This window comes from Chiroxiphia lanceolata, chromosome 1 (genome assembly GCF_009829145.1).
Source record: "Chiroxiphia lanceolata isolate bChiLan1 chromosome 1, bChiLan1.pri, whole genome shotgun sequence".
NCBI lineage: Eukaryota > Metazoa > Chordata > Aves > Passeriformes > Pipridae > Chiroxiphia > Chiroxiphia lanceolata.
The window spans coordinates 114,005,906-114,249,698 of NC_045637.1; the positions used below are offsets into that span (position 1 = coordinate 114,005,906).

Consider the following 243,793-nt stretch of genomic DNA (forward strand, 5'->3'; position numbering starts at 1 on the left):
TTGTCCCCACCAATATCTAGGTCTTTCCCTTTCTGTGTGGTGATGTGAACCATCTGGCACCTAATTAGGTAATCCTAGTAGAAGAAAAGATTCTTATTTATCAAAGGAAACCTTGCCCATTTACAATAAGAGGACTACTGCACATTTCAGTTTCTGACTTCCAGAACAAGTGAAGTAGTGTAGTACAGGCCTGAGACATGGCAGCCTGAATATTATTTGAGTCATAGAATGGGCCAATACTGTAAAGAGTTCACTAAGGATATCATAAGGATATGTCTACAGAATCACAGCTTACTAGGGCTACTGGAAGCAATATAGTAACCTTGGGGTGTAAACTTGCCAAGAGCTGCTTAGTCTTGCTGATATATCTAAACAAAAATAACTCACATATTCATGTACAGCCTTGCTTTGGGCTGCATGAGCATGTCTGCAAAAACTGAAAGCAAATTTCTGTCTTAGGAGCTCTAGTTCATCACTTCAGATTTTTTCTTTCACATGAATGCTTGTTTTCTCCTAGAGTATAGATTTATTAAAACTAAGAACTGGGAGCAGATGAGTTTATATTTGGAGCATAGAAAAATCTGGAGCTCATTTAAGTGGTCTTGATGAGAAGAAGAAAAACACTTCTGCCTTTCAGCCAAACACTTGTAAATTATTATGGTTTTGACTTATAACTATTCTTCCTCATTTTACACATGATCATGTAAAACTGACCTGCATGCCTGGGTGCAATAGACCAGAAAGACTGAGCGGAATATTAACAAGAATAACAGAACTATAAAGCCTGTCATGCTGATATTTGTGTTCTCAGTGTCAGTGCTGCTTGGCATCATGACAATCCCATTTTTATCTGTTCATATCTAAAATTGCCTGATTGCCAGTTTTCAGCAGTATACAGAAATTTAATACATCATTAAAAGATCACTTAAGAAAGATTTCCTTAAAAAGATTTTTTCCTCTTATGCTTCTAATCTATCAGGTTCTTAAACTTTAAACCTGTATTTTCTAACAGATTCAACTAATTTTGGATGATAACAGTAAAAAGTGACTAATTAAAAAATAACAGCAAAAATATTTGTTACTATGTCTTCATAACCTGCCCAGTAGGTTGGGATGCTTGAGAATTTCTTGTTCTACCTCTTGTTGCATTTGTGACCTCAGTTCTTGATTAATCTGAACTTCTTTTAATGCAGTGTAGAATAGTTAATGATCTTTTTTGCACATGCCGAGATTTTGGCACTTCATAAAATTTTTGCTTTCTTTCTAGTCTTTACTGCTCCACATTCTCTCCAATCAATTTAATTCTATGAAATCTATTTCAGCTATCTCTGTCAGTGGTAAGAGAAATATTGATTTCTGTGTGCAGTCATTCAAGTAATTTCTTTATGAAGCATTTTGCTATCAGAAGCTGTGGTAATAGGGACCTTGCAATGAGAAAGTAAAATCTCAACAAGACGCAAGTCCTGACCCTGTATTCTGTTTCCTTAACAATAACGTGCAGCATGATCTTGACCTTGTCTCAGAAGTGCTGTTTTTGAACTTGGATTCAAACAGCGAAGGTAATAAGAAAATTAATAACATTCACCCTGCGTTAAAGCCAAAGGAAGACATATTGCTCTTTTTTGCTTATTCCTTGAATCAATAGAATTTTTTTCCCTAGATGATGTATGTGGGCAGTAAGCAAGACCCTGTCCTGCATTTTTAAAAATTTTTTTTGGTCAAGGTTTGTCTAGAGATTTGCTAACAGTTATTCCTAACTTGCCATAAGTAGATTAATAAGGGTTGTACAGTAGATCTGTCTAGCTGTACTCTATGGACCTGTTCTTGTCTAGATTGTGAATAATCCGTTGTCATGTTATTTATTTTATCCCTAGTCTGTACTTAATGTCTTTTAGAGATTATCTATATGAGAAGTTAGTGTAAAGGCTATGAGTATAAAGTGGGATAGGTATGCCTTGCTGTCTCCGTGAGAGCACTCCAGTATGCACTAACAGTGCATCTAATATGGGCTGGCTTATGTGGGATGGAGAAGGCTATCTTCTGCTTTGTGCAGAGTGTCTGCAAAGGCAATTAAAACTGAGTGACTACTGTGCTGAGAATTTGTACCCATTGTGCTGCATGCACTCAGAAAAGCCTCGCTTTTACTGACAAGCATTTTATTTGGTGTGATCTCAGTCAGAAACCAAGTTGTCAGTGGCACCAGAGCAAGACTAAACACCTAAGAAAATGGAGCTGAGAGTATATCTGTATTGCATGCTGTATTTGTATGTAAAATTAGAACGGCTGGAGTGAAAGGTTACCATGGGTTGCCTTGATACCCTAGATTTTTAGAATACAATGTTGTACAAGGCAGAGTAGATATTTATTGAAGATCAAAATGACTTGCAAGGATAGCAGGAGCAGTAATATTTACCAAAATAACGAAATGGTATCATTTCCACTGTATAGTGGAAATGAATAGCACATAGATTGCACATAGAAAGCACCGGATAGAAAGACACAGAGACACATTTGCATAATTTTATTTTGTTCATAATATTCTCACAACACTTACAGAAAACATTCATGTCAAAAGTTGAACAGGAGCGATTGTTAAATGGTTCAAGCGCATGCAATGTTCTTGAAAGTTAATTAAGAGTATTTCTGAGTTTGGGTTAACTGTGTAGTTGTGTAATCCAGAGTGTGCTTACTTTGAAAAGACATGCCTAATGATCTGTCAGGGATCTAATCAAGTCTCTGCAGTACTGACACTCATCAGACTGCTGTCCTGGACCCTATTTCATTGAGCTCAGCTGCTAGAAATTTCTGTGTGTACAAATGGACTGTAGTGCTGTTTTTTCCCTTATGCCTCTGATGCCCTCCTAGGGCCTAAAACTGGCCATAACATCTTCAAACATTTGTGTATGTTTAGCACCCTTTCTCAAAATTTCAACTACATGTGTACCTTGGGCTACAGTATAACTCCTCAGGGAAGCTGAGGTAAATGCTATGTATATGCCTTTCAGAAGTGACAGTACTCTCAATTGCATAGGGGAAAAAAAAAGAACTAGAAAACAAATAAATCCTGGATATGTTTCTACACCTCAATTTTCTTACTACTCTGAAACATTCTTTCAGCTCTTGGATCAGTCCCTCTGGGATAGCCCAGAATTGCTTTCTTGTGGCTTGTGACTGGCCTCCCAAGCAGCTGAATCTTCCCAGTTTAGTTCTTCTTTAACCCCAGACCTTCTTGGAGCTAGACCAGCATTCCTGCTATAAAAGAATGTTCCTCTTATCTCCTTCCCAGAGCTCCTTCTTCATCTCCTCAAGGTTTCTTACATTATAGACCTCCTTTTCAACACTTGTTTTCTCTGGTAACTTTTCACTGTGTAGAATTCCCATCTTATAGACAGATAAGTACAGTGTTAAGCACCCTCCATTAGTTTTCTCAGTAGAGAGAGAGACACAAAGACAGAGAGGCCTTTCATGAAGCATTGATTGTCTTTGCATTTGGTTTGAAACACTGCACAGACTACTGTTCTTGGATTCCTCAGATCCTCCGTGGTTTTGTGGGTTCTTTTTTTTCTTTTTTCTTTTTTTTCCTTTCTTTTTTTTTCCTGGTTGTACTACTTCTTAGATGTTTCTGTATACAAGATTATTTGCAGTCTTAAGCATAGTGGTCAAAACAGGAATAAATAATACTTGTATGGATATTTTGACATCCTGGCATCCTGGTTTGTCTCCTTTCCTTTACACAGAGAGTGCCTGTACACTTGGTGGTGTAATGTATTTACACACACATGCCAGCTTCAGCTACCCTGTGCTTGTCTGTGCATGCAAGATAAAATGAGGGAGGATCAGACAACATAGAACACAAGTCACTAGGAACACAAATAATATTAATCCTTACCATTGTTTTCTCAGGAAAGGTCTCTGGCAGACAACAGTTCATATTTTATTGTATTATTTCTACCAACCCTGAAAATAGGATGTGACCTGTCAGTGGAGTGTCTGGTTATTAGGAAATTCATGCTTTTCTGTCTTCTGAACCCTTGTGTTTAGCAGTCTATAGATTTCGTGGTCCTGAGGTCCTTCTACATATAGCAACATGTTGTAAAGCTGAATAGAGGAAACATACTGTGGTATATGTATGGGTTATGTGTCTGTAGCTTTCTATTTTTTACCTATATTACCTCTGTTTACATAAGAAACCTAAAATCATACCACTGACTTATTATATGTCATTGATGAATGAGCTTTGACTGGCATCCTTATATGTGCAATATGTAAACTGTCTTAAAACTCCTGTGACACTTTAAAACCAAACAATTTTTATCATATAGCTCCTAAAAAGTGTGTGAACCGTATACACAAATGAAACAAGGCTGTAATATGGGTGACATTTTAGCTTCTTGGGCAGACAACTCACTATCACCACCAACACCCACACTCACACTACTGACCTCTTCTGTGATCTCTTGTTTTCCACAGCATCTTTTCCCTGTGTTTCAAGAGAGTCCTGAAACGCAAGGAAAGGACTGAAATATGCAAGTGTCCTGCTCTCTGCTCTGCTTGTTTCTGGCTTCAATATTCACCACCGTAGAGCAGAGTGAAGCAGGGGGACAGTGTGGTGTTCAATCTTTCTTCCCCATATCCATATGCATCTGGACGATCTAATTTTAGGCCTGTCAGCTTTTGCAGTGATAAGTTAACAATATAGATCACATATAAGCTGCATCACAATGATTTTTAAATGAGATTTATTCATTTAAAGTGAATGATAAATGGTTCTCTTTTATCAGACTCTTGCAAATAAGATTAAAGCAACATTATTTTCCTGGAATAAGAGAACAGCTGGCACAAAGTGAATGTCTGTAGGTCACACTGTGCTTGCCTGACCTTGCAGAGATGTATAACAATGAGCATCATTCAGCTGGTCTTTCTGCTTCCTAAATCCTGTTTATGTTACAATCAGATGCTATGTGGAGTACTGGTAAGTTGTGAGTTATGTGAGCATTATGAGAGGCTTTGGTAGGAACAGGCAGTGGCTGAGACAGCACAGTCTGTCTTGGCCTTTCAGAGAATCACATATACATGCCAAGTCTCTTCCAAAAATGTGTGAAGCACTGACTTGTGTTTCTTCAGCATTTTAGAAGCTCTAGCGTATAGTACAAAATACCTTGAGTATGCTCCTCTCAGAATTAGCCCATTCTGCTGAACACTTGGTCTCTTCTGAATTCTAAGATACATCCTGATCTTTTTTCCCTCAGTTCAGATCTCATAAAACAGTATAAAGGCTGCATAATAAGCATTGCACTCCATAGCAATTCTCAGTTTTAATGTGGCAAAAAGAATTTGTGTTGTATGTCCTTAATATGACACGAGATGACATGGATGAAGCCAAATGTATGTGGACTTTTCAGTATTATATAGGCAAAGTAGCTCCTAAAGTGAACCCCTAAAGTGAAGGGTTTTTTCAGAGGACACAAGTTGGTTCAGTCTGAGGCACTGGAAGAGAGCTAAAGCCTTATTACCAGGGAGAGCAATGGACTTTTACCCTGGATGAACTATCTCAGACTGCAGGATAAAATTTTTCCTGTTCTCTGTCGCATTCAGACAGAGGTCATGGCCTTGTCCCTGGAGGTCTCTTGGCAGGAGGTTAGCTGTACTGAAGAAGATAGCAGGGCAAAGGGTTGCCCACACAATAGAGAGAAGGACTGGAGGGGCCAGGGAAGAGTTGACAATGACACTAGAGTTCTTCTGTTCCACTAAATTCAACAAACTTCTTCCTGCCCCAGATCCTTGCAGCAGGTATGGGAGATAGAAGGAAGGTTTTGGAAAATGATAGTGATTCCTCTCATTTCATATTTTGATAATACATCTACATCTCCTTCTGATGATTTTACTCAGAGGAGATATCCTGGTATATTTATCTGTAGATTTCTGTTTCTTGCCTGTATTACCTCTATTGACAGAAGAAATAAAGTCATAAAGTTGACTTACCATACGTCATTGGTGAATGAGCTTTGACTGGCATCCTTACTCCAGGGGAAAAAAGGGACTTTGTTATGCAGAGTACGTGGTTTGTAATCTCCTGTTTCTCCCATGACACTTTTCTTCAGCATCTCTCCTATGACAAAGAAATCCAATCCCCACTGCTTGATTTTTCTGCTGCTTCTCAGATGTTATTTTTCTTATTTTCCTAGCTATGAGTCTGTCAACAAAGTCTGTAGTTGATGGCATTTTGCCTCATCTGTTGCAACTCTGTATGCTATAATAAATTAGCTGTATTGGCTTGCAGATTTAAATTGGAAAATAGTACAGAGTAATAAGTTATTTTATTGGTTTCTTCCTTTTGATCTTGGATTGCTAGTCTACAATCTACTCTGCACCTAGTGATCTGAACTCACTTTGCTGCTAAAAGTAGCTGCCTATTTTAAAGTTTTGGGTAAAGTCCAATGTTGAATATCAGGCCAAATAGTGGGCAGAAGAGGAAAAAAAAAAAACAATTTCCTGTTCTATTTTGAGGTGATGCTCTATAGATCTTCTCCAATTCAATAAATGGAGTCACTCCTGCACCCTCTACAGAAAAAACATGCATTACCAGATCCTCTAGATCTGGTGATGGTTCATCAGTTGTTCCTTGGCATCCCTTTGTGTGGTCTTGCATAGCACTCAGGACAATTAGAGAGATGGGGTACAAAGCTGAAGGTTAATTCAACTAAATTCTCATGTAAGACCCTGCTATCCTCTTGCAGTAGGTTGTTATACATACGTATATCTATCTATATCTAATCTATATCCATATATCTCCTTATAAAAGTATGTTGGGTTTGCATGGCCAGGTTTTGGTAGTGGGCGGGGCTACAGGAGTGGCTTCTGTGAGAAGCTGCCAGAAACTTCCCCCATGTCCACCAGAGCCAATGCCAGCTGACTCCAGGATGGACCTGCTGCTGGCCAAGGCCAAGCCCATCAGGAATTGTATTAACACCTCTGTGATAACAGAGGGAAGGGAAGGGAAGGGAAGGGAAGGGAAGGGAAGGGAAGGGAAGGGAAGGGAAGGGAAGGGAAGGGAAGGGAAGGGAAGGGAAGGGAAGGGAAAAAAGTTATTGTGAAGAAGTAATTGCAGACAGAGAAGAGTGGAGTGAGAATATGTGAGAGGAACAAGTCTGCAGACACCAAGGTCAGTGAAGGAGGGGGAGGAGGTGCTCCAGGCACTGGAGCTGAGGTTCACCTGAAGCCCGTGGTGCAGACCATGGTGAAGAAGGCTGTGGCCCTGCAGCCCATGGTGGGCAACGGGGATGCAGAGATCCACCCACAGCCCGTGGAGGAGACCCACACTGGAGCAGGTGGATGGCCAAGAGAGAGCTGTGAACATGTCAGAAACCCATGCTGGAGCAGGCTTCTAGCAAGGACCTGCAGACATGTGGAGAGAGGAGCCCACACTGGAGCAGGTTTTCCTGCTAGGATTTGTGACTCTGTGGGTGACTCACGTTGGAGCAGGCTGTTCTTGAAGGACTATAGCACCATGTGGAAAAGTGACCCGTGTTGGAGCAGTTCATGGAGAACTGTTGCCTATGGGATGGACTCCTGTTGGAGAAGTTTGTGAAGGACTGTCTCCCATGGGAGGGACCCCACAGTGGAGCAGGGGAAGGACTCCCGCTCCTGAGCAATGGCAGGAACAACCTGTGAGGAACAGACTGTAACCCCCGTTCCCTGTCTTCCTGTGCCACTGCAGATGAGCAGGTAGAGCTGGGAAGGAGGGAGGGGTAGAGGGAAGGCGTTTTTAAGATTTAAGAAGGCATTTTTAAGATTACTTCGCATTAACCTGCTCTGACGTTGTTAGTAATAAATTCAGTTAACATTCCCAATTCAAGTCTGTTTTGCCTGTGATGGTATTGGGTGAGTGATCTCCTGATCTCTCCCTGTCCTTATGAGCCTTCTGTTATATTTTCTCTCCCCCGTCTAGTTGCAGAGGGGAGTGATAGAGCAGATGTGGTGGATGTCTGGCACCCAGCCAGGGTCAACCCATTACAAAAATATTATGTTGGGGCCTTTTTTCGTTCTGGGGAAAAAGAAAAAGGATAATCCCCCATGAAATGAGAGGTTACTAAACCATCTGAAAGCACTAGATATTTGAATTGCATATACAGACATATGTCTATAAACAGGCTCTGAAAACTGTTGAGAACAAAATGTCCTGCTGTGCTTCTGTGCGTGGTGCCTACAGAAAGAGTTCAATAGAAATGGTCTGGGTTAATCTTCTGTGCTTGGAATCTGAACTCTGATGTTTGGCTTCTCAAAACGTATGTGAAACAAGGCATATTAGTGATTCTACTGAGCAGACAAAAATCAAAGCCTGAACAACAGAGAAAAATGTTCTCACTTTTAAGCCACTCTTCAGCTTTTCTGGAGAACATCACTACAGGACTGGCCTAGAAAGAAAAAAGCAATTGAGGATTTCAGAGTGCTCAATGTCCTTGTGGTGTGCGTGAGCACTACCCTTAAAGGCATGCTGAAAATAAACTCTTCTGAAAAAAAGCATTATTAGCAATCAACAAGAATTCATGAAGACAATATTTTATAGATCAGAAATTGAGATTAGGACAAGTAAACGTTATAGATCTCATATGATCATCAGGCCTGATAAAACTCAGTTTTCTTCCAGGTTGAGTAAACTTTTATTTAGTACTGTTTCATTTTAATAAAGATTAAGAGACATTTTCAGCTAGTCTGAAGAAAAAGTATGTTCTAATTTATGCTTCAAAATAATTTCTAAGAATTTGATTCAAACATAGAAGAACTGATTCTCACTCCATTTATGAGATAAAGAATGCACGGGTGGGTATTACAAGATGTCAAACAATTGAAAAATAGGAGACATTGAATGCAATGCATTTCCCCATGTGCCAGCATATTCTAATTGTTTTCCCTTTTATGTTTTTATCATTATATCTATAGCTGTTAATTTGTGAAGTGTTTCCTGTGCAAATGTGAAGGGGAAAACACAAGAATGAGAACACCTCATTCAGTGCAGGATGATTTTTACTCTATTTCACATCATCTTATTGTTCATTAGTGATAAGAGTTGAACCCAGTCTCCAAATCTGATGTAAATTTGCATATTTAAGTTGGCCAGAAATTCTTTCAAGTGAGCCTTGAATTAAACAACTGATTCCAGTAAACCGATCTAACTTCACAGATCTGACCATCTTTGGGCAGGAGAGTGTGTGTGACTCTGTACATAATTTTTGAATCTTTGGATCAGAAATGGCTTAGTGGTGCATGATAATAGTTCATGTTATATAATTCTAATTCTGCAGCTGTTGTATGCAGTAATGCTTGGCCTCCATTGTATTGGGTAGATAAAAATGCAAATAAGCAAGCACCTTTGGATTCTTCAATTTCTCTTGAATGGAAGGGATTTCTTCCCCAGCTCTTTAGGTCCTTGTCAATTAAAAAGCCTTACGTGGTTCTAACTGAGACCTACAATGCTTTGGAAGAATCCCTCAATTTTAAATGAGAAGCCTTCCCCTTCCTTTTGATCTTTCAGTTTTAGAGTCTTTTCTGCTGAACCTGATTCTAGACATCCTCTTTCACCTTTGCATATGGACTAAACAAACCTTATGTTCTCAGTGCTTCTGAGAAGGAAGAGTGGTAAAACTGAGTGCTGCGGCTTCTCACAGGTAAAAGAGAAGGGCTGTGTGTGGTTAGACAGGGTATGAAATCAGGACATGGGAGAGAGGAATTAAGCCCAAAAGGCCTTCAAAACATATTTAAAAAGAGGAATCCTTGCTTCAATGAGTTTGCAGTGTGAATTAGTATGTGAAAAGTGAGCTGCCAGTGGTGGTAGAGGAATTCTAGTTGATCTTCGTGTAGCAGAACAGAAAGGGGTAATAAAAAAACAACTTTAGGTCGTGGGACAAAAGAGGTGGAATATAAACATAATAAACGGTGCAGGTGAATGAACATATCCTGTTCATTTTGAGTTATTATTTTAGTTTTCTTGTCTTCCATGTGTGACTATTATTGTAAGTAGTGAAGAGAGAAAAGAGCACATGAGACGGGTAGACAACAGCAGTAGAAGGTATATTTGCCATGGGATTAGGAAGAACAAAATGGTGCTGTTTGGCATGGTGGAAAGGATTTAACATTCTGGGCATGAGTATGGAGAACTATTAGGAAAAGTGACCCAGAGATTGTGGGTTCGTAGTGAATGACAAAGGTGAAAAAAATCCTGAAGCTACACAGAAGTGCATTAAATAGAAAGAAATTTCTATTGATACAGGCAGGCAAAGCAACCTAAAACAGGTTGAAATGATAAAGTTTCAACTACTTGTGGAATGGGACTGTGTTTTAGGAGGTGACAAAGGATGGTGAGCACAACTGGAGAGAGGAAAGCAGAGAACTTAATTCAACAGCACCAGTAAAAACTCAATATATGGCAAAAGGAGCTGCTAGGAAACATAATTATGTGGGAGATGTGAAATAACCTGTGGTTATCATCATCCCATGAGCCCCAATTCATTTTTTCTACCAAGCATGTAACATTATATCTTCTGATTTAAACCTATTTCAGTTTGTATATAGCAATGACTATATACTATCTTGGGGAAAGTGTAAAAACTGGTATTTTTTAAGGTTAGTATTGTTAATCCTTTGGGGTCAATTCTTCTTTTCTGTTGCTTATCAGGTCACCATTTGTATGAGCATCTGGTTTGCCTGTAGAGTATTGCTCTACTTTTTTGTATAAATATAAATTTATAAAATACCACAGTTTTACATCCTAAAAAAGGTCTGTGATGAGCTGGATAAGTAACAGCTCAAGCAACTTTTCTGATGGCAAATTTTGATTATATATGTCAACTATTTCCAGTGAGTGAGAGGGCCACTCAGATGAAACAAACAGCATTAGCTTACATATTACAGCTTTCCATTAAGAATGCTTTCATTGCTGGGCATACTTGGTGCATCATCTACCACTGATGTAGTTAACAAAGTATCTTCACACATTAATGTCTTTCAAAGCTCATTTCATGGCACAACTAATTTGACAGCTGTTTAAATTACAACAATGTGTGTTAATATTATATTTTCTTAATACTGGAATTAAGTTTGTCTTCCAGACCAAAATCACTGTCTCAATCTGTACTTCACAACACTAACTTTGACACTGATAGTCTGATAAATTGCTCAAAACAATTTGCAACCAGTCAGAACAGATATGATTTTCTTCACTTTGGATGAATATCAAAAGTGTTTAGATCCCCATCCAACTGCTTTATCTTGCCAGATATTACTTGATAACACAATGTCATTTTGTAGTGACAGACCATAATTTTGTTCATGTTCCAAACATTGCCCTTTGTAGGATATAGAAGCAGTACTTGAATGCTAAATATCTCTTCACAACTTACAATCTAAAATAGTATCACAAACTCACATCACACAGAATATCCCAATGAAGGGTTATTTAAGGAATAGTTTCAGAAAATATGGTGCAATCTCACACTTTTTACATCCAATTTGTAGCTTATATAAATTCTGATAAAAAAGTCAATCACAAACAGAAGTTGAAAAGCCACTGAAACAATGGAACAAATTCACAAGGAAAAGATTTTCTACGAATACAGTTTTCTAGGACTCTGAAATGAATGAGCAGATCTAAAAGATCACTAAAATATAACTACAAAGGTCGGTTGTCAATAATATATCTTATACTTGACAAACATGAAGTCCCTGACATCCCATGAAATGCTTTTTAACGTCAGTCCTTTGTGTTAGCCAAAACTCTGTGATTTGTTTTTCTTTAACAATCAAAGTAAAAATGGTCAAGAAACTCTTGCAAACTGTTGATATTAATAAATCATGCCATATTGTACATAGTTGGAAAAATAATTTTTCATGTTTTTTTTTTTTCTTCTTACTTCACCTTTCTTTTTTTTTCTTTTAGTTTTGACCAACATTGCAGAAACATCCAGAGCCATACTTGTTTGTGCTGATAACAAGAGAAAGTCTACACTGGCAATTTTCTGAGCACTCTAAATATAGATGATAGGATTTTAAACTACTTGACCATCTGACTTTTCAGAGATTTGAAAGGGGGGCCTTCGTGGGGGGGGGTGGAAGTTAAAAGGCAGCTGAGTCATACATAAAATCATGCTGATATATTTTAAGAATCCATTTTTTCTTTATTTCCCTATTTTTACCTAAGACGCTTTACCTCATTTATTTCATTTTCTATATAGAGAAGGCAGTGATAGGTCATTTTCTAGAACAATTTTGCTGCTCTGTTGTGTTGACTCTCAAGAGTATATTTTGTAATAGTTACCATTCAGAATAACATTTTCTTAAATTTTGTTTTGGATCAAATAAAAAGAAAGCATTGGTTGACTATACTTTGGAACAGGACAAATACTACAGGCAAGAACTCCAATTTAACCAGAGGGTAAATTTTTAGGCCTTGCTTTCTGTTCTTAGTGCATAGCAATTTTATAAAAAACACCATGTAATTGTGGTGCCTTCATACCATAATCATGATTCTAAGAGTCTTTCTCTGCAGTTGCTACATCTTGTACCTTAGCCACAAAGGTTCTTATTACAAGTAATTTACAGAATAACTTAATTAAATAGATGGTATTTGATAACACAAGTTGACTGTTAATCAAGGCTAATTCTGTGCTTAAATGAACTGGAATATTTTGCCAAGACCTATAGACCATGAACATACTCATATTACTTCAGGGCATCTTTTTTTAAACACAGTTTTGCCTTGCTTCTACTGGTGACTACATAGCCCTCCTGTAGATCCAAGAGTTTACTTTCAAAGAACAGGGTAATACCTGGAGGAAATAATACGTACAATTACTCCTATTACAGCAGCACAAATGATCAGAGTTCTTTTGCAATAGGTGCTTTATATACATGAGGTTGGAAAGTGTCTGTACCTCAAATGGCTTCCTAAATAAGCACAAGTGGGAAAATTTTACTGTTATTGTCCTCACTGGCAAGAATTGAATAAAAGAGTAATTTGCTGACTAGCCTCAGGTCATGCAAGAAGCTGATGGCAGGGCTGCTGATTGAATGTAAGCATCCTCAGTTTCAGTGCAGTGCTTCATCCAAAAATAAATCCTTATTTGTTAGACATTTGAGTAGGAACATCCTGAAATATATCCTGACATTCCTTTCTCTAGAAAACATTCTTGTAGTGCTAGGCTTAATTTTAACTTTTTTTTTTTTTTTTTCTTTTAAGACCTATAAATCTTTAAACTTCTATTAAATTATTGGAAGAAAGACTGAGAAGTGGTTAAAGGTGGTATACACAATAACTAAAATACTTTTGGGATTCAGTTCAGTTTTATTGCATTTAGTCTGCTCAGCCAAGTAATATATATCTAGTTCCAGGTATTTGCTTCTTGTCTCAGTTTGTATGTATGGTGTTGGTAGGAAATTGGCACCATAGATATTCTTTATAAGAAGGAATGATGTACGTCCCTGTATAAAACAATTTTGTACAGCTCACAGTAGCTGAAAAATGCTGGTTAATTTTCCCTTTGATTTTCTGCAGTGTTGAAGAGGTTCCCATGATATTTGTTGGCTGACCTTGCAACCTGGAATACCATGGTCTGATATTACGTCTTGCAGACCAGTTGACAACCTCAGTTTAGATGTGTTATAAATACGTGAACACCATCGGTATGTCTATGTTAGTGCAACTCTCGCCTTCTCTTTCTAGTGTAAAGCCTTAAGTCCTTTGATTATTTCTGCTGTGGTTTGCTGAGGGCTTGATAACTAAAGGATGATGTTGAAGAGGAGGGAACAACTTTGTCTTGTCCCTATTTCAGTCTGCAGAGACCTGTCGACACACATTTCAGCAGATGGTTTGCTGTGAGGAAGAGATGCAGGGAAGAGAAGCTGCACTTTGATTCAGTATATCACCTAACTTGCACATCTTTTGCTTGCAAAATAGAATATCCCATTCAACCTAATAACACTTTTACAACATTCAAAGAGGAAGATGTAGTTTTCTGCCACCAGACTTGATACAGCAGATAAAACAACTTTCATCAGGTTGTCATGGGGAATTTCACAGCCAAAGCACCTCAGCATGGAGCATTACCCACTGCTGTTAGCCAGGAGCTGCTACAGAGCACAGCTATCACAGTCATATAACATTTTTTCCCATTATGCAAATATCTGGAAGAACTAAATTGAAAATTTAACATATTTTTTTTGCCACCTCTCTGGTACAGGGCATTGCAAGGGAAATTTATTGGTGGACTTTGTAATCTTGGATCAACTTGATTGACTCTCTTTTCTCAACAGCAGAAGCAGTTGTTCATGCAGTCCCCTGTTTGACCTCAGCACCAGGCAGGTAAAGAACAAGTTGAGTTATTTCAGTCTTCTGCCTGGTTTTATCTGGGTTCTTCTAATCAGCTTATCATTGTGTTATCTCATCACTTAATAATTTGACAGAATTAGTAGCAACTACCATATGGGTGTTAGCTGAAGGGCCGTGATTCAGCCTTATGAATAAAACAAGAAGTACTGCAGGTCAGTCTCAGTTATTGGATCGTAGTGATTTGTAGGTTCTCTTGGATATATGTGAAAATAAGATTGCCCTTAGGACAGCAAGAATATTTAAAAATATTGTCTAAATTGACTTACAGATACTGAATTCTAAGCTCTGATGCTTTATCTCTATATTTTTATATGATGAAAGCAAGCCGTTTCTACAATTTTGAGGAAATGTTATTATACCACTATATAAATCCACATTAGGCTTGGATCTTGAATGCTTTAAGCAGTTCTGGTTCCTCCATCTAAAATAAAATATAAAATAGCTTAAAAAGTTAGAGAGATGAATAACAAAGATATTGAAAAATATCCATAATATGAAGTTAAGTATGCTAACATTGTTTAGTCTGGAGAAAAGTTGACTAAGGGACAACAACCTAGAAGTCTTTAAAGCCTGACATAAAGAAGGTGAGTAGAGTTCATTGTCGTTTCCAGTGTAAACCACAGAAGACTTCAAATGAAATTAGGTGTTAGTTTCACAGCAAAAAGAAGCACTTCTGTATAATGTGTAATTCAGTCAAGAAAGTTATCAACACAAGATGCTGAAAAATGTTAAGATTTTATGGAGCAGTTGACAGATGAATGGAAGAAAATCCAAGCATGGCTGCTTAACAGAAAGTTCTTACCTCTGCCTCAATAAACTGCAGGAAGCCGGAACAGTATTGTGGTTAAATGTTTATTTTCTTACACTCTGTTCTAGGCAGAGTGGTACTGGCCAGTGGCAGAGTTGATGCTGTGGCAGAGATCCAGCACGATACAGCTGTTCTTTCCATTCTTGTGTCCTAGAATCAATATCACTGCTACAATTGATAAATGTACTCTGTTTCTGAGATGAAAAGCTCTATCTAGATAAAAAGCTTCATTTTCTAAAAAAAACCCCCAAAAAACCCTTCATGAGGACTGATGCTTTTTTTGTAGCTAATTAGAAATATAGATAGCTGTCAAATGATTGTCGAAGAAATAACAGCAAAACTCTGAAAGGCTAACATTTTTTTCAGACATGCCCTTTCAAATATTTTGTTGTCATATACAAGTGAAACATCAGCATTCAGGGCTGCCTGTGTCCCAGACTGGATCTGCCAAGGTACCTAGATGAGTTAGGCATCCACTTCTTGCTGAGGTTCAGCAGAAGGTGGCATCTTCTTTGTCTGACCTTCTAGAAATCCTTGCCTGAATGCCTGTGCATGGTGCTGTGTCTGCAAATTAGAATCGTATTATTTGGGTCACCTGTAAGAAAACCTGGCCAGGTATCTTAACAAGGCAGATTAACATTCATCTGACACACACATCCTGGAATAATGAGTGCCTCTCCCTCACAGAGATACAGATCTGAATAGCAAACACTTTCTCCTTTTGTTTGGTTTTGCTGTTCACCTCTGCTTTGATTTACGTTCTGTAAAGATATTTCAGAAACATTTTTCTCTCTAATGACTAGCTAAATATAAAAGAAAGACTAAATCTTAAGTCATTCCTCCAAAACCCAAGCTATATCTCTGAATATGTTTCTGGATTAAATAGATTTTTTTTTCCCCTTAGAATTCATTTTTATTTCTCAATCCTGCTAAATCTTTTGTAGTAATTCTAGAGGTAAAGAAGCATGATACACCTACCCATTACTAATTTTCTACATGGTCAAGAAATGCTGGGGATTTAGTGCTGGCAATATCTTTGGAGACCAATTCAGATATAAAATAAAAGAATCCTGGTTTGCAACTGATTTTACCAGAGTAACTATTTCCTAAGAACCATTATTGTATACAGTAGGAAATAGATATAGCTGTTTCCTTAGAATAAAGCAATTTGTGAGGCCCATCATAAAAGGCTAAGAGAATACCTTCTTTGCCTCACATCCCTTTTAACTGCCTCTATAAAATTTAAGGAATTGCAATAAAACTTGGGAAAGTGCTTTGACTGGTGGGCACTATTTGACAGTACTTCGGAGAGTATTATGTGCTCAAGGCCACTTGGAATGTTTTCACACAAGAAATTATTTAAAATTGTATTTATTTTCTAAGCTTTCTTTTTTTTTAGCTTAAAAGATTTTTTTTTTTTTTTAAACCAGAAAGATCTTTAAATAGTTCACTGCCTCCTTGGCATTTCTTCATTGCATTTTTCATCTCATGTGAAGTCTCCTGGGTTCTGACCAGTTCAAAACGCAACTTTGTAGTTTTCTATGGTAAATGACTGACAGTACTGGAAATTATGCTCTTTGTCTGACAGACAGCTGCATTCACACTTCTAAGCATTTGGACTGAACTTTTAATTTAACCCTAGCAGCTTCTTTTTCTCTTTCAGCATTGTCTGTATTGTGATTCCTAGTGGCAACGTAGCTTCCATTTCTGAAGTGGCTGCATTTTGTTTCTATAATTCTAAATGCAGCTTTAGTGCACAGCTTGGGATCTAATGAAGATGTGCCTTGTGGATTTGCTGTTGCATATAATAACCTGAGATGTTCATATCAAAGCCAGTTAAAAGGTGGTCCATGTCAGTAGAAAAAGAGCTTGTAATTTTTGATAGCTGGTAGGTGGCTGATATGGTGTCAGTCAATTTACTACTAAAAAAAAGTGCTAGTAAGATTGAGTTTTGTGAAAATTTTAAACAAAACAGCTGAAGGATGAATAAAGCTGGAGCTTGAATAATTCTCTTATGTTGGTTTATCTATGCTAAAGTTTTGGAGTGTTGATGAGATGGTTTGGGAATTTTTTGATTCACTGTAAATACCTTTCTAGTATTTCACTCAGCAGAAAACTGTGAATAGGTCTCATTAGTTCACATGCTTAAAATTACTCATGCATTTTGGTGCTGCCAGTCCAAAACCTGCAAGATTCTGCTGCTGGATTTATGGAGTAAATGGAGGCTGTGAGATGTTTCCATGAGGCTAGCTAAGCATTCTTTGGAAGAGGTGTGCAGTAGCTTTTGGGGCAGTATGTTTTACTCTGCTAGTCAAACAGCTGTACCAGCCCAGGGCTAGAATTTATACTGCACCAACTACCTTCATAGGAAAAACAGGACAAAGTATGTGTGACCTTCATCTATACTCAGACTGGGACTTGCTGCCAGGATGCACTCTGGAGACATCCCAGGTTGTGAAGAGGTTCTCCATCTTAGATCTAGCCCCAGTTACTGCCATTTTTGGGCCACCCAACTCCTCATAAGGAATGTTGCTTCTTAAGAAAGCAAAGAGCACAGTCTTTGGTTCTGTGTAAAAAGTATTGGCAATGTATAACCTTTCATAAGTAATTGATTTACTTTAATAACTGGGAAATGTGAAAAGGTAGAAGCCTTTTAAACTAACAAAGTTATGAAATATTTGTGTATATAAAAAATAGAATGAATTTAGTATCTTGCACAGACAGCATGCAATGTTTTCATTCCAATGTAAGAACTTATGTCATTTGAAAGAAGCTGCTCTCTCTTACCCATATGTCTCTTTTCTAGAGCACTCAATTTTGAGATATGTATGTATTAGAATCTTAAAAAAGTATTTTGTTTATATTAGTTTAATCTGTACATGTTGCAAGTGGGTGTATAAATGTCTCCTGAATGTTATTCGTTACAGGTCCTCTCTTGCTTTGAGATGAGAAGTACACTAATGCTGCATTAGAAGCTTCAAGTTCAAATACATAGTTCTCAGAATGGGATTCCAAGATGCCACAACCTTAAAACCATTTAAATCCAACACCACTTTACTTTGCTTTACCCCAGCTTTACTTTGCTTCTGTATCTGCTTGCCTAAATAGTGCAAACTACAGAGTACCTACACAGTGCCCTACAGGTTGTGTATCTCCTGTGTGTCAAAAGCTGGCATACTTTGTTTCCATCCAGCCAGCAATGGACTGGAGACTTGACCATCCTCCATTATACTATTCTTTTGTAGTCAAAGGATGATGACATATTCCGCTACACTTCTCTGTACTTGCATGGTGTGCAGAATTGTTCTGTAGTGCCCTATAATTACACAGAAAGTCCAGTTTATCTTGAGGTGCATTTTAGCTATAAATGGTAACTCCTCCAGACTGTAGAATCCTGTGGTCTGCTTGAGATTCACGGTTCTATGAGGAGTCCAAGGAGCAAGAGGCAAAAATTCGAAACTGTTGTTTAGAGCAGCCTCAGGAACCCCCTTCCAAGTAAACCTGAGCTGCTCAAAGGTCTGGAACTGTGTGATATTGCATTTATATGCATACTTGCAACATAACATGCAATTATAATGAAACTATATCAATAATATAATTTAATAATATAATTACATTGATGATGTTTAGCATATATTAATAATCATATTAGCTATATTCTGCTACGTTAGAATGATATAATTGTCTCTTTATACATAAGCCGGATAAGGACTTGCACAAACAGAACAGCATTTTGCCTATATACATAATTATAGTAAGATATTCAACTAAATAACCAATAAATGTGTTTATTAATCATACAGAGCAGGTATGTTCTTTTTTATTTGCAGCTGCTCTCATGGACACAGAACAAGAGTGAAGTTGTCAAAGGGGTCACAGACTGCTTAAAAGGATATTACCCTGTTTTTGTACACTGCCTATTGCAGAGCTCATACACGACAGAATGTGTTATTACTAAATTACTTATTGACTCTGAATAAGGCACATCAATGCATATGTGAGTCTGATTTTATTTATGGGGTGATTCTGAAAGAGCAGCATGGTTTATGTATCTATGTATACAACTCAGTGGAGAAAATTTACAGTTCCCCATTCCTTTGTGTAATGCTTTTAACTTCACAAGTCACTGTTTCAAAAATTTTTTTGCATTTCTGCATGTACTTTTTTTTAGCTTCAGCTGACCAAATATTAATGTGAAGAATGTCCCTATTTGCGCTATTTTTCTAATCTCCAAAGTACCATGGTGTAGCTCATTTGTTTCCTAAGCAGCATAGTACGAAGACTGCAGTAACTACTGTAGATTTGAGAAGGTTCATGGGAGTGAATGATAACATTTTGTAGAGTGAGCCCATAGTTTATCAGATGGACAGAGCAGACACAAGAGGCAATCTGAATTGAAGAGGATGCTGGGAAATGCAGGGATTTTTAGGAGAGGGATATGCTCACCCACTTTCTGATTTCATGGCCAGCATTTTTTTCCATTATTTAAATGGTTCCCTGTCTCTGGCTTCTCACTTGTCCTTTTTTCTCCAAGATGCGTGTGTTTAATACCTTAGCTCAGGTTGGATTATGTGGACTTCAAAAGACTGAAGCATTTGTTAGGAAAATGAATGGCAAAGGACAATGACTGTAAGGAGAGAGCATTTCAAATAAGCAAAACAGTAGGGGACGTAGGGATGATGGAAATGATAGGGAAATTAAGAGACATTATACAGAACCTTTTCCCCTGCTGCCCATGTTCACACCTTTTCATTATGAAATCTTTCATCATGACTAACCTTTCCAGCTTAGTCTTCCTAAGTGGAATCTACCTGTTCTGGTTGATAGTCAATCCTGTTCCTTCGGGCATCTTGGGCAGTGTCATTGACATTCTCCCAATAGCAGAAAAAATGTCTCACCAGCCTTCAGTTCTCTCCATTCAGCTTTATATGGCTGTGAATCTGTAGTTCGTCTGACTGTTATGATAATTGCATAGACCCTTTCTTTGCCTTTCCTAATAAACTGGCTTGTACAAACTCTCCATTTTCCCCAAATCCCATAGCTGCCTGCAGTTCCAAGTCATTGTCTTGGATGGCAGGTTGCTGCATGCCTTACTGCACAGAATGCAGAGGATGAAGCTTTTGCGTGTCTTAAATGGTAAATACCTCCTTGAACAAATAGCATGATCATTTCTGTCACATTAAGCTAGCTCCTTGCTGTGTTTGTGGGAGAGTTTGTAAGTGGAGATAGAATCTAGAGCCACATTTATTTCTCTCAGTTGACTTTGACAGTTATTAGTTGTGGATTTCTTATTTTTTTCTTGTAGATTAAAAAAGCTTTTGATTGACATTATTACACTAGGAAGACTAGGACTGTGTTTACCATGAATATGCAGAGCTATAGACAAAATGTAGAGCATTTTGGCTGTCTTTCATGATCTTTATACTCTTCCATCCTTGAAGAAAAAGTAAGTAAAAAACCAATGAACTTCCTTTGGAAGTTTTAAGGTGCTCAAATTCTGTAGTGCTAAGGATTTTAATATAAAAATATACACCTATAAGCATGTCAAGAATGTCTATTTCTAAAGTAATATTAATGACACTTTTGAAATATTAATGAACTGTTGAAGATAATTGTTTTGTCGTATAAACTTATATATTGCTACCATTATCATGCTCTTAATTGATTCCCTCATAAGAATTATAAGTTGCTAATTTTGTATTCATAGTAAGTTAATGTCTTCATTAGAAGTTATTTTGTGGCTTACTTTAACTGTGAAAGGACAGTTTCACTGCATTTTCTTTTCCTTCCTGTTTCTATCTTTTCAATATGACCAGTATGGAAATTCAGTGTGTCAAACTTCTGGATCTGAGTCTTGTCTCCCTCTTAGCCCTCAGTCTGTTAGCCAAGCAACTGTGATTCAGAGGTCATATTGTTAATCTGCTGTTGCAAAGCTAGGCTGCACGGTGCTGCTAAGCTACAGATGTCTAAGCATGCAGGTCTGCAATGTACTGAAATGATGATGTTGTCAGAATTGTTATTAGCACTGATTTATGCATTTTCTGCAGGAGCAGTTAGTGACAGAAGGACCAACTGACAGCCAGCCCATGAAAACCTGTGTTGTCTGACACCAAACTGTCTCTTATGGTGGAATTTAGGTCCTTATCTCAATTAGACATGGAGATGCACAGCATCAGAAGCACCTAAAAGCGAGGACACCAAACTGCTCACTGTGCACGGGAGAGTGTCTGCTGCTTCCCTCTGCTGTGGGTCATTTTTTTGGTAGTGGTGGTGGTAAGAGAACTGTCATTTTCTGCAGCTTATATAAACAAGTTTGTTTTAAGGGGATGATATTTGCTGGACATAACTAAGAGGGCAAGCATTTTCATCTTTTTTTTCAGCTTGGTAGGTGAAAGCATACTTTCCCTTGTTTGGTCTGAGTGGACTTGTTGGCCTTGCCATGTGTGCAGTACTAAATGGAAACAGTGTTCACTGAGCAATGATGATGCTCTATACTGGCAACATTTAACTCTTTTTAAATTTATTTTTTTTCTGCCTTAATCTGTCTTTTCCATCTAGCTTCCTGTAAGAAAGAGCAAAAATCTGAAACGTTTAGCTGATTGTGATTTTTTAAATGCTATTTGGAAAACAGGTTCACTGACACATATATGCAATATATACCTCTAGTAAACAGAACTGGATTATTCACATTTCAGCTCACTTTTTTCCAGCAAGGAGTTTTCTGGAGACTTAATGAGTTGAAAAGGGCAGAGCAGGCAAAGCAAGGTATTGTTTTATCCACTACTTTTACACTAAGCAGGTGATGTTTTTCTGAGCAGTAAAAAAATTATTTTCAAAAGACAAGTTCATTGAGATTCATTGACTCCTGATAGCAATGTAAGCTTGAGACAGCACTGACAGGCTTTCTTCCAGGACACCAAGTATTGTAAAAAATAAGCTTCTTTCAACTGGAATCATGACTGAGTTATGGTACCACCATGAGAATTAACAGCAACTTAGATCAGCCAAACAATAAGTATGCAGGATTTCTGATCAGGCACACACGTCTCCTCTCAACTTTGCTGGTGATAATTTCTGTAGGCAGCATCTGTTGAGGCTATCCTGCAGCTGAGCACCCCTGGTTCCCTCTCCAACCTGTCCTTCCAGGAACTGCAGAGAGAGCAGAATGTTGCGGCAATACTCAGGCGCAGATTATTTTTTCCAGCAGGAGCTCATTTGGCCTTTGATTTTGAACTGACAGTTAATAGATAGGGCAGTTTTGGAATTGGGTTTGTTTTACAGCACTTGGCAAATGACTGCCTAAATCATGGGTACAGTTTGCATTTGCAGTGATATAAAACATCTCTCTGTTTACTCTCTTTATTGAAGACGTATTCATGGAGAAGATATATTTTTTCAATACAATTATTGGTATATTGGCATTGATAAAGTGAACTTTACAGAAAGTAATTGGGTAAATGCTATTGTCATTGCATTACAGGCAGAAAACGAGTTTGCATTAGGCTGCAGAAGACATACAGGGCGGGGCAGCCTGACGCAGCCCTGCACAGTCTGTAGTGGGTAGAGCCTACAATATGGACTGGGGCAGCTGCGGCTTGGAGGTGTCCATGGCTGTGTCTCTGCTGTAGAAGAGAGTAGGGCCAGGGCATGAAATCCTGGGTTTGCTAATACTTGTTTTGCAGTCTGGAACTGTTTTGTGTTGTCAGGACCAGTTTTGTTTTCCCCACTCTCAAATGATATCCAGAGATGCTTTGCACCTTCAAGACTTCTGTTACACTGCAGATCGTGCAACCTATAGTCTGCATTTTGTGCTGATAAAGTGTTGTTTTGATGAGCTGTGACACATCTGTAGCATTATTTGAAATGCTTTGAACTGAGAATAATATGCAATGAAATAGCATTTATGTATTCAGCCTTTGAGGCAACCACGGGAGACCAAAGGGAAACCCTTGGCCAAACGTTATGTAGAATGACGAGGTAATACCATACAGCTTGAGATTTATGTAGCAGTATGGATAAAGTCTGAATCCTTAGCTTGGTATATCTGAGCTGAAGTGTGAGATCAGTGGTCATTTTCTAGCAGTCATCTCATGAACTGGTGTGGGAGCAAGAACTGAAATTTAGGACCTCTAGACTTCCGATTCTTGTGTTCCTCCTCTCCAGAAAATGCTACATTGAAATACAAAAAAGGAGAAAAAAAATCCAAAAAAGGTAAAATTATGGTTCCTGATGACATACTGTTTCTGTCGTCTCATCCGTTTAATGGAGAATTGCAGTAGAGCAGGACTACTTCTGCTCTCTGTAGCCCCTGGGAGCTCTGACTTTATTTGCAGTAGAAGTTGGACTGAATTCTGAAGTAATAAGAAATTTAAGTCAAATGCATTACCAAAATTATGTGTTATGGATGCTTGAGGGATTAAAGAGTTTAAAAATAATGATTTACTCAAGTCAGCCTTGAGGATCAAAGCTTTGGCCTCAATGTTGTCTCAAGGTGGACTTTAGTACCTCATGGGATAGTTTCATGGCTCAGTGCATCACAGATAATTTGGCATTCAAAGCTGTCAACAGCATGGATTAATAAAGCATTTACAGTATCTTTAAGGTTATTTTTGCAAACCAAGTCTCATACCATTTCTGACTGCTGCTGTAACTGTTTGTTTCTGAAATGCACAATTTCTGGTTGTTGGTTTTTTTTGGGTTTTTTTTTTGTTTTGTTTTTTTTTTTTTGTTTTTTTTTTTTTTTCTCTCTTTAGGGAAAATATCCTTGAAATTGGAGGTAGGCAATTAAAACTAGTGGGAAATATATAAGAGAATTGTTGGTGGTCTAAGAAGGGATTTAGAAACTCCAGCAGGGAAGAAGTATTTTATAAATTTAATATGAGGGTAAATAGTATTATCTCTGTTTTGCAAATGCAAGAACATATTCAAGATCATTATTCATAGCCCACGAGCTTTTGTGCTTCTTTTCTTAGCTAACTGCATCATGCCCCTGTCTCCAGCAGAAGGGCAGGAAGATGCATATAAGCTGAACTTCTTAGCTGGGATTATCTCATAAGGCAACCTTAAATTTTGGCAGCAAGTCAAAGGTTTACAGCACAGCAGCAAATGAAACATGAGGACAGTTCATGGTGCTGCTATCAACTCACTCTCTCTCAACTTCCAACAAGCAGAGGTCAGAGTAATTATCTCCTTGCCACTTCTGGGGTCTTTGTAGTAAATGAGGTGATCAGACTGTGCTATGGAAGAGCATTATAATGCTTGGGTAGTTTTGGCACAATGGGGTTCCTTTGCAAGGCCCCATGGCCCACTCACAGCAAGATACTGGCCTGCTCTCAGCTTACAAGGAAAGGATCTGATAGTCAGTGTGCCTGGCTCCTCTTGCTGAGCCTTTTCCAAAATGGGAAATATCTTATTTGCTTCCTTGCCACATGCTTGCTGGAGCAGAGTTCCAATCCTTTCAAACTGATACTCTGCGTGTTGAACACCTGTACTTTGCCCAGGTTTAGTGCCTTAAGCAGAAGGTTCTATAGACAGACCAAAGGAATATTTTAGAAGGGTCATATGGATAAAATTAACTGCTAACTTCTAATGTAAATACGAACATTTAGACAAATTGAGAGAAAGGGCAGTGTGACTACCTAATTATTATAAAAAATGGTATTCATGTTTTGTACAATTATGACTATATTAAGCCTATCTCAAGCAACTAATATGCAGATCTGATTCAGAAGAGATTAATTGGTGATATGAACACTTAAGCTATATAATTTACTCTGATTGAAGAGGCAGTACTAAAATGTGGCATTAGCAGATGCTGGATGAATTTTTACTCTGAATCCATTCACTGAAGATGCTAGGTAAAGTTCCCCTTATTCTAAACGATTAAATAGTCTAATCCCTGGATTTGACTTGAGTCTCTGTTTTGTTTCTTTGAATTATTCTTCAAGAGCTCATACTGTAGCAATAGCCAGTTTTGTGATGAAGTGAAGGACATTCCAGATTCAGCTGTTAAGGTCTGTATGGGGGCCCTTTGGCAGGATCCAGCAGGGTGCTTATTAAAAAACACCTGAACCCTTCTGTTTAATATTCAACACCATATTTTTGTCCTCCACAAACTCACTGGTCATCACAGGGCAAGTCTCTGGGCATTCCACTAGTTGCTGTGAATTATTCACTGCCACTCTTCTCACCCCAGAACAGACAAAGTGCGTTTTTTGTATCATGCTGGCACCAGCAATTCCCTAAACCCATATTTTCTGAAATGGAAGGGAAGCTGCAAGTCACCTCCTTAATTCCATTGACAATGAAATAGTTAAATACATTCATTCACTCAAGCTTGTAGATTCTGATCCAGAACCAGAATTTCATCTGCAGTGTGGATGCCCCTGAAAATTGAAATGTGAAGTAAGGGAAGAGATAGATGAATAACTAAACTGCAGTATCTCAAATACACATAATAAAACCTGATTAGAGTTCAGTTGGAGAATAGCTATATATAGTAGGGTATAGTTCTGTTTCATTTGCCATAAGTACAGATATTGCACCTGGATGCCAGTATACATGCTACACAAATTTACCTTAATACTGTAAAGCCCTAAAGTATTAGCAGAGCAGGATCCTATAATAACTGTGTCCAAAATGCCTAACTATGTCCAGTTAACAGAGATATTAAATGGAATGCTCCTCTTACTATTATAAATTACTGCTTTCCTGTTTTTGTCAGCAGAGTTATGGCATTCATCCTGTTGCTAAGAATAAGAATAAGATGACCATCTGCATTTCTGCAGAGTGATGGTTACCCAGAGTGAGTTTAATAAAAGAAAATTATGGCTTTGTGCTTTGCTACAGCTGATAAATCAAGAGCAGGTCTTGCACTGAGGCAAAAAAAATGAAAAATAACATTATGTGGCAAGACTCTTTATAGGATACCAGTTGAGCAGCCACTTGAATTGTAATCCCCCAAAATGAACGTGATAAGTAACGATCTGTTCATGAGGAACTGAGCACACTGGGTTGTTAGGGACACTGGTGGATACATGTCAGGGAAACATTAAAGGTATACTGGTGATCTTTGTGTGAAACACTGACAGCACACATATGCCAGCTATCAGGCTGTTTCCCATCTTCCTCATTCAGAACAAATTTCTTCAGTGCTAGTTCAGCACATCATTCCTCTCCCTTTTTGTGACCTGGGGCCTTCTGCAACAGCCTATTCCATTAGCCTAAAAGACTATCTCCTGGAAATCAAAGCTCATTAAAACATGGCCTTAAGGGACCCCCTGGAGGTGGTATAGGCCTTCTTTTTAGGGTGTGAATATGCCACACTGGAAACTGGGGTTCTCTGACCAGATACATCACTGTAAAATCTCCAGTTGTTTTACTTCTCAAGTAAGACAAACCTTTCTCACTGGTGGAGACTCTAAAATCGATTGAAACTTAAGCAGGAATTTTTGGTCCCATGTATCAGTTCTTCCTAAACGTAATTGATTTTGTGGTTGTGTTTCCCCCTTCAGCCTACTTTGAAGTCAGTCACTAAAGATCTAATAGTTTCTCTCCACTTTAATTATCCTGGGTAGGGGGTGCATTACATGCATGGCTTTGCAAATGGACAGAAATATGTGCTAAATGAAGGCAGAGTAAGTGCTGTGGAAAGTGGGTTTTTAAGTAGAGTTTTGACTGTTATCTCATAAATATTCATTGATGTCTACAATATAATAAGGTATTTTCAATATAGTATTAAACTAAATTATCATTTAAAGGCTATTTGTAGCCATTTTCTTACATTAATAGGTAAATAACAAATTTTGATTTGAATGTAGTGGGAATAGCTTAGGGGGTCTCTGATCAAATCAGGTGTAATACAGATCCTGCTGTGGCTTCAGACATTCAGAACTGCACTCCTATCTATTTCTTTTTCAATTTTACAGTCTCTGCTTAAATACTGTGGTGATTGTCAGTCAAGAGAAGCCTCCAGGCTGATTTTCCCAAAGGACTCAGCATGATGTCAATGGGAACAATGCTTTAGAAAACCTCAGCTTGAACAAATATCAAAAGGCACAATAATCACTAAAATTCAGTTATCTAGAACACTATTACCTGTGCTGTGGGGGGAAAGAAAGAAAAGGGAAAAAAATACGTTTTTGAATCTGAGATTATTATTCTTTATTGCTAATTAATAAGCGTTTGGACTGTTTGGACCACTAGATGTCAGCACATATCCAGGCTATCATAACTGGAGCAACAACCATCTGGTAGTAAAAAAAACCCCTCTATCATGGATTTATATAGCACACAGTCTGAAAGTGTTTTGTTTGACTTCATAAAGATTTCACATACCCATACTGTAACAGTGACTGTTTCGGCCATCAAAAGAAGGTGACTTTTATGTATGTTGCTTCTTGTTCTTGTTTTGAAAACTACATTCACTACCATCTGTATTCTGTCCATTGTCTTTCAGGAAGCACTTCTCATATGAAAGTCTACCAGGTGTGGCTTTATAGTGAGGATGGCTAATGTTTTTTTAATCTAAATATTTAATGGCCAAACTTATTTTAAACATGAACATGACAGTTAATTCTCTTTAAAGTGGGGAAAATAAAAAACCTGAATAAAACTTTAAACATATTATTCATAGCATAATATGATGTGCAACGGTTCTATGACATCAGGCAAAAAAACTCCATGTGTATTCTGAGTGTGCTCAACTCACCTGTACTTCATGTAAGAAATAATGAAAACAAAAATCACGTTACTATGTATTCAGGCTATTTAAAATGCATAGACACAGCTCACTGCTTACATTTTTTTTAAGTTAGATAAAAAACTTTCTTGATCAGTTTTGCCACACAGTAGCAAGGATTAGTATTCAAGCATATACATGTTAATATGCTATATATTCACTGCATAATATATATCTAGATCAGTGTCAAAACAAAGAGGAGTTTGGGTGGTTTTGACAGGTAGTCCGTTTTTCCTAACCCTCCATAACATCAGGACAATTGTGTTTTGGAAAATTGGACATATAAACTGGAAACTGTTATTTAAACAGAGGAGTTTTTTCTAATACAATGGAAGACGTGAACCTTAGCTATTCTAGCAATTCGAACAGACTCTACTACAACTGTTGCTAGCTGGAGTTAGGGGACATCATGTCATTGCTGAATCAGGCTTTAGCAAGCTATAGTGCAACCCCTGCAGCCCTAGCTAGTTATCCAGAAAGAGGTCCATGCTCATTATTCACCCCATTTCATCAGAAACACTCAGTTGAAGCATGTGAGTTAGTGGCAGAACAACTTACTTTCAGAGACTATCTGAGCTGCTTGCTGACGAGCAGGTACAGAGGAAGCCTATATACTAGATGCTGAAATTCGCTGTGGTCAATCTCGGCCCATAACATGAAGTTTCTGTGAAATAACCTGTCCCTTGGCCCTTGAGCCACTAACACTAAAGCCCAGTTCCTCTGCTTCTGCCATGCATCTGCTGTGGCAGTGGCACTGCACACATTCCTTGCACTGAGTTACAGATTCCTGCAGATGCTGTGGTCCCATTTGCCAGATACTGCGAGCAGGAGAAAAAGCAGATAGGCTTTGTGGTGCCTTTGGGTGTCTTTCTTCAACCTGCCCTCAGATGTGACCTGGTGTGAGGGGGTTAATCTCAGGGCAGTTGCAGCCATCCTATTTGCACTTAGTGTATTTTACTAAGTCCCTGTCCCAGCATCTGCCAAGGATTTTAAACATGTGTTTTCAGCATGGCAGAAACAGAACATTCAGCAGGCTTCCAGGCTAAAGTGCATTGCAATAACCAGCCTCTCCCATGATGGCTGTGTTAGTCAGAGCATCAGTCTGTGTAGATGTGCTTCATCCTTGCAGTATTTTAAAGCTGATAAACAGCTGACCAAGTACAGAGAGGAAGAGATGCAGAGTAAGGGGTAACTTGGTGTCAAGAATCATATCAGGTCTGCCACCAAATTTTGCTCACAGAAAACACATCCTGCTGAACTAGAAACTTGACTGACCTTATTCACACTGTGCTTAAGGCAGGTTGCCTAGCAGCAGTGGTCCTAGCAGAATTTAGCCACAAACAATGTTTTGCTGTCTCATCTGTGAGTAAAATTTAGGATGCATTGGAATTTGTGTGCCAAAGGTGGAAGAAAGCAAGGTACAGCCCATCTGGACCACATACAAGCAAAACAATACAAACCTAGATAGGCTGGCTTTATGGTTCCTGGAAAATTAGGATTATTTGGATTGCACATACCAACTCATCTTTTTCTAACATGAAATAAAGGAATTGATCCAGTTTTTAAAACAGATTGCTCTAAATTCTGAGTATTTGAGCAGGGTAAATAATGCTGAAAAGTGGGAAGGAGGTGAGGAGGAGTAATGCTTGGTTTAGAAGTAAATTTCATTGTGACTACTTGCTGCCTTCCTATCATGTCAATACTTGACAAATCTGTGAGGAAACTGGGTGAATAAATGTGTTTGAGTCTGTTAAAAATACTTTGTCTGTTTGGGATAAAATCAATAATTTGTATAATTTTCCTGACTTGGCAACATGGCTCTTGTTCCTTAGCACAATCCTATACACCTCTGTCCCCGGGTCCAAAGCAGGGGGGAGGCTGATTGTCAGCAGTGCTAATGAAGAAATGACAGTATCCCTTTAGCTGGCCACTGAGTGAGAAGATGTTCAACAAAGGGGAAGGGAAACCTCCAGTTTTCCAATACATTCAGTATTCCCTGTCACTACGGCATCAGCCCAGGATGAACTGGCAAGTTTTTGTCTCACCATTGAGCATTCTCTTTCTCAGATTTGATCTTTCTCCATGCATGTCTTTTACTTCTAAGGAGGGTTTTTTGCTTCTCGGATTTTAAATCTGGACAGACAAATAATGCTCAAGAATTTCAAGACTGGTAAAAGGTAGGATGATAATTTTCAGTGTTAATGTGGTACCTGGAAGCATTTTCATTTCTGTTTGGTTCTAGAAGATGGTCTATGGTATCTATTGGTGGAAGCTTGCCTATCTTTACTGCAGTCTATGCTGGGAATTAAAACTGGTAGATGATTTGGCTGAATAGCTCTGCAAACTATTGCAATGTGATATAAAATATATATATGTACATTGTTTCTTCATGCTGTGTTTTGGCTTATAAGACAGTAAAATTCTCAAAATCATTCAAATCTGTCCCCATTGCTGAATCAGCCCTTCTCCTTGTGGAGGATCTGTAAATTTTCACTTATTAGCACTTTCTTGGTATTCAAGTGTTGTGTTCAGCTTTGTCCTGTTTCAGTGAGTAGTTTTTGGTTAAAAATATAAACAAACCTGAGTATTTTTCAGTAGCTAAGTTTTGCTGCTTAGGGCAGAAAAATATCCTCCTTCCTGAATGAAAAAGATTATAGCAACTCTTTTGACATTCACATCTCTAATAAGATGGAAACCTTCAATCTCCAGCTCAGACATTGGGTATAAATATAACATATAAGCTGTGTGGGGATTTGGTTTGTCCAGTTGCTTTTCCCACTGTAGCTCTATTTTTGCACCTGGAAGGATTCAAAAAAAGGTAATTTTTTAGCACTTACAGTGGACACTGGGATTCAGAGAAATAAGGTACACCTTTCTAACAAAGAAGATAATTAATCACTAGAAATCATTTATGTAGAATAATGGTGGGTTCTTGAAAACTGCTAATGTAAAAAATTAGAATTCAATATTTTCTTTTGAAAGATTTGTTCTATTACAATTGCACACAATCACTGAACTTGATGCAGTAATTAGTAAATGGAAATATGGCTTTTAATATTTTGAAGTTCATTAATCATTAATCCAAAATAATCAGTTCATTGCTAAGAGGAAATAGTCTAATAACATGTCAGTGCACAGTCCTATGCAAAAACCTTACTAAAAGGGAATGATAGGATCAGAGATGTACTGATACTCTTTTTTCAAATGAGGACACTTCTCTATGTAGATCATATTCTCTTTCTATTTATGGCATTTCATTGTTGTACACCTCTTGCAAAGAGGCTTATTTGCTCTTTTGGGACAGGACTATTTGGGAATGCAGTGTTCTGCCCTGTGTAACTATAAACCTTGAAAGTTCGTGTCATGACATTCATGGGCTTAAAGTGGTTTCATGTCCTAAACCAGCATAGGAACTCTGCAAGCTGAATGACTGCACTAGTAAACCCCTAGTTATACATTCTGGAGTGGTACATGTAGCTTTAAATGATGAATCAGACAGAATGAAGCTGGCCATCAGAATGCACTTGATGCTAATAGAAGCCATGACTCACTCATTTGCATTTTTTCTTCCCACAAAGAATATTTAAGTAATACCCTTTGCTCCTTATAAGATCTTTAATTCTATGTCTAGCTTTATGTCAGAGAAGCTATTGATCTCAATGGTTGATCAGAAGATCTGGTACTGTGAGCAGTCTAACTCCTTGTCTTGAAAACTGACCAGAATTTTTGGGCAGCCTGCCTTTATGCAACACACTTAGGGGATACTGTGGCCACTGGTTACTCTGTGTGTGAACAGTGTCTCTTTGCCCAAGACCTACTTGTCAGTCATGAACCCACATTGCTGAAGTAAAAGGCAACCAAAGTAATTTTTCATATTTATCTTTTTTTTTTTTTCCTGCTGAAGATTAACTAAAGATCAAGTCACAATGATCAATGACCATACCAGTAGCCTGGTTGCTGTAAATACACGCAGTAAGTGACAGCCTGGCTCAGGAAATTTTCTATTTAAATTGACCAGGTATCTGAAGAATAGAAAGGAAAATATTGCAGAACAGTGACAAAATTACTTGAACGTTACCCAGCAGCCAAGGGCCAAATAGAGATCCTGTCTCCACCAGGCAGGAATGGATTGGCTAGAATTCCCTAAATATGAAAGCCTTGAAACAACAAAATGTCACTATAAAATGTATCCTTTTTTTATAGCCCAGGGAAAAAAATAACCTGTAATATTGTGTAGTAAGGATATAATTTTCAACAAAGTTCTGCAGCTTGCTCAAAGGGTATTCACAAGCTTTTTTTCCTTCTTTTCTGTGAGATTCTAATGGACTATAAGAGCTAGGGATTAATTTGACCAATTAAATATTAAACGATTAACACTTTTCTCATTTTTCTCACAATTTAGAAATGAATTATGTAGTTGCATTGCAATCATTCCACTTAATTTTACTTTTTGTGTCATTTTTCTCCCAGCATTAATTTTGCCCCTGTTGCAACATTCAGCTCAGGACATATCACTGCAGTTCATTATCTGACCAGTCGAGCCTGCAGAAACAGGGAATCTTAATTGGAAAAATGCACTGATGCAGAAAAGGTACCTGTAACTTTTTGCATTAGCTATACCTTTTAAAAATGCATCATTACAAAGACGATAACCTGTCATCTAGTCTTCGATCTGAAAGATTTTCAGGAGCTCTTGGAGTCAGAAAGTAGAAGGACTGAAGCCTAAAATTCCTTCCATGTCATATTATGGAATAGATGTGTAAAGAATGACTGCAAGGGAAACATCAGGTGAAAACTTTTAGAAGTTTTTCAAAGCAATCAGTGAAATCTGATTAAGGAGTACCACTTCATTCTCCACTTTATAGTGTTCTCCAGATAAACTGCATTCCAGTGTGCTTCACAGAGTTAAATAATACAGCTTTTGAGATAAATAACAGCAGAAAGAGTCAGTCATAGCAAGTTATAGACTTGGGGAACAGCTGTTTTCAGTTGAGATTTAAAATGAAATGGCAAAATTACAGTGCATTATTATATACCACGGTGGCCAGAGGATTTCAGCAAACTCCACCATACCTGAAAGCTATCGAATAATAAGCAAAATTAATCAGACAAGAAGAGTGCTTGGGAGAGTTCAATGACCTAAGCCCTACTGACACAACCTCATTTGAAACTGAACCTGGCTGACACCAGACTGTGCTTAGCAGAGAAGACCAAGTGTAATGTGACATTAATTTTCCTCTTTCTGACCTTGCTTGATTGAATGTGCTGAAGCATGTAATTCTTTATGCTCCCATCAGAAGGATCTAATGTGAAAGCCCAGTGGTAGCCAGGCCCTTCTGTAGCCTGTCCAGTAACACAGTGTGTGAGCTCAAGCAGTTCGTTCCTGCAGTAGGGTCCAAAGTTTGACTGTCCTTGGTGGCTGGCAAGTGTGAACTCTGCCTAGTCTTATTTTCCTTGATCCTGGTACCAGAGCAGGTTTCCAAGTCACCAACTGCAAGAACAGCATTGTTCTGGAGGTAAAAAGCAAACCTCAACCTAAAAAATACAATAAAATTATCTCAGTTTACACCTACTGAGAAGTGTGATAAAGCAGCTCTGGCTGATCAGCACCTATATTCTTAGCTCAGATACAAATCATAATCAGAGACAGTTTTAACATTTTGAATAATATGGCAAGACAAAGATAGAGATACATGCCATAATATATCATCTGAAAAGGTCTTGTAGGTATAGTCATCAATTGTTTAAAGATTTCACCATTTATATATATTTTTTAACAGTTCTTTCAGAACCTATACACTTTAGATTTGACACACTTCAGGCAGAGAGGTGATATCACTACAATACTGTATCCCAAACCTGAAGAAACACAATGCTATAAAAGTTGCATACATTTTACCACTGTCTCAACTTTTTACTGCAGAAATGTTTAGATCTTTAACTATCTTTTCCCTGTAGTACTCTCAGCATACCAGTAACGAAAATCCACCTGCTTTTCCCAGCCTCCATTTAACACTTCAACAGGAGGGGTCATGCTGTGCCCAGCATTATTGGCGCTCATGAGAAAGAAATGGGAATATGTTCTGAGCACTTTTTAGGGTTTGCCCAACAGCTTTGGAAATCAGTGGCAAGATTCACCCTGATGTTAGGAGCTTGTACATTGCTCACCTAAAAGACAATATTTAGGTGTTCCTTGTAGCTTTCTTCTTCTACCACAGTAAACCCCACAAGATGCACTCTACAGAAATTTGTAGGGGTAAAAGTCTCACTCCAGGTACACTCTGTGCTTGTTTTAGAGCCTGATAAATGCTGAATAACACATGCTAATCTTCAGTTATTTTGTGGGAATAGGTATTGTGTTAATATTAATGACTCTGATGGGTGAAGGATATAAATGTTACATTTGATGAGGATCTGACAAGAACACTGATCTTTGTTAAACTTAGTGAGTTGGTGTTATTAATGGCACTCTGGGAATCAGAATTTGTGAAAAGAAAATGTTCCTCTGTATGTGTTGATCTCTTGTAAATATTCACTCCTAAGAAACGCACTCAATATTTGAGATGCTCTGTTTTGTCATTCCAGCAATACAGTCATACTTACTTAGGCCTAATTAATTTTTGGTTTAAGCTTTCTGTGCTTGAAGATACATGGACTGAATTTATCTCATCATCCTGCCCACTTATGCCACTTATGTCAGCGTTGAATATGAAAAAGAAATCAGTGTTGTACAAAAGAGATACAGCATAATGACAAAAAATAGTGTGCAGCATTTTTTTAAATACTAGGGCTAAAAGGATGACTGTTTTCCAGAAATGTGTTTAAAATTATTACAAGATAAATGCTCTACTCAGAAAAATGATAGAATGCAATTGGAATCAAAAGGATCATTTCAAGAGGATAAAAATCACAGCAATGCTAAATGGAAATGCCTGATGAATTTACAAGTAAAGTTATTAGCTGTATGCTGTCTGACATTGTTTCTCATTGCCCAGTATCTCAAAGTCTAGCATCAGAAAAGTATGAAGAAATGGAGGTTTGTAAACCCTACCTTGTGAGGATCAAGTGGGTCTATCAGAGGAGAGATAAAAAACTGATATATTGTAAGTAAGTGTTCCACAGAACTGGTAGCTAAAAGCAAGTTTTTGATAGCCATCTGCGAGCAAGCACAATGTTGAATGTTACATGGTGGTAAACATTTTGGAATCCATGTCTTTCTGGGCTGCCTTCCTACAAAGTAATGAAAACAATTTTGATGTACATATAACCGGTGAACTTTGGTCATCCACAAAGTCATCTCCTTGGAAATGTTGTCTTTGGCATTGCTAAGTGCCTAGGAGAAGTGATTGCGTCATGGAAGTATGTGGAGGAAGAGGGGTATAGATGTAGGGCAAAACTTAAACAACATTTTTGTGTAAGAAGTTCTATCTGACATTCCCCTGTACTTGCAAATTCTTGGAGGTGAGTAATGAAATGTAGGTGAGATTGGCTTTTTCAAACTGTGAAGCTCGCAGGAGAGTGACTGTGTGTAGAATAAGACCCCTGTTTTGTGTCTATGTTGGTGATAACAGTGGGAAGATACATCTTCAGAGGGCTGTGATACTGTAGGTAATGGAACTGAACCCAGTGCTCATTGAAGCTTATCCAAAAGCTCTGTTTGTCAAAGACAGCCTGTTTGCAAATATTAAATGGATATTGAAAGTATGATTGTGAACAATTTGTATTTTTAGCAACAGGATAGCAAGAAAGAGAACTGCGTTGCCAAGATAGGATACATGTACCATGCACTTCTTCTGGAACGGATTATTTTCTGAAACTACTGCAGAATTGTATGTTACCATGACTGAAAAGAGAGTGCTTTGTATAATGGTAACATCAGGAGATACAAATTCTAGTCCCAGCTTTTGTATGAAATGAAAATAATCTTAATTCCAGTAGTACTTAGCCTCCCCATCAACACTGCATTGGTTTTTAGACTTCTTTGCCCTCTTTAAAATTGCTAGCCTAAAAAGATAAAAGTGCTTTGCAGGAGTTCAGGAAATAGACACCTACATTTATTTCTACTACTGTGAAAACTGAGGCAGATGAGTATGATAGTCTGATTTTCTAAGGACTATGCTCACTCAAAAGGGATGTCAGCATGTGAAGGAAACAAGAAGCAAAAGTCATCTGTGACACCAATAGGCTAAATTTCTGGATTTGCAGCAGAATATCAAAGTTGCTTTCACCTAGTTTTTTATTCTCCTCTGTATGTTTTCCTCAGCAAGAAGATTGCATCCTGTGATACATATAGAAACAACTTAAGAAAAGATCTATTGTGAGTTGTTAAAAAGTGTCCAAATCTGATTTCACAATTACCAGGTATGGATAACTTTATGGCCTTTTGAAGGTTGCTTATAGAATGTGCAACCTGGAAATATGGGTGCTGATGCAGCGCAGACATTAATCAGTGAATGTGCTGCCAACACAAGCTTGAGTTTTCATAATGGTGCTAAAATCCAGGCTCAGCAAGCGGGAACACTCAAGAAAAACTGACAGCGTGTGAGATACCCTACATCATCAAGAAAAGCTGCTGTAGCAAAGCAAGCAGGCCAACATGATTCCAGCTCCTGGTACTGCTCAGTGGTGTCCGCTGGAATGTGTCAGATGACTGAATATGAATGGGCTCCAGAGAGAGGGATGGCCTTTTCCTTGCAAATATTTCTTCAGCTCTTATGTTGCCCCTTAGCAATAATGGTTGGCTTTTTATAGAACACTGTCTGATTCATCGGCAACCTTTAGCTATTTTATTGATTTAGCATTTCTTTAGAGATGCAGCGAAATATATGACCCATGGACAATGTGATTTTCTGAAAGCCAGTGCTGATGTCGGGGGTATGTTGTCTGGTTCAAGCTCCACTGCCTCTGGAGTTCATTAGAAGTTGTTTTAAATATGCTCTGTTTATGAACTACATTTCTTTTTTTCCACACTTGGTGAGGATGCTGTTTTACACTGTCTTCGGTGTGTATTTCAAACCCTCTTGCTGAACTGAGTAATTTCACAGTGAAGTAAACAGAATGTAAAGGAAATATGCCCTGTTTGGGACACTGTGGCAATAAAGAATGAGGAACAGGTTAGGAGAACTTTCAGAATCCATTTTATTTATTACTTAAATGTAATGAAGCAAAACGTCATTTTTTTCACCCTCTGAATGTTAATCTACCCAGCAGTTGGAATCAAAGTGAAAGGTGATAGCAGGCTCTGCTGGAATTGTGTGCAGCTCATCTGAACATTAGGCTAGTTGGCAGGATACTGAATCAGAAGATAATGAGCAGGCAGGGCTGGGATTTGGGGTGTGGCAAAAGTGGGTTCACCACACAAGGGTTTTAGAAATAGAAGCATGGACCTGAGTAGCCAAGTTTGTGTTGAGACATGGGTGGGTTAACTGTGAAATCTTCTGAGCCTGCAGCAGCCACCACTCACCATTTGATGCCAGTGTCTAAATGTAGCTCTAACTTGAGGTTTCTACTTCTGAAAACTCTGGCCTAAGTCTTAGGGATATTTTAAATTGTGCTGCTAAGGACAAAACACGTAGCAGAACAGAGCTAATGGTAATTACTGTCCTTTGGCAGATTCTTTGTAATACTGACATGTTAGGCTAAGCATCCTTCAGCTCCTGTTCCTGTATATCTGTATGTATCAAAAGAAGATTTGACTAAAGTAGGTCCTCCTTTCTCACCCTCCTTTCTCACACTTGCTTTATCTCCAGGAATCCCTACAGGTATTATCATTGCAGCTGCTGCTCTTTAGCCACTATTGCTGCACAGTCCCCATTCTTCTTTTCCACTGTAGAGATGGAGCAAGAAGACACTTGATAAGCTTAAAGTTGCTTCTACTCCACTGAAAGCTTGAGCCAAGAAGCTCAGAGACCATGTAGTAGGACAGCACCCCTCCACACCACAGCTCAGTGACAGCGCTGAACAGGCAGGCCAGAAGACTAGACTTGATGCATCTGGATTTAGTGGCAGCGATAGTAGCTGTTGTTGCTACATCTAATTAGCAAGAGGTGGAAATAGCCCCATGAAGAAACACAGGGATTTCCAAAACTGATGGGTCAGCTTCATGCTAGAGCCAGTGATCATGTAACACAGAGTGAAAGCAGCTGGCCTTTCACATTTCTGTCACGAGCTGTAAATCACAAGGTCCCTCTCTCATATAAGCAGATCTACTGTAACACACACAGCTCATGTCTGCGGAGCTTCAGATAGCTAGGGCTGAAATAACTCCTCTGTCACTCCAGGTTTCTGCTGATGCATGATAAAGTTACACTGGAATGGAAATGCCATGGTGAATTGGATTGGAGCTCAAATGGTAATGACTATTTTGTGTTTGCTTAAAGCCAGGCGATAGCTGGTTCTACAGAAAAACAGCGTAAGTGAAATCTTCTTCATCCTCCTACCTGTAGTGGCCAACTTTTGTGGCCAGTCAGGACTGCATGCATTGAATAGCTGGTGTTGGTGGGTGGACTAGATTTCCCAAAAAAAAGTCTGATGAAACCAAAACTGTGGTCTCTACCTGTCCCTCCCAGCAGCACAGTCAGCAAAACTAAGGCTTTAGTGTTTGTGATTGGTAGTGGGTATTACAGACCCTCTAGAGTGGCCCAGAATCTGTCTGATGACCTCTGCTGATACAGGCATCCTCTTTCCCTTCCTAAAAAAACTCAGTGTCATAAAATTGATTCTGATGTTTTAATCTTTAAAGCAAGAAGCAGTGAGAGCAATAAAATTTAATCAACAGAGTACTTGTTTTATCAAGTAAATGGATAACAGTGACATTTGACATTCTTATGAAACTCTGTCTCTTGAACATTTGCCTAATTATCTCCCCCCTTTAAAGATTCTGTTCAGATTCCAGTTTAGCAGTTCATCGTGTAATCAGATTCAGCTTTTCTGAAATGTTTTATTATTGTTGTTATTGTTAGATAGTGCATTCTCTTGGAAATGTCAAGTGTGTTGTCAAATATTGTACTAATTTCAGTTTCCTTTGTCAGAGCTCTGGACTTTATTAAGAAAATGTGTACTGTGAGTAGGTAATTCCAGTAACCAGCTCCATCCTAAGGAGCAATGGGATCACTCAGTTCAGAGGCCAGAGAATCTCTATATAGTTAAAGGGACCCTTTTAAAGTCCTTTTTAACTCTATTTTCTGGGTTTCTTGGATCACCCATTTACAGCAAAGGTGTCTTTGCATTCCAGAGGCATGTTTTTGGCAAGGCGCCTGTGTCACCTACCTATAGTTGTCAGAAGCTAAGCTTTTATTAGACTGCCTCAGAATGGAGTCTAATGGAGGAAGAAACAGCATCTCCATGAGGTAACTTATCCCCATTGTCTTCAACATCTAGTCTTAGGATGAGTGGAATTTCCCTCTGAAAAACCTGTTTCTCCCAGCTGATAATGTAGAAAATGGCTTAGACTAGACATTTAAGATCTACACAGCAAAAATTAGGTAAAATTAGGCCTGCCCGAACAAGATGTCATTCTGTACCTGACAAGTTTGTGCAGGTTCCAGAAGTGATAGGACAAATGCATGGACTAGGAAATAAAAATACATTATCAGTGGTTCAGGAAGCTGTAAATTGCTAATGGATTGTATGGTCCTTTGGGATGGTTTCTCTATGTGTTAACTCTTTTCTTGTTCTCTTCCCTAAGTATCCAGTTCTAGCCCCTGTCAGAGACAGGATTCTGGCAGGAAGGGCCTCTGGACACACCTGCCATGAGTGCTACTACATTTTTGAGTTCCACCTACATAGAACATTTCTTAGGATTCCCTTAGGTGTAGTCACAAGGGATAGATGTCGAGAAATAGTACAAAGACTCCGTATGATCTGAACTTCCTTTCTGCCTCAAATAGTCCCCAGATCATGTGCCAGGCCTCAGCGTGACGTTGGCATTGGGTCCACAAAGTGAGCTGGTTTCCTGAATGGATGAGAAGGCAGGTGGTAAGCCAAAAAAAGCTAGTTTAAAAGCCTATGAATGGAGAATGAAAGACATAGATGTGTAAAGAAATACCCGTATTATAGATCTAGGCAGACATTAATGAGTGTGTGTCCTAACTATCATACCAAGGTTATAAGCCCTTGTTTATATGCAAGACAGATGTAGTTTGTCTGGCTCAAACGCTGGCAGTTCAAACTCCCCCTTAATTACAAGATTTATGCCTTTGCCTTTATCTGAAGAGCTGATCTAAAAGAATGAAAGAGTAGTTCAGTCTCTCAAGTCCCTTTGTTTCTTGTTCTTATTAGCATAAAGGTAAAGGTGCCAGTTAGATTTGGTCAGACATTTTTATAATTAAAGCTTTAAAACTTAATAGTGAAGCGAATGTCTTACACCTTGGCACTTTTGATTGCTCCATCAAATATTGTGTGTGATCTTCATAAAGGAATGAATGCAGTGGGGTGCTGAAATACTTCAAATAATTTGTCCTTGTGGTTCCCTCCCCTTGATCTCTGCTTGTTTTAAAAAATTGCTGTCCTGTGGTGCAATGGTTTATGAAGTTCCGGCAGCATCACCCAGTAGTTCAGAGATTAGTCCCAAGTCCTCCACAGAATAAAGGAGTCATGTGTGTATGTTATGTGTGACTAGCACTCTGAATCTGCCAGCATCTCTGCCACTTGTCCCAGGCCCAGAGGAGAGTAATTTAGCATATCGATGGCAGGGTACCTGGAGCTTTTCATTTATTCAGAGCCTGATTTTCCTCCTTTTACAGTTCACTAAACTATCAGAGTGATTTCATGTTGAGGCTTCTCTCATAGCTTCCAATTTATTAAAATTTATCTTTAAAAAGACCAGGAAACATTTTGGTCCCACTGAATTTGCTGGGAAGGACTCCAAAGGTACTCCAAGTGGAGCTACAAACATCTCTTGTCTTGCATCTCTGACCTCATAGATGATCTTATCCTTTCTCCTCTTCCTCCTCTTGCCTCCTTTTCAAATACATTCATGTTTTCTTGCAGGCATTTCATGTCCTCCAGCAGTTCCACAAATGCCTTACATGCTCTGCCTCTGCCAGTAAGCGACCACTTGGTGGTAGTTTGTGCTAGAGTAGTTTGATCACTACCTGGTGTGTCCTGGCAGGTGGAGTTCCTTCTTCAAAGAGAGGTGAAGAAGGACTGCTGTCCTTGCACACAGAGATCAGTAATTTCCTTAGCAGTGGAGCAGTGGCTTTAGTGATCCTTCATTGCCTGCCTGCTGAGACTGACAGTTCAGATTATTGTGTTCTCTCAGAGAGATGTAGGAAGAACATAACAAGTTCCCTGTGCTTTGGAAGTTACTCCTTTTACAACTCAGATTCTGCTAGATAGGCATGTACTGTTTATATGAAGAAAATAAATCTGTATGTGTTTGTTCTGAGAAATGTGTTTGTGCTGAGAATACAAATTCATAGAATAGATTTAATTTCACTGCAACATTATCAACATTGATAGCAAATATCTTTAAGGCAAAACAGAAGGGTAATGTATTTCTTCTTTTCCTCTTACAATCTTTGTATTGTTTTTCCTTTTATTTGATACTACTGCTATAGACTGAGAACCTTTATGCAAAGCACAGAGAAAACTTTAGCTCTCATCAGATCACTCATTGCCTTGCAAAACTGGATTTTAACAGGTACTTTGTGTCATGTTGGAAAAATATTATTTTGTGCTGTTCAATGGCAACATTATTTTTATATCCTAATTCTTGAAAAAAGTGTGCTTGCATGCTGATTGGATCAAAAAAGGGATCTTCATTTTAGAAGATCTATGAATCTTCTGATTCATGATTCTTCTGAATAATGCCCCACTAAAAGCATTGATTATGGTTATATGTTCAGCAAAGTTAGCATAACTTTTTGAATTAAATCAAATTAGGAATATCTCTTTAACCACGCTATTTTTGAAATACCACAGGTAACACAAGATAATTTTTGGATAATATGTTTCTGCTCTAAGACCTAAGCAATCAAATGGAATAGAAAGGAAAATCATCAGGAGTAAATAAAAAAATCACAGGCTTTTACAGCTGTGCCTACCAAGCATTTAAGAGGCACAGCATGAATACACTTCCCAGGAAGTATCATGTACACTAAGGGTACTTCTGCAAGTGGGCAGGAATTCACAACACTCCTCTGTTTCATTTAAAACCTTCATTAAAACAAACATTTTTCTGCTTACCAGTGGCATTTCTGCATTTTTTTCAGAAGAGTATTCCTATTTATCCTAACCTCTTGGGAGGAAATTCAGGTCCATTCATGAGCCAGGAAAAGGTATAGACAACCATTATCTCTCACTTATAGCCTTGTTTTGAAAGTTTAGGTGCAATTTTCTACACAGAGATGAATTTCATTCTCCAGTAGTTCTAACTATGCTGTTAAAATTTGCTATATGTCACACTAAAAGGACAGCTCATCTCATCATCCCTGTGATGTTTCTTAACCTTTTTTACACATAAAGTACCTATAAAATACCTTTACCCAGAGCAGAATTGCATCTTCCTTGCTTCTTACCTTACTTTAATAATAAATAGGCCATATTTTGTTGGTCAGAACAATTTTTGAATTTGAGATTAATTCAGCAAATTCTGCTGGCTGAAACAAAAACCAAAAAGCCTAAAAAGAAGAGATGGAAATGTTGACAAGAATAGTTTTAATATTTTCCAAACATGAGTATTTCAGCATTAGAGTCATAGACTCATAGAATCATTAAGGTTGGAAAAAATCTCCATAATACAGTGGTTCTTGCTTGGTCTTTAGATGAGGAAGTTTTAAATCCAAGCTGAATCCAAATCACAGCAGTGGTTCTCACATCTTGGAACAGCACTTGTTGCCCATCTCTAGGAGGTTGTGTGTTGACTCCTCCTGACATAATATTTTTACTGCACAGTAATACAGAAGCATTTATTGCAGCAGATAAGAATCCAGATAGCTTCCTTTACAAAAAGCCCTGAAAACATCTGCAGTGATTTTCATTGTTCTTCTCTTGTCAAACAAATACTTTAATATGCTCTATATTAAAGATAATTGTCAAACTGAAAACAAATAGGTTAATGTTGAGTCAAAATATTTTTCCATCTCTTGGTTTGATGTCTGAATAAGAAAAATTGGATTTTTATTGTGTTTTATTCATAACTGGGAAAAGCTTCAAAAGAATATGCTTTTAGTAATGTACATATTAATTATAATTTGCACTATTAAGTGTTAGAGCAAGAAACTTTAAGCATATTAAAGAGTATAGAGCATACTATGCAAACATAACTATTTCAGTTGCAAACTCCCACCAAAGGTAAAACTGATGAAAAATCTTATAGACTTTTTATCAACAAGATATAGCTGAATCACCTTAATGGGTTGCAGGGTAGCAAACTTGACCTGTAAAAGTTTTCTGTGGATTGTTTTCTCGTTTTCCAGGAACCTTAACATAGTAAACAAACCAAATAGTAGGCCTGTTAAAATGATTAAAATAAACCAAGTATGAATAGTCCTCAGCTCCAGGGTCAGTGAATATTTTGTCACTAAAACAGCAGGGTGGAGGGATGACCATTAATATGTAAATGGCTGGTCATCCTCTGCTGTAGCCCGTTTTTTGGGTTAGTCAGGAATAAGATTGAATTCAGTGCCCAAGAAATGGATCTGGTGATGGTAATTACTGAAAACCAGCTGCACTATTTCCTTAATTACAATCCAGCTAAATGATAACTTTTTTCAGGTTCCCAAGAAGTATTCCTTTTCATACAGAACTTTATCTTTGGTGGAGAAGAAGTATTTTTCGTCTTGTGGCTATGGAAGTTTGCTGAAGTAGGACAAGTTACATGGCTTTTGCACTTTTTCTGTTTTTAGAGGAATATATCCTGGAAGATCCTTGGAAGTGTGTTCCTTAATATAGGCGAGGTAGGCTAAATTTCCCTCTACCTTCAGCATTTACAACTCCATGTACAGTCAATCTATTATGTTTAAAATTGAAGTTCTGCTAGCATTTTGGGTAGCATATAAGACTTCCCCACACACAAGGTATCCTCTTATCAACCATCTCAAATGAAATTTACCAGCTTCTGCTTCCCTGCCTGTCACCCTCAGGAAACAACATTTAGGGCTTCTGCTTGAATTGTTACCATTTCCACTGGGTTGCTAAGAGCATTTTAAATGTAGGCTGTCATTTCTTTCTTTGCTTGCTTTCTCCCTCCCCTCTTTTCCTTCCTTTGTCTCCAAGTCCATTTGTGATATGTTTGTGGAGTTGTCCTTCAGCTTCATTAGAGCATTGATTTTTTTTGGTTAATTTATCTAATTCTCAGTCAAATGAGGACATGGTACTTGTAAATCATTTAGTTCCTCATTAATCTCTTCCAGTGCTGGTTCCATTTTTCAGCTGTCTTCCAATTTACTATCTCTAGCGAAAAATATCCACTGTTCCCATCACTTGTCACAAGTAATGTCACGGTTGCTGTGGATCCATTGGCCTGAATAATCAACATGATTTTTTTCCATTAGGAATCAAAATATTTGCTGCTACTGTAGAAAGCTGCATCTTAAATTCCATCCAAGAAAGTTCACTAAATGAAATACAATAAACAGAAGACCTAAAACCTACCCTGTTGCTTTGTGCCAAATCTTATTCATTAGCTTTTCTTTAACAATAGCTGTAGAATTTTAAGATGCAGTTTAGAAGAGCAGAAACACTCAGAACTGCATCCTTATGCCTTAGAATCATAGAATCAGCCGGGTTGGAAAGGACCTCTGAGATCATCGAGTCCAACCTTTGATCCACTACCGCCGTGGTTACTAGACCATGGCACTAAGTGCCACATCCAGTCTCATCTTAAAAACCTCTAGGGATGGAGAATCCACCACTTCCCTGGGCAGCCCATTCCAATGCTTGATTACCCTCTCTGCAAAGAATTTCTTCCTAATTTCTAACCTAAACCTCCTCTGCCAGAGCTTAAGACCATGCCCTCTTGTCTTACTGATAGCTGCCTGGGAGAAGGGACCAACTCCCCCTGGCTACAACCTCCTTTCAGGTAGTTGTAGAGAATGATGAGGTCTCCCCTGAGCCTCCTCTTCTCCAGGCTAAACAACCCCAGCTCCCTCAGCCTCTCCTCATAGGACTTGTGCTTGATACCTCACTGGCAGAGATCCCATGAGACGAGAGGAATAAGGACTTCAGTATTCACTTGAGAGTTGCTAGTATCAGCCTAGTCAAACCCACAGATAAAGAAATCTCTGCTGCTATCCTTGACTATAAAACACTGGTATCACATCAGAGTTACAGGCTGCTTATAGGTAGTTTGGTGAGACAGGCAGGGTGCCTGTTCATACAGCAAACTAGCAAGAAAATAATTTTCCTCTGAAATGAAGCAGTGTTTTTCAGGGCAATAGGTGGTACTCCCCCTCCCCAGTCAGCACCAAACTCTGCTCTAGCAGAGTAAGAAAGAGAATTAGACTAAATTCCCTACTGAACAGAAGGGTTTTCATTGCCCACAGCTGTTACATTAGTTTTATTGCTGAGGTAGAGTAGGCCTTGCCTTTAATGTTCCCTGGCCAAATCTATCCTTCAGCTGTATAAGACTCTGTACTATATGACAGCTTTACAAAGTGGCTTTCCTTGCATTTCAGATATATTTGCAGCGTATTTCTGTGTAAGCATATATACACTTTGTGATCTCTAGGTCATTAATCTCAGCCACTCTTACTATCTTATTTTGAAAAGAGACAGATTTTGCCAATAGAGTCCTGGTGTTACTCATCCTGACTTTTTCCATAGGCTTTGAAAACAATTCCATGGTTATTTTAGTTGCCATTCAGTGACTCATCTTCCTCTGGCTGTAATGGGATTTAATGTTCTCTGCCATCTATGGGGCAGTTGCTTAGACAATAGAATAATAAGCATCTTAAACTTACTATAGATAGAAATATTAGACTGATGGGAAGACTTAAAACACATACACGTTTTGTATTTGAGACAGCAAATAACAAACACCATCTTTTCAAGAACAGAAGTCCTACATAGGGAAAATTAGGCCACAGTGTTTCTTCATGTGGTAAAAATATCAGAGGAGATGGAAGAAATTGGTGAAGCTTTGTTTGTAAAGTATGTACTGGTTAAATTGCTGCCCCTTGCTGATTGGTCTAATCTTTTTAATGAGGCTAGGTAAGCAAAAAGGAGGCAGTAATGATGCTGATGACTCAGAGATTTCTCTGTGTGGAAAAAAACAAGCAGAAGATGATTGTCTAAACAGAACAGTACAGCGACTCTCCAAGTGTCCTTTGCATCTGTAAAATGGTTGCTGGATAGCAAGCTAACCAAACTCAGAGGCTCCCAGTGTCCCTGGGTACAAGCGCTAAAATACAAATCAGTATATTGTAAAAGTGTGGTTAGCAGTATGCATTTTTCTTAAGCCTAGATTTGTGTTGGTCCTCTTTGTTTGAAGAATGATGCAGCAGCACAACAGCTCAGAGGCAATAACCAGCAAACAGAGACACTGGGGCACTTTGTTCTGCTTTGACAGATAGAATTTGACCCAGCTTTCTCACTGAAACTGCCCTGATCTGAGGATAAGGAATGGTACTTCTTTTACACTCCCATTCCTTTTTTTTTTTTTTTGTGTATGTAAAATAATAAACAATTTAAGGAGTATACTTTTTAACTTTTTATTCAACGATTCCCCCTTGAAAAGTCCTGGAACATCATCCCTTCACCAATGATGACCGTTTATCATAATTTTCATTGCAATTTGTAATCACTTCTATGGATCTGGGATTTCAAACTCCCTGGAGAGAATCCTGACCACTAGGTGACAGAGTTTTACTTTCCTTCATCCAACAAGCTTTTGATTTTTCATGCAAAGTGAAACAGGCTCAGCCAGAGAGATGGTAAGGACTCCTGCCCAATAAAATAGGCAAACACTTGTGGTAAAAGAAGCTTTTTGGAGAGGCCAGTTGAATTCTATCAGGCACAAGATGACTGTAAATATGTGTTTTTGCTGAATTTACCACTAGATTGTGGTACAAAAGAGGGAAGAGTAGTTGTGCTTCCAGAGGTAGGAATAACACTTCTCCTTTAGACGTGCTGATATACCACCACCTGGATCGCCCCTGAACTGGAACACTGACTGGTGGAACCCAGCAGGGCTTAGCACTCAATTGCCAAATGATGTTTAGTATCTGTGTGCACGGCAGAAGTACTCTAGAGACTCAGGGAACACTCACATTTACACTTGAGTCTCTAGAAGTACTTGAGGATTTACACACCAAGTGGAGAAAGAGACAGCCAGCAGTTTTATGTATCTTAGCTTCAGTGTTGGGTGGTAAATACAGAGAGAAGCAAAATGTATATGCCCTAGCTTTTCTGTGCATCTGGTACTTAGTATCTATTTCACTTCAACAACATGGCCTTCTGCCATTGCAACCTCATGCCAAGAAAACCACAGTAATATATGTTTGGTGCCAGCTGTACAAGTTACACAATGAAAACTGGTTAGAAGAAAGTTTAGAAAGTTTAGAAAATCAGAATGATTTCTGCAGGGGATTATTTTTTTTCACCTGCAAGGCTTAATTAGCAGGATTCCAGATTGTAATAGTGCAGTGCTTGAAAACATGTTGGATTGCATTGAGACAGGTGTTTTTTTATGGGATGTTTTCATATGCAAGTTTTGGTGATATAGTGAAGTTGTTGAAAAATCCTGCAGCACTTCCTCAGAGAGTTCCAGCTCATGCACAGCGCTTTGGATAGTGGAACCCATTTCTTTGTGGGCCAGAAATTTTACATCTTTTTCTTTATACAATTCTTACAACAGTCTTATTTTTTTATTTGTCACTACAGAAATCTACATGACTTTTACTATAATCTTGAATAGTTGTAGCAGGTCCAGTACAATGCATGTTCAAATGTACAAGGTAGGTGAGAATGCCACACACAGTACTGAACACCCCCTTGCTTTGCCTGGGGAGCTCTTAGCCTGCTGTCCTCAAGAAAGCAGAACAGACCTCAGTGCTTTTCACAGTGCGTAAGGCTAACTGAGTACTGGGTGACATTTTTTACTTTCTATTCATAAACTATAAAGCAAAAATGTTAATATACAAATTTCTAGCAACTGTGAGTTTTTGCAGATTGGTAAATACCACAATTCTCTTCTGCTTGTCAAGTTGTGCTACTTACAAGTGTGGGGCTTCAAAGGAGGCCATTTGAAAACATAGTTTTCCTATCTGGATTGGCGCTTATGTGCCCCCCCTAAAAGAGAGTCACTGAGACTGCGATTTTGAAATCCTGCTAGAAAGAGGCAGTATCTCTCTCTTGACAAGTCTGTGCACTTACTGCTGGAAAACAGTTAAACCAAGGGAATATTTATAGCACCAGTGAGAGAATAAAGTTGGTCCCTTAACTGTGACAGAGCCCATTTCAGTTCTGTCACCTGTCTCCTTTCTCAGCTGAACATCAGAAAGCAAGTTCCATTCAACGGTGGCTTCATGCCGCTCTCTGCTGCCAGCTGAAGCTTCAGTCTATGTCAGTGTGAGTTGGTTATTAGACCCTTCTGTCTGTACTGGCTTCAGCTCCTTCTTTTGATCCCTAGTCTCTTGCATCTAACATCCACTTGTCCTCTTGATTGTGTAATGCTTCGTGGAAGTTTTCTAGTCCATCTGTGAGTAGATTTTAAGTATATGCTAATTTTATTGTAAATTATTGACAAGAGGAATACGGAAAGATCTGTTGGTGTAGTGCTTTTGATCCTGAAGAAATCTGATCAGATGTTTTCCACCAAGGAAGCCTCTTGTCTTGTTTTCCCCTCTTTGTATGCGTCATTCAGAGTATCTCCTGCTTTGCAAGTGGTCTGAGAAACTGAGAACTAGCCCCCACAGTATCCATAGCTGCAAATACATGAGGGGTACAATCACGTTTAGACAGCTCAGGCTGACTCATTATTTTGGAGTTTGCACTTTTCTCTCTTTGGTGACTATCATCAATTCCTTCCCTGCAGTTTAGGATAGGGAGGCTCCGTGAATGCATTCTGAGACATGCTCAAGAGAGCCCAAAGTACAGTTTTTAAGGCAGTTGGATATCATAAATTAAAACCGTAAGTGAATTTCCTTAGCTAAACCTAGCAGCAATCCTTCTTTGGCCTTTCAGTTATTGTGGGTTGTTATTAGGATTATTTTTAGGATGCTATTAGGATGATTGTTATTAGGATTAAGGGTCCCAAGCTTTTTTCCTCCTGAAAGGATAACATGTACTTTTTATTTTACATTAAGGAAATCACAGACCTGTCAAATCTCACAATTGCTCAAAGGTTCCTGCCATGGCATCACATCCCATTTTCTTCATGTGACTGTCCTTTGCCTTAACCATCCACTATATAACATCCTGCGCTTTCTCCTGCTTTGTGGAGCCTGATGATGGAGGATGTTCATGACCAATGTGACCTGTAATCTGCCTGTAGTGGCAGTGGGTTGGTAGGGGGGCAAGGCCACACTACTACCATGAAGCACAGATATGCCCTGTGATAATACTCAGTATTCAAAACAGACCTTCAGAACTTCTTTTGTAGGAGCCTTTTTCCAGGATCCTTCCCTGTCACAAGCTTACCAGATCCACTCCTCTATCACAAAATGAAGGTTCTGGGACTTCAATATCAGGCAAGAAGCAGCTTTCAAGGCCTGCAGAACAGCTAAACCAAAACAAACCAATGTCCTTCAGCGAAGGCTATGTGAATACCTTCCTTAATAACTAGAAGTGACTCTGATACAAAATGTTTGCTATTCTAGGAGTCTGAGGACATGACGTACAGAAAACAGGGACTGTATTTCTGGGACTTGGAATTTGCTCTTTTGTATTCTTGGCAGAGAGTCCTGAACTTGGCCCTTTGCTTGCTTATTTTGGCCTTTAGCCTTTGCAGGGGTATTCTCTTCTTTCCTGAGACCTGTCTTCATTTCAGCTGTCTGTGAAAACTCTGTGAGTTTTCCATCCTTTGTCCTCTGGTTTTGCAGGGACTCTGACGTAGTTGTGATCTGCACAGGCCACTGATATTGCAGGGAATGGGATCTTGGTCTTGATGTTCATTTTTTTCCATTTCCTTCCCCAAGCACCCATCTTAACACCTTCGTTTTTCACTTGGCCTCTATTTAATATCTCATGCAACTTCACACTTTGCCCACTTTACAGCACGTCATCTACTTGATGATGTTGAACCAGTTCAAAATGTCTTGCAGGTCTTTGATTCAGTTGTAATATTGTAAAAACAACCATATGGAGAACAGTTTCTGAAGAGGAATCTAAACAAAAGAGTTAGATACTGTCTCATTATTGTTTCAAAAACCACTATATATTCACATCCATTGCACTTTGGCATAGACTGCTAGAGCTGAAATTTTCCTTGTTAGATTAAACAGTGTGGAAAAAGTTCACGTGAGATCATTAATGACTCCAAAATACAACAGTGAGTTTTGTTTCTCTTCCTCCTGGGGAAACAAAAAGTGTTTTGGTGATCTAAACTGTGATGATCTGAACTTTTTCAGTGAAAGTTTTACAGATTTTCTGAGCAGTGTCAAATGGCTTCCATTTTTGGAAAAATGTTCTAGTTTTATCACACCTAAATATATACCTATTCTATTTCAGAGAACTTTTTGAAAAAATAACCCCTCTTGAACACATGTCAATTATTAAAATGCTTCAGTCTTTCCAGATGCATCAATTTGGACTTCATTCTGCTGCACAGTACTGTGAATATTGTGTAGGGGAAGTGTCTTTAAAGCTAGATAAAAACAGTCCAGGAGGCATTCCCTGCCCTTAAGCCTAGCTCATAGTCACATGACTAAATTTTCTTTCCCTCTTCAAACATAATGATTGAGCCCAAGTGGCTTAATACAAACGTGCCAGTACTGTTCCATCCCAAAAATGAGCCCAGGTAGGATGTGGGAAAGTGAGAGTTGGGATGGGTGAGAACCAGGCTGGGAGCATGCTAACACCTAAATGGCATTGATGGTCATGGTCCAGAACTCAGGGCAGTACGCAGCCCTGCTTATTTCATAGAGTCATAGAATCATAGAATGGCATGTGTTGGAAGGGACCTTAAAGATCACTCAGTTCCAAATCTCCTGCCAAGGGCACTTCTCACTAGACCAGGTTGTTGAGTCCCATTCAACCCAGCCTTGAACACTGCCAGGGATGGGGCATCCACAATTTCTTTGAGCAACCTGTTCCAGAGCCTCACCACCCTCACAGTAAAGAATTTCTTCTGTATATATTTTGCAGTACGTAGTTATTAAGATTAAACTTCTTTAGTGTTTTATGTTTCGTTGTAAAACATCATAATGATGACAATCAGCAACAAGGCTGACCAGCAAGGAAAAGAACTTTTGCTATTAATGGCTAAAATTTCCAGGTATAGCAAGGAAACTTTGTGTAAGTGTGAATACTTACTCCACTTACTCCATTGCCTTTGAAATGGTTTCATATTCTGTGACTATGAATGTGTAAGTGGGGTAAGATTGGACAAACCTTTTGTCTTTCAAGGGAGAAAAAGTTATGTCCACATGGCGCTTTTACCTTAGAAGTGCTGCCCCTGTTTGAATTCCAAGTAGCTTCTTTTTTGATCAAAATAGTTTATTCCCATGGAAACTCTGCATTTGCACATTGCCGTTCTGAGCCAAGTCCTTTCAGGCTTTTGTCTTGAGGTACTCTGTCCTGTACAATTCTGATCATGTAGCCATAATCCTGTGCTTCCGTACAAGCCTTCCTTTTCATCCCTAAAAATGCATGGTTTACATCTCAGTTATAAGATGACCTAACAAATATATCTCCGGTCACCTCATTTATTTGTCTAATGGTCAGTGCAGCTCAGCAACACTTCGCTCTTTGACTTTCAGTTGCAGAGGGAAGAACAGAAGTTCAACACGTGGCATGTCAGGGATGGACAGAGAAACACAGGCCTAATTAGCATTCTGTAGGTGATTTTCGTCCAGTTCATTTTTTTAAATCTTGACAGGACAGTACTGTTTTCAAAGGTCTCTGATCTGAAAGTCGTGTCAAAATGGATCAGTGTTCTCTTCCTCTGTGTTGTGAGTCTTAATTTATTTTTCTGCTTTTAGAAGAATAAGGATCATTCACTCAACTTGGGTTAAGATAAAAAGGCATCTGGGCATTCTAGGTCATATTTTTTTTTGCTGGAAAATTCCAGTCAAAATGTTTTCCAATACAGAACGAAGTTGACAATATCTTTGAAATATGTTTTTTGGTTTTTTTTTTCCTTTGGGTTTTTTTAAGTAATATTTGATCATTTGGAGGTAAGTTTTATTTAACCAGGGAGAGGTATGAGGAAAGAGCTTATGGCACCATGCTGTGTGCAATTGTCATTGGCCCCTATCCTGCAACTTGATCTTTCCAGAGGAACTTATCTGAGTACTGTATAGAGGCACTTGAGGTCATGGAGGATGTTTCTGTATTAAGAAATGAAACTCAACACCTAGACCTCTGGGGTACTGCTAGTCTGCACTCACACATGCAGACAGTGCAGAGATGCTCACCCAGCATTCTGCAGAGCCCTCCATCAAGCCATGCTGCCAAAGTGCCACTGGCTGTGACCAGTGGCAAAAGGGTTCACTGAAGGGAGGCCTAGACTAAACAGGTTGCGAATCAGTGGTGTACAATATGCCATATTGAAGACTTTTGTAAAACTTTTGATTCCCAGCTGAGTTGTTCACAGGAATGGCCAAAGTGTTGTCAAATGCATGGGGATAGTCCTGCAAAGGGGTTTGGTAGGACTTATTAAGTAATAAGTAATAAGTAGCCAGTAATAAGTAATAATTCCTTCTGGTAAGAGGGAGGCTCTTGACAGGTTTGTTCTGAGACCAACGAATTAGTCTATTCAACCTGTCCCTAAGAACAGAAGAGGACAGGAGGGTCCCCCACTGGGAAACTGCAGAGCACAGTCCTGCTGGTGAACCTGGAGCTGGATGCAGCAAGCGGAGTTGAGAAAGGCAACCTTGCCCACAATCCTTCGCCACCTTCTGGAGCTAGACTGCTAATTTCCTTTCATCACAGATACCTCTACTCAGGCAGTGGCTAAGCAAGGAAATGTGACAAGAGATAACAGCTTATCACCCATTTGGTGAAGGTGCTGGAACCGTGTGTTTGCAGTTAAGGCTAAGTCTGTTGCTAAGAAAACAGCTGCATTGGTTTAAGCTTTTATAGTCTGCTTGCTGATGGCTACTCTGCCAGCAGTTACTACTGCAGTACAAAACCTGGCAGAAAGGAACATGTGCCCATGCTTCTGCCATTCCCATTCACAGTTTGTCATCTTAGTGGAAATCCATGTTCTTTGGTATTGCCATCTATCAGGTGCATTGGGAGATGATGTGATTTTGTTTTAAACTTTGTGAGCAGGGTTTAAACTAACACACTTCATGCTTAAATTAACTTTAATTGAAAATCATGCTTTTGGTTAAACTAATGCTACTTCATTGTAAAGCTAAATCTTCAGATTCATATCTAAATACTCAAAAATGTTAACAGTTGTTGAGATTTTTTTCTTTATTGTGGAATCATGAATTTTTTGCAGACAGAAGTAACAGCTTTTGGTATTGTGGCATCAAATGCATTCTACTTGAATCTTTATTGTACCAGATCAAATTCTTCTATGGAAACAGCAAAAATGAAATCCAAGAAAATTGCCTTCATTAAGGTATAAGTGAAACCATTTGCCGTACTTACAAAGACATTCCCAACCTGCCTTTGGCACAAAATGTGTGTTTTACAGCTTATCTTGGCACACGCATCTTCTGCTCCCAATTATTAATGCCTTGGGGTGACCAAGTAAGCAATAATTCCAGCTGCTCCTGACAAAAGAAGACACTGCTGCACTGCATTATTTCTCTGATGAATGTATCTTCCCAATAAACTGAAACTGGCTTTGCATCAGCAACATCTGCAACAGCAGGGAGTTAGAAAGTGGGTCAGGTATATTGATGGTTTGGGAAGGAGAGTGGATGAAGGAGGGTGTGTGTGAACGTGTGTATGAATGTGGATCTATTTTTGCCTTCATATTTTCCTACAAATACCTTACTAGTTGATTCAGATCCTCTGGTGATAGCCATACAGAGAGCTTTCAGTATAAAGTGCTTTACTTGTAGCTTCAAGGCTGCAAAATCTGACTCTGTTATAGTTAATAATAATCCATTTTCTTGAGTCGTATGGGGACAGCATTACTCCTTGTAATTCCTTAACAAGTTCAGGGCAGGATCTAGGTAACACATCGATTATGCTATTTTTCCTCAGCACTGCTCATTACTATTGGCTCTGGTTTTGTGTACGTGACAATGACAGCTTGAGGTGAAAGGATGTCTCAAATAAGACGGTAAATTTCAGGAGAGAAAGGATTAAAATCTGCAGACCAAGGATTACAATCACCTAGAGAAAGAGGTAAACACAAAATCTCTGTTGTTTTGAGCCTGGTATTAATATATCAGGCAGCCAGGCAGGAGGACGTACTGTGGAAACATCTGCAGTGAGAAGTTTGATTCCCTGGGGTGGGAAAGGAGATTGTGGAAGTAGTAGCAGCTGCAGTCAGACTGAGAAATATCTGCTTTTGCTGTGTATTTTAACAACAATATGGAGCTTATGTTGTGTTGATAGCTCTGGAGACTGTCTAGCTTTCTTTGTGCTGGTTGGACAGGGCAGATTTGGAGCATGCTACCTGTGAGCTGCACGTTAAGTCGGCTAATGCATAAATGGTAAGGAACACCTTGATGGAAGAGGAATCTTGAAAGAAGCACCTCAGCCATCAAATTTAGTCCTTTAGCAGATAGCCCTTTGCTAAATGTTTAGGACAGGCAAGCCAACAGAAATGCTACTCTGTGTATATCCTAGGAGCCACAGAACACTTCCCCCAGACTTGTAAAAACATAAAAGGCCATAATATGAAAGGCAGAAACACAAAAGCACATCACACCTCAGGAAAAAAGGAGAAGATACTTGGGCATTACCAGTGTGTTCAGACTCTATCAGGAGAATTTATCCCCTAAAGAAGTCTAGAAGTAAACAAAGTAAACAATTCTACAAAGTAAACATTTCATCATGCTATTGATACAGAACAAAACCTTCCAAGTCTTCCCTGCCAAACTGCTTTGAAAGGATTTTTTGGCTTCAAACCTTGTGACCAGCTTAACCCTGGGTGCCTGAGCAAGATGCATCATGATTTGGACAGCTGTTTATCCTCCATGTCTATTCATTTGTTTCACAGGCCTCTATCTTCTGAGGCAGCTAATGAGATGGTGTGTTAGTATTGATTCTGGGTATAGTGATAGTGAGACATACTAGAAACTGGACACAGACTTTCAGATGCATCTTATGTTGATCATTAACCCACTGTTAGAGAGATTGTGTCAAATCTTGTAAAAAAGACCTCTGAAAATAAGCTAACTTTTTTGTTTTTAATGTCTCTTTGTTTTCCTGTTAGACCTTTCTGCAGAGTGAAGGAGAAGGAGCTCATTAATGACTAGCACAGCAGTCTTGTTGGCTTGTTTTCCTATGTTGCCATGTACATCTATCTTAGTTTTTTCTGTTGTTGTCTACAGTAGCAAGGATCAGATAGAAAATCTATTCTTTCCTACACATTTTTTATAAATCAAACCCCTTCAGGTGGGACTGCTATCAAACAAGGTTAACTTTTAGAGCCTCTATCATACACGTTTGTCAAAATTACCCTATGATGTTTCAAAGCCACCAAGGGCCATATGCTTCTAGCCTTTAAAGAAAACCAAAGAAAGCATGGGTGTAGACAATGTAAAAGAGAAATCAAGTGAAAGCTTCAGCACATTCTTTACACCAGGAGGTTGTACATTCTGGAGCCAGACTCGGAAAAGAGGAGACTGTGAAAGAGGCATTAGTAGTTATGCTGTCCTTGGACAGAAAATAGCACTTCAGCACACTAATCATCCAGGTAGTTCCCAAATAGACAAACCCAACTCTGAGTTGCAAACCTTTGAAAGTCTCAGGCATAGTTCCCAAGAGGTGGGAAAGACTGGGTTTAAAATGCCTTAGTATACCAAAGGTTTCTTATTCCTTTTAGTGCTGGCTAGAATTTGGAAACAACCTGAATGCAGTCCTGTTATTTGCCATTTTGCTGTAACCTTTTCATTGAACAGAATTTTTTTTGAACTGGTAAGGGAGAAATGCTAATTAGCTGTCTCTATTTTTGATAGCTTGACTAATTATAAAACTAATTAGTGCCTGATTTTTATTGTTGTGAGAATTAGAATACTAAAAAAAGCCTTAGAGTAACAAAATTAAAAATATGAGATTTTTCTAATGATTCTACATGGAGTCAGAGACTTACGTTTCTTCCAACAAGCTTACATAAGTTTTGGAAAGGAAAAGAGAGTGCTCCTTGGGATATTTCCCTTACTACATTAGTTCTTAAAACTAGCCTCTAAGAAAATGAGAGCAGTAAAGTGTAAAACGTACTCAGGGCTAGAATTGTCAAGCAAAAAGTCCCATATTCTATCAACAGAGGTGTTTCTTGAAAACTAATGGCACAATTACTACCTTCATTTTAGTACTAGGAATACTCAGGGATTTGTTTGGCATCTGTAAAGAAACCAAAGCATCCAGAATGGAACAAAAGCCCCTGCTGCCACTCTGCCACTGTAAATGAACTGAGTTGCAAGGAACTAGGATTAAAGAATATATTCATGCATTTATAGAGAGGGGTCAAAAATAGTAGCAATGTTGTGTTTCGATGGTTAAACACTGTAGTAAAAAGCAAATGGCCTTACAGAGCCATGTTGAAAAACTAGAAGTAATCTGAGATACCTAATTTTGCTACAGTAAGTCAGTTTATATTAGGGGACTATACTATTTATTGAGAAGTTCTAAACTAGAGAGATCAATCTTTGAACAGAAATCAAATAGCTACATGATTAAGAAGAATTATCTCTGTCAATATAAGTCACCCTCTTTTAAAAGGCAGTATGCTAATTTGAGCTAATGATTTAGCATTTTCAAATATCAGTGGTAAGAGAACCTGTTTCAGAAGTTGTGTTAGTTTTTCTGTGTCTGAACTGCTACACTGACACTAGAACTGTATCTAGACAAACCTTTCAAAATGGTGTGCTTATGCGCAGGATGCAACACATATTTTGAACTTAGGTTGCTGTTGACATTAAATGTTTGAGGATGGTTATGATTCAGGAGGGAATGTAACTGGATTTAATGTACTACAGTTGGTTGTGAAGCACATAATTTAAAGGCATCTTTACCTCTTAATGTGTTATGTACCACTCTATATTGCTTTATGTAAGTAGGTACTAAAATCTTACTGGCATCTTTTCTAAAACAAGGTGGAAGTTTGTTTTGTTTTCTTTCCATTGCACTGCTGACAGGTCTTGTATTTTGTGACTCATTTGGCTCCATTCTTTCTGATATGCTTGTAGAGTAAGTCTTCATATTCTTCCATGTTGTCAAATACAGAAAACTATGCAGTGTTGTCATCTCTACTATTTTTAATACAACTGGTTGAGTGAGCAATCACAGTCTGCATTTCTTTACCTCTGAAATCCAGAGAGACCCCAGGAGAAAAGATGCCTTGGCAAAGAATGCCATTAGTTTGAATGGAGGATGTCTCAGGGGAAGATCAGTTCTGACTGATTAAATAAAAAAAAAAAAAAGAAAAAAATTTAAAATAATGACTTCTCTTTCCTGCCTGAGCAGCCCAATACCAGTACATCTCATGAAAGAGACTACATAACTGAAAGATCCACGATTTCGAAACACTTATCTCAAGTTGCAACTGTTGGGTTGCAGCTAAGTTTTTCTCTAATTTTCTTCCTAAAATTTCTCAAAAATAGTGTAGGAATTGCTGTTTTCAAGAGACCAGTTCACACAACCCTAATATCTAATACTGTTCTTAAAGCATTTGATGGTGAAAGAAATAGCAGTGTACAGGCTCCAGTTTAGCTCTTCAGCTGTGAATGTCTTTGCCAAAGTGAAAATGTAGTTGAAAGCAGTCAAAACAATCTTTTATTCAAAGCTCTTCTATTCTCTCATATGTTTACACACTGACATTTCTGCACTAGAAACTTCAGTTTCTTTTTTTTATTTATATAATGATCATATTACAAAAGGTCTGTAGGTGTCCATGTCAAAAGACATTCCAGGTTGTGGTATACTCATTAAGTGCCACATCTTATACCAGTGCCTTCCTCAGGTTTGGAAACCTGTCCTAGGTTTGCCTCAGATCTTTCAGCAGAAACATTTGGCACTTTTCATGGTGTTTCGTTTGGAGAAAGTGATCTTCTGAGTACTTAGGAAGGCAAAATAGGGGTTATAGTCTTTCAGCAACAAAAACAGCCTTTTCTTCTAGTAAGGGGCTGGGACTTAGACTTCTTTTTCTTTGCCCTGCCATAATTTAAAATCACTGGCTCATTCCCAAACTCAAAATGTAAAATGTACCCTATGTGCAGAGCGCTATGCTGGATGCAGAAGATGGGAGTTCAGATCCTTGGTCTCTCAGGAGTATACTAGTTAACTTTCAGCAAAACATTGGTGTTCCCTTGACCTTTCTGTACCCCATAATGGCTGCATGCAAGCTGTTTTCTTTAACAAAGGGGACTTTTAAAGTTATGTAAGAGCTGAGAACGCTAAGAGGAGTGAGCTGCTTAGCATAATTCTTGTCCTGAGAGGTGCTTTTATTTCTTGTTTATCTCGTTTGATCTCAGAAAAGATGCTTTGTCATAGCCTAACCTTTTTCTTTGCTAGAAAATAGTTGCTGGAGAAATAACTACCAAAAAAAAATTTTGCAGACATTACTGATATGCACTGTACTGTGTCCAACTCCCAGTATTCTCTTTCTTGGCCTTAAGGTTGAATTTGTAAGGTCAGTTTGTCATATATGCTACCTATTTGTAGCCAGTGATATAATTCAGTGTTGTGAAAACTGTATGAAAACCAGACGTATCGGGACAGACTGAACGTGTGTCCAGTAGAAATAACAGCTCACTTAACTTTCTGCAGGGGAACCTAGATATTAAAACCACTTCCAGTTATCACAATCACGATGTTTGGCATAGCTGTCCTTTTAAGCAACAGTGTACACTTGGTCAAAAGGGTAATTGAAATACATAATTTCTGCCTGTGCTAGCATAAGAGAGCTAAGCCAAATGACATAAGCCAAAAGTACCTTTTGGTTTCATATAGCTAATGCTATCTTGAAGAAATTAATCCTTCCCTATTGCTGCTCCCTTTCTTCTGGAAGACAAAGAAGTAATAAGCCACCTAACCAAAATGAGCTCTCTAATTTACATGCAGTATTTTCCTTACTCAAAATGTTACCATTAAAAAAATACTTTGTTCTGGTTGTGGTATGGTGACATCTGTTTGCTTCTTGCCTGTTCCTGTTCTCTGTATCCCAGCCATGACATCAACTCTTATAATCTCTGCATGCAGCAACTTCATTTTACTTCAGACTTCTTTGTCCATAACAGGTAGCGAAATTATCCAAAGTCACATCAGATATGAAGATGGCTCAAAGAAGCTGTTTTTTTCCCTTCAAATGTGATTTCAGGCTGCTTGGTGTGCATTGTTTGTACACAGAATTCTGCCTTTGCCATGGAAGAGAGCATTGGAAGTAATTCCATTTGCAGAACCCACAGGCTAGTTTTTTGCTAAATAATGTTGCTCAGTGTGGTTCTGAAATCACCTGCTGCTTTGCATCCTTCTTAAATGTTATGTGGTCCGTGACTCTTTTTTTGCAATTGGAATGAATTCACATGAAATTTGTCTTGAATTGAAATAAATTTCATTCTTTCCTGAAGTTTAGAGCGATGGGAAGCTGAAGTATTAGCCCTCCTTACTTAACATGATTACATGTTCTGGAAGACAACATAGACGTGTTTCGCTTACACTTTCCGGTATCTGTATTTGCTTGCAAATGGTACCACACAATGTTCTGCATTGGATGGACCTGTTTGAGTTCATTTCTTGGACTTATGTTACCTTCTGGGGGCTGCATGTTACAAAGGACATAAATCCTGATTCTAGAAACAATATTCATGCCTTTCATTTTATGGTTTACTAATAAGACAGTTACAGCTTTTGTCACAAAGGTATTTCTGGATGGCATACTTACCCTGCTCAAAATTTCCCAGTTTTTATTTTTTTTGAAAACCACAAGGGATTATTTTTTTTAGGTGGGGAACAAACATGCAAGCTACTTTATGTGGAAAACTAGTTATATGGGGTTTTCTTAAGATTCCTGACACCACAAAATGTCAAAGTAGAGCGTTTGCCCCTTCTCTGTTTTGTCACCTCTAGTCTTATGCTCTTTAGAGTTCATTGTCTCAAGAATATCTAGTGAAGCCTGATTCAACAGTATCTGTAAAAAATTCTGTAAAAGAGACAATGTGAGTGAGTCTAACTGATGAAGCTGACCAATGAGTGAAACCCTGTCTTTTTACTAATTGCATCTTTGACTTTTGTAATCTTCATATAACATCAAAGATGAACCAACGACTGACCTTTGATCTGTTCAGCCAGCACATATAATCATTTGTTATCTTCCTGTGCATGGCAGAAGTCTGGCTGCAGCAGCATGTCACCTCAAGTGGGCGACAGGCCAAATATCCAGCCTTGAGGAAGAGTTTGCAACTTGTCCTGAGCATTGTCTTACCTTTGCTACTCCTTTAGCAATATATAAGCCTGCTAGTTTAAAGATAGCTCATGCATGCCTACACTAGCTGCGCTAGTTCACAGTAGTGTGGCATCTGCTGTTACTCAAATTTTTCTCTATTCCTGATTTGTAATCCCCTTGGCTTAAAATAGGTTAAGATTCTTGTATTAAAAAAAAGAGAAAGAAAAAGCTATGTGCACTTCTAGTATATTTTTGTTTATTAAAAAAATCAAATACAGACACATAATAAGGATGAAAACACCTTGTTTTTATTAGCCATTTCCCCCTAAGCTTCTCTATCTAGCACAAAATGAAATGGGCAAATGTGAGTTATATATCTATCAAAAGATTTTGGTAATGTTGTAAACCATAGAAGCTTGTATAGTCTTCTTCTTTGTAATCAACGAGATCTTAAGATAAAATTATGAGCCTGAGATTTGAAATATCCTCATTTTTTTTACAATTCTTGAATATGATTTCCTTCTTGTGCCTGCTCCCTGTTTTGTGTGATTCAAATAGCAAACAGAAGCCCTTCTCTAATTGGTTGATCATCCTATTTTTAATTTGCAGGAGTGATTTAATCCCACTGAATTACAGAAGGGGCAAGCAACTTCATAAACCTGAGTAATGAGATTTCTTAAGCATTATTTTATCATGAGGATCTTTCCTAGAGCCCATATTTTTTCCCAGAAAAATATCTAATTAAAACATAATGGGTGAAACAGTATGCTGATCCCAAACCTTGAGACATTCCTCCTCTTGTGAAGTTCACCTCCCACCAAAATCAGCCTCAGAGAAGGGATATGACATGACCTGGTTTGCTAACATTGATTGAAGAAGAATGTACAAGACACACCAGTTTCTCAAAAATAGTATTACAATTTTGAGATCAGGCACCTTAGGTAGTCTACTGTTTAATAATGTATGTTGCATGGCTTCTTTTATTAAACATGGGAATAATAACAGATCTGTAATTATCATTATTAACTTGAATGAACAACAGTCAGTCTTGAAAGTTTGCATGCTCAAGGGTTATAAATAGCCCTATTTGGATTACCCTACTTTCCCCAAGAAAATACAGATGTGATTTAACATATTTAAATATACAACATGGATATCTAAGCTGGGTCTATGAAACCAGAAAAGACTTGTCAGCAAGTTGACTAAATTTCTGCTGGCTTTGTTGTCTTTGCTGATGCCTGTAGGGTCCAAGCCTCACTAAATATGTTATGTTGTTTTGAGCCTTGATGTTCTGAACAATGTGTTTTGTCAGCCAGCCAATGCCATATTGTTCCTTTGAAGGCATCAGATGCTGCAACTTGAGAACCTAACTACTTCTTCACTTTAGTGTATAGAATGATCAGTCTTCACCTTTGGTTGGTCTCTAGTGGCACAGCAACATTATTCCTCTAGGCATCAAATAGGTAATGAATGCCCTTCAACCTCTTAATGCTTTTTCTTCCCTGTCTTGGTTACCTACACCAGACTACTAATGTTTGAGTTCCATAGGTGACGTTGATACCAATGGAGGTAACCATGACACTTCAATTATGAATGCTCCAGGATCTGATTTTCACAAGCAGCTTTCTTTCCCCACTTCACTTGGAGTTGTGAATTCTTTGTGATTGTAAAAATGGAGCCCACGGCTTCTCCTGGGAAAAATACAGAAAAAGACCTGAGATTCTATTTTATGTATGTTCTAGGTTAGCTTTGTAAAGTATAAGGTAACTTTAAAAGCCTTCATCTTTAAGACCATCTAAAGGGTCTAGTACTTTTCTAAATAATTTCTAAAAGTCAGAACTAATCACAGGGTGTTAAGAGCTTGCACACTAATATTAGGTATGTCAAAATTTTTTAGCCTCTTAAATAAAATTGAGGGTTTTTTTTAAAACACCCATGTTTGGAATTTTGGGGTAGTGGATTTGAAAAAAAATTTTACATGCTATCTCTAAAATGAACTTTCTTCAACATAATTCTTTCTCTCTTAAGTAAGGAATGTATTGTTATCCTACTGTTCTGTTTTAACTATTTGTTTACAGCCATTGGGGTCCTGCATAATTTAGAGAAGGTTCCTTACTTGTTGAAATGTTTTGCCTTCATAGAATAAACTTCAGGGAGGGGGTAGGATGACGAAAATAGAAAGGCCACTGAGGTGAACACTGCCATGTCAACTTTGGAAGCAGAGGAGAGAAGATGCAAGTTCACATCCTGGCAAATACAACAATTTAAGAAGAATGTTAGTTCATCAATGTTTAAATGCAGTTCTCAATAGTTTATGTGCAACACAATTCAGTTGTGTGGTCCTGGCTGCCTTCAGAGAGGTAGGCATTACTTGTCGTGTCAAACCTTTTAGTCCTCATTGCATACCACAGCTCATTATGGGGGATCATAGCTTCAGGTGGGGTAACTTGATTCATTTATGCAGAAGCTGGGTAAGAAATCCATAAATATTTAAAACTGATGTATATTTACTAGTGTAATACTGCATATTGAATTAGTTGTCTGGTTTGCCTGCCAGCATTTCAAACCTTGGGTTTAATTATCACATTACCTAAGTATGATGGCCAGTGTTTTTAATGGATTCATTCTTCTGCCCTTTTCTTCAGCTTCTCCTTAAGCTCTTCTGAGCTCCTTTGTGACCCAGAGGAATTGAAATTTTGTCAGCTTAGTGCACTGACAAATGAAAATAGGTGACTAATGTTGATTGTCTTTCATATTTCATACTCTGCTTGCCAAGAATGTCTCATGTACTGTGATCATTTAGAATCCTACACACTCAGGGTAGTCATGTTTGTCAGACTCATTGCAGTCAGTTGACAAAGAATATCATCTTGAGCAGATGCTCATCAGTAGCCACCCCTTCTTATAATTACCTAGTGTAAGAAGAAAAAATTAAGACACAAAGGACCATTTAGTCATATGGTCTGATTTCCTCTGTATCCTGTGTCATTAAATTTCACACATATAGAAGCAGTATGAGGGCAGTAACCTGCATTTGGCTAAAACCTGTCTTCCAGAAAGACATCCTGTCCTGGCCGGCGGACGTGTAACCATTAAAAATTTCTTGGTGCCTTTGCTAGCTTGTTTCAGTGATGTATTGTCACCTTAAGAAGAAAAATTGTGTGTTTTATTTGAATTTGTCTCACTTCAGTTTCTACTACAGCTTCTTGTTATGCCATTCTCTGCTAGATTAAAGAGCTCTTCAGAATTCAGTAATTTTTTTCTCCATAGAGGTACTTTTCTGTAATCAAGTCAATCTTTTTGATACGATAAACAGACTGTGCTCTTTAAGTCTCACTTAGCAGAATTTTTCTTCAATTCTCAAGTCATATTTTCAGATCTTAATCTGCCCCTCTACAATTTTTTTATGTTCTTTCTAAAACATGTCCAGGAACACAGTATACAAGATTGGTCTCATCAGTGATATATCCAGAGATAGAACTATCTCCCCTACTTCCTACTTCCCTGATGTAGGTTAATCCATCCTTTTACCAGTGTCAGAACAAGTGTTTATGATGAGTTGGTGACTACAACCTCTAAATCTTTTCCAGCAAGTGCTATTTCCTTCTCAGTACACACTCACAATCCTTCAAGCTTGTTTACTGGGATTTAATTATAGTAATTATGTTTTAGTTATAGTAAATGCATTTTGTTTGACAAGGTCCAGTTTGCCACTCAATTCAGACTACTTCACATGGTTGACTGATACCTTTGCCATTTCTCTCCTTTTTGTGTCATTTTCAGATGTGATCCCCTTTTCACAGAAACATACAATTCCTTTGGTGTCCACTACTTTTTGTCATCAGTCATTTGGCAAGGCTTAGCCAATTTAGCGTCTGCTTTAATGATCTCATGGGATACTACATTTTCTTCCAGACTTTCTTAAAAGTCTAAATTGTCAATATGCACATAGCCAAACGAGCAATCTCATCAAAGAATGAATTTAGAGAAGTTTGATTAGACTTGGTCTTCCTAAAAAAGACTGGAATTATTTCTATTAATTTCTTTGAAATATTTTAAAATTAAATTTTACTCCCATTATTATTTAGGGTGCTTGTGTTGGCTCATATTTTTCTCTCATTTCACTTGCCCCTTTTTGACTACTGGTGTAAGATTAGCACACCTTTGGAATTTCACAAGTATTCCAAAGTTTACTAAGACAGGTGAAAGAGCCCACATATCTATTCTGGATCTGGGAGTAGAAGTTATCTAAGTTTTCCTATAGACGAGTGGTCATGATTCCTATCTTAATTACTAGCAGGCTGGAGCAGTTCTTCATAATCCCCTTGAGATCCATCAACTTGTTCCTTTTGTAGCACAAAAGTGCTTACTGAACATGTTTACATTTTCCACACCAACAAAATACCACATTTAGTAATGGGCCAGTACCATCCTTGAGTTTCCTTTTATTCCTAACACACTTTTAATGTCCTATTTATCTTTGGCTCTTAAACTCTGGATTTTTTGCTTGCCTATTAACTTATCAATTTCTGTTATTGTAACTTGTAATTTATAGTAACTGTAATTTATATAATTTCTCTTTGTTTTCCATTTTCTTTCTAACAGCCACATTTGAGTTTTTATGGTAAAGTTACTGCCTTCTGTGATTGCAAAGTCATAGTCTTTTGGCCATTTAATAGAAGCTTTAAGAGAGCTCCTCTTTTGATGTTCACACTAAATATGTTTTGCCTTGTCGGTTCCCTTTACTGTTTTTCTCAGTTTGGGGAAATTAGCTCTCTTGAAGCAGCAGAAATGCATAGTTTTGACTGAGGCTGTCTTTCATTTCCCCATGATGAATACAATCAGCTTGTTCCCAGGCAACTACAAACTTTTTAATTTAGTGACATCCACCACTTTTATCTATCACAATGAGGCTCAAATACTTATCTCTTGCAGTGTAGGATATCTACTGGGCTACGAAATTACCTTCTCCAATCGCAGAAGTTTTTAATGACTAGGTAGAGTCTGCTGTTAAGTTAAAAAAGAGCTGTGCTTGTTTCCCCACAAACAAGGAAAATTAGGATACTACATGTGAATAAATGTTTAATTCATGTGCAAATATTTAACTGACTTTTGAAAATCTTTGTCAAATTTCAATCAGGCCTGAATTTTAAGGGAAGATAAACTTTTGGGGGCATTGGTACTTAATTTTTGGACACTTTCAGACCTTTTTGTGAAAACAGTCCCATGCCTTTTGTCCAAAAGAATGCTTGCTTACTTTTTTAAGAGGTAGTAATTAGGAGGAAATCAGAAGTAGTAATTAGAAGAAAAAAAAGGGATGAGAACTAAAAAGGCCTGTGTTCCATTGAATAGAACTGGTGTCCTGGAACGAACTGGAACAGGGATGTCAGTGACAACTCATCGAGAGCCCTATTCAGCTTGGAGAAGAGTAGGCGGGGGGGGGGCTAAATGCAGTCTACAACTTCCTTGTGAGGGGATGTGGAGGGGCAGAGACTGATCTCTTCTCTCTGGTGACCAGTGACAGGACCAGAGGGAATGGCCTGAAGTTGTGTCAGGGGAGGTTTAGGTTGGACTTAGAAAAAGGTTCTCCACCCCGAGGGTGTCTGGGCACTGGAACAGGCTCCCCAGGGAAGTGGTCACAGCACCAAACCTGTCAGAGTTCAAGAAGCATTAGGACTGTACTCTCAGACACATGGTGTGACTTTTGAGGATGGTCCTGTGCAGAGCCAGGAGTTGGACTCGATGATCCTTGTCAGTCCCTTCCAACTCAGAACATTCTGTGATTTTGTGAAAACTGCTCTCGGCGGGCGGCGGTGCCCGGGCAGGCTGATGGCATCGGGCTGGCCTGGGCTGGACCAGCCCGGCTGCCGACTGCCTGCCTCCGGGAGCGCCACTCAGCCCCGGGGAGAGTTTTGAGGCACCGGGTCAGGTTTCAGAGGCACCAAAACAAACTCTGTCACAACCCCCCGAGTTCGCAAGAAAGGCCACCCCCGGGCATTAAACCATCCACCATCCCCGCCTTTACGCAGCTCTCCCTGACCCTCGGGGGCAGCCAGGCTCCCTGCGGGCGGCACCGCTCCGGCTGCGCCCCATCGCCCGCCCCCGCCGGGGCAGGCGGATGGCGGCGGGCCAGCGGCCACCAGGGTATTAATAGGCGGCCCGGAGGAGCGGCGGGGCGGCTGCGGGAGTGCGGGGCGAAGGCTGCGGGATCGGTTTCTCTCGGCGCGGGAGCCACTCCTCCTTCTCCGGTCCCACCTCGACGGCGAGATGGAGGGTAAACGCCGGCGGGGCACAGCCGCCTTCTCCCTCTTCTCTCCCCGCTTCAGCCGCCTTCCGGGCCGGGCGGAGGGGCTGGAGAGGGCCGGGAGGAGGGGAGAACCGCGCTCTCAGCCCTGCTTGGGGCTTTGAACTCGTTGCCCGGCCCGCGGGGGCTCCAGCAGCCTCCCCGCCACGGGTGTCGCCGGGCTTGGCGAGGAGAGGGACCTCTGGGCAGAGGAGGGAGGCAGGGTCGGCGCGCAGCCCAGATGCGGGAGGTGTAGCTGCCTGCTGGGTGTCGACCTGTAACCTCCGTTTGTTACAGCGCAGCAGCAGCGTAGCCAGAATGGTTTAATAATGTACAGGGTTTGCAACAGTTATCATGAAATCATTGCAGAACAGTATTTTTTTTCTGAAATAAATGAAATAAATGATCTTTAAAGAGAGTTACCTTTTATTTTAACTCTTTTTTTTTTTTTCTTTCCGGCACCAGAATAAAATAGGCATGGTAATACAGTGATTTGCTTTGGAAAAAAAGGTCTCAGTAAGGGAGAAGTTAATCCTGTTTTATAAACGTATTGTCAAGCTTTTTTACCTGCATTAAGAGGAAGGCCTTGCATCATTAAGTGATGAAAAGTAAAAGTTGGCCATATGTTTATGAAAGCTGAGAATGTGGATGACCTGTGGCTAATACAATAATGAGACTGCTGGAGGAGGTTAGCAAATGCAGAGATTAAATTGTGGTACACTTAGGATTCAAACGATTATTTGCAAGGTTAAGAGGCAAAGAATTCTTTGGTCTTGTGAGTGGAAGCTGGTTACTAAGTCAGAAAATAGTAAAAGTGTTTGCAGATGGCTGCCTCCTCTCCTGCAAGATCAATATTCTTGATAAAAAATTCTCCACTTGTCTCAAATTGGGAATCTCTTATGAAAACAGTCAAAAAAGGCTTGAGATCTAGTATGTTTCTTTTTTTTTTTTTACCCTAAACATGGGTGAAACAGCAAAAAAGTATTTATCCTCAGGTTGAGAAGTCTCCTAGCTTGTCTCCCATAGGTTGAGTGTCTTGCACTCATGAGTGATCCAAATTATTAGCAGACAAATTGCCAAATAAACTAATATATTTGAAAGAAAACTTTAGGAACTTAATATTTTGAAAACAATTACTCCCTTTTGCTTTATTTGATATAAATTAAATGAGCATTGTAAAATTACATGACAATTATAGTGTGATATGGTGATATATGTGATATAATATGATCTGGTCTGCACAGTAGTCTAAGGCAGTACTGTAACGACAGCTGTACTACGTGAGTAGCAGGAGCAGTGCTGTGACAGCAGCTCCAAAAAGTGATTTGCTTCAGATACAGCTTGTATTTATATCCTCTGCCAGGATAACACCAAAGATATGCTGCCAGTAGTCACTAAGACTGAGATCCTGGTGGTTTAGCTGGGTAGTAGTGTTCTTGTTCAAATATTGTCTGATGCATGCTACTCAAAGTCTAATTTTGTTCCAAAATCATTGGCTTGTGTTGGTAAGACAGAATGTGTCTGGAGATTCCACCCTTGTTGCTGAAGGTTTTCCAGTCTCTCTTCCTTATTCATGAGTAGCATCTGTAATTTCTGTGTACTTTCTCTCTCATGAGGAATCCTTTACTCTCCCAATCCTCTCTTCCCTTTATTTTTGGTGATTTGCCGTGTTTACCGTCAGGTTCCCCCTCCCCACCCCCCCAAGCAAATGTGAATCCATTGTTAAAACCAGACCTTCTGGGCTGATGTGTGACGTTCTTTTTTCAATAGCAATTTTATGGACTCTTAGCTTTTAAGGTTTTATTGGAAAACACCTAGGAGACAAAGTCTGAAGGCACCTGCCTGTTGCAGCACTAGCATTGTGTTTGCTTCGCAGCGCCGGAGCAGCTGGCAAAGTGGACACAGTTGGATTGGAGATGTGTATGTGCGTGGAGTTAATACTTGCAGTGGCTGCTGTGGTGAGCACAGTGGCAGCAATCTTGTGGGGAGACACCATGGGTTGTTTTCCTTGTTTCTTTTGGTTTTTTTTTTCCTTTTCTTTTTTTAACACTGTTACTGTATCTGAAAATGTGTGCTTGAGTTTGATCTTGCGGTTGCTAATTGAGCCTAATTTCTTTCAGACATCACCACTGTCCACAAGGGAAGCCTTAATGACTATGCAGGAGTGAGTAAGAGGATTTTTTTTAGGCAATGATTCCACTAACATAAAAGACAGCAAAATCCCATTAATGAGAGGGAGCGGAGTTGTAAATTCCTACTCCTAGCTGCAGAAAGGGATCTTGACTGCACATATCCTTCAGTAATTTGGCATCAGGGTAGTTTTCCAAGGTTGTTTTGGCATGGAGAAAGCCTGGCAAATTCTGTATTTGGAGAAAAAAAATAGGTGAGCTGTTCCCTTGTGGGGAATAAGGGCTGAATGAATTAAGCAGATTCTCAGGCAAGTTGCTAGCTCATCAAGTACAACAAACAGAGTCAGAGCTGGAAACCACAAGGGAAAGGGAGCAGCCAGCATTTATGGAATATGCTGATTTTAACTTCTGAATTGCTGTCTGCTCAGAGTGTATATGGTGTGTTTAGGGTGTTATGTGGTTTATGTCACCAGCAGATTGGGGAGGTGAGTCAGCAAATATTTTGTGTAAGATGTTGCTATGTTGCCATCTCAAACCTCTGTAACCTGAAGCATGGTGAAACATACTGGAAGTCAGTGTGACTTTAAGGCTCTGGTAATGTGACACTCAGGTTAGTATTTTGGTCAGAGCAGAGGAATAGGATCTCTCCTGTGTCTTAAAATCTAATCTGATAAAAGAGGTCCTAGGATCTTTGCTAATATCACTTCATCAGAGGAAGGGAAACATAGGTTTGAAAGAAATGAAGCTTGCATCAAATAAGGTCATTCCGTGAGAGTGCATTCATGGTGCTTTAAAATTAATAAGAATTTTCTTGGCAGTTAATGAACATTTAGTGAAGAAGCTTAATTTGACATTTGAAAAGTTCAATAAATAATTTTTCTTTCTTGATTAAGGCATCTTTTAAGCTGTCACTTATACAACAAGAGTTGTCACTTTTTAATGCAATAAGAGATCTTGTTGCATACTGATTCAGCTATTATTGCCTATTAAACAGTTTAGATTTCATGTGCCTTAATTTCCCAGCCCTTAACTGTTTTAAGCTGGCTGCTTCTTTAAAGACGATCGATATTTGCATTAGCATTTGTCACACATTCAAGACAGAAAAAATGGACACATTGAAGTACAGGTGTATTGTATTTCTTTGTACATATCTTTGTATTTCTCTGACTTCCACCCAACCTGTGGAGAGATTTGGGATAGTTTTTTGTGTTCATCCCAGATGTTTACAGAAATTAACTCTTTAAGATTTGCAAAAATCAAAAGATAAATTTCTTATGACCTCTTTTGCTTTGCCTCACGTCATAAAAGGCAGAGGTTGTTGGAAGTAGTTGTTTGTAAAGCATTGATGAGTCAAGGATACTCAGCAGGACATGGCTAAATTGGGGCCATTTGACTCCTTTTTTATTCTCACATCTGTGCACACAAGTTATTTTACCATTAATGTGGCTTATACATGTGCAATGAGGGAATAATTAATTGAAAAGGCAAATGGTTATTGCTCTGTGGCATGTTAGAGGTCGTTTCTGTTGATTATTGTCAGGTCTAGTCTAAGGGCAATAAAAGATTTCTTTGACCAGATTCAAATGGATGTATGTCATCCATCTCTATTACTGTTTCTTGAGTGCATGTGATCTTTATTTTTTTCTTTAGTGAAAAACTTGTCAAATGTCAGTAAATAGAATTGTCTTTTAAAGTAAAAGTCACTGGACCAGAAGTTCTTCCATGCTGTGAATATGATGAGGAAAGTGGTTCTTAGTCACCAAGGCATTTTGTCAGCAAAGTAGCAATAACTCTACAAAGTGGTTGGTCAAACCTAGATAATCTGGAAGAGCTTGTGGCTCTAAAGCTTGGATGTCTCTGCCCTTATGTAAGCTGAAAAGCCTCGTAAATATGATCTTATGCATTGGCAAATGTCAGGGTTTCAACAAGAAAGGTTGCAGTGTCTCATTGAGCTGCTTAAACTAATTTTTCTCAAGCAGACCTACTCTATTGTTAAGGGATTATTGAGTCCCCTTTTGGGCCAATATATCATGTTTAAAAGCTGTTGTACCAGCCTGAAGGGGAAAGAGAAAGCAACAATTGCTGTATGTGCCTGGTATTTGGTTGCAATGCTAACGTGAAATGACTGATTCATGTTTTGGCATAGTCAAACATGGTCAAACAAAAACTCAAACAAAATAAGTTCTCCATCTTCTGCCTTTGTTAGAGGAAAAATGGAAGACATGGGTGTAGTCAGACTACAGATGGTGTGGTGGCTCTGTTTGGGCCTCTTTCAGTTGCCTTGCTGTGACAGGGATCATATGGTTTTGTTGATGAGTCTCAGCATGCATAGTATGGTCAGATCTGTGCTTCTTCCAGGTCTCATCCAGGCTGATGCTCTAGAAAAGGACTGTTAGTGTCTTCTGCTGGCACTTGCCAGTGTCACCCAGCAGCTTTGCCTCTTGCAGCTCAGGAGGGGTTTCCCAAAATCACATAGTTAAACCTATGGCAGGGACAATCTGAAGTGGTGTGTCCAGAGCACTGCTTGGGTCCCTCATCTACATGACTGGTCTCTGCTGATCTGATCAGCAATGTTATAGTCCGTGCAAAGCAGCTTGCTCCATTTTGAAAGTGCATTGGGTTACTTTGAACTACTTTTACATTGAATTAATGTACTAATAAATTATGAATATCTGCATAGAAACTAGTTCAGAGGACCTAGTGGGCTGGAAAGTTACATCCTGATTTACTATGCACCAGCTTCCCTGTGTTAGTAAATAAGGGTGTATCTCAGAGATACGTTGTAGACATGAGTTAGTGAACAGCAACTGGAAATCCTTTGTAGGAAGCAGAAAATATGAAAGTGTTTATGATATTAAGAAAAAGCAAGGGGAAAGAGTTGTTTTGACTGTAAATTGAGTGTAGAGGTAAAACTTCCTAAAATGAAATTTAGACTTTTCATCTATTTCTACATTTTAACTTTCACTGAATCCCATAAAACTCAGCTTTAGTAAATTACTACTCTCTTAGTTGATTTTGAAAGACTGGAGCTAAAAATTTATTTTACATTATGACTAAAAATAGAATTCTTGCATGAAATTACAGGCTGTCATGAAGTCTTTTAAATCAAGCTGCAGAACTTTAATTTGGACAAAGAATCCTATTTGTCTCCGTTTTTTTTTTTTTTTTTTCCAGCGGGAACCAGGAAAATCAGAGGGATTCCATATATTCTATGTGGGTCACACATATATTCATCACTTCTGTCTGAACTCAGACTCCTGAAGTTAACTTTGCTATCCCATGCACTGTACCTTTAGATATTGCAGATTCAGTCAATTTCCCCCAGAAAAAAAGGAACATTCATTAAATGTTCATTATCAATGTGCAACTTTTAATTAAATAAAAACCAATTTTGTTTCTCGTATGCTTCCTGCACTGTTAGCAGGTGTTGAAAATTGGAACATGTGAGCTGAGAGAATCTCTTTGGGTTCAGGGAGTTGAGATTTCCATTTCATAGCTGGCATTTGCCGTTTCTCAGTTTTGCATCAAGGTGAATTCTGATTCTCCACAGCCTTTCTTCCTAATTGGAAATGTTACAGCATGAATCATTCCTGCAGTTGCTTGGTTAGGGCATTGTGAAGTTTTTATGAAATATTAACATCAATTCCTGTGGTTTGGCTGCATAAAAGTTTCTGATTCTTTTTTCTGAACTTTTGTCTGCTGTTTTTGGTTTTGTGGTTTTGTGGTTTTTTTTTTTTTTTTTTTTTTTTTTTTAACAAATCCTGCCTAGGACTGTTGTGTATAGCAAGCGCTTGGCACACAGCAAATGGGCACAACAAAGTCATGAGCTTTCAACTAATGAGGGTGCTCCCTCAGAACTCTGGAAATACTTCTGAAAGCGGGACCTCTATCCTAGCGTGGACATTTTGTTCCCTGTCAGATATTTGTTACTGGGTCTCCTCTCCAGATTTCACTCTCCTCCCAACCTTTCTTTTCAGAATGGGCAATTCAGGTGTGGGATGGAGAACAGGACCCATTTGTTGTGCTGTTGCTGTTCAGTGTTAGCAGTGTTCTCAATGAGTCTATTCAGGGGCTGCTGAGCCCATACAGAAGCACTTCTGTTTTCCTTGGGTCCTGATCTATAAAGGTCACATCTGCCTTTTCACAGTCATAGGATTCCTGTGGGAGGGGGCTCTTGCAGCCCTTCTGAGGGGAAACACCCAACTTGTTCCCTGTCCACAGGCCTAGTCCATAAACCTGCAAAACAGGAATATATAATTCAGGGGGAATTGCAAGAGCCCTACCATACCTATGCCTACTTCTTTTTGTTTGTTTTTCTTTTTTTCTTTTTTTTTTGTATGGATAGCATTGCCAGGATGCTAAGTGATTTAATATGTTGGATTATAAGAAACCTGCATCTCCTTTACTAAGAAGCAATGTATTTTTGTGTTAAGGCTGAAGTGGCTTTACTTCATTCATATGTACAGAAAGCAGTGATTAAAGAAACAGATATGTCTTTAAAGATTATAAATACCAAGGGACTGAAATTGCTGCATAGCGTGGGACATAGGTGCATAGGTTTGTGTTTTAATGCTTTGATACATGATATGGTGCCACAGTAATTCATTAAACATGGTGGTGTGGAGCCTTGACACTGAATTTACTTCTTTTCTTTTGCTGGACACACTGAAGGAAAATACTGAAGTCTTCTGAAAGGTTATCCATGACTAGATCATACAGAACGTGAAATTTAAAATTAGTTTCTGATTAATGCTTGCAATTATTACTGCATTTGTTACAAAACAGAAATAAGCCTTTGATCAAAGGCAGCTTTTTGCATTCCCTTGAATAGTCAGTGGTGCTAATACAGTGTAAACTGACAGGATTTGGCCCTGGCATCCAAGCACAAGCTGCTCTTTCACAACAACCCCCCTCTGTTTCCTCATTTTCCTTGTGAGCAATAAATCTTTCTGGTCATCTCATGCTACTTTCCCAAATGTTATTACAATATGTTGTTAAAATGGGCCAAGTACAATGCTTCAGTTTCTTTTTGTAGTGCAAGGATTTAGCAGTCAAATATGGAAGCACAGATACAGCTTTTAAAATACTTGGTAGTGCTTACATAAAGATACAGAAACATCTGAAAAAGTGTTTACTTTTTCTGTACATTATTCCAACTCCAATTAGTTTATGTTTTCTGCTGGGAAAATAGTATTGATTGTAAAAATTAAATGCTGGTTGGATATTCTTAGGCTTCTGTAACAGAATATTTCTTTCAGGATGAAATGTGGGAATTACGAGCTTGATTTTCCTGCTGCTGAAGCCAGTGGCTGAATGCCCAATTGCCTTCAATTGAAGCAGGATTGAGTCTTCTGTTTTGCAGAAGGATATCTTGAACAGAAAATAATCTTTAATCTCTGGTTTAAAGCACTTCCATTTGGTAGTTTTATTTCTGTTTCAAGCCTGGAGCCATTTGGCTGAAATTGTATTTGATATATTTTCTGGAAGTCTGTTTTCTGAGTCTGCCTAGGAGTCTGTTTCTGTATTCTCAAGTAGAAAAGAACATATTTGTTGCGGCCCCATCTCTAGATTGTTTCCCTATCATGTCTGAAAACAAGAGAGGTATATGTCATGAGATACTGTTTCTATGAAGTGGGCTTCATGCAGAATGTGTTCCTTTAGTGCAATCAGGGGTGTTTGAGACAGATATATAAAAGGCCTAAAATTCTTGGAAAATAATGTTTTGAGCATTTGATGATGATTTTTTTTAAGAGGCAACATGTATTATCACCTCATAGAAATAGTGTATGTTTCTTAGCTTGGATACTGAGCTCTGAGATGATGTTAAAGGCTTGCTATTTAACTTGGATACTGTGACATAAAAAGTGAACCTAGAACGTTTTTGGAAGTTCACCTATCTAAAACATAATAAATTGATCATTGACTCTTTTAAAAAATATGATAAAAAGAAAAAATGTTATGGAATTTCAGATAGTCATCATCTACTTGGTTTTCTTCTTCAGGGTTTTACTGCAACCAAGAGGAAACAATAATTTGGAAATTTCATAAGAACTCCAGACGTCAGACAGTTATAAGTAGAAAATTAAGTATCATAGCATTTGCAGAAGAATCATGATATGGGAATACTGTATACATCCAGGAGTGCTTTGCAAAACCTGAAGACCTGTACCTCAAAAAATGTGTGTGTTTGGGGCTTGATTTAAATGCCGACTGTGAAATAGTTTTCTGTTAATTTCAAGTAAAGGTCTTGTAGTATGTTCCAGGGCAGAATTTAGCTCAGAAAGTTCAGATTGAAATAAGTGGTAACCAAAAAATTATTGAGAAAGTGGTAAATAATTGCAAGGAGTATTATTCCAGGAAATAAAATATGGGCTAAGTCATGAACTCTTTGCTGGAGCTTTGCACAGGTAAAATTCTGTTGAAATGAAGGCTCTCTTTCATCCCTTCCTTCTAACCTCTCTGCTTTGCCTTTCTCTTCCATGGACTGTTCCTTAGTACCAACACAAATGTGGGGACTAGGATGATAGTCTACCTGAAAGTCTACCCATTTTCCAGAGCATATCTTCTTCCTCAGGATCCACAAAGTGTCCTAGGGAGACTGTAAAACTGTGTGTAGAGGTGAGCAGACTTGCTTCAAATAGGGAGATGTCAGACCTATCACCCAGCCCCCTAGAGACATGGTAGAAAAACTCATGTAAAGTTCGGCTTTTGCTTTTCGCAGAATTCCTGGAAATAGATCACTGGCATGGAAGTACTTTTATGTCTGTGCAAAAATGACAGGAACAGGGCTGATGGCATTACCAATAGAAACCTTTTGCACTGCTCTGGTTCTACCAGAGACCTGAGAGGTGGAGCAGAAAAAAAAAGGAGTTAATGAGTTCTCTTGCTCCACCGTCTACTGTTCTTATAACTAAAGGAAGTATCAACATCTGGGCGTTGTGCTAGATAGTCGTCTCCTGTATATTTTTTTTTACATCCTGTCTTATTTTTTTTGTTGTTGTTTCATAGCAACAAAACACCTTTGGCATAAATAGAGATGATAGCATCTCCAGGTGATGTTAAGGCTGAAATTTTTTCTAGTGTTTATGTTAAACCTGGATAGCGCTTAGGTAGCTATTTATGCATCAAATAACTAACTCTCAATTCACAAATGGTCTCTGCTCTGTCTGCCCAAAGACCTCATGCCTTCAAATTCCTTGGTAATACTAGGTGTTTCAAGTTTTGCAAAGTTGACTTACTAGCTTGCGTTTTCAGAGAGAAACCTCTAAGACTTTTTCAAAGCTGCAGTTTCTTTACAGTGCCTCTGCTGTGGTGTTCTGGAAAGCATGATGAGAATTGACATTTTTGATGTCTGTGATTTTCCCTCTTTGCCTGTTAAAGATTTAATACTGTTTACCTGCTTCTTCACTATCTGTCCCATAAGAACATTTATGTCTATCCTGTAACAATGTGCTGAAGGCTACTCTGTTCAGCAAAATTTAGTATATTGCCCATTTGGATTAAAACTAGAAGTAATTTCAGAAATGCGTCTGCGTGTGTCTCATTTTTCTTGGCAGCATTGTGGGAAGCCTGAGGTCTCATCTCATGTTAGGGTTTTGTCTTGTTTGTCATATCTCTCCTGATAAGTCAAAGTGAACTGAATAGCTTTTCTGAGTTCTCAGAAAGCAAAAAGTCATGGGATTGACAGAGTTTCTTTCAATCAGTGGATCTTGAAATGATGAACTTTTCTGAGTAGCACTGTTGTTCTTCTATATCCTTCTGTGCATGAGGAGCTGTAATTGTGATAAAAATGATGAATGTGTCAGACTGCAGTATCTAGCAGTCTTCTGGAAAGATGATTGTTTATTTAGACCTGTGAAAAAGGCATCTGTCTTCTGTAGTTTCTAACTGGAGCAAAAAGTAAAGCAGAAGATAAAGTTGTTTTGGGCACGGAGCTTTCTCTGTACATCACAGCCTTCCACCATCCTCACTGTAGATGAAGACAACTTTTCATGGTAGTGCTGCCTGGCTTTATAGATCTTAGCTATTCTAAGGCAACAGATACTAGCTATTCTAAGTGAACAGATACTGTCTGTAACCCAGATAATTTGGCTGTGGTAGTTACCGCTTCTCCTTTCAGCGCTATACTGTTTCAAATGTCTGTTCCCTTGATATCTCTAAATGTCTCACTTTCATCTTCATCCTCACGTTGATGAAAACTGGAGTCCTGATCTTGCCATATGAAATCAATACATGAAATAGATACGTAGTTGTCACTATTGGCCAGTGTCTTATAAGCATCTTGGATGTGCTTTCAGAAGTAATGTAAAGGAGGAAGTAGCAATGCGCATATGAAACACATCTGGAGAGTACGTCTTGTGGGTAAAGGGGAGGGGAGGGAAAGGAAAGAGATCATCATTGGAGAAGTGAATGAACAAGATAATCTGCCTAGTAGATTACTGTAATTAGTGACTGAGGGCTCTTAATAGGATAAGGGCAGAAAGGAGTACGGACAGGTATGTGATATTGACAGCAGTCTCAAAAGCTTTTATTTTCATGGAGTGTGGGTCAGTGAAGCACTTTGCAAAGAATGCAGAAGACTCAGAGCAAGAGAACTGGCTGGTGAGAAGGAGTAGCACAAAGATACAGGAAATGAAGCTGGAAATTATTTAGTGGAAAAAGGGGAGCAGAAGGGATGGCATGTGGAGGGAAAAATGCCCATTGCCTTTCACTGTATTTCTGTTTATCCAGCTGTAACATATTCTCAGCCAGAACTGTATTTTCCTCTGTGTTTGGAAGGTTTCTTGCATGCTACAGAAAGCAGTAGATAAAATACACTAGGTTATTATTACCTACAGAATAATGGTCTAGTTTTGAAGTAACACATAATTTTTTTCTTTTGTCTGCAAAGATTCTTCCACTAAAATATAGGATTTTGTAAAAGTCCATGTGAGTTTTTATTTAAGTTTACTAAATCTTCAGCAATGAAAGAATTTTTTTTGTTGTTTATTATTTAGTTATCCAGGCCTTGCTCTAATGATGAGTTTTTCACCTTACAGTTGGTGTTTGCAAACAGGAGATGCTCCAGAAGAAGAATGCTGTTTTGGTGGATGGGGTCATCCTAAATGGTCCAATAATGGACTCAAAAGCAGGAGAGAAGTTTGTGGAAGAGGCGTGTAAGATTATAATGGAAGAAGTTATCCAGAAAGCTGATGATGTAACAGAAAAGGTAAAGCAATAAAGTCTTGTTAGGAATTTGTAATGGAGATAATGAACAATAAATCATTTTTTTTATATAAGCTGTATTTTATTGCACTTTCAGTAGCCTCTTTGCCTCTAGTCTATGCCTGGCTCTAAAATAAAAAGACAGCCTTAGAAATGAAAAAAAGAATATATTATAAAAGCTTTCAATAATATAGTTACCATAAATATCTGCCAGAAAGTAATGAGGGTGGGTTTTTTTTATCTGAGAGTACAGTGGTCATCTTCTATGTGATCACAAATGGCTGTAGTGTTTTTCTTGTTTGAAGTGGGGGTGAGTTATTTGTTTGCTCCTCAGGGGCAATGGTGTTGGAGGAGGAGGAACAGTGGATTTGGTACCGCTGTGAAAGGGCAACATTATGAGATTGCTCTGGGTTTTGTAGAACCCCTGCTTAAGGGGCTGTATGGGAAGAGGACCTGCAAATAAACTTGTGCTTGCCTTTGGGCATGTACTGGTTGCTCCCACCCTTTGGCAGAACAACATCTGAAAATGCTGTGATTACAAATCCTTAGCTAAAGAATAGAACTTGAGCTGCAGGCCTCTTTCTGTTCTGCCTTCTAGCATTCTCCACTCTCATTTTTATGGTTGAGCAATGCCTGAGACGCAATAAAACCAACATCCCATGAGACCAGTTTACGATATATAATATATATTACCCTGCAAAGGGAAGTTTTGTGAAAGCAGTGCTGAATGTGGTTCTTACCTTGTACCTTTATAACCTCTTCCTCCTGACAAACCTGTTCACTGATGGTGTCTGCCCCCTCCCTGTCACTAGGTCTGTGAATGGCAAGCCCCTGAAACTCTTAAACAGATTCTTGACCTGGAAATGAGAGACACTGGAGAATGTCACCAGAAACTCCTGCAACTCTGCCAGGATGTTATACGATACAGCGTCAAAACCAGTAGGAATGTGATTTCTAATGGAGTTATTTTGTATGCTAACTTAGGAAGACAGGATAATGTTTACAAACCTCTGTTCACCTTTCAGGGAACCGAGGTTGTGAATGTTTGTTTTCTGCTTGCCTATACAAGTATGCAAACACTTGGTCATGTTTGTGTTGTTTGACTGAATGCTGGTCACCATAGGTTTGACTAAAATGTGTAATACTGGCAAGCTAATAAAAAACTAATTAATGTAATGTCATTGGCATTAATGGTAGATTCTGTCATTTTAAAGTTTTATGAAAGTCACCAAGACAAGTATGATATAACAGTCTAGCAAAACAGGAAGGAGAAGGGCCTTTGTATGTCATTTCCTACTGTCTGAGTGATGAGATTTGGAGTCACCATCACTGCCCTCGTATGTTCTTAGTGATGATTACCCCCCATTTATTATTGTTCTTTTTGAGCAGTAGTCTTGTAGGGTGTTAATTTGCTGATAGGCAGTAATTCCTGATCCAGACCCTGTGAGAAGGGAGACTGCAGTGTTTCAGAGACAGTATGCCACATCTCTGCAGGATTAGTTCTCTACAGAACCTTTAGTTCTCTCTCAGTTCTCTCTCTAACCTTTCTGCAGCATGTGTAGGATAATTCAATCCTAGCAAAAAGGAATGAACAACATATGTTTAGGAAATACTGCTGTGAATCAGTAGCTCAGGATTTCATGTGTGGTATGGCTTAAACTGTGTTTTGGAAAGTGAGAAGGACGTTTGATACAGTTCGTTGTGCATTTTGAGGTCACAGTCCCTGCTGCAGTCACTGTTGCTACAAAGTAAAAGGGTAAAATAATTTTGAGAATGAACTCTTGCCTTTGAAAACCGTAGAAGAGTAGCACTACTGATCTGCAGGAGGAATGCATTAATAATATGCAGATATAATTACTGAGATACTGGAAAATGTTCTGTTTATCTCACTTCCTTAAATTGCCTTTGGATTATAATTTGTCTCACTATGTTACCTTAGAAAGGATGTTGATATAAAAGTACGTTGTGCAAATAGTCTTTAATATAAGTAGAGACATTTATTGTTTCTATAGTCAGTAATAGTATAAAATTTTGTCATAATTAGTTATATCTCAGCATTTCAAGGGAGGTAAACAAATTCTCTTAACTTCTCATTTTAAGTGTGCAGCAAATTTTTCCAAGCTGTTATTTTCCTTCTCTCTCCCTGTATAAAGACTTTGGTGGGAGCACAGGCATAGCTGCCTGGAATCAGCAAGTTCCTATATTGTACTGCTTAGCAAAATTTGGCTGAACATCCATTGTGGCCTCTCAAAAACACTGTTTAAAGCTGCTGAGTTGTCAATCCCTTTTCTTTTTTTTTTTTGATTTTTAAAACTAGTGAACAACTTGCATTCATTCTGGGCACCACTTGCACCTCTCAAGACTTCTTCTGAGGTTTGAAAGTGCTTATTAAGTTTACTTTCAAAGGATTGTCTAACCTAAGAAAAGGACAGTGAATCCAGAGAATACTGAGAGAATGGGGTGAATTGTGGTTTGCAGTGATTGTCATTCAGCTCAGAGGGACTGTGATGTATTCTTTTTTCTTGTGTATCCTGTCACTTGCTTTTGATCTGTATTTTCAGGTCATCCAAGATTTTTTAATCAGCTCTACGCTGGAATAGATTATTACTCGTTAGTGGCTCGTTTTATTACAGAAGCACTGAACCCAAGTGTGTAAGTGTGGTTCTTTGTCCTCTTGATGATGAATTAGCATGATTTTCGGAACAACAGCTGTTTTTGCATCCTTGCTTCTGATTTCTGTTTTCAGTATTATAGGAGAGGTAGGAATTGTGCAAGAATTTGGGAGAGAAAAGGGTCTGATTCAGACTGGATGAATAGCTCACCAGAAGGTTGACTAATCTGATGAGGCCTTTTTTCATTGTTTGTGAGGTGGGGTTTCAGAGGAGAGAATTTTTTTTTTTTAATGCTTTTAAATGTAGATTTTTATCTTAGTACATAGAAATGAATTAATCAGACTTAGTTGTTCATATCCTTTGAGGCATTCTGCACAGAGTTGAGTGCAAATGGTTATCTGTCTACTGTTTACTTGCAAATGTAAAGCTGAAATTTAAGCATGTGACCTACATTAAAAGCAATCTCTGATGTATTACTTTGAGAGTGGAAGTGTCAATGTGATGCTGCCAGGAACTAAGCAATTGCTCTACTGGGTCAGATGCATAATGTTTATACTTTAGAGTACTGCTGATGGTGGTCAGCTACTGATAGATTAAAAAGAGGTGCAAGAAGTTTTAGCAAGACTCTTTGGCATGAGTTCTGTGTTTTTAATACCAATTTCTGTGTTTTTAATACCAATTCTGTGGTTTTAATACCAATTTTGATGCTTTTGTTTTTGTTCAGATATACATATGAAGTATCCCCTGTGTTTCTTTTGGTGGAAGAAGCAGTCATCAAGAAAATGATTGAGTTCATAGGCTGGGAAGAAGGTGATGGCATATTTAATCCAGGTAAGAACAGTTCAGACCTCAAAATGAGTCGCTGTAAATCACCCAATACCATTAATTCTATGAACATTGGAGTAATGTAAAATATTTGAAAATGCATGCACAAGTCTAGTGATACACACACAGAGCTATTTAATGTAGGCTTATCTTATGTGTTTCTAGTAATAATTTGGTTATTCTGATCAGTAAATGAATGAAACCAGTTCTACATTAAATATAATTATATGGAAATTAATTGTTCATAACTGATGTCCTTCTTGACCTTAACAACAACAACACTAAAAGCCTTGTTGGAATGAGTTAACTTAGTTGATGGACAGGGAGCTGATTTACATGCTAGATCAACTGATGGTGCCTGAGGGCATAGAAGTGTGTATCCTGCCTATGAATTGTGGGAGCAAGAGTTTACATGAGCTTAAGTCCTTTGAGTTTTTGAAATTTTATTAAATGTAATGGGAAAGCTAAACAGATATTTCTTAAATTGCTTGATAATCCATGGTTTTCAAATGTCCTATAAGGCAGTGTTCCAGCCCACTGTATTGAATCAATAAAGCATAATGGTGATATTTCACAGATTATTCAGATAAAAAAATTGTTAGGCTATATATGAAGCTTTTATATCTATTTTGGGGGGAAGGAGAGGAATAAAATGAGTAAATGAATTTAAACTCCCCCTCCAAAACCAAACCAAAGTTAGTAATTCCAACCTACACATGAGTAGTAGAAAAATAAATAAACTAAAATCCCCTAGATTTTTTTAATACGTTAGTGCTATGGATTTTTTTCACATCAAATTTGATGTATATTTTTAGTAGAAGCCTTCCTTTAACAGCAGAATTTCTTGCTTAAAACAGTGGGATACTGTCAAAAGATAAATTAACTGTACTTTTTGTGCTAATAATGTAAGGGTTTTTATTATTATTTTTTTATTCTAACTGAATATCGAAACCCATCCAGATCTTACCTTGCAGATCTTCCTGTTCCCACTCACCCTGTTTGTTGTTTATTCTAATGAGTTTTTTCTCCCCATAGTACTCTGAGGCCTGATTGCCCAAGAGATCTCTGGGCTCTGTATAGTGCAGCCACAGGTGAGCTCTGTGCAGACACCTAAACTCACGTTGCTTCAGTATAGATGGGAAGGAGCTGTGGCAGGGTGTTCTGTGTTGGGAAGGACTGCTTGAACAGAGCTCTTACTTCTCGGGAAATATCCCCAAAAAGCATTCAAATATGCTTTGTTTCCATGTCTGCTGCAGAGCCCAGAGTTCATTTTATGTCTGTAGCCCAGGGGAAGAGGAAATAAATTGTGATGGATGCATAACTAGGCTAACTGTATGGTTTATTTTTTCCCTAATAGGTCAAGTACTTAGGCTCAGGACAGGTGCTAGTGCTGTGACTAACATGATATTTGTATTTCTCTTTCTGCAGGTGGCTCTGTTTCTAATATGTATGCTATGAACTTAGCAAGATACAAGTTTTGTCCTGAGATAAAGGAAAAAGGGCTTTCAGGTCTGCCAAGACTAGTCATGTTCACTTCAGAAGAGGTAAAAAACAAAACTGAAAAAAGTTTTTTGAACTTTATTTTTCCACATCTGCAAAATTATATCATTTGCGTATCTGATGGAGCACTGGTACAACAATTTTTCCATCAGTGTATGATGCGAAATATTGGAACTAGGTGGAGAAGTCTGATAGTAAATTTCCCTACCAAAGCTTCCTTGCTTTCAGAAAACAAACACAGATGTTCCTGCTTTGAAAATTGCTGATATAAGAATAGGTTGTACATGAGGCAAACCTGAAGCAGAATGCTTGTGGTGTGTTGTGGAGGTCTGCACATTTGATTTCCCACAACATAAAGTCTAGCAGGAACCGTAGGTAAGTTTTGGATGTCAAAGGTTTTTTTCTGCATGTTTAATTTGTACTAAACTGAGCACTTGTGGACCTGTGAGGTGGCTCTCTGCAGCTCCCACTCTGCCTTGTGTCTGAATATAGATGGTTGTGGAACAGAACCAAACCTACCATATGCCTCTTAAAAAAAAGCTGAACCTTTAGGCAGTTCTTTAAATAATTGAAAATATGTGGCTAGTTTTAAGGTTTTTGAATAATATCTGTCCAAAATGCCTGTGGGAAATTGAGTTACATTCATACATTTATTCTAAAGGTAATTTTTGCGGCTTTTTTCTCTTCCCTGTCCCTTCAGTTTTAAGAGTTTATCATTTGATTAGCACAGAGTTGTTATTAATTCTAACTCCACTATATAAAGGCTCCAGTGGAAGTGAGAACCTTGTTGTATTAGAAAACAGCTACTTACAGGAATAATTTTAGCTCAGAAGTTTATGCTGCAAACAGTTTGCAGTGTAAATAGACAAGAGGTTTATTTTGGAGAAGCCTGAGGGATGAAGGCCTTGTGTGCTTGTCCAAGACAGCACATATATTTTGGAACTGAGTCCTAATGTCCTAAATACAGGTGGTTTGTTTTGGGCTTTTTCCCCAAGCAAAATATATTTAGGTTTGTTTTGTTTTGTTTTTTTCAGAAAAGTGTGTATATGAAATGACTTGCCAGTTCATACTTAATCTGCAATGTCACATCTTCAAAATAATTAAGGAGGTAAAACTGAGGTTGAAGCAAGTTCCATTACTGCTTTTGAAGTGAAGCACATAAATTTTTTATTATGAAGTAACATTTTATTTCATTACAAGGTTTAAATAAAATGTATATTCTTGTACTCTAAAATAAGCAAACATTTAATTTCATGTCAAATTTTAATTGGCCCCTGGAGTAAATTTATTTTGATGCCTGCGCTTCAACAGAAAGACCAATAGCATAAAACTTAGAGGTGATGAGCCAAAGTAAATTGGTAAATTATTTGTAAGGCCATGATTTTGATCTCTAATACTTTGCTTGATTCACAAAACCATGTTGTCTTCAGTACTCAGTAATCACTTGCTGTAAAACTGATGCTTTCAGTAGTTAAATAGTATGACTATTTTCTAAGATCTCTAGTGTTTACTCATGGTTATGAGGGAAGAGGTGGGCATATTCATATATACTTATTTTGGATCCACCTGTACTGAGTTCAAGGTACATGGCCTTTTGGGAACTTTTCAAATATGTCATATTGAGAATATATGTAATGAATGGTCCACACTGTAGATAAATACATAACTGTTTGTGTCATACAGTATTATTGTTTTTATTTTTAGTTTTTTGTTATTTAGCACTTTATGCCTTTGAATCACGGAATCATTTTAGTTGGAAAAGACCTCTAAGATCATCAAGTCTAACCTTTGACCGATTACCCCTATGTCTACTAGACCATGGCACTAAATGCCACATCCAGTTGTTTCTTGAACACTTCCAGGTGACTCTACCACCTCCCTGGGCAGACTGTTCCAATGCTTAACAACCCTTTCATTGAAGAAATTCTCCCTGATGTCCAACTTGAACCTCTCCTGGCACAGCTTGGGGCTATGTCCTCTTGTCCTGTCACTGGCTGCCTGGGAGAAGAGGCAAATTCCCACCTCGCTACAACCTCTTTTCAAGTAGTTGCAGAGAGCAATATGGTCTCTTTTGGGCCTCTTTTTTTCCAGGCTAAACAATGCCAGCTCCCTCAGCCATTCCTCATTAGACTTATTCTCCAGACCCTTCACCAGTTTCTCTGTTCTTCCCTGGACATGATCCAGCACCTCATTGACTTTCTTGTAACGAGGGGACCAGGACACAGGATTCAAGATGTGGCCTCACCAGTGTCGAGTACAGGGGGACAGTCAGTGCCCTCTTCCTGCTGGCCACACTATTTCTGATACAAGCCAAGATACCATTGGCCTTCTTGCTATCTGGGCACACTGCTGGCTCGTGTTCATCTGGCTGTCGACCAGCATCCCCAGGTCTTTTTCCACTGGGCAGCTTTCCAGTCATTCGTCCCCAAGCCTGTAGCACTGCATACTGTTGTTGTGACCCAAGTGCAGGACCTGGCACTTGGACTTGTAGAATCTCATACCCTTGGCCTTGGCCCATTGATCCAGCCTGTCCAGATCCCTCTGCAGAGCTTTCCTATCCTCCAGTAGATCAACCTCCCAGCTAACTTAATGCCATCTGTGAACTTAAGGAGGGTACACTCAATTCCCTCATCCAAACGTCATTTGTTTTTGTTGTGTTGTGTGTGTGGTTTTTTTTTTTTGTTGTTGTCGGTTTTTTTGTTGTTGTTGTTGTTTTGTGGGTGGTTTTTTTTTTTTTAACTCAAGAGGTACTTGGAGAAGCAAATTGTTTAAAAAACAAATCCTGGAGAAGTTAACAACCTGTGTTCATCTTAGTCATGAATCAGGCAACAGCACTAGCATGAGGAAGCCTTGAGGCTATAATGAACTGAGTATTGATAAGGAATCAAAACACATAGCTGCTCAAGGCCCTCTTTTCATTTTAGGGCTTGGCTGCAATGCTGTGTTCAAATGAAATGATTTTTGCCTGGAGTTGCCAAGTCCCAAAGTTTCAGTTTGGCACTGGGTGGATTGAAAGAGTTGCCCTGCTGCAGAACAGAGGAAGGCACAGATTTGTCAATGACTCAGTTTTATGTGATCTGGGGCTATAAATTTTTTGTATGTTCTTGGATAACCTGAAGATGTATGTTTAATGCATGGCCCACCCAAGGTCCTCATATGCTCTGTTTGGCCTTCAAGAATAAAAAGGCTCCTTGTTCCTGCAAGTAAAATGGTGGTGATACGCAGTGAATGCTGCCTGTGCTGCCACTCGGTAGTTCTTTTGCTGGACCATTACAGTGTGATTCCTCTTGAGACAGTAGCCATAGAAGAGTAATTGTTATATCCCACTTTCTTGTGGCATGATTTGTGGCTCTGTAGGAGCTGAATACAGTTGTAGTTATAGATATCAGTCCACCTTTTTCTCACTTTTTGCTATTTGAGTCCCATCTGAGCTTTATTCTGACACAAGTATGTATTGCATTGATCTGAAAGGTAGAAATCTGCTAAATTTGAGGTAACTGAGGGTAAAAGAGGATGTGTAAACAACTGAAATTTGCATGCTGATATGAGCAGTTTCTTAAATGCAATGAAACGTAATTCCTCCCCAGTGCAACTTGATCATGAAAGTAATAAAGTGAGAGAACACAACATTAACTCATCATGTTGTCCCCTGTTGAAATTAAAACAGACAAAAATGAGTAATAAAACAATCTCATAATAATGTAATTGCTTTATGCAATCATGTTTCTAGGAAACTTTTCAAAATCAAGAAAAGACAAATTTATCTTTTGTTTTAATGAGCACAGGATGGAAAGTACCTTGTCTTTGCAAACATTATTAGGAAACAAAAGCTACATCTAGATATAGGTAAATAGTACAGCAGCACATCTTAAATCCATTCTTCCAATTTGATTTTGTGATCAAAGGTGTTAATTTCTTACTGCAAATGGCTATAGATTTAATAATTTTTCTCAACAAACAAAACTACGATAGACATGGGAAGAGTTACCTGAATTCACCTTTTATCTGGATATTTCTTTCTCCTTTTTTTTTATTTATTATTTTTTTTTAAGGGAACTATGAACAAGTGAATTAGTTGACATTGTTGTGACTGTTGTTGTCTGGTATATTTTTTCTTAAAGTGGTGCACTGCAATTTAGCCTAATGGCTTCTAGTGATAGTGGGGGTGGCAGGGGGGAGAAATTCTTACATTTTCAATCAGTATAACTGAAAGACTACTTTTTGCATCAAAGAAAGCATATTCCAAGTCTATGTGGTAATATGAGTCTTGTTCCTTTTCTGTCCTACTGAAGGACAAAATTTTCCAAGAGGTGCAGAAATACTTTTGGAGAAAAAAAATAATGTATCTTACAGCCTTTTATTTTGGTATTCCCTTTGTACTTCTCTTTTCTTCTGCTTTTTAGTATAATCTCTCAGGTGCTCAAGTCTTTTTTCTTTCTCCCAGTCTCCCACACCATATTTTATAATAAAATACATGATTTAGTGATTGTCTGCTTACTAGTATACTGAATTTGCAGGTCTACTGCTTTCTTAATCTGGAGGAATCTGATTATTCTTGGTGATTCATACCTTTCATTTGAATGTAATGGATAGAAATCAGTGATGGAGATAACTTGTATTTTAAGTGATTCACAAATCAGTCAAAAACATCTCCAAACTTCTACTAAACAACACACAACCACTTACAATCATTATTACCATTACTGATGTAATTTGATGTAATGTAAGACTAATTATCCACCTATGTATGTTATTATTTTTGTAACAGTCTAAATGAATGAGTTTTAAAAGCTTTGTGGATGTGTCATGTTACAAAATTAAGCTTTCTTAAGACTACTTTCTAATATCAGGTAGTGTCTTTGTATGCTTTTATTTAAAAAGTGGGTGATAGTGGGGGAAACGTTTTTGTCAAAAAAAAAAAAGAGAGCCCTTTGAGATCATCCATCTCATCAAAATAAGCATGACAGGCTTTATTACTCTTAATGTATTCATACCCACACATTAAAATGTTGTACATTTTTCATAATTATGTTCTGCAGTAACTGCATTTGTGTGAACTCTCTGGAAGAAAATGGAATTAATTAACCACCTGGCTTCACCTCCTGTATGAGAAGTAACAATTCTAGACATCTTCATGGTTGCTGGAGCACACGTTATTTTAACTCTTCAGTAATAACATGTAAAAGAGCCAACTTTATTTTTTTCTGAGAAGGGCAGTGATAATCCGAGTGTTGAATGATCTTTGTTCTGAGAAGAACTGTCTAGTGCTATGGGAGGCTGTGCACTCTCAAAACTGACCCCACTGCTATGAGTGGGTAGGCATTTGGCATGTTGCAGGTTCCTCAGAGTGGTTTCAGCTTCTAAATATCTTCAGGTTAAGAAGGTTACCGTATCTTAAATTCCCAGGCTAATTATGAAGATGAATTAAGCAGAGATCAGTGTACTCTTATTCTGGCATAAGACAAAATGTTCTTGTGCTGGAATAACAGTACTCACAGTAGAGCAGGTCCTTATAGAGGTGAATGTTGGAAATATGGTAAGATAGTCCATGAATGTTTGCTCAACAGAAAAAAAGTTGTATGGAGTGGTCTGTAGGCTTGAGTATCCTTCTCACTGAAGTTATTTTACCACATTTGGATTAAATAAATACTCATTTTGAACATCCTCTCTTACATTTACTTCACAGGCTTTGTAGACTGATGCCCATTATTCAACACTAGGTGAGAAGTGGACTGCATGTGTCTGTACTCATTCAAAAATGTCTCTGTGATGAGACCTAGCTAAAATTCTTTGCTGAATTAGTAACTTCATTTTCTGAAAAATGCAGACTAGTCCAGACTGGAACCTTTTGTAAAATCCACATTAATTTTTGAAGATGTGCTGAGTCTTGTCTGAAGTCTGCTTGTTTTCATAATGGCTTCACAACACCATGATTTTCAGATCCCTTTGCAGAGAGAGAGGACTTTAAAAGCCTTGTAAGTCCCAATTGTACCACATCTGAAGGCTTTGGTAGGTCTTGGGAAGGCTTTGGGTAGCTCCTTGATGGTGTGAACAAGAGTTGCTGAATTAGGCCAAGGGTCAGTTTAGCATAGTATCCTGTCTCTGACAGTGGCCAACAACTGAGGATTAGAGAAAGCATGCAGAAAAGTTACAAGAATAAAGTGGTAGAGGCTGTAGATGTATCATCTAAACACACATCTTAATTAAGGGTCCAGATTCCAAAGAATGGTGCTTTTTGACTTTCAGACCTATTCATTACTTCTAGTTTTTTGAGTTCAATAGCCTTCTGAACTTTCTTCTCATGCCTTTCCTAACTCTTACAGTCATTGATACTTTTGACTCAGTTCTAGCAAAACCTTTTGAAACAATTAATAGTTCTTCCCTGATGACACTTCAAAATTTCTACTTTTCATTCTAATGCAGAACCAGCTTTAAAAAAATTTGTATGTAATAGAGTTTCTTAGTTTTTTTAAGGCCACATTTTAAACATGGTACACATCTTTTTTTGCATTATTTTCCCCATTTTTCAGTGTATGTTATTGTTAAATACAAGATGGACTTTGTGATATGTAGCTCATCAGTTTGATTTTTGTGTTAGAATATGCTGTTTTCATGGCTGTTATGTGTAGTTGAATTTATTTTAGTGTCACTGTTCCCTATGTGGGAATTCCCTATGAGGAATTTATTTCTTTTGTTTTAATTGCGTGTTGTTTTTTTTTTTTTCCCCTGTGCTTTTCACTGACAGTGTCATTACTCCATGAAGAAGGCAGCCTCCTTCCTGGGTATTGGTACAGAGAATGTTTACTTCATCAGAACAGATGAAAGGTGAGAAAGCAAGAGCCATGAATGTGATCTCTGAGCTTTTTTAAAATGCATTAGTGCTATACATAACAACCTATTTGAATGTAACTGAAAAAGTTTTAAATCTGTGTCCCTTAGAGGTAAGATGATACCTGAGGAACTGGAGAAACAAGTCCAGCGGGCCAGGAAAGAGGTGAGAGGGGGAGAGAGAGCATGAAGGAGAGAGGAGTGTATGCAGACTGTGTGCTTCTGTCTGAGTGAAAGGAAGGAAACTAAGAGTGAGCAAAATCTTAAAAATAGGGCAATTAATGTAACAATGGCTTTCTTACAGGAGAAATCTCTTTTCCACAAACTTGTATAACAAGTCAAGGCTTATAGGTTCTACACTCTTAGAAGGGAGGAAAATTCCACAGGGTGTTTGCTGCTAATGAAAGTCCTGAGTACAATGCTGCTCTTAATATTTAGCACATTTCTTACAGGATTTCTTTTGCCCTTGATCTTTTTTTTTTTTTTTTTTTTTTTTTAAATGGATGTGGTATTTGTTTTCCTAAAAAGGTTTTTCAGGTAATTACAGCAGCTGTTCCTCTATCCTCTGCAGTAAGCAAGAACTGTAAGGTGTCTTAGTCTCTGAAACCATCATACAAGCTACAAATGCTAAATTCAGTCCTTTCTATTATTGTAGGAAGAGTGCAGAGGTGTGCCTTTTTTTCCCTAGGGACTTTGCCAAGTAGAAAGTCAAAGGCCAACATTTAGAAAGGTACTGATGTGTATATTTGGACAGCATTAGCATACATTTCTATAATCTGTAAGACGGTGTTTAACTATAGTCAACATAATTTATTTTAGAGAGCCTGGAGGACTGAATGTGAATTCCGGGAGCATCTTCTTTTGGCTTGGTTAGCTCACCTTAATTTTCACTTCTAGTTTGTGTATCAGAACAGTAGGATTCAGAGTTCAGTCGTGATCTGTGAATACAAAGTAATTAGTGCAAACCTGCTTTTGTGGCTGGTAGAAAAGCCAAGGTAGTGCTGTCCTGTCATGCACTGGCACGGCCACAACAGCTTTCAGTGAGATCTGATTTAGATACATCTTCTGCCTGACAATCATCTCTGAGTTCCATGCTAGATAGTATAGCCATTGATACATGATAGCCCTAATGACCTAGGAAACTCTCTTGCTTGCCTCTCTCTTTATTTTGCATTATCTGAGCAAGACAACCTGTACTTTATTCATTTGAGCAAGATGGGGGAAAAAATGGCTGAAATAAAATGGAACAAGAGGAAGCAGGCTCACAGGAGAATGAACTCTTTGCTCTTGCAAAAACAGAATTTGTGTTTGTTCATGTAATACTAATACTTCGTTATTTGAAAGAAATCATCTGGCATTTATGATTTTTTAAAAAAGGTCAATCCCAGTATGGTGCTCTGCAATTTAAAAACAAATGTTCTATACTGAAATGCTCTGCTTACAGGAAAACACGATTTCACTTGCATTTTAATGGAAGTTACAGGTGTATTGGAAGGTTTTCATTTCATCAGAGCTTCTGTAAGTGCGTCTGTCCTTGACAAAGTGCTACTTTACAACTTTTACAGAAGGACACTTCAGTGAATTGCAGTAAATATTCTAATGACTCTAGACAAGAGAAGATGTATTTGCTAGTGACAAAACCACAAAATGATCACTGAATATGAATAGCAAGAGTCTTAGGACTCCTTTTAGAGAGTTTAGTCAGGAAGATTTGTTTAACTCTATTGTCAAGAATAACAAAAATTGAATTCTCTTCTTCAAGGAAAATGTGTAATGGTAACAATTACTGGAATTTGAAGAGTTCTTAGACTTGTCCCTGTGTTCAGTCATGCTATCAGCTTGCTGTTTGAGGACCTTTGACTTTGATGTAGCTCTGGGAGAAAATTGGTGGGAACACTGACAGAAACTAGATGCATCAAATACATCTTTGCCTCATTTGCAAGTGTTTTGTACTTGAGCTTCAGGCTGGCTTGTAAGTTTGACTATTGTGGTACCTTGTACCTAGGAATAAATGACCAAGAAGTGAATTATAGGCTGGTAATTCTTTGTGAATGTATGGGATTAATTTAAATTCTTTCCAGTATTACTTTTCACTACTTTAGCAATTTGTAAAGAAATTTTAAAATACAAATAAATCATAATTATGTACCAGTCTAATAGTCTTCTACACTGTAAAGAAGTATAAAACTGTTAGGGTGCAAATGTGAATTAAGCCTATCTGTCTCTGTAGATGTTTAAAAGTGGCAACAGTTTTTCTTTTTTTTTATAAGAGAGATCAGATTTCAGTTGAGTGAAGATACATGAAAGACTTGTGTAGAGTTTGATTTTTTCAGCTGATGTCTGTTTTCACCAAGCTACATTGAGTTACATTAGCAGACACTTACATCATCTGAAAGATTTAATTCCCTGCAAATGAGCTTCAGTGATTCCAGACTGTACAATGTAACTGCAGCTTTAGTGCCTCTTCAGTAACTGCATTGTCATGCTGTAGGCCAGATGCTAAAACGTGCAGACCAGTTCCTTCAGCATGGATTTACGATGGATTAGTTGGAGGGGGAACCTTCAGGCTCTGGGTGCCAGCCCATTACCTGGAAGGTGAATGCTCTTCCCCCCTGCCCCCGCCGCATGGCCCGGCGACCCCGCAAGGAGCTCACACAAACTGCCAGGGAGGGATGGATGAAAGAGGAAGTTTATTGTGGGGTAGGGGTTTATAAGGCTTTTAGGAGGGTCAAAAGGGGACCAATTATGAGTTCGGGGTACACAGAAAAAACCAATCAGGTAAAGAGTCAACAGCCAATAGGAAGGGGTTAACAAGGACCAATGAGAAACCCCTCAGGACATCTTCCCAGGACGCTCCTGTATGGGAGACAATAGTCCTTCACAGGGGGTGTCGGGAAGAAGGAGCAATGATTTTGCAAAAAAGCAAAAGCCATTTTAAAACCTGTTTAAACCACCTTAAAAACTTCTGTTTCTATAACATTTGAGCTGTTTTCTTTTTCTTCACTAGTCCATCTCTGACAGGACTTCTTCCATCCTACATATGGCAAATCCGTTGCCACGTGGATTTACTGGGGAGGCCACGCAGTCATTGCTAGGGCTGATACCCTCAATTTCACAGAGCTGTTACAGAATCCACCAGTTCTTTTAATTGTTTCAGTTTCTGCTCCTAAGTAGACACAGCCACACAGATCTGCAAGGGTACGTGACCTAGCCTGCTATTGTAAATGCACCCCTGCTATTAGTTGAACGGAAAACAATGCACAAAACCACAGAAACAAAGATGGATGGCTTACAGTGGTTGCCTGAGACCGCAACCTGACAAAAGTTTTCCTTATCCCAGCTGCCTGACCTTAAAACTATTTGAGATTTCCAGTGATCTCTCTCCTAACATTCAGTTACCATATTACAACCCTTCCTGTTTTCTAGACAGGCGTAGGAACAAGGGAATAGCACTGTGCTGTAGGTCAGGCATGGGATCAGGCAGCGGTGACCATCCCTGTCATGGGATGTGCCAATGCTGCTGAAAGCAAATCGTGTTGTCTAACTGAAGTTTCCTCTTCACCAGGCAGAGAATAGGGGTATTGTAGAGACAGTGCAGGTGGAAACCCTAGAGGGATGAGCCCTTTCCTTGCATGGATAGTCTGCTGTCTGAGCTAGTAGCTTTGTTTTATCCATCAGAGTGACAGCAAATATGGTAGTGAAATGTGAAGACTGAGAAATGAAAATCAGTGTATAAAGAGAGATGTCAAATATCTGGTGTGTTTTGATTTTGGCAAAACTGGCATCTGTCAAAGCAATCTGAAGCTGGTGAAGTCTGCCCTAGGGTGGTGTTAACTAGAAATGCAAAATGAACTTTCTTTTTTTTTTAATGGGAAAAAAAGGAGTCAGCACTTTTAAATGCAGTACCTTCTGTTGGGAAACTAAATGTAGACTGTCACATCTTTGTCCTACATTCCTAGACCTTTTTATACTTTATTCTCTGCAAGTATACTGGAGCAAATGAGCAGTGCAAATTATAATTTTTTTGTTTTGAATTCTATTGCAGGGGTCAGCACCATTTCTTGTCTGTGCTACAGCAGGCACAACAGTGCTGGGAGCATTTGATCCTCTGGATAAAATTGCTGATATCTGTGAAAAGCATGGCCTCTGGCTTCATGTTGATGTGAGTTTGTATACTGCATGGTTTTGTTTAGCACTGCTTTTTTATAATTGCGATTTTCTTTTTAAAAGTAAGTTGGGCTCTAATAACTTTTCTTTTTAATAGGGACCAGAAGTACATTCTGACTTGTCTTTGTTATATGTGCTGCAAAACAGAAAATAGCTTGGTTCTGACAAACAGTCAAAGCTATATTTTTACTGTCAAGTTGTATTTCAAAATTATTTTATAATCAATTTCTTCTTCTTGCTACCTCCTAAAAATGCTTCAAGGGTGATTATATACAAGTATAAATTTGAATTATTTCCATGTTCCGTTGGAGAATAGACGCATTAGAATTGTGGTGTGCAGTTCATACAGGTTAAAATAAAGATATGTTTCTGGCTCAACCAGTCATAAATTATTCTGTTTCATATTTAAGGTTTGAGTTTCCTTACATTTTTCTTTTTTTAAATTTCTTTGTAATTTTAGGTTTGGATATTAAAATCTATTAAAATCTATGAATCATTTTGGAATAATCCTTGAGCCCTTTTATTACCTGCAAGAGTAAATAAAGATAGGTCTTAATCTTTTCTAAAATTATATTCTCTTTAGAATTGCAATACCACGAATCCAGAATAGCTACATTAGAAGTTGTGGAGCAACAAGAAAATCTAGAGCAATGTTAATGGAGATTTTTAGACCTGCTTTAAATTTTTTAAGTGTTTGTTTAAAGTTGAGTATCTAGAGAAAAATCACGTAGGCAGTGATGTGTGTTTCAAATAAATGTCTCACAGACATTGATAAATAAGGTCACTGTATGAGTGAGTCAAAAGAGTTTTCTTATTGACTTGGAGGTAAAGATGCAGAATCTAGGCCTCATATTTAAAATATCTGCAAAGCCCCCTCATGGCTCTGTGCTGCTGAGAACAACCAGTCAGATTTTCGTCAGAAGCACAGCACTCACGCTGCATGCCAGTCTCTTGTGTGTCTGTGTACAGCTGATGGAAAGAAGGATGTATTTGGAATCTGTGTTGAACCTCAGGTGAGTTGAATAGACGTGGCTGGACCCATCTCCAGTGGCTGTAGGAGTACAATGAGTAGTCTCCCTGTAGCTGAACTAAAATTAGGTGAGATAAGCCTGGACCATATTCTGAACCATGGACAACTGATAGTGTTTGAAAAGAATTAACCTTCTTCTTCCAATTTTACCTCATATTAAACTAAGGTAAAAATGTCTGTGAATATCTTTAAGTCAATTTTCTGTTTGAAAAATGGCTGTAGGTGTCAGATGTTAATAGATTCCCAGTAGAAGGAGAAATGTCCAGTAATAAATTGGGTTTATGGTCCGGAAGACCAATCATTCTGTTAAGATGTGATTCATATTATGAACCTCTCAGTGGTTCTCAGAAGTTCTGTCAGTATTTTTTCTATTTTTCACATTCTGTGGAGAGTTGAATGGATGGCCGTTTCTTTATTTTTTTGTTAAAAGTTTCTAGCTGTATTAATAAGAGAACAGAATATAGGGAAAGACTGAAAGCTTTCCACGTAAGTGATGTCAGTCATACATGTATGTACAAGTGTACTGTGGTAAAATGAGCAGACTGTAGTTCATAATGTGATATTTTTTCACTCAGTACCACTAGAAATAGATTTAATAAAATAATATGCGAACACGTACAGTGAAACTAAGTCTCTGCTGTTCAGAAAGACTGTACAAGAGACACAGGGAAGAACTGGATTTTTATCTTTGTTTTTAAGCAGGCTTACCTCCTTCTAGCCTTATAGGCAAGAATATGATATTTTTGAAAGCTTTGAGAATCTGCAGTCCTCTGGCTTCTTGTTGAATGATTTACACATTATACAGTCTGAGTTATAAAAAGTGAGTACTGCTGTTTGGGCCTGCTGTAACTGTGAAGGAAAAAAGGTACAGTACAGACAGAACCAAGTAAAATTCTGTCTAATTTAGGACTTTTCATGTATCATTAATGGGCATCAGGATTGTCTACTGTAAACACTCGCATGAGCTATTACTAAGAATAACCTATATGAATGTCAGTGGTGTTATTTCCAGGTTTACAATGATTTATCTCATTTCAGAATATTTTCTGATCCCAAAAATCTATGTGTTTGCCTTAGGGAAACTATTTTCATTAAATATGAAATGATAAAGCCGGTGATTCTTAGGAAGAGCAAAAGGGCAAAAGGGAGAACATCAACATAAAATTAGTGAGATTCAGGAAGATAAATTTCAATAAAGTCAGAAATAGTAGATAAGCTCTCACATGGAGATAAACCAGAAGAAGTAAAGGGAGTTACAGAAAATATTATTTTAAGAAGATAATACTAGTAAGTCCAAACTGTCCTAGCAGTCAAGCTGTTCAACAGCCTGAGTGCAGAGCTATAACAAGCTTATTTTGTTCACATTATGGTATTTATACAAGCATTCCAGTTGCTTATTTTATTCTAATCTACATCTGTGATGCCTTTCTTAATAACTTGGTTTTATCATCAATATGCACTCAAGTTCCAGCACTTACCTATGTCATGTATTGTCTTCATGCAACTTTAAGTACTGTATATGAGTTTCTTCCCTGATGGTCCTTACTTTGACTCTTCTTTTTTTTCCTATTAGAGGCCAGTACAGAAAATCAGGTTTGACTTATTAGCCTGTGCTTAGGTAATTAGTTTAATCACTGTGAACACTGTGATTTCCATCATTCAGCTGAAAGTGATTTGCTGCATATGAAACAGAGTAATTTTCTCATACCTTGTTATCAATTACATTATGTTGGACACAGGTGATAATATTAATGTTTAAACCTACCCTGCATTGATCTCAGCTGGATTTGTCATCAACAAAACGTGCCAGTCTAGTTTGATCAATCTGCCTTCCTTCTGTAGTCTCATGGATGGAGGAGAAGCAGTTAACTTTATTGTGTATTTGCAATATCTAATCAAAAAGCCAGAGAAACATACCAAGCTGCAGCTCTGGTAGTGAGTGAAAAGCTGGCTGGAAAATCATACCCAGAGAGCAATTACCAGTGGTTCACTGAAAGGGGAAAATTTTTTGAGCAGGATTCCACAAAGGTCTGTCCTAGGTTAGAAGTTATCTGTTATTTTCATTAAATAACTTGGATGAAAAAGAATACACTGACAATTTGAAAATTATTTAAAACTGCTGCAAGAGGCAGTGGAAGGACAAGATTAGAAATCAAAGAGATTTTGATAATTTGGAGAAAAAAGTGGAAAAACTAGGTTACAGTTCAATAAAGATAGTATTCTAAGCTCTAATAATCAAGTGCACAAATACAGGCTGGGTATTGTTGGCTAGACAGCAGATCTTTAGAAAAAGATCTGGGCTTTGCAGTACTTCACAAATCAGTGATATTTTCAAATAAAGTTAAATGTATTTCAGAACTGAATAAAGAAGATACGTAAAATGATTCTTCCTGGTATGTACTCCATCTGCTTTATCTAGATTGTGTCCAAATAAAAAGATGCATTTCAAGAAGGTTAAGGACCTACAGGAGAAAGATTAGAAAATGAGAAAGCGATGCAGATAAACAGAACCATATCTAGAAATCATGACCAATGAGGAAAGATGGAAAGCACTGATGTTATTTAAACTAAAGGACAAAGAGACAATACATAATAGTCTGTAAATGCTTTAAAAAAGAAAGGAATAATCTCTACCCCTGACCACTGGAGGTGTGACTAGAGGTGACATTGTTTAGGTTTGACACTTCAAATTGAAAACAGTTTGTTACCATTAAACACAAATTAAGTGGCTGAATTATACAACCTTCATCATTAGAGGTCTTTAAAACCAAAGACAGTGATTCTCAGTTGTCTTAGGTGTCTTCTCATTTGTGGTGGTTTTTTTTTTTTTTGGTGGTGGTGGGTTTTTTGTTTTCTTTTTGCCCGCCCTGGATCCCTAAGCACCTGATCTTTGAATTGGGTGAGAAACATGGATCACAAATTTATCTTGTACTCCTGTGGCTCAAGGAGAGATTGAAAAGTGGTGAAGATGCCTGGACCTCCAGTACTATCATTCCTCTCTCCTAGATCTCCAGCAGTAGTTTTTAAAACAAAGGCAGAAAGTAGTGCCAGTAGTGCTGTAGAGACAGAAATTGCTGGTACCTCTCTGCATCTTATTTTTCATTTTCCTGCTAATTACAAGCCATATATTCACTGATTAGTAACTTCTAGAAAAGACAAGCATTTGACAGAAATGAGATGAATATGTTGATCCTGCCTTTGGGAGTGGCACACTGTTGAGATGACCTCTTGAGTGCCTTTCTAATCCTGTTTTTCAGAGACAGTGTGAAAATTTCAACTTTTTAAAACACAGACACCTTTAGATGCAGATTTCATGAAATTTATTATCTTTTAATGCGTTGTTTATAAATTATGAAAGTCAGGGAATAACTTAGTGATTGTTTTGACTTTATTGAATCATAGAATGAAAAGAGTAAAATTTTCTATGAAGAGGAAGTTCAGTTTGATTGTCTTCCCATAACATGGCAAATTTGGACCAGCTGGAGAAACATAGCTCGAAGTTGTGGTTCTGCAGGTAGAATCATTTCCTACCTTAGGTCCCAGCTGTAGATTGGGTGGCAGCAAGGATATTATGAGCATGACAATGTAAAATATGATGTGATGCATTAATGTACTGCATAAATGAGAATGATGTGTTAAGACAAGTTAATAACCTTTCATTTCCCCTGTGAGCCTCTACCGTTCCTGTCTCGCAGAGATAACAGATCTTATTCCTAATGTATGGCCTATGAAGCAGATACTGATGCTAAATTTGTATGTCATCTATCACATCTGGTTTTTTTCAAGGGAAAAAAAAAGGAAGAAAAGCTAAACAAGCATATATTCTCCATGCTTAGGTCAGGAATCTTTACATCAATGATTTTTTTTTCCCCTTCATTAGCACAAAATATATGAATTTTTTTTTTAAATAAGCTGAGTCCAGATGTTTTGTGGACTGATGCCTTCTGTGCATCTCTGAAAAGCCTTGCTTACTTCACAGATAGTTTGCTTAAGTGTATTCTGCCTGCATGAACATTGAAAATCCTCTTATTTATTTATTTATTTATCAGTAATTTCTCAAATGCACTGTATGACGTCTGCTGTTTGCATGATCTCTCCAACTATCCCCTGTGGATAAATACTGTTGTCTGAGAACTGAAGATTCACAACACGTGATGGGTGAAATCTGATCCCTGCAGAATTCATGAATAAGGATCACATTTCCTGACTCTGATTGTCCAGAAATTAAACTTGTGTAATAAAAGCTTGTTGTCTGAGTTCCTTCTGTTGTCCATGGAGATGTACATTGCAAAAGATATCACCCAAAGATGGGTGTCTAGAGTAGATGACACTCAATAAGGAGATTCAGTAGAGAGTTCTTCTCTACAGAGAAGGCCTAAATGATTCTCAGAGTACACTATTAGTTGTTAACTGACCTGAGGGAGATGTGATGAGTCTTAAACCATTTTAAGGTCAGTTGGGTTGCTGGTAACAGGAATGCTGCTGTTGCACACTCCCTGACTTTGCTTTTCATATGTGTGGAAAATCCAAGCCTGGACTTTGCAACTGGCAGAGCTTTTACATTGTCTGCTGTTTCCTTGTGAATTTCTCAGGAAGGAAATGGCTAGCAGGAAGAAAATGTGCAAAATGGGACTTTCTGCTCTCACTGCTGAGGTTAAGGCTGGGGGAAAGGAAGCAAATCTATTCGGTATCTGGAATGAGTCTGGTTATGCAAGGACACTTCAGTTCATTGCCTTGCTTACACAGAATGTCCAGACTAGTTTGTGGCTTATGCAGTGGCACAAACCATCAACTCCTCTGTTTTAGGCACAGCCCCAGGCTGCCATCTTTATTTCAGTAGATGATACTAAAGGCAAAATTTGGGCCACTGACTATGTAGTAAACTAAGTTTTAAATGAGCTAAGACATCTTTATAAATTATTAGTTGAAGTATTATGAAAAGAACTTTATACAAATAATATTTTCTTGGCTCTATAAATGTTCTAACAGGCTTCTTGGGGTGGCTCGGCTTTGATATCAAGGAAACATTGCAGACTTCTTCATGGCATCCACAGGTAAGTCAGTTTAGTTCATGGGCTCACTTACCAGGGATTGAGATAGAAGTTGTGTGGCCTGTTGGCTTCCATAAATAGAAATTACTTAGTTGGAGAGATTTCTGAACCTATGGTGGGAGTGGGGGGATGGTAAATCTGATTCGTCTGCTTGGATTGTTTGGCCATTTTTGATTCTTTAGTACCCATGATTATAGGTGCAATTTATAATTTTCACAGGGCTGATTCTGTTGCCTGGAATCCCCATAAAATGTTGTTGGCAGGAATACAGTGCTGTGCTCTTCTGGTGAAAGACAACTCTGTAAGTCCTCCTGTCTTTTTTTTTTTTTTTTTTTGTATTGCAGTAGGCTGTCACTGCTGTTATATGGAAGTAGAAATAATTAGAAAACAACTGCAAGTCATTTTTACTATACCACAGTGCAAAGGCTGAATTATATTATTTTGAATTTCACCACTAAATTCATTTTAATAAAGGGTGAATAAGAGAGCAGGATCCAAGTCACTGTACCCACAAGTGGTCAAATTTTGCAGCTGGTGCCTTAGGTAGTTAATTTCTGTACATGATTTACATTCAGAATTGAGTCTTTTGTCACCTGGGCCTGCAACACTTAAACACAGAGCTCATCAAAGTCCTCAGAATAGCTGACATCCATCGGGACTGCAGCAGTACTGCGTCTCTGTTTAAAGTAGGCAGAGCTTGTCTTCCCATCCCCTTACATAGGTGCACCAAAGTGGGAGAGGGATAGGAGGCAGATCACATCCAGGAGAAGGTGCTGAGCCTTCTTTGCTCACTCTACAAGTTTTTCCTCATCACCAGGGTGATTTAGGCTTTCCAAAAGCCATGACTAATTTAAAGGTCTAGCAAGCAAACAACAGAGCTTTGATCTCAAGATGAGTCTGCAATATAGTAAAAATCCCTGCTTTTATCTTTGTGGAATTCTTTTATCTTAATAAAGAAACCAGTAAGAAGTCAATTATTCCAAGCTCCATTTCAAACTCAGAACTGCTAAAACTTATACCCATTTACCAACCATCAGGGTTGAGTTTCACCTTATATAGGTTATAAATGACTGAACATCATGAAGATTTGGAGCCCTGGAGGTTTGCACCACTATTTTGTGGCCATGGTTTGTAAGTTACTCTGTCAAAACTACTGATATTTTCTATTCAACTGCTAGGGTTAGCTATCCATGTAATTTGTTACTAACTTCTAGTAGTAAGAACTGATGAGGACCAAAGACCATAGTTGCTAATTGGCACTCTCTTGGAGCTGATTGCTCTAAGTCAGAGGTGAGACATGACAGGACAGCAAAGAGAAGTGTACCTCCTCATCTCCTTAGGCTAGAGTCTGTAGGATTAAAGAGGATTAGACCTCAAGATTACTGTCCATCACTTTATCTTTATTCCAGGATGAAAAACAAACAGAATGACGTTATTGACTAAGATTAATATGGTGTCTTAATTGCAGGCTTGGGAAGATTTCATTGCTGTATTTTTAACTAATTAGCCCTAGTACATAGATATAGCCCCAGGTAATGATTAGACTACTTGGACTGCATAATAGAAATTTCTCAGGAAGAAAGAGGAAAGAAATGAAGTTGGAAATGTTCTAGCTGCTCAAGCATTTAGAGTCACTTTACAAGCACCGTTCCAGCTTCAGGGCTCTAGCAACTATGTTATATTCTCCTTCTGTGCAGTGTAATGTCTCTTGGAGCACTCCTGTTCCACGTTTAAACCACAGCTGGGCAATGTTGTATTGGAAATGTTTGTAAAGATGAATCCTAGGTCATTGAGGGGTGAAAACACAAGTATCACTGATCATAGATCCTGTTGTATAGCAAGACACCTTCTGGAAAGTAGAAGATTTCTTTGCATTGAGTAGAAAGGGCATTTTACTCTGTGTTTAATTCCTGGAAAACTGACACTTACTTATTTTGTGTATGTGCCAATGCAGTCTTTATATGCAAAGAGACACATACAAATTTGAGTACTTTCTTATTAACTAGCTGGAATATAAATCCATAAGAAAAAAAGATCAAATGCATATTTAAGACACTTTGACAGAAAAGCGTTGCTTCACTTTGATCCTCTCCATAACCAGAATAGGCAGCTGACTCCAGTTTTCCATTAAAAATGTTATTTTCACACCAGTAAGAGAAGGAAAGAGCACGTGTATCATTTTCTCACTTGAGAGCTTGTTCCGCTGCTCTTAAAGTACATAAATACCTATGGCTGCAGATGAAGCACACATTTACACGTAAACATAATTCCTTTGCATTGTGGTTAGGATGCCTCAGTGGGAGCTGGAAGAGTTTGGAACACATTGCTCTGCCAGTGAATGTTCAAAGAACCTCAGGTGGTTGCTGAAATGCTGAATTCTGCAAGAAATCAAAGCAACAAAATGTTAATCATGAATGTTAAGTCCTATTTATGAATCACGCCTTATCTCCCTTTGAAAGACTGATTAAGGAAGTTTTGTTACTCTGTCTTCTCATTTGCTTTGAGGTCCATTTGGAAACTGTGGAGTACCTCAGAATTAGGCTTAGTTGATTATAAGTAAACAAATTAATCCCCTTCAGTTTTTCTTTCTCTCTTTCATACTTTCTGTATGAAAAGACAACCTTTAGAAGGTGTCATCACATTTCAGTTGTGGTGGTAACACTGTAATTTCCCATTAGCAAAAGTAATAGTGACTAGTTTTGTTTGGTTTGGGTTTTTTTGCCACTTAGCCCCAGTATGGTTTAGCATTATTAACAGGCTTAAGACATTGTAGCTAGCCTGTTAGAATAAAACATTGTATTTAAATATTTTCCCATACAGATTTAAAAAAAAGAAAAAAAAGGATAAACTGCAGTGAAATGCTGATAAAAGAGTATCTTCCAGCCTTAGTGAAACAAAACTGGAATATTTCCAAAGAAGGTAGAGACAGAAGACAGAAATATGTGTTTGACTTGATTAGATGGGAGAAGTATTTTCACCAAAGGGAAAGAGAGATTGGTTAATCCTCTATAAAAGCTCAGATCAATGACAGTAGTTCTTCAGTGCTTAAAGCACTCAAGAATTGCACAGTTATTCCTTTTTCACTGCCATGCCCTGAGTAACTTTCATCACTTCTCTAATAGAATAGTCTTACTCAGAAAACACTTGTATTGCTGAGGCATGAATTGCAGTGACTGTTTAAACACAAAGCTAGATGGAGCAATAATCTCAAAACATTAGTGAAGTCAGTTTTGCTCTCCAATGTTCTTAAAGTGCTAGGAATCAGTCTTGGGTTGTAAATACTCCCTTAAAACCACAGAGCTACTACAGTTTGTCCTTGCTATAATCCATATCGGTGTAAATATTATCACCATATAAATAGAGAACTACTGTTTACCGTCACTGCCAGTGACTCATTAGAGTGAAGCACTAGGTTAGGTAATTAAGAATCAATTCTAAGCAATGAGCAGAATTTTCACTTATTTGTTAAGAATAAAGTCTCAATGTAGCTAATTAAATCTCAGTTTAACAAGAATATAATTGATTAAGGTGATGGAAGCCATCTACAGTGTAATCTCTTCCTCATCATTAGCAACATCATAGAGATATCTACCTCCCTGATTCCTTTCCAGGGCACCTGCAGGAAATACCCTATTCTCATTGCTTTTCACTTGGGGTTAGTGCAACTGAGACCTCTTCTCACCTCTTGAAGTGAATTCCTAGAATTGCCTTTCACACTGAACTACTTTTGAGAATTTTCAAGTATGATGTTCATACTGCTTCAGATAAGGCAAATCAGGGAGATGTTTGTCTTGAGGAAAAAAGATATTTTGTTAATGAAATTGAAATTCACTTTTAACTAGCAATGAAAATGGAAAGAGATCAGAAGACTTGCTGTAGGTAACTCTGTTCAATGAGAAAAATATGTCGAATTATGAAAATGGAGCTCTAGGTTTCAGTATCAATAATTATTCATTAATTTCCCATTAATTAGAACACACAGCAACTATCCGTAGACTTCATCAAAATCAAAAGCTCTTTGAGACTTCACAGTAGACTGGGGCCTCCATGAAAATAGTATTTCCATTATCTAAACTTTAGCAACCTGACTATAAGTCTCTGTAAAAACTGTAGAAAGATAAAAGGTGCTGAAGAAAGTCAAAACTTGTCAAATGAGGCACTTCTAATGAAATTTTTGCAATTCTTCTAAACAGATGGAGCAGCTCAGTTATTGTGTGGAAAACTCTTGGCATCTTCTTGGGACTGAGAGCATTGAGTTAGAAAACATATTTAAGCCATGTTTCTTGCCTTTTTTTTTTTTTTCTCTTCTGCTTTTCCATAATTTGACTAGGAAAATTGAGATGACTTTTTATGTCTTCAGCATGTAGGAAGTTTCAATCTCTTAATTTTGAGACAGCAGCAATCAAAGAGTAACTGCTTTCTTAAGCATAATATTTCTTTTGGATTTTTTTTCTTTTCTGCTGTCCTCCCTTCCCAAACTCTGTTCTGCAATGTTCCCTTTCTTTTCCCTTCTCTTTCTTCTCCACCTTTCTTCTGTAATATTTCTTTCTTTCTCATGAAGAATGATTTTTGTTTCTTTTTCTGTCTGCTCCAGTAACATGCATGAGGATGTCACTGTGCTTGCCTCTGTAGATTGAGAGTAGGCAGTGTCTTCAGCAGGATTTCTTGAGCGTGTTGCATTATCAAGCATGTTGATTATCAAGGATCATCAAGCCCGCATGTCTTGTCAGCTTTGAATGCACCAGGAGTATAGGACAGTACCTGCCTTTTTTTTTTTTTTTTTTTAATAGTGAAATATATTCCCAAGAACTGGAGTTCACTCTGGGCCATTGAACTATTTGTTCTTGTTGCGTTGTCACTCTAAAGAGTTTAAACTATTAAACTCTGCAGCTGTACTGTGATCTTAAGTGAACTTCTCAGTCTTTCTATAATATTACCAATTGAGTTTAGGTTTCTTGTGACAAACAACAGTTATTATTTTTCAGAGGACAGGCATGAGGGGAACTAATATTCTGTGATGTCCTCTATTGTGTAGCTGCGTTGCATTCTGATAAGACAGAAGATAGTCCCACATTGATCAATGCGTTCACGACAGAAACACTATGCAAATATTTAAGTCAGCAAGAGACAAAAAAATTAAATTTGTGGATAGATGGTGCTGCCTTTTTTTGCTTGTTTGTTTGCTTGGTGTTTGTTTGTTTTTTTAAGACCATGTCTAGTAAACTTGTTTATTCCCTGAAAATCAAGGTATGTAGATTTAAACGAATAGAGCACAATGGCTTCACAGAATGACTCCTGTTCCTTGTTGGGCAGCTGCTAGCCAGAGAACACAAAGCTGTAAAAAAACCTGTAAAATATGGATGCTTCAGTGCTTGACTGTTGGGTTTCTAATGTCCTTTTTCTGCCTTTCTTTTTCTGAGAAAGTTGGAAAGTAACTGTGAGAATCTTACACATTGCAAAACACTGCACCCAGCACTGGCTTTCCAGCTATGGCTACCCTGTGCTGTAGCTGCACATTATCACTGATGTTTGTAAAGGGAGAGCGGGTGCTGGCCCTTTTTTCCCCCAAGCTGTCACATAAACTGTCTTTTCACAAGGCTGAATGTGCTGGACCTATGACTGAAGAGTTCAGACTGAATTTGCTGTACTTTTAGCAAATCAGCAATATTACAATGAGACTGTCAAACCCTTACAGAAGCTGTGGAGCAACCTTTGGTGGTGTTCTCCTTTTGTGCTCTTACAAATAGGTGCATAGGTGGGTTTTTTTGTTTGTGTTGCTTTTAGTATTGATGGAGGGAATTGAAAAGTCTAGGAGAGAGGCAGAGTTATTCTGTGTATGCCAGTGGGTTAATTATCTGTTGGTGTTTTTTGGTCTTGACCTTTTTTCTCTATTTTATTGCCAGTCCTAAAGTTATCAGTAGTGTATTGTAATGTAGATCAAGAATGATACCTCTGTTACAGGAATATGACACTTTGATTAAGAGTGATGTCAGACCTGTCTGCCATTTCAAAATCAGACTTTCAGCAGATGCAGAGAAAAGAATGAAATGTGAAATACTTTTTCTGTTGGTTCAAATTGAAGAGTGATGTTGAACTGGAAAATGAGTTGTGGTCTTCTGTTTAGCAACTTGTGTCTTGCTGTCCACTTCTGTTCCTTGTCTGTTCTGTACAGGTTCAGCTGTCACTTAAATAGGTGTTTCCAGATCTGAATCAGGTGCAGTAGCCATGCTTTTAAACTCATCTAAATTTCTATTCGAGTATTATAGGTTGTGTTTTACTTTTCTTACCCACTTCACTGACAAATCTATAACCTTTTCTTTCTTCTGGGCCCCTTGTAGGGCCACCCTCATCTTTAATTTTGTAACCTGCTTTCTGCCAGCCCTTCTCTCTACCTCACAGTATTACAGAATATATTTTGATATTTCATTCTTCAGCCAATGGCCAGTCTCTTCCTCCGTACCTTTAAACCTATAACAACCTCTGTGCTTTCTGTTTCACAGCCTTGTTCTCTGCTGGAACTTGCCACGTTACTTGTTAATCTTTGTCTGTTTTCTGCTGCTCATCTCTGCTCAGGCAGCCTCTCAGAAACTGGAGGCTGGAGATCACTGAATAAAAATGATTTTATTAACAAACCATGATTATGGTATGTGCAAGTACTTTCCTCACGTTTATTTTCGAATGTTAAATTTGTCTGAACTGTAAAATGAGACAAAAATGGGTGTGGTACTAATCTCCTTGTAGTCTTTCTGCTCAAACAGTCAGATAGCCTATGCTAAATCTACAGTGATTATTTGCTGATAAGGGCTAAACATTTATTTTTTGGGGCTAAAATCTTCCTTACCTGCAACTAACCAAAGAAGGAATAGATTGAGCCATTTGTGAACATGTAGGAAGTTCTTCAGGGGCTGTCCTTCCATCTAAAGACTGGAGCAGTGGACATAGGTGTCTACTTCTTCTCCCTCTTTCCCATCCATATATGTCTTTGGACAACTCTTTCTGTGATACCCACTTCCATGATTTCTTGAGATTCTGACTCAAAATTTCTCTTCAACCTGCCACTCTTCAGTGACATTATGGAGAAAATAATAATAATGAAAAAGTTTGCTTGTTGTCAGTGCTGACTTCACTGGGTTTAAGTTCATCCAGGATTCTTAAATGACACCATACGCTTTGGAGAGTATCCTGCACATCCAAGTCTGTTTTAATAAGCCATTGGTACAGACAGGAAAAAATAGGCTTTGGCTTGTGAAGTGGTTTGATCAGGAAACCAGGAATCTAAGTCTCCGTTGTGTTTCTAATAGGGCCTTCTGAAGAAATGTTACTCTGCTGAGGCTGCATACCTGTTCCAGCAGGACAAGTTCTATGATGTCAGCTATGACACTGGTGACAAGTCCATTCAGTGCAGCAGACGTCCGGATGCATTCAAATTCTGGCTGATGTGGAAAGCATTGGGAACAACAGGCCTGGAGGAGAGAGTAAACAGGGCACTGGCTTTGGCAAGGTACCTCCTCACAGTTTTGAATACATCTACTCTGTCTAATTTGCCAAAATGCTGACACTGCTGATACTCCGTATCCCAGAACAGACCACCTTGTTACTTTTTTCCCCTCTCCTTTTGTTTGTGTATAATAGGAGGAACTAATAACAATAATAGTGTTATTACATTTGCTATAATATTTAGTAGTAATTAGTGCTTTCAGCAATAAGCGTAGGTGTTGGTAAACAGTATTGTCAAACATTTATATTATGTGAACCAGACACAGGATAGACTTACCAATACACCTTCTTCTAACTCAGTTATGTGTTCTGGTGTCAATGTAAAAACAGCCTCATGTGCCAGGATCTAGCAATAAGTGAATTAGCCACTCTCCTGTCACTTCCTCATCACCAAGGAAATGCAGAAAGCTGATGATGCAGGGAAATTCATATGAGAACACTGTTAATGTTAGGATGTTGTAGAGGTGTATGAAGGCATATTGTTCTGACATACTGCTTGTTTTTTCTCCACAAGTTTATATTGAAGTTCTTAATGCTTACAGTGTGTTCTGTTAGGGACAGAAACACCTTTTTCTTGTGATCTTCCCCACACACGTCCTCTTCAATTTCACTAAGTTTTTGGTCTTGCAGAAATGAGTTTCTCAACTGAATTCAGCAGAATGATTGCTAGAAGGTGGTTCTAAAGTGATGATGATGTCTTGGTTTCTGGGAAGAAGCTTCCATATACAGATGGTTTTCTCTTCTCATAGAAGAAATGATTTTGAAATAGGATAGATAATGTCCCATTAAAAAGAATTAACTTTAAGTATCATGTTTGTTCAGAATTTATAAGAGATAAATCACAATGGAAATTTCACCAGACTAGCTACACGTTTCCATAAGTCAAATCATTGATATTGACATTTTATTTTTTTATATGAACTAGCAAGACAAAAAGAACTGAATGTTTACTTCAATGAAAATTAAAGGAATAGCCTCACTGTAGTGAAGTTACTTAAAAGGTAAAAATACCCCTGACCTAGATCCAGAGTGGATTTAAAAGGAATTAAAAGAAAGAAGCAAACCCAGAAAAGCTCAAATGAGCCATGACCTTTTTCTTTATTTTATTTTTTTTTAAAACCACTAATTTTTTGGCCGGCTATATGTTTTTGATATCTTCTGGTTAAGTTGCACCTTTTTTTTGTTCTGAAGCATTGTACTGTTCCTTGTCTGTACAGAGTAAGTAATTCATTCCATTATTAGTGGGGGAATTCAGCCTTATCGAGGTCATTGGCCAAGATTGTTTGACTGACTATGTAGTGACTAATGACCTTTATGGGATCGATATTTCTGTTTTAATGTTAGGATCCAGTTGGTAGCACTTCTAAGGAGCGACTGGCTTGTCTCTTCTGTTTCTTCATTGTTTTGGGTTTTTTCCATAAAGAAGAAATTTAATTTTTAAACTTTCTGGAACTAGTCTACTGTCTATAGAATTTAAGGGCAATATTGCTTTTTTTTTTTTTCCCCAGTAGCCAAGCAGACCTGCAAAGGTTTTAGGGTAATTGCAAGCATGTATTTCTGGTACATCAAACTTTGTTTATTGGCTATTCCAGTAATATCTTTTTGTTCTGGAGTTGTATCATGCTTTCAGGGTACTAAATATCCCAGGGATATCGTGATGCTACCTATTTGGAAAGGCTTACTTTTAAAATAGCTAGAGTAGAGCATCTAGCTGATTGCGTCAGATTTTTTCCGGATTATTTTTTCTGCCCAATTATTTTTAATGCAGGGATGTTGCTTTATGAAGTACACTAAAAAAGCCCAGAAGTAAACGGCTTTTCAAATACAACTACTGTAAGCCCCTCTACATTTTATGCTTCAGCTTCTTTGCAGTTTTTCTGCATTTCCTCTTCTGACACCCACTGTTAGCAGACATATGTCTACTTTCACTGCAGATCTCTGCCCCTTATTTTCTGCAAGGCTTAATCATAGCAAATGCCACTTGTCTGTGTACTTCAGTCCTCACTAAAACTCAAGACCTTCTGATGTTCTACAACTGTGACATGATAATAAAACTTCACTGTCAACTGTGGAAAGATGCACGGAATAAATTGCTCCACTGCCATCAAATGATGCTGGCAAGATAAATCATGGGCGATGGATTTTTCTAATGGTTGCCTTCTTAGGCTATTGGCAGTGTAGTTAAGAACATGATTAACAGTGTTGTGAACTTGACCGACATCAGATAGCCTATGTCAGATGGTGGTATAAAAAAAAAGGCACTTGTGGCAGGAGGGAAAGGTATCAAGCACATTGTGAAATAGCTCTAACAATTCAAGACCTCAAAAAAAAAAAAAAGTGATCATGCATAGATTTCCCTTTTGTGATTTATTAAAGAAAAAATAAATTATGAATAGCAAGCTGATGTTGCTGAATATTGGTTTTATGGCACAGACAGGTATCTTCTAATAAACAGGACAAAAGCACCAAACTTGTTTTACCTAAGACATTTACCCAACAGAAACAGGTGCCCCCCAACATGCTCACATGATATCTACCCTTCTACTTGCCTTTCATCATGCTTCTCTTTCAACCTACGTGGTAGCGTGGGCATTAACAGCTGGATAACAAACAGCTGCATACAGTGGGATCTAAATGGTCATGACAGAAACAACCCAGAACGCTGATTTGTTACAGTGAGAGGGAACATCTCAACAGTGCACACCACAACTCCTAGGCCTGTGTGCTGTGGGAACTGGCACTCCACTGCTGGGGTGTGTGCTGAAGTAATGAGTCACAGGCACAGCACTTGTTAATGACAAACAGTGTGACAACTCCCTATGCACAGCTTTAAAAAACATGTGCCATCTAGGGTATTGTTTATTGCTTCCCTAGCCAACCTGTTCCTGCAGCACGTCTGCCAAATAGCAGGCACTGCAGATACAACTGGGCTAGAGGTGTCCCTGTGGGGGCAAGTTTCAGACACGTGGATAGGACCACTGAGGGTTATTTTGGCAATATTTTTGTTCTTCAAGTAGTGGATAAAAGAATTACTAGTGATGACCAGTAATGTAGCTGCAGGCAGGAAAATGCCAAATAGTAAATACAAAGAACAGATTTGTGCAAAATCAGTAGTTAAACTGTGTCAGTTTTCTTCCTGTTAGGCAGCAAAATTTTCATGTAGAAGACTAAAATTCTGTTGACATGGAAAAGCTGTGTGAATTTGAGGTGAATTCTTTGGAGTTTTTCTTTGGGAGGCTTTGAGGGGAGGAGAATAAAGAGAGAAGTCCCAGCTGTGTCCTCTTTGCTTCAGAATTCCTGTGCCATGGCAAAGTTGAGGTCATGTTTTAAAAAAATTCTATAAACTGAAGCTGTGTCTGAAGTTTTGATTCAAACCCATCTTTCCATTGAAGACTTCTGGGTTTTTCATGCTTGTCAGGGGAGAGAGGAAAGAAATTCTCATCTCAGTATGTTAGCGTAGGATGTCCAGCGATTATTGTGCATAAGCAGTGGCTCACTGAATGGAAATGTACACTGTTGTGTACAGTGTGGAACAAGGGCAGTACTGGGAAAATTGTTGGGCTTCAAGTACGCTCAAATTTTTAAATTCTGGGCTAAACTAAGAGTTTCTGGTGATAGTAGTAATGCAACAGGTGTCAGGGTGACTACGAAATAACATTGCAACACAGCATCAGCACTTGAGAACAAGAGATGGAGGGATTAATTTGTAAAGACCAACATCAATGGAAATTTGCATTGGGAAAGTTCACAACCTAATGCAAATAGGATCAATTTGTGCTGTGTGGCTCCATTGAAAATCTGTGCCTGAGGACAGATTTTGACTTCTTCTCAACGCTCCTTGGCTGGCTGTATCCTTCATTTGTTTCCAGGAACTGATAGGTATTGCATTTTCACAGCAGGTAGAAATGAGGTTTAACTCTGTAGTTTCTTTAGTGTGAAAAAAAGAAAAAGGAAAAAACCCCACACGTTAAAGACCTTTTGTTATTGTTTTCTGTTTGTATTGTTTTGTTCTATGCTTTAAACCCCTGCATTTTTAATTACAGATATCTAGTGGAGGAAATTAAAAAAAGAGAGGGATTTCAGCTTCTTTTGGAGGTAAGTGAACAGGGAACTGAACTGCTGTTGTTATTGGTGGGAAGTGTCTATTGTTTGATTTTTGCTCTCTTTAGTCAATTATCAATATGTATTTGAAGTATATAATTTAATAAGTGTGTGTATCCACAGATATGACTGAACACACATAACAAGCGCTATATTCCCTGTTAGGATAGATGAAATACAAAATATAAAAAATATTTTACCCTATTCATACAATGCAAATTTTCTCTTTAACTTTGAACACTGCTAATTGACTGAAGAATATTAGGCCAGCAGCACATGATGAGGTCAGTAAAGTGGCAAGTCTGTAAAAAGCTGTGCATTTTTTGTTATTGTAGAATACCCAGATGTGAAAGCTGTTGAGAACAGAGGCTGCTGTTTAGTTCCTGCAGAAATGGGATATCTGGATTAAAAGTGAGATTGAAGGGAGTGCTATAGGATGGACTATAGCACTTCCTGAGATGGAAGTTGAGCAAGGATTAAGAAAAAGTTTTCAGGAGTGCAGAGGGACAAGCAATGAGAATTCAAAGAAAGACTGCTGTCAGGCAGCTAGGCCCAGTTACATGAGCCCTTTTCCTGAAAGTAAGTTGGGCTTCAGACAAAAAGCTTAGAAAGATGATCCTCTGTGGCCTGGAAATGCACTTGTGCTTGAGTCATCTTGAACTCTTTTGTGTGTAAGTGCTTACCTGCTTGGATAAGAGCTGTGACAACATAACTAGAAATAGAGTGTGAAGCATGGCTGGGGGTAGTTTTTTAGGATGAATGGTATTTTCAGAGGGGGATGATATATTTGATGTGTGAGAGGAAACTGAGATAATCAAGAAAGCAACATAGGCGATGGCAATATGGTAATATATACCATCTGTCTACTCCTGCCATCTGATTTTAAATAGTTTTAAAATAAACCCTGTAACAGCGAGCTAGTGCTTGTGCTTCTGAGGAAGGCACTGCCTTTTCAGTGTCTGTGTTTATGTGTGTAGTCAATGCATGCTCTTTGGGGAAAGAAAAGGGACTTTTTGGTGGCAACACACGGCAGGTTTGCAGCTCTGTTCCTGCTGACAATGATATTCTTCTTGATGATTAAATTGTATTTAATGCATTCTTTGAAGTGAAGCGGAAAATGATATGAGCAGCTCTCAGTGCCCTTTCATGAAAGAACATGTCTCAGCTGGTGGGCTCTCCTCGTTCAGGAGACTGCCTGGGATTATAATAGCAACCACATTCACAGTGGACTAAAGAGATGGTGTGACTCAGCTACCAAGCTCTCTTTTAACTTTTTTTTTTTCTTTCAACTAGTACCAGTGAGGGTGGCATGTGGGAGAGGAGAGGGGTGTGTGAGATCATAATCCATATTATAATATAGATGCCAGTTGAATACTGTGTTGCAAATAGCATAGGTCAAGATTGTTGTAGTGGTTTTATGAGTTGTGTTGAATGGGATTAGATGGCATATCTGTTCCTCATGCTATTGCTCTCTGTACAAATAAAATAAAAATTGTTCCAAATTAGCAGGAAATGTATAGAGATCCTAGACTGGTCTGCTGGGAATGTGTTCTCTATCATATATGACACAGAAATCTCATAAGCACAAAATGCCTTATTTTATAATGTGTGGTGAAGAGATGCTTTTGTTGTGAGCCTTGCAGATAACTCTGCTGAGTTTAAAGGCAAAACTTCTCTAGAGGGAAACTGAAATGTGGAATCTCGGCCTTTGCCAAAACACCTGCTTAGATATTGGACAAGATACATTCAGGATATGGCACATATCCTGCAAAGGATCCTGAGATTCTTATAAAATGTATAAATAGAGAAAATCATTGTCTAGCACTGTATAGTGTGTTCTGTGATATAAAAGGAGATTGGCATTGTTCAGTAGAAAAATGACTAGATGTGCAAGCGTTAAATGGTGACAAAAATTAAGCTTGTGTGTTTTGTGTAAAAGACATCATAGGAAATTTCCATCAAAAATGCCCAAAACACTAAAAAGAAAATGTATTCTTAAAGGTTGCTTAAAATTTGAATTCTATAACTTACCCTTTTATGCCTCTCTTACACTTTTCCAAACCAAAATTTTTTTGTGAGCAAAACAGAGTTAAATATGGATGTAGGAAGATGAAATTAAAACCCCAACAGGTTTCCTTTTTCTGGCAGCAGGAACAGAAATGGATGGTATGAAAACTATTTCTAGTTTCAAAAAAGGGATACAAAAGGTGAGTCGTAGAAGAAAGTTTTAATGAAAAGGGTATAAACTCAAAGGCTTCCCTCCCCCTCACCCCCCAAAAACAAAGCATAACTCTTTGACAAGCTGTAATATGTATCCTTGTCCCATTTGTTACATCTTATCAGCAATCATTTGTTCTCTTGTTTAGCCGGAGTTTGCAAACGTCTGCTTTTGGTACATTCCACCAAGCTTAAGAGAAATGGAGGATGGACCTGAGTTTTGGCAAAAGCTGCACCAGGTGAGCGTCATGTGTTACCTGAGACTTACTAATTTATCTGTGTGCCAGATAAGTATGTGAAATAGCCTTTGGCTTTGCTCACTTTTATAACCTATCAGTAGAACGGGGATTTAATCCTTAAATAGATGTTGGTAGGATTGAAGTTTTTTTCTCCGCTTAGAAAAAGCTAATTATTTTTTTCTTAATGTAAGAGGTGTAGGCATTAACAAGTATTCAGCTCACTTCAAAGCTGTTAGCAGCTGGCAGAACTGAGAGAAGAGGAACAGCATTGTATCTGCATCTCTTGTCTAGACAGATTATTCATTACCTGTTTCATATACTTAGCGCTGTCCTTGGAACTTGGCTTGCATTATCCATGATAATCTATGATAATGCAAGCGAGGAAGTGCTTAAGAATATATTTCTGATGTTAAACATAAATGACAATAGGAATACAATGGGGAAATACAGTGGGAAAGACTTCACTAATGAGTGTTTTGGTAACTCTTTGCCATCCTGATAGGAAATCATGAACATCTTGAAAAAAAGCAGCAGTGAAATTGTGAAGTTACTATTGGGGAACTCGTTAGTTAAGACTTAATTAAGAAGCCACTAGACATTGTGGTATTATGTTTTACTGAATAAGCTATTCTGTGAGGAATTGAATTTAATTCATTGTTTGCTTATCTCTGGAAGAGCTTTGGTGTTCTGCATTTATTTTTTCCTAGAATTTGCTACTAGAAATTTATACTAGAACATAGATGTGTATACCATATGCATGCTTGCATATGGTGTGCCTACTATGCATACAAGCTATACATACTATATATACATGCATGCTTCCTATAACATCTGCTCTCAGCAGCTTCCACTGGAATTGCTTTCAATTTATGCTAGAGGCTGGTGTCTTTAAGGGAGAGGTCTTCCTTAACCCTGTCTGTATTGTTTTGGAGAGTATACTTTGGTAGTACAAAGCCGTGCACAGCTGTAGTGTGGATGCAAGGGCTTTGCATTTGCCATGCTTTTGCAAAGCATGGACGGGTTATGATCCTTTCGTACGGGGCTTCCCTTCCTCATGTTAGAGTGGAAGGCCTGTGTATGAATGTGTGTGTGTATGTATACACACACACACAGAGCTGTATAACAGCTCCTCCGCCCATGGAGGAGTGTGGATTTGGAAAGCAGCAGTGGGAAAGCATAGAAGACATAGTGCTGCAACAGTCACTGTTTGATTTATGTATGCTACAGAGGGGACCGAAGAGGGAAGGGATGAAGCACGACAAATGGCTTTGAGCATGTATATTTAAGTAGCTTATTGAGTGTAACTTACTGGTTCTTTGCTCTATTGCTCTATGGTTCTTCCAGTCGGGGTAGGCAATAGATGCCTGGCTTTCTTTTATGTACTAATATAGGTAGACTGATGCTGGAAATGCAGATTTCCTAGCCAGTGTTCTGTGGAAGAGAACTTAGAGGGAAAGAAACTTGGGTGCAGTGTCTCTGAAGGACTGAACACTGCTGCAGATCTCAACCACTCTTTTTGTGGGCAAGGTGACATTTTCTTGATTCCTTTATCTCCTTTGATGAAACACGGAGAAACCTCAAATCCTAAAATATAACTATGTCACTCTTCCCCGCAAAAGCCTGGAAAAAAAAAATCTGCCATGAAACAGACCAAAACTCCCTAGCAGAGCAGGGCACTGAATGGCACAAATTTGTCTCCCAGGGGAAACAACAAATGATGATTGTTAGTTGTGTTATTTTAGACACTGCTGGGAAGTAGTTTGACACTGCAGAAGTGAGCCTGTTTTGCAACTAAAACATGTTATTTCACCTTCCTGATTCTCTACAGGGATAGGTTTACCTTGCTTTTTGGATGTTGAGGGCCAATTTGGGGCAAAAGATATATCAATGAGCAGATGAGATGGCAGCACTGGGTCACAAAAAATAAGACTGACTTGACTTTTCCAGCTAACATCAATTTGTTATATCATTGCTGATGCAAAGAACATAGGCTTTATATTACATTAATCAATACAGATATATTACTGTACAAGAGGGAATGCATCCTCATCAGCAAGGTGTAAATGATACAAGGATTAAGGCTGGAGAGGTTGTTACATGATGCAGTTGATGGACAGATGGGGGTGTGAGTTTCTTGATTGCAAGCATTTCCTGAATATTCCCTTCATTTCACTAAAATGAGCTATTCACAATTTGTCTTTTCACATCCCCTTTTAATGTCACAGTTATTCTGTTTATCCAGAAATCAATCTTCCTTTTTGTTGACCTGCATATTTGACAATAATTAGGGAAATATACGTCTTAAAAATCCCTACAGCAAGTAATTGATTTTACTCAACTACTCATTCAGCAATATTGTGCAGGATAACATGCTGTCTTCTAAGTTTGGTTATGAGTTTTAGTGCTGGTTAAAGTTGATAAGCAAATTGTTCTGATTTCAACTCCTCAGCTTCACGAAGAATTTGCATAGTCCTATGCAAAATAACCCTGAAGGTTTTCTGCTGTACTGGCTCTTCTCCAGTTTCCATGCCCACTTCATGTGGAAATGTGTCAGGACTGAGTGGGTCACGGCATGATACCTAATTCTAATGTCAGCTATCCTACATAAAAAGTGTCTTTCCCCCCCCCATGGGCTGTGTATGTTGAATTCCATGGCCTGGCCTTGAACTTTAGATGTACAATTTTTACTCTTCAGAGTCTTCTACATTCAAAACAGAAAGGTGGTAGGAAAGAGGGACCTGAAGGATTTGGAACAGCCACTAGCTGGTTATTTGACTTATCACCTGAACCCTTTATGGAAAGCCAATTAACATGGGGGTGGGAGAAGTAAAGAACAGCATAAATAGTACGTTACTCTGTTACCCAGTAAAACTGGGAATTCTCTGCACATCCACACTATGGTACCACTTTGACCTTTTGGGATTACAGCAGGATGTGGCTGTTTAGTGAAACTAGTTCTATAAATAGTACAGCAAGGCTTTGGATGCAGTAACCCATAAATGATCTGACCGTGTAAGGTGTTTTTCAGTGCCGTTCCTCACAAGTGAGGAGGGATTTCTTCTTGTAGAAACTGTACAAACGGGCTCTCTGAGGTAATTGAGGAGCTGCTGTTAGATCCAACTAGAAATATCTGTAAGTGGTGTTATTTTGTCATTGCGGTCTGGGGGCGGTTGTCTCTGGCCTAGAACTGGCACAACTGACGGGATGAAGGAGCGACGGCTTTGCTAGTGCTGTATGCGCCCCCCAGTGGGAGTTTCGCTCCTCTTCCTCTGGTGACACTGTAGGATTTACTTTTTTTTACTGCTGAGGATGGTCAGTGTGTCGCAGGGTCACAGTGAGAAAAGTGGAACTGGAAATTACAAGCCAGAAATGGAAGTGAGGGAGGAAGTAAAAAAATGCAAGCAGATAGCATTCTGATTTTCATATTTCTTCCATACCTGTAAGTATCCGTGCGTGTTCTTTCTTGTAATAATCTTCTCTTTATAAAAGTCAGCTTTCTCAGCTTATGCTGAAGTGTCTGCAGATGATGTAGAATTAGCTGATTGTTAGAAAAACTGTCTCTGGAAAGCCTCCTGGCAGCACAGAGGGTGCTAGGGCACAAGGAAGAATTTGGAGGTGTACATCTGGAACTGTCCTATTGCCATCCTGTTGCTAACCCAGGGAGACAGCCGTGTTGTGTATTCTGGATCAGTTTGTAGGCTGCTCAAACTCAGTGGGTCTAGGAGACACAGAAGTAACCATCTTTAACAGATCCCTCCTCCTGCAGTAGCCTGGACCCCAGGGTACAATACCTATACAATACCTATTGACCAAGATATGAATGGGAAGGAAAAACAAGACCTCCAATGGGTTATATCAGTAAAGTTTGCCCTCTGTATTTTGGAAGAACAAGAGGAAAAACTATAAAGGATCCTGGAGCATAACTGTAGGTAGAGTACTATATATTGAATACTGCTCAGTAAAGAAGGCTAGTTGTATATTGCTAAGTACCTCAAGATCAGGGTTCAAAAGTGTCAGTAGGTTCCTAGTAAGTCTTTTGTGATTTACTAAACTTTGCCTTGTCTGTAGTTCTAAAAAACATATGCTGGAGTATCAGATTTCCAGTGGTTCAGTAAAGCTTTTATATACAGTTGTTAATTTCATTTACTTAAAATTCCAGCATCTCAGTCTTAGACTCTACTTGTGTGGTGTGGTTGATGTTTTTCGTTTTGTTTTGTTTCCTTCCTGCCCTTTTGAGGATTTTTGCCCATGTAATACAAAATTTATTGGCTGTAATAGAAGGCTCAGGATACAATGTCATACTAAATCCTATACAGCTTGGAATGCCATTTTTGCTCCTCCTCCCTCCCCCTTGGTAAAAGGTAACCTTATTCCTACCTTTCCCTCCCACCTAAAGAGAAGGCTACAGCTGTCTGTTATGTGAAGGTATATTTGTAAAACAGCCTGTCATGCTGACTGGGGTTTTGATACGTTTATATAATGAGGGGTTTCATATCAAAGCATGAATGTATGGAGGGTGAACAGGTGTTGCCTTGGCAACCTCTGAATCTTGTGGTCTTTGTGGTATAAATAAAAAACTAATCAAGGACCTGATTCAGTAGTATTTAGGCATTCAAAATACCTATTGAACAGGGTACAAGGTTTGAATGGGAAGGAAAAATAAGACCTCCAGTTGGTTATATTAGTAAAGTTTGCCCACTATATTTTGGAAGAACAAGAGGAAAAACTATATAGATTATAACCATGATAATAAATGCAGTGAGTCCAGGTTTATGCATAAGGAAGGTCCCAAGTATATCACTTCAAGTGTATTTTCACTTGGGATTTGCGTGCAAAATGTTATTTGATTTGGTGGTATCCCTGTGTGCTACACTTTGAGTTTTTCTTACACTTGAACAAGAAAACAATTAAACAATATTTTTATGTGTGTGTTTGAAGAGTAACGAGAGAGGCATGTTTCTGTGAACTTTTCTTACGAGTGATTTTTATGGTACAGCAAGTAGCCTATTGCCTCTAGCATCTAGCTGTCTTTGACATGAGTTTCACTGGAGGGCCACATCAAATGACAGGAAAATCAATGGTAAGATTTACACAGAACTATATGAGAGTTAGATTGGCTAAATCGTTTGGCTGGCTAAATCATTGGCTTCTATGACAGGGTGACTCACTTAGTGGATGAGGGAAAGGTTATGAGTGTTGTCTGCTGTATTGGGTCTGGCTGAGCGGGAGTTCATTTCCCTACAGCAGCCCTCACAGTGCTGTGCTTTGCATTGGCAGCTGGAAGGGTGTTGATAACACACCTGTGTTTTGGCTACTGCTGAGCACAGCCTCAGCACTGTAACATTCCTTCCTCAATCGAGGGCAAGATCCTGGGAGGGGACACAAGTAGGCCAGCTGACCCAAACTGACCAAAGGGATATTCCGTACTATGTGACATCAACCCAGATATAAAAGCTGAGGCAAGGAGCTGGAAGGCAGGCATTGCTTGACTCCAATGGCTGCCTGCTGAGGAACTGTTATGTGAGCTGAACCCCTGCTTCTTGGGGGTGGCCGACCATGGCTGCTCATGGGAAGTGGAGAATAAACTGCGTTATCTTTCACCTTTGGCGGTGCAAGATTTCACCTGGCTTCTGCTTTAATAAACTGCCTTATCCCACCCCACGAGTTGTTTTCCATCTTACTCTCTCCCCTGTCTGGCTGGGAACAGGAGTGATAGAGTGGCTGGGTGGGCTCCTGGCATCCAGCCAAGGTCAACCTACCACATCTGCCTAGACTTTGGTAGTGCCATCCCTTTATCTTTTTGTTTTCTTTTAAAGCACCCTATCAATCTGTTGTGGACTGCAAGAAACTAAAATCTACAAGGGGAAGAGATTACTTTGGCAGGTCTAAAAGAAAGACCCTCTAGAGGAGTGATTGTCATTTCAGCATATCAGATGGGGACCTCCAAAGGGGTTGTTTGAAGAAATTTAGTTTGTCAGGGAACAGAATTTAGTTTGTCAAGGTCAACAGAAGCTTCAGATTCATCCTGTGTGACATGAGGCAGTTAACCAAGGAAGCTACCTGGGGAATTGGCACAGTTTTCTCTGTCTTTAACATGGATAACAAGAAGGGGAGCTCCCAAATCTTTTCTCTATCTTTAACATGGGTAACAAGAAGGGGAGCTCCCAAATCTTTTCTCTGTCTTTAACATGGATAACAAGAAGGGGAGCTCCCAAATCTTTTCTCTGTCTTTAACATGGATAACAAGAAGGGGAGCTCCCAAATCATGACTTAGGCAACCTGAAGTCAGAAGTACCCTTGGAAAAGACTTCCTTATTCAGAAGGGGAACCTAAGGAGTGCCAGGATCCTTGCTTGGCTGTGATTTATAAATACAAGTAAAAAGAACCTAACATTAAATCCTCAGCATGCTCTGTGCTGTTTTAGACCTCTGTTTCACAGGCTTCTGGAGAGAAGAGCTGCAAAATCTCCTGATTCAATGAACCTAGCTGAATTCTCAGTATTGTGCTCAAGAGGGGCAGAAGTGCAGCATTCTTGGAGAGGTGAGATGAGGAGGCCCAGTGGAGGCAGGGCTGCAGCCAAGGATGTTAGGGGAGAGAGGTACAACAAGCAGTGAAGCCACAAAATGAGTAATACGATAATAATCAACACTTACGTTGCAGTGTGACCATTCCTCAGCAGAAGGTGATGCTCAGAGATTTAAAAACTAAAATAAGCATTAATTTGTTAAAATAACAACATCTTTTATTTTGCAGCTAATACTACATAATATACAGCAGCAGATTAATAAAAATTTTGTAGTTTAGCTGCATATAAATGACTGTTATTGTTAAGAAGAGAAGTCTGAGCTTTGATAAATAAGAGGGAACAGTACAGTGTAATATAATAGCAGAGAGAAATTATAATGGTGTTTCAATACCTTGTTAATGAGGGATTCACACTTTCTCTTTTAGTATGTGGCTTTTTCTGCAGTTTTACATAACTCATCAGTACAAAAGTGACTGTAGCTGTTAATTAAACAAGATATTTAACCTGACTTTGTTTTGAAGGTATCCTCCATAGAACTGAGTTATAAAAACACAAAAATAACATGCCTTTTTTTTTTTTTAAATTTAATTCAAAGTAGAATACTTTGGTTTCTGACTGCATATCTACACATAACTGCGATTTATGTCTTCGTTCTCTGTTATATTTATTCTTGCATGAATGCTGAAGTAGTAGTGGTAGACTAAGGGGCCATATTGACAGATCTTCATCAGGAGAAGTAGGAATCAATGCATTTTACCTTGGCAGTGTCCATTTTACCTTAGCACTAGACCCAGGTGTTAGGAACACTTCAGTATATATTTTACATTGGTGAAGTTGTACATCTGCTTAACTTTCAGCCACATATAATGGTGTGTGAGACTGACCTGATTTCACATTGCTCTTTCATGGGATGACTGGCATATCAGATGTATTTATGGGGCTAGAATGGAGCTATGTTTGTATAACTGTACTGTAACCTGCAGTAGATGGAATAAGATAAGGCAAAGGTGTGAACTGCTTCCAGCCCATGCTTTCTATAATAGTCTTGAGTGTTACTGTAGGAATTCATGATATGGCAGTTTTAGATACTCTGTTCTAGCTCTCTACTTTGTCCCTTATCCAGACTGACTTTTTAGGGGTGTGTAGTACCACTTGGATCCAGTTAAAAGCAGTCCTATTCATGTAGAAATATTTACATATTTTAGGTCAGTGGTACAGTTTCAACTGAGGCAAATAGACAACAATCAACATCACTAAATTATCTTCCACTTAATTTTAACCATCCTTTGATAGGTGGCTGTTTCTATTCTACCCCCTCAGTCCCTTCCCAGACTTGGTGATATCAGGTGATATCTTGAACTGATAACATTTACATCTCATCCAGCAGTAATAACACATCTGGCAGCAAAACATCTCTGTATTAAGAGCACTGTTGCACAGCTGCTAAAAAGAGAAGAAGCCCCAGTGACTTTAACACTGTATGGTTTACTAGATGAGAATGCAGGGCAGCTTTTGTCAGGGACTTAACATTGAGCTGTGCATGTTCAAGGCCCTCTGGGGACTGAGGTCTATTGATCCCTAGTGCTCAGCCTACGGAAATGATCAAAGCTGTAGGGAGGGAGCCTGCTGCAGCTCCATATGTTGCATTCAAGCTGAACAAGGATTTCATCTTCCCCAAGCCACCTGCAGAGCAAAATTGCTCAGATCTCCAGAGATGAAGTAGGTTTCACACTAGTTGTTTCTTGCTTTAAAACCTTTTAAGGATAATGGAGGGTCCAATCTTTTCTCCATGTGGTAATACACATAATGCCATGAAATGAAGCTGGGGGCGATAGAAAAAATGGAGAGCAGTATTGTTAGGAAATAAAATCACAAGAGATTCACAGATTCAAACTAAACGATGGAACTTTCCAGGGAGATCAATGCAAGATGTGTTTTCATCACAATGTGTAATGCTCTGTGAAGATACCTTATCTAGCTCAGGAACTAGTAACTGTATGGCCATATGGTTAAATATGGTACTTGATTCAGGTTAAAAATGATCTCACAAGGAGTAGTTAGTTAACATGACTGTTCTTTCATGACTTAGGCAAATCACCTATAATAGTGGAGTATTTTTTCTGTAGGTGTACTTCCTTCTTACGGGGGAAGCATGGGTTCCACTTGCCCAATATTTTAAAATTTTTGCATGCTGCCTCATGATGGGCATTCTAGCTTTCAGTTCAGATATAGAAAACAAACAACCTGATTTCAAACCTTTGCATTGTTAAAAGCTTCGCACATAATAAGTCTTTCTATTTATTATTTATATAGAGGAAGCTTCTAAAAAGTCTTGTTTTCTAACTGAAAGATCAACAGAGGCTGTGGGGATTCAGTGGGATTGCATTCTCTGCTTTATTGCCATGGATTCAATTGACTGAAGGGTGCTTAAGCACTGCATAAATGCTTCTTGCTTGTCTGTGTGAACAAAGACAGTACTATTTAATTTGTATGGCTTTCAAACAGATACAGCCAGATACCCAGAGCAGTGGAAACTTTGCATCCATTGTTAAGTGTCTCTCAGACTGTAGAAAGACCAACAGAGTAAAACAACTCCATTTCTTTTCCAGAAAAGTGAATTTTTGGGAGGAATAAGTGAAAGTGGTGCAATTCATATAAATTAAGCAGGCAGTTGGTGACATACCTCAGAAAATTTTTCTCTGTTTGTGCAGAATTGAAAAATCTAATCTGAAAACTATGTCAACTTTATGACGCTTTTAAAGAGTAAATATTAAGCTATTTGCTGATTATAGGAAGCCAAAGGGAATTTATAATGAATGTAAGAGTTTATCATCTCTCTTTTTTCTTTTTTTTTTTTTTTAATCCATCAAGAGCACTTCAACACCATCCTTTCATCATTTCCAAATAGCATAATAAAAATAAGCACTTTTTACTTGGAGTCATGTTGCCACACAGAACAGTATTGCATTTTTGTTCATTACTGCTGTAGAAAGGAAAAAATCCATATTTTGCAATGCAACACATATTTTGCAGTGAAACATTTTAGAATTGTTCATATGTGGTATTTGAATATAAATGTGTGTGTGTGTGCCTATGCATACACATGTATATGAATATGTATTTACATATTGGGATCATATAAAAGACAATTAGTAATGAAAAGGGAGAGGATAGCATAATGCATAGTATTACTGAAGTAACTACATTCTTAAAAAAAACTTGTTAACAGAATCAGAGAACGCTTGAGTTTAGAAAGGACCTCTGGAGGTCATCTTGTCCAAGCTCCCTCTCGAACAGGGACACCTAGAGTTGTTTGTCCAGGCCCATGTGGCTTTTGAATATCTCCAAGAATGGACATTCCATAACCTTCCAGGGCACCCTGTGCCAGTGTTTGATCACCCTCACAGTGAAAAAGTTTTTCCTGATGTTCAGAGGGAACTTCCAATGTTTCAGGTTGTGCCCATTGCCTCTGGTCCTCTCACTGGGCACCACTGAAAAGAATCTGGATCTGTCTTCTTTGCACCCTCTTCAGGTGCTTACATACATTCATAAGATCCCCACAAGCCTCTTCTCTAGACTGAAGAGTCCCAGCTCTCAGCTCAGCCAAACCCACAACCCTACAAAAGCAAATGACCTCATTCCTCGAAAACATATGCTTTCTAAGAAATGGTAACCTCAAAATATATGATTTGTTCTTTGACAAAAATACAGTATGCATTCTTAGCACTATTTACAGGCAAATATTTTCATTCTGAGCTACGGCAAATTACTATACTCTTGATATATTTTGTTGGTTTCAGCTACTGCATCCAGATTCCTTGCTACATAGTACTTGTTTGCCCAAACAGCATGTATTTTCCTCTGCTTAAATAGGACTAATTACTCTTCCTTTGATTAAGTTTGGAGTTAGAACATATTGACTAATATTGCAAATGGCCTTTTGTGCCTGCCTGTGGAGAGGACTGCTTTTAATAAGAAAGTAGAATTTAAAGGCACTCAACACATTTAATTTAGTTCTGTTTGACCCTACAGACTGTGTTCTTATAAAGCAGCATGGTGCTCCTGCATATCTGTGCACCCCTTCATTCTGCTCTCTCAGTGCTGTATGCACATTAATAATCAGTGATGGAAGAAAAAAAAGTTCAAGTTACAGGTTGAACTCCAAAAGAGAGCTTTTCAGGAAGTATCATAGATCATGTTTAATAGCCTGTGGATCAAAATGAAACTCAGTATGTATCACAGGGGAGTTCAATAATTGAAGCATTCTGGGAATGTGTAAGTACTGGAGTCCTGAGGTCACTAGAAGCTTCATTCTGTGCTCAGTTTTTACCTGAAAAAAACCCTGTCTCCTTCCTCTATCATCTTTTCTTCTTATAACAAATAGTAATCATATTTTAATGCACTGACTTAAATTATTTTATCTGACATTCAGGGGAACAATAAACTTCTACCTCCTAATTTTCCGTAAATGAGGAAACCAGTCAGTCAGAGACATTAGCATTTCAGAGTATCTCCAGTACACTTGACTCACAGCTATCTCCCCTCTGTGCTGGGTGTCTGCAGAATGGTCCCACAGGAGCCCTGAACATGTTCTCTGGGTCTGTGAAGCTGATCTACCTGCCAGCTCTGAATTTACTCCTTTCATATGAGAAGCCTCAGGGGCTCTCTGAAGGATCCTAACTGGTCTCCTGGTGAAAGGAAAGCAATACTTTGCAACCCTGGAGCTGCACAGGTGGTATTATGTGGGTAGGGGGAGACTGTATGGGTTTGTCTCAGAAAAGCAGCAGTCACAGAAGAGCTTTGTGGACTTGCTGCTCTGTGGTTTGCACGGGGGATAAATTTTTTTCCTATGTGAAGGTGGTGGAAGGAAGGTTGTCTTTTGCAGCATCCTGACAGAGAAAAAGACTTCTAATGAAACTGTAGGAAGCCTGGCCAAGTTGAGACCCTTGGACCTTTGAATGAGTATCATGGGGCTCCTGTGCCAGGGCTGCATTGTGTGACTGTGGCAGGACTGGACTGGTGGGGGGCATGCTATTTGATTTGGAGCCCTCAGGGTTAGAGTAGCAAGGCAGCCCTGCAGCCCAGATCAGTCCCATCTTACAGTGGTCAATGGTGCTCCTGGAGGACCATTGTGGTTTCACCTCATTGTTTCACCTTGTGCTTGTAAGCTGCTCCTAGAGCTGCCTCCCTGCAGCTGCCCAAACTGTGGCTCCTTGTCCAGGTGAGGATTTTGGTATGCAGTTCAGAGAATCTGTTTTACAATGGGAGTTTGAACTGAATGGGGTTGATGACTGAGGAATACAAATGAGGGAATAACAGTTGATTTTTAGGTGAGGATTTGCAGTGAATGTTTTAGGGTGCACTACGGATCAATGAGGGGACTGCTCAGCAGAGCCACTGCCTACATGATGGTTATATATATTCCTTAACCTTGCTAATAATTGGTATTTTAATGCTGAAGGGCACATGTAGGATAACAGTAATGCCTGCCCCTCCCACTGGTCCTTTGCATATGATGAATCTCATTGAGAATGAAAGCAAAGAGCATGGGTGAACAAAAATTATTCTTAGCAGTTGTTTAATTGTTAGTACATGATTTTTCTTGCTTTTGCACATAGCTGAACTGCAATGTGTAACAGAAGTCACCACCCTCTTGGCACCTTTTAAAGTGCTGCCTCTCCCTCTGCAAGGGTGTGGTAACAGGACCTTCCTGAATGCTTTAGATATCTTATAAAGGTACTTGAACATGAGAAATTGCAGGTGAACTAAATGACAATCTCATGAATGAATGATGAGTGGTAGTGTGGTGTGTTGGTAATGGCTTTTTAAATGAACCATTTCTACACTACATAGTAAAGTTTCCTTCAGTTACAAATCTTTCTGGTGGCATCATGAATGTTCTGCCCTGCCAGCTGGTACCTGCTGTGGCTTCTGAATGAATCAAGTGTCTTCTACCATTCTGTTGGGTTTGGCATGTTTAATAAATAACAGCGATGAATTGACTGTAGTGCACTAATAGTTATTACAAGTGAAATAGCCCAGTGATTTTTTTTTTTTTGGTAATTTTATAGGGAGTTGGGCAGCAGAAAAATAAAATCTTTGACTTTCACTCTTAATTAATGGACTGCTACAGTAAGAGTTACTATGTATTTGATGGAAAATAAGATATTTTTTCTGTCTTATCAGCCAGAAAACAGCAGCTGCTGAAAGTATAAGCCTTTATTTTACCTCATAGGAAAGGTAAACTTCCACTGTAGTCTGTTTGAAACATGAGTGACAATTTCAACATGGAGTTAGAGCCTGTCTGTGGAAATATTTCATTGTGTTTGTCATATCAGGCAAAGTGGGGAACTCCCATGTTGGGTGGAGTTGCAAAGGATGTGGGTAATTTGGCAAATGGAACATTTCTAGAAAATAATTACAAACATACCTGGGTTACAAATACTTGATCAAAGAATTTTTTGTTTAGGGTACAAATGAAACATTTATGGCTTTACACTTCTGCTTATGTTGGGCAGCTTACGCAGAATTTGTAAAAGAGCAGTAGTTTATGGAAGCATCCTTCCTTTGCACCTGGTAGTCCAGTCCTTTGTGAGTCTGCACTTGCAAATGGTGTCAGCTGTCGTTTATTGACTTTCAGAAAACCAACAGTGAGGATCAGCATCAAGGTTAATCCTGGTCTCTGTGGAGCCTCACTGGCAGCAATGTTTGATTGACACCGTATTTTCCCTACACGTGGATATATGCTGGTTATTCAAATCTTGCTTAGTTCTACTGTATTGCTATTGTGTGGTCCTAATTTTTTGTGCTGTTCCTGTGTGAATTGTTCTTGCTATTTTTCATCTAAATGGCTTGTGTAAGGCTTTCTTATTAATGCTCTAAGTGCAAGTAAATCATTGAGAAAACTTGTAATATCAGCAAAATAATGATGGTGGGCTGACCCAAAAAAATGATGTTTGGCAAAGATATGAATGTAACTGAACACAAAAGACTACATTCTGAATCTGTTTCTATCAGTTTTAGAATTTCTACATATTCTTATCCTTTAACTCATTATAAATTATATCCAGTATGAGTGTTTCTTTTTTTAACTTTATCTTCATGCTGACTTAAGCATCCTTATTTCACTAGGTCTATCTCCTTACCACTTCTAATAGTAGTGCTTGTTTTCTGAAATTTCCATAGTATCCTAAAAAATTATCCACAGATTCAGTGAATCATTTTTGATCTTAGGTCTACAGGCCTGGATGGATTGTACCTTAAAGTTTGCCTTCAGTAGATCTTTAACATTTCAATAGCTGCTGATGGCTTGGAAAGTTCATCAGATTTGTGGTAGGAATCCCTCCCAGCAGAAATTGAAAGCTTATTGAGCACTTCTGCCTTGCCTGCATTTTTAATGATTTGACCATGGGTAAGGTTTCAGTCATCCCTAATGTACATACTAAACTGTTTCTTCTTTTCCTAGTCCTGTCAGTCAAGGTTTTCTTTTCCTTCTGATAAATTTTCTTCATGTCATGTTTGTATTGATTGCTATTTGATCTGCTTCCCTCTTTCAACTTGTTAAATACTGCTTTGCTATCTTCCCTTTGCCAATAAACCGGGATGGGCTTTTAGATAAAGCTGTCTTCTTTCTTGATTGAAAGATTGCAGCTTTTGGCTATCTAAGCTCTTCTTAAAGAGTTTTAAGCTTTCATCTATCTTGACCATCTGAAGTTTTTCTGGAAAATAAGTCTTTTGAAACACTCCTTGCGATCATGACTATCCTTTTCCTTAGGCTGAAGTGAGTATAGTCAGGCTGTGATCAGTACTCAGGAGGAAGTGCTGATTTATAGACCAATGAGTAATTTCTCTCTGTCACGGTATGGTTGGAAATGAAGATGTATCATCATACTGGTACAGCACCACAACTGCTGGTGAGTTGGGACAGGATGTGCAAAACTGTTGTATGAGTTGGAGACTGTAGATATACTAGGTCAGTGTTTGTGTAACAGGATGCGGTGACTGGGGAAGGGAGGGAAAACACAGCCAGTGCTGGGTACCAATGTGTCTTAGCTGCTTGAATGATGTCTCAGTTTGATTAATAGAATGTAGAAATCTACAGATGTCCCATCCCTGGAAACATTTAAGATCAGATTAGACAGGCTCTGAGAAACCTCACATAGTTGAAGATGTCCCTGCTCATTGCAGGGGTGTTGGACAAGATGACCTTGAAAGATCAACCCAAACAATTCTATGATTCTATGTAGCATCTGTGCTTATGAATCAAGTTAATTTTTGTAATCAACAGTGGCTATGATGCAGTTTTATTGACCTGGAGGGCTCAGTGCTGAAGCTGCAAAAGTGCTCTTTGAAAACGGTTAGGGATGGTGATTAGTACCTGGCTGGAGGACCTGCCCTGGATACGCAGCTCTGGATACCATGAATGGGAGCTCTGCAGTGTTGGTAGCTGTATCAGGGCTCGGGCCCAGCTGGCTGAAGAATTACACCTGCACTTGGGCGTCACGTCTGGAGCACAGCTTTTCCAAGTGCTTTTTAAGCCTCAGCTGGTAGTAAAGCCAGGTGACCATTGGGGGGCACCAGAACAACAGTAATGTGTTGGAACTGCTAATTAGTGCTCCGGCTGTTAATGGCTATTTGGCGCTCTCAGGGAAAAAAACCCCTGTGTTTGAGGAGGGAAGGTAATTTCTTTCAGTTCTTAAATCAACATAAGTTCCTCAGTAATACTGCCAGCTCTGTTTTGAAGGCACGAGCTGTTAAAGAATAAACTATAGCAAGCAAGAGCTATCTCCTACTTTCCAGGCAACACTAGCTTTTTCTTTCTTTTATTTTCTCTCCACACCCCCCCTCCCCAATCGTTTGTATAAAATTATGTACTTCTTTACAAGGTTTAAACTAGTTATTTGGAATAAGATATATTGACTAATTATAATTGAGAGATCAGTGTCTAATAAAATATTAAACTTCTTGTAAAGATTTTACAGTTCTTCCTAGGCATTTGAGTGTCCTGTACAGGGTCTGAACCCAGTAATATTTGAGGAGTTAGTATGCAGTTTTAACAGTAGTTGAGCATCATTGTTTGTTTTTTCCCTGAGTGACAATTCAGCTGATGGTATGAATTTTTTAATCTAAAGGGATACCTAGATGCATGGGTGGATATTGTATAAAAGGGCCTATAGGCTCGTAGTAATTCATGGTGTAAAAGTATCTTTGACTGCTCCTTGACCTGGCCTCATAATAAAATGAGGGGAAAGTCATATTTTTTTCCCCTTAAAAAAGAAGACTGTTCTGCTGTCTACAGGCAAAGGCTTCTTCCAAGTGTCTCCTGAAATTCCTCCTGCTAATCTTTGTTGAAAATTCACAGTATTATTATTTAATATTGAAGGTATGAGCCTGTTTTAGTAAAGAAGTGTTTTCTGTTTCGTTCTGGTCTTTTTAAGTAAGTTTGTCGATGTGATGATATTGAGTTTCTGTGTGTCGAGTCACAGTGTGCTTTCTGAAGAGCAAGGATACTAGCCAAGAATTAGCATTACTTGGCCAGTCATGTTGGAAAGCATAGTCCAAGCTGTCCTGAGTCATCTGCAATGTTCAAAACTGAAAGCTGCCAGAGACTTTCACCTCCAGTGTTGCTGGTGCTCCTCCTCTATCCAGCTGTCTTACTGATTTACCAGCCTTGAAGTCTCAATTGCATGGATAAATGCTGAATTACAATTAGAATGTGGGCTTTAGTTATACCAACAATACAATTAATTTTTGTGATTAGTTTTGCAAATATTATTTCTGACTGTCTGGACAAAAAAAATCAGAAAACAATTAAATGAATGTAGCGTTTGGACACCTGGAAAAGACACAGAGACATAATGAAAGGATCCCTTGCCTGAAACCATGTTCCTCTTTCTCACTAAGTAACTTTGCCTGAAAAGGATACTACTTCCCTATGCAGGTCTTGCTTTCTTTATATCCCTAGACCATCATAGAGGCAGACTACTAGACACAGTGTCATCATGAAACATCTGACTTTCATCAGGCAGCTAGAGGCATCTGGAAATTCCTGGTTTTTTAAGTTCACTAAGCCTATTTGAGGTCTTCTAGAAGTGATGAAAGAAACCTGTTAATCCTACTGCTGCTTCACTTTAAATCAGTAACTCGTCTCTTAAACCTGTGCAGTTCTTTAATTCACACACTAGATGGTGATCAAAAGCAGCCCAAGTTGTGTTTTCTGCTTCCCAAAGTCACAGCTGACAATGGAAAATGAAAGCACAACACTGACCATTTTTCCTGCCAAGCTTTTAAACTTTTTTAAGCTGTCCATGAATGATTAATCTACTTAGTAGAATCATCTTAAAGATTAAGGTAGAGATTCTGCTAAATTCATGTATCATGTTGGAACTGTGATTTTTAAATCAGTTGTTTGATAAACACACAGGAAGTGTTTCTGTCTGTGCGATCATGAAATATTCATCAAATATCCTGTAACTTCAAGCTGGCGTTAGTGTTGTTTCCACAATACAGGAATTCAAATATATCAGTTCTTAAAATAGTTGCTAGGGACTGAAACTCAAGTCTCTGAATGTACAGATTGATTACCATCGGTTATTACAAGGTAGTAATGAAAAAGGGAGAGCACTACACTGAAAACATGATTACAGATTTTTGCAAGATTAAAAACAAACCAAGGAGAAACCATTTCTGTACTGCCCACCCTGAAATTATAAAGCTTGCTCTAATCCTGTAGCTTGAGAATACTACTGGCTTCAAAGGGAAAGATTGCAAGATGTACTGTGGTTTCTGTAATGGGAAAAATGCATTCCACTGAAGAGAATCAGTCAAAAATATTCCTTTTAGTAAAAAACCAAAGTATAATATTTGAGAAGGGAGTCTGATAGATAGACAGATTAGGGACATGGGGAAATCTAGTACAGTACTGTGCAGAGTGACTGTAGTGAGAAAATACCAATGGTGCAGTGTTTAGATAGTAGAAGGGGAATGTAGATCTCACAGGACTGTAAGACGTCACTGTACAATACACTGGCTTATATTATAGCTATTATAGACCAACAGCATAGTTCAAATAAACACCTGAAAGAAGGAGAGTATCACATCAGCAGTAAATGTTAATTGTTGGGAACTTTGTCTTCTGTGTACATCTGTAGGTAAGGCATCAGAAGCCTGTCTTGTGACTAGGTGCTCAGAGCCACTTGCATGCATACATCCTTCCTCTGGCAAGGTTAAAAGCTGGTGGAAACGACCCTCATGCTGCTCCAGTGTGGGAGTAGGTCCCATGGGTGATGGTTATGGCAAAAATTACAGTGCTGTGGACCCACCCTCATGTATGGAAAGATGGATGAGATCTGATGGTGCATGGAGCAATGGCATGGCTTAAATTAGGCTTAAACTGAGATTCTGGATTATTTTTCTTGTTTCTGAGCAGAACACAGGCACTCAATGCTGAGGCCTTATCCCAGGAGCTGGATAAAGAGATACCCATTGGATTTAACCTCACTGTAAATATTAGTAACTCTGTGACTATTGTGAGGCAGGCAGTGAAGGCACCGGTCATCAGTGGTTGGGAAGCTGGATAACAGTAAATAAGTGTCTACTCACAGGCAATTTTAGGGTTAAAAGAGGAAAAGGAAATTTGATGCAGCTAACACATGTTTTACACTGGTGATCCATGTAGCAATGAGGAAATGCATGGAAAAGCAAGATTCCAGACAACTGAGTTGATTATATGATTCATACACTGACTTTTTAACTCAGCACTTGTCCCAGTTATAATGAGAATCATCTGAGGGAAGTAAAATAACAACAGTTTGAAGCTTGTAGGAGGGCAGTAGCTTGTAGTCATGTTAGATGTGGAGAACCATTTGTTCTGTAGCATGTTGGAGAGCTGGAGGTTGTGCCATGTAACAAGATGGAGTTTTTTCTTTGGCTTGTTTTTCATGTTTGTAATTTTTGGAGGTGTCCACTGTAACCATTGCCTTTTGTTCTAAATTGGTCCTATAGAGCTGCATGTATACACTTGCATGGACGTAACATATGCATGCAAATAATCTGTGCTTGCATGAAAAATTGATATTTGCATGTACACATGGCCAGCTTGGCAGCAGTGCATGAAAGGAATTTGCTAAATTTATAAAAACTGGCTCTGAACGTAGAAGGGAAATAGCGTCAAGAGAGCTGAGGCACACCCTCAGTATGGAGTTAGCACGTATTCTCACAACTGTTCTTGGTTAAAGATGGCTCTTCCTCAAACAGCATCAGAAACCCAACCTCAAATTGTCTCATTCTGTGTGATAGGATAATGAGGTAAAAACTTATGTGCATTTAATCTTAGTCTGAAGTTCCATTTCAAGTTCATGCCAGATGAACCTCCACCCCAAAGAGAGTTTTCTAATGATCAGTATGGATTTGTTGGACCAACGGGATGCTCTTGGGTTCAAACGCAAATGATTTTTTACGCACAGAAAATGCACGTGTCCCTAGCATTTCAGTGAAAATCACAGAATTATAGAATGGTTTGGGTTGGATTACCAATCACAGAAAAGACTTCAGAGCATTCAGTACAATGTCAGAAGGTGGCTGACCTTGGGACCCAGCCACTCTTCCCCCAGCCTGTAGTGCTGTGTGCAGTTTTCCTCATCTTGTTCCTCCCCTATCCTCCTGACTCCTCTCTGTCTGCACCTTTGGTCCTTCACCTAAACATCGTATAATGTTTTCTACCGCCCCATAATTTTCTTCCATCTGCATCCCCTAGGAAGTGCTGTACCCCTCACCTAGCATCCCTGTGAGAGTTTTTAATTTATTTCTCTTCGTGTGTTTCATGTTAGGGGCAAATATCCTTTTCTGATAGTCAGAGGACTAGTCAATGTAATGTTCTCCATTTTCACTGATCAGGTTATTAAGGTTCCTCTGTATGTTGCTGTTTCTTTGATCTTGGATGAGTCTTTGTGTTTTCTGTGGTTAGTTTTTAATCACACCACCTAGTGCACATTCACTACGTTAGTCATGGAGAAACACTCGGTTCCCCTTGATTTTGCTTGTACTCTGCATATCCTCCTTCTGGAATGTGTCCAATGCAGCTTTTGGGTCTATCCAGCAGTTCCATAGCCTAGAAACACCAGAGGAACATGGATTTTAGGTACCTTTGATTCAAGATAAACTGTCTGCATGGACTTCATCTTACCTTGCTTTAGCCATCTAAAACTTAGGCAGAGGTCTTTCGCTGAAGACCATGGTGGAGGAGAGAAGCTTTCCCAAATTGAGTCCATCTGTCTCAGGGCCTATCTTACTCTAGGCTGAAATGAATCACTCTCTAGAGGTACCTCTTTTTCTCTGTTAAGTAAGAGAAAGCCTAGATGACTAGCTTAGACTTTTAGACTAACTTTTAGACTGCCAAAATGATGGGAGTTGAATCCTACTTTCCACAATTTATCTTCAGTTCTAGAGGCTGTGTCTCTGGGAAACACATGTTGTACAGTTCAATGCACCGAACACTTCCTCTCAAGCTGTTACTCTCCTTATGTGTGAGACTCTTACAAAAATAAGCAACTACAGTCTGTAAACAGTGCAGGTCCTGAAGGAAAAATACTGTCAAGGATCAATATAAGTCAATATACAGAGCTGGAACTTGGGAAATTGTAGTCTGTGTTACTGATGTGTGTGGCATAAAGAAGATGGAGTGACTAGGATTTGATTTTCTGTGATCCCTCGTGTCCTCACTAAGGCTTCACCACCAGTGAAGCTCACACCAGTCAGCAGCCCTCGGTGTGCTCTGGAGTGCTGACCACTGGAGGAGTTGACACCTGCACTGCAAGTGGGGCGCTCTGCCTTGCATCCTGATGCTGCAGTTCAGCTGTAGTTCCTCCAGGAAGGAAACCTCTTTGATCCAAATGGGATGAGTCTGTGTGTATTTTACAAGAGTACTCGCAAGACAAATTTGCACTAAAAATATCCTGTCCTGCTAACTAATTCTCTAATGTACCTGAATGGTGTCTAGCTTTGGCACAGAATTGTGATTAATATTTCAGTCATTATTTCCTTTCTGTGTGCCTCAGTTTCTTTCAGAGATTAAGGTGGAGGTAATAGTAAATCCTCTTATCTAGAAGTACATTGAAATGTGAGGATGGAAAACAGTGTAAAACACCAAATTAGAAGGAATTCTTCACTTATACTTAGGAGTATGACTTCTTCCTTTTCTCTTTTTCTTTTTCCTAACAGCAGCTACTTACTGCTTACACTACTCCTTACCTGCCTAGTGCATGAATAGTAGATGGATGTGGCTTTGAGAGCATCAGGATTTTAAGACAAATGAAAAAGTTTAAAAAATGGTGTAGTTCACAGAGAACTTTTGATTCCTTAGCTGTGCTGGTCCTGGCAGAAGAATGTAAGGAAGGTCTACAGCACCATGAAGGAAGAGCTCAATGAAATGTACAATAATATAATCATGGTAGAGAAAAATAATTATTTCTATCCCCATATATTTAATTTTATTGGATATTATATGATTTAATTATCAAAGCACAGTAATTACGATCCATGGCAATACTAATGACTATTGGCAACAAAGCTCACGAGGACACACAATCTAATTAGCTTTAATGGGATGGATTTAATAATACATTGGATTAACATCTGTTAGAATGAAGTATCAAGATTTATTGTTCTCTGAATAAATATTGACCTCTTGCTCTCAGGTCAATAAATCTTAAGCTTGCCTCCACTTAAATGAGTATCCACATATTACATTAACACTCTTCTGTTTCCTATCACCAACTTCAATAGGAGGAGAGGGGAGCTGCACTTCCCTCCTGCTGCATCAAACACTTCTTTAAAGAAACTGAGGGTAAACATTGAATTTACAGACAGTTGAAGAAAAGGGTGGGGCCCTAAATTACCCTTCCTTGCTGTTGCTTTATAAAAAATTTCAGAGAAAATCAATTACTAGTAATGCCACAGAAAAAGTGTATAGCCTGCATCATCTGCTCAATTAAGCAGTCTTTATATTTGTGTGATGTTGTGAGTGGTGTCAAAAATATCTGTGGGAGGAAATCCAGCTCCTTCATGTGTAGTGAGATACAAAGTACTTTCTAAGACTTCACTTTCATTTTGTGCTTCAGCTATTTAGGCACAGATTCCTTTCTCACTGTAGGCATTTCAAGAGAAATGAGATGGAATATGTTTCTTTTTCATGCCTACAAGGGAAGGATTTCTTGTTGCTCTCCAAAGGGGTCAGTGTCGCCAGAAATATTTACATGTCTTACAAAATTTCTTATAGCAGAGAAGAACTCCTCTAAAAGCAGTAGAAAATCCTTGAGATTGATATCCATTCAGCAGGTATTTAGACTTTCCTTTCAAATTTAATAGAGTTATAAGAAAATATGGGTTAGTCTAACTCTACCACAGGTGAATTTAGTTATAAAACTCCCTGTACTTCTGGATGTGAATGTTGATTAATGTAGAGAATTTTTTCCAGACACAGTGTCCAATCAGAGAGTTTATGAATTTTTGTAGGAAGATTATTTGTATTTATTGAGTTCTGCAAAATTTTTTTTTAATAACGGAAGTGAAATCTAGAAGACTTTAATGGATGAGTTTTATATAGCAGATCATAATTGCTTTCAAAGATCTAAAAATTGTTCTTGTTCTTTCTCTTTCTTTCATAAGAGTATCTATGTTGATGCAGAAGCCTGACAAAAATGTGCCGGTATTTCACCCTGCTTTTATTTTCTTTCTAATTGTGTGTTATTTATAGGTACATGTGGCACTAAGGGAAATTGTGGCATTTGCTGTGGTCCAGAGTGAATATCTGGTCAGACTGGTGAAAGAATAAGGTTCTCAAAGCAATTTGGTGCACAGGATTAGAGGATTTCATCTGTGCCTCTGAATATTGAGCTATGTCTGTAGCGGTGTAGGGTAGGCCTGAGGTTAGCAAATTTTTTATTCCATATATTCCTTTGAGGCTACAAAGTCTTGCAAAATGGATTCTAAATTTTGTGCCCAGTCTGTTGTTCCCCTTTTGACTGAACTTAAATTATCTAGGAATTGACTGCAGTCTAATTCTGTTTACCTAAGACTGTTATTAGTCATAATTACCTATATTTTCTGTCTGTAGTTTGCAAATACTTGTAGGTGCAAATCATTATTTTCCTTTCATTTTTAACCCTTTCAGACTGCAATGAAATTTGCATATTTTGAAACCCTAGAGATCCTGCTTTGTTCTTTCAGTTTCCTGGTTGTCCATGCATTTACATATTTTGTTAATGGTTTGTAACATTTTTGGATTTAAGTTGGAGATAAAAAAAAAGGAAAACTCACTGGGAATGAGGAGAGGAGCAAGGCTGAGCTGGAGTGAACATTGTCTTGGGGCAAGATGTACATAAGAAAAGTATTGTGTTGACTTTGATAGGGCTTTGTTGACTTTGTAGGGTTTGTAGTCTTTATTTCATAGCCATATTGGGCATTACATAAATGAGTCTCAGGTAAGAAAACAATTTTAATAACTGACAGTTACTGGTCTTGTATTTCACTGTATGGAGGGGCAAATGGGATAATTTTCTTTGTTAAATTGGGTGAACAGGTTAGACAACTGCCTTCCTTTTGTGTTAGCAGTCTCGGTCATGGTAGACACTATCCCTTCATGCTCCCCAAGACATTGTAAGAAGCCTCTGAGAAAGTCAATAGGATGTTTTTAAGGAGAAAAAAAAACAAGACAAAGGTATCTAGTTTTGTTGAATTACTAATTTTTCTTTAGTTCTGGTTAAAGTATATAAAGAAATATGCATTACTGTTCTTTAATTCTTACTGTAATGCAAATACAGAAGGTGCTACTACCCTATGCCAGAAGCTGACTTGTGCAAGTAGTAAATAAGATCTTAACAGCTGGGAATCATTCCCACTTTCTGAAGTGACATTCCTTTTTCTACACTAGAAGCATATTGAGTTTTTGAACTCGTGTCACCACATAATGCAGTCGTTTCCTATAGAAAATTACTCCTCTCAGCCCCAGACATTCTCATTACACTGTAATTTCTTTGTTCCCTCAATGAAGTAGAACTGAAGCTCATTCCTGTGCATACGAACCAAAAAGGGTAAGGTTTTTTGTTGGTTACTCTGGCTTTCAAGGTGGCAAGCTACCCTTTCATCCTGGATGGAAAAGGGGAGCTTTGGCAGGGTTGAAAGACCAGAAAACCTAGTCACTAAAATGGGAACTTAAAAAAAATGATGCACAAAAGAGCCTTGTGTATGTTATGAAAGCTTTTAAGGTAATTATTTTTATAAAACTAGTAGCACTCAACTATCTTTTAAACACATCAGAACCCTGGATTCATATTGTGTGCTAGCTTCTGGTGTTTTCTTAATGCCTACACTTTCCACATGGCTTGTTAATAAGACCTTGGTAAAGTAACACAGAAATGACAGAAAAATAATAGGAATTCCATGTGAATTGTCTTGAAAAGCCACATGTGCTCAGACAGAAAAAGCCATGGGACTGTGCACTTGGAAAATTGTGTTGTTCACCAATGTACTTTTTAACTGTAAATAAAAATACATGCAAACTTGTTTAAGTGCTGATTCTGTTCTGGGGGCTATTCTGTCCTGGCTCTTCCTTTTCAGAGACCAATAACATTAGTGTAAAAGCCTTTGTCTGAAGGCTATTTTTTCTTGCATAAATGATCAACTAAAGAAGTCACTTAAGACAATCAAAATCCAAAGCCAATCCACCAGCTTCTATTATTCAGGTCATTTTCAGTGCTTTATGAGGTTCATTAACATGTCTTCTGGCAAAAAGCAATGGATGGGAAGATGATTTGCAATATATTGCAGTGCAGACATACTGTGCAGCCCTGAGTGTGAGTTGAAGGTGCACAGAGAATGTCAGTATTGGGACAAAAATACCAGAGCATCTGTTCTCCTTTGATATGTTAGTTGCTCTGAAGAATGTGGAAGTGGTTACTGCTATTTTGACAAATGCACTTATTTCTACTTTTGTTGCCTGGTGTGGCACAAAGGGAACATTGGCGCAATAGTGCACAGCAATAATTTATTAGTGGTTTAGGGATGTGGGCCCAGAACAAATTCTAGACAAAAGAAAAACATGTTTGGGTTTTACCGAGCGCCTTGGCTACAGCAATGAAGCTGTGATTGGATGTGCAAATATTTGGTATTTCGATTGTCCCAGTTGCTGTGACAGCTGACAAATGGTCTGAGTTTCTTTTTAATTATCACCAAAAGGGAAAAAGCCTGTTGTTTTAAAGCCAGCAACTGATGTTGCAGCAAAAAGCAAGAAAAGATATTTAACAGTGGGGAATATAATTTCTCGGTGTTGAAAGCACTATTACTTCCAAATATTTATAGTATTTAGCTAGTATTTGTAATTACAGCCAAACAAAAGTGTTTTGTTAATTTGTATTGCATCCAATGATCAATATTAAGATGCCAGCTACTGTTTTTACTTCATAATTACCGGAATCATTGATGTCAAACTTATCTTTTCTAACCATTCTGGGAAATGCAGCAGATGTTGTGACATATATTGTGGTATGCCTGTGAGACCTTTTTGACACAGGAATTTTTTAATACATGTATCATACCTTGTGGATGCTCTGTACCATTGTATCAGGGCCAATTACAGTAGATAGAATCATGGAATCATTTAGGTTGGAAAAGACTGCTTAAGTCATTGAGTCCAACTGTTAACCCAGCGCTGTCAAGTCCACCACTAAACCCTGTCCCTAAGTGCATAGTGATTCAACCACTTCCCTGGGTAGCCTCTTCCTATGCTTGACCACCCTTTCAGTAATGAAGTTTTCCCTAATGTCCTGTCTAAGCCTCCTCTGGTGCAACTTGAGATCATTTCCTCTTGTCCTATTGCTTGTTACTTGGGAGAAGAGACCAACCCCCACCAAATATATGATGTAGGAACACATAAGACTTCACTGCCCTGAAGGAAAAAAGAAACATATTACCCAAAAGAGGTGTAGTTATTTGTCCAAACAACCTCTGGGAGAGTTTGGGACCGGTCTTATTTGTTGAGTCTGTGTCCAGTACTTCAAACCATCATTCTATCATTTAAGCAAGATAAGAAACAATACTGTGAAGACCCACTGTATTTAATAGCCCAAATGTTAAAGTTTAAAATTGTGTCTGAATACTTCATGAACTAGAGTTTTATTTACTTTTTGTTTTGGTGGCAATTGTTGTACAATAGTTGTTTTCCTAGGAATATGCATGGATCCCAATTGCTCATTTCTATCAGGAAGCATAACTTGTCAGACTTTGAACAACCAGTAGGTTGCCTTTTAAGTAACAATCATGAACTTCCAAATGAAAGTGTTTGCCCCTTCTGGAGGAGCCAAAATAGATTTTTTTTATCAGATGAGAGGGACTGTTCTGTATAAATTTGTCTTCCATTGCAAGGAGTAATTGAGACAAGAACACAAAATGTGTTTTCCATATCTGTGAAATCGTGAGAATATGATCTTTCCATTTTGTCAAAAGGGCAGATTTTTTGTCTTCTAGCTACAGTTCTTCAGCCAGTTTCTAGTGCAGTATTCTGTAGCTTGGAAAATTTAATCAAGGCTGTATTTGAGGAAGAGAAATAGTTTGAGCTGGTAATATGCTCCTGTCCTTCCAACTCTGTCAGCCTGCTTTTATTGATTCCTAGAAAGGTTACTGATTTGCTGCGAGTGTGGCTTTCTGTAGTAAAAGCTGAAGGCTGTTTGCAAACTGCCACCTGAAGCAGACGCATAAGAAGGAAATTTAGATAATTGCATTCTGCTTCTGTTGAAGACCATGGCAATTTAGAAATTAATATCAGAAGCAGAATGGGGTCTGGTGACTGGGAGTTGCTGCTCCAGCAGCTGGAATAGCTCTTTAGCTTTATGTTGCATAGATGCTCAGTGACCTGGGAATTGTTCAAAAGATTTGGAAAAATGTTTCTGAATAGCAGTTGCCAGTATTGACACTAGTTTTTGTAAGCATTCTGTCTTTGTAGTACTTGCTGGGCTAGCACATTTAGTCATCCACACTACTCAAAGCTGTTCATGTGGGATGTCCAGACGGGTTTTGCCAACAGAACAGACAGTCCTATGAGTTTTCTCATACTTTCTGTCTTTTCTGAGGTAAAAAATTCTACAGCTGTTTCAGTTAAGCAGTGTCAGCACTTTTGATCCCACATATTTATGGTTGTACAGAAAATAGATTTTTTGGTTTGGCCATTGAATTGAGAAACTGGAAGCAATTCTTGGTTTTAGTTGATCAGAAAGAATTTTTGTTTTCAGGCAAGATAAAATGAAGCAATTTGCTTAGTTTCAATTTCCTCAGTTCTTTTCTACTGACTGCAATAAAAATGGTTCAATTTCCCATTGAATTTGAGTTTTAATTGAAAACAGTGTTTTGAAACAAATACTGAAAATATTTTTGTTTTCAAAGTTTAGAAAAACTTTAGGCTTTTCTGGTTTCTTTATTTTTTTTTTTTTTTCTAGCTAATGCTGTTTTAGGATATTTGTCAAATTCATGACTTTTTTTTTTCCCCCTGAAGGAATGTATTCTCAAATTTATTCTTAGCAGAATATAGTTACCCAGCATTTTTAGCTAGTTTGCAACTCCTTTTGCCTTAGTGTTTTGCAACATTCCTTTTGCCTTAGTGTTTAAATAAAAAAATTATGGAATGTTGCTTTTAAAGCTTATAGCCTCTAGCCTACAGTTTGGAAATACTGTTGTGGTGTGTAACATCAGGTATGACTAGACTATCCAACTGTGAGAGCGATGTGAGAATGATGGCAGTACAGGGAGCACTCAGGTAGCAGAGATGCGGTGTCAGGGGCATAGAATATAATTTTTGATGATATTAGTTGGACTCGGTTTGAAAATACTGAATTAAGTCTAAAATGAGATCACTTATAGATTAAAGGAGGGCATCAAGAAAGAAATCTATAGTCAAGGTTGACATGGTCTTCCACTATCAGCGAGCTATTTTGCAGTTATCCAACCTGAGCTTTCTTGCATTTTCAGCATATCTGTTAATTGCGATTGTCAGAGACAACATTAGTGAAGAAAAGTAAGAGGCTAATTAGAACCAGTAGGTGCTGATTTCTTTATTTCAGCAAAATGAACAAAGTAGCATATTTGTTGGAAAATTCTCCTTCTCTTGAGGACAACTTATTTGGCTATCCATACCCAGCAGCAGTAGTGCAGGTGGGGTGTGTATTTTAGAAGTTAATGGGATTATGTGATTTGAAAAGTTAGGCACCTGATTACCTTATGATTTTTTTGGTTTGTTTTTGTTATTAGAATAAAATTTACAAACCAGTTCTTCTTACAAGTGTCCATACTGTTCAACAGGAGGCAGATAATAGTAATGAATACCAAACCATAATACTGTGCAGTGACTAATGGAGTAAGAACACCACCTATTTAATGGAGCTGCTCTGTAGATTTCACTTTACGCAAGAAACCCATGCGCTAGGAGGTTGTTTTTAGTTTAAGAACCAGACTTACAGAGTTTGACCACTTTGAGAATTGTTTTGGAGGTCTTGCTATCTGGAAGAAGAAGAAGAAATTATCTCAGGTAGGTGTTTCATCAAGTGCTCTGAAAAGATTTTTATTGTCCAGACTTAGGAACTAGCTCTCCGAGACACTAAGTATGTGATTCCCCTGCTGAGAATGTGCTAAGCTCTTTTTTTGAGTCAGTTTTTAAGGGTGGTTGCCACCTGAGCCTGATGGAAATTCTTAAAGTGTTGGAGAAACTTGGATTAAATGTCACTGATGAGCCAATCAGTGGGACCTAGTGATTTTAAGATGTTGCCCTATGGTATGATTGTGCAGAATCAGTTTTCTCAAGGATACTTGAGATATGGAGAGGGAGATATGTTGCTCTCCTGATCCTCTGGTTACTATGATTTCAGCTGTAGTGTCCAAGCTGGTCCTGGCTACTTATTGCACTGCTCTGTGTGTGTATATGTGCTGGGAAGGAACATTGGTATCCTTGTTGTAAATACATAGAAGGATCAGCTGTAATATGGACTCATGATAGAAACAGCTTAAACTTTAGGGCTTAAACTTTTTGTTGCTTGTAGTATAGCTAAGTGCTGGCTGAGAGTGAGAGAACAGATTATCCTGTCACTCTGGTAGGTAGAGAAGGAGCTAAACTACTCTGTAATTTTTGGTCTATTTAAAAAAACCCCTCTGCTATTAATAGTAAGGGAAGTAGAACTGTTACAGCCTCTATGTAGGTGTCCATAGGGAGAGTGTGGTGCACCCATCAGTCCTCAGGCTAAGCAAGTCCACGGGCCTTTGGCTGCACAGAGCAGTGTGAGCAGCCCTGCTGCAGGATGACCTCCCACACATGGCACCTTCTCCTCACCTTCCTAAGTGGAAGAAGGACCTGCCTGATAGGTGTTATGCTGCTGTAGTGAGCATTTGAAATGATAATCTCCAGGATGGATTGGCAGGGAAGGCTAGCAGTGGGAAGGAAAAGATGAAGGGAGCAAAGGAGAGAACTTTGGGTTTAGGATATATTACACTTAAAATTCTGAGACTGCTCCACTGGCAGGCCACAAAAAGAATTAGATTAACAATTTGAAGTAAGTTCCGTAGTAAAATAATTGGACGGGTGAAGCAATCTCACTCTCACTAAATTGCTTTCCGAGAAGCCTATCCTGAATGGACCTGTGCAGCTCTTTCTGATATCTGAGCATCCTCAGGTCTCATTGACTTTGGTTGGAATTAAACTCATTGAACTCCTCACTAGGCAATTAGTTTCTTTTAGGTCTAATTTTTCTGCTGCAAAGTGGTAGTTGCCTCTCCCTTCTGTTAGCAGTCATACCCTGTGCTCCTGCCTTAGCATGCATGTATCATTTAATCGTTCTTTTGTGAGACATATACTTAAGCGTTTGGACACTGATTCTGTTCCTTACTGCTTTCTGTGGATAAGATCCCTGACAGTTTTCTTACACTGACTGCACAACTGTAGCAAATAGAACATGCAAAATACTTGATGGAAAATCTTTCCAAAAGTAATCCTGTCAAAAGCTTATAAGATTTTGTTTTGGTTTGGTTTATTTCTTTATGTAGGAAGTGTTTGTTTTGGCTTCAAAAAGGGATGGACAAACTTCAAATTAAGAGGACAGCTTCATTAGCATGAAGGTTGAATGAGATAGTTGATGAGATCATGAAAGTGAGGTTTCTCTACCTTTCCTTTTCATGAGAGAAGACCTATTGAAATGCAGTATATTTACAGTCCTCAGATTACTGAAACCATAAATGTTTTTGCTTTTATGGTCTCCATTTTTGCTACTGCACATTTTGGGATGATGGATTGTGGAGCGCCAGGTGTTGAGATGAAGAGAATCAATAGTGTGATACAAAAGATGAAATAACTCTGATGGAACATCAATAAAGGCTAAAAGTTGCCATAGGGATTTGAATCTTAAAGAAGAGCCTGAGAAAGTGTATTTAAGAAGAATTTGCTTCTCCCCTTGCACTTGTAGTGTCTTTATTCCTTGAGCAGAAGTCACTTGGGGGTTCTTGTCAAGTACAGAGGTGGAGGAATTTTTTCTTTTCTGTACGTATATGGTGTTCAGCACAGTGCCTCCTGGGCACAATGTCACAGTGTCATGGTTATTTCAGGCCGCAGCTGCTGTGGGTTACCCCTTGTGGTACCAAGGATATGACCTGCTCGTGGTGACCCTGAGGCAGAACAATTTATACTGATGTTTTGCACTGGACTTTAGTTAGAATTGTGACTACATCACTCTCATAGTTTAAAAAACAAATGCTAAATAAACAACCTAGTTTTATCACAAAGATAAAGCAAAATCAGAGAGACGAATCAAGTTGGAGCCATAAACACTCCTCCTCTGAATTTGATACGCATTTTGAAACAACTGTAGTTTAGACATGTACCACTAAAGAAATATGGGAAAGCTAGGCTGTTAGTGTTGAAAACCACACCTGTTTCTGTCTAAGGAAATTGTATGGGACTTGCCTACTAATATATGCCATAAAAATAAATCTATTAAGGTAAGGTTGGCATCATCATTTTCCTTTTGCAAATCAGGTGATAGTATCTGGCCCAAACTTTTAGGTCACATACCTATTTTCTTGGTTCAAAGTCAAACCATCACAGAAAGAAAAAAGGAATACACTGTTCTGAAATACCATGATGTTATTACTAATATATTAAATATACATAGAATATATTAAATATAGAATATATTAAATATTTTAATAATATATTAAAATGCCAGACCTTTTAAAAAGTACTACTTCTGTCAAATTACTTATTTGTTGAATTTTTTGAGTTATGTCTTCCAAGGAATAGAGTACTTAGTCCAGCAATTCATTTGAGCTTATGACCTATTTCAAGCATGACAACGCAGAACTACTCACACACCTAAAGTTAAGCACAAGATTAATTGGCCAAAGTTTACAGCCCTGCTGGGATAAGATCAAGTGCTCAGCTATAAGGACCTGATTCTGCCAATCTCATTCATGTTTTTATCTGCAGTAAGACACCTGTGAGATTTCATTCTGTGCAAGAGTGGTGTAGACAAATGCTACTTATGCCTAAATCTAAGAGATGAAATCTTAAGCTTCAGGATCAGGCCTTCTCCCTTAATAGACTTCTTTGACAGATTAAGTTTCACAAAGGTACAATTGAGAATGTTCTCTAGGGGCAACTGCTTTGCAGATGTGGTGGGAGAAGGGCCATCAAGGGAGAGAAGTCATTCTTAGCCTAATTAATACAAGGAGACAGATCCTGCCTTTAACTAGCTGTGACTGGGTTCAAACCTTTGATCTAAATGAGGAAGACTAGGGACCTTAACCCAGTCTTTCCCATGCCACAGATGTATGCCTCAAACAGCAGGCTTATGAGGGGTTTAGATCTTGCTCTGATTCTTTCAGGAGTCCCAGAAACTGAGGGTCTCAGTGCAGTCTACCTCTAAATCTGCAGGCCTGAGCTTTGCTGTTACTTGGAGCAGGCAGTGGGAAGACAGGCAAGAGGTGCAAAACTCAGACACTTCAAAAAAACTTTTTAGGTCACAAAATACAGTTCTTGCCCCAAAATGCTATATTTCTGAGAGTGACATCAACCTTTTTTTGTGTCTACTTTCAGGTTGCTCCTATAATTAAAGAGAGGATGATGAAGAAGGGCAGCATGATGCTTGGGTACCAGCCTCACCGGGGCAAAGTCAACTTCTTCCGTCAGGTGGTGATCAGCCCACAAGTTAGCCGAGAGGACATGGACTTCTTGCTGGATGAAATTGAACTTCTTGCTAAGGACTTGTAGCTGTAGATCGACAGCATCAGGTGCTGCTCACGTGTGGTATTTATGGAGAGAGAGTGGCAGCAGCATTCTGGTGTTATTCTGCGAAAGGTAGTAAAAAGCTTGACATATAGTTTGGAAACTGTTGTATAGATTGAAGTTGAGAACTTTGCAGGTAGAACACCCCTTCACTGGAAAGTATTTGCTGATGGGGGCTGGGACAGGCTGGTGCTTGCAGCACCATTGCTGCCATTCTAAGAAGTGTTTCCTCTGGCGCGCTTCTGCAAATGGTATCTATGTCCCAGGGAAGGCAGCTATTTTCTGGGTGCCTGTGCACAGTGTAGCTCAAACTGGTCACTTGTGTACGCGGGCAATATTCCTCTGAAGTTGCTGTGAGGAGTGGTTTAGCTCAGTGAGCCTTAAGATGCTAGTTAATTATCTACTCTGTCAATATTTTAGTTTGGTTGGTAATTAAACTGATAAGACTGGAAATTTTGAACTTATACGAAGAGTTCCTCAAGGGCCCTAGCTAAGTGGATTGCCCAGGTTTTTTGCTGTGAGCACAGGCAGACTGGAATGAGGCTCACTGCAGTCACCACACTGGGAGGTTTGCAGGAACCTCCTGCACAGAGTCCTGACTAACCAATATTGACCCTGCTTTGAGCAGGTTGAACCAGGTGACCTATTAAGGTCCATTCCAACCTACAGGATTTTGTGATTCTAGGAGACACAGTCATTGGGTCCAGTCAGTGTTTCCCAGTGTTGTGCACCCAAAATATCACCACCGCTTTAGCACAGCTGAGAATATTGGAATAACACTTAGAATTTCTTAACTCTTTGTTAACAAGAGTTACCTACCATTTCTGAACTACTGTTTACCTTCTTCTATTTTTAAAGTATAAAGATTTATTTAGAAGCTTTTAGATGCACTTTAAAATTATAACAGAGAAAAAAAATATATTTACCCAAAAGATGCATATTTTTGTGCATAGTGACTATATATTAATAATATAGCAAAATTACTTATTTGTCATTATTTGTTTTGTATTTTGCTACAGATTTGAGATGACTTGATCTTATGTTATCAGTGTATAATTTGTAATTTGACTCTGAAATTACAGTGGTAGTGATCAGAGAAGATCTTCCTGTGATTTTAGAATATGAACAGCTTGAACATTTTTGGTCAATCTTAGGTTAGAAAAATAAGTTCTGCACTTTGTGTTTGTGTTAAGAGTTAAAGTGTATCTTTCATCCGTTTTTATTCTATAAAAATGATCTGTTTTATAAAGATAGAAACTTATTTCTTGGGATGAAGTTCTTGCAGCAAACTAATGGAAATAGCCATGTCTTTCACCTTGTAACCAACATCTACTTAAGTCTAATGTTTTGATGTTTGTTCCTTATTCTGTATTTGAGGTAGCACTGACCAATATGAACCTTTCTGCTATAATGTTTTCTGTCCTGAAAGCTGTCTTTAAAAACAACACTTCCTCATTTTCATTTCCTACACTGTACTAGGATCCAACATTGCATGAAATTCCTACTTCCAATCTCCAAGAAGTTGGTGTGAAAAGTTTAGCAAGGTCTTGATAACCAAGGAGGTCACCCTATCAGAGCAGTAGTTAGGAGCAAGAGTCATCCTGCAGCCCCTGACAGATACCTTTAACAGTGTCCTGGAGGTGAATACACTTGTGCTATCATAGTGATCTAATGAGCTTTAAACCAAACCCATGTTGATAGTAATATAAAAACGAGTATCATAATGTGGCCCCTGGATTTTGCCTTTTAATACTCACAAATCACTCAATCATTAATTGACTTTTCTTCTGCCTGTACCAGCTACCAGGATCTTGGAAAGCCCATACCTAAATTCAGGGCCTGTGAGGCTTATTTTGTCTCCCGGTCACTCTGGGTGCAGTGCAAAGTACACAAGGAGTGCTGGGTGGATGGGATGACTTTGCTCTTGCTTCCTGAGTTAGACAAGATTGTTATCCTTTCTCCTTTTTTTTTTTTTGACCTTGAAGGAAAAGACAATACAGTGTCAGGATGTTTTGTTTATGGTGAGTACTTGATTTTTGATTCATGAAGAAGTTATGACACCTTTCATCAGCACCAACACAAAGAAGTGTTACTGTCTTGTTTCTCTTCATGTTTTTAGTGCATTTCTCTGTTTCCAGATGCTGTAACACTTATGGCACATGTAAGACTGAAGTAACAGTTTGTTTCTGTAATAGTAGTGGCTATAGTATTTTTAAATGAGAGCAAGCTGGAACTTCTTTTGTGTTTGCAGAAAATAGGTCTCTGATCAACATCTGCACTGATTTCTTCAAAGCTATAGGTTAACCTTCCAGTGTGATGTGAGTACCTTATCTAATCTCCATATAATTTGTATTATTTCTGACCCTTTATCATGTCCCAGGTGCACAATATTTCAGGACTAATGTAATTTTCTTATCGTTGCTTATTTAAGACTAGTATGTACAAAACATCTATTTTGTAGCTGGTGATTTTAATAAAAAGTGAAGTAAATGACAGTCTTATAAATATAGTCTGCATTTGTCATTTGTCAGTCTGGAACTGCAGAGGTATATATATAAAGAAGGTACCTATGAGCACTCCAGATAGATAGCACTTCAGCTTTAAAATGTGAAACCTGGTTTGACCCTGCTTCAGGATGTGGTTTATCTGTGTGCTGTGCCCATATCATCTTTAATAAATGCTGTGGATGAAAACATGTCACAATTTATCTAACTCTTGCTTTCACAAGGAGAAGATAAGTTGTCTGTGCAGAAATGCATTTAATTTTTTTCTGTCTATTCTAGCTAGTTGAGATTGGCTCATGAACTCCCGCTCCTAATTACTGAGAAGCACCAAATTCTGGAATTAGTGAGGTACATGCATAAATCAGTGTAGAACCCAATCCATTGGTTGACAGCAATTTCTTGTCTGCCCCTAATAATTTTTTCAATAGAAAAGGAAAGAAATATTTAGATAGAAGGGATGCTGAGGCAATTTTTGCTGTTGGTTGTGTGGCTGCGTCTTGGGAGACCTTTGGGCATTTTGTGATGGGTCCATGTGCAAAAAATCACTCACATAAATCAGTATGCCTAGAGCCAGTAGACCCCTTCTTAGGACTTCTATAATGAGTTTCTGTGATTGATTAATACTAATCATTAGAGTGTGGTTATGTGTGATTTTAGTGCTTCTAACTCCCACTGGTGTAACTGGAAACCCTTCCTGGATTGGGCCCTGAGTTTCATGACTGGGATCTTCCATTTTAATACCAGCAGTTTTGCACTCTGAACATCTCAGTTTATCTAGTTGAGGTTTGTGCCTACAGGTTTAGATACATCTTTATTTCTGTGAGACTGAATTGAAATGTATTTTCATTTGTATCCTTCAATGGTTCATTAAGATGCTTTTCAAATAGCATTTGACCTTGTCCCTAAAGGACAAGAAATGTCCTTTGAGAAAGGCGTGGTAGAACTGGTAGAGTTGCATTTCCAGAATGGTAGGAGTATGTAAAAGCCTGTTATGTTGCCTGAGGCTTCCTCATATACACAGATCACAGCATTAATTCACGCTCAAGTAATTTTTACTTTTAAATCTTTGTACCTTTATAGGACTTACAAAACTGATATGAAATGTTGAAGGCAGAGGAGAATAATTCAGAAATACTAAATGTTAAGTTTGCTCTCTCTGTTATGTCACATGTGAACTCTGTGACAAGCCAAAAGTAAGTCAAAAGTGGCATTTGGATCCCACTCTTTCAACAGTGCCAAAACTGCCCAGCCTCTTTTCCCCATTGGCTGCTTCCATGGGCTTTCAGCAGGTGAATAAAGCTTGTTCATCCTGGAAATCAGTTGCTGTAGGTAGGGCCGACTCACACCTGTCCTCCTTTCTGTGGTGTAACTGGTAAATGCTGATAGTTATTTGAGCTTATAAGCACTGTGTCTAGTTCAGTAACTGCTAAATATTACTACTGTTACATCCTGAAATAATGCAATTGTGCACGTTAATTTTGTCTTAATTGCTCATGCTAATTGCAGGTTAGATGCAATCAAAGCAGCACTGCCTGGCAAAAGCACTGTGAACACAAGAAACCCTGGTGGAGGGGTGTTCTTTCTTTAAATTGAATCTAGTCTCCCACAATTACATGGTTTTGCTTCAGATGTACAATTAGATGTTATTACTCTAATTCTGTAACTACACAATAATCAGCCAAAAATTACTTTGAGAAACAAAACAAAACGAGGAAATTTGCACTGTGAGAGGTACAATAAGGGGAGTGTCAAAGGTTTCAAGGCAAACCGGCTTTGTACATGCTTACACATTAGTGATTTTTGTATATATCAGGGTAAAGTTTGTTTTAAAGCAGTCTCAATAATAAAAGTGACACTGAAGGGGTAATCTTTAAAAGGTCCAACAAAGATGACCACTTTCAGCCTTGGTAGCTCATGTGCAACTAAAGAACAATTGATCACATTTTTAAAATCTTTTAAAGAAAACCAGTAAAATTTTTATTTTATCAAGGATGAAGGCAAATAATAGAAAGTGAAGGATGGAGACTCTTATTAATTCTATCAAACGCAGATGTTCTGTTTTGATGGAGTGGTTTCTTTCATGTAAGTAACTTGTGCAAAACTGTTTAAAAATAGAAAGTATGATGAAAGCACTTGCCATGAAATAGCACAGGGCCATGGAACGTAACATCTGCCCTTGGGACTGTGTAGTCTGCCCTCTGCCCAACACTGTTCTTCCAAGAGAGTTTTACCCAGCTTGTCATTCTGGGAAGTGACTCCTTAAATCTGGCATGCACTGACACTGGCAGCTTTATTCATACTCCCTTTTCATGCCAGGTGATACGGATTTTATTCTTCCTCTGTTTCTGTGCCCTCTCTCATCCCTGTACATTTTTTCATAGGGATATTTTCATTATTTGGAGCTACAGGGAAAGTGTAGCAAGAGGGGTAAGATTGAAAGCTGAAGCAAAAGCAGTGCCAGGTTGGTATATTGATGTGATGTTTTGCCCTCCTTTTCTCAGCAATGGATTTATCTAGATGCTTGGATGACGCTCACTCACTTCTGTTGGAACTATGGTAACACTAAAATCGCGACTTCACGTGGGTTTAGCCTTGTGAAACTGAATAAGACAAAGAGTGGGAGAAAGAAATGTTAGTTGTTCTGTTTTACAGATGAATGATACACAAGGAACTTAAAACTTCTATTTTGTGAAAACTTGCACCATGGCTTTAGAAAAATTGTTGAAGGAGTCACAACCAGGAGACAGTAGTGAGTGAAAAATGGGACATACTGTGATACAGGCTTAGCAGAGGGAAATGCTACTAGACTAGCCAGAGAGATTTCTGGGAATAGAAAAATTGATTTTCTAGACTGGACTCTTAAAGTATTTGCTGTTGTATCATTTGGGAAAACCTACATAAGATGGGAAGCAGGACTGAAAATGTAAGGTGGGTAGGATTATCTAGTGAAAGATGAAAACAAATAATGGAGAAAGTTATACCTTGGTATTGATCCTGAGCTAATCTAACTTCATACTTTCATCGCTAACCCTTCCAGAAAGATCAGACATATGTTCATGAAGTTTGCTGATGAAGCTATGCTGGAAATTTTAGGGTTTGACATGCATGAAAAACTAGGTGATTTTTAAGAACATGTGGCAGGAGAGACTAAGTCAAACAAAGTGCAAAATCTTTGAGGACTTGCAAAAAGCTGCAAGAACCTCTTGGTCAGAGGTAGATCATGTTAAACACTTGCAAAACAGAAAATTGTGGAGATAAGTATAATGATAGCATAAATGGCAGTGTATGAGCTAAGCCTAAATGACGTGTAAATAAAGTCAACCATCCAAGAAATTCAGTGGTAAACATCAAAGCAGATCTAGCCTCTCATCTGGAGTATAGCAGGAAGGAAACGCTATCTGGGCAGCAGGCTCAGTGGCTGGTCCAGCTCTGTTATCTCAAGCTGTGAGCAGTGAACAGTGAGAATATTAATTGGTACTACAGAGCCAAAGCACAGCACTGCAGAGTCATGTGCTCCATCTACTGGTGTGTCCTCTGGTAACCAACTTGTTCCATACTCAAGATGTCTCTTCCAAAGAGCACTCCTGGGTGTCTCACATGTGGCAGAGGAGGGAATTGGAAGTAAAATTTCTTGAGATTTTTCAGGCAGAAATGACCAGAATGTCAGAAAATATTGCTTTGATTTAGGCAGTCTCCTGTGAAAACATTGAATTTTAATAGATTTTAGGGAAATATATGCAGACCTGTGATTATTTCTTGTCATCCTGCCTAAATAGTGACCAGAATGTATTTCCATGCTATGTAACTCTTGATGACACTGGTGTGTGTGTGGCATCCAAGCTGAGCAATGAAGAACTCAGGGCAACATAAAAAATTCACTTTCCCTATTTTGAGCCTCTCAGTTGAGCAGTAATTCCTTACCCTTTCTTTTTACCAAGGCTAGAAATGGAGTCAGGATCATACAAGCCTCTTGTAAGTTGTATGGCCTCTGAGTGCTCAGTTTCCAGGCTTGATTTTTTCGTAGAATCAATATACTGAGTTGGAAGGGATCCATCAGGATCACCAAGTCCAACTCCTGGCCCCACACAGGACACCCCAAGAATCACACCATGTGTCTGAGAGCATTGTCCAAATACTTCCTGAACTCAGGCAGGCTTGCTGCTGTGATAACTTCCCTGGGGAGCCTTTTCCAGTGCCCAATCACCCTCTGGGTGAAAAAACTTGTCCTGATATCCAACCTAAACCTCCCCTAACTCAGCTTCATGCTGTTTCCTTGAGTCCTGTCATTGATCATGAGAGTGAAGAGATTGGTACCTGCCTTCCTCTTCCCCTGTACTCTGCAATGAGGTCTCCTCTCAGGCTGAAGAGACCAAGTACCCTCAGCCACTCCTCATATGGCTTCCCCTCAAGGCCCTTTACCATCTTCATTGCCATGCTTTGGGTGCTTTCTAATAGCTTAATGTCTTTTTTATATTGTGGTGCCTAAAATTGCACACAGGACTCAAGGCGAGTCTGCACCAGTGCAGAGTAGAGTGGGACCTTTATTCTGAAGCAATCCAACTGTTGGGGTTTTTTGTTATATTTTCCTTTCCATGAGAGGTATCAGTGTTATACAGAGAGTTGCAAAAGAAGATATCCTGCCTTCGTGCTCCAGCATATTTTGGAATTTCTCATAGAATAAAATTTCCAGCTTCTTGACCACTCTGAACTCAGACCTTTGGAGGCACAGACTGAATAGAGACCTGCAACTCCTGCAGCAGGAAAAGATCTCAAGATGTCATTGAGAAGATATGACCTCCATCCTGAGATAGGATCAGTGATGCACTAGAGAACTAGTGTCTAACCTTTGCCTAGTCTATAATTCATGACCAAAAATGCTGGACAACCTGCAGCCTTCCTATTATTTCATAATGGATAATCTAGATTTTCCCTTCTGTGCTTAATCCCCACCATGATTAGGGCCAACATGTATTTTTCTTCTTTGTGACTTCTACATGTTCAAAGATTAAAATCTTATTACCCTTTGTCTTCTTTTCTAGTCCTGCATTACAGTCATTCCTCCCATTTTACCTCGGAGGCCATATTTGAAAGTCTGCTGATTATTCTGCTGCCCAAAACAAGACAGAACAGTCCTCTGTAATCTTACCAGGTTTTGAGTGGCAGGATCACTTTGTACATCTCTTTATACATCACAGTGTGATGTTTGCCCTCTTTTGTAACAGCAAGATGTGATTGAGTCTTGTCAGGTTTGTGATCCACTCTGAGCACTAGTGCTTCTTTGGCCAACTGCTCTAAGTGGCTTTTCCCTATTAGATATTTGTACATTTAATTACTCCTTTTTAAGGGCTCCTACTAAAGAGGATTTTTTTTCAAAAAATTTGTTCAATCTGTCTGGAACAATTTGAATTGTCAGTCCGTCCTGCAGCACACTTGCAGCCTCTCACAGCATGATGCAGTTTGTCCAAAGCATGTATTTTTGTCCATCACCTAGACCATTACTTAAAACACTGAGTAGGAACTAGACTAGAGTAGCTGCAGAACCATACTCAATGCTGCCTGGGGATCTGTATAGGAGCTATTATATCTTTAAAGCCAGTGCCCACTCTGCTTGAATTTAGACAGCATTTCCCTAGTTTGTGAACAAGAGTATCACTTGATGTGATGTTAAAAGCCTTTCTAAGCTCAAGACATACAATGTTTATTGTATCTTCTTCATTTTACAAGAGCTACTGCTCTCTAGGAAAAAAAAAATCATGATGAATCCATTTTGATTCCTACTCTCTTATTGTTTTCCAGTCATCTTCAAATAGTTTGATTCTTCCCACCCCTTGTAATTTTCTGAGACACAGAAAACTGAATGGGTTCTCCAGCTCCTTTTGCACCCTTTCAAATGGTAAGTGCCACCTCTGCCCCTTTGACAATGTAGGAGCAAGCTGTGCACCCTCAGAAATCCTCAGTGGGTCATGTTCCAGCTCAGAGGGTTTGGTCCTTTAGTGGCTGAACCTCAGGTTGGCTGTGGATGGAGCTGAGCCTGGAGGGTGCTGGAAGTCCTGTTGAGGCCATGTGCCTGGCTGCTAACTCTATGGGAAAGAAAGGGTCTGGGAAGGGGAAGATGGTGGAGCACCAAGTCTTGCCTTGGTACAGAGTCATGGTGTTGCTGGGACATGCATTTGGATTTGGAGCCAGACGTGTACTCCCATTTTATGCAGGGAAGTCAGAGTAGTCAAAGAGAAGCATGAATAGATCTGAAATTGTGAGGATGAATTTCACCCAGATCAGTCAGGCTGAAACAATACAATATACTGAGCATTTCCCACCCTTTTCTTATCCTGTGCTATTTCATGAAATAGGCTTTTATTGTTTGATCGTAGCTAGAGAGAAGTTTTTCCTGATGGGTTTCATTTTCTCTGGTTTTTTTTGTCTTTTTTTTCTTCTTTTTCTTTGTTTATTTGGTTTTTGTTTGTTTGTTTGTTTGGGTTGTTTTGTTTTTGTTTTTAAAATGTTTTTCTTCATAAAACATACCTTTAGTTTGCCAGGTTTCTTTAGAACTGGAAGGCAAAGATATTGCTCTGGTTCCGGAGTGTTGAGCCTGATCAGATAATCATGTAGGAGATATGACATTAAAAAAAAAAGAGCTACTTTCCCTTGCCTGATTAAGAACCCTTTCCCCATAATTATTGTCTTAATGAAAGCACAAGATGTGGCTCATAATACTTATGATTTCATTTTAATTACTCCTGGAAAACAATTAAAGTAGTTATTTAAAAATGCAACTCTTTCCACAAAGTATAGCAAAATGGAGTCACAAGCAGATGCAAGTTATTCTTCAGAGCATTTGATATCCTCAAGTTAATAATTTTATTATTGCCAAGACATGTGTCTCAAGCAAGAAGTGTGTTGCTATGAAGGTGAGAGGAGACATTCACTTGGTAGCATTCGTACATTCCAATTGCTGATGTGTCGGCCCCACGTACAGAAAAGGAGATGAAAAAGATGAACATCATTGTTTGACCTGTCTGACCCTGTATCCAAAACTTCTTTCATGCATTTGTGCATGAAATAAATTTCCATCTCCTCTAGGAGCTAACATGATTGATTTTGCACATCAGGGCAAGTAGTGCAGAAATAGAGAGCTCCAGCCTAGCCATCATGTGTCAGGCCTCAGCAAGGATTGTCAACATGCTCATTTGAAAATTGAAAGGCAAAAATTTCTTTGTAAAAATCCATTGTATTTCTTGCTTGGACTTCTGAACGAAATACTTTGTATTATTAGCACCAATGTGAAGACACTTAAAGAAAAGAACAACCAGTCTTTAAGATAGTCTATGAACACTCTCCATTTGTTGGTGGGAAAAGCACATTGTCTGTACTAAAAATCTGGCTACAATAATAAGTCAAATTGCTGAAGTCAAATCTACTGACCTCAGCAGTGTTACAGTGGAGTGAAGGGATGGTCTTAATGTGAACCCATGAAAGCACATGGAGTAGGCTTCTTCTCTAAAAAATTTCAGCTGTCTGACCATTTAATGCCCATGCTCAGGCTCTCTCCTGTCTCCCTGTGCAGCCCTGCTTCCGTGTGGCCCTGGGCAGACCCACTCTCACCTGGCTGTAGGAGCCAACTTTAGGCCAAGCTGTTGATGTGGTGAAGATGGTGAGACTCTACTGAATTGCTTGCTTGCTCTTGGGAGATTTTGAGACTGTTTTACATTGAAAAGTGAACCATGCTCTGCCAAATAATAAAACTAAATTGGACTCTTCCTCAGATCAGGAATGAATTTTGTCTGGTTGTGTGTCATGGTTATAGTAAACAGTTTATACTTGGGCAAAGGCTGTGTTTAAGTATGACTGAATCCTGTTTGGTTTACTGTGATTAACCTAAACAATTTAGAAATGTTGAAATAAGTTAATTTAAATTCTTTCCTCCATTTCCTATGGCTTTTTTCAGGTTAGGTTCTTAAAGCAACTATTCCAGAAATCATTTCAAGGCAAGCAAATTAATGTTAACATTCTTATATTAAAATAAAATTGTTTTTTCCCTCACCCCCCCATTATTTAATAAGGCTTACATGTTCTTTCCAGATGTACAGAAGCTAAGAAACCTGCTACTTAATAGGAGATGTCCTTTTGCTTAAAACACGGGAACATTCCTCAATGCCATTCAAAGCATTACAAGAAATGGTCTAATCCCCTGCAAGTTGCTTCTGCAGACTCCTTCTCAGTGGTGAGGCTGAAGTGTTGGTGATGTTGTCATGTCACAGAAAGACTGCTCCTGCTTCTCACATGGGGATTAGTTGAGCAAAAGGGGTTGAGCCAAAGCACATGAGCAAATCTGTGTAAAACTGTACAAGGCTTAACAACTGGAAAATTAAAAGTGTTGGTATGAGATTTATGTTCTGTCGAAACCTTTTAGCTAATTAAAGGTATGACCTACTTTCTTTTGCCTCCAGAAGCACTGGATGGTTTATGGAAAGCAAGTAAATTGGTTGAAGAGAATCGGTACCTTGGCTTTAATTTCACCAAAGGAGGAAACATCACCTTTCCAGAAATAAGTCTGGATTCAAATACTAGCAGTTATCATCTTTCACTTGCTAAGTGCCTCTCTTGTGGATGGGCTGCACCTGAATATGTTGCCTGCTAACCCATGTGCTGCAAATTATAATTCTCCTTGGTGGCAGCACCGCATAGCTGTTTTTCTTGGTGGTGTGAGCAAATGGGCTTTGTGTTTTCTTGCACTGGATTCTTTCTCTGACAGCCTTTAGTTCAGTTTTGTTGGATCAAAGATGAAACGCTGTTTTTGTCATTCCAGGCCCTGTGTAAAAAGCTTTGCTCTTTCAAAAAATAGTGCTTTACTTTGAATGATGCTCAAAAAATCACTGTGATAATGCGCTGAAAGAGCCCAGAGTAGGCTTTGTATTTCCATCTCATTCTCTCAACAACCCGTGGCACTTCTGGGTCTGGGGAGGCATTTCTTATACATTGCCAAACAATGTATTCCCAATTTAATACAGATATCTTTATAATCTTATTTTACTGGGTAGTCAGAGCATATACAGCCTTGCTAGATGAGTGCAGTGATCCTCTCAGCATTCACATACACGTATAAGGAAGTCCGATAAAGACCTGCCTTAAGAGCCAAACATTTGCAGCCACAGACAGACAGATGTTTATCTGAGGAGAAGTTTATACTGGCTTCTGTTTGAGAACTAGAAAGACAGTTTTCACCTTCAAGTGAAAGCAGGAATTAAATGCAATCCATAGTTTCTGTAAAACATTTTCTAACCTTAAATGGTCTCCTGAAAGGTTGAATCATGAGGACCCTGGCATATTTCTAACAGAAGGAAATCTATTTCTGGAGCTTTTTGTGCAGCATGGAAGGCATGGGCTCTGTTGAGGTGGGGGGAAAGCTCCATTTCTATAGCTCGCCATACAGCTCTGATAACAGGACCTGCATCCAAAGTCAGTTTAGCTCATTCAAAATAAATCACTTCCCTATACCCCACACACATGCATCTGGGGCTGAAGCACTCTGCAAAAACGAAGACATTTCAAAGGTTCTTATGTTACAGTGGTGGGGGGATGAGTTGTACAATACAGAAACACCTGCTCACACAGGGCTGGAAATGTTAAAGGGGTGTTTTCATTCCTGGCTCAGTGGGTGGGATTCACGGGGAGGGGTAGAGACTCAAAGGTGAAGTTGGCGGGGCTTACGTGAGTTGCTCATGTGAATAACAAACTGGAGGAAGCTTCATTTCGGGGTGCCAGGAGGGAACGATGTGGTCATCTTCTTCTCCAGAAAGATAAGGAGACAACTATGGTCTGAGGAGCCTCGCGCAACCACTTGTGGAGCGGAAAGACAGAAAGCCTGACTGGAAACATGACCACCATCTCCATGAAAGCTGGTTAGAATCACATCTGATGTGTAGTTCTTTTTTGCTTACCTTCCTCTGCATTGCGCCTGCCCTAAATAAGCAGAGTGGCAGTGTGTTAAACAGGTGTATGCAATGAGTTTGTTTACTCAGGTGCTAGAGATGGACAGACCCCTGTGGTCAGGGCAGTCCCTGTTGGGGTAATGGTGAGGCCGGGGGGCAGAGGGGTGCAGGTGGAAGGGCATGGCTCCAGCCTGAGCAGAAGCAATGGTGAGGTGCCCTTTGGGAGGTCGTGCGAGGCAAGCTCAGCTTTTAAACCCAAATATCTGGTTCAGGTCTTGTTCGGAGAAGCAAACGCAATGAGAGAAAGACCAGCACCCCTGACCAAAACCAGAGGCAGGAGGGAAGTCACTGCAGTCCCCATTTGGGCATCTAAAGGTGCTGAGGAAAAGGAGTAGCTGGGCGGGGGTGCTGACACCCTGAGCTTGAAGCCATGGATGGGTGAAAAAAGAACACAAGGTGAACTGCTTTTTGTTTCTTCCATAGAAAGGCCCTGCTGCAATGGAGGAGAAAGAGGGGAAGTGTTTTCAGCTGTGAGTGCTCTCTCCTGTGACACACATGAGATGGTTAACCCTGGAAGAAATGCCAAGGGTCTTTGCTCCCCCTTGTTTCACAAAGCGGTGTACTTGTGAAAGAGACATTTCAGCAGGGAGGGTTTAATCACGCCAACTCAATCAGGTGACCATCTAATTTTTTTAAGAGTTTAGCTACCTAAACGAAATTGTCTGAAGGTATGGTTTTATCACCATTATAACTGAGCAAATAATTCACAATAAATAATTTATGAGCTGCCTTTTGCCTTTGCCTCTTCATGAAGTGATTAGATGGTGCTCAAAGCATTCATTAGTCAAGAATTTTAAGTCTATTTCCTGAGCTCAGTCCTCTCAAGAGCCTCACACTTTGGCTGTATTTCAGCAATCCACTGACTGTCTCCTCAGTTTTCTGCCCATGAGCAAGGCTGTTCAGCTGCCAGAGGTCAAAAACAGCTGAGATCTGCCAATAGATCAAGGCACGGTGAGGAAATGTGCTCAGGACAACCAGGCTGGGACACCTTGGGCTCAGGCCAACTCGGTCTTATGGGTCGTGCTGGGAAATGTAACCCAGTAGGACACAGGTGCCTGAAAATAAAAAAAATAATCAAGCACCAAAATCCTGCAATGAAGTGCATCACTTATATGGACCCTGAATGAAACTGGAATTTTTGCCATTCCCCCCAGCAAAAGCTTTCTCAACATGCACATGGTGTGCGCCGACTTGCAGGAATGTTTGCCAAGTAATAAGCAGCGTGAAGGCAGCCAAACTGCCATTCATGAACAAGCAGACAGTCTGGAGCAGAATTCACTCATCTTCCTGGTGGCCAGAGGGAAAAATTGCCACAGGCAGCATTTTATTAGAAACATAATGCCAAAGAAAAAAAGAAAAAAAGGAGAAAAAAAGAAAAAGAAAGAGAAAAATAAAAATAAAAAGCAAAATAGAGAAAAATAAAAAGACAAATAAAATGCAAAATAAAAAGAGAAAAATAAAAAGAGAAAAATAAAAACAGAAAAAGAAAAAGAAAAAAGAAAGAGAAAAAGAAAAAGAAAAAGAAAAAGAAAAAAGAAAAAGAAAAAGAAAAAAGAAAGAGAAAAAGAAAAAGAAAAAGAAAAAAGAAAGAGAAAAAGAAAAAGAAAAAGAAAAAGAAAAGAAAAAGAAAAAACAAAAACAAAAAGAAAAAAGAAATATAAAAATAAAGAGAAAAAGAAAAAGAGAAAAATAAAAAGAAAAATAAAAAGAGAAAAATAAAAAGAGAAAAAGAAAAAGAAAAATAGAAAGAGAAAAATAAAAAGAGAAAAATAAAAAGCAAAACAAAAAAGAAAAAGAAAAAAAGAAAAAGAAAAAGAAAAAAGAAAGAGAAAAAGAAAGAGAAAAAGAAAAAGAAAAAAGAAAAAGAAAAAGAAAGAGAAAAAGAAAAAGAAAAAGAAAAAGAAAAAAGAAAAAGAAAAAGAAAAAAAAGAAAAAGAAAGAGAAAAAGAAAGAGAAAAAGAAAAAGAAAAAGAAAGAGAAAAAGAAAAAGAAAAAAAGAAAAAGAAAAATAAAAAGAAAAAGAAAAAAGAAAAAGAAAAAGAAAAAAAAGAAAAAGAAAGAGAAAAAGAAAAAGAAAAAGAAAGAGAAAAAGAAAAAGAAAAAGAAAAAGAAAAAGAAAAAAAGAAAAAGAAAAAGAAAAAGAAAGAGAAAAAGAAAAAGAAAAAAGAAAAAGAAAAAGAAAGAGAAAAAGAAAAAGACAATAAAAAGAGAAAAATAAAAAAAGAAAAATAAAAAAGAAAAATAAAAAAGAAAAATATAAAGAAAAAGAAAAAGAAAAAGAGAAAAATAAAAAGAAAAAAGGAAAATAAAAAAAGAAAAAAAAGAAAAAAAAGAGAAAAAGAAAGAGAAAAAGAAAAAGAAAAAGAAAAAAAGAGAAAAAGAAAAAGAAAAAGAAAAAAGAAAAAGAAAAAGAAAAAGAAAAAAGAAAAAGAAAAAGAAAAAGAAAAAAAGAAAAAAAAGAGAAAAAGAAAGAGAAAAAGAAAAAGAAAAAGAAAAAGAAAGAGAAAAAGAAAAAGAAAAAAGAAAAAGAAAAAGAAAAAAGAAAAAGAAAAAAGAGAAAAAGAAAGAGAAAAAGAAAAAGAAAAAAGAAAGAGAAAAGGAAAGAGAAAAAGAAAAAGAAAAAGAAAAAGCAAGCAGGAGAGAGAGAAAGAGCTAAGGATCAGGAAATAAATTAATCAATGTTCCTCTGGAAGGAAAGGAAGCCCTTTGGTCCCAACACAGCTGGCTTGACAAGAGGACAATATTGCAGGTGCTCTACATGTGGCCCAGTTTGTTTCCAGGAGCATGCAGAATAACAGTCCCTTAATGCCTTTCTATTTCTTTTTTTTTTCTCTCCTCAGCAGCAGGGTCATAAGTTTTTTCTCTTTTATCATTCATCTCTATTTCAGTAGAAAAAGGGGGTGAATGCCCCATTGTGCTGGAAATTACATGAACTGGTAACACAGAGGCAGGCTGCACTGGGAAACTTCGCTATCCAGTATAGACCACTGCATGGTTCAGTAGTAAATCCAAGGACTGCCTTCTGCATTGCACAGCTGAGCCTCCTTGCTGTGAACCCTGGTGATAAAATGCTGACTGACATGCTAATTAAGAGCTGCTTACAGCTGGATGTTGAATACAATATTTAGGATAAGAAAGGCAGGCAAAAGCCTTAATTGAAAAAAAAAAATTGTTAAAAGTATATAGTGTACTTAATTTTAAGGATATTGTGTACTTCAAGTCTGAAAGATCTGTGGAGTTTGCCTGCTGCATTTTTAAAATTCATTTTATACTTGGTTTTGCAGCACTTGCTGTGTTATGCCAAAAGGACTCAGACTTTGGGCCGGTGTAAACAGGATGTCAGGGCTTGAATCTCTGCCAATACATGGCCAGCGGTGGGCACATGCTGGGGCCAACCACAATGATGCTGGGCTTGCCTAGACCTCAGCAAGGTGCTGTTGGAAACACAGAGGTGTGAGTAGTGAGGCTTTGCATACCTGTAGGGAAACTGAGAGATGTTTCGTACCCGACAGAGGGTAGCTAACTTGAAGAAAGAGCTGGTCACCTGCAGCTGTCTGCCTGAGGGGCACCGAGTAAGGGCCTTTTTCACAAAGGCCCCATTTTGACAATTATAGATTAAATGTGGCCGTTGTGCTTTGCACCACACCTGACATTGGCTATGTGTTGCTCTGTTCAGAGCACCAGGTGCCCAGAGAGACTGTGAAATCATTAGCACTGAACATGCTCAAAATTCCACAAGGTCTTGAGCAACCTGATTCAAGCTTCATATTTTGATTATGACCCTGGACCACAGGACCGGCAAGGACAGTAACTGAACTGGATATCCCTGTCAGCCTCAGTTATTCTGTGATTTTGCTTGAACAAAGACATGTGGGTGCCTGTTTAAGGCAGCCTCACTTGAAGGTTCAAAAGAAGGTATTCAGTGCAGCCAAGCATGAATGCTAGAGGAGGTTTTGGCACCAAAACACAGTCTGTGCAAAAAATGGCGTTGTCCAGAGTATACCAGATGCCCACTGGTGGGCATCTATGTAAAGGCTTAGATTCAACCTAAGTCACACTCAAGGCAATTTGAAGAGGGCAGAGGGAGGTATCTTCCTCTTTGTTTATGTGGTGCTTGTGTTCAGCATGTCTTCCATGGGAGGGGGAATAGCTTAGAAGGGTAAAAGCTCTGAGTGGAGAGCAGAAGTTGTAAGGCACAAACACATTAATCATACACTTCTCAGTGACACAGATATAGTGGGCTGTCTTCTGGCTCATTTTAACATTAACATCAAAATGACTGAGGTCTAACTACTGCCCTATCACAGAACCACAGAATTCATTGGGTTGTCCCTAAGTACCACATCCACACTGAGAACTGAGTGATCTGCAAGTAGGAGAGCATCAGCTGTAAACACTTTTCTCCCTCCCCTCCTTTGAGACTAGTGAAGGGATAGCAGTGCAGGGGCTAAGGGGGCAGCAAGATTGGGTATCTGCTACTGCTGTTCTGCTGAAGGGCAGTATGGTCACTTGGAGAAGGAGTCATTAACAAAGCAGGATATATGCACGTTGGACACACTTAAGCATGACATTCAGGCCCCTGGTAGGAAGGAATAGACTTTGATCATTTTAGGATAGGGTTCGTTTTAGGAAGAACCCTCTTCCTATTCTGCATGCTTCAGAGATGAGAGACAAGCTTGACTTGGTGTTATTTTATTTGCTCCAATAAACGTTTGATTTATACAAAACAAAACAAGACAGAAAAACCCCTCAAACAGTTTACAAATCAAGTTAAGTGTTTGAAACTTTTGATATACAAGAGTATATATTGCTCACATTCCTATTTCATACATGATGTACAGGTGAAATATTCCTTAAAAGAATAAAAATTTCCCTTTACATGTAGTGTTAAAAAACCCCATAAAAATGTCAGTATTGTCAGGAACTACCACATGCCATTCCTTGACTTTCGGTATGGATGGAGGAAGAGAAATGGGCCCTGACATTCCACCTGCCTGGATATGCCCCTACCTGCAGCCCCCACCTTTGCCTGTGGCCCTGTGAGTTTACAAGAACATTTCCCCCCTATAAAATTTGATATAGTATCCTCTGAATTCCACCGTAAATGTGGATATTTTGCCCTGCACTGCTTAAATATTTCTGAGTAGTTTTGTTAAAATGAAAAAAAAAAAAAAAGCAGTTACAAAACCATTTCAAATAAAATAAAATATTTTCCATCATAAATCTTAACTCCTATTTGAATACATGATTCCTATTGAGTTGCATGGCAACATCTTCTAGTGACATATTGATGTTTATCTGTCAAATGTATTTAAAAAAATCACACCAGATACATCTGTCCAGGACTGGTTTGTGCTGGCTGAATTTCTAACTTCCAAGGCCTGCTGACATCCCATGGGGAAAAGTGGATAAATCACTGCAAAACACCTAAAGACAAAATTTTTAGCACTTATTAAAAACATTGCTGTCATTTATATAGGCCCAATGTGATGTCAACTGTCTTAAACATTTTGGGGAACTGAAAGAATGTAAGCAATGTTTCTTTCTTGGTTTTTGGTTGTGGTTTGTTTCTTTTTTTTTCTTCTTCTGTGAATTGCTGACTTGCTGAGACAGCCCTAAATGCTGTGGGCAGGATATGCCATTAATCTATTGCTACAGAGCTCTCCCTCACCTCCAAGGTCTTTTTGCAAAAATAAAGGCACCAGCTGTTGTCTCTTACTTTGGAAAGTATGGAACATAGTCAGACTGTGGTGTATCAAGCAATTAGACAGGCTGTACAGGGAAAAAAGAAGTTTGATCTTACAGCAACACAACCAAGGTAGAAGTAAGGGAAAAAAATAGTACTGCCCACACTCAGAATGCACAGCAAATACAAAATATCTGCTTGGATTGTTGCTGGCTCTTGTGTTCTGTATGGTTTGGGCATGGGGATGGGAGGAGGGGAAAACTCATCCTGCTCATATTTTGCAACCTGCTTGTGAACAGCATGAATTCAAAGCAAAACAAAAAAAAATACAACATTAACGACCTCTGTATCAAAACACACATGTGGGAAACCTCCTCACACTCCTGTTCTGGGACACTGTGAGGACGTTGGGGTTAAGGTGAGAGGAAATAGGCATCCCAGAACTTTCCACAGTGTGCTGCAGACAGGACCATGCTGCAGTCCTGTTGCAAAGTCAAATTGGACTGTCTGCTGCGAGGCTGCTCCTGCAACTGTGAACTGCAGGGCCCCAGCCAGGTGATCACAGCACATGCTTCGAAAGTCATCTTTTTATTGCATGTTATTCCTATCTTTTTGGCAGAGCGCTTAGTGCACAATTGCTGGTGTGGTGCTACACCAGTCTCCCCAGGCTCCTTCCTTAAGGGGAGGGATTTCTAATGCACTGGTCATTTCCTGGAAGCACTTTTTTCTTTCAGAGCATGAATGTTTATAGATATATAGATAGAGATATATATATACATACACACACATTATTTTATATATATGTATATATATATATATAAAAATAGCAATTTCGTAGTTATATACAGGCATTAATAAAGTGCATAATGTTATTGGCTATTTTCAAATCTCATTTCCTGAGGAAGTGCTAATATACATAGCTCCTCCTACGACATGATGCCGGCTGCCAATGCTAGGGTAGGACAGCTACTCCCCAGCTTTTAATTCACAGAATACATCTCCCTGTTCAGAGTTGCAGCCTAAAGGGAGTAGTGACAGCCTCAGTCCTCCAGGAAGCAAGTCAAGGCACTGATCAAGACTTCTTCCTTTGCCAAGGCGAACACGTCTAGGAGTGACTTCCCTCCATTTTTGAGCTCTCAGGTACATACTACTTTGCAGTGGTCACAGAGCCATCTTCAGGGATCTTCTCCTCCGAACAGCTCCTTCCCGAGAGCCTGTCGTGGTGCTTGAGCTCGCTGAAGCGCTCTGCAACGCACTGTGCTGTCAGCCGGGCCTCGGGGTCATGGTCCCAGCACTCAATAAGAGTTTCACACACCATCTGGATGCCCTGCAGGGAGCACAGAGAGAACAGCCATGATGGGGCCAGTCACCACCAAAACCCACGCGTGAGAGCTGCTTTAATGCCTTCAGAAGTTCAGGGGGTTACTCATGTGTGTCCTGGACACACTCATGTGTGTGTTCTTTATGGTCTCTGCTGTGTCTGTCATGGGGGTATTGTTTTCTTTTTTTTTTTTTTCCAAAAAGAAACCCTACTACAATATTTTCAGCACTTTAGTTGGCACTGTCATTTCTGGGCATGTGTTCTGATACATTATAACAAGAACAATGATGCTTTGGACTAGTGCTATAGAATCAAGTAGGGGGTTTTCTTAATAAATATGATCAAAATTCTTTGATAACATGACTTCCTGCTTAACCCATGTCTTTGAGTGCCTGAATTCTGTTTCGGTTTTTCATACAAAATTCTGATTGCCAGCAATATCAGACTGTACATCAGCTTTTTATGAATTCCTTGTGGACTATCTAAATCTATGTGCAAATATGGGCCACAGTCCCAGAAACACTTAAACACGTCACTCACGGTTATAACTATTTAACCTTCATTTCAATTCTGATTCACATGTTTACAGGAGCAAAAAACCAGTTGCATCTCTGTAATGCATTTTATAAACATGAGGTATTTGTCAGGAAACTGTGTGTTTTGTTTTATGACACTAAAAGCCCATTAAGTAGGATTTATCTTAAACTTCTCATTTAAAAAACCCCAAAACATTTCACAACACTGCATTAATTGCATAATTTACCTAATTGGTGATGTTGACTGATGTCAATGTTAATAGCAGAATGTTATTGTCTGTATACAAATAACATTAGTTTTATACTGTCATTGAAACTACTAGCAGTAAATTAAATTAAATATTAAACATTAACTTGAAATCAGTAGTGCAGCAAATCTCATTAGGGGAGGGGTGGGGGTAATTGTAATATGTAAAGCCATTCCAGAATTTTATCACGATGAATAATGAGTTCATTACAAAAACAAGACTGCAGAGGAAGGAAATGAATACGGAAGAGCTACTACAGTAAGAGCAACTTCTGTGGAGTTCAAAGCAGATCCTCTGCTGCTGCAAACTGTCACAGCCCTGAGGAAACTGATGCATCACTGCATTTTAGATAGCACAATGTGAAACACTGATGGGATTCAGGCAAAGGGAATTAAATCCACCTTCATTAAATGTCCTCTGCATGTGTTATCAGGCATGCACTCCCTGCATTCAGCTCTTAGCTGAACTCTGTTGGAGCCAGCTGTACCCACCTTGGTGACACACGAGCATAGGCTGATGTGATGCCTTGTACTGGGGGCAGACTAAGGTCTATCTTTTATACAGGGAAGAAATCTGTGAAGTCAAATGCAGGATACCTATGTCCAAATCCATGATCTTTTTACTAGTTATATAAACCCCGAGGTGGTGAAATTCACAGTGTATTTTAGTGCTATACTCCAGTACCTTGAGCTGCAGCCCTCCACACACACAGCCTTGTTGACATGAGAGCAGCCATGAGCCTGCCCTATGCCTGAGCACCATGGGATCCTGAGCCCAGTGTTTCTCTAGCCGAGTGCCCTGGGTATGCTGGCACACCTGAGCCTGCCATTACAGCTGGCTGTGCATGCAGTGAGCTCCTGGACACTTCTCTTCAAGGCCTAGCCAGCAAAGCAGTACTGCCTGGCTGTACTGCTGCGAAGTGCAATGCCCTGCAGTGCCTGCAGGAGTAGCCCTGTCCCCAGTCTAGACAAGTCTCTGAGGCACCTAACACTGCCCCAGGCCTGCTTTAGGTTCCAACCACTTTTAGGAGCCTTCCTCACCTTCTATTAGACGTGCATCATCAGACTCTTACCAAACACAGAACAGAAATATTTGCTGACCACTTCTGCCCTTGCACTAGCATATTCAATATCTCTCTTTTATATCCAGCAGCATATCAGTACTAAGTTAGATTTCTTTTTGCTTTTGAGAAAACTCTGATTTTCCTCAAGATTGCTGACCACAGATCTTCCTGTTGTTCTTCTGTTTCCTTAGCAGTTCTTTAACCCTCTTTACTTTCATTTTTTTCACAGGTGAGACCATGTCTTTTAAACATCTTGAGAAATATCTCACACTGTTCCTAATTTTAAGAATTTTCTAATATTTAACTTTTTTACTCCCAAATGAAAAGCTCAGTTAATTGCTTTGTTAATTGAGCTCTTCTAAAGTACTATATATGTATTATCAGTTTGGACTCTGTTTTGCCTTTATGGAAAAAAACCAACTGCAGTCAGCTCATGATCCCTTTTACTAGCTTATTGACAATTTTGATAAAATTTCTGCAAAAAGTTATTTTTTCTGACAATGAACAATAGTATAATCTCTCCTTCCCAGCTAAGCTGGTAATTTAGAAGATGGTTGCACCTATGGCTTCTAAAAATGTCAAGGGCTTTTAGTACTGGTAGTATCAGATATCCAGGTGTTCCTCAAAATATAGTTTACTCCCTCATTAGAACCCCCTCCTCAGTAACCTTACTCTTCACAGCTGAGTACATAAGGAACAAGACCCTGGACTCCAGGAAGGGGTTGCACTCTGCCATAGTCATCAGGTGGCAGGTGTTCATGGTTGGAAAGATAAGTGATTTTGGCCACTCACTTGGCTTTTTTTAAGTAGATGTTAGACTATGATTTTAAGTTCCCAACTGGTAGCTTGCCCGGGCTTTTATAAATGTTTGTAATACTTTTGTTTTGTCTGTAAAGACCACTCAGCATATTTTATCGACAAGTGGAATGACCAAGCATCATTTCCCTGATATGATTCACATTTTATCTCTAGTGATAAAACTGGTGAGAGCAAAGGTGAAGAAATGCATGCCTTTGGCTTGTTTCTATTCCATTTCATCTACTGAGAAATCTACTATTACCTGGTGCTTGTGAATGGAGAAGGCTGACAAAGTGCTTCATGATACACAAGGGAAATGGACTGCTAATGCATAACCTGAAATAAAAAATCAGACTGGCTTGCTGAAGACTAATTTCCTATTTTCTTAAACCTGTCAACAGTTGGAATGCAACTATGATTGGTCTCCATGATAATGTTATCTCTGCAATAGGGCACTGTTCAAGTTGTTTTACTCCATTCCAGGCAGAGCATCCTGCTACAGACCCTTCAGCAAAGTTGCCAGTGGTGAATGGAGAAGGGGGTCATGCTGCTCTTGGTGTTGAATAATGTTGAAACCAGTCTGACTCAAAGTCAAACATTCTGATAGTGAGATGAAGGTGTGGCAGACCTGGTAAAATACCCAATAAAGGAACAAACAAATGATGCTACTAATAACTTATCTAAAGCTGCTGAGCTGACACAGCTGGCTTTGAAACACCTGACTGACAGTCAATCACTTTATAATATAAAAGCCCAGTCCCACTTTTTAATGGCAGAGTCTTCTGACATACCCCTTCTTGGAGTGTATGTGGAGATACCTTCCCTTGAGTGGCCATTCCTCAAGGTTACTCCTCGAGGCTGAGTGGAAGACATTTGCCTACAGTTGTTGCTATGGGTGGGTGACATCAGTCTCTACTTAATTGTTTTTGATAGATATAATTGCTTCAATGTAATTGCTTCAATATTGCTTCATAATGCCTCATACTATACTAGTACTTCTATTCTGTGTAATAAATAATTCTAAGATCTTTTTGTCTAGTCTTATCATAATAAATAGTTTACATTTATATAAATATACCTGGTTTGCCATCCTTGATCCTGTGGAACAAAATTGTACAGTGGTTCAATTACACCTACATAATCCTTTAAACATAAACTGTTGACAAAATCTGGGGCTAAGATTGGATCCAGCCACACTTACACTCCTCTCTGAGAAGGAGTTTAGAAAGCAAGGGGGTCCTTTCTGCTCCCCATGACTCAAGGGGAGGGCTTCTCTAATAAATTTTGTCTGAAGCTCCCATTCTGCCCACAACAGAGGCCCATGGACGAAGTTGTTCTCTTTGACCTTTTAGAGCCTACGCAGTGCGCTTTAAGGGTTTAATTATCCCGTGGCTCTCTGGATGCTGTATTTCAGGCTTCCAACGTTTCTCTTTTGATCACTTTTAGATTACACTGGTGGGCAGCAGGAATCCCAGGGCTTTGGGGCAGGCACGGTGCAGAGCACTGTGGTGCCTGAACCATGGCAGCACCTGTGTCACCATGTGACAGAGCTCTACCCCATGCAAAAGAGAGGTCCAGACTTTGGGCAGGACACTGAGTTAAGGCTCAGGCTTCAGACAGCAGCTAAATGTATAGTGCAGCTCCCAGTCACTCACATGTGGTGCTCTTACCTGATGGTTCAGCCAGGAGCCGGGGATCTCAGGTCGTCCTCTGTCTCTTAGGACATTGTCCTTCATGCTTTCTACACAAGGGTGTTCTCGCACTTTGGAGCCGAATGGGGGCTCATATTCTTTCACTTCTGATGAGAGAAAAAGAAAACACAAGGGTATTCAGCTGGGCTGTGCTGCTGCCAAGAGTGAAGGGAGCTGGCTGTTCTCTGGAGAAGTAGGAGCTACTGATTAGCTGCTCAGTGCCACTGTTCTGCTTGACCAGCTCCAAACAAAGCAAAGCCAGTTGGCATTTTTAAAAATGTTTCAAATGTGTTTCTCCCACACTCCCCCTCCCTCCTCTTTTGTTTCCTAGCCAACAAAACAATTTTCATTTAAACCCTTTAGCACATAATCATATTAGCAACAGTTCAAGCAGCAGAGTAACCTATAATGGTTTGTGAGCCTTTCAATCTCTGCTGAAGCAAAACACACAGGATTTGTAAGGTGAGTTTTGCTTGAGCCAGGATTGCAAGAACTGGTCACCTTTAGGTTTCCTGGAGTCCAGACACACTTACCAGGTGAAATATAAACTGAAATCTTTCTAGGTAATGATAGATGTGAATGTGCAGATTGCTAGGATGAAATAGTTGCTTGAAAAGGACAAAGATACAGTAAGGAGCAATGCTGGAAGCTGGCATACTACCCTTGTTTATTCCTGAGCCACATTCCTTTGTAAAAAGTAGTAGTCTGCTCTTATTTTAGACCTCTTTCCCAAAATGGGTCAGTTTTGGCTCATGATGCAGGGGCCACATCTTCCTGAAGGTGCTGATGCCATTCTAGTTTTTGTTTGCATGTTACATATTTTCTTTGCTTTTCTTTGGAGAGAGAAAGGAAGAGGAGACATATGGGACCTTTGGAGAAAACTCAAGAAATCTCTGAGAGCGGAAATATTATAGTAGATGCTGACACAGTGTAGAAAATGCTGTGGTTTCTTTGGGAACAGATGGAGACTTTACTCCCAGGCCTAATGACTTGCTGGTATTAGATAAAGATTTATGAAGCTGGCCTGTTCTGCTGCCTCTTATTTCCTTCTAGGAATTAACTGAGGGCAAGAAAAACTGAAGTGTAATCTACAAAGCAGTCTGGAGAATGCATGTGAGTGCCTAGATGATGTGTGAAGAGAGATGAACGAGTTGGGAGACACAGTACCGTTGCATAATGTTACAACCAAAGTTCAACTGTAGTGTCCAGTGTTGCTCACTCCTCTCAAGGTGTAAAAAGAAGCTCTGAGAAAGGTGGTAATGATTAAATGCCCAGAAGAAATGGAAAGAACCTCTAAAGCTTGGCTTTGTTTACTTTGAAGAGAAAGGTAAGGATGGGATCATATAAAACACTACTGAAAATAACTAATGATCAAGATAACACAGGTCAGATCCTTCTGTCATGTCCATGATAAAAGCAAGGTTGTACTGAAGATAACTAACTTCGGACTTTTCTCCAAAACTCTAGAGCCAAGTTACAATAACAAACATTTTGGAAGGGATATTAAACCTTGTGCTTCAAATGTTCAGCGTTTAGAGATTCAGCTGCAAATAACTGTGTGTGCAGCACAGCAGAACACTCCACAGATGCCTCCTGCAGAGCTCTCCTTCCTTCTCCCTAACTATCTAGTGCTGAACACTGTCCACACAATGCTCTGGAGAATGGTTGTAGTCCTGAAACACAGCTCCTATCTTCTCATACATAAATCACTTTCTTTAAGACTCAAGGGCCAAAATCTGCTTTGCTTTCTTTCCTGCACAGGAAGGCATACCAGTTTTACCCACATTAATCTGAGTTTGAGATTACTCGGCCAAAGTAAATTTACAAGACTTTAGCCCTAGAAGTGAATTGGGAAGTTGCCATCTTGCTGGTCAGACCTGGGTTACTAAGCAGTGGGTGCACAACGATTACATGTAGTGCAGATACCTCTACTTTCAGAGCTAACCAAAATATTAAAGTTTGCTGGGAAAATTTAAATAGCATGACCTAGATGGCCATTCCCTACGCCATCTCCATCAGTCGTGGTTTGGTTGCGGTAGCGGTCATGGACACCAGCCAAGGCTCTGAGATCTTGCAATGCAAAAAGTCAAAGGATTCTGTATGTCCAACAGAGGGAAGCTGGTGCTGTGGTGCTGACTGGTGCCCTCTCATTGACTTAAATCTGAAGGTTCATGAGATGGTTCAAGTGGGGGAAGGGAAAGCCTTTCCTGGGAATTGACAGGTTCATAATGCATTTTCCCTGCTTGAGAAATTGTTTATATATTATGAACATTCCTCTTCCAAATATAAAGATTGAATAGGTTTTTCACATTTGGGCTTTCTGTTTTGTTGTTGCTTTGTTTTTGTTTTTGGTAAATAAAGAGAAATTTAGGCCAGATGCCAATTTACTGTAATGACGTTCCACTAATACAGTTCTGCCTTCCTTCAGTTTGAAAAGCATGCAGCATCTTCTTGCTATTTATTACTTCTTCTTTCCCTTGGAAAGAAAAAAAAGCCCACTAAATCCTCACACAGTAAGTCATCCTTATGTTGTGGAATCTCAGGTGTCAGACACATTTTGCAGTAATAGCTGGAGTTGTTCATGGATCATGTTTACGTGCTACAGTAGATATAATAGATGTCAGTTTGAGGTAGGTTACGATGTTTGGGCCTAGCTGCCTATGAGTGGCTGTATAGAGATGCTGATTCTATTTTTCATGTCTTGTATGTTTCTTTTGATTGGTTTTAGATCAGTTGGGCACTAAAAATGGCAACTGGATGAAGTACTGTAAATACGTCAGGTACCATGAACTACAGTACCTTTAGCATTCAATAATGGCAGAGGTCCTTCAACCTTAACTTCCAGCATTTAATCTTTATGGTTGAGAGCTGTCATGCACTACTAACTGCTATACCTCTAGTTTCCTTTGACATTGGCCCGGTCGAAACTCTCAGAAAGGCTGGGATGGGATTTTTAGCCCCAGAGACATTACTGAAAATCTATTTGTTTTGCGTGATGAACGTTTGGAAAGTATGGCTCTCTCATGTGGTCTTTTTCTACTCCAAGCTTTCTGCAGTGAAATTCTCTTTCTTTGGGTCAGAAAAGCATACCCACAAACACTGTTGATGCTCCCTCATGTGATCTATCTTACTGATTTCTAAGGGACAACTTCTCATGCTGGATGAAGAAGAATCAAAGCAGGAGCGAGGTAAAAGGCCAGCAAAAATCAACAGTGAGGCACAGCCCACAGTAGTGAGCTTTTGTTCAGGAACTTCACATCCCTTTGAAATGCCCCTCCCTTTAGAATTAAGAGGGGACAGCTACAGAAGGGATAAATTAGTCGATGGTGGAGCTACTGTGACAGCTCATGCACACACACAGGTCGTGTCCTTCAGATAGTGTCTTTCTTCATATTAGAGCAATTTGGGTGTTGGATCTACTAGCTTGCACTAGTTGCACAAAGAGAAAATAATGCCTAAAGCAGAGGCTCAAAAACTGTTTCAAGGCCAAGTTTAAGTAGCTGTCAAGTGCTTACTTCACAAATTTCTCTAGGTTTCCCTCTTGAGGTGAAGGATGTATTGGGATGGGTGAACTCATTGTCCTGTTTCCCTCCCACAGACATGTTTTAAGTGACTTCATATCTGGTGATCAAAGACACAGGCACCCTTCTAAAGGTTTGGGAGTGCATGAGCTCTGCCACCAGTGTAGGGTTACAGGTTGCTTAGTGTGTTGAATCCTGAGGTGGGAAATTAGTGGAACACAGAGCACATCAGTGCTCGACATAGACTGTAGTAACCTTATCTACTGCTACATGGGCTTGTTGAAGGATAGCACTTGCTACCTTACACATAGTACTGTGCTGACACTTTGAGAATTTCTAGGACATAGGTGACTGTCATGAGGTGAGGCTGTACTGTGTGGATCTACAGCCAGGGTTATATGCCACCAGAAGCCAGGGCAGTGCAGATATGCTCTAATTGGGCTCCACTTCACAGAAGGAGAAATTTAAATCAGACCCCAGCTGCAGTGACCTCAGGGCCCACTGTGCAGGCACAGCCCTACTGTACTGGCTATCTAATTGCTCCCTGCTGCCAGAAATGTCACCTCTCCACATCGATACGATGAAAGCTAAATATTTCATGAGGTACAGGGTGCACAAGTGTTTAGATGCCAAACTGTGGCTCTTGGCTGACTCTCACTGAATAAGCATAATATTAATCCTGGTTTTATTCATATGAAACATAGCTCTGGTAAAGCAAGGCTGCCATTTCAAAAAAAGCCCTGCTACTATACTGAAGCCAGCCAGCACCCCAGGCAGTACAATATTGCACAAGCAACATCACCTTTTTCTGAAGGGTTTCTCTTCTCCCTCTTCACCAAACCTGTGTATCCAGAAGTTCCCTTTCCTCTCTTTCTCCCTTGCCACCCCCAACAGTCCCTCACCCATAGCAGTTGAGATACAAAACAGATGGTTTTCTTTTCTTTCTAGGAGGCTGTCAGAGAAATTACACTTGTCTCAGTCACCATAGCTGTGTCACTCTGAAAGCAAGTGGTTGAGATGAAAATTATATTTCTTGCAACGTGCAGCATCTGGTGCACAGCTGTTGTGCTGAATGAAATACCAAGTTAACAGCAGCGTGTAGCAATCGAAGTTCTCCCCAAAGTAGTATTTCTGAGTTTCTAAATATGCCTCTTAAATTATACTCTGGTGAAAAATCAGTCAAACTCGATCTTTGCCTGTCTCCCTTTCCCTTGTGCCCCATTTCTGCTTCTCCATATTTAGCACAACAAAGTAACAATGAACAGCATGGCCTTTCTCAAAAGCTGATCCCCACCTGCTTATTTACTACAGCAGCTTCACAGTATGGATTGTGCTGCCGGGTATTTTTGTTTAAATGTCTGCTGACTGAAAAGCCCCGGCATTGCTTGGAGACTGTGTTTGACAAAGCTGCTGTAGTGAAAGTACTTGCTCCATCACCTCCTACACTCACTGAACACCTGCATGCTGACAAATGAATCCCAAGAGCTCCCTTTGTAAAAGAAATAAGTCACTGTACCTTTACCTGGCTGAATGGCAATTAGCCTCCCTTCCTTGCATGCTTCCCTCCCTAACTAAAGTTGCTAATGCTGCTGCCTCTGCTTAGACTGCCACTCTTGCCCTCTAAATTGCAGCCAAGCCTGCCCTGCAAAGATGGTGCCTAGGTCTTTCGGGCACCTTTGAAAAGGTTGTCTGCAATCAGGTCAGCCTACTCCAGCGTGTATGTGAAATCATTTCTCTCATAGCCCAATAGTTTAGGAATTAAAGAGGGGTGTGTGTGAGCAGAGGCAGCTCCTTGGGAAGGCTGCGAGGAGAGGACGGAGTCTCATAAGTGACAGATGGGAGAGAGAAAGCAGAGGGGGAGCTGCAGTCATGAATCACTGTAAGGGTATTTCACCAGCTGGCTGCAAAGATAGTCAGACTGCATGAACCAGGGGAAAATCTAAGAAGGAAATGAGAGTAATGGTGCAATGCTGTTGCAGCTCAGTAATAGTGACAAGTCAAGGGAGCTACACCCTGGGAGTTGTATATAACTGCTCTAGATGGAGATGCTAAGCCCGAGTTCTACCCCCTACATATCTGTCCAAGTACTCCTCCTGGGGTTTTGCTGGGGACCTCACCTCTGAAAAGATTACTGAAATAGGGAAACAAAATTCAAGAAATTTGATTCTGGAGATGAGAATTACTGAGGGATGAAATGAATAGGGGAAAATCAGGATGTGGGTGGGGGTTAACTATCACCTTGAAAGCAAAGGGGATGCTGGCTTAGAGAAATCTTTACTTTTCCTGAAATAACTTCAGCTCTTCTTCCAAAGGTTAAAGTGGGTCAGTCTCTTCTAGCTAAACATGCTGGTGATTTTCCTTCCTTATGAAACTCCCTTTATATCCTCTTTTAGGCAGTTGCCTTCTGAGAACAGCAGCAATAAGGTTTGTTTTTGCCACAATCTCCATTTCACCATACTCAGCAAATATGAACAGGAAGGGACTCAGGCATCATCAAAGATAAAAGATTCACAGCGAACAGCTCATATTTATATTAATAAGGTGAGTTTCTAAATGCAAGAAACAGAGAGAGCTCAAGAGACAGAGCAAAGTTCTTTTTTCTCAGGTTTTAAATCTCCTCAGCCACATTTACAAAGTGCTAATGAAACGCTGAGGCTGTGCCAATGCTCTTAGAAACAGGCACGATCACGACTGTTAAATATGGATAGGTTTGCCTTGGAATATGTCAGACTGAGGTTCAGTTCCCGAAACACCACATGTTTTTTCACTGAAATGTTTGACTAGAAAAGATCTTTTTTTTCCCCATGCTTTTAGGCTAGCACTTTCTGCACACATACTCGCTTTGTAGCTTTCCTGGCAGGGTGCAAACAGGGGCAAATCTGTTGCCCACAATACAGCCCACCCAGCAAGACCAAACGTTGGTCAGGCATAGCGGGAGACTGAGATGGATGCATTCCTTCCTCCTGGCACATGGACATCGTGGTGCAGCCACACAGTCATTGTGCAGAGTGGCTTCAGAGACCTCCCTTGTGGTATCCCACAGATGTTGGTAGAGAAACAAGGAGCAGCTATGCACTTCCCAATATCCCTTGGGATATTGGTTTCCCTCCTGTACACTATGTTCCTCACAATATACTGCTCTAGCGTGCAAGATTGTCCTGTCTCTGTGTCTATGGGAGCCCTTCAAGGTGGAACTGAGCAGAGCCCGATGAAAAGGGAGCCTTTGTGGTTTTGGAAGACAGCTAACAGATCTAATAAGAGTTGCATATCTTCTATAATATCCACATTAGTGTTATCTTTCACAGCCCCACTCCTTAGACTGCCTGTGTGAGCCCTGGATTGTGGAGCAATTTTTTTAGAATGAATATTAGACAATTCCAGCAGGCTGAAGAATTTTATATGCAACTTAGTCTTATTTTAGTTCCTGAAGTAAGGTGAAAATCTTCAAACATAGCATATGTAATGCAGATATCTCAACAGCAACTCTTCTGATTTCTAGCACATACAACACTGGGAATTCTGGGGCAGCTTTAGGCAAAGGAGAAATTGAGATTTTGTTTCAGTGAATAAACTCTGAATATGAACAAGCATAGCAGCTTTTCCTGAAGCTGTTCTGATAGTCAGTTCCAATAATTTTTATTTTGCTACTACACTTAATACAGCAAACATCCCTTGATTTCTCATATGGGTGATCTCTTGTGACGTCACAAAGCAGCAGCTGGTGACTTTGGGAAAGCAGGGAAGTTTCTATATCACTATGATGGCTCTTACTGAAATTATCAATTAGTAATTGTAACACTTAACTGGCCCTTACTACATTTGAGAATTAACATTCTATGAAAGTAAATGTGAGGCAGTTATCGCTTCTTGGTTTAAATATTTCCTATTCACTTATGTTTCAAATAATTTTGGATGACATCAACTAGACTGAGTCAATTCATGACTACTCAGGATGTCAGAGGAAAACCAGACTTTAATAATCCTTAAAAGTGATTTACCTAATAGCAGATTTATCTTTACAGCAATTGAGGAGTAATTTTCTTGTGTGCTCAGGTGCTTGGCCTTCAAGCCTGCTCATGCACGTGTACATCTCATGCTGCTGAAGGATTGTTTATTTGCAGCATCCAGATACACTAGAAAAACTGGTGAGATTTAAAAAGAATCACCCTCTGCCAGACAACCACAAGAGCATGTCTGTCTCAACATACTTTTAGAGATAAGAAAACAGATGGCACTTACCTCCGACAGCATTACAGCGAGATGTCATTTCCCAGAGGACCAAAGCCATGGAGTACACATCTGTTTGCTTGAAGGACTCCATGTTTTCCAGGTTCATCCTGGACTCCAAAACCTCAGGGGCCATATACCTTGCTGTGCCAACCTACAGAAGAAGAGATCAAGGAGAGCTTATGAGCTGAAATTGTAGTTCATGTTTTAGATTCTGCTGTGATTTAACTTCAGCTTTCAGGAAAATGGTGCCATTTGACATGTATCCAAAAATTCAGGCCGTAGTTGGCACAGGCCATATTTTCTGCTGCCAGGGGAATCTGGCATTGTCCTGACTACCAACTTACTTGCACCTCTCTTGGTAAGGAAAAACAGAAAGTAGCCCTTTTTAGTTCCTTAATCAAATAATTTTGACACTGACAAGTTTTCCCACTCTTTGGCTATTTACAGATAAACTCTGCCCTTTGGGCCTGAAGCAATTGCTGCAGACCAAGTGTCTTTCAGATGAGCAATAAACAGTTTGTATTGTTTTGCACTGCTTATTATAGTGTTAGCTGTTTCTTTTCGTGGTAGGCTTAAAAGGAAAGTACACGCAGGCCTGGGAGAAGAAACACACAGATACTGAATGTAGAAGCTGTTTTCGATTTGAATCGAAACCAGACTGAAGAGTTGCCCCTGAAAATGTTATAAACCAAAATATTAGTTCAATATGAGGCAAAAGTCAGTGTAAATGGACAGGCTTTTATGTGACCTATGTATAAAAATATGAATACAAAAATACACATATAAATACATGTATACTTTAATAATTAGGAATGAATTAAGTTAACAAATGGGTACACCAAGGGTGGGTCTATTCACAAAAAAGTATAATGCCATCAGACATGAAAACTGTGTCAAAACCTCACAACGTGAAGCAGATCCTGAGTGTGTGTGTGTACGTGCACTGCAGCAGCACCACGAACAGTTACTAACAAGTTCACATGTGCTCACTATAAGTGAGAGGATGGCTGCATCATAACAAAACCTACAATGCACTTCTCTCAGTGTTGCTTTAATGTTTAGAGCCTCTTTGTTTATAAACCTGTTCGCATTAATTTTTAATGATTTTAAATAAAAGCTGCCATAGCATCTTATGGTTTTTTTCACCTTTTCAGCCCGGGAACCCCTCCACCCTTTCAAACTTCTAACTTACCTGCCCGCTGTTAGCCAGGTCATCCACAGACAGAGAAGGGTCCAGCCTCAGGGATAACCCAAAGTCACAGAGACAGCAGGTTAAATCATTTTTCACCAGGATGTTGGAACTCTTTAGGTCTCTGTGTACAATAGGGGTTTTGGGACGACCACAGGGTGTGTGATCGCTATGCAGATGGGCAATCCCTCGGGCCAAGGACCCACCCAGTTTCCAGAGGTCCTCCCAGCTGATAATGTGTCGTGTGAGATACTCCTGCAAGTTTCCTTTAGCATGGAATGCAGTGATCAACCAGTACTGTTTACCAAGATCTGTCTTACGTTCCTCTGCTGTCAAGAACTGGAGGATGTTCTCATGCTTGAGGTTTACATCTGAAAAAATGTCTTTCTCAGTTTTCCAGGAGGCATATTCTTCATAGGGGAAAATCTTGACTGCCACGGTTTCATACTGTTCTGATGTGTTTTGCTTCAATTTGGCTTTATACACTTCAGCAAACCTTCCTTTGCCAACAACAATGTCCAACTCAATGGGCAGCAACTCCGTGTTGTGGTTGATGTTGTTGGCACAGGTAGAGCTGATGTCTGAGCGGTCATCATCTAACATAATGGCACAAACATCACTGCAGTCCTTATGTTTCCTGGGCTTAACATTTTTTTCCCATGCCTTGTTGAGTTTCCTCTTCTTATGAGTGCGGTAGGCATAAAAGATAACAATGACAGCAACAGAAATCACCAGTAATGGGACAAGACTTATGATTGTGACTTTGGAAATTTCATCTTTCTCCTGTGGCTTTTGAGGGTCGTCTGTAAAGAACAAAAGAAATGCATTAAATTATATCATAGGTTTATACATAGAGGAGGCTGACAATAATTATAATTTTTATCCAGAATGCAATATATTATCTTATACACTAACAGTAAGTAATAAAAATGGTTACTGCCTTCTTGCTTCAAAATGTTATTTTGTATATAGGCCTCTGCTTACCAGGACTTCCCTGTCTGCTTATTTTATAAAAAGCCAGAACTGAATGAGAAAGAACGTAATTTAGTAACTTTGTTCTTCTCTCAGGCTTTAATGCATTATGGATGAAACCTCTTCTTTCCTGAATACAATAGACAAAGTTTCTTGCACTTACTCTGTCAATGTGTTCCTGAAAGATCTGCTCATTTAACCAGTCATTATTAGAATACACTAGTTTTTCCAAGATAAATAAATAGAAAATGCAATCTGTGAACTCCCGCTTTCCCAGTTATCACTCCAGATCTAGTACATTTTAACATATTTTAGCAGTAAAGTTATCTTCAGGAAGCCTGTTCACACAAAACTTGCCAATATATATGGCAATATTCAGGCACAATATGTATGCCTGCATACTTATCTGAAAAGAAAAAGCTCATTCTCATACTTTGATGTATGTGAAAGACTGTTGCTAGAACAAATTCAAACACCTGCATGTAAACAGGTATGTCCAGAACTGTCACCCCACCCCAAGTACTTTTGCATGGATTTATGTATCTGAACACTTCCTCTGTTTGTCACTTGTTGACTGTACACTCGCTGTCCTGCTGTAAAGCAGTAGATGGTTCACTCCAAACTCCATGTCTGGTGCAGTGCACACACTAACACATTCTGGGGTGTAACATATAGGAAAGAGAAGAACAACAGGGACCTATTCTAGAATACGGAGATATTCCAGGAAAAGTATGGATCATTATCCTAGAGATGGAAACTGCCCTGTCACCTCTAAAAATTATCTTCTAGTTCAGTATTTCTTAGGGAAGACAAACAGTTTAAAAGGGAACAGTTTTCCAAAAATAGATTAAAAGTGGGTCGGAGTTCATCTGAACCTGATTTGATCGAACGCATGGAAATGTCTCAGTCTATTTCTTCCTTTTGAGTTGGACAAAATGTACTATATTGTCTTTGCATGAGGGAGGGGATTGACTAGAAGAAGTCCTGGGAGTCAAACCTGAATGGACTAAAACAACTGAAGCTGCAACTGCAGTAGAGCAAGCGGCTTTTGTTGGCAGCACGGCGCCCTAGTGGATGCATACAGCCATGTCACTGACTCAGGTTCTGTGCATCAGGCCAAATAAGTCAATATGAAAAGGAAACGTTCAATAAGCTCTGAAGGGAAGCTGTCACTAACTACATCAGCCATAGGCCTCTACTTCCCCTACTCGGTGCCTCTCAAAACGAAGGTGAGCAATGCTAAAAGGGACGGGAGAAAAGAGTTTACAATTAGAACAAGGGGTACCTCTGTCCCTCCAATTTCACTTGTAATCACTTTTCTGTTTAAACCCAGTTGGCAAGCAGCAGGAAACAAGAGCTATTCAAAGGCAGGTGACAGGACATCTGAAGAGTGTATTCTTTTTTTATTTGGAAAAAAGCTGAATCCTGAACCAGGATGTGCTTCCTCTGTTTAAAAGGTTCTCCAACCAGATGTAGATCGAATAATTAAATCCTAACCTCTCTCATAGGATTTCAGGGAAGAGGAAGTGCCTTTCTAGCACTGGCATTCCCTAGCACAGGTCAATGGCATGCACTAGCAGCATCTACAAACAAAGAATATATTTCCTCCATTTAAGCAAAAGATTATTTTAAGTCAATCTCTCCTTCCAGATCTATACAAACCACAAATCCTTGTTCTCCAGTGATTTCTCTTGGCAACAAGATGTTAGCAAATTTAAAAATTCTTAAATTTAAAATTTAAAAAAATCTCCCACACCTAAAAGTTCATCACAAGTTACAGGCACCACTTCTGCTTTTCAACTTGTTACAGAGGGGGAAAAAAACCCTCAGTTTTTTTATGGCCCTTACAGGAGGAATATATTTAGAAAGTCCAGCGTCACTGTCGGTAAACAGAAGATTTGCATTGCTTATTCCCATGTGCATTCTTTGCTTTCAGAAAATCTGCTTTATAAAGAACTTGGAAAACACCTCGGTGGAGTAGTACAGACTACTTTGTGGGACAGCGGTTTTGGAGTTTTGGCTGCAAGCAGGCCACAACTGAATGACACGACTGATCTGTAACAATGAGAGAAAATGATTTTATTGAACATTCAGGGTTCTATTTTGTTGGGTTTGGTTTGTTTTTGTTTTTTATTGGCCACAGAAAAACATTCTTGAAGCTTGGGCTCTGCCCTTGGAACAGAGTAATATGTCATCTATATCATGTGGTATACTCTTTTACAGAGATGAACATGTCTTTTTAGGGCCTTTTAAGCCATTTTTCTTTGCCACAGGGCTGCAATATGTAGACCAGATATTTGAAATACAAATGTCTTTCTAAATGAGTGACAAAACCCCCAAGATGTATTAGTTCTCTTTCAGATTTCTCCCCATGAGTCCAAGCAGTTGGAGGTAGCTGGAAGCATTTCCAGATTCGAGAAGTAACTCACCCAAAGCCCTCACTCCTTGATTGTTCTGGCTACCTGCATGAGGATTTCTGATTGTTCCTATAAGGCCCTAGAGCAGGCTGTGTTATTTTGGCCTACATCTGAGAACTCTCCAGCAGACTTCACAGCCTCTTCAGCTCTTTCTCTTTTTGCACAAGAGAAAGCTCTGCTTGTGGTGCAGGGGGATTTCTGGGTGGAAGGGAAAAAATGTTGATGCTGCAAATGTTACTTGAAAAAGAATGAGAAAAAAATTTAATCAAAGCAGAAGCTGAGCAGTTTGGCCACTTCCCCTGAGCACCCTATCATGCTGCACCCCTGCTGCAAAGTGACACATCCGCTTTGGCACCGTCCCTTGGAGGAAGCAGGGGGTGAAAAGCATACAGCTACACATCCCCACCTAAAGCAGCAGGGATGAAGGCTCTGCTAATTTTTTTGTATTTAAGACAGCAGGCAGGTCCTACTCAAGGTTTGGGAAGTGCAAGAATGAGCAGCCATCAGGGTGTCAGGACTGACAAGGCTGAAGTCTGAGCTTAGGAAGGAATTGAGCTTCCTGACAGCAGAATTAAAGGAGGTAGCAGGAGCAAAGAGCTGGTGGCACTGAGGTGTGGCCTGAGCAAGACACTTCTGGAACTGCCTTTGATTTTGACTGATGATATGAGAAGAATCAAATCAGCCATTCCAGCACAAGCTAAGGATGGGATACTTCTCTGTTGAATCTGTGTACAAAATCAGGACAGGATCAAAATTCAGAGCATAGCTGTATGTTTTCATAGTGGCTAGCCAACATTTTCTGGCTTGACTACAGGAATCTAAGAATAAATACGTTCATTTGCTTATAAATAAATACACATGACTCAAACCCCATAATTTAAAAAATGGGTGTGCAGCTTCCTCTTTCTGAGCATGGAGTGAGCAAAACCCAGCTGCACAGGCAGGCAAGGAAATGGTTAAATGAAGCAGCCTTTCATGTTTTGCAAACATGCTCCTAAATAACTTTCCCCACCCAGAACTATTATTTAGTCAGATCAGTCCTTTCTTAAGCTTCAAAAGAGCCTATTAATATAGCATAACAATAGAGAAGTTGAGCTAAAAGAAAGCTTCCTGTATGCAGTTTAAAGTAAGCAGGAGCCATCTGCACAACCCTTAATGTTACCTAAGCCTCGAGGGAACAGAACTCAAGTGCCAAGGACAATGAAAACACTGTATAGCCCCTATTCAGTCATGAAGCTTCAAAGCACAAGAGCCTGCAAATTCTTTAGGTTGGATTAGGTGCCTTTGATTGAGCTTTAGTGTCACTGAACTTTGGAAACAAGAAATAAAACAATGGCAATGAAATGAGGACACACACTTGAATGCGCAGGGCAGCAGAATGCCCTGCCAGTACTGACAGAACTACTTCCTTGCTGTCTGCTGCTTTTCTGAGTTCTAAAGTTGCTTTTTATTGAACTGCTAGTGAAAGCCACAGAGCAGGGCAAGAATATATTTCATATTAGCAGAATTCAGGTTATACATATCGATAGTGATGTACTGCGAGCTTTTCCAGTGTCTTAAAAATCCCCAGAAGCACAAAGTCACAAAACTTGGTTCCAGACTCAGGACTGTGATCTAGTTATTTCGCAAGCTCCCAAGACACAAAGCAGCCCTTTGAGCTGACTGGAGGACAACTCCATTTTGTAGCAATTCTGAGGTTTCAAAGTTTGGTTTGAATTCCACACTGGAATAAAAACTAACACTTTTTGAATGTTTTTGCTTAAACAGAATTTCTGTTCAAATGTTGCAGTTTGGCAAGAGGTGTATGTGAGTGCTGAATCCCCTTCAGTGAGAGAACTGCTATGGACTACAGGAGCTTCAAGTTCAAGACCTGTTCTTTTTGGTTCAGGAGAGAGCTTTGCATCCCTGCGTACTCTGAATTAGAAAAAAATATGAGTTTGAACCTTATGTGCGTACTGATTTCTGAGCAAGGCACAAAGCAATAAAATATGGAAAAGCCTGCCCATCCCTTTAGTGCTTCTGGATGAAAGCTAGTTCCACAAAATGCCTCATTTTCAGTGAAATGAAATTTCCTCTGAGCAGCTGTTTGGGGTAACTTAATTTATCTCTATTGAAGAATCCTTAAGTGAAAATGAAATTCTGTAGCTGTATCTCCTGTACCTTCCTGATTTTGGTCTTTTTAGAATTAAAATTGCCTGTAAATCTTCAGCAAAGCATTTTTTTATGGAAAGCATTGATTTTTAAAAGAGAAGCTCTGCTTCTGACATTCCTATACTTTTCCCTGAAACCCTTATCTTGATGAAGAAAGTGGTCTGAAAGTTGATCTAACTTTTAAAAACTTCTGCTAGTTTTACAGGCATCATTTTGGAGGTTTTGTGAATGGGGATGGGGAGTTTTATAGGGGGTTGGGAGGGTGTTTCCTTAGGAAAATTGTTGATCCTGACTTAAAATACTTGACAATAATCAAACTCAAATGCTGCACCTCAAACTAACCTGTAATTCTTTACCTTGATAGTTTCTTGGAAATATTTTAATTTTCCATACTTGCTGGAGATGAAGATATTGTTTTTTAATTTAACAGGAAATCAGTTCCACCCCTCACTCAGCTCTATGCTGAACCAACTGATGGCAGAAGACAGAGATTACTGAATTTGAAAATTAGAGTGGCTTCTGTCTTGCTATCCAATGGAATATAAACCCTGACATTTCTTGTAGTCTTTCTTGAAAGTTGAATTCCTTCAGCAAATTCCTGAATTTTAAAAGAGCTTTTTTTGGATTAAGTAAACCAAGTCTGTCAAGGCCAGTAACTTGTGCTTGAGCTGTATGTCTTCATCTTTTAGTCTAAAAGGAATATTACCAGGTTATCCAAAACAGTATCTTGTCTCCTGGAGAGGCACTACCTCCGGTAATTGATAGGTCTGCCTGGCCTGCTACAGAATCATAGAATTGTTTAGGTTGGAAAAGACCTCTAAGATCATTGAGTCCAAGTGTTAAACCAGCACTGCCAAACCACGTCCCTAACTGCCACATCTGCACATCTTTGAATATCTCCAGATATGGTCACTCAACCACTTCCACAGGCAACCTGTTCAAATGCTTAACAACCCTTTTGGTGAAGAATTTTTCCCAGCTATCCAATCTAAATGTCCACTGCTGCAACTTGAGGTCATTTCCTCTTGTTCTATTCCTTCTTAACTGGGAGAAGAGGCTGACCCCCACCTCACTACAACCTCCTTTCAGATAGTTGTAGAGAGCCATAAGGTCACCCCTGAGCCTCCCTCTCCCCAGGATAAACTACCCCAATTTCCTCAGCTGCTCCTCATCAGACTTGTGCTCCACACCCTTCACCAGCTCCTTGCCCTTCTCTGGACACACTGCAGCACCTCAATGTCTTTCTTGTTGTGAAATAACAGAAAACAGGACTCAAAGTGCAGCTTCACCAGTGCTGAGCATAGAGGGACGATCCTTTCCCCCAGGCAGCTCTCCAGTCTCTCATCCCCAAGCTTGTAGCACCGCATGGGGCTGCTGTGATCCAAGTGCAGGACCTGGCACTTCACCTTGTTGAACATCATACAATTGGCCTCAGCCTCTTCAGATCCCCCTGTAGAGCCTTCCTACCCTCCAGCAGTTCAACACTCCCACCCAACTTGGTGTCATCTGCAGACTGGCTGAGGGTATACTCAATCCCCCATTGACAGAGATATTAAACAGGACTGTCCCCAATACTGAGCCCTGGGGAACACAACTTGTGACTGGCCACCAGCTGGATGTAACTCCATTCACCCACACGTTTTGGGCTAGACCATCCAGACAGTTTTCTACCCAGCAAAGAGTCCACTTGTCCAAATCATGAGCAGCTAGTTTCTCCAGCAGAAATGATGTGAAAAATTTTCTAGAGTCTAGGTAGACAATATGTATAGCCTTTCCCCCAAAGATAGTAGAAGTAGCAAGGTAAAGCAATCTCTAGAGCCTGTTTCTAAAGCTATTTTTCTAAAATACTGTCATCCACATGGTTTAGAATTTTTGCCCTAAGGATGTTTACTCAAAGGTATGGGAACTTTTCACTTGATCTTTTGGGTATTTGGCCACCTGAATGTTGTTCTGCAGTCAATAAATGGCTGGCAAACCAGACCCAGCTCTCAGAGCACTTAATGCATATCCTTGCCCGGTGCCACCACTAACCTCTTCTCCTGAGAAGTAGTAAGGCAAAAGCATGAGCAGTTTTGGAGACCTGTAGCGCACTCACTGCTGCTCTCCCCTGCAGGCCAGCAGTTTTGCCCTTGGCACGTGACTACCCAGGGTACCAGGACCCAAGACTTCTCTGTAATACCTAGGGAAAATCCCCAGTTACATGACCCAGTCATACGTGTTACATTTTGGAAGAGTCATGCATATACATCTGTCACCTGATGGGAATGGCTGCATCTTAGTCACAGGGGTGGGAGGCAGGCAACTTGATTGCCTCTGGGTGTCTTACTTCAGCGAAAAGGCTGGGCAGCAATGATGTAATGGATATTTCATCTATTGTAAGCAGAATTTCGTTTTTCAACTGATTGCCAAGCATGCTATTCAGCACCCAGGAGGTTTAAGAAACTCTTAAGCTCTAAGACAGAACAAATAGTTTGTTGCTGTTCTTATTCCCTCACTGCTGGCTAGAAAGTGTAATTCCTTGATTTGCTGGCACAGCACTCCTTTGCTTAAAATCTCCCACCCCCAGATGCATTCCCTTCTTATCTCTCCCATTCTAACAGATCATTTCACTGTGTCTACATGGCATCTCTCACACATTTTGACTTTTGTAGCTGAGCTTTCCTACTCAGTGATATGAGAGCCGACATATTCTAAATTTACATGATGTGACTGTTTTTCTGTGATACATGGCTAAGTTATACAGCTTGGGTGTCTGCTGCTGTTTGCTGGTGGTTTTCTGGAACAAATCAATCTCTCCAGTTTCAATATGTTCCAACAGATGCCACACATTAACCACTATTTTTATTCTCAGCCTGAGTTTCACCCCTCCAACCTTTCCCAAAATATTATGTTGCCAGTGTTAGTTACAGTTTGTTTCTGTCTGTAATTATTAAAGTCTCTTCCATGACAACCTGATAAAAGGTTGGCCACATTCCCACACTTATTAAGCTCTCAAGTGATGCAAATTGTAACAAATATGCCAACCAGACTGGAAGAGTGCTGCCTAGTTTGTTTTTATACAAATTTGTAACCAAGCTGGAATGGTTATTTTCCTAGGAAGCAAACAATATAAATAATACAGAGCAAACCAAAATTTTGGCTTCTTTAGCCTCTTTCCATTCTATTTCCTTTCTATCCCGCTAAGTGATTCAGACATTCAGCATTAGACAGCCTCTCCTTTGGTTACACACAGCTGCAGGCACTGGGTGGGACTCTTGTGCCTGCAAATACCTAAGAGGAAACATAGAGAACAAAGCCAATATACAAGCAGTGAGAGGCTGTGTGACGCGTTATGTAATGCTACTGACCTCTTTTATGGGGCAGCTGGAAGACAGTTACCTTCTGAACATGTTAGTTGGATAACAGAAAAAGAGATTAATGAAAGCCTTTGTTAAAATCCACTTGGAAGCAGTCCAGCTGTAATCATCTCCCTTCTGTTTTTCCTTGAGCACCGGACAACTCATCACATAAGTATTTATGGTCTCATGACTGGGCACAGATCTTAAGTCTGCTCTTAAGTTTGAGATCCTTCTATGTAGTCAAGTAAAATCACTAACACTTTGACTCTAGTAAGGAGAGGAAGAGGAGAGAAAGAAAGGAAAAGACAGGGGCAACATGTTAGAGACAAGTGAGAGATATCAAGTTAAGGAAACTCTAAAACATCATCCATATCTCCTGTGATCTGGGCACAGGACAAGGCATTGCACAGGCATGCTTGCAGTGCTTCAGGCAGCAGAACAATACTAGCTCTCCCAGGTAACAACCATACACAGTGAGCAATCACAGCTCTTGACACACTGCAAATCCATAGACTGTAATTTGTTTGGGCAAATGACTCACCCACAATTGATTAATCAAATACTTACATCTCTTACACTCTCAATTAGCCAACTTTGTGAAACCATGATCAATGTGAAGATTGTTAGCAGCACAACGCTCTCCCTTCCTTGGCACACTTCCCCAGTTAGCTTCATTATTCTCATAAACTCTTGTTGACCTGCCATTCACGTCTATCACTGAAGTTTTGATACTACAAGGCAACTATCTGGATGATTCAGAATTTGTACACATTGTTGCTGCTACAGATTTCTCCCATATTTGGGTGAGGTGGGAATGCCCAAAATAATGACCTCATCTTGCAGGACATGAGCAATAAACATAGTCTACCTGAAAAATCCCACAGACATCTTGGTTTCAAGCTGCATGAAGATCTGCATCCCATGGCAAGACAGGTGATGATAAAATATTACTGCCATGTAAGTTATTAGAATGAAACAACCGTAAACCAAATAGAGCTGTGTTAAAATCCTGTTTCCAGATTTTGAGTTCTCTGCATTGTTGCTTGGATTTGAATTTGATGCCCAGGATAACAACTGCATATATACTGACAACAGTACTTAAAGGATTTGTTTTTCTGTTTGCAATCTCCAGTGCTGGGTCACCCTTTTGCACATCACTGAATGAAAGTGCCTGAATGAGCTGCATAAAAGGAAGAAGTTGCATGGCATAGCAGGTAGGTCACGCGCTTTGTAGCCGAGGAAATGAGATTCCTGCATATTACTAAGATTGCCTAGTCATCTCTGCCTGTGGAAAATGGGTGAGATGTAGGACTGGAAAGGGCCCTGTCCTGCTTGGTCCTTTTGGGTAAACAAGCCTTGACCTCAGTCAAGGAACTCAGGATTGTTAATAAAAACCAACTTTGTTAGACAGTTGTTGTGCTCGCACTGGCTGATGAATAGAGGCTGGAAGATGGTGTGGCAAAGGGAAGGCTGAGGAACAGAGCTTCCCAAACATCAAAGGAGGACTGAGACTGTGCAAACAACTACAGATAGACCTGGTTCATCACAGTAGGTCAAAGCATAAGAAGGTAAAGCAAGATGTAGATGATCCACTAGACACAACCAGACATCAGGGAGGAAAAAACCCTGGTAGTCTAGAGCTCATTTTTTCCATGACAGTAGGGCCAGGCCTCTGTCTGCTGCCTAGTCAACCTCTAGCCACCCAGGGCCTTTTCACCCTGATTTTAGTTAATCTTTTCCAGTGGTTTTGCTCCCTGGCTTTGCGTTTGGGTAACACTGACATTAGACTTTTGAATAAATAATAATTACAACACACTGGCATTGAGTTTTGCTGTGAGAAGCATTTTTCCACCACAGGGCTGTAAGCTGCTTGCCAGTGATTCACAATTTTGTTTGGCAAAAAGGGGATGTATTAACAAACAAATACACAGTAGTCAGATTTACAATGGTTACCTGTCTCCTTTATATTATTTCTCCAAGAACTATAGAACATTGTTTGGAGTGATTCTGCACACAGTGCAGAATAAGGTGCCTGTGGCCTGAAACACCAGGGATCTGAATCAGGGTCAGCCCCCTGATACAGCAGAACTACAGGCATGTTTAGGTGCATATCTGACTGTGTCTTTGTTATTTTGCAGACTGGCCATTTAAATGAAAGTCCATACAAGAAACAGGCATTTGATTTGGATGTAACTATTTCAAACATTTCTAAAGACACGCTTGGGTGAGTCACAACACCTCCCAGTACCCAAAACCTTTAGGTGTTTGTGTCTAAAAATGGAGTCATGAGATTTGCCCTTCACATTCAAGACTGATATGAGCCAACAGTGTTATAAACCAATTCTTCCACAAGCAATAACAGCCCAGCTGTGAATCACTAAAACATAGTGACTAACCTCAGGTGGAAATTAGAACTCGTTGCCTTACCCATAATTTTCTTTCTTACCTCAGAAAAACCAGAAACAAATTAAATCTGGTCTGTCTCAAGTGTGTATGCAGGAAGAAGAGGTAGAACACTAATCATTTATAGCAACAGCTTGAAAGGAAAGGCTGTGATTAACAGGTGAAAAATTACAATCTTTTTTATCATCTCTATTTCTGCTAATAAATGAGTAAAATCACTGTTTGATCAGGCTTTTTTAGAGTAGCTTTTGTCTGCTCTCTAAAACTACAGAATATGCAAAACCACTGCAAAAAATTCTTGCTCTGGTGGACAAAAAATGTTGAGTAAAAAAAAAAAAAAGGCAAGAACAATGTATGGAATAGATTTGGATGACAGTCATTCCAAAGGCAAAATTATTACAGGCTATTATCTAGTTGTCTGGAGGAGCCATGGACCAGCTGGCTGTGATGTTCTGCTCAAAGTTAAACACAGACAGGAAACCGCATGTCTGATACTGTAAAAATCGTTTGTCTTCCTGCCATGGCTAACCAGGCAAGCAACCCAATGGGGCTGTTTTCATTTAAAAGAAACACTAATCCACAACAATAAAAAAAGGAATGACAAAGCCTCAATTCTCCCCCCTTCTGACTGGAGTTAATGCCTGTGTTTGTGAATGAACTGGAAATGTTACAAAGTGAAGTTTTACATTATTTTAATTTTTGTCTGTAGTTATTCACTTAATACATATGAATGCAGCACATGGTTTTCATGAGTCACCTAGAGTGCTTACAGCACATGACCTAGAAGGAAAAGCTCCACTCAGAGAAGTGAAAGGAATTAGGGTAAAAAGACTGGGTTTAAATTTATACTACTCCTTTTAGGCTACTCTGGAAATGTGAGTGGGGCTGCAGAGTTGCTGGGAATTAAGGCACTTGGTGTTGAATTTCTAGAACAGTTTTCATAAACATACACACTGAAGACACACATTTATCACGGTGATTGCCTTCAGCTATACAGCTCCAGGAGAAACAGCTATAAGATGACTAATTCATAACAAATTAGCCAAAATCCACAAGGGTGTGGTTCATGCTGTACAAAAACACTAGACAGCTAACACAGAGTAAGATCTATTCACTGGGAACACATTCTCTTAAAAAAAATCAAGGCAATCTGTTAGAATTAGGTCCTGGATCTACCCCCTGTGCTCACATCAATACCAGTATATACTCCAAACTCTTTAAAGCTCACCCACGTGAGGGCTGGTCACACAACCACAGATCAGCAATCAGGTTGTCTGGTTTCAAATCAGGCTTGGGGAGGGAATAAGGAGGGAATAAGGGAATATGGGACCAGATATGGATAGACTGAGCCAAGGGAAAAAAAGACTTGCTAGCTTTCTCTTGGCTAATTTGTTGTGGTTTTGTGACCTAAACTAGTTCGCCTTCTTGGAGGACTGGGAAGTGAGAGCTAGAAGTCACTCACACAGTTGTCCACCTCAGTGCAGTCACACACCATGTTTTCCAGGAATAGAAAAAGTGTCCCAACCCTTTGTTATCTCAGGTAACGAGGATCTAATTATATCCTGTTCTGAGGAACTTACAGGCAATGAGGATGGGTTCTGTGTGCTGCAATGCTTTAGAAGTGGGTGCACACAAATTTCTCCACAGAAGGCCTCAAAATTGCCTGCAAGAGACCTGACTTCATCTCAGTAAAAGCATCACTATGGGATCCAGCAGGCAGGAGAAAATAAAGCAAGGTGTGTGCGTGCGGACCCATGCACATCCGTATGTGCAGCATGAGGTCCACCAGCCCTGTACACACCTGCACTGCCTTTACTATATTTGCAGTGGGCTGAAGTAGAATGGGGACAGGTTGTCATTTGGTCTATAGTCAGATTTCCCTGGTTTAACTGAACCCACATACACTTCCTTTTGCCACAGTAAGAGTGAAGTAACATATCCCCCTGAGAAGGAACCTTCTAGCTACTTCACGCCCACCACAGAACAAGGGCAGATGGTCAGTTACAACAGAGAATCTGACTTAAATTTCACATTCTATCAAGTTATCAGTAGCATTTATATATGCAGATGACACACTATGGCAATACAGCCTTTTAGAAGAGGCAAGACCTTAAATACAGCATTTGCCTCTAGTTTAGGTATTATAATGTAATTAGTATATGTTGCATTTTGGTCTGTCAACAGAACAAATGTAAACATCTTGCTTTCCTCTTTAATCAGCTTTAAGTGCAATGTCTTGGGCTGACTATCAGACTTATTTCAAAAGGAGGACTGCCTGGCAGAAATATCCTCTGAATGCACAAAAGGAAGGTCGAGATTTTGAAGATTCAAAAGAGACTAAAATAGCTCCTGCCACTAGAAGTTTTCCTCCACAAAATGCAAGTCCAAAGTACATTGGTATTACACAGTTGCAAGGAATGTAGGAATGCAAGGTAAATTATTAAACCTACCTGACGTAAAAATGAGTATATCATTGCATTCTTCACTTGTACAGGAACACATGAACATCAATCCTCCATCTTCCTTCTTTTCCCTCATCAAACACTTCTTTGAGTTGTAGTCATCCAAAACGTGACCATAAAGTGTTTTTTGGGGATCATGGCAAATTGTTTCTAAGGTCACATTTTCATCATTCTGTCTCCTGAAAATGAAAAGGAGAAAATTGAAATCAAAGAAGGAATATTTTACAAAGGGAGCAGATAGGACTGCACCTGCCCAAAATTTGCCTCTTTTGGAAATATAAATAGCATTTAAAGAGTATCATGTATTCTTTTCTGTCTTTCCTGAACGGGGCAGATTTGGCTATGTCTGGACTCCTCACATTTGTACAATGGTACAGCTATTCCTGTATCATATTACCACAAAGCTCGGAAGAGTGCCTTTGGAAATTTCATCCAGAATTATTCAAGCTAGTGTTCAATGAACTGCTGTGAACTTTGGAACATACTTTTGGTTTTTGTGGTCACTGAGCAGACAGTAAAAATCTGTGTGAAATTATGATAAAAAGAGAATTATTTCCTCAAAATCTGAGGAATTTCTATTGAGTTGGCCTTTCATTTATTTTTTAAGCCTACTATCAGCACAATTTCTGCACTGCACTGAAGGAGTTATCTTTATATTTTAAAAAAACCTAAACAAATAGAAAACAAACCCCACCTCAATACCAATAATAAAACTGATGCAAGCTAGAGTTGCCTCACTATCAACTGACAATCTGAAACATATTCCTGTATTTTTTCCTGGTCCATAGATTTCATTTCATTGACAAAAGACCGAAAGGCAAAGAATCCTTTAAATACAGTTCTCAACTCATTTGCCTTTTGAATAAATGACCATGAAAAACCCAGAACATATCTTAAATTGCACTACAGTCCCTTTTTATGGCAATAATACACACTGATCACTTATTAAAGAAGCACAGGACAAATACAGAACAGCACACTGGAACTGCAAATCAAATGTCTACTTCCAATTATGCTGAACATCTCTTCAAGTCAATGGACACAACTAATCCCTCAATAAGTGAATTAATTATGTCTCTGAGTACGGGCTTCTAATTATTCTCCTAAATCAGCAGCAATGCTGCAAACACACAGTCTGTTCCTTTTGTCCAGTTATGAATTCATTAAGAGTTTTTCTTGTTTTCCTTGGCAGGACTGGATTCCCATTTATGGAAGGGCAAAACCTCAGTTTTTAGACTGGAACACAAGTTTAGAGTCAAGAAATCCTAAACAACTCATTTTCATAAACTCTTGATTTCTTTGAATCAAGACATAAGCTGTATAAAAGGCATCATGCCTACATCAAAGTCACTAAATACACAGAATTTTGTTTAACATTAAAAGAAAGTATTTCTACCTGGCAATTTACACGGCAATAAGCCTCCTGTTCTATCTACATAAGAGCCTCCTCCTATCTACATAATTTAGTTCACTTTGAAATCTACGAGAGAATTGTCTTTCTTCAGCAAATGTCACCACAATACTCTCGAGTCTCAAATCTGCTTCTACTCTGAGTGCTGTGGGTGGATGCAGCTTACTGGTTTGAGCAAAACCATGCCTCTTTTCCAATAACAGCATAAGCTGCAACAGAACTGTTTTAGAAGAAAAAAGTGCCCAGAACATTTCATATCAGAATTGTTAACCTCAAACAACTCTCAGTATGCTGACCACAGATATGAGTGGGAAAGGAGAGAGCAAAGCCTGGTGAGGGAGCAGGGACATTATGAATATCAGAGCAATTAAGGAAAGTACTAAGTAATGGTGAATTAGGGTGTGCTCCCATCCCCACCTGTACGACGAAATAACTTACCATATAGCAACACAGACTTCACTAGTTTTCTCACAGATAGAAGTGATGTTGCAGTTGCTCTTGCACTGATGTTGATTTGAGCAGGTTGTTACTTTAATGTCACAAAATTTGCATAGGTTTGGCATTTTCAATCCACTTTCCTTATTTCTGTCTACAGGTGACATAAATTCCGCTTAAGAAAAAAAAAAAAAAGAGAAGGAAACTCAATAACGGTAAATTATCAGGTTGCATTATTGCTTATTAAAAAGATAAGGTTTTCAGCAGCAGCTAACATTTCCTCCCACCTTAAATTAGAAAATTTTTGATCTTTCACAGCTACCGATTTTCTTTACAAGGCAAGTGCCACAGTGTCAAGACCAGGTTAATTAAAGTGAATTTCAAAAGTGAAATAAGCTTCTATTGACTTCAGAGGGAGCAAAAGTTGCTTTGTAATTTGCAGAATCAACTTTTTCCAAGACCAGTTTGCACTAAAATAGTTCTCTGTTGGCATTATTCACAGGCAGCATATCTCCACATATAAAATTGCTAAATTTTATATAATTTGGCACTGTGTGCCAAAGTAACTGTGGATATCTTAGTGAGAATGCACATTAGATGTGTGATGAATTTTGCAAGTTTGCCTTTACTAACCTAAGGCATAACATAGGTGTCAGCCCTAGTCTGAGTACTGTTCACACAGAAAAACACAGAACTGGAACTGCCTTTCAGCTTAAGGTAGATGGTCGCAGGTGAAACTCAAGCCGGATATGCAACAGGGCATCTCTGCCTCTCATGTAATCTACTACAGGAGTCTTACTGGGCTAACTCAAGGGGACTTGAACTCAGACTAACTTGCAATGACAGCCTGTCTTGTAGAAGTCTACTTTGACCCAACAGCTACATTTCTGCACCCAGGCATTGAATAATTACTTGCTTACTGATTCTGAGTCTTAGTACTCACCATCTGCTTCAGTGTGGCAGCAGTAAGGAAAGAGGTATTTTTTGTACCACTGTACGAATTTCAGGAAACGTACTTTTAGCTCAAAACTATTTTGAAAAGCCAGTATGACTATAAGGAAGAGAAAATGCTGACACAAACTTCTTTCTAAAGCTAAAATGAACATGCAACTATCTGAAGTGGAGCAGACAATCAACAACAGTTTCAGTCTGACTCATTTTTTAATATAATTTGAAAAGTAGGTTGAATGACTTTAGGAGATACTGGGCTTCATACAGCACAGGCCTTCTCTTGTAGCCACCTGCGTGTTAAAACTATGTTCATACTGCTTTCTGTGGCCAAATGTTGCTAGTCAACCATTAACAGGCAACGGGGGATTTGTAATTTCCCCCTCTCTCCTCAATTAGCTGAGAAATCAATTTTTTCCTTCTAGAACGTCACTCTTTACTACCATTAGAATATTTTATTACAGGAAATAAATATACTTGATTTTTCCAGAATGAAATAAAAAGGCCTCTTGCTAACATTTTCAATGGATTTCTGAGCCATTGTGAGGGACTGAAAGAAAAGTTTTCCCCTTCCATCCAATCACACATCTTTCTCATCACTAGCATGCTCTGGTACTGATCTAAAGTCTCTGCCACTGGAATCAATGGCAAAACTCCCAATTATTTTAATGGTATAGAAGAAGGTCCTATGCAGAAGGGATGGTTAGGGTGAGCTCACTGGGTGTGGCAGTGCACTTCCCCCCGACCCCCATCCCTGTTTTTGGCTTAAGCAATAGCTAACAGCAGTGGCTGTGATGGCTGCACCTGGCTTAAGCTGGACTCTCCGAAGACAGATAATAACACAATAGCTAAGGGCCATAAAACTTAACAGCAGAGGGCTAGTTGAGCATGCGCCAACCAAAATACAGCTGGTATGCAAGTATTATTGCAAGTATTATTGTAAGTCAATCATCTTACTCCATAAATAGGGAACAGCCCAGGGTCCGCTGAGCTCTCCTGTGTGGCAGTGGGCTGCATGCCAGGATCTCCCCTTGAATAGGGAAGCCCCTCAAGGTTACTCTCTGAGGTTGAGGGAATCCTTATTGCATTAAATACTCAGTAAGTGAATTGGGAATAAGCACACTGAAACTTTGAAATCTTAGCTAAGTGAGATAAAGTATTGCTTGTGCACATATAATCCTTTAGACATAAACCATTGATGAAGCCTGGAACTAGGTCTGGATTCAGCCACACATAGAAACCTCTCAGAAAGGGGTTTAAAATACAAGGAGGTCCTTTATGAACCCCATGACTCAACTGGAGGGTCTCTCTGACAGTTTTGTCTCACCTTGCCCTCTGTGCAGTAAATAATCAAGAGTACTTTGCCATCAAAGTTTGTTAAAGCACTGTCACATTTACTATCAAACCTTGTTAAAACTCTGGTTTATGTCAATAAACACTGCTACCTCTTAGAAGGGAGGTGTGTCACTCCATTCACGACACTGGGAGCGCTTAGATGGGTGGAGAATGCTGGTACTATATTATGGTCTCACAGAATTTTAAGCCCCAGGTAAACCTTTCTTGTTCTTAATTATATGTGTTGCAACAATTCTCAGAAGCCATGCAGAGGAACAAAGCCTCACTGAAGTAGGTGTGGTAGGATCTCAAAAGGTCTTGAATCTAGCGCTCTATGAAATATGTGTTAACATAATCATCATTATGGCAAATTGTTCATCTCTTCTGGATGGTACCTCTTATTCAGCACAAGCTGAAGAGAAACTAATAGCTGTATCAAAGTTATCTAGGCTACAGTAATGATTGAAACAACCTGATAGTGAAGGACAATCCCTCTGCCCAGAAAGAAACAAATCTATGGTCCTAAAAGCCTGGATGAACAATACAGACCAAAACTGAGGGAGAGATGAAGTGACTCACCCAAATTTACACAGAAAACCTGTGGCAGGATGCCAAGTATCTCACTACTGGCATAGGGGCAAGCCATCTGCTGCTCAAACTGCAAAGACTTTTGCTGCATCTACACTGTTTTCAGCTCTGAGTTTACATGGTTCTGTACTTCACTGGGCAGCTGTGTCGTGATGGATGCCTCTGCCACAACCATGACTCAGTTCTCTCTAGTGCCTGCAGCACTGGAGCCAAAAGCCACATGAAGGTGGGTCCTTAGGTGAATTGGTTCAAGTACATTGAATTTGTTGAGAGGCAGATCTTGTCACTATGCTATTCCTGGCTATGCCAGGTTCTGCCAAGACTCACCCACTGGAACAAATAGATGAAAAGATGTTTGGACCTCTTCCAAGGAGGAAAAAAAGAAAGCTCCCTGGAAATCAGCAATCTACTGTGAGGTCACAAACCTCACAAATCTTAAGTTTCTAAGTTAGTGTCGTAGGCCTTAATTTAATCACTAGCAACAGTAGCAAAATCTGGGCACGTAGGGCCAAGTAATTTCTGATCAGGTTAAATTACTGGCAAAAGTTAATGGGGTTCTGGGACTTCCAGAACTGACTACACCCATATTTTCTCCCCAGAATTCTTGTAACAGAGGCTGACAGTTCAGTGCCTCTCTATTCATGCCTCTGGGCAGTTCAAGGTAATGGATAAACTGCCCAAGTGGACAAACTTTATTCCATGCTTCAACATTTGATTTAAAGTGAGACTGCAGTTTACTTTTCCTAATAGTAACATAATGCCCTAACAGGTGTTGGTGTGCTTTTCATTACTACAGCTTGGCCATACCCACTGTGATAACCCATCTAGTTCTAAACTAAAGTCGAGTTTGACTTTTTCTATCTGATGCTGAAACCAAACACTGCAAAGGGCCTGAGAAGAAATCTGGAGTCAGATGTGAACCTCAGTATCACTCCTCTGATCACAGTCTGGTACTAGACTGAGGATTTAGAAATCCTGAAAACTTGGTCTTCTTCCAAGTCACATGAACTCACCCCTATCTCTAATCAACAAAATCCTGCCTGGAGAATGACAAGTTGGTAGGGTTCCTCCCTAGGAAAGTGTATTTATTCATTCCTCCAGGGGCCCACAAGCAAGGAGTGGCTCACTACCAGCAGGGCTGCTCTTCTTCTTGTAGTCACTTAAATGTTCATTTCTCAAAATATTTGACTATCCTGCTGCTCACTTCATACCCCGTGAGCAAACTCCTCAAGATTTTCTCCTGTTAAGACAACCAAAGTCACTCAAACACTACGGACAGTAGCAACCTCTGATTTTGCATTAAAAAAATAGTGGATATAACGGAAAAGTCAACACAGAAATCACAGATTTGCACATGTGAAGGAAGCCATCCTACAATGTGTGCTTGTCTCCAAAAATTTGAATTTGCCATCTACTCTCTAATGTTACTTTTCTTATTTTGACATCTACAGGAAGCTTAATTCCAGATTTCGTTGCTTCTTTGTCCACAGAGAGGGCATCAAATAACGATTGCAGTTTCTTGGCTATGAGGCTTTCAGCCAACCACTTCTGCATAGATCAGTCACCATGGTTAAAATGCATGGAACATGCAAGCCAGCATGTGGGCTTGATATTATGGAAGAGACACTAGAACGGACACATAAGAAATATCTACTCCATGGATTGTGGTGGAGCCAGGCTTGTAGGACAACAATTCTGCTCTATGGTTCACATCTTTATTTATGATTTCTCAGGACATTATAACAGTACACCTCACCCAAAGTCTATTGACTGTCTTGAAGTTGTTTGCTTTGCCTCTGTTGTTTGTAGATATGTAACTTTCATTGAGGTTTAAGGCAATAGTTTACTTTCCTATTATATTTTAGTATCATTACAGAATTCTCACAAGCTAACAACATTTAAATAAAGCCCAAACCCAGATACCGTCTTTTTGGGAATATCTATACTGGAAAACTTTTTCTGTCTTAGGATGCATTTCAGAAACAGCAGCCAATGTCTCTTACTCCTATCTTGTAAAATGCTGTCACCCCACTTCTGTTCTCTCATCCAGTGCCTCTGGCACATGTATACTTATAAAATAATATTACTGAGCAGACAGATCCCATCTCTTAAAAAAAATTAAAAGAAAATTGCTGAGAGAGATATTGGGATGGGAACTCAGCTAACTCAGCAGCCGTGAAATAATTCCACCTGATGGTAGAGACTTGAATTTAAGACTTAACTACATCATGGAAATCTGCAAGGAGGACAATGCCTTTGTCAGAGAGTCTTGAAGCAGACTGCCCTTGTTCTCCCAAAGACCACAGCTCCATGACATCATAATCTCAGTGACTGAAAAGCAAGTAGCAGCTATGAAGAAAATCCAAACTGTATTACCTTCTCATCCAACAGAAAGACATCAGGTTTTGCCAGGAACAGTACTAAGCACAGCATGATTTACATGTTGACTACCATCCCCAATACACAATCTATAACCTCAATAAACTTTGACAGTGATGGAGACACATGAAAGTGGAGAGGTGATGGTTCAAAAGCACATTCTTTCTCTTTAAAATATTGATGAATTAATTGAAGGAGTGAAGGAGTCAAGGAAAATGTATGATCCAAGCTTTGCTTTTAAGACCTGGATATATACTGATGGCTATTCTTAATTATACTGATTATGTTCAGTGCTGTAATACACAGAAGAAAAGACAGAACCATGATCAATCCTGAAGATAAAAAAATTATGAGTTACAAAATCATAAGACTAGCCAGACGGATTATGGAAATAAAGGAAGGGGAAAAAAACAACAAAAAAGCCCAGAGCAATCAAAAAACAACTGCTGGGTTCTCCTTTACTTGCTGTTGCTGGCTGTACTCTAAGAGTGCTTTTTGAGACATGTTTTGAAACTTTGGCCATAAACAGAAGGGTTGGAATTACTGTCTAACTAAAAAAATGAAAAGATAAAAAGAAAAATAAATCCACAAGGTTGATCTTCAAGAAACATGTCAACGATTGTATTACTCATCATACAATCACAGGAGCTGGCAACACTGCAGATCACCTAGTAACTCCCATCATAACACCTTTGGGGTAACCCTATGAAATATGTGTTTTCAATTTTTCAGTTACAGCTGCAAGTTCTAAGCTTAATGCCATCTGGGTTGAAATGTAGTGTCACTGGTACATACTCCCATACTTGCTATGTGAGTATGAGCTCACTTAGTTCATACTGTCTTTGACACTGCTTTGGGCTGCAGTCCCTTGTCTCAGCTATGAGTTACCCCAGCAGGATTACCATGGATACAGGACTTTCATGATTTTGTGACTGTTTCTATTAAGATTAACAGCAATGATTATCAACAGTGCTGAAACAGCCTCTGTAAAGCCAAAGAGCTATCTTTTACGTACAACTAAAATACATCAGAGGAAAACAGGTTCCATGAATGTTTAACCCACCAGATATTTAATTATCTCTGTGGCAGTACTCCAGAAAACCACATTCCTACAGATTGTTTTACAGAATCTTTCAGCCTCAATTTTAGTTACAGATCAGTGATGACCAGGGAGCACAACGGTTGCCTTAGCCAGTACTTACAGATGTGCCTTTAAGTGTACCAGTTGAACTTTTGTTTGCAAAGCGGGACCTTTGTGTTGCTTTCGTGCATGATCAGACCACATCGGGGCTGATAAAAATAATTTCCTTTTTGTAAACACATTTCTTTGCAAAGTACTTGGAGGAGACGCATGTCATTGCTTCTCCCTGTCACATACTGGCTTTTGCCCATCATACGAAAAAAACGCAAGTAACACCTATCAAATGACAAGAGTACAACTGTGAATGCAACGAGATGCACGTACAGCCCTGAAACCCATCCTATCACAAAGCAGCCCCCATGAGTTGAGCGGAAAGAATGATTTGGCAGGGCCCACAGGCTTTTTTCATGTTTGTGTGAGCTGTGACATACTTTTCAGCCATGACTGAGAAGTCTGCTAGGAAAGAAGAGGGTAGACTAGGTAACCCCTTTCTGACCAGCTAGACTCAGCCAGCAGCAGTTTGGCCACCCCCAGCTGAAGGAGGGCCAAAGCAAAAAAAAACTGATTCACAGCAGGAAGACCACTGATGAACTGCACTGAATTTGGGAAACCACCATTTCCCACCTACCAGCAGATAAGGCACAGGAGAAGCTATGTGCAGAGGGAGAAGACACAAGGAAAAGGAGCAGGAGTTGGAAAACTTCATTTAATCTGCAGTGGAAGTGCCTGACTTTTAACAGCAAGTGGAACTGGCAAAACTTTGCTTTAGGGATTGCTGCAGGCACTGACACAGAAACAGAATCAAATTTGGCAGGAGCTGGGGGGAGGGACACGTCCAGAGAAAACAGAGAGGGAACAGCATACTAAGCTGGAGATCTTGAAGATAAAAATAATTTTTGTATTTAAATAATTGAAATAATACTATTTTTATCTGCTGTTTCCAAAATGAGCTATCATTAGCACTTTTAATCATGGGCTGGGCTCTTCTCTCTGGTACAGGGCACTGCAGTGATCTGCCTCAAACACGCCTAAGAACAGAGCTCGCTGCCATGACTCCTGACTGACAGTAGTCCAGGTCAGAGGAGACTCCAGTTCAGTACTTACAATAGAAGCGTGACCACATTCTGAAAACAGGGAATAAAAATAACATTATTGTGATACCTCAAATAATGAGATGGATTTTTACCTGTGGATTTTTAACTTGCAGCTCTCTTCCACGTTTTCTGGCCGCTCTTTAGCACTCCATGGTAGGCAGAACAAAAGAATACTGTGTCTGGTCAAAGAGGCTGAAAAAAATCTAAATGATGGCTTCCCATAGGGCTCTTAAATGGACATTTCATCTTCCCTGACTTTAACCCGCAGCCTCCCTAACACAGCTGGTAAACAGCACACAGCACTGCAGAATCGTAAGTGATATAACATGAAGATCAATTTATTCAACTATGACTACAGGGTCTAGTGTTTTTTTTTCCTGCATAATGCATTAAATTGGGAATTTAGTGGAAGTTGTGTTTACTGTTTAACCCCTCCTGTGTCTTCAGATATACAGTGAATATTGAGTACATCAATGCTCCTCTGATTCTCAAGATAAGCAAAACTAGCTTTCCTACTTTGTTGGAATAAGCATGATTCATGGTTCAGAACTGACATTAGCATAACTAATTCTGACCTGTACAATGAAAAGCATATCTTGCATCTTCATCTCATTTTGTATTCTCATCTGCTCAATGAAAGCTGCCATTACTTCACTTGAAACAGAGCTGAAAGAGCATAAACACTTCAGCTTTATACAAACATTATTTTTACAACTTACAGGGTCTGAAAAGAGACAGCAGTGATTCAAGCATTATACAATTATTTCTGTGGCACTTTTTCATGACAAATGAGTCTCTGTGAAAAACCCCCCAACATTTAAAACATACATAAGTAGGAACAATTCTGACTCAGCAAAACATAAATGTGTCTCCACTCTCTGCTACAGAACCTCAACAATACAAACCCATGCAATTGCATCTTCTAAGCAGTTTGAATGGAGTTTCTGAGCCCATTGTGCCTCTTCCTTCAGCCAGTTAAGAAAGTCTGTTTATAGTAACATGCTTCTCTCCACTCCTGCTCCCTCAACAGTCACACTACCAACAACCTATTTCAAAATATGATAGGGCTCTTCATTCTTCGTAATAGCGACGGGGAAGGTGAATCATTTGTCCTGATGGAGGTATATATTCCCTCCAACAGCTTAATTTATATTTCTTCCCTTTATCTCTCTTACTACAAGAGTAATAAGGAACATCCACCTTAAAGAGTCATTTGATCCTTTTTTCAAGGGTCTACTTATTAAACTCCCAGTTTCCAACAGGGAAATTCAGGAGTCCACCTGGTACAGGTGGGACAGAGCTTTAGAACATTTTCTAATAACATTATGGTTAAGCTATTTCTATTAGCTGTTAACTATTCCATAGAGATACATCCTGGCACTTCAGTTTATCTGCAAGACTACTGAATGTGCTCAATGTCAAACTCAAAAATTCAAGAGGTCATAAAAAAATTAATCATATTCTTAACGTATCAGTGGTGCTTATCCAAAGGCATTCCTTTCTTACTTACTAGCAGTCCTAAATGTCTGTCTTGTGATATCTGCTTAATGCAAATGCAATCTTGTCTGCCTTTTTAGGTGAACTCTTAGTGGAGAGGCTACAGGTGGGAGGAAAGCAGAGAAGTTTTGAAGTCTCAGGGCATCTTCTGCTAAACCTCTGGGCGGCAGAACACATTAGGATCTATGGGAGAGGCAAAAAGGCTGATTTCAAAAGTGTTAGGAGCTTCCTGCTACATTGTATTGCCAAACCCTCCTGTCCTTCCCATAGGGAATTGCAGTTGTGCTATTTGTGATGGACAGAGTAGGTGGGCACATGGGTACAGTTCCCATTTCTCCCTTACACAGAAGGCTGTTGTGCTGGCTCATCATCTGCAACACCACAGCATGCTGTGCAGATGGAGCCTGGCCCTCAGCTCCCACAGACCACTGCACAACCAAAGACACACAGAAATCAAAAATAGTAACATGCTTGGCCAAACACTCACAAATGACACTCTTATGGGGCTTTACTCATATTTAGTATACGGTCTCATCCTGCTTAACTTTCCAAACAGCTTCAAGTAACTAAGTGCTGGCCTGGTATACACACACGAGTTTAACGCATTAAATTAAAGGGGTGAAGGTTTTAAAGTTTTGCATGTGGATCCTTCAAATCCTTTTAAAGCTGATTTACCTTGCTACAGGATGCATTACGAACAAGTCTAGTCAGTCTCAAAGCTGAGAATTACAGCACACAAATTTGTAGTGGTTTACTCAATTACTTTTAAATCAACTATAAGCTGAAGAGGTCTGAATTCTGTATGTGAAAAAAAGCTTTCATATTACTTGACTATCCACCTGCAGCGTTTTCAACAATAATAAGGAAGGCTGAAGAGACAGAAAAAAATCATTGCTTCCAAATGCAAAATGGAAATTATTTGAAGACTGTTCTCTACCCTGGCAGCATGCAGCAACTCAGGTGGCAAAAAGCCAAATCTTTCTCCTGAAAATACAGTTAACTCCTACTAAAGTTAACCCTTGCTACAGTTAAACTCTTGCCAAATGTATGTCCTTCATTGTATTCAAAAGAGCAGACTATGGTAACTAAAACATAGAGAAAACTGTGTAAATAATATCTAGAAGCAGCTGCTGTGCATTACGAAGAGTTATTAAAGACCAGTAGATGTTTATTAATACTGTTTGTTCACTGAGGAGACTGGCAAACACTAGCAAACCCTCTCTGGTCTCAGAGAAACCTCCAGGAAAGGTTATGAAATATGTTAGTTTAGGGGCAGAATTTTGCTTGCTTTTTAAAGTAGTGAAAATGAAGCACAGACATTAAGACTGTGACAAATCACACAAAACAGGAAATTTAAAGTTACGCCTGACTCCCCCAGGTTCCGTTTGATACAGCTAGGTTACTTGGTGAATCAGAAAAAGTATCACTCTTGTATTTGCCATTTTATGCTTTTAATTTTAATTTTTATTTGCTTTACAAATATCCCCTTAAAACTACCAACACACACTCTCCTGGCAGGTTTGGAAGTCAGAAGACCGTACCCATCCTCCCTTTTGAAAGGCTCCCGCCACACGTAGCTTTCCAGAGCCCTCAGTAGATCCCTCCTTTGTGGATGCCACGGCAGAGCCCCCCTCACACTCACACACCTTTTCTGATATCTTATTTTTAAAGTTGTTCCTTTTTGATGCAAGGAAACATATATTTTGAGAACAACAATTGTCTGCCTCATGGAGAAGTCTTCAGACCATTTTAAGAAAAATTACTGATTTGTTTCTTAAGCAGCGTGAACACAAAAGATCTTCCCTTTTCTCTTTCTGTCTGGTGAGGCCGTAGAGAAATACTTGCACAAACAGTTCCAGTTTGCAAAAAACAGCAGTCATGCTCCCCTGCTCATTATTTGTTCACATCCCTCATTGAACTTTCTCTTCCCTCACAGAGGAATCAGACTGCACCTTACCACACCTCCCTCCCCCTCCAAAGGGCAACTTGACCCAGAAGAGTTCTCCAGTCTAGACGTCTATCTGACAACACAAACACAATGAAGAATGTGGTATGAGGAGTGGCAACCCACAGCTAGGGTAATGAAAAACTGCATATTTCAGCAGCAGTAGCACTGCTGAAGGCACAGAAAAGTCTCAGTAGATCCATGGCTGCAGTTACTTCTGGGCCAAGATCGCGCTGCCCAGCACACCAGGGACATGGGGGAACCTGTTGTTTGCTGCCATCTCCAATCCTACAGTCTAGTTTCAAATGTTACCTGCCCTGAGACAGGAGATGTCACAGCCCTTCCAGGAGAGGAAACGGGGGCTCTGTAGTTAGTCTGTTCTGCCAGGCATCATCACTGCAAGGGCAGATGGGACTTGCTTAGGACTCATCTGCATGGGTTATACTTTGGGCAGCACTCCAAGGATTGATGTTTCTCCCCAGAAATATTTGCAGAAGCCCCTCAGGCCTCCTAGCTGTTTAAATCCACTTTGAACCTAGATTGTAGGTTATTCTGACTTCAAAGTATGGAAAAAGGACTGCTGGTGTCTCAAGTCATAGACACCTGAGACATCTGAGAAGACAGGTACTACTCTCTGTGGCTGTTTCTTCAGCTGTACAGAGACCGAGGAGATGCCTCCTCTTCACAGGACGCTGAAAGAGTCAGAAAGAGTCTTGTTTTTAGAATATAATTTTTTCAAGAGGAAAGACATAGAATGGACAGGGAGTACTGTGAAGCACCTCTGTCTGATGTGAAACATCTGATTTTGCTGCAGTTCTGTACTGTGAACACAAAAAACAAAATTCAACCAGTCACCCCAATTCTGCACTGGGGGAAAAATCTGACGAACATTTACCTGACACTACCACTACTCCCAGGAAATGCTCTGCAAAACCACACAAAAATTTTGTCTTTTGCTCTGAAACTTTTGCTGAACTGCAACTTGTATCTCTGTTTTCAAAGAGTCTGATTCTGCAATTTCTTTTCTGAAAATTGGAAACAAAATCCTGTGGACCAAAGAACAAAACTTTAGTCAAACAGAGCCAAACCTAAATAATAGACTTGAAATTAAAAAAAACCAAACACACAAGGCAAAAATAAATCAAAAGCAGTCTTAAAATATAACACAGTAATTGGAATGGGCTGCATCTGTTCAAATATCGGTTTAAATGTCACATTCACAGGTAGGAAATACTTCATAATTATGAAGCATAAGGGGCGCAAACGGTATAGGTAAGACATAATAAGATTTTAGGTACAATGGCATGGTTTGGAGCATATAAATTCCAGGACTGCTGTTCAGCGTTTTAATTTTACCTAGGCAGAGGAATTCGAACTGAGGTTCCCCACTCTGTTTCCATGCACAACTCCATACTGAACCTCTGTATTGGCCCTTCACAAGTATACCTTTTGTGTCAACTGCTGGAGTATGTTCAAGTCATGAGTTAGGGGGTGCTTTATGCCTCAAACCAGAACCCACATTCTTTCAGCATGATTTCAGCAACCTACACAGCCAGGGCTGGAAGTGACTGAGCAAAGTGGCTTAAGCCACAGCTCTTAAGGCCACCGTAAGCAAGGATGAGGTCTGCATGGCAAGAGTCTCTATCCCGCACAACAAAAAACTGTATGTGTGTACACCGGTGCTACTGAACCAAACCAGAATTCCCGTGGCATTTTATAACACACCAGTAAGTACGGGGAGAAGCTGTGTGCACACAAAGACTCACAGCTGCCCAATCAAAATAAGCATTTAAATGGATTAACCAGACAACTGTGCTTTCAAACTTGCAATCGTTACACAGTTACATGATTCAAAGGGATTTATAAATATTTGTTTTTCGAGATAAAAGGAGGATACTGGCAGGATTTTTTAAAGTGCATTCACTGCCACTATCTGTCCCTCCCAGCTATAAACAAACAAATAAGGAAACAAAACAAAAACAAGGATGTTATGCATGCAAAATTTTTAGTCACAATTTAAGATTTGAGGATTTTGGTTTAAGCTTAATATAAAAAGACAACTTACTAATGTAAGGAGCATAAAAGACCTAAATTTGTTTAGCTTTTTGAAGACGTCCAAACTTGAGGAATATTTGAGAGATCTGGATTTAAGTTAAGGTACATCCTCTGACCAGAGGATGTTCTGACTATGGTACTAGTTTACAAAATAATCTAGAGATTCTGGTAAAACAGAATTCCATGCAATTTCTTTCTCTAGACCTGAATATAATCCACCCTTCCTAGTCTATTTGAAATACTGTTTCCAAGTAAAAAGTCTCATTTAACAAGTCCACATCCTTAACATATACAGAGGCTCCTCTGTCAGTCACCGATGGGCAAACATGTTTATGCGGAAGCTCTGTTCAGAGCTCCTTTTTACTGTGTGAAGCCATTTTCCTCCAAGAAAATAATGTTTATGAACCATTCTGTCCCCACACAGCAAGTTTTGAATGACAGATTCAGGAACACAATATTAAAAAGAAATTACTCTTTCATAATCCATCAGCTCAGTTAAAATAGTAAACCAGAGGAAAGTTAAACTTGAATGTAATCCCTTAGGAGTAGAATCACTTTGAATAGATTTAAGGAAAAATACACATCCTTCTCAAATTCAGTAACTTGCATGGTTATATTTGTCTCCGTCAAGTTACATGCAAAGAAGTAGAATAAGAGAATTTAATACCCTGGGGATATGTTATCTTGATAGATGTATCTAACTTCCACAACTATTAATGGAACTTGTATACTGAGTATTGAGAAAAGAGCCCATGCATAAAAACACACACTTCTAATGATATTCAACCCCAGGAAAGCTTTCTTTTGCTGACTTCTTTTGCAGAAATCCTACTGCTGTGGCTTGCTGCTAGTGAGTTATCAGATTTCTTGGTAAAGAAGTATCTCTCCCAACAAAGCAACATCTCCTTTATCTGCCAAATTTGCTAACATATCCCCACGGGTATTAGCTGTTCCTTTTAAAGCATTTGCAAATGACTCCCTCCAGTTACCTTTGAGACTGTGAATCACTAGCTGGCAATACCATCCTGCTAAAATAAGGAAACAAATAATCAGCTCCTTCATTTCTACTTGAGGCTGAAATTTTACTGGGCTTAAGGTGAAATAAAAGCCATGGGTGAAACCTGCCCATTCTGAAATAAGTAGCTGTTTTACCTCTAAATCCTTTGCCATTATTTCTAAATCACATGCAAACAATCAATTCACTATACTATAAAACGGAGTATTTTTAAAGACAATTGCTTCTATCTGTGTTCATGGTCCAGCAGGTAAGCCCCCATATTAAAAAATTAACCTGGACACTAAAAAACTTGCATGTAGGAATATAACAGCTCTCACTCCACACAAAAATGCATTACTCACTGCTTGCAGCAGCCAGCCCCCAGCAGGGCTGGCATTACAATCTAAGGTGAGGACATTCCCACATCAGGTGCTGCTCAGCGGGAAGGGACTTGCCAGTCTAAAATGTTTAGTCTACCTGCCTGAAGATGTGTGAGAGACTGCAGGCTCTTACACTTTGTTTATGATGAGGCAAAATAAAATTGTCAATTTGAAATGTACACATGGAGTTGGTTTTCTAGGATTTTCCCCTCCCAGTTGCTTTAGATAGGTGGGTAATGTAAACGTGGGTAGAGACCTTTCCCAAATCTTAGTTCCCCAAGCCCAGCCATGATGCTTTAGATACAGTTGTTACTACTGTAAATCCCCTATTTCAGTTCTCAAGCTGTATCTTTAGTCATTCTTAAGACCATAATCTTTCACCAGGACTTCAAGACAGCATATATACTTAAAAGCTGGTTTAGAAAAAACTAATTTAAGTGCCTACAAAACAATTCCTTCTACTGAAAAGAAAGCTGGGAAGAGATAAGACCAAAACAGAAGAGCAAGGGTATCAAGCAGCAGCTCAGAACCTACCACTGCCTCTCGATTTTCATCCAAATATCTCAAACTTCATCCAAGTACTTCAACCACTTTTTTTTTCTAACAACTGAGAACTATGAAAAGCAAAATACGATGACACTTCATAAACTTTTAAATGGTGAAGTTCATTTCTGGCACAACATAACGTTCCTCATTCTGCTACTGCAGGATAGAAGATGTTTACTGTCACATATACTAGTTAAATTTAATAGGATAAGACCTTCAACAGATGCTAATCTGTGATTTCTGAGTGTTGCTATGTCAAATTATACTCGCTGATGTTTAACAGTTTAGAGTCATTGAATGTTTCTGGATTTTGGTCATAGCACATCATCATCCTTCATCTGGAGGGTACTTATTCAACTGTAGAAATCAGCGATAGTCTGCAGGATGTCTAAAGCCTTCTACAATATGCCTTGATCATTTTAATCAAATGCAAAGTGGATTAGTAATTATGTCATGAAAATACTACTTCAACAACTGTCATTGCGGAGGCTGTGCATAACATGGTCATAGCAGCTGAACCACTCAGCATCCCTTTAAACACCAAGAGCCAGTTGCATGTTTTGTTATGGTTTCTGGTGTAACTGTTCAGTGACATGGGCAGCTCATTCTGTAAAGCTGTCACTTCGGCATTTTTCACAAATACTGAACTCATAGAACACAGCATGTTTCTAAAAGTGTTCTCATAAAAGAAAATAGAAGCTTTCCAATCACAGTAGTAGCTTAGGCTATACCAGAGGAAAGCGTTCCATAGGAATAGAGACATTTTTTTGATTCCTTGGATGTAAAATTTTATAACTCATGCATATTTGAAATATCTCTGTACAGCATTAGTTAGCAGAGCAGCTTAACTGTTTATTATTTCTGGAGATGTTAGTCTTAATTCTGAGAGGGATGTGAGTGATACCATCCTGGTGGTGGTAACCTGCTGTATCACATACTCATAGGTTACAGGACCTCTGTGACTCTATGGATGATATTCCCAGTCTGGCCTTCTGCAAGTGAAGCTATTCCACTCAGTCAGTTTTGCAAAGCCCTAACTTACCTGGATATATGTTTAACAAGCAAAACCCTGTCTTGATTTAGAGATTCACATTGGAAAGTCCATCACATCCCTTGGCAGGGCTCTAATAACAAAAGTATGCTATTTGTTAAAAATGCACACTTTGTTTCTGGAGTGATTTCATTCACCTACAGCTTTCATTTGTTGGAAAGGATCTTGTTCACCTTTCGTAATATCCTCCCCCAGAGAGCCCAACGTATCAAGTTAGCACAGCTTAACACGTTGTTTTTCGTCAACTAACAACAGTAAACTTCCACGTGAGCTCCCCTACCCACAGCTTAGCATACTGGCAGAGCAGATTTAGCTAGGTTGCACTACCTTACCCTTTCCTTGAGGCAAAGGCTCCCAGTTACTGGTGTTTGTTATTTGTGGTATCTTATTAAGGCATGGCAAAGTGCCTGCATATCTGACCAAAACTGTACCCAGCCACAGAATAGCAGCTGTAGTGACTATTCCTAATTCTTTTGTTCTTCATATGCTGAAAACCACAACAGTCCATCATTTTGAAAAGGCAGGCAATCCTTAACATTAAACTGTTATCTGAAAATGCTAAAAAGACAGCATGGTTCCCTAAACAAACAGGACCTCCTCCTTCCCTACCATCTGCAGAGCTAAGGACAACAGATCCCTGGCAAAAGCAAACTACATCTCAGTTTCAAAAGCACAAAATGGAAACTTAAATCAAAACCCACCTTTTGAAGGGAGAAGCAGTGATTCTATGGGTAGTCTAACTACTTATGTTAAGCAACAGCTTGGAAAAGCAGGTGTCAGTGTTTTCCATTTCTAGGAATGTGGTAATGATAGTGGTAAATGTGCCTTGTCATTAACTTCCAAGGGTAAGATATTTTAAATAATTAGTGGTTTGCGTCTAGCATTTGTAACCCACCTTCACTCCTGAGAAGGCCAGCATATTTCTGACTTCAAACCACCAGTAGGTATGTGCCTGATAATCATATTACAAGTCACCAGAACAAAAAATCCTAGTTAGGGAATGTACGAATTCGTTGAACCATGAATAACACATATGGAAAGAGTTAGGCCTTAAATGATCAAACAGTGGTAAGTTATGAAAGCTTCCTTGCACCTCACCAAGTTCATAGCACACAGCCTCTTAACCTGAGAAAAACAGGGGAGAGAAAAAGTGCTAATGTCTTACTGAACTTGACAGGGTGTTTGAGACTGATGAGAATTTCTGGATGCATTGAGGGCTTTAATCCAGAATTTCTATTGAGAAAGAACAGTAGTTATGACTCTCTTTGAACCTCAATTTCCAAATCACAATAGACAAGTATTGAAACAATCTCTGTTCATTAGCCACAAGTTTTATAACTGTCTATAAAAACTGTAATTAACACATCATTGCATTATTTTTTGCCACCTTAAGCAGCACTAGTTGAAACTGTGAAAATACTAATATAAATAACTGTAGTGAAGTTTAATGGTGGTATCCAAAATACAATGGATGAAACTGTCTGGGGCTCCAGAGAGTAAGAGGCTTCTCATTTCCTAGCTCACTGCTTTAACCATAGGCCAAGATACAAAAGCTGTAGTTATAAGTGACCAACAGATCTTGTCTCCTCCTCCCATGCAAAAGAAGGAGCCTCTAATCACCTCCAGTCTGTATAGGAGGAGCTTTCATGTCTAATACAGATACTTTGAAAAATTGCATATTTTTAAACAATTCAATGGGATATGCCCAAGTTCTCATTCTGAATCCCAATTCAGGAATATTGGTGATTTAATTTGAATCATTTTTATTTTCCTTTATACACATTAAAGGCAGGGAACATATACATACAAGAAGCCCTAGGCTTCTTCTTGCACTAATATTCATGATATCATTGTGGCTTCAGCCAGGCAGAAACCTCAAGGTAAAGGTATCAAATGTGGGAAGTAAGCAGTGTGTGAGCATGAAGTTGATGGAGAAAGAAAAATGAAAACAAAGAAACACATTTTGGTTGTATTTTCTTTTCCAGAGTAGTTTATCAATCTCTTCCTGCTTAATGTTTTCCTATATCTATCACCCAGAACAAAGACAGAGCAGATATGGCTTTAGTTACAATCAGACAATGTAGTATTCCTGTTTACGTGCAAACTTGAGCTATGATAGCTTTGAAAGCCTGATGGTCTGGCACTGTACATACCAGATGAAAATACTACAAACACAATAAAAGGATCAGCTTCCCAGATTTTTGACTTAAGGCATCCCTTTGTGGTAAAGCTGGGTGAGGAAATGGAAGAATAGACTGAGGGGAAGAAGGAAAATTCAATAGCCCAGAAGCATGTATCACTGACCTAGTTACTTTGTGAAAGCTTAAATAAAGAGGCTTACAAAGTCATGACTATTACATGGTCCCCTCTGATCTTTTCATGGGGATGAGAAACGGTTGTTTTCAGTTTAGAAAGGAAAAAAAAGATTCTGTATGTAAAGTCTCTCTTTGTTGTGCTATGAACTCCCTGGAGAGAATATCAGCCACCCTGCAGGGGCTGGAATAATGAATGAATCCATCAGGGAACAGGCTTTCTTCTCCTGTGACATGCTTTGGGGGACCACCCACACACATGTCAGCCTTTTCTCTGCAAAGTGCTGCCTCTAAAGTCCTGCCCTATCTTAGCCAGCAAGGATCCTTCATTCCAGAGCCCTTTCACTGAAGGGGTTTAGCTACTCTCAGGCTGAGGAGTGACATGACCATGGGTCTCCCACTTTCAGGGCAAAAGCTCTAACCACTGTAGGAAAAGAAGGCAAGGCAACCATGAAAATTGGTAATGGGAGCTGTGGGGAGGTAGAAGGGACACAGCAGGGCAGCTGGCCAATTGCCACAGCACAATCACTGCAGAATCATATATTTCCTTGTATGCCAGAGACAAATGAGAAGGGTAATTGCTGCATGCTTTCAGGCAGAGCCAGTCAAAGGAAATAAAAGATCAACCACCACCTGCAAATGACAGCTCTTCTCTTGAAATCTTCATTGGTTCCTGACTGCAGATTGACAAATCTCTGCTGTTCAAAATCTCATTAAATTCTTCCCATTAGTGAAACACGAAAAGATTTACTTCTTCATTCCTGCCCTCTCTCTATAAGTTACTCAAGAAGAATGGGACACCCTGAAATCACTACCCAGTCATGTTACAGGAAAGCTTAAGATAGCTATGGAGCTGAGAGTGGAGCATCCGAAGTGGAGACTGCATTTGCACAGCGGACTAACTGCATAGTGAGGAATATTTTAAGAGACTATACAGTTGGAGAAAAAAACTGGAAAGGGAAAAAGATGTAATTCCATCTATCCTATTTCCCCAAGCATGCACTTTAATGGACAGAAGTTATTCACACACACAACCATCCTGCAGCACTTGAAGGTACGCTAAGTCCTGATGTAACTATGACCTCAGATTTGCTCCAGCCACAGAGTTCCCAAACACTATGGAAGTTGGTCAGGACAGCCAAGTAACATTAAAACCAGAGGAGCAGCCGCAGTGGTAAGAAATTTCATCTTCCTTTGAGCACTAAGACCTTTCTGAAACTATTGCTGAAGCTGTGCTATCCAAACCGCTGCTGTACTGCAACTTCATATAACGAGTTGTCAGTAGTATCTAAGCTAGTAATTAGACTCAGGGATCAGACCAGATCCGTATCTTGAGACACACATGAATCCCAGACAGGTGCTTCTGTTTCCTTCCCTGAAAATAACCAGAAGTGATAAACCATTAGTAATCATCTGTGGTCTGCTTCAAAGTTCAGCCTCTTGTACAGCAACATTAAAGATGTGCCTATATTAGTAACTGAGATGAAATCTACAAAATTGCCACATTATCATCCAAAAGCCCCAGGCACCATCTAACCATGCCAACAGGTGACGTATACCCATGATAAACTTAATTCCATTCTGGGCGGCAGAATCCACAGCAGGATTAAAAACAGAGGGAGCTGGCTGACCTGTATCTCACATCTAAAATATTTAGACCCAGGAGAACTACAGATCAACACTGGGTAAATCTAACCGAACCCCCTTTTCTTTCTAAGTCAATACAATGAATACCAGCTCACTTACACCCCTTCTGGGTGAAATGTTAAACAAAATTAAAAACCACATCCACATTCTGAGGAGGTGTTTGCCCCTTGGTCCTCATTTCCCATTCTCCACTTTTCTTCCTTATTGACTACACCAGCACTAGAAGCTTATCAGTGATGAGAGAACTTCAGCTGAGGCAGTTGACAGATTAGGAAATGTATAGAAGTGTTTTTAAAGGAAAGGCCTGGTCTCGGTGAAAACCTTACATATTTATCTTTTTTTGGGACTACCTATCCCAAATCAATTAATCTGCATCCTCCAAAATTCTCCTGCTGTGACTCTTTCTGGGCAAAAATACTTAATGATACCTTACAAGAAGATTAGAATCATCCTTTTTCCCTTGATTGTCTGAAATCTCCTATTCCTAATGTTCTGAGGACTTCAAAAAACTGCAGGCAAATTACTCTTTTGCTCCAAGAAAGAGAACCAGATCACTCTGGCTCTTGCAAGACTGATACCACAAAAGCCCTCTCGAGGGAATTACAGCCTCATAACACACAGTTGCCTATTATTTATTCTGTGGCCAGATCCTCAGATGGTATAAATCAGGGCAGGTTCCTTGCCTTCAACAGGGTAAGCTGATTTATGCCAGCTGACAGTCTGGCCCTGCATGAGTTCCACTTGCACAATGCTATGTTTTAAAGAGACCTGTTAAAGTGCCCCAGGCACGAAAGAACCACGCTTGGGTCTTTACTTGGAAAACATTGCTCTGAGGAGTAAAACTGTGAGACCTTCCCGCTGTCCTCTGAGTGTACTGTTCAAATTCACTTTTCTAACAGAAGGAAGTCTCAAAGCCCTGACAGACCCACCACAGCCTTGGGAACAAAATATAGGTTTTCTAATGTCTCCTGCATAGACCATTTTTTTTAAATGAGCTTAAATGCTGCATTAAATGAAGCTCACAGGCAATGTTTTGGAGGAACTGATCAGCTGCACAGAGGGCAGAGGTGATCTTTCAAAACTTGTATTAATGGTCCCTATAAACAAGCTATAAAAAATGTGGTGTGACTTTCAAATCACTGGCTGAACTTATGGCTTTGGCTACTTGATAAATCTTTCCTTTTTACCTTAAAACCTCGGAGAAGAGCAACAGCTTGTTTGAGGGTGTGGGCTGTGGGCTACAAACGGAGGATAGTAGGAAACAGAAGACAGCTTTCTAATGCCTCTGGTTTCAGATTGCCAGATTCAAAGGCACAATGTTAATCCCAGGTGTCATTGCAATGATGTACCTGCTGGTTTGTAAGCTGAAGGATGCTTTAGAGGAAGCAGACTCTTCTATCTGTTCCTGAAATCTACTAATTTCAGTCAAATTTTTGAAAAAAATACTACTTTGGGTGAGTGAAGAACTGGAATCCTGGAATCAGACTGCAAGGACTGTTAGTAATCAAAACTGTGGTTCCTTTGCATGACAGAAATTTCTGAATACAGCTTGTTATTATGATATGAAACAAAGACTAGAAGACACCAATCATTCAGAGCACTGCCACTCCCACCCAACAAGGAAAAAATGAACACATGGCTACAGGTCAGCTTTAAAAACGCTGTTAGGAAAATGTTTTTCCTGCCCCACAAAGTGCTTCAACATTTCATACATTTTCATATTCACAACTAGAGTGAAACCAAAATCATTTGAAGTGGTGGGTGTGGGGATGTCTGTGCATGCATACACAGCAGGAGAGTGAAAGCCCTCCAACATCCTGGGGAGAGTGGGTAGGGGGAGCTCCAGTTTCAACTGTGAATTCTGTGAGTCAGACCACGCACTTGAGCCTGCCTTTCTTCCATTGACCAGTGATTATTCTAATTATTGATTAATGATTATTGCTCTTTTTCTCTCTATCTTTCTATATCAGAAACTCCGCTGTGGACTATGGAAAAAAAAAAAAGAAAAAGAAAAAGAAAAAGAAAAAAAAAGAAAAGGTTTCCTGATGAAAGTTTAATGGAAACTGGTACATTTCCACAAATTGTTTCAGTTTTGACAAATCAGCATTTTCCCATGAAAAACAGTGTCAAAAACTCTCAACCAACTCTAATTCTAACCAGATTAACTCAGGGATGAATGCCAGCAGGAAGTTCTTTCTAAATACCAGTTGTTTGAGCAAAGGAAAACTCCTCCTTCCCCAGACAATCTTCCCAGAGGTGAAAAGGCTTAAAAACCCATATAAAAAAAGATAGGTAGTTCCAGCTGTAACAATTACAATGGCATTCACAGTAAGAGAAAGAGCAAGGAAATGGCATATTAAAAAAAATACACACAAACATGGATGAACCAACAACTAGTATTTCCCCTGACACTGCCAATGTTACTGTTTCTTAAAATCTAAAACAGTTGCTAAACTTTGCAGCAATGCAAACTAATAACATTAATCCGTATGAACTGCAGGGCAGACCTCTTAATACATGCTTCAATCTAAATTCTGCTTAAATCCCTAGAAGCTGATGGACACACACAAATGATGGCATGTGATATAAAGGGTTGTACTCAACCAATGCCAGTGCTGCTGCTGTGCCATTATGTCATATGAAGACATAATATGAAAAACAACTGTTGAAGACTCAGATGGGTCACTGAGAACCCAACTCTGCAAATATTTGGTATTGACTCATTGCTTACAGTGGCATACAGATCAGTAGCTTTTGCCTTAACTATAATGCTCTGTCCCAGTGTGTGTGCCCACTCCTTGCTGTAAAATCCCCTGTAGTAAGAAGTTTCTCCACTGTTACTTAATATAATACTTATCACTTCTACCTGCCAGTGAAGTTAAACTTCAAAAGGACTTTGTCAAAACCAAAGCATACTCTTTATGATTCATTTTAGTCTATTTTAACCTTCCAGAATCAGATTTCATAAAAAAGCACAAGTATTTTGTCATCACCTTCTATTTTATTCTTAAGAGTTTAAAAAACAGTCCTCATTATCCTGTCGGAAAAAAAAAAAAAAGAAACAGAAACCCTTCTAACACCAAGAAGATTTAAGGCTAAAGACCCAGTAAGTAAACCAAAATCTCAGCACTAAGTCTCTTTGACTAGGACTCAGCCAACTTTTTTTTTTTTTATCAGGGCTGGCTCTCCACTACTTCATGGTTGTACCCTCCAACATCTGCACAGACTAGTTGATCTCTTAGACAATTTTACTGAGTTTGCAATGCTCTGGCAACACAAACTATCTAATCTCCCTGGGATGTGCCTACGGGATATTTCCCCCAAGTCAAAGGGCTCCTATGTGGCAAAGGAGGTGATGCACCACTGGTCTCCCATCTGCCTCACAACATCCTTTCATTCCTCAGCTCACCAGGTGCCAAAAGGGGAACCATGTGTAGATCAGGAATGTAACAGCTCACCTGCCTCCTGCTGATCCCAGGAACACAAAGGTGGCTGGTAGCCTTGCCTTTCACTGTACCACCAACTCTCGACTGTGGCCACGCCAGCCAGTGTGGAGATTGCATGGATCACTTTCAGATCAAAATCTGTCACTGCACCTGTGATAATATTTCATACCTAGCTGACACAAGTGCACCCTGTTACGCAAAATCCAAGAGTAACAGGTTAGGCCCCACTAGTTGGTTTTGCTCATTCTGGCTATACCGAAAGTAAGACACAGCTCTTCTAAGAAGTGACAGAGAATGCTAGAAAAGGACATACAGCCCATACCTACGTTATTGACAAAAAAGTTCCTATGCTACAAATGCAAGAAATATCACCGTAAAAATATCTTGCAGAGGAAATAAAAGCATCGGAAACTGCAAAAACTGGTGCTACAGGAATACTATGCTTTTTTCCTTCACCTTAAAAGAGCAACTCCTGCCTAAAAGTCTTTGAAAAAAACAAGCCCATGAAGAAACCCCACAAACTAAACCATCAGGAATTCTTCTTCTGGTAAAAACCTGACACCATATTTGCTCCTAAATTCTGAGTTAACCTTGTCACAGTGACAACTTTTATCAGGGACCATTATAGGACTCTGTATCTTTGAAACTAACAATTCAGCCCAGAAAGGAGCATTTAACTTTGAAGCAATGTTGTTTGGCTAACTGTAGGTTATCTAATAGTAAGTGTCCACAAAATGTAAGTGAAAAAATATTATGAATATGAAAAAATCTGAATTATCCCATTACCCTTTTTTTCTGAAATTACTTCTGAAACTGTTTCAGGAAACCTGTTATAACTCTACTAATGCTAATGGAAATATATTCATTTGCAGCAGCTTAAGATCCAGCTCATCATTTTTTAATAGAAACCATTCCTACATGGAATTCACCACCTGAATATTACAGAAGCATGTTAATGCCAAGGACTTAAAATAGCAATTAAATAAAAGTGTTTTTCAAAGTCTTAGGTATAAAAGCCTTAAAATTCAAGGATATCCATAAATAGAAGAAAATGAAATAATATCTCTGATCTATTCCTACTTACCTCCTGAAATACCTGAAAAATTGCCAGTTTTAATGGGGGGTAGGAATGCATTTTAGACTCAATCATGTTATAAACATGTTCCATCATGTTATGAGATGTTTTTTCTCCTACTTCCCTCTTGCAAATAACTGAAACTTTAAATTTTATTTTCACACTATAAAGTTAACTAACTATGATATAGCTTTAAAAAAATTAAAGAGACACTAAGGCAAGTAGAGTTTGGCTGAATGGAAAAATTAAGTTCCTGATGTTCAGAGATGAACAATTGTTACACAGATGATTCCAAGAAACAAATTTCTGCTTATGATAATCTAAATATAAATTACAGATTGATATTCACTTGAACACAGCAGCATCAATTTCTTATGTGGGCAACTGCTGGTTTGCACTGCCATTTATTGATTAAATGCTCAATATAGCATTCACAGTCATTAGAAAAAATCACACCTTGTCCCTTTACTCTATGGAAAAAAACCTTAATTTTTTGTTTGTAGTACAGGACATGAGAGCATCTTTTTCAAAGCAGATTATTCCTATTAAGCCTTTTCATGAACTTGTGGGTTTGTCCAGAGTCTTTATGGGAATGTGACATTCCTGTTTAATATTTTTCTGTGAAGAACATTAAAATGAAATTTTGGCTGGGGCTTTATTAACCTATCTAACAAAAATCAGCTGGTCAGTAGGCTTACCTGGGAATTGACCTCTTCTGAGACTGATATCTCTCCTTTTTCAACCTCACTGAACTGCTGAGCTACTATGAAGTAGCTCTTTTTTTTTTTTTTGTCTGTTTTGTTTTCCCCAAAACATTTGGCAGCTATAGTTTTCATTTCAATGTCAAATGACTACCAACCAAACCTCATGCTTTCTGTCCCACAGAACTGTTGTTTTCTGACCAATGCTGCCTGTCATAATCACAATAGAATCCTATGGTGATTATTAGAACAACTTTTGGAGCTATAGGATAGATTATTTGACAACAGGTCTACTCAGTTTCGGTTATTGTATGGTACAAATGAAGATCAGTATGAAAAATTCTGAATTGTAGCCAGTCTACATACTTTTTCCTCACAGGACCTACGACAAGAAAGAAGAACAACCTTTTAAGCTATGTCCGCTTTTAAAAATCTACCTGTAGTTTGAGACTGTCTATAACTGATTGACTGGGGGGAAAAAAAATACAATAATAAATAACACAAGATTAACAAAAGTGGAGTATATTCATTTAAAGTTTTTTTGCAATGGGAATCTGTAAAAATTTGGGTCTGGGGTAAAATAAAAGTAATCACTAGTTGAAGCTGCACACCTCAAATTAAAAAAAAAATATAATTTTGGGCCCTGGGACACCATAGTGTCTTATTCTTACACTGTTTTTTTCTTCTGCCCTAAGCTTTGATTCAAAGGAATTGACTGACAAACAGATTGTCCTCCAAAGTATCTTTATTAACACCTTGGTGGAGAGGACACAGGGTTAACTCCACAAATGTACCTCTGCTTTTTCACATTTTCGGTGGGCTTATACAGCAATTCTTTCATAGATGTCATACACTCTTACATTTTTGTGGTTAGTAGCTGATAAACTAAATGGTTAAGCACACATTACAATAGCATTTTATTTTACTTAAGTGTAAGCCATATTTTTTGGCTTTCTTGTTAACACTTGCCTACGTGCCTAAAAGGAACAGTTAGTTACCTATCTGTTCCTCCAAGCTTGCTTATGTATTTTTGAAGCAACAGTTAGTTAACTATCTGTCTCTCTTACAAGAGCGGTTCCCTATTCGCAGCTAGCAGTTTTGAATATTCGGTTTTCTAATTTGCTAAGTCACACTAAACCAGACCTGCTTATGCTTATCACAGTTACAATATAAAGTTGACAATTCTTCGTCTCAGTTTCCATGAATACCTTTGCAGGTATGTAAAACCTGTTGACTCTGACAGGATTATCAATGAAGCATGAAGTTATTCATAAGTGTACATAGCTAATGGCAGCAGTTATACAAGGGTTACCCACTCTATGTTATTATGTTTCAGCCACAATTTTGAGATCAGTATGGACCATGAATGGACCACAAGGGAGAATCAGAGGGCACAGAGCAAAATTGGTAGCAGCCCAGTTGTCTGCGTATCTTACCTGAAGACTAAAACCAGATGTGATATCACAAGACATCTCAGAAATCTACTTAATTCTTCAAAGGTGTTTCAGATGCAGTTTTGCTGCAATCTGCTGTTCTCTCTTTAGGTTCACCATCGTGCTGCAACATGATTTAGGGCCTAACCTTGCTGTTACAGATGTTAGTTCACAGATGAGGGTAACTACTGGTAGGACAGAGAAGGAAAGCTCCTCAGGGCAGGGATCTTGTTTTTACAGCAGAATTTTAAGCTCTTAGTACATTATAAATTATGATATGAAGAATACTGCAAGCCACAACCTCAAAAACCTATCTAAGGATGCCTTGGTAGAAGCAGAGTAAGGAATGTAAAGTGTCATTAAGAGTGAGTCAACATGCGCAGTCAGTGCTACAGGAATGACTGCTACACAGTCCAACTGCTCACAGTCACGGGCTAAACTCCGCTGTTGGCAGAAACTCACACGAAAACCAAGCTTTTGGTAACCAACTGCAGATCCACGAGGAGCGAGCGGGCTCTCTGGCCACGCACAGGCCCTCGGCTTGGAGAGCCGGCACGCAGCGGCTCAAGCCATGTCCACCCGAGGCACCTTCCAGCCCTGTCCCCGTGGCTGTGCAGGGAGAGCTGCTCCGAAGGGCTCAGGAGGCGCGGGCCGCGGGTCCCGCCGTCCCGCCGCCTGCGGGCACACGGTGCGGGCCGACACCAGGTGCGGGAGCTGCCGCAGCAGCTGCAGGCAGGGCCGGGCGGTCGTTCCCCCGGCGACAGCAGGCAGCTCCCGAGATGCCCTCTCCGGGCTCCTCCGGCCCGAACAGACCCTGCTGATTTCCTGCCAAATCCGCTCTTTTCTCCCCCATGGACGGACTTCAGCTTTGGCCGCGAAACCCCGAGATTCCGAGTCCTTTCTTCCCCGCTTACTTTCCCTCAGGGCCATCAACAAACACGCTCACCCCTCCCGAAATGTTTCCAGCCTCAAAACTTAGCAACCGTGTCCCCCGCCTCCCGCGGCGGACTCCCGTCGCTTGTCCCTCGCCTCCTGCCCCCCTCCCGCCCCGCTCCGCTGCTGCCGCCGGCCCCAGCAGCTGTCAAAGGCAGCCCGGGCCAGCGTGCACTTACCCCGGAGCACAGCGGGGACCGAACTGCCCATGAGGACCCAGAGGGAAAGGCGCAGCAGCAGCCGCCGCAGGCTCCTCGGCAGCCGGGGAGTCATCGCGGAGCCGGATCGGCACGGCCGGCGAGCCGCGGGCGGGGCGCGGGGGAGGCGAGGAGGCCGCGGCGGCGGTGGCGGGGCCGGCGGGGAGCGGGGTTGCGCGGCTCCGCTGCTCGGGACCGCGGGTGACTCACTGAAAACTTCACTTCGGCGCTGCAGGGGAAACAGGAAATCTTAAACTTCGCAAACAGCTGGGCAGGACTTTCTTACTCTTACAGTAGTTCCTTCTCCCCCTTCCCACAGTCACCCCCTCCCCTGCGCTCGCCCTTTTTCTTTTTTCATTTTTTTTTTTTTTTTTTCAGTTAACATGAAACCTCACCCAGTTTGATGTCAATCATCTGCTGGAGGCCAGCCCCTCTCAGGTCTGGCTCTCCCACCAGAAGCGCGTCGGGGCCAGCCCCGACGTGCAGCCCGGATCCCTGCGCCTGCCTCCCTCTGAGGCGGGGACCGGCCACAGCCACCCGCCCGCGCTGCCGGGCCCCGGAGCTGCACCGGGGCTGGGGACAAGGCTCAAGGTCGAGAGGAAACGGCCAGCTCGGAGGGCTCCTTCTCCCTACCAGTTGAAAGAAGACCCAGTCATATCATTTGGGGCACGGGGACTTTCCAGAGCTCCTGCTGGCATCCGTATCCCTGATCTTAACGATGCTGCTGCAGCCGGTTTCCCCCTCTGCGGAACTGGAATCGGAAAGAAGGACGTAATCCCCAGATGAACTAAAGCAGGGAGCAGGGGAGGTTGAAGTTAGGGTAATAGTAGGAAACCTTCACACAGACTAGCTGGGCACTCAGCTTGCAGATGTTGAAGCTGGCTGGAGCAACTTGTCAGCTGCTTCTTATTTTGCACTTACCCCCAAATGGGCTGGATGTGCAATACGTGGTCTCAAATGCTGTGTATGTGACACAGATTAAGTTCTTTTCCAGCCCTCCCCAAAGCAGTTTTTACCAGAGATTTTGCCTTCTCCAGGAACAAAAAATTGCACCTGTGATTCAGGAGTAGGACCACACTGATGATGCCAGCTTTGTATAGCCCAGTCAGAGATTATAAGAACCATTAGATTTTCAATCTGAATAAGTCTTGAGCTTTCTGCCAGTATAAATCCAGCCATTGCATAGCCAGCAGGTAGTCTTGAGACTCATTTTTGGCTCACAGTCTCCCTTCCTCTCTAAGTTAAATGGCTGAGTATTGATGGAAGGGCGAACTGATGCACATGGGGATAATTTGAAGGTGTTCATTGGAACTGAGGTGGTTCGCTTTTGTCTCGGCTACAGCACTAGAGATACAGATCTGGATATTTCAGAAAATGGCCTAAGGCCTCAGGGAAATATATGTAATCATGCTCTGACTGTCCCAGATCAACTCTGCCTGAATTTGGAGATGTTTGCATAAAGAATTTAATTGGCCTATAACAGACGTAAAAAAAAAAAAGTGATTTTATGTAAATTGAGTTTTAAAAACTCCCTAAATGCATATTTTCACCATGCCATCTCAGTTGATGGTGTAAAGTCTCATAAAACTCTCCAAGAGCATTTTCCTCTCCCTCACCCTCTTTAAATACAGTCAAGATTCACTCAAGCACAGTCTCTACCTTCCAGAGGTAAGAAAAATTTTGGACTCCCTTTGAGCACAGACTGGAGTGTTCTTATCAGTTCCTGTGCACTAGCTCTGTGCTTGACTGTGTTTTCAGTATCCACTTAAACAAAAGCATTTCTCAACCCCTGTTAGTATATAAGGAGTGCTGTACATTGCTGTCTCCTTGTAGCTGTCAAGCTACAGGTGCCAAAGAGCTGCTGTTTGCTTAGAAAGTTGGCTGTGTACACTGAAATTTCCTATTAGTTTTTAGTGACGAACTTCCAACATGAAAAAGAAGTTTAAAAGCCAATAAATACAGATTTAATGCTACTATTCAAACCTGTCACAATCCAGGCGTGACTTGGCAAGCTGGCCTTTGCCTCACTTGCATTTCTCTCCCTCACATGAGTTCCACGGCTCTTCTCCCGGATGGGCACATTCTAAAAAGTCTCATCTAGAGTCTGGCACTAGGATAGGCGCTTGCAGGAGATAGAGACCTCGGGAAGGGCTATACTCAGGTCTCCAACAGTCTCACACCCTTGAGTGCAGCATGGCATCACAGCTCCTCTCTCTCACATGAGGTAAAATGGCACCTGTTACCCAGTAAGTGAGGAGTCTATGACAAATGGACTTCAGAAGTATGATATTTCAATGTAAACATTGCTTTTATTTTCACAAATACATCATGCAGTGAGGACTGTGCTACAACTGCACTTTGGATGTTCAAAGAACCCATGAGAGTGCTATGTGCTACTAGAAAGTTTTTGGGTGGAAGGAAGGTAGATATCCTCAGTGGAGGAGTACTGACTTTGTCACCTATAGCCTGCGTGGAAATTGAAGTAACCCTGATTTGGTTCACAGATTTGTCCCAGACAGGCTTATTAGTAAAATCGCATGTTCTACCTTTGAATATTATAAGTCTCCCTATTAGGGCCCAAATGCAGCTTAATCAGGATTTCCTGGACAACCAAAATATATAAAATAAGACTAAGCTGGTCATTTCTTTCCATTTCCTTGTTCATAGTTCCCAGTTCCCTATTTGCAGATAGCAGTTTATTACTTACTTCTAGATTGAAACTCCGAGCATTCAACCTCAGTTGAATACCTGACTGAGGTAGAGAAACAGCCCCCTTTGAAGAGGAGCAGATTAAAGACCTAAATAATCAACTCCAGCCTGACAGGATAAGAAAGGGGAAGCTAATTTCAGTTCCTCACTCAGAAAAGCAAAATATTGAAACACAGAATATTATATATTCTTTCTTAGCCTTAGAAGGTTATACCCAGAACACAAACAGTCTGGTACCTCTTGAATCTCAGGGCTTCCTAGTGAAGACAAACTAAGTACTTCTTGCTGTAGCTTTAGGTACAGCTTTTAAAATAGTCCATAAAAACTACTGAGTATAAATTATCTCTCTTTGTTATTACAACAATTTTTTAGCTTTCAGTATAGTACTTTTGTCAAAATCCCATGAGAACTACAGCATTATTCTCATAGAAGGACACTTTCAACCTTCTACAAAACTTGCAGTGGTACTAAAAACTGCTGTTTCACTTAACATACACTCAAAACCATTCTACACACAGTCAAGAACTGCTAATGCATTCAATAAAGCAATTCTTTTGATTAGTTTATTAACTTCAGTGATGTTTTGTTTAAGAATCCCAGAACAAGATAATTCTGAGACCCACTGACTCAGAATTAGGCTTATACTGTTTTACTAACATAATATAATATTCATGCCTATATAAAGCTTATATATGTGATGTAGGGTGAAGACATCTCACCTTACTTCGGCTGTCTAAAAGTTAGCCTTGGAGTGAAGTTCCAAGAGATGATTGAGACAACCCACCACCTTTCCTGCCATCTAAAGGAGCAGTCTCATTTTTTTGGCTGTAATGGGATAGTCCCAGATCAGGTTCAAGAAGGAAAGGTTGGAGGACAAATGCTGAATGAACAGAACTGTCATTATGGTCACAGCAGGCTATTAGATCAACTACATTCCCTCAGTCATCCCAAGGATGGAAAGGAGTCCAGATATTTTAAAAATCTTCTAGACACATGAGCTGATGATAGAGAGCAGAGTTAGCCCAGACATCTACATTTTAGGTATTTGATGTTAGATGACATAAATCCGAAAGAAAATGCTCTTTGAATCGTATACATCATATAAAGTAAGCTACAAGATGCTTTACTGACTGGCGATCATTGGAGCTACTTCCTGTGATATTTGTTTGGAATGACACAAGGCAATCAGATACATAGTATGTTAATATTACCTTGACAAAACTATTAATGACAAAACTGGACTAAGTAGTTTGACCCACATAAAAGCGCTGATGACTCTGAATAAGTTTTGTCATAACTACTTTCAAGATAAAATAGGAAATCTGCTTGAAAAATTGACACATCCCTTTTCAATGTTTTTGGTATGATACAGTTCGGGTTTTGTTTCGAAGCAGACAACTAGTTTTGAAGGTTTTTTTTGTTCTCTCCATGTTACATGTTTTTTAAAAAAGGACATGGGAACAACATACAACACTTTAATTTCACTGCAGTGAAAGTTTATCTTTTAGGGAAATTTTGGCATTTCAGTTCAAATCAAAGTCAAATTTTGTAAGCCTGTATCATTTGAAACTCAAAACCTCTGTTCCCTGCAGCCCTTTGTTCACAAAACTAACATTTGCCTGCTAATTTTCAAATTGAGGGTGCTTGGCATGAAGTAGTGACCTTTCAGCATTCTTGATAAAAGCTATGCCTGTCATGTGTCCACTGTGAAACTGTTTTGCCTTGCATCGTATTTCTCTCTTAATTTAGGTTATCATAGAGTGCAGAATTATAGCTACACTTAAATGCAGTTTTCTTCTTTTGCATAATCACTGGTTTTAACTTGTTAATAATGATTTGCACCATTATGAGAACAAAAGCACCCTCAAGCAAGGGCATTTCAAAAGGTTGCATTTGTTGTAAAATATTTTGAAAAACTCATAAAAAGTGTTTGGACTTAACACAGCATTATGCTTATCTCACAGATATAATCAAATTAAAACATCTGTTGTGTGTAATCATCTGTCAGAAGCAGGAAATCAGCTCGTTATCAACTCCTGCATACATCAGAGGCAACAAGAATAATGTTATCTTCAAGATTTATCTTAGTAAAGCTTTCTGTACAAACCTCCTGAGTGACACTTAGCAAAATAAAAGTTTGAAATATTATTCTAATTAGCACTAGACTCTCAGGGCACTGCTCTTCACATGATCTCTGACTTTTAACTATAATGCAAATCAGCCATCTTTAAGCTTCACCAAACTGACTTGTTCTGTGTTTACTGTGCATGTAAAAATACCCCCCAACAGTGAAAGCAGAAGTACATTGGTGCCAGAGGAGATATCCTTCCACAGTGCTTCTGGCAGGAAGGACCACTAATCTCAGCACACAACCTTTTAAAGGAAAACTTCCATTCTATTTTTTTCAAAAGCAAAGGACATTTGGAGACTTTATACTGTCTTCTTCAGCTTCTTGTACTTCTCACTATGGGTATCTGAGCTGGGGGGAAACCTTGCACATCTCCATAAATGTGTTGTATCTTTTGTCTTGAATCTTTTACGTGTACGAAGAACTAGTAAAATTAAGTCTAGATGATGTGGCATTTTTAAAAGACATGGAAGCAAATTATTACAGATATACTATGAAGATAATTTAAATTACTCAAAAATATGGTTACCCATGGAACCTGTCTCCATTACCACATAATTTGTAGTATTCATTATCATCAAAGCTTGTTTTTATAGGCTCTTCATTGGAAAGAATTTGAACATTGGATGCCAAGCCTCAGAAAATATCTGAAACTATCAAAGAACTTCAGTAGTATAACAGAGGCCCTTCTGTTTCATTTTTCCCACAGGAACAGAAGGGAGTTGTGAATCTATGATAGAGTATATCCCTAGATCTAATCTGAAGGAATCTCAATACTTCAACCACAAAGCCCCAGAACTGAGGAAAATATCCTCCCACCCCACCAAGCAGAAGATCATGTCTGTGTTATTCAGGAATGCAGCACACTGATGATGTTAAACTGGCTCGTTTGACCGGATCTTTAAACAAATTTATTTGTAATACCACAGCTGTTCCTCTCAGAAAGGAAATTCATGGTTCTATAATTTTTATCTGCAAGGCAACTTTATGGTCTGTGGTCACAGGAGGTGGCTACTGTGCTTTAGAGGTCAGAAGCAAGCAGTTTAGGAGGATCCAGAATGCCTTGGGAGTTGGATGTTGTTCCAACAGTGCTGACCCTGTAAGAAATGAGCTAACTGTGGTTTCCAAATAATTTAGCTGATAAAATTCACTTTTGTTATTTTCCTCCTCTCTGACTAAGACCTTCATCAAACTAGCCTGTGAACCTCCCTTTTGGTTTGTACAGACACAGTCTCCCACATCTTCCAGTTGGTGTAACATCTCAGTTGGAAGATGCTTCCCATGCAATCCTACCAGCCCTGAATGTTGGGAAGCCATTTCCCTTCACAACTCAGGCCAGACTTGCTACCATCAATAGTTTCAATTCCTGGCTGTAGCAGTCTAGTACAGAGCAGTGCAAATTACATACTCCTCACCTGAAACTCTCAGGTGTGAAGGATTCCTACTCCATCCCGTAAGTGTGGACAAACCCTGGGGGCATTAAAGACCTCTGCAAGGATCAGGGAGAGATTGTTAATTCACAGCTTCAGTGATATTCACTGCTCCTTGCATCACTAGAACAGTATAGGGACTATTAGAGGAAAAACTTTAGTGCAATTTGCACCCATTTTGTTACCTTTTTTTCAATATTAAAGTGTTAAAAGTTGTCCTTCACTGAGAATTAGATGCTTTGAAGCTAATAAAAGATGCAAGACTGACTCCACTGTCTATGAAGAAAGAGCACATGCATTTTCTGTCAATTTGGCAATTCTGGAGTGTCAATTTCCTAAGTTCTATGCCCAGATACTGACTTCAGTGAGGGAACAAATGCACACTGCTGGTTCAAAGTCGTTTTTTCCTCCCATAGAAAGATGTATAACATTTCTTGCTCAACTTTGCCCTGTCTGTAAGAATATTTTTATGTATCTGGTGACCTATGGCTGGAGAAAGTGATTTGGTAATTCTCCTGCCTATCACAAATTGAGGTACAATTGAGAATGATGAAGGATGAGAGTGTGAGTGAATATTTTGGTGTCTCTTCACATGCTTTGAAGTATAGATAAAGACACATCTTGTCCAGTGCTACTATAGTTTGGTCTCTGAACCATGCAGTAATTGCAACCCTGCTGTCCTGAAGGATGTCTGCCCATCTAATATTAAAAGAATGCTTAGAAATTGAGGAATGTGTAGACTTTATGGTGGGGTAAACACGACAGCCAGGCAGCAGGGTGGGATGTACAGAGAAGTGTAGTGGTGCTCCTTAGAGAGTGAGAAGATCATGTTGAAGTCAAACCAAATTTTGTGAAGAGCTTTTATAGCACTTGCTATTTGATGCATGCATTTGCTTGCCTTAAGTATTAGCTTGGTTTTCATCTTTTCTTTCTTTGATGATATTTACTGTGTTTCAAAAATAAGAAAAGAACAAAAAATCAACTTCAGTAATCTCCATCACAAATGAAAAATAATGTACAACTGTCTGCATGACATTACTCTTCTATGATTTAAATGTTTTTCCTTTAAAGGGCATGCTGTTCTGAATTAGCGTGTCTTTCTTTTCTTCATTTTGTTTCCTTTTTTTGCCTCTATTCTTTGTTTTCCTTTTTCTTATTTCCCCTATTCTCTATTACATCTTTCTTTCTTTTCTTTCAGTTTATTTGTTATGAGTGTTTTAGTCTGTCCCCATTGACTTTTCCTCTGGGTGTCAATTGCAGACTGCCACTAAAAAATTAATTTTTTAACATCTTTGCTATTAGTGCTATTTCAAGCTATGGTAATGTTAGGCTTAACAAACTGCTTCTTCAGAAGTGTGTTTGTGTGTGCACATTAACGACTCATTCAGAAAAAATCGTGACTATTAGTTTCACAGCTAGCAACCACTACACTCAGTTAATTTATCAGTGGTAAAACTTTTGTGTCTCGTATAGTACCTTGGAGTCAAAGCCCTGAATACAGGGCACAGTGAAGTGGGAGTGGCATAACATACTTCACAGCTCATTTATTTGCCCTGTTAACCACAATGAAGTGTCCCAACTCAGGCTGGTCTCCATTCCTTTACTGCCCAACAATTTCTAGGTATTCTCAGATGTGGCGATAACCTGATATGTAAAGCCCTGGAAAAATACCGTGGCACTGAGGTTCCACTTTTTCTAAGAGTGCAATCACTGATGTGTGGGTGGTGCCGGCAGGGTATAGTTGAACTGGAGTTGGCGTTGCACAGTGGGCTTGACCTCCTGTACAGAACCTGTTTCCACTCCTCTCTGACCTGCTTATGAAGCTTAGTGGCATATTGGGGAGCACAGATCCTATTTTCACTGTAAAAATGTGCTTGATTTGCAGCAAGAACACAAACTGACCCGTGAGAGTGGTGAATGTCTGCTGGTGCTATCCCATAGTTTGCCCATCTGTGAGCTCTTCCATCCTTTATGGGTACTGGATCATTTTCTCAGATGAGTGCTGCGCTGTGATCAGACTTGCTTGGCACATTATGCTGGAAGATTCAGAGGGTACAAAGGTAGATAAGGCTGATTTATGCACCAAGATCCAGATTACCAGAGCCTATGCTGACTGCATTGAAGACCTACCTTCCACGTAACTAAATGGGAAGCTAAAACACCAGCAGACTTTTACCATAACCCAGACTTGTAGCAGGATGTTTCAGTCTCAGAGCATCTCTTTTCTGTCCTGCCTTTCCCTCTGCCATCAGTGCATTATCTCACCTGCTCTTTTACTCCTTTCAGTTCCTGAGTCCTTGTTCACAGTCTCCCCACAACTATTTCTAGCCTTCTCTGAGTTCCTGTCAGCTGCCACAGCCTGCTCAGCCCACTCAGCACAACGTGTGGCTCACTGGACAGCAGCCCCCGGGGCTGGCAGGGTTTGACATACTTGCTTTGTGTTGTTGTACCCTTCAAAGATATGCTGGGGTATGTGTCCCAGCCCATCTCTGTGCCTCTTGTGGAAGACTTTACTTGTTATTTCCTGTAAAGTTTCTTAAATCCAATAAAGATTCAAGGAAAAAAGTAATCTGAAACACCTATTAGGTCATTGTTTAATTTCTTTCCTTACATAACTGCAGTGGGCAAAAGGATTTAAAAGGCAAACATGATTTTTAGCTCTTTTATACTGTGATAAAAGTTTGCTGCTACCATAGTCATATATTGTCAATAATCATTGACAAGAGGCTTTTCATCACGGACTTTCTGCCTAGAAAATTGTGGAGTAAATGCTGTCTTGGACTCTCTAAGAACTGGGATATCTAGCTGCTGCTTATTGATCAGTTTTGATATTGTTCATCCTCTTGGGTGTTGGTGAGAACAATAAGAATCTGTCAAAGAATGAATTTACACAGACAGTTCAAATATTGTTCCTTCTCTATCCCACACCAAGGCAGACATGGCTGTCAGCCCAATCATTTAGAACACAGGCTCCAAAAAACTTCAGTCACACAGAACATCTTCTGAAAGTCACAATTCCTTCCACGTGCCGTGACAAATGGTGTCAGCTGTAGTAGTATTGCATGATTTTTAGAGCACAGAGCCAAGCTTTGGTGACTTCCTCTTTTCTGCTCACTGTACACCCATGTCAAGGCAAAGGAAGCTATGCCTTTGAAGGGGTTTTGTTGGTGACAAGAAGGCAGGCAGGTCATGGAGGTGATGAAGGGAGCAACGTACTATTTTGCCTTTTCTACATAGACGTGTAGACCTCTGTCTTACTGAATTGCAAGCCAAATAAACATAACTCATAATCTTCCACTGGAGTAATCACTAGAGAAACATAAGTCTTTTTTTTTCCGTGGTAATTTTTGCAAAAATCTTTTATGTTTTGCAGTGGAATAAATGACTTAAGGTACAAATTATCACAGTTGCATTATTTGTGACACCAGCCTACTCTTCAGCTTTAAAAGTTTTCTAAGAATTACAGAAAACCCAATGATTCTTATAGATGAAGAGATACACCACTCCCTGTGAAGTGCTCAAAGATTCTCAGCTGGAATGTATCGTGTGGGAAAAGATGCTTGGGAAACACAGGTAAATTTCTTTTCTCACAGTGAACATTACGACCTAAAAAAAATTGTTGCTTTGCTTACAGCACTTAGAAGATGTTTAAACAAGAAAGTATATTTATTCTTATTTCTGTTGTTTACTTTTGTGTGTGGCACATGAAGGGGACAAATTGGGGGATAACTCATACCTCTGTGGATGTATTTTCTCCTGTGCAATATAGAAGTAATAATTACTACCCCACAGTGTGGATAAGATTTATCTGTTGGGGTATATAAGCCAGATTTTGCTTTCTAGGTGTAAAACACCATAAATGATATATGTACTTTATAACTCTAGTATGTTTTCTTCTACATTGCCTTTCAGGTGCAAACACCGTTCTCTTTACAGTCTTCGTGTTGATGGCTCTTAACCAGACATCTGCAGTATCAAATGCAATTCATCTAAGGCATGCTGACATTACCACTTACTGCTTGTAGCTCAGTACCAGTCATAGACTGGCAACGTGAGCTTCCAGGTGTGAAAGAAGTGGTGACAACTGAGAACTGCAGGTGCTGATTGAGTGTGTAAGTCAATATGCAATAAGCAGGAACCAGTGTGAACTTTGGTTTCAAAGCCTAACAAGTATTTTGCAAAGGTTGCATTTGCAGCCCTAGACAGGAATTAGAGGTTGTTTTGCAGCACCCACAGAATAACCTTCTGCTGTTGCTCTACAAAGGATGCACACTACTTTCAGCTTTTGCAAACCAGTTTACCACAGAGACTGCTTTGTGGGCTCCCTGCTGCCGTGCTGGTGCTATTGTACACAGGCAGCTAGGCTGCTCAGAGCACACAGCTGGTAGGGGGCTTGCTGCCTCCTTCCACAGCAGGCAGCCATTTCTGGCCTTCATCTACACCATTAGGAGATGGACCCCAAGTTGTAAAGTCTGAATCTGGCTTGAAACACAGTTTTCTTCAGCATTCACAGGAGATCTTATCCTTGGTTTGGGCTTCCTCCTTTCAAATCAAAGACCAGCTGCAAAACTTGTCTTTCAGCAAAAACTTCCTCAAAGCTTTGGGGTCTGGGGTTGTAGTTTTGGTTTAGATCCATTTCTAGCTGTTTTTGAAAATTCTGCATGTAGAAATTTAAGGCCAGACGTTTTTCTCATTGAAGTCAGTAGGGTCTTGCTTTCTTGACATTGATTTAAAAAAAGCACTTAGATTTGTAGAAATCTCCATTTTGTGATATCAGTTTATTACATTAGATTCATGGCCATCTCTATTTAGGATTAACTCAGGATACATGTCCAAAAGAAAGTCCTTGTTTAGCTTGACCTCATACATTCTAATAGTTGCTTTTGGGGTGATGGGTTGTCTCCTCTAGAAATTTAGTGCCGAGATGAGAGCGGATCACCAAGCCATCACAAGGCAATGATTTTTATGTTTCTGCCATTATGTAAAACTCAAGTTGGACCCCAGAAGATGAGAGCTGGTGGTGCACTGAATGGCTCAGAACACCTGTTGTCCAGAGGAAAGGACAGCACTGCAAGCAGAGTACAGCACTTCCCAGGCTCACACAGGAGTTTTTAGAAGAGTTTTTGCTCTTAGCTCTATGTTGGAAAGAGTTTTTGCAGACATCTTGCTCTAGGAAAAAGAGTCTTCCTAAAGCGTATGTTATTAGTTATCTTTGTTTGTTTGTTTGTAAAATTAAAATTGAATGGGTTCTGCTCACTGAGCAGCACAGAAACAGCAGTTGGCTTGAAATGAAGTGAGCTCAACTTGAAAAAACCCTCAGCTTCTGATACATGTTAGGCAATTTCCTGGTAAAAGTGTGATAAAGATTATTTGTATAAACAGTTGCTTCTCCAGCCATGTAGAAAGAAATGCTATTAATAGCAGGGGGTGGCTGTGGTCACAGTTAAGCAGTTCTCTGTGACCTTAGGTTACTAGCCTAGCACTCCTCCACAACACTGCAGGTTGTTCCTGGGCTGTTGTCAGCCTCTGAAACACATCAGCGGTCTCTGTTCTGTCTCTGTGTGAAAGTTCGTTGTGTTGGATGAAGGAAGTCTTCATACATCTGAATTTCATTTCAGAGGCCCGATAATGACAGCTGTTTTTTAAGTGCTTAGAAAAGCAGCCAGAGCAAAAAGACTCTATCAGATGTTAGAGATCAGAACAGAGCCCTAGGAAAATTTGCAGTTGCAGCAGCACCTGTCATGTCAAACTACTATGCTGTTAGGCTGTGTAAAGAAGGAAAGAAGAATAAATTCCTGTTGTTACTTATGGTCACATCTCAGTTCTGTTCCTGCTCTTATCAGATGAGTGTAGGCAAGAGATTAAGATTTCAATATACAAAAAAATGGTTGTGCAAGGAATAAGCTACTAAGGGACCATGTTGCTGGAAAATTAGACCCTTAGAATGCTTTCACATTTTTAAAAGGGGCAGGAAGCATTTTTTATGGGGTCAGCTTCACAGTACAACAGTGTCATGAAACTCACATAACTGTGAGATGCTTCCCAGCACTGGAACTTGGGCAGAGAAGTACCTGCATAAAGTGTTACCAAGGTCACATTTTTAATTCTTTCCACATGTCAGCTTTTCTATAAACAGAAATTCCCTAGCACTGTACCATAGTGAAATGCTTTGGGCTTTTTTTTCCAGAGAACAGCTTCATTATAATGTCTGCATAAATGATGTAAATATTTATCACGGTACATGAGGACCTGTGTGACTGTCTTTGACATTCAAGGGACTAGTATATTTACTGTCTAGATGAATCAGACCTTACTTTAATAAGGGAATAATTGAATTTCATAGAAAACCATGATGGTGAATTGTTACCTCAAGAGAAACAACAGCACACCCCTTCCAAAGCCATCAGAATAGGCCTCTGGACAACCCACCAGCACCACATGGCAGAGGGAGAGGTGAGCCCCATTTGAGTCAGTGAATCTTGTCCTTCAGGTCTACATTGCCTTTTCCTGGACAGTTAGTGTCTCTACCATTTTCTACAGGAAAAAAATTACTCAAGCTGATGGCAATGCTTCTGTATGAATATGCATACAATTAACGGGAAGATCTTTCTCTACCTTAAAATCGAAAGAAAAAAAAATGATTCTGAAGTTGTGTGAGCTGCTGGATATTTGGACACAAGCTGATATTTAGCTCATTTTCTTTCACAAACCACACCTTGTCCAGCCTTTTACATAGTATGACTTCTCCTTCTTGTACAGTACCTTCCAAATGTGCTTGAAGACTCTTAGTATGTATCATTTCTTTCAGTAAATAAGTTCAGGCAAAAAAATCTACAGTGGAATTGTTTTAATTAAATAGTTGTTGAAGAGATTGCCAAGGGAATTGAGGGGGAAAGTGCCACCCTTTTTAACTGGGTGGAAAGATGTTCTTGGAGAGTTATGTGCTGGGAATTCATTTGTATCGTAATATATTGGCACTGTACAATATTTTGTTTGATTGCTGTGGCAGCAAACTTAGCTACAATGGTTTCACAGAGAGATTAAAGCAAGGTAAGCAATTTTTACTGTGGAAAATTACTAAAAAATGCCTTACTAGTGACAATAAGCAGCTCTTCAGGGAGTACCAGTTTACACACAGATTAGCAGAGTTAGCAGGAGTTTTTGCAACAGTGCCACCTGGCCTTCCTTTGGAGGAGGAAAGTGCTGTACATGTCTTGTTCAGGTGGAGCACTGCACCTCTGAGCTGTAGCCAAGAATAAAATATAGGCAGTAAAATTCAAAGATGTCCAACCTTCTTCCTTGAACAAACCATGACATTCTCTGAGGTTCTTGACTTGTAATCAGAATCAATTAAATTAAATCGGTGAGAGAGATCTGTGGATTTCTTTACCTTTGCTAATGTTGATCTACCTTGGACAATCAGGATTCAATGTGAATCATCTGGAAAGGGTGAAGGCATTAGTACTCCTTTAGCTCACCTAATAAGGTGCTGCTTTTAATACTTCAGCAAAATAGTAAACCTTTTCCTGGGAACTATAACTATTTTACTGCTATTTACTCTGAATGCTTTTATAATTTCCAATGTAACTGTTCCTAAAATGCTTAAGTCTTACTGGATAGGAAGAACTCGTGCTGGAAGAATAAGCAATTCATGTTGCTCAGTTGATCAGGAATGTTGTTTTTCTTCAGTGTGAGCTATAGTCATCGAATCCATGTATTCATTTTTGTGACACCCCTGAGAAATTACTCCTCTGTGTTTCTACTCCACAAAGGAAGGAAAACAGGGAAGCAGCAAATATAGCAGCTTTCCCTGAACTGAGGAAGTTGCACAAGAAACATTCTTTATGATTTCCCTAAGAGGATCTGTTGGATAAACCAGTTTAGTTCCTTATTCCCCAGGAGTTCTCCTTATTCATGACATTAGAAAGGACTAAGATTTGGTGAAGAATTTTTAGAAAATCTAAAGATATACTCATTGTCTAAGCTTTGAAAGGGAACAGCATTGCATTCCCTCAGCACACTCCCTTAAAATATTTTTAAAATACTTAGAGTTTTCACAAGCGTTTATCTTGCTGGTTTTACTGCCACTCCTCTTCCTCCTGTACACCCCATTTTGCCCCTAAAATGATCAAATGAAAGAATAATTAGAAAAACACTAAAGTTTAATTTCAGACTGCCCTGATAAATCTTCTCCAGATTAGAGTAACAATAATAAAAAAAGAATATAATCTTCAAAATAATGCAAATTTCTCGTTAAAGAAAACTTGCAATTTATTTTTTTCATTAACTTTTTGGGCTTTAGAAGCACTGGCAATAACTGTGGCGACTGTTATTACTATCCTGTTACAGAGAACACAGTAGCTTTTGTGGCAGGGTTCAAAAACTGATCAGAACAGCTGGTGATGGAAAGAATGACATAGGTAACTGTAAAAAAGTTGCCACATTAGCTTGTTTTTCTTGTTGAAGTTTTCCACATACAATAAAAATTATCTTATGTAGATGAAAATTATAGCCAGTGATAGATTTGAAGAACTTAGAAACCCTTGGAACTGCCCTATGTTTCCACCTGCAGAGACTAAGGAGAGTGGCATTTCCTTGTTCTCATCAGCTTTCTCATCAGTTATTAGTGTTAACTGTTTCAAAAACACACAAATGAGATAAGGACATTTTTGTACAATAGCTATTGCACAAAAACAAATGTAAGTACAATGAAAGTACATCTATAACCCTTTTGGATGACAAAAGGGTTGTAGTCTTACAAGGCTGGATGAATGGCGAGGGACAGAATGACGTGCCCATGTTCATACATTAGCTGTATTGCAGCAGGGTCCTATGTCTCTACAGAAGGCTGGTGATGGGGGAGAGTTTTCTTTACTAAGTAAAATGTAAAATTAAAATGGATTATTTGAGTTAAACCAATGCTGTGTCTCCATGGACACTGTTAGACAGCTTTACTCCTAGCATGTGTTACCATAGATCAACTAAGGTGGGAAGTCACCTTCACAAGTAGGAGATGGCTATCTAGAATAAGACTGAGATGTGTCCATTAATTATGCTCATCTGGAAAAAATACCAGAAAAAAAAAATCATATGTAATAAAAGACCAGAAACCTAAAGACATGCCTCCAAAATGACATACTTTCTTTTAAAAATTGGAAGGATGACAGATCATTTGGAAAAAACATTGTCCAGATGGTGATAGATTCTGTATTTCTTGATGTCTTCAGATTGAGGAAATGTGTTGCAACTAAATACAAGTTACTGGACTGCTTCAGAATTAAAAAAAAAAATTGATCAGACTAAATTAATTAATAGTCTTTTCTGGCCATAAATTCCAGGAATCTTTGAAACAGAATAGTAGGAAAAGTGTGGGCAGAAGCTCTATCTGTCTAGCTCCAGCTGCTTCTTTTCATTGGCTGTGGGTTCAGGAAAGAAAAATACTCTAATCCATGGCTACTAGGAGAGTGAGAATCTATAGCTTTCTTGTTTTGTCTTTCTCTCTGAGCTTCTCTGCCATTTGCACCAGGCTCTTTCTACATGTATAAATTTGTGTTTCTTTTGGAAATTCCTCCATGAGTGGCAGGAAGGAAGAGCCATGGCTTCAGCTTCATGGAGTCTGTGTTGGGGAAAACATCCCTGCCTTCACTCTGACAGAAATGTAGACATTTATGCTGAAGTATTTGTGTAAATGTTATTAATTAACCTCATACCAAATGCCTTGTCCAAACTCTGTGGGCTGCCCACTCTCCCCAGCAATAATCACTATGAATGGCTCCTACAAGTAACACCTGTGTTGGATGTGCCTGCCTGTCTATCTACCCAGCTTTCCTACAAGAATGTCAGTTTGGAATTATCATTTCTCTTATTCTTGCAATTGTGCCATACATGAGGTAGAGCAAACCACTCATTTCTTTATGGAATCACAGAATAGCCCAGGCTAGAAGTGACCTCAAAAGATCATCTAGCCCAACTCACTGAAAGCACAGAACCAAAAGGCAGGCTCTATTCCCAAAACACTGACAGTCATAATAAATACCTATTTTCTACCAGCCTTTATTTCTTCTAATTTGTGAACTAGTTGCATTCATCAGGTGTAGAGTTTAGGCAGTGAGGTTGTCCCAAAGCATAGCAAGACATGTGTATGTCTCTTAGCCATCAATGAATGCAGCTAGAACAGTGATGGAAAGAGAAACTGGGGGAGAGCTTGATAGACACACAACTGCCCTCTTGCTATACAAACAACCAATGCAACAACTCTTGACTGGTGTGAGTGAGCTTTTAATCTTCTTTCCCATAGAAATCTGTGTTAGCCACAGATTTACAACTGGCTTTGTGCCATATGAGTTTCAGTCAAGTCTGTATCTCGGTTTAATTTGAAGCAGTTCCCTAATTCCCAACTGGTGCTTCACAACTTAGGCTCAAGTACATCTCCAAAATCTGAGTCTGGTCCATACAGTCTGGTAAAACATTTGGCCATTGACCTCTTAGATCTACAAGATATTCTAAAATAAAAAGGTTGTAGGCAAGCCAGTTTGCCTATGAATTTTTCTTGTGATAGGGGTGATTAATATTTTGAAAACCAAAGGCATTTTTGCTATGCAGTTTACTTACGCTTGCATGCATTTTGGCCTCAGTGTAGTAACAGTCTGCGTATCCTCATTTCCATCTAAGATTTCTCTGTCAACCCTTACTGTCCTGCTTTTCCAAAAAAAAATGTGCATTTTGATAGAGTATTGCTTCCACTTTAGTTTACTTTTATTCACATTCTTTGCAATCGTATGAAAACCACTCTCTCTGCAGTGGTTTAACCTGTACTCCCTTGTATTTAGTCACTTGTCAAAATAAACCTAAATATTAAACTATTTCACTGCTTTAGAAGCAAATTCTAAATACTACATCCTTCCACTCTCCTGTGTTTTCATTCTAAATGAAACTGTTGCTTTACTTGATTAATTCCAACATTTTTGTTATCACATCAGAAATACAATATCCTAATGACCTCAAATTGAGTTTGAAGCAACAGAGAACTTCTCAATATTTAAGCAGAAACAAATTGTATTCCACAGATAGCTAAGTGAATAAGCCACATGAACTGACTTGTGTACTCAGAAGGTCTCACTCATGGAACATCAGAATTCAAATTGTTTTAAAACCCGGAGTACTTGAAAACCTTTATGGCCTCCCTTGAAATAAAAGTAACAAGGAAGTTGGAAAGAGCCTGAAGATAAAAAAATGAGCTATTAAGACTTAAATCCTAAACAGAACAAGGTCCTATCTGAATTTCTTCCACAGGACATCAAAAGCAATAATAAAGTCCTTGGTTGTCTCTGCATATGGCCTGTGGGATCAACAATCACTAATTTATGGAGTGTTCTTTTGGGGTTTGGTTTGTTCAGGGTTTATTTTGTTTGGTTGGTTTTTTTTCGTGGGGGAAAGGAGGAAGGGATTATGGAATAAAACCAGCTGTTGAATTGTGTCATATGTGGAAATAAACTCCTCCCCTCCCCCACCCAATCACATAGGGAAAACTTTAATATTTCATCAAGATATTTAGAATCCAACAGAGCATTCCACAGCAGGATTACCTTGGCAAGAGGTGCAGCCATCTCAAAGCAAAAACAGATTCATGCTGCAAATGGTTCTCAAGCATTTTTTTCTGACCCCCCTGATCTAAAGCACATCAGAGGTATGCAGCTGCCTCTGACGTTTCTTCAGTTACTTTGAAAATTATGACCGAGGCTGTAAACAGGTACTGAGAGAAGGCGGAAGCCTGCTGAGGGACTTCAGTTCAGACATATGGTGCTCAAAGCACCTCACACTATGGAAAAAGTCAGCAGTTAACTTCTGGATCTATTCACAGATTTCAGATTCCACTCCTGTAACAGGAGTTCAGGGTGGAGGTGACAACTGCATGAATCACTGGGACGACATGTCCATCTACAAGGAAATGACTGAGTTTCCTAGTGAGCTGCAGGTGAGAGAAAGTATTTCTGGGAATTGCTGCAAATTTGGTCATCCATGTCTAATGAGGAGTTGGCCAAAATTTTGATAAATAAGGGCTATATATCTTTGAGGAAAGGTGGTGACAATGTTTTGGCCAACTCTTCAAAGTGTTTTGCCTTTCAGGCAGACACACTTTGATCTTGCCTGGATTCAGTCTGAGCTGACTGTGTTTCATCTACGTAGTTCCTATTAGGCATTTTAGAATGGTATAAGTGATAGTGGTTGCATTGTTCAACAATGAGTGTACAGGAAGACAAAGAAGACGAGGTAAGTTTGGGTGGATATGGCAACTGTGAGGTAACTTACATTAAGGCAGAATTCTCTTTAGGTATTTCAGTAATACCTTAGCAAAATGAGTAGTCTTGCCATGTACTCTGAAACTTAGCAAAAGGTGCCATCCCGCATCTCCTTGTAGGAGCTCATCTGGCAAGACTGAACTGAATTGGGCTAATGGGGATCAACTGGCACACCCTCCTAGTGTAGACCTTTTGTATAATGCCTCATGACACAAGGTACATCAGAAGACTCCCTTTACTTTGGCATAGCTATGCCTAACCTGTGTTGCTGGTAGGTTATTAACATGCTGTGCTGGTTATATGAACAGTCCTATATAAATATGTATGCAAATTACTGCAGTATGACTTTGTCATTCAGAGGGGCTGAACATCTCAGATAAATGACCACATTTTAAAAAGCCACAGAACTCATACAGGAACTAGAAAGAAGTTTCCAAACTGAATAAACTAAAACTCACTTTGATGCCAGTGAGAGCAATAGGAATCTTGAACAATTTGTGACTGAGATAGCCCAAAGGAACTGAGCTCCAAGAACATATCTCTGCACAGGGCTGCTAAATCTTTCCAGAATACATCCTTTATTGCTGCAGCCTCACCCTTTGGTATGGCAAAATCACCATGAGACGCCTTTAGCTATTTATATATGATATTAATGAAACCAGTGGATTCTCAGATTGCAAATCTGAAACTGCCATCTGCTCAGTGTTCCTGCTTTCTGAGTGCTTGTGTGCTCTTCTTTGATTCTACCTAACACATAATTCTTGCTGCGGTTGAAGTCTAGAGGGCTTTATTGTTAAGGGTGGCCATGGAGAAAGTACCTGCAGAAGATGGTAAATTGAGCAACCATAGTGCAAAGATGCATCATAATAAATCAAAGAAGAAAATCAAGGCTTAAGAACAACAAAACATATGCTGGTCAATTTTCCTCTGTGTTATACTATTGCCAAGAGGATGAAATACATGTGAAATATGTAATGCTGTTATGTGAAATACATATAACAGCATTCAAGAGTGCTGAATAAATTCTTGCTTTGCTTTAGCTGTAGAATTAAAAACTGAAAATAATGTCCCTTTTGTGTGAGGAAAAATGCTCTGATTTGGAACAGTTCAAGAAAATCTGCTCAAACTTAAACTATTCAAAAAGACAGAGAGCAAGTCACTGAAGAATTTGTCCCTAAAATCACTATGCTGATTGCACTTGCCTTCTACATCATTTTCTCTTCCTGCAGTTCATCCATAGTCTTCAAACTTGCTGTGCCAGGATAATCAGAGTTTCCTTCCCAAGAAACTGCTCATTTCACAGTGCATGCAAGCAGTATGCTCTGTGAGACTTAGGAATATGCTGAAAAAAGCAAGCTGTCCATTCAGCTGAAAATGGTGGGCTGAAAGTTCATCAGTGGCTGCTGTGCACTTGGAAGTTTCCCTTCTGTCTTTGCTTCACAACACAGCCTGAAATTATTGGATTCAAATGGGTGTCCATACTTTATGTATTGTTAAAGAACAGTTTAATACTTAAAGCTGAGGCATCCAAACCCTAAGACAAAGAGCTCTACTTTTTTTTTTTTATGGATAGATTTTTTCCAATATCAGATAATATAAACTACGAACTACAACCGTACTGTATCAGTAATTTTTTTTACTTGTTGTTTAATACATATATAGGTAAGAAAGAAAAGGAGATGGGTGGGATTGGACAGTTGATTGGGACTTTAAAACATCTGTTACATTTCCAGAATTCCTTTCCTGGTAAGACTTTGAAATGTCACAGCTGCTGCCCTTTTGCTTGCATGATTATTTCTCCAGCTGTGTGGAAATGCTGCAAAACCATTTTGTGACCTGTCACAGAAAATATTTTGACTCAACAATCAATAACATAGAAGTTCCTGCTGAATGATATTATGTAACTCTGGTGTTAGAGTGGATAAAAAAATATTGTTGATTCTTAATCATTGTATTTGGAGCTGAGGTGTTTAGAATGCATTTTCCCAGCAAAGTTGCATTCTGTGTCCTTTTAAGGTTTAGAACTTGGTTCTTCATATCTCCTCTATGCTTTAAACCCCAAGTTAAAGAAGGGGTTACCAGGCAGTTAAGGGGGAGACTTTATCCTTCACTGGAGACTTTGTACTACGTACAGGGATAAAACCCCTGCAAATCAGAAAGAATTTTTTTGAGCAATAGACTTTAGAAGTGGTTACCCAATACCTGAGAAAATGAAGATGGACAAGAGGGAAAAGTAATCTAAGAGAGCTGTGAGGCTGGAAAATTCTGGGAAAGCACTACAGGGAAGTTATTCCTATTGCTTTATAAATGTTTCCCCTGGTGGTTCTGTGTTCTTTTGCAAAATGTCTCAGTTATCAAACCCTGCAAAGAGACACAATTTTGCCTTTTCTCAGACAGGGCTGACCTACTGCTGGCTACCTGACAAACTGGGCAGATGCTCTGATAGCAAGTGGTTGCTGAGCTGCCAAGGCCAGCGGTCTGCAGCAAAATGAGGGACAAAAGGAGGCTCACTTCACCTTCCTACTTTGCTGTGAGAGGTTGCTCAGAGCCCTGTCCAACCTCACCTTGAACAATTCTAGGGATGGGACATCCACAGATTCTTGAGCAACCTGTTCCAGTGTCTCATCACTCTCACAAAAAAGAATTTCGTCCTAACATCTAGTCGAAACATACTGTTTTTCAGTTCAAAGCCGTTCTCCCTTGTCCTGTCACAACACGCCCTTGTGAATAGTCTCTCTCCATCTTTCTTGTAGTGTTCCTCCAAGTACTGAAAGGTCACAATTAGGTTACCCCAAGGCCTTCTCTTCTCCAGGCTGAACAAAACCAACCTCTTAACCCTTTCCTCAGAGGAGAGTTGCTTCATCCCTCTAATCATCTTGGTGGTCCTGCTCTGGACTGCTCCAACAGGTTGATGTCCTTCCTGTGTTAGGGACCCCGGAGCTGGATGCAGCACTCCAGGTAGAGTCTCATCAGAGAGGAGATCAGACAGGGACAGAATCATCTTCCTTGACTTGCTGGCAATGCTGCTTTTCATACAAGTGGCTTTCTGGGCTGCAAGTGCACATTGCCAGCTCAGGTCCAGTCTCTCACCCATCAGCACCTC

General features: G+C 39.3%; 2 protein-coding genes across 3 annotated transcripts; one reads left to right on the top strand and one right to left on the bottom strand.

Annotated features, from left to right (window-relative positions):
- The first annotated feature begins 66,734 nt into the window (after window positions 1-66,734).
- Window positions 66,735-148,568, top strand: GADL1 (glutamate decarboxylase like 1). Of its 2 annotated transcripts, none has more exons than XM_032703639.1 (15): window positions 66,735-66,818; window positions 77,995-78,164; window positions 78,973-79,099; window positions 80,722-80,812; window positions 81,497-81,603; window positions 83,026-83,141; window positions 89,843-89,922; window positions 90,037-90,091; window positions 93,971-94,087; window positions 100,112-100,176; window positions 100,393-100,474; window positions 107,475-107,674; window positions 111,714-111,765; window positions 114,138-114,227; window positions 145,871-148,568. In XM_032703639.1, exons 1-15 carry the CDS (start codon window positions 66,812-66,814, stop codon window positions 146,042-146,044), a joined length of 1,533 nt encoding a protein of 510 aa, XP_032559530.1. In that variant the 5' UTR covers window positions 66,735-66,811; the 3' UTR covers window positions 146,045-148,568. The 2 variants fall into 2 exon arrangements, with proteins under 2 accessions (XP_032559530.1, XP_032559538.1); XM_032703647.1 differs by lacking the exon at window positions 145,871-148,568 and adding an exon at window positions 125,317-125,481.
- A 14,660-nt stretch (window positions 148,569-163,228) lies between these two features.
- On the bottom strand, window positions 163,229-222,298 carry TGFBR2 (transforming growth factor beta receptor 2). Its single transcript, XM_032705790.1, has 7 exons — window positions 222,107-222,298; window positions 194,428-194,599; window positions 192,567-192,757; window positions 178,839-179,638; window positions 177,656-177,797; window positions 169,875-170,002; window positions 163,229-165,565 (listed from the first exon to the last, which is right to left on the bottom strand). The coding sequence occupies exons 1-7, from the start codon at window positions 222,198-222,200 to the stop codon at window positions 165,386-165,388; spliced, it is 1,707 nt and encodes a 568-aa protein (XP_032561681.1). The 5' UTR covers window positions 222,201-222,298; the 3' UTR covers window positions 163,229-165,385.
- Window positions 222,299-243,793: the final 21,495 nt, after the last annotated feature.

Bases quoted from the DNA above. Each gene is read 5' to 3' on its own strand.
- GADL1 (XM_032703639.1), top strand. The intron at 90,092-93,970 runs GTGAGAGGGGGA...ATTCTATTGCAG, and splicing joins TCCAGCGGGCCAGGAAAGAG to GGGTCAGCACCATTTCTTGT. The intron at 111,766-114,137 runs GTAAGTGAACAG...TCTCTTGTTTAG, and splicing joins GATTTCAGCTTCTTTTGGAG to CCGGAGTTTGCAAACGTCTG.
- TGFBR2 (XM_032705790.1), bottom strand. From the start codon at position 222,200: ATGACTCCCCGGCTGCCGAGGAGCCTGCGGCGGCTGCTGCTGCGCCTT. The intron at 194,600-222,106 runs GTAAGTGCACGC...TTTTTTCTTAAG, and splicing joins GGTCCCCGCTGTGCTCCGGG to CGGAATTTATGTCACCTGTA. The intron at 192,758-194,427 runs GTAAGTTATTTC...TTTCATTTTCAG, and splicing joins GAAGTCTGTGTTGCTATATG to GAGACAGAATGATGAAAATG.